The following is a 288,358-nucleotide window of genomic DNA, read 5'->3' as shown; positions in this document are numbered from 1 at the left end:
AGAAAAAGGGTCTCAAAATCGAGGTTGACCACATAACAGAACATAAAATTCTTGTAAATAAATGCAGAAAAGCAGAATTGTTATGTCAATGTAATGTATTATTATACATACATTTCTAGTAATTGAAGGCTTATTGAAGAAAATACTGAGCCAATTGAAAACTAAATAACTTAATTATGTGTTGCTGAATGAATGAATAAATCATAGAAACAGATTATTTCATCAAAGATCTTTCTACAATATTATAAAACTTGTATAATATAACCAACAAAGTTCTTGGGGGAAAAGTAACATTTCTAAGCACATTCATCATCAAAAGAGAAAAAAATCAAATCAGTCAATTAGGCATGCAAATTCTTTAAAGTAGCCAAAAAATTAGAAATCAAGCCAAAAAGAGAAATTCTGAAAAGAAAAAAAATAAAACTGAAAAAAGAAGAAATTAATAAAAAAAGAAGATTTTGTAAGAGGGGAGCAACTGAATACATAAACTACTAGGTAAATTGATTTTTTAAAAGAAAAAAAAAAAAAAAGAAAAGAAAATCAAACTACCAGTATCAAAAATGACAAAGGAAAATTCACAACTGAAGAAGAAATATAAAGAATCATTAGAAGTTCTTTTCCCTACTACAAGTTAACAAATCTGACAATTCAAATGAAATGCATGAATATAACAGAATAAGAAGTAAACAATTTAAATAATTATCAGAAATTTTTAAAAGTACAATAAACTCCCAAACTCAAGGAAGGGAAAAGTGAGACTAGATAGAATTAAAAAGTCTATCAAATATTTAAAGAAAAATTTATTACAATATCATAAAATTTATTTGCAAAAATATAAAAAGAATAGATTCTGCTAAATTCCTTCAGTGATATAAATATGTTCTTGAGACCTAAACAAGGAAAAGACTAAAACAAAGAAACCTATAAGCAAATATCTTAATGAACATCAATCAAAAAGTTTTTTAAAAGATATTAACAAAGAGATTATAGAACAAAAATAGTATATACTATGCCTATGGATTTATACCAAAAAGATTAGGTGACTTCATTATTAGCTCAACTATAAATATAATAATCCACAATAATGTGTAATCTTTTTTTGCTACTGTCTAATCATGTTTTTGCATATTTTAATTGTTTTTATCACTATCAGTCTCTATACAGTAATTGGTAGATAGAATGAAGTTATCATTTAATTTCTGCAAGAATCTTTATTGGATGATTCTAGAGTGCATAATTCCAAATTCCATGCCTTTAAGATTTTCTATCTCCCTAGGTTGTTTTTGTTGTGGTTTTACTTCTGGTTTGGATTCCTACCAAGGTTGTAGTGCTATGATTAAGGTATTTGACCTATAGAGCTCACATTTCTTCTCAGGGGAACATGAATTCTTGCCCCAAAAGCCCTAATCTCATAGTATAATTCTATCGTATTCCAATATTACCTGCTATGGAGTAGAGAGGCCTATTAAGATTGGTAACTACTTTTGGTATTTTGAGTTGCTTTTTCTACTAAGTTCCATAATTAGTCTCCACATCCTCCCTCATTAATTAACATCATTTAAACTCTACGCAATATTACCTTGTCCTCTGAGAGACTTTGTAATGAAGTTCTAACTTCTATTTGAAACCCCTATTTCACTAGGAATTTTAGAAGGGTTTTCATTCTCAGGTAAGCTAACAAAAAAAAGTGCAATTTTATTTTTCTTTTTGTCCTGTTTAATGGTCACTTCATAGTTCTCAATTTTTAAAAATCATCTTGTACGTTATGTTTGATATCTTTGTATGTTGTCATTGGATATTTTTAAAGAAAAGTTCTTTGTGTGGCTCTGTCTTCATTTTAATCACAAGTGTTTTAGGGATGCAATATCTACCTTGTTCCTATCAGTCTCTAGATTTAGTAATAAGTCCAGGGATCTATAATGTAAATATTCAAAGAATATAAATTCCATAAAAATAATATAAATTCCAAAAAATGCCAGAAAACATTATTTTGAAAATAAAACTACTTTTTTTTTTCTGGTGGATCTCTGGGAATCTATTGTGTCCAATAAGATTCTCGATGATGAATCTCTCTACTTGGTCCCTGATAAATTCAAGAATCACCTATAAATCCTAGACCAGCCCCAACAGTCTAATTTTTCTCAAATCTCCCCCTTTTCATTTGTTTCACTTACCAAACCTATATTCATGTTACTATGTACAAAGAAGGTGATTAGCAGTAGGTTGGCCACTAAAGAATAAGTTCACAGGTCACTATGAAATGAAAGAGTTCAAAAATCACTCTACAGTATTAAAACTTTGTTCAAAAAGAATTTTAAAACTTTTTCATGGTGAGAACAAAAATGATGCACACATAGAATACCCTATCTCTTTTTATCTAGTATTTTCTTTTACCCCAATTACATGTAACTACAATTTTCAACATTCTTTTTAAAAAGTGAATTCCAAATTTTCTCTCTCTTTCCTCATCATCTTCATTGAGAAGTCAAGTGATTTGATATAGTTATCCATGTGGTCACGGAAAACAATTCCATATGATTCATGTTGGAAAAGAAAACATAGACCCCCCAAAAAAAACTAAGAAAAAATAAAGCAATGATGTATGTATATACATAATATGTGTGCTTATATGTATGCTTCGAACTCCAGGATGTCCACATCTGAACAGACAGGAAATAACTGATACCTGAGCAGAAATCACTTCTGACTTCTTTGAAGTCACATTACAGCAAAAGGCAGAATCAATAGCAAATGAGAAGAAAGGATATGGATAAGCAATTGAATAAAATTAAGAGCTTCAACACAAACTACACAAAATATGACTAGAAATGGGAAAGACATTAATTCTGATCATCAATATATAAAAAATTAATAGATATAATATAAGCTTCTGTCTTTAAATCCCATAAGTCTATGATACTGTGACATTCTAAGCAAGTATAGTATATTGCATTTTTATCATGAATATAAATTTTCAGATCAGGACTTCCCTCTCCACCAGGAATATTAAGAGCAAGGGAAGGAAAAAGAATATCTGATTTTTGTCCCTTTAGAGGCTTCCCTCTTCTGAGAGACTAGAGCATTCTTCTGATAAGTAGTTATCCAGAAACATCTTTACTTTCTTCTTATCATTAGCAATCAACTTACCTTCCCTGAACTAAGACTGCTAGGAAGCCCAGTGGATAGAGTCCTGAACAAGATCTGAACTGAAATTCAGCCTCAGATAATTACCGATTGTGTGAACCTGTTTAAGTCACTTAACCTCTGCCCACCCGTTTCCTCATTTGCAAAATGAGGGTCATAATAGTATCTACTTCATAATGTTATTGTAAGCATTAAATGATATATTTGTAAAACGTTTAGCACAGTACCTTGTATTTAATAATAGTTTTTAATATATGCTTGTTCCCTTTCTTGCTCCCAAATCCTACCCTTTGATTACCCAAACCAAGTTATTTTTTAGCAATTCTACTCTGATGGCTGAGAAAAGGGGCGATATGGAACTGACCCCTGGGCACTGTACTTGTATCAATGTGGAGATTTATCCATTTCTGATTACAATAAGCAAATAATTACAAAGGGTCTGCCATTATCTGCCCTTCTCGGCTGAGTGATGCTATCCCCTTCTGGGGCTAGAGTGCTGCCCTTTTTTTGTGGGGCTTTGAGAACTGCCCTGGGCACTGATCCTTATCCTGGGAGCCAAGGTTACAGGGCAAGTACTGCTGCCCTCTACCAGGCCCCTGTTATTTACTACTAAGTCCTGCATTGCTAAGGTAACTCTAACTGGTTTACCAAACTTGTTGAGGCTCACTGAGATCACTCCAGAGATTTCTATATAGTTGAGCCAAGATGTGGATTTCTTCTCCTACAATTCTTTTTGAGGTAGAATAATTATACTTCTGCCATTCTCCTATTGAGAAACACAAAAATTCTTAATCTCACAAAGTGAAGCCTGCTGCCAACATTCTTCTCAGAATCTCTTTTTAGTTTACCTATGCTTAGAAAAATAGACCCACAGGACAAGAGACAGCCATAGATTCATCTAAACCGGTATATAGGTTTTAGTTTCTGTATAAGAATATGGGACGTTGTTGCCAAAGTGTGGCAGGCAGCCCAGAGATTGATCTATGGCCCACTTCACCAGGGCCACTTATCTGGATTTCATTAAAAGTTCCAGCAAGAAAGTGAGTTGCAGTCGAAAGTTAGAAAAGTAAAAGCAGAAGCTACCTCTCCTTTTGAACTGATACAGCATCCTTTGTCCTCAGAAAACTAACTGGAATTAATTTGTCCCTTTTGTCCATATCCCCAGTTCTAAAAAGGTTCTTAAGAAAGCAGAAATATTCTACTTCCAGGTACCTTGCACTAAAGAGTTTCACTGGACGCCATATGGTATTCTTTTTAATGGTTTTCTAAATGTCATATGAAGACTCCTAAACAAGCCAGTCTGCAGAGTGTTTGGTCCCCAAATCCATAATCTTCATGGAGAACCCAGCTTGGGGAGATGTCTAATGATCACTTGTGCCCCCCCCAAAGGAAGTTATTCCTATTCAACAAAAAAATAAAGAACATTTATTAGCTTCAGGGCACAGTTCAGACAACCCCAGAGTATACTTGTTTCCACCTATAGTTTTCACCCATAGACAATCTACTTTATCTCACTTTGTCTGTGAGAGCTCATGCACAATGGATCCTGAAGCATTACTAAGAGCATGGCAAACCACAGGCTTCAAGGTTCCCAAATAAGAGCCTTCCATTATCCAGAACTCACCTTCTCTTTTATCAATCATCCTCCACTATCACCCTTTCAATCACAAATTCATCCACGATCTTATTCTAATCCAATGCTGCTAACAACAGACTTTCTGAAGGTCAGTATTGGCATGAAATGGAACACTCACAGGCCATCTAATATCGTGCAAAAAACAAAACAAAACAAAACAAAACAAAATTATTTAACACTGGCTAAGAAATATTAAATAATAATGGAACATTGACCAGCTTAAGTACAGTTCCCCAGTCTTTCCCTTTGCCATGGGGACATACTAATCTGAAGTATATGTGAAGCCTGATAAGTAAGTGAGGTTATGGTTTTGTATGTGATGTGATCCGGAAAATGTTATTTTTAGAGTCTTAATTCCACAGGACAATTCAGCTTCAAAGATAGTTTCTTTACCTGTTGGGGGATAAGGGAGGAGGAACAAGACTTCCTAATTATCATAGGATAGAAATTACTGTGATACTAGCCCTTCTTTTCTAATGATAAATTTCCTGAATGCCACTTTTTATGATAATTTCTTCCGCCCAAATCAATGGTTGGGAAGGGTATACCACTTAAGCCTATTATGTATTTCTCTACTGCTATTTGGTTCCTCAACAATTTTAATCCTACGGGAATTTTAGGGTTCTGTGATTTACAACCACAAACTCATCACCAGATTAAAATCAGTGTTCAAAGGACAAGTTTTGTTTGAAAACCTTTTTCTTTCTATTTTTGTACATTCCCACAGGTGTATGAAAATGTATAATGTCGGGGCAGCTAGGTGACACAGTGGGCAGAATACTAGCCCTGAAGTCAGGATGACCTGAGTTCCAATCTGTCCTCAGACACTTAACCCTTCCTAGCTGTGGCACCCTGGACAAGTCATTTAACCCAATTGCCTCAGCAAAAAAAAAAAAAAAATTATAATGTGCCTAAAACCTGTTAAGTGTTCCATAGAACAATCAAAGTAAATCTCCATACTTTTTAAGTGTTCCATAGAACAATCAAAGCAAATCTCCATCCTTTTTAGTCTACTACTGACTTGTCACATGACAATTTTCTATAGGTTCAAAGTCAGTCTAGAAATATTATCTTGGAATTAACTCCAAAATTATTTGAAATATAATTTTTATTAACTAGTTAATCTATTCTCTTTAAAGTGTAATGTTCTCTTGTCGGGGTTTTCTTGGGTTCTCTGGAGGCAGCCTTCCTTTCAGTTCAGTAATCACCAGGGGTTAAAGTCCAAATCCTTTATTGTCTCTTTCCAAGTCTTTTCTCCTTTCTTGTGGCCCAGTTAGCTTTCTTATAGTCCAGATCCTGTATTATCTCCTTCCTGGGGCTGGGAAGCTTTCTGGAGAGCCTTTCTTTCTGGCCTTGGTCCCAACAGCTTGAGCTCCCGCCTGCCTTCTCTGGCTTCTGAATCTCCCCGACTGAATCCTGGCTGAGGCTCCTGGCTTATATATGCTATCTTATCAAAGGTGTGAATCTTGTAGAACTACAGTAAGTACTAAGTACATGTACTGAACTAGAGAACTGTTAAGCACCATGTTAAATTAGATAACTATTGTTTCTATCAATTCCACTGACTTAGCACCTAGTTTCAAGTTCTGGCCCATAAAGTTAATCAATTATCTTGAGATGTCATCCCAACACCCGCTCCCCAGAAGAATTGGAACAATCTCTTGTTTCACATATTCTCTCCTTTTTCTCACACTCTGTTACTCTGATATAATTTATTAGAAGTAATTACTAATTGCAGATGAACAGATAAAACATTATTTAAACATTTTAATGTTTGATGGTGGTCACCCTTAAAGTCATTTTAGTACACTGGGAAAGTAATTACTTTAATGCCAAGAATCTCTCACCCATCCTCAACTTCCTGATAATTTCTTCTATACACTGAATTCACAGTACAACAAATCAATTGTCTTTAAAAATTACCAGCTCAGGCCCTCTCGGAAAAAATTTTTACCAAATTCTCTTTAGAAATGTTAATTTTTTTCTCTACAATCTAATTTATAACTAAGTTCAATTCTTAAAAGGAATTGAAATCTTAGTTTCCCTCAACAGTTTTCCTCACAATGTATTCACAGAATGTCTTCATAGACAGTTAGCTGTCATTCTCTCACAGACTCCTAAATGCCACTGTCAGTTTTCTCAGCAATGATAGTTCTGTTTACCTTATTTCATTTCTATACACATACTATCGGTCATGTTAACTCTTGATATGCAAAAATTCTTTTCTTCACATATAGCAGGATTTTGCTAACCACATATAGCAATGCAAAGGATGAGACCTTAGATATAGAAATTGCTTTTAGGTGTGTGGGTATGTTACATGGTATGAGCAATAATTTTCAAGTGCTCTATTACTGATTTCTTTCTTTCTTTCTTCATTTCTTTTTTTAAATTGGTGATTTTTTCTTTTTGGCAATCTAGCAGATATTATAGGAAATTACCTCATATCATTTAAAATGCCAAATTGTCTCATTATTTAATTATTTAGTTCCAAACCCCTATTCTATTAAAACTGGTAACTTAGAGTCATCTCCAAAGTCTGGAAAAGGAGAAGAATTTGCCCTTCAATTCTCCAGAATGGCAATTTTTAAACTCAATTCTCTTGAAGTTCCTCATTCAGAATCCTTCTCTCATGACACTTGGCTGTCCAAATCTCCTCAGGAGTGAAGTTATATTAGTCCTCCCTCTTTACCTCACAGAATTCTCTAATGATGACAAATAAATGTCAATACTAAGATTCCCTGTGTTTTCTTAAATTTATCTGAAGTCTATATGATTGAATACATTTAAACTGGGGCTATTTTATGATATTTGTATACTTTCTGATTAATTATAGCACTTCTCAATGCCTGATCATCTTGGACCCTACTTGCCCCAAAAGACTGTGTAGGTGGAAAGAACTCAAACTGTAGACTTGTAGTACTTGTTGGATTGTGAGCTTTCTGTTCGAAGACCCTCACTGGAAAGTGTTACCTGATAATTAATTATTTAAATGGACAAATTTAAAAGTCATTTATTAAGGCATAAAGAGATCACAATCTATATCAAAAGAGAGAACTTACTCTGATGAAAACACAGCTCCTTAAGCCATTGATGAATGTACATTTTTTCCATGATAGTTGAAAATGATTCCTTTCCAAAATGCCAAGTGTCTAATTTTTATATACAGTAACTACTGCCAAGAACAAACAGCTGTTTGGATGTATCCATATCAGCCTCCAAATGTGCCCCCTTGGAAGTCCCTCATGTATCGACATTTTAGTTGTAAGAAATACTTGATAAATGTGTTGTGATTTTGAGTGAGCTGCTATATACTGATTCATACTAGGATTAGGAATATAAATAGAGATAGGTTTACCAGGTAATTATAGCCTTATATTCAAATTTAAATACCAGGAATTGGGCATGTTGAGTCTGATGAATAGAAGACTTGGGGAGACATGATAGCTGTTTTCAAGTAGGGCTGTCACATGGAGGAGCTTTGTTCTATATGGCCCTCAAGGGCAGAACAGGAAGAAATGACTATAAAGTGTAAAAAAAAATACATTTAGGCATGATATCAAGAAAAATTTCCGAACAATTAAAACTTTCCAAAAGTAAAATTTCCTGCCTTGAGAGATTATGGGCTCCCCTTTCTTGGAGGATCTGGATCTGGGTCTGATTTTGTTAAAATGTTATGTATGAGTTAGATGAGAAGGCATCTTCTACCAACTTTCAAATTCTATGATTTGATGAAATTTAATTTAATAAAAAATTTACTAAAAGATCACTAAGGGCCATGAAAAGCAAATGATCTTCCTCAATCTGTCAATTTCTAAAGGAAGAAATATTAGAAATCATGTTTGATTGTTTAAACAAGCAGTAGGAGCTACTGAGTAGGTAGGGTGTTTAGTGGATTTGCACCCTTCTTGTTTCAAGAGATACAGACCTCAAGATAGTTCAAGTTACTTTGTAAAAAAGTAAATAAGATATTTCTTTCATTTTCATTTTTCATTCCCTAATGACCATGGCCAGACCTGTAGAAAATACCTTCTGCTGAACTATTAACTCTGCCTCTCAAACCCAACAAGTTACTAACAAGACTGGGACCAAGTCGCTATTAGGACACCTAGGCTAGGAAAAGGTAAGACAAATGAAGCAGAGAGGAAATTTATAAGGCTCTGCAGTACTCCAGGGTTTGATGGGATCAATATAAATGTCGTTCATATACACAAAAAAGCATCTGAAGGACTTATCTATAGATTATCACATTTTGATCAGAATTTGTTCTCAGAATTCTTTTATGATGGTAGTGAATACCTTTGGCATTCATATATTTCCCTTTGTTTTATATTAATGACCAGAAATTCAGTGAACATGGTTTGTCCCTGAAGAATTCTATAAAATTATTGTGTGTACACAGTTGATATATTGTTGAAAGGGAACAATTAGAGTAGAATTTTGCCCTACTGAATTATTTATGTTTATATTGAATAAAAAAATGTAATTGTCTATATATTTTAGTCCATTTAATGTTGGTAAAAAATGTGATCTGTGAAACATGCCTTGTGATAATTTACCTTTTACTTCTAATACCCTCATCAAAGAGGCCTTAGATAGATAGATAGAGAGAGAGATAGAGAGATAGATAAATGATAGAGAGATATGGATAGATGGATGAATGGGATGGAGATACAGATTAGATAATTAGATAAGCAGACAGAGAAAGAGAGAGAGAGAGATACAAAGATTTCCTTAACACAATTTTCATATTGATGGGAATGTAGATATAGGAGTTCATAGTAACTGATACCCTTAAGTTGCCTTTGTAGGAAATTGAGTCCAATATTTTTTCCATGCTTTCAGATACCTTAAAAACAGATCCCTCATTAGACTCCCAACTATATTACTTCTAGCAGAGATTTTGTGTATACTCAGTCTAAACCAGTTGCTTTTCCCATCTTTGTTTTCTTCAATAAAATTTCCATTTTCAATAGAGGGTTGCACCTGCTACTGTAATGTTAGAATTGAGATGGGTTGATCTTCACTATCCTTGATGGTGAAGAAAGTTTGTTCATTAAAAGAGCTTTTGCAGACCTTTCTCATATTTTTCTGGTTTTTGTCCTCCTTCTAGTATCATTTACAAATGCTATGGGATCAACTATTGAATTGCTATACTTTCTTTAAAATGAACCTTTTCTACTACTGTTTTATGGTGGGGTAGGGGAAGAAATATATGGTATTGCTCATAAACTTCTACTATGTAAATCCAAGTTATCTTAGGCTACTATATCTCTCTAATAAGTCAAGTATTGTTGATTAAGATTTTTTTTCAAATCTTTTAGTCTACTCATTATGGAAATTTACTTAACATTCATTGAACTCCTATATTAACTTAAAGAAATCAAGGTTGATGTTCTTTCCTCTGTTTCTCTTTATTGGTATTAATAGTTTGTTTAAAGAGGTAAGGGCAGAGTGTTGGACTTGGAGTGAGAATGAATGGAATCAATTCCCACCTCAGATACTAATTGTGAAACTATGGAGAAGTCACTACTCGTAAAATGGCAATAATAATAGCATCTTCGTCCAAGGCTTGTTGAGATGGAAAAATGAGATAATATATGTAAAGTGTTTTATAAACCTTAAATCATTATATAAATGCTATTTATTATTATTAAGTGTATGTTATATTTTGCTCATTTTTGTCATTCTAGTTTTGTATTTTTTATCTTTAAGAAGATGGCATTCTGACTGCAATTAATTCAGGAATGACTTGCACACTAATAAAATCATCTCTTCAGTTATTCATTTTTTGAGGTTATATAGTGCAAACTGTGTTCCTTCTGATCCTTTTCTCAAAGCTTGTATTCATGACATATTAGCATAGAACTTCTGTGTAGCCTACATATCTTTGACCTCTCTCATTCTTTATTCCTGCTCCATATTTCCCAACATATTTTTGCCCTTCTCTAATTCCTACCATTTGCATGGAATCCACTGATTATCAAAGAATACTGATTTAATTTGGAAGATATTATCAAGTTGTCCACAGATTTACTCTATGCTTCTATTCTCTGAAACAAATCTTGTCTGAGCTACAATTGTTTTCAAGGCTGTCTTTTTTGCCAATGTTTGTAATGAATACTACCATACAAAATGATCAAATGTCAGGCTTTATGATTAAAAATCTTGATCAAAATCCCACCAAGGAATACAGGTTTAAAAAATATAAAAATGACTAAGTGCCCCCATAAAATCGAGTTTCTTGTAATTTTGAATGCACAGCAATATGAACTCTATCAGCTACTTTATCTTCCTCTTCAAGGAGACCCTGTGAACCATTTAGTTGTTATTTTATTCTTATCTTTTTACTTCATAGTAAAGACATCAAGACTGTTAATTCTTACTCCAGTACTTTGCCTACTTTTTGATCTTACATTTAGAGTACCAATATCAGAATTTAAAAGTTTATAAAAGGTCTAATAATTATGTGATTATTAGCACTCTCAGATTACTTTCCCACTACTCTGGCCCCGTTGCCACAGGAGTAGAAGGGAACCACATAGGATCCAAAGGCAATTTTATATTTTTCTGCCTTAGAGATTGTCACAGCTAATTAATTACTTACTTCATGGACAGTCTATAAGTAATAAGATTCTCTTTACTCATGTTGGTTCTTCTTCACAAAATAATAACTAACATTTATATAATACCCCACTAAATATGAAACACTGTATTAAGTTCTTTGCAAATATTATCACATTTGATCTTTTCTATAGCCCTGGGAGACAGGTGCCATAATTATTCCCATTTTATAATTGAGAAAATTAGTGTTTCAGTATAGGGGTTAAGTGACTCATCTAGGATCACACAGTTATTAAGTATCTGACAGTAAATTTAAACTTGTGTCTTTCTGACTTTAAGGCTAGTGCTCTATCCACTGTGTACCTAAATGTCATTAAAAATAGAACCTGACAGATATTAAGATTTAAACAAGTTGATTCCAAAGTTTAATAAATGTAAATCAACTTGAGAAGCCAGAGTTACTTTTATGATATTAAAATAGAATATTGTGAATGTACTCCTCAAATGTCTTAGGTAATCACGCCCCTTTTTATGAAGGGTTCATAAAACCTTAATTTAAAAAACATAATTCTATATTACAGAATAAATTATTAAAAATCATAGGCTAAGGAAGATTTTAATATTTAGAACTAGAAAATACCTTAGAAATTACTTAGTTTTTATTTAATTTTATACATGTGAAAAATTGGTAGGTCAGAGAGGGAAAGTGATTTGGTCAAAAGATCTAGATAAGTAGTGTAATGAATAGAATGATAGACATGGAATCAGGAAGAGCTGAGTTCAGATCAAATTTTAGACATTAGCTGTGTGACTCAAGGTAAGTCACCTCATCTCTATCTAACCCAGTTCCCTCAACTATAAAAGAGGAATAATAATAATTGTATTTACCTCTCAGGATTTTCATGAGAATCAAATAAGATAATATTTACAAAGCTCTTAGCCCAGTGCTTAATAAATCTTTATTTTCCTTTACTCTCAAAACATAAAATTTTATTTATGTTTACATGATCTTCTCTAATCCATAAATTAATTTATTTTAGAACAGAGGAATCCTGAATACAAATTACAAAATCATGAAATATGCGACAATTATTTCTTGGGATTACTGGATATTTTCTAACAATTTTACTTATCATCATTAATCTTTCTTAAGAGAAGAAATATTAACATGATTTACTTGGGATCATAGGTTTAAAACCAGAAGGACCTCTGACATAGGAAATTAAGTTATTTCTTCCAGGTAACAGAAATGGAAAATACAATTTTAATTTAGGTGCTCTGATTTCAGAGCCAGTACTCTTCTCACTGTACCAAAGGTATAAGACCTTGATGCACATCCTACCTACTTAAAGCCTGTCTATTCCTAAACGGTACAGATACAGTCCCAAATCATCCAAGAAGTCTTCTCAAGATACTCCAAGTTCATTTCTCAACAGCAACAACATAGGTTGTACCAATAAGTTGATTATTGCATATTGTCATGAATTATCCATATGTGCAATTATTATATCTCTAGCTAGGCTATAAATTCCTTGAGATCAGATACTGGCTTGAATTCCAAGGTGTTCTTCATGACCAAGCACAGTTCTAAGCATATAGAATTCTTTAAATAAATACTGCTTAATTGAGTCTTAGGAACTCATTGCCCTGAAATGAAAGTTAATTAGCAGGTAGGACTTGATAATCTCTCTGATCTATTATGTGATACCTTGATTTATGAGCTAAGATATGGTTCTGAAGAGGAGGAAATCTAGAAGAGATGGAGAAGCAAATAAAAAGGTGTCCTTCCCTCTTGCCCAACTTCCTCCTCCTAGAAAGGGCATTTAACTAGTAGAAATAATTTCAATCCTTGTAAGTTGGGAACTTTTAACATTCTTTAACCAGAGAACAAACTGAGATGTAAGTATGAGGCTCAGCAACTAGCTGACATATTACTAAAAGAGCAGTTGCCAACAATCTGTGAATGCTGACAGCGTGTGGATTTTGCCTAAAATGTGCTCTATAGCTCCCTTCTTTGTAATAAAACACCATCTTGTCCTCTGGAAATGTGGACCCAGAGATACCCGAGATAAGCAATTCTTCCAGAAAAACCACCCCAGCAAAGGTTATGATTTGAGTTCATTTCAGAATTAAAATGCTATGAAAAGCATTTGTCAGGCAGTGAGATGTTGGAAACCAATACATCTTTCGCCTCTGAAAATGATGAATTGCTCTCTAAATAATAAAGATCAGCCAGGAATAATAGAAGCAGGCTACCATAGACCCCTTATAAATATTCACAAAGCACTCATGTGGGGATCTTAAACTGTTCATCAGCGTTTTCTTTATATTGGAAATCAGACACTAAATTAGAGGTATAAAACTTTACAGGAAAATATTTACATAGAATGATACTGGTGCTGGCTGCCATAGGGATGGGGAGGGTGCATAATATGGATTTGTGTGCCAGAACATTTGGATTTAATCTGGAACCTTCAGCAAGTAAAAGTCCAAAAAGCACTAGAATCCCATAGATTTAGACCAACATAGATAAGCAAATAAATACAAATTTTAAGAGGGACAGGTATGAGATTCAAAGAGTATCAGTGCTAGAAAAGGACCTCAGAGGTCAATTTGTCCAGGCTACACTTGAATCAGAAATCTCTTCAAAATATTTTTATTAGTTTCTATCCAATCACTAATTAATGACCTTCAATGAGAGTTTGAATGCTAAATGGAGAATTCTACACTTAAATTCCAAAGCAATCAATCTTGCAAATGCAAGATAGGGTAGACATGGCTTCCTAAGGAAGCCCACACTACATTTAGAATCCTGATTATTGAGAATTATTTTCTCATGTTGAAAGTAAACCCATCTCTCTTCAACTTCTACCCATTACTTCTAGTTTTGCCAACTGTGGTTAAGCATTAAAAAAGGCTAGTTCTGTTATACTTCAAATACCTTGCCTACTATCATGCCCTTCTTCTAAGTCTACTCTTCTCCAATCCAGGCTAACCACCCCCTTTGCCTTAAATCAAGTTTTCAAGTGTTTGTTAGCCATGTTGTTCACTCATTCAACAAGTATCCACATCTCTAGTTACAAGAAACTGCTAAAGATCTACTCTGTCCCAGGTTTAATACTAGGTACTGATCATAAAAAGAAAAAAAATATTGCCTACTTTTAGAAAGTTTATTTTTATCAGAGGATCAAACTATACAATTATACATTTGTATCTATATATACACAAAAGTGTGTGTGTGTGTCTGTGTGTGTAAGGATCTATTTTTACATAGAAAATATATATAGAATAAATAAAAGATCATCTTACTAGTGAGTGGGTTTGGGCTATGAGAATCCAAAGGAGAAAGATATCATTTTGGTGGGAGCAGTCGAAAAAATCTTCTTGGATGGGATAGTATTTGAATTGAATTTTTAAGAATAAGATGCATACACTCATACATATGTATAGATATAAAGTTTCATGTATATAAGTTCATGTGTATGTATATACATGTATGTATGCTAACTTCTTTCATGTTATTCTTGCAATAAAAAATGAAATATGTGGGCCGGATGATTGCATAATTAGACAATTTGCATACATACATATATATACACATATATATATATATATATATATATATATATATATATACATATTCGTGTATATGTATCTATACATATATGTATAATATATAAACTCTGGATTGGATCTGAGATTAGGGATAAAGCATTTTAGAGAAATATAGTTTTCAATGGATGTGCTACAGATTTTCAATTCTATCCTGAAATATGTATTGCAGAATCGAACATGCTTTTACCAGAAGCAATAAAGCAATATTGTACCTCTCCTCCCACATTCTGAATACTATGAATCTCAATGAACCCTAATTTCCCATTAACATTTTTGGGTGCCATGTCACACTACTAATTATATTGAACAGTCCCTCCATCATACCCTCTCAGATCTTTCCCCATGGGAATTGCAACCTAGAAAATGTATTTCCAAAGCTATTTTTGGGGGGAGAATTCAAATGTAGAACTTAGCATTTATCATTTAGATATCATAATATAAAATTCAATTTACTATTGTAACCTGTAAAGACCTTTTTGGAAGTGAATCTGTCACCCATTACATATGCTACCACTCCTAGTTTTGTGAAGTCTGCACATTTAACAGGAACACTTTTTTTTCTTTATCCAATGGCAAAGAAATGGTCAAAGACAGACTCTTGAGGCATTTCACTTTCTCTTTTAGTTGATTAATACTAAGAACATTAATGATGGTTATTTTGGATCTGCTCATTCAATAAGTTTTGAATCCATCTAACTATTATCATGTGGTCCACATATTTTCTCTTCATCACAAAGATAATATTAATGACTTAGACATATTTTGCTGAAATCTAAGTATATTCTGGCTACAAATGTCCTTGATATTACAATTCTATTTGCTTTTTCACAAGAGAAAATGGAATTTGTTTGGATACCTGGATATTTTTGATGAAGCTATGACTGTTCTTTTCAACAACTGTTTCCCTTTCTAAACTATCACAATTCATCTTTTTAATAATACAGTGTAGAATTTTTCCAGGAATCTAAATCAAATTCGTTGGCCTTTAGTTTACAAACTGCATTTTTCCCTTAATGTAAATCAAAACATTTCCTTCTGTCCTGAAGCCCTTCTTCCACTGATGAAATCATAACAGTTCAAAGAAAAATAATCCAGTTAACTTTTTTTGACAGTCACAAATCTTTACAGGTCAACACAAAGTTCAAGTTTTTCCAATATCTACTTATGTAGTTGATCTTTTCATATCCAAATATAGGAGCTTTGCCTTTATTACAATTAAATTTCATGCTCTTTGATTCAGTCCATCATTTTGGCCTACTGAGATCCTTTCTGAGCTTTTGAGATAAAAATCTATCTCATGTTTGTGAAATTAATAGATAGGATAAGTATACCATCTGTGTATTCATCCAAATAATGATTTTTAAAGAATGTAAAAACCTTGTTTCTTTTTTGCTTTTAAGTTATTTTTAAATGTGTCCATTCTCCTCTTTTCTCCAAATTCAGAAAAACTTTTTAGGACACTAGTCTTGGCCATATGAACAAAAGGTTTTCTTTCTCTAGATTCCTGGACCACTACAAATTGTTATTCATCATGATCTCATAATAGTAAACCTTCCAAGAGTGGGAGATTTACTGTTCTTGCAGGTGCTCAGGGAAATGGAACTTTTCTTCTTACTCCCCTACCAAATGGCCTCTTGAGACAGATGAAAGTTTTCTTTTTAAAAGCAACTTAAAATATTTAGACATTTCAAAAGATGCAGAGTTCCATCTCTGTAGAACTCTTCCAATACAAGACCCCCATATGAAGATAATTCTCATGTACTACTATCATCAAAAAATTGTCTCCTTTAGTGATCCTCCCTCCAATAATCATCTCCCCTTGAACATAATTAGACTCATTCTTAAACAGCCTCCTGCCTGTGTGAGTAATCACAATATTTCTTGCCTGGTAGGTTCTGCCAGAGTTGGTGTTCTGTTGGCATAAAAACCAGGACTCCCTCCACAGCACAATGAGGTGTCAGAGGACTACATTAGTGGAGGAAGTCAGTTCTGAATAAGATTAAAGTATAAGAAGCGTATGGGACAGTGCTACATTCAGGATAGTGCTTTTCAAAAGTGTTATTTTATGACAGAAACAATTATATGCCCTTTTAAATGTGAAATGGTTTTTACCTTGGTCTGTGTGGGAATTTATTTTGTTTGATTTATGACTTTTTTCTTTTTGGGGCGTAATTGTTTAATTTAGGGGGAGACAATGTAAAATTTGTCTGTAAAAATAAATAATTCATTTTTAAAATCATTCCTAGCAAGAAGCAAAAGAAAAACATAACCAATGTTGCAGATTCTTGTCTTGACATTAGCTTTACAAGGAGGATTTTCAGTATGGTACAATGGCCAGTAGATTGATTTTTTTCTACCTCTTGCAAATCACTGAAAACCACTTAACTCCTCTCGGTCTCAGTTTCTTTATCTGTAAAGAAAGACTTGGACTAGATGCTTTCCAATGTTTCTTCTAGTTCTAATTCTATGATTGTTTTGTCATTGTGTTAGAGACATTTCTCTTTGTTCTTGAGTAGAACTCGATCTCATTATCTGATTCCCTTTTCATTATGATTTTATGTAATATTATGTAATTTTATTGATTATTATTATTATTATGTAATACTATTATGATACTGACTCTAAGATTGTACAAATTAATAGCCTAGAGCAAATATTGAAATTGAACAAAATATGCCATCTGCCACTTGGACTTTAGTGCAAAGGTCAAGCCAAATGAGAAAATGGGCCATGTATCTCATGCATCTTCAAAAATACTAAACAAAACAGTGTACTGATACAGAAAATGTCATAAAGTTACAGAAGTTGGGGAGTGTAGAAAAAATAAATCCTTTTGAATTCAACTAAATTGAATGTTGAATTGGAAAATCTATTTAACTTGGGATCAAAAATCCTATATTCAGTTCCTGCTCTTCCATTTATTTGTTGGTTGACCCTGAGCAAGTGACTCATTTATCTCAAATGCATTGTAAAATGGAGATAATATTTTTTCTACTTGTGAAAATATTACTATAGTGTAGTGAGTAACCATTCTATACACTATACAGAATCATAGTTATATAGTGAGGCAAACCTTCAACCTTTCAAATCCTATAGAAATGTTCATTATAAAAATCAGCACTCAGGGCATGAAAGTATTATTTACAGAAATTTTGGATTCATTCTCAGAATATAATCTGGTACTATCAAGAAGGGTTTTTGGAAGTTGAGTTCAGCATCATTACTATTTTTACAATTATAATAATAATTCTTATAATTATAGATATATAATCATTTCTCAAATCATTAGACATTTTAGATGGATGCAGATATATATTCCCATTTTCATGTTTTGGGCCTATTTTGAAGTTCCAAGAAGCATGAATTACTATGTGACCTGAAATAAGCTCATCTATTATTTTTGGTTTGGTTCATTTCCCTTGGGGGAATTTCATTAATTAGTAAATCATGCTATACACATGCATTTGATTTGAGGATTTGGTTTAACTGTACTAAAAATCATGCATATAATTATACAATGAATATTCTCATGGAAACTGCCAAAATGTCTTATGCTTTCTAACAAGGTATCTCTACTGGTGATGGCCTTGAAATGAGATAGGGGTCCCTAGGACTTATCTGATGTGATAAAGGAAACAACTCTTTTCCACAATCTCCACTGCTATTTTAATTTCTCCAACTCTAAATCCATCACTAGTCACTAATAAAGCTCTAATGAATTATTCCCTTTACCTGTCCTAAGAGGGCATACACAAGATAACTTTCAGAAGAGAGTCACCACTTGGTCCTTACAAAATATCAAATCAAATTGGGGTCAAACTTGAGGGAAGAAAGTAATTTTTAAATGAAGATTCAAATTTAGGAAATGTGGTTTCTAGTTTTGTCTCTGACACTTTTCCAGTTGTAGGACCTTGCCAAATCTCACAGCCTTTCTGATCATTATTATAGACATCCTAAAGTAAATGGGTTGATGTATTCTATAAGAACTTTAGGATCCCTTTGAGTACAGACATTTTATTTTCTAAGGTCCTTTCAAGCTTTGTCATATGTTCTATGTCCCCTTTCAGTATTTAAAGTCAATTGATCTCATCATCTTAATAAATCATATATTCTAGGAATCTGAGCTTATCATGTTTAATTTCAATTAGTCCCTGGACCAGAATAGGGAGTAAAACATGTAGAAACTAATATCGTAGAGGTAGTCCAATACTAAGTGAAGTATATTTCTATTTGGCTAAGAATAGAGATTCATGTTTGTCATCCCTACAATATATGTCCCCCTACACATATTATCATGGTAGCTTTTCAAGGCCACTCTAGAAACCTACTCTTCTTCAGTTTGCTTCAACAGTATTGCCTTCTGGGTTTTCCCACTATGTGGATCTCTTTGCAGGTGCATTTGCTTGTATTTTGCAAAGCTGAGGCTTGCTTTGTTGTAACTTTCTCTTTTTTTCTGTCCCTTTTCATTGTCTGCTTCCCCTAATTGGTGTTTGTAATAACTCCCAATTTAGTATCATCTGCAAGTTTCATTAACATACTGATTGCTCCTTTGTCATTAATAAAAACATTAAATTATTATTTAACATTCATTGTGCACTAACAGCGTATTAGGAACTGCATAGAATAGAAATAGATTCAGTCCAGAAAACAATTTTCTTTTCTTCCTATTAAAAACTTCTGAAGGAGCTGTATTGTAGTTAGTTCTGTATCTCTGGTTCATAGTGCTATGGTCAGAGGTTGAATGTGTTCCTGGAGTTCTGATATATGACTATAGCATTCAGTCTGGCAAGCAAAATTTTCAGATTCTCTTTTCCACAGAAGGAAGGAAAAACTTTTTTTCTAATTAGAGAAATAACATTCATTTAGTTCATTTCAACTTAACATTTATAAAGCATCTATTATGGTAGAGTAGGATACAGTGTTAAGGACTGGGAATTCAAGAGTAAAATCAGGAAAAGTCCTTGTCCTCAGAAAGCTTAAAATCTTCTATATACAAAAAAAAACCTTTACAAATATTAGATATATCCTAGGAAATCAAATTGATAAAGAATTTATATTGTCAAGTCAATAGTCAACAAGCATTAAGTGCTCAGTGTGAATCAGGAGCTGTACTGGACCTCTTTGAAATAATATGGACAATCTATTTAGTTAGTCCATTAGTATATATATATATATATATATATATAATTTGATGAAAAACTGAAAATGGACAATTTTGATTTATGAAAATGAAGAGTAAGGATTTAATTACATTTGAAAAATTGAAATGTTTTCTGTGATCTTAAACTATTCCTCACCACAAAAGCCCATAGGACATTATGTATCAGGCAGGTGGAAATGTGGAACTGCAGCTCAAGGGAGAAACTTAAATTGGAAATATAGATAACAGCATTTTTAAGTAGAAGTAATGATGGAAGCTGAGTAGATAAAAACTTGAAGGAAAAAGGGTAATTTGTGAGATGATTGCCTTTAATGAATAAAAAGTTAAAGAGAAGTAACAATAAAAGAAGGGGGAAAGAAATCACAGAAACCCAAAGTTTAGAAAATATCAAGAAGAAAACTTAATCAAAAGATTGTATTCATGGGGGAACTCCACATTCCTCTTAGTAATCTGTGCATCTTCTGCCATGGAACTATAATCTATCAATAATTATGTTGTGTCAGGAATTTCCTTTTTATCCTTTAGCTCTGCTTCTCCCCATGAAGTGTCACCAACTCATTGTCAAGGGATGGGTGGATGCGTACTCTGAACCCTCAGAGTACTGGCAAATCCTATTTCCTTTGAAGTACTGCTTCATAGGGTATTATTCATGTAGTTATGACATATGGCATGGAGTTTTTATTCTTTGCATACAATCAAAAAGTAAACAACAAATGATAACTATAAAACAATGCACAAAATTAAATAAAATGTTTACCAGTAACAGTCAGCTCCTCTCCTGCTTCCTAGAACTTCCCTCCTTTCCCCTGATAGGGTCAGCATGGACCTACAAATTTTAGGATCTCACCACTGAATCCCTTTGCTAAGGCAAAGGATTGAAAATTCAATTCCCATAGGATGTTCAGCACACTAGGTAGAGAGTGAAACTATTTGCATTTAGAGTTTTAGTTCAGACTGAACTAAGGAACTCAGAATCCAGAATAAACAGAAACTCAGAGAGGTTGGTGCTTCTGACTCTTTCTCAAGTCTCTAGATACAGGAAAGAATTCTTAACTGCTTTCATCATCCAAAAGCTAATTGAAGAGTAGAGTAAATGGCCCATCAGCCATCCGCAAAAAGAAACAGTAGCATTGATGGACCCTCGCTTCCTCTCTAGATGAATGCTATGGCATTTCTTCCACACAGCTCCATCTCCCTCCTCACTTGTTGTCACAATCTCTATCCAAATCCCAAATCTCTAAGCAGCAGGGTGGGCCAGTGACATATGGGGGGGTAATATTTATTGCAAAGAAGTCTGAAATCTGCAGAGTGGTAAAGAATGAACTATGATAAAATTCCACAGGAATTTTCAAATAAGGAGGTTATAATGACCTGAGTGGTGAGGATGAAAGTCAGATTGTAAGACATTGAGCAGTAAGTAAGAAAGTAATCAGGGATTAGGGAATAATAAAAAGAAATGTCTTGATAACCTTCAAACATTTTTCAGGGCTATTGTATAATATTGAAAAGATTACTGAAATTCTCTAAATCTCAGTTTTCTCAGCCCCTTGTAAAATTAAGGGACTGGATTAAGAGCTAGAACCAGGAATTGACAAAGTAAGTAGTCACCAAGATTCCAATAAATGTGTAAGTATTTTGGAGGTGCATGTATATATGTATCTATGTAAGGATTTGAAGGATTTGAAAATCAATGTGAAATCACTTAGGTTACAGTGAAAGCACAAGGGCTCAAGTGGGTAATAATATAAAAAGGCATCATTCTTAAACCTAACCCATGGAACAGATGTAGGATTGCAATACTCTCTAGTCATGGCTATACTTTCTCTCATATTCCCTGACACTAGTCCTAGAGGGAAAGGTCCAATACTCCTTGATCCCCCATTGTCAATTCCAGACCAACATTTCACCTTCTATCCTTGGTACACTCAATCAAAATGGCTTACCTGAGTAAAAGTATATCTATGTAGTGTACCATCCCCCAGTTCATTCTCCCACCTTTCTCAAGGGGTCTCATAATTTTTTCTCTCCTCCCCACATGCTGCCCCTATCTTATTAGGCTCTAATGTACCCAGAAGGATTCACTCAAATTCTTTAATTTCCCAGTCTCCTTAAATCCCATGACCTATGTCTTCATTCCACCTGTGAAGATAGTGACACTCTCAACCTTGCCATTACCCACAAATACTCTATTTCTCTAATTTAAATTTTTGGCATTTCCTTATCTGATAAAAACATCCTCTTCCTCTACTTCTCTCTAGACCTAAATCCTCTTACACCTGACCTTCACCTTCGCCTACGGCTCAGAACTCTCTCAGGCCATCACGTCTGTTTTAACTTCATTTTTCCCTTCTACTGTCTCAACCCAGTAAGTACCTATTTCAACTCTGCACTATACTCTGCTCTTGAAACCCTTGTACCATGTCACTGCTCTTCTCTTGCCAACCTTCAGTCCTGAATTATTCCCACCTCCAATTGCTTCAACTCCTAATTACTAGTCAGTTACTGAATACAACAGGGACAAGTCTCACACTGTGCTGACTGAGTAGGTTGCAAATTTATGTAGTTGTTGCTCAGTCATTTTTCAATTGTATCCTATTCTTTCTCACCCAATGTGGGGTTTTCTTGACAAAGCTGCTAAAGGGGTTTGCCATTTTCTTCCCCAGCTCATTTGACAGATGAGGAAGCTGAGGTAAATGAGATCAAGTGACTTGCTCAGGGTTACACAGTTAGTAAGTGTCTGAGGTCAGATTTTAACTTTCTCAAGACCTGGCATTCTATCCACTGTCCCACCTAACTGCTCAAAGTTATGGTATCCAGTTTGCAAAAGGCAATCTTTCTCCTTGTCCTTAAATGATTCTCCACCTCATTTCCCAAAAGCTATTCCAGATTTTTATTTTCCCTTTTCAAGCCTTCCACAACTCACTTTCCCAATTCCTCCCAACTCCTCTATTACAGGATCTTGACTTCTTACCAAGAAAAAAGTCCAGAGACATAGATTCCCCATTATCTTCAGCTCTTTACTCCTTAGGTTTTTCTCTTAAAATAGCACCACTTATTTGTAGTTGAAATAGTCTACCCAAACTTCCTCTCTTCTCTTCAATTATTAATTTAGATCTCAGAGTCCCCACCACTACCATTCTTTTTTAAAAATCATCCCTCCATAAGTGTTTACTTTGATTGAGCAGTGTTTTCTTTAATTATCTCTTCTCTTAAATCACCTCTTGATTTCTCTCTTCTTTCCCCAGCTTATTTCCCTATGTACTTTGTTTTATATTTCTACAATAATATAAGACAAAACCTAAATCGCAGCCTTTCCTTTCTTACCTCAATTCCAGCTCCATGATTATATAATCCCCTATGGTGGCACAAATATAAATAATAATGATTAATTCATGCTGTTTCATTCCAAGAGTATGTCTTTTCTTTCTTTTTTTCCTCTTCTCTTCTTTTTTCTTTCTTTAATCTTATTTTTCTTTTCTCTTTTCCTTTTCTCTTCTCTTCTTCACTTTTCCTTAAAAAATAAAATCTATATTCTGATTATGTTTTCTTCTTAATGTTAGAGAGGTGTTTCTGAACATATAATAATCTCTTCTCATTTCATGGTATAAAAACAAAACAAAACAAAAAATTATCACTTTCAAGTTACTCAATATTGACCAATTTAAAAATTTTTTTCATCTTTTAAATTTACATTTCACAGGTAGAATTCAAATTCTGTTACTGCAGTGTGGGAATTACTTGGTTTAAGAAATAATTTTGATATATTTACATTTTGCAATAGTAATGGTATAGGTAATTTGTATTACATTGACATTGATCACACAAACTGGATTGAGCTTGTTTCTATACATTTAGTTAATTCTATCAGCTATGCTAAATTTTGCACTAAACATGCTGCTTTTGCTCTCTTTTGTTGTATTTTTAATTCTGTAGGAGGTTTTTTTTTTGTTTTTTGTTTTTTTAAGAATGCCTATTTCTCCAAGAAACTTTGTAAAAAGTGTTATTCTTACAGAGCATATTTCAATGACTATTTGAGCTATTGTAGTAGCAGCTAGGGCATGGAAGTCAAGCATTTCAAGGATCATTCAAGTTATAATGAAATAGACTCAATCACACTAAAGCACCAAAGGGGGAGGGTAATTAAAAGTAAAAAACAACACCAAGAGTCAACCAACTATTATTGTTAAATAGCCTACTTAAATCTAAGAAAGGAAGCAGAGATCTTCATTGAAACCTGGCAGGTAATGGGATAAATTATTCATTCTCTTTTTTAAACTATTTTAATGGTATTTTTCCAATTACATGAATGCAAGTAGGTTTAAACATTCATTTTTGTAAGATTTGACTTCCAAATTCTTCTTCTTCCCTCTTTCTTCCCTTCCCCCTCCCCAAGACAGCAAGCAATCTGATACAGATTATATATGCACAATCATGTTAAACATATTTCTACGTTAGTCAGGCAAGAAAAATCAGAACAAAAGGGATAAAAGAAAGAAAAAAAATCTAAAAAGTGAAAATAGCTTGCTTTGATTTGCATTGTCTCCATAATGATGGCATTTTTCATCATAAGTTTATTAGAATTGTCTTGGGTCACTATACTGCTGAGAGAGCTAAGTCTATCATAGTTGATCATCCTGTTGTTGCTATGAATAATGCTCTCTTCTGTTTATTTCACTCTGCATCTGTTCATGTAAATCTTTCCAGGTTTTTTTAAGTCAGCCTGCTCATCATTTCTTATAGCAATAGTATTCCATTATATTTATATAGCACAATTTGTGCAGCCATTCCACAATTGATGACTAACCCCTCAATTTCCAATTATTTGCCAAAACAAAAAGAGTTGCTATTCATATTTTTGTGACATATGGATCATTTTCTGTTTTTAATAAGCTCTTTGGGATATAGATCTAAGAGTGGTATTGCTGGGTCAAAGGATATGAAAATTTTTATAACCCTTGGGTATAATTCCAAATTCTTCTCCAGAATGGTTAGATCAGTTCACAACTCCACCAACAGTGTATTAGTTCCCAGTTTTCCAACATCCTCTCCAACATTTATCATTTTTCTTTTCTGCCATCATAGCCAATCTGATAGGCATATAAAAGTACCTCAGATTTGTTTTAGTTTGCATTTTTCTAACCAATAGTGATTTAGAGCACTTTTTTTTTTCATATGACTATAGAAGGCTTTGATTTTTTCATCTGAAAACTTCTTGTTGATATTCTGGGACCAGCTTACCAATTGAGGACTAACATTTATTTTTATAAATTTAGTTTAGTTCTCCCTATATTTGAGAATTGAGATCTTGATCAGAAACTTTTTTTTTTTCTGATTGTTTCCAATCTCTCTGCTTCCCTTCTAATTTTGGCTGCACATTGATTTTGCTTCTGTAATAACTTTTGAATTTAATGTAACCAAAATTATACACTTTGTGTGTCATAATTACTCTAATTCTTCTTTGGCCATTCCTCCTTCTCCTAAGATCTGGCTGGCAAATTATTCTGTTTGCTTTTAATTTGCTCATAGTATCAACTTTTATCTAAATCACGAACCTATTTTTACCGTCTCTTGGGTGTGAAATGTAGGTCTATGCCTAGTTTCTGCAATACTATGTTCCTGTTCCAGTTTTCTCAGCAGATTTTATCAAATAGTTCTTATCCTAAAAGCTGAAATCTTTGGTTTAATAAAATATTAGATTTTTGTGGTCATTAATGACTGTGTCTTATATACTTATCCAAATGCACTGATGCAACACTGTTTCTTAGTAATTTCTAAATGGTTTTGATAATTGCTGTTTTATAATACAGTTTTAGATTTGGTACAACTAAACGACCATCATTGGCAATTTTTTACATTAATTCCCTTTTGTTCTTTCAGATTAATTTTATTTTTTCTAGCTCTATAATATTTTTGGCAATCTGATTGATGTGGCTTTAGATAGAATTGTCATTTAATTTAATTTAGATAGAATTGTCATTTTTATTATATTATATTAGGTTATGTCTTGTCATGTTATATTTCTTATGTTATGTTATATTATGTCATATTGGCTCAGACTACCCAGAAACAATTTATAGTTTCCCAACTGTTTAGATTTGACTTTATCAGTGTAGAAAGTGTTTTGTAATTCTGTTCATAAAATTACTGAGTTTTTCTTGACAGGGGGGTTCCCAAATATTTTTACAGTTATTTTACATGGAAGTTCAATGCTAATAATTTATGTGAGCTTATTTTATATCCTGCTATTTTGCTAACGTTGTTAACAATTTCAAGTATTTTTTCAGTAATCTTCTAGGATTCCCTGAATGTACCATCATATCATCTGTAAAAAATTGATAGTATTTTTCTCTCAGTGCCTCGCCTAACTCCTTCAATTTTTTCCTCCTCTTATTATTAAAGCTGACATTTCTAATACAATAGTGAATAGTATTAGTGATGATTGATAACCTTGTTTCACCCCTGATCTTATTGGGAATGCTTCTAGCTTATCCCCATTACATATAATGCTTATTGATGGATTTAGATAGATGCTATTTATCACTTTAAGGAAAACCCCATTTACTTCTATGCTCTTTAGTGTTTTTAATGGAAATGGGTATTGTATTTTGTTGAATGCATTTTCTGCATCTGTTAAGATAATCATATGATTTGTTAGTTTTGTTATTAATATGGTCAATTATGCTGAATAGTTTTCCTGATATTGAGCCAGCCCTGCATTCCTGATAAAGTCCCAATTATTCACAGTATATTATTCTAGTGATAAATCCCTGTACCTTCTTTGCTAATATTTTATTTAAAAATTTTGGACTAATATTCATTAGGGAAATAAGTCTATAATTTTCTTTCTCTGTTTTGACTCTTCCTGGTTTAGGTATCAGCACTATATTTGTTTCATAATGGAAATTTGGCAGCATTCCACTTATTTTTTTCACAGACAAAGCTTAGTTTTGTCCATTAGTTTAATAATTTTACTACTTTCAATTTTATTAATCTCTCCTTCAATTTTCAAAATTTAATTTGGAATTTAATTGTTTTTTTTAATTGTCCTTTTCTAGCTTTTTAACTTGCATGCCCCATTTATTGATCTCTTCTATTTTATTCATGTAATCAATTGAAGATATACAATTTCTCCTAATAACTGCTTTGGCTGAATCCCACAAGTTTTGACATGTTGTCTTGTATGAAATTATTGATTATTTCTATGATATGTTATTTGACTTGCTCTTTCTTTAAAATTAGGTTATTTACTGTCCAATTAATTTGGTCTATTTGTCCAATGTCTTTTATTATACATACTTTTTTATTGCATAATGATCTGAAAAAATGCATTTAATTTTTCTATCTTTCCTCGAATATTTCAGGTCCTTCAATCTTTTAATGTGTAAACTGCAAGTCCTCTGTGATCCTAATTATTTTCATAATTTTTAAATTATTTCTTTCTCCCTATCTGCAGTGTTGTTTTTTTTTTCCTTTGACTTGATAATCCTGGAATTTGGCTACAATAATTCTTGGAGTTTTACTTTGGGCATAATTTTCTGAATGATTTTAGTTCTAGGATCTCAGGGCAGTTTCCTTGATAATTTCTCGAAAGATGCTGTCCAGGATATTTTCCCCTTTGTTTTCCTTTTTTGGTCATGGCTTTCAAGTACTACAATAATTGTACTCCAATAATTCTTAAATTTTTTCTCCTGGATCTATTTTTCTAAGTCAGCAGTTATCCAATCAGGTATTTTATATTTCCTTCTTTTTTCATTCTTTTGGTTTTGCTTGATTGATTCATGATGTCTTATAGAGAAATTAGCTCCACTTTGGCCAATTATAATTTTTCACAAAGTCTTTTCTTCAATTAGCTTTTTTCCTATTTGACCAGTTCTATTTTTTAAAGAGTTGATTTCTTCAGTCAATTTTTGTGCTTCCTTTTCCAAGCTATTGACTTTTTTCAGCATTACTCTTATTTATTTTTCCAATTTTTCTTCTATTTCACTTACTAGATTTTTAAATATTTTTGGGCACTTCCAAAATAATTTTTTGAGTTCGAGATCAATTCACATTCCCTTTGAAATTTCACATTAGACATATTGCTATTGATATTTTCTGAGTTCATGTTCTGATTATCCCTGTTTCCATAAGTGTTTTCTATAGTCAGGGATGTTTTTGGGGTTTTTTGCCCATTTTTTAAAGTTGAACTCTATTAAAAATAATAACAAATTTCATATGCAAGAACAAAAGGTCAAGAATTGCAAGAGAATTAATGAAAAAAAAATCCAAATGAAGGTGATCTTGCTGTATCAGACCTAAAACTTTATTATAAAACAGCAGTTAATGAACCACTACATAGAATTCCCAATCCCTATATTTTTGTCTGCCTATATTTTTTATTTCCTTCATAGACTAATTGTACACTGTTTCAAAGTCCAATTATTTTTGTACAGCAAAATAACTGTTTGGACATGTATACATATATTGTATTTAACTTTTACTTTAACATATTTAACATGTATTGATCAACCTGCCATCTGGGGGAGGATGTGGGGGGAAGGAGAGGAAAAGTTGAAACAAAAGGTTTTGCAATTGTCAATGCTGGAAAATTATCTATGCATAAATTTTTGTAAAAATTTTTAAAATAATAATATAGCAGTCATTAAAATCATTTCATAGTGGCTAAGAAATAGAGTAGTTAATTAGTAGAATAGGTTAGGTTCACAAGACATAATAGTCAATGACTGTAGCAATCTAGTGTTTGATAGACCCAAAGACCACAGATTCTTTGATAAGAATTCACTATTTGGTAAAAACTGCTGGGAAAATTAAAAAATTGTATGGCAGAAACTAAGCATTGAGCTACACTTAACACCCTATACCAAGATAAGGTAAAAATGGGTTTGTGATTTAGACATAAAAAGTGATACTTTAAGCAAATTAGAAGAACAAAGAATAGTATATCTCTCAGATCTGTGGAGAAGAAAAAAAATTGTAACCAAAGAAGAACTAGAGTATATTAGGAATGCAAAATGAATAATTTTTATTGTATGAAGTTAAAATTTTTGTACAAACAAAATTTATGCATACAAGATTAGAAGAGAAGTAGTGAAACTAGGAGAAAATTTTACATCCAAGGGTTCTGATAAAGACCTCATTTCTAAAATATATGGAGAATTGACTCACATTTATATGAACACAATCCATCCTCCAAATGATAAATGGTCAAAGGATATAAACAGCCAATTTTCATATGAAGAAACTAAAATAATTTCTAATCATATAAAAATGCTCTAAATCACTTTTGAGCAGAGAAATGCAAATTAAGACAACTCTGAGAAGTTGTCTTACCATTAGACACCTCTCAAATTGGCTAAGATGATAGGAAAAGATAATGATGAATGTTGGAGGGATGTGGGAAAACTCAGACACTGATATATTGTTGGTAGAATTGTGAATGGATCCAATCATTCTGGAAAGCAGTTTGGAACTATGTCCAAAGGGCTATCAAACTGTGCACACCCTTTGATCTAGCAGTGTCTCTATTGGGTCTGTATTATAAAGGGATCATAAAAAAGGGAAAAGGATCCATGGTTGCAAAAATGTAGTGGCAAGGAATTGGAAACTGAGTGGTGACCCATCATTGGATAATGGCTGAATAAGTTTGTTATATGAATGTTATTGTTCTATAAGAAACCATCAACAGACTGATTTCAGAAAGGCCTGGAGAGACTTACTAAGTGAGGTGAGCAGAACGAGGAGATCATTTGTACACGGCACGAACAAGATCATACCATGATCAATTTTGGTGGATGTGGCTCTTTTTATCAATGTGGTAATTCAGGACAGTTCCAATGGTCTTGTGTTGAAGAGAGCCATCCGCACCCAGAGAAAGGACTATAAGGACTGAGTGTGGATCACAACATAGCATTTTTACTTTTTTGTTGTTGTATGCTTGAATTTTGTTTTGTTTCTCTTTTTTTTTTTCCTTTTTGATCAGAGTTTTGAAAACTTATGAGAGTATTAGCAAAGCTTCTTGCTTTTACCTCGTGTACCTTGACTTAAATGTTTACTTAATATCCAATTTAACCAAAGTATGATTTTATAATGAAAAATTAAAGAATATCTGTCAAAATCTTGTGAATTCAATGTGGTGGAATATAACAAGTGAATACAGGGGGAAAAGGAATAGTGGATAATAAAAATAAATTATCATATGTTTTTTTTATCATATGTTTATAAAATTTCTATTATTTTTAATTATCCTGCCAATTTTTCATATCACTGTGAAAAAAAAACACTTTTTTGTTTGATTTTCCTTTTATGATTACATTTTTTTCCAGGAGAAGTTATTTTTAGATTGAAGGTCTTTCCTTTTTGCCTTTTTATTTATCATGTTTCAATTTTTCTTGCCTTTCATCTCCACTCTACTGAAAACTTGGATTTCATCCTTAGTCTTCCAGTTCTAATAGACAAGTTTTTACCTGATCTCACTGAGGTTTGGGTGTCCATGCAACTTTCCAGCCCTCTCTTCGTACTGGTCCAATTTTCTGACCATCTCCACTGGCACTTGCACTCCATTTCTGAGTAAAGGAATTTCTAGGTCTCCATATTTCCTGGACTCATCACTTATGCCACTGTGCAGTACTGATTATGACCAAGAAACATAGTTCTTAAGTATATGAGTGTCAAACGAGGTGGTCGTGGTTTTTGAGAAATAATAGCTACTTAGCAAGGTTTCTAAAGGGAATTTTTTTCAATTGGGCAAGTTCTAAGGAAACTCTGATTTTATTATGAATGAACTAGCTTTCCCCATTTTCTTTCTTTTTGCAAATTCAATAAGTATGCCATCTATGCCTCTATTAATATTGATTGATATTGATAATTATTGATAAGCTATTGATAAAACTATTGATGAAAAACAAAATAAAAACAAAAACAATGTAGAACCAAGGTGATCCTTGGGGTACCCTATTAAAGGTCTCATTTGAAAGGAAGCTTATCTAGCTGAGTGAACTGGGTATGTTCTCCCTAGAGAATAGAAGACAAGTTTTTATGGAAGCTGTCTTCAAGTAATTGAAGGGCTGTGGAATAGGGAGTAGGCTCTTTCAATTTGTCCTCTGAAGGCTGAATCAGGACCAAGGATAAAACTACATGCTAGGTTGATTTTGATTTGATGAAAGGAAACATGTACTAATAAAGCAATCCAAAAAAAAAAAAAAAGAAAAGAAAAAAAAACAGAATAAGTGTCTGCAAAGACATCAGCTTTCATCTTCCTGAAAGTTTTCAGGAAAAACCTAGAAAATCATTTTTCAATCTTTAAAGACCTTTTCTTAATCATGTGTGAGTAATATTAGTGAGTTTCCTTACCCTTATCATTTTGACATTATAAATTAAGTTCTAGATAAAGCACTAAGAGAAATTTTTTTTTTGTTTTTCTCTAGTTGTTTGCTTTAATGTTCTGTTCTCTTTGCTACTTAATTTTGGATTGGGATAAACCCTTTGAAGTACCATGGTAAATGAAAACCAAAAAGAACTCTGCAAAACTTTCATTGCTTATTTGAAACTATGTCCAAAAGGCTAGCAGGCTGGTTTAAATAGTTTTCTAAAGAAAACTACTTAAAGGGAGAGTATTAAAAGGAGAGTATATAAAGGAAAATTAATCTTGTGAGTTCCTAGATAAATTTTATGAAATCATCCATAAGCCTTCGTCTGAGTCAGGAAAACAATTTCCTATAAAGAATATGGACTTGTCAGTGTTTTCTAAAGAACAAAATCAAGTATTGATTGAACTTATGGTTTTAGGGCTTGCCCAAAAAGGGACCTGTATGTGCCAAAATGTTTGTGGCAGCCCTTTATGTAGTGGCTAGAAACTGGAAAATGAATGGATGCCCATGAATTGGAGAATGGTATATGAATGTTATGGAATATTATTGTTCTGTAAGAAATGGCCAGCAGGATGAATACAGAGAGGCTTGGAGAGACTTACACGAATTGATGCTGAGTGAAATGAGCAGAACCAGGAGATCACTATACACTTCAACAACAATACTGTATGAGGATGTATTCTGATGGAAGTGGATATCTTCGACAAAGAGAAGATCTAATTCAGTTCCAATTGATAAATAATGGACAAAATCAGCTATACCCAGAGAAGGAACACTGGGAAATGAGAATAAACTGCAAAGGCATTTTTGTTTTTCTTCCCAAGTTATGTTTACTTTCTGAATCCAATTCTTCTGGTGTAACAAGAAATTCGTTTCGTATCTAGGATATACTATAACACATTTAACATGTATGGGTCTGCCTGCCATCTAGGGGAGGGGGGAGAGGGAAGGAGGGGAAAATTCGGAACAGAAGTGAGTGCAAGGGATAATGTTATAAAAAATTACCCATGCATGTGTACCATCAAAAAAAAAGTTATAATTATAAAACTAATAAAAAATAAAGTTTAAAAAAAAGGCTTGCCCAAAACATCTAGACACATGGATGGATGGATGAATGGATGGATGGATGGATAGATGATGGATGGATACTTAGAGGGAAAGATTCTTGTTAGAGAAGCCATTCCCTCTTCTTGATATTTTTTTAAATATTTTATTTAAACATATTATTTTGTGGTATCCTTTATGCTTTTTCACTTAAACTTCTGGAGTGCACCTATCTTTTGTGACCTGAATCTAGATGATAGAGAGCTTATACAAGTAAGTCCTTCTTCCCACTCAGGAACTGGAAATGGGCACCCTGAGTCAGAAGCACATAATCATGGGTCAGGATTTACATATTAATTAAATTTTAAATAAAATATTTACATTGTATTTAAGACAATGCATTAAGCACTGGAAATAGAAAGATGAAAAATGACATTAGTTTACAATCTAATGAGGGGGAGAGGATAATGCAAACAGCTTTACAAAATAAGACTTGATGGTGCAAAGGAGAATTTCTGAAAAAGTGATTTAGGAAGATTTAAAGAAAAAATGACTTTTACCTGAGAGACTAAGGAGGCATCCTGAAGGAGGTAGAATCAGAACCTGGCCTTAATGGAAGAGAATTTACTAAGGTGATGAGAAGGGTCTGCTCACCAAGTATGATGCTCAATATATACATACACCAGAAGATTGAAAACAACCATAAAAATGAGATTAAATAGTTATTCTTCCAGTCTTCAAAGTCTCCCTCTGTATTATTGTTCTAGAGGAATGTCATAAAAAGAGCAGCTTAACATTACAATATGCCTTATTTATTCATTTAAAGACTTTGAAAAGCAGCCTTTATTTCAATTTATTATTGTTATTTAGGGGCTTTCATTGAAAATAAAAAATTTTTACCAAGTCTTAATGTTGCAGTGGTATGTGGGGAGACTGCACCCTGCTGGATCTTTGCTGCATTGATTAAAAAGGCACTAACTTTGGGACTCTAATTCATGAAATATACTTTATGCAGCTAAGTTTCCTATTATGAAGAAATTATTATTATTAAGGTATCTTATATGGATATAAGATTTGGTACTTGTTCTTCCTTTTAAAATTACTTAGCTGATTATTACCAGAGAAGGAAATTCAATGGATTCTGATCACTATAAAAACTCCTTTTGAAATTCTATTTTTAATTTCTGAAATCTGTAATCTCCCTTTATTTGATCAAGTTTAAACAATTAAAAACATTTATTAAATATTTATATTATGCCTATTATGTAATAAAAGTTGAGATTTAAAAAATCAATGTAACAGGGCAGTGCCCACATGAACCTTATGATCTAATAATCCAAAAACAGTAAATCTATTAGGATTCACAAAAATCTAGAAGAGGGGAATTTTTTTTTACCTTTTTGTAGAATTTTTATCTAGAATAACTTTTCAATTTTGTTCATATCAGAGGTAGAGTAAGTGATCTCTAAGGTCCCTTCCAGGGGGAAGGAACCACAATCTCATTAGTGCTACAGGAATAGTTATAAAAAAGAGATGGATAATCTTGCCCTCGTGAAATTTATAGCTCAGGCAATCATAGAATTCCTAGAATGTTTGAGCTGAAAACTACCTTTGACATCAAATTAGTCCAAAACCATTATTAAATAGAGAAAGAAACTAAGACCTGAAGAGGGAAGGTAATTATCCATTGACATATGTACATATACTCTCTATGTGGACAGCCAAAGCAGATAGCATGGAACTCTAACCATGCTTCAGAGCATGGTGGCTCAGGTTTATGAGAATTCTCTAACTTGAAAAGGCAAGATCATGAATTGGGGTGGGAGGGGAGAATTCTGTGGGGCTCAAACTTGAATGGGATCATAGACAGCTGAAAGTAATAATGGCCTACTTGAAGTGGAGAAAGGAACTGTGGGAGAGAAGAGTAGCAAAGTTGCTGGTGCTTTCAGTCATTTTGGAGATGTAACAGCACTGACTATATCACAGAGGAGTTTCTGGTCATTGACTTTTCTTCTTAGAGGATGAATCTGATATAATGTGATTTTGTGGTCCAACAAATCTAAAATCCAGAGTTTTCAGTTCTTTATTCATGGTTTTAAGCTTATTCCTCTTATCTAACCTATTTTTAATTTGTTTATGTTAGTAATTGAATATAAAGGAATACAATAGAGAAAGCAAATGAGTAGATTGTGATACAAAAACTTAAACTAGGAGAAATATCTAAACCTCATTACAAATGTTAGGGACAAAGCAGAGAGAGAATCACAAAACTTTTGAATTACAATTAAAAAAACAAAACAAAACTAAACTAAACTAAATAAACAAAGCTAAATTCTATCCAGGTGTTTTTCTCCTTTGTTCTAGGCTAAATGTGTGCTATGTTTATGTCTGTCTGTCTTCTATGGGCTATCTAATCTCCTTAGACAACTATCTATATACAGCTATCTTCATATCTACATTGACATCTATATTGTTCTTCAGTTGTTTTGCAGTGATTCAATTTGGGGATTTTTTGGGCAAAGATGCTGAAATGGTTTGCCATTTCCTTTTCTAGATTATTTTACATTTGAGGAAAATAAGGCAAACAAATTAAGAAATTTTCCCAGGATCACATAGCTAGTAAATATCTAAGCCAAGATTTGAACTCATAAGCATGAGCCCCACACCATCTACCTTCCCTGACATCTATATAACCATCTATAACCATTCTCTTAAACCAGTCCAGCCATTGCCAGGTCATGTTTCCTCACTCATTCTGCCCCCTTCTTACTCTACTTTTTCCTGAGGTGGAATTGAGTAAGAATCACCTGATAAGAGGGGAAATATTGGCCAAACCTGTTTTTCAGTTGTGTCTGACTCTTTGTGACACCATATGAAGTTTTTTTGGTAAAGATAACTTGCATGGTTTGTCACTTTTTTCTCTAGTCCATTTTACAGACAAGAAAAATGAGGAAGAGTTAAGTGACTTGCCCAAGAGTTAAGTGACTTGCCCAGCAAGTAAGTATCTAAGGCCAGATTTGAATTCACAAAAATGAATCTTTCTGACTCCAAGTTCAACACTATCTGTGGTCCCATGCAGCTGCCACTTCATCAGATTAGTCATACCACCTAAATGCCTGTAATCAATACAAAGGAAGGAGTAAGTATATTTTATTGTGGGAGGTTTTTTCTTTTTTTTCCAATATGATATTTTATTTTTTATGATAACATTTTTATTGACAGAACATATGCATGGGTGATTTTTTCCAACATTATCCCTTGCATTCACTTCTGTTGTGATATTTCCCTTCCCTATCTCTACCTTCACCCCTAGATGGCCGGCAGTCTTATACATGTTAAATATGTTATAGTATATCCTAGATATAATATATGTGTGCAGAACCAAACAGTTCTCTTGTTGCATAGGAAGAGTTGGATTCAGAAGGTAAAAATAACCTGAGAAGAAAAACAAAAATGCAAACAGTTCACACTCATTTCCCACTATTCCTTCTCTGGGTGTGGCTGATTTCGTCCATCATTGATCAATTGGAACTGAATTAGATCTTCTCTTTGTCAAAGATATCCACTTCCATAAGAATACATCCCCATACAGTATCATTGTTAAAGTGTATAATGATCTTCTGGTTCTGCTCATTTCACTCAGCATCAGTTCATGTAAGTTTCTCCAAGCCTCTCTGTATTCATCTGCTGGTCATTTCTTACAGAACAATAATATTCCATGACATTAATATATCACAATTTACCCACCTTTCTCCAATTGATGGGCATCCATTCAGTTTCCAGTTTCTGGCCACTACAAAAAAGGGCTGCCACAAACATTTTGGCACATACAGGTCCCTTTCCCTTCTTTAGTATTTCCTTGGGATATAAGCCCAGTAGTAGCACTGCTGGATCGAAGGGTATGCACAGTTTGATACCTTTTGGTGCATAATTCCAAATTGCAACATTCATCATTATTTGTTCCTGTTATTAGACAATCTGACAGGTGTGTAGTGGTATCTCAAAGTTGTCTTAATTTGCATTTCTCTGATCAATAGGGATCTGGAACGCATTCATATGAGAGGAAATAGTTTCAATTTCATCATCTGAAAATTATCTGTTTATATTCTTTGACCATTTATCAATTGGAGAATGGCTTGATTTCTTATAAATTAGTCAATTCTCTATATATTTTAGAAACCTTTAACTATAAAAATGTTTTCCCAGTTTGTTGCTTCCCTTTTAATCTTGTTTGCATTAGTTTTGTTTGTATAAAAGCTTTTTAATTTGATATAACCAAAATTTTCTATTTTGTGATCAATAATGATCTCTAGTTCTTATTTGGTCACAAATTCCTTCCTCCTCCACAAGTCTGAGAGGTAAACTACCCTATGTTCTTCTAATTTATTTATGATCTCATTCTTTATGCCTAAGTCATGGACCCATTTTGATCTTATCTTGGTGTATGGTGTTAAATGTGGGTCCATGCCTAGTTTCTGCCATACTAATTTCCAGTTTTCCCAGCAGTCAAATAATGTCAAATAATGAATTCTTATTCCAAAATTTGGGATCTTTCGGTTTGTTAAACACTAGATTGCTATTTTTATTCACTATTTTGTCCTGTGAACCTAAGCTATTCCACAAATCAACTAATCTATTTCTTAGCCAATACCAAATGGTTTTGGTGACTACTGCTTTATAATATAGTTTTAGATCAGGTACAGCTAGGGCACATTCATTTGATATTTTTTTTTATTGATTCCCTTAAAATTCTCAACCTTTTGTTCTTCCATATGAATTTTGTTATTATTTTTTTCTAGGTCATTAAAATAGTTTCTTGGGAGTCTGATTAGCATAGCACTAAATAAATAGATTAGTTTAGGGAGTATTATCATCTTTATTACATTCACTAGGTTTATCCAAGAGAACTTAATATTTTTCCAATTATTCAAATCTGATTTTATTTTTGTGGCAAGTGTTTTGTAATTTTTCTCATATAATTCCTGACTTTCCTTTGGTACATAGATTCCCAAACATTTTATGCTATCAACAGTTATTTTGAAAGGAATTTCTCTTTGTATCTTTTGCTGTTGGATTTTGTTGGTGATGTATAAAAAGGCTTAGGATTTATTTGGATTTATTTTGTATCCTGAAACCTTGCTGAAGTTGTGAACTATTTCGAATAGCTTTTTAATAGACTCTCTGGGGTTCTCTAAGTATACCATCATGTCATCTGCAAAGAGTGATAATTTGGTTTCCTCCTTATCTAATTCTTTTGATCTCTTTCTCTACTCTTATTGCCAAGGCTAGTGTTTCTCATACAATAATGAACAATAATGGTGATAGTAGGCAACCTTGTTTCACTCCTGATATTACTGGGAAAGGTTCCAGTTTATCACCATTACATATGATGTTTACTGATGGTTTTAAATATATGCTCCTGACTATTTTAAGCAAAAGTCCATTTATTCATCTACTCTTAAGTATTTTTATTAAGAATGGATGTTGGATTTTATCAAATGCTTTTTCTGCATCTATTGAGATGATCATATGGTTTTTGTTAATTTGGTTATTGGATATAGTCAATTATGCTAATAGTTTTCCTAATATTGAACCAGCCCTGCATTCCTGGTATAAATCCTACTTGGTCATAGTGTATCATCCTGGGGATGCCTTTCTGTAATCTTTTTGCTAATATTTTATTTAAGATTTTAGCATCAATATTCATTAGGGAGATTGGTCTATAATTTTCTTTCTCTCTTTTCAACCTACTTGGTTTAGGTACCAGTACCATGACTGTGTCAGAAAAGGAATTTGGTAGGACTCCTTCAATCCCTATTTTATCAAATAGTTTATGTAGCATTGGAGTTAATTGTTCTTGAAAAGTTTGGTACACATATACCAAGATAAGATCAAAATGGGTCCATGAGTTCAGCTTAAAGAATGAGATCATAAATAGATTAGAGGAACAGAGAATAGTCTACCTCTCAGACCTGTGGAGGAGGAAGGAATTTATGACCAGAGGAGAACTAGAGATCATTATTGATCACAAAATAGAAGATTTTGATTACATCAAACTAAAAAGGTTCTGTATAAACAATACTAATGCAAACAAGATTAGAAGGGAAGTAACAAATTGTGAAAATATTTTTAAAGTTAAAGGCTCTGATAAAGGTCTCATTTCCAAAATATATAGAGAACTGACTCTAATTTATAAGAAATCAAACCATTCTCCAATTGATAAATGGTCAAAGGATATGAACAGACAATTCTCAGATGGTGAAATTGAAACTATATCCACTCATATGAAAGAGTGTTCCAAATCACAACTGATCAGAGAAATCCAAATTAAGACAACTCTGAGATATCACTACACACCTGTCAGATTGGCTAAGATGACAGAAACAAATAATGATCAATGTTGGAGGGGATGTGGGAAAACTGGGACACTAATACATTTTTGGTGGAGTTGTGAAAGAATCAGGCCATTCTGGAGAGCAATTTGGAACTATGCCCAAAAAGTTATCAAAATGTGCATACCCTTTGATCCAGCATTGCTACTTTCGGGCTTATATCCCAAAGAAATACTGAGGAGGGGAAAGGGACCTGTATGTGCCAAAATGTTTGTGGCAGCTCTTTTTGTAGTGGCTACAAACTGGAAGATGAATGGATGTCCATCAATTGGAAAATGGTTGGGTAAATTATGGTATATGAAGGTTATGGAATGTTATTGCTCTATAAGAAATGACCAGCAGGAGGAATACAGAAAGGCTTGGAGAGACTTGCATGAACTGATGCTGAGTGAAATGAGCAGAACCAGAAGATCGCCGTACACTTCAACAACAATACTGTATGAGGATATATTCTGATGAAAGTGGATATCTTCAACATAAAGAAGATCCAACTCACTTCCAGTTGATCAATGATGGACAGAGACAACTACACCCAGAGAAGGAACACTGGGAAGTGAATGTAAATTGTTAGCACTACTGTCTATCTACCCAGGTTACTTATACCTTCAGAATCTAATACTTAATGTGCAACCAAAAAATGGTATTTATACACATGTATTGTATCTAGGTTATATTGTAATACATGTAAAATGTATGGGATTGCCTGTTATCGGGGGGAGGGAGTAGAGGGAGGGAGAGGATAATGTGAAAAAATGAATACAAGGGATAATGTTATAAAAAATTATTCATGCATATATACTGTCAAAAAAATTTATAAATAAAATTAAAAAAAAAAAAGTTTGGTAAATCCATCTAGTCCTGGGGATTTTTTCTTAGGGAATTGATTAATAGCTTGTTCTATTTCTTTTTCTAAGGTTGGATTGTTAAATCAATTTACTTCTCCCTCTATTAATCTGGACAAGCTATATTTTTGAAGATATTCTTCCATTTCATTTAAGTTATCGAATTTATTGGCATAAATTTGAGCAAAGTAACTCCTAATTATTGCTCTAATTTCCTCTTCATTAGTGGTGAGTTCTCCCTTTTCATTTTTAAGACTAACAATTTGATTTTCCTTTTTCCTTTTTTTAATCAGATTTACTAAGGGTTTATCTATTTTGTTGGGTTTTTTTTTATACAACCAACTCTTAGTTTTATTAATTAATTTAATAGTTTTTTGTTTGTTTGTTTGTTTGTTTTTACTTTCAATTTTATTCATCTCTCCGTTTTAGAATTTGAAGTTTAGTGTTTGACTGAGGGTTTTTAATTTGTTACTTTCCTAACATTTTAGTTGCAATCCCAATTCATTGGCCTTCTCTTTCTCTATTTTACGAAAGTAGGCCCCAAGAGATATAAAATTTCCCCTTATTACCATCTTTGGCTGCATCCCACAAATTTTGGTATGAAGTCTCATTATTGTCATTTTCTTGGGTGAAGTTATTATGTCTATGATTTGCTGTTTCACCCAATCATTCTTTAGTAGGAGATTATTTAGTTTCTAATTATTTTTTGGTCTATTTTACCCTGACTTTTTATTGAATGTAATTTGCATTGCATTGTGGTCTAAAAAGGATTTATTATTTCTGCCTTACTGCATTTGAATTTGAGGTTTTTATGTCCTAATATATGGTCAGATTTTGTATAGGTTCCATGAACTGCTGAGAAGAAGACTTTGTCTCCATTTAGTTTGCTCCAAAGATCTATCATATCTAACTTTTCTAGTATTCTATTTACCTTTTTGACTTCTTTCTTATTTATTTTGCGATTTGATTTATCTAATTCTGAGAGTGCAAAGTTGAGATCTCCCACTATTATCGTTTTGCTATCTATTTCTTCTTGCAGCTCTCTTAATTTCTCTTTTAAGAATTTAGATGCTGCACCACTTGGTGCATATATGTTTAATATTGATATTGCTTCATTATCTACCATTTATTATGATTATTATGATTATTACCATTTAGCAAAATATAGTGCCCTTCCTTATCTCTTTTAAGTGGATCAATTTTTGCTTTTGCTTGATCTGAGATCAGGATGGCTACCCTGCTTTTTCGACTTCACCTGAAGCATAGTAGATTCTGCTCCAATCTTTTACCTTTACTCTGTATGTATCACCCTGTTTCAAGTGTGTTTCCTGTAAACAACATATTGTAGGATTCTGGCTTTTAATCCAGTCTGCTAACCACTTCCTCTTTATGGGGGAGTTTATGCCATTCACATTTATGGTTAAAATTACTAATTCTGTATTACTTGATATCTTGTTAATCCCTGCTTATGCTTTTTTTCCTTTCCTTTTCCCTTACTTCCCTCCCCAGTAGTAAACTTTTGAGCAACACTTGCTTCTCACAGCCCTCCCTTTTTAGTATCCCTCCCCCCACTTTACAGTTCCTCCCCCATCTTACACCTTTTCCTCACAATTTCTGTATTCCCTTCCACTTAGCTTACTCCCTCCCTTCTCACTTTTCCCTTCCCACTTTTCAATGAGATGGAAGAAGTTTCACTATAGATCGAATATGACTAATATTTTTCTCTTTCAGCCAATTCTATTGAGAGTAAGATACACACTATGTTCATCCCCTTCCCTTCTTTCTCTCAGATATAATAGATTTTCTTTACCTCTTTGTGAGATGTAGTACCCCCTATTTACCCTTTTTCTGGTACAATTTTCTTTCCATCTTTAGTTTCTAGAACAAATTATACATATGTTCTTTATATATCTTTATAGCAGAAATATAGTTCCCAAGATTTATTTTTACCTTTTTAGGTTTCTCTTGAGTTCTATATTTGTAGATCAAACTTTTTGTTTAGTTCCAGTTTTTTCATCAGAAATAAATGAAATTCACTTATTTCGTTGAATGTCCATCTTACCTGGGGAAAAAAATGCTCATTTTGGCTGGGAAAGTTATTTTTGGCTGCATACCAAGTTCCTTAGCCTTTTAGAATATCAGATTCCAGGCCATTCGATCTTTTAATGTGAACGCTGCTAGATCCTAGGTAATCCTTATTGTGGCTCCTCCATATCTGAATTTATTTTTTCTAGAAGCTTGCAATATTTTTCCTTAGTTTGATAGTTCTGGAATTTGGCCACTATATTTCTTAGTGTTTTGATTTTAGAGTCCCTTTTAGTAGGTGATCGATAAATTCTTTCAATGTCTATTTTACCCTCTGTTTCTAAAACATCTGGCCAGTTCTCTTTGATAATTCCCTTGAAAATAGTGTCCAGGCTCTTTTTTTCATCATATTTTTCAGGAAGTCAAATAATTCTCAGATTGTCTCTCCTGGATCTATTTCCCAGGTCTGTTGTCTTCCCAAAAAGGTATTTGACATTTTTTCCATTGTTTCATTTTTCTGGTTTTGCTTGACTGATTTTTGGTGTCTCCTTGAGTCATTCAATTCCATTTGTTCGATTTTGATTTTCAATGATGTATCTCCTTCACTCACTTTTTTACATCTTTTTCTAATTGTCCAACTGAGTTTTAAAGTCAGTCATTTTGTTCTATGGAATTTTTTTCCATCTTGCCAATTTTGTTTTTAGAGAGCTATTTTCTTTCTCCAGTTTACTAATTCTGTTTTTCAAGTATTTGATTTCAATATTTTATTTCTTTATCCATTCTATCTTTAAATGTGTGGGATAACTTATCCAGACTCTCTTGCCAAGCTTCCCTTTTCTTTTCACATTTTGCTTCTAGCTCTCTTGTGAGAGCCTTTTTGATTTCTTCTTTGACTCTTTTGTGTATTGAGGAGCAGATCATATCCCTCTTTGAGGATTCATCTGGAAAGAGTCTGTTTTTGGTATCCTCAGGGCTTAAGGTCTGCTCTCTATCCACATAGAAGCTATCAATAGTTAGTCTGTTTTAATTTTTTGCTCATTTTGTCAAAGAAGAATCAAAGAAAACAAAGTTTCAAGAAAAATAAATGCTGTCTGCTTTTTTGGGGGGTAGGGCTAAATGGCATTACCGAGCTTCCTCTGAAGACCACAGCGGGCAGCAGCAAGGCACTAGCAGGACAGCAATGGCTGCGGTAAGTCTGTGCTCTGACACTCTGAGGCACTAAGAATGTGCTGAGACACTCCGGGTGGGGGTGGCCAGGTCCCAAGAGACCCCAGCTTTTCGGGATTATAGTCTTCACCCCTTGTGTTTTTAGCTTCTCTGCTTGTCTACTGGCTTGCTGCCAGGGCAAAGTAGCCACACTGTGATAAAGTTCTTTCAGCAGAAACGGCTGAGATCACATCCCAATATCCTCAGTCAGCTCTGTATTCTCACTGTCTGCTGTGCTGCTGCTGCCTGCCTTCAGTCTGCACCTGATCTAACATACCCACCCACAATCAAAAGCATCTATTTTCTGGCAAATTTTGAGGATATCATCTGTTGGTAACTATTTATGGTGTTTTTTTTTCAGTTGAGCACTAACTCCAAGCTTGTCACGAGATAAATTTTGAGAGCAAAGACAGAGATTAAGTAGATATATGTGTCCTCTCAACCATCTTGGCCAGAAGTCCTATTTTGGTAGGTTTTAATACTAAGCCTACCAGATACCTCATAATTGTAATGGAAAATTCCGATTTCTGCCATTTCTAAAGCTACATTACCTTGCTTGATCCATTTTTTCCAGGTATTTCCTGAACCACTCATTGGTGAGTCTCCATTTCAAATATGCAGGTGTGTCTCACTGCATCATCACCACCCCTCCATGCCTGAAGCAAACTCTCTTCCACATTTCTTAGGGAAATCTTTCAAGTTCCACCTCAGTGCTATCTTATTCATGAAGAGAACCTTGGTTATCTTAGCGAAAACTATACTAAATCTAAAGTTAAAGCTAGTTATATTCTTCCCCCTCAAATGCCTAATAACATTTTGAATTTGCCTCTTACCCTTTTAATACTCTACCTTATCCTATACACCAGGGCTTCTTTTTAAATTTTAAATTTTAATATAATTTGTGTATTTTTCCACTCATGATCAAGCAATTTTTTTCACCACTCTGGGTCTGTGGGTATATAAAATAGGTATACAAAACAAATATTTGCTAATAATAAATAATATTTCTGTGACTCCTACATTCAGTTATACAACCTCACATAGGGTCACAACCTACAGTTTAAGAAGTTACATTTGTTTCCTTATCACACTTGCCTCCATTATAATATAAGATCTCTTAGAACAAATGGTATATGTATATGTGTATGTAGCACATAATACATAGCAAAGGACTATGTGTTCACTACATGCTTAGGAATGCTTCAATACTAATAGACAAACTAGCAACCATTCCAAAAGCCTTGGGGTCACTCTGAAAGCCTGGTAATCTAGAGTCGCTCCATCCCCACATATAAAAACAAAAACAAAAAAATAATAATAAGACCATAAAAATCTCACACAGTGAAGAAATTTAGTAGACCCATTACCAATATCAATTCAAGGAGTGCTACTTATAAAAGCAAGTAAGGGAGGGAGAAATTTATAGAACCATAGATTTAGAAAGGACCTCAGAATCATTTAGATTGCCCCAACACCTATCTTATAGAAGATGAAACTAGAAACCCAAATATTAAGAAACAACAATAAGCCTACTAGCATTTTTGTTATGTGTTACTCTCTACTGAAGAACTCCATGAATATCCATTCTTTCTACTTATGTTATCTGCATTTGTAGAGAGTATGGGGGAGATGTTTTGTTGCTATTTTTCTCACAATGTCATTTCAGAAAATAACTTTGCTTTCAGTTAATTTTGTCTTGTGTCAGATTATCAACAAAAGCAAGACAGGAGATCATGAGCCAGTTTTAGCAGTGTGGTTACATATCTCTTGGATGTAGGTTCAAATCTTGGCCCTACTTAATATTTTTATAATCTTGAATAGTTTTAGCTATTAAATGAGATGGTTGGGCCTGGTGATCTCTAGATCTGAAATCACATTACTTTCTTAAAGTAACATTGACTTAAAATGGCAAATCTGTGATTTAAACTTAGGTCTTCTGATTGGAATATTTCAGTTCCTCAAGCTGGGCCAACTAAATTTAATCTTCAGCCTTCTTTAAGTTACTTTGTGGTAGTGAAGGGTAGGAAGAACTCCATGAATGAGGAGTTGAAGTTTCTATTATAGGAAATGTCTATGCTAAATCTTAATAAAAGTTTGACTGGTTATTCTAACTCAAAAAATCTGATTCATTAGGTTGGAGAGAGATTTTCATGGTCTGGCAAATGCCTTAAAGTTACTAATTCCAGGCTTAGATGAGAATTTATGGAGGGTAACAAGATGGATTTCATGAAAATCCAGAATACTTCCTAATGTAAAAAGGAATAAAGAACATACAGCATTCTTAATCCTAGCAAGTAATGCTACTGTTGAAGACTTTTGTAGAGATAACTCTTTTTTAGCCATCAGGAAAAACTCATGCTATTTTATTTATGAAGAGACACAGGTATTTGCACTAAGGTTGTTGCTTTGATTTGAGGGTAGGAGGTTTTTTAGACCTAGGAGATCCTTAGGCATAGAAAATCCCCTAGTTCCCCATCCACACAAATCTATAACCAGTCTAAAACTTAAATAACTACTTGGAGAATTGTGAACACTAAGAGTTTAAGTTATTTGCCTTCAATTACACAATCGTGTCAAGAGCAGATTTGACCCAAGAATTTTTAACTTCACGCAAGGTGTCTTTTCACATCACATTATCTTTCTTATATTAATGCCAAAGAATTAGGCTTAGAAGAACTTTAGAGGTTTTCAAATCTATATCCCTTAAATAGATAAGAAAATTGAAACTCTAGAACATTAGTCATTTGCTGAAAAGCACAAAGGGACTAAATAACAAAGATGGAAAAACTTCTGTACTATTTAACTATGCCAAAAAAAAATAGAAAGATGAGGGGGGACAAGGAAGGAATGAAGGGAGAGACACAGCGACAAACAGAGAGGAGGGAGGAAGGGAGGGAGAGAAGAAGGAAGAAAGGAAGGAAGGAAAGAAGAAAGGAAGGAAGGAAGGAAGGAAGGAAGGAAGGAAGGAAGGAAGGAAGGAAGGAAGGAAGTAAGGAAGGAAGGAAGGAAGGAAGGAAGGAAGGAAGGAAGGAAGGAAGGAAGGAAGGAAGGAAGGAAGGAAGGAAGGAAGGAAGGAAGGAAGGAAGGAAGGAAGGAGGGAAAGGGAAAAAAGAGGGGAACAGACTATTTTTTAGATTAACTTGCTTCCCATGGCTATTCATTTCCTTCTAGTGTAATTAAACTCCATTTCCCTATTTAGTCTCAGTGAAAAGTAAAAACCAGTAAACAATATAAAGGGAAAATTACTGGAGTTGATTAAAAAAAAAACCAAAAAACAAAAAAAAAAAACTTGGGTTTGAATCCCACCCCTTACACATAAGAGACTCAGTGAAGTCACTGTTCAGTAATTTCTCTGTGCCTTAGTTTCTTTATCTACAAAGATATTTGTGAATTAAAAGATAATAGAATAGTCTAAAAAAAAAGGATGAAACTTTAGAATGCCAGCACTTCATTCCCTGGAATATAGAAGGTTCTTTGAGATGCATTTTAATCAGCCATCTGTTTTGCATTGGTGAGGCCTATTTTCCTGAGTATCTACAAAACAGCATTAACAAGGAAGTTTTTACAAATAGACCATTTTACTGAACTTTGTACTACTCTGGGTGCCCAGCAAGTGTACTCAGTAAAAGAATAAATAATGGAAATAGCCTTTGTACTGTCTTTGTCTCTGTCTTTGGACTGGACATTGATCATGTCTATGAAGGGAATTCTGGGCAGAGGAATTTCTTCAGCCAAAGTGTAACAGAAGCTACCATACAATTCCCATTGCCATTTGTCTGAGGAACTAAGAGATCAATAGATTTCTCTAAGATACCATCACTGATATTTATGAAAAGCAAAGCTTGAATCCAGATCTTCTTGAATGAACCTACTCTCATTCTATTATGTACGTGTTCCTTTTGAGGGTAGATTTCCAAAATTTTACAGCAGACAAAGAGAACCTGGAAAAAGACTTCCCTTTTAATTTTTTTTTTAAAAGTGAGAGAAGACACAATCATTTAAAATATGTATTGAAATTACAAATTAAACTTTTCAATATGATTCCAAGTACAAAACACAACATTAAAAGGCATTCAAACAGCTCATTTTATACATCACAGTGTTAGTGGCACAAAATGTACTTACATTTCAAATACACAAACCAAACTTTTTTTTCCTTTTTTAAACCATCACTGGTGCAATACATAATTATACAACTGCATGACTCATTCATGCATATTTCTATATAGGGATAAAATACATCCACGGTAAATAAGCGACATAAAAAACAAAAGTTTCGGTCATATAGCACATACCTGCACCTAATGTTCCTGGAACTGTAGAAGAAGGGGTTTCACAAACCAAAGTTAGGATAAAATCCATGAGTACATCAGACACAAAAGAGGCATGCTCTGTTTAAGCACTTTAGCAATTCTGTATTAATGCTGGTCTACTCACTTTCCTTGGACATTTTTCATAATGTTTATAGCAAATTCATTGTTTTGTCCATTTTTATAAGGGCTTAGATTAGTTATAAGATGTACAAAAGCTTTGGTTTTCACACATGCTATATGTATTCTTTTGATATTTTAATTGTCATGGATTCAGTAAAAAAAAAAAAAAAAAAACGAGAAACATACATAAATCCCACCTACACATTGTTCCTGTGTAAGACCTTAATTTTTAAGTAGACCAAGGGCAGTATTCCTTTTGATACAGTAAGCGACTTCACTGTCATGCCAGTGAAAGATTATCTTAGTTCTAGATAATTAGTGCATTGGTAGGCATTGCTTTTTTTCCAGGGGCCTAGGTTTCCAAACAGGATTTTAACCTGTTCTAAAATCAGGTGTTCTGGAAAATATATTCTTGTCCCCATTCTTAGAGTGGGGAGATAGATTTTTCAGTTTTGTGGTACTGGGGGGGAAGGAATGGAATTTAATGTCCCTCATAATGTCCTGTAACAGCTTGGTTCTCACTTCAAATTTTTCACCCCTCCTTTCAGAGGCAAGAGCATCCCTGAGGGCAGCTGCCTTGGGCAACAAAAACTGAAGCCAAGTCAGATGGGTAACAGCACCTTCTGGATGAATCCAAGCACGAGGATCACTCAAGTATAATAAAATTGTGTTAAGGTGTTGAACTTTGGAGATGACATAAACAAGACAGCACAGAACAAGCAGGCTGGAGCAACAGGATGAGGTGACTATGATCTGTATGAATGGGGCAAACTTCCAAATCCAGGAGATCACACTTTCGTTCGAGTTAGGTGGATTATTGCAGTGATTCTGACTCACCAGAAATTACATTATGTACCCCCATTCAAGACCAATTCATAAAAGCTGGATTGATATAAATTACAGTTAGTCTGTCCCTTCTCACCCCAGCATTATAAACCATATTATTATCTTACAAGGCAAATGATATAACAAAATTAAAGGATTAAGGAAATGCAAATGAAGAGAATTGACTAATATGAAATTAATGCTGTGCTGTCAGTCTATGGAAGAGGCAATGCAGTGCTGTAGAGGCGATGTCATAGGAAACTTGAAGGACCTGAGTTCAAATCCCTGTTCTGTCATTGAATTCATCATTCTAGATCTATTCTCTAAAATGAGGAGGCTGCACTATATTAGTATCTATGATATTTCCCAGTTCTAAATTCATTATTTTATTAAAAAATGTTGGGCTTTGAGCAAGGAGATCTGGGTTAAGGTCCATCCCCTGACATTGATTGGTCTTATGGCCATGTGCATAAGGTCCCTCTGAGTCTCAGTTTTTTCATATGGGAAACAGTACCCCTGTATTACTCACAAACTAACTTCCAAAGGTTTTTATGATGGAAACACTGTAAACTCTGAAGATTACAGACATGTGAGTGATTGTTAGTAGTATCAATGATCAAGGGGATTGTTCCCAATGTTTATACAAGTGTCAAGTTCAAAAATCCTGCTGTGGGTTTTAATTCCAGTTTTATATAAATTATGCTTTCAGAGCTACAAATGCAGTTAATACCATGCAGAGCATGGGAAAGCTTGCCTCTGCATAGCCTTCCTGCTCCATTATTACTTTTGATGTTGCAAGAAAGCAAAAAAAAAAAAAAAAAAAAAAAAAAAGCCCTAGTCAAACTGGGCAGATCACATCCTGTGGAGCTTATGCAAGTCAGACATCAAAGTTGCACAGGTCAGGAAGACATCTACAACATCAATGAAAAGAATGAATGCCCTTATTGATGAGATCACTGGGTGGCTGCAGGAGAAAGCAATATTCTGACCCAGTGTGATATGCCACCGAAGAGAGAGTAGTGGTAATCTTACCAGCTAATTCTGATAGCTTTAAGGTCTGTGAAGCACTCTCTACATACCTTATCCAATTTGAGCCTCTCAGCAATCCTGTGAGGTAGATACTAGAGTTAATATCATTATTATTTCCATTTTACCAATGAGGAAAGAAAGAGTCTCAGAGATGGGAAGGTGACTTGCCCATAGAAACATTGCTAATATGTTTTAATGGGGGAGGGGTTTTGAACCCACATCTTCCCATTTATGTCTAGCATTCTCTACATTATAACAAGGCATCTCTCCATTAGAGACTCATAGAAGGAACTTTGTTTCCCACTAAAGACAAAACTGACTCAATGAAAACTGAGGTAACAGTGAAGTCAGATAAGACATGACGCCATAGATGTGTCAACAGAAATGGTTATATCAAAGTAAGGCAGATGAACTTTTTTTTTCAAAAATAAAACTGAACCTACCAGTCATTGAAACAATTACATATTTTTCTGGATGCCAAAGAATGAAATTTATCTTAGAAATATTTCTTTTTATGCTTTAGTCCCTGTGATTTGGCAACTGAAGTGTACGGAGTAGATACTCCATAGGTGACCATGAGGACAGAGGGTAACTTCATAATGTTAAGCCTCAAATTTCTTATCAGAAAAATGGGAATAATGATGCTTATGCTAATAGGTGTTATAATGAAAATTATCTGTAAACTTCAAAGCGAAATAGAAAAAAATAAGCCATTACCATCATCAATTAAATGCCCACTGAAAATCAGAGTCCAAATACAACTCTGTTTGGATACAAATGGAAATCTTATCCACGTGGATAAGATGGAACTGATTTCATGTCTCAACCAGTGGGGCTCACATTTGATAGATAAACTTGATCTTTTAGTAAGTGATGGACTTTGGGCTGTTCACAAACTTTCCAAAATGGCAAAGTGAAAAGAATACCACTGTACTGAAATCATCAAGTCCTCCTTCAAGTTCAGATTTTCTCATGAGTTAATTCTGAAGACTTTGGCAAATTGTTTAATTTCTCTGAGCTTCAGTTTCCTCATTTGGAAAATGAGGCTAATAATATACTATCTACCTCAGAGAGTAATTGTAATAATCAAAGGCTACATTTCATCTGAGGCTTCAACTTTGCAATTATAAATAATTATGAAAATGTTATTATGCAAATTATATTATGTAAACTATTTTAGCATGAGGAAGAATTTTCTTACAATGGAAATGTTCCAACAGCAGAATGTGCTGTCTTAAGATAGAAGGTTCCTTGCCATTGGAGATGTTCAAGCAAAGGTTGAACAACTACTCATTAGGAATGTGGCAGAGGAAACTTTTCTACTTGAAATGAATTAAATTGCACCTGAAAGGTCTCTGCCAGGTCTCAGATTCTCAGATTTTAAAGTTCCTAAGTATTAAAACCTAAACTTGATGACCCAAGATCAGGATACACAAATGCCAACAATTAGAGGACAGAAAGAGTATTAATGATGATGATTATTGACATGAGTGGTGGCTCTTGTAAGTAAGAGGGAGAAGATCAGCCCAAATGTGATGAAAAATTGGCCATTAGCCATGCATTGTGATAGTTTGTTGATGATTTTTCTAGGCTATTTAACTTCTGGAGTCTCTGCTGAGGCCTCTAGTATTCATTCCTTATTCACTGATTTCAATCCCTTCCCTCCATTTATCAAATAATTCTACCCAGGGGCCTCCTTGATAATTATGCCCAGCATACCCACATTTTGAGTTTCAATCTTGAGTGGGTTTATCTCAAAGGCTCTACTATTTAGTCAATAGTAAATTTTAAAATAATTATTTGAAGGGAAAGTAAAAAACACTAAATTAGAAGTCAACTCGTTCTAAAAATGGATTTGGTTCACCTTGTAAACTTGATATGAGTGAAAGGGAGACAATTTATTTTGTAATTCCCTAAGAGTAAAGTGTGCCAAGAAATAGAATGGTGCCCTGTTTTCATTATATATATAGAAAAGCAAGTTGAGAAGTGAGATAAATATTCTGATAATTCAACATGAAAAAGTGATAAAAAATAACTAGGAAAGTTGCACAGTATGGTAGAAACCACTGGCCTTGGGGACAGGATTTTGGTTCCAAGTCTGGCTCTGCTATTTACTCCTCAACTATCATAGCCCTTCTCTTAGTCTAACTCCTCCTCTGAACAATGAATTTGTTTTGTTTAAATGATCTAAAAACCTCTTACCGACTCTGATCATAAGCAGGCATAGTTCAGCTAAAATCTATCTAATAAAAATATTTCTAATAAAAGCCCTGGATTGAGTTTTCATATGGACAGTAGATCATGTAAGCAACAGGGAATATAGCACAATATAGAAAACCAGTCTAATGATAATATATTGGACCCATTATATTTCTGTGATACAAGAAAAGCAGTCAGTCTGCCTTCATATAACATTTGTGGCTGTTAGCCCATTTTACCACAAACCACTATCAAACTGTACAATTTCTATTTTTTTAAAGCTCATATGGAGAATGTAATTTGCACTTTATGATTAGGTTGAATGCTGTCAGCCTCCAGGTAACTTCTGAATATTGGTAACCATCACAAAGTGCCAGAGGAGACAAAAGAACCAAACCCCAAGGGAGAATTGAATGACTTTTTTTTTTGGGGGGGGGGAATGTTGGTTATAGTGGGACTATTAACAGCACTAGAAAGAGAAAATATTTCTTTAGCTGACTAACTTTTGAAAGTGAGATACAAATTCCAGGAACTCCTCTAGTCTCATAGAGATGAGAAGTTTTCTTGCTTTCTTAAAGAGAGAGACCTCTTGGGATATGAGTGAGTCTGCAGAGAGTTAATGAGACAGTAATACTGCACTATTCTTTCTCCTTTTTTCATATTACAGAAGCAAGCTGCTTCAAGTTTCCTAAACCCTAGCAACTCTGAACTGAACTATTTACACATTTGGTTTAGAGACATATAAAGAATCCTGATACTTGGAGAAGAAAATATGAGCCCTATGTGTGGAGCGCATACTTAAACAATCAAACAAATTTGGAAAGACCCACAACAGGAATGTTCTTTCAAACATGGCAGTAATTTTCACAAAGAACATCCATGAGGTGGACCTCTGTCCCTTGCCACTCCCCAGCTTTTCAAAACAATATCAGAACAAGACAAAGCACATGAGATTTTTTTAAGTGTTTCAAAATGCAACAAAGCCAGACAAATTTTGAGACAGCAATTCTTCTTTCCTCCCACGTGATCCTCATTCCCCCCTCTACCTTCAAAAGGGCCTGGAATGGTTTCAAGGCCGCTGATTGATTTCTCTCCTATCCAGATGAAAAACAGAACAAAAAACAAAACAAAAAGAATTCCCACTGAAAAGGATTTGGCGATGCCTACTAGAAAATGGAGTGTAATCAATAGAGATCTTCTCCAAAATCTGCTCACCGCCGTTTGTTGGAAGTGACAAGCAATTCTCATGTCCCTTCTCTAAAGAGGATCCCATCTTGATGGAGATTGGTGTAAAGAGATTTAGCTTTGTCTCCTAAGCTATGGATCTGCCACGTTTGGCTTCCCTCCCCAGAGTTTCTGGCCATACAGAGTTATCTCACATATTTTACTGTGACTCCCTTTGAAAACCTGCTGACATGTTTCTCCTCTGTGCAACAGGCACTCCATGTCCAAATCATTTTCCATATTCCTTCCGGATCTCTGCAAGTGAGACTTTGCCACTGCCTGGACATCAGTCCCCAGATTCATGGCACCATGTGTCGCTGGGAAGCAGGATGGGGCACGTGTAACGGTGGGGAGTGCAAGGGCAGGGGAGGGCGTGGGAGGAGGAAGGAACCACGTTTCCCCAAAGGCAGGAGTCCAGTCTTCTGTTGGTCTAGGTTGGCAGGGGATCATCATCGCCTTTATGACACTTGCACTTGCAGCAGAGGACAAAAGGTGTCGCCAGTAACAAGAAAGGGGAGGCCACTAACAGCAAAAGGCCGAAGCCAGCGAAAATGCCCACCACCTGGAAAGGGAGGAAAAGGGAAAAAAGCAGAATCTGTAAGCTATGTGGAGCGATATTAAACATAAAGTACTATAATAAGCATGTCAAATTTTTTTCACTGTCATGAGGATTCCAGAAGCTTCAGCATTGTGATATATGTTTCTTTTTAATTCAAAATCTATTTAGATGCAGAATTAGAAGTTCAGGGTTTATTTTGAGTTGTTGCTTTCTTATTTTGTAGCTGAATGACTTTCAGTCGACCCATTAACTCTTTTTTTTTTCTTTTTCTGAGCCTGGAATTAAGTGACTTGCCCAGGGTCACACAGCTAGGAAGTATTAAGTGTCTGAGGCCATATTTGAATTCAGGTCCTCCTGTCTTCAGGGCTGATGCTTTATCCACTGCACCACCTACCTGCCCTAATACATTGTCTCTTTCCCAGGATTGTGATGAGGGAATCATAAAGTACCATTTTATTGTTCTTAGCTTCTAATATCAATAACCTTCCAATGATGATATGTGGCTATGGATCATAGAAAGGGAGTCTTTCAGAAGAATCAGAATTACAGGGAGCCAGAGGAAATTAGAAGGCTACATGGTGGAAGTAAGCAAGCTACTTATTATTGTCAATAAGCAGTGTCATATGATTCAATTAGGTATGACAGGGAAAGGAAGTGAGGCCTTAGTGTATCAGGAAAGCAGCCTACAAGATGCTCTGAAGCCCATGGAATATTAAATAGCTGCAAGAAGAGCTCCTATCGTGATAATAGCAATGATACCAAGCATTTACATGGCAATTTAAGGTTTACAAAGTGCTTAAAAACACATCGCTATGTGTTATATTTAAGTCATGACTATAATATAAAGTACTGCTGTTCCACTTTGGAGATGAGAAAAATCTGAGGCTGGGAAAAGGGAGTCAGTTGCTTCAGGCTAAATACCTGGAAAAATTTGAGGAAGATTTTGAACTAAAATCTTGATTACTTATTAATATAGACCATTGTAAAATCCATCCAGAAAGCCACAAGGTATGTATCTGAGTAGACTTTGAGTAAATTGACTTACTGAATAGACATTCTTGATCTCAACTTCTTTTTCTGAGAAATTTACCTGTCTTGGCAAAATTTCAGGGAGAAAATTTATGTTAATTGTAATATGTAATCCACTACCTCTACTCAAGTCCTCCTCAGAGAAGTACTCAGTAGTAGGTTTCGCCAAGCTGAAAGATTTTGGGAGATGACCACAGCAATATACCTGAGAACTATTCTCACCCTGTCAAGAAGTTTCTTATTAAGTTTATCATCAGGGGGGTTTCAAGAGAATCTTTTTTTTTTTTTTAAATCACAGCAACTCTCCATGCAGCTTCAGATTCAGACGTTTTAGCATTGGAAAGGGCCTTAAAAAAAACTATCCAATCCCTCATTTTATGGTTGGAGAAACAGAGTCAGAGAGGAAAATACTGGCACTAACATACATGTCCAATTACTGGCAAATTTTGGACATGATCCTCAGTATCCTGACTCATACTCCAAAGCTAGTTCCCCTGTAATATCAGATTGTTTTACTGTTGGCATGGGAGGCTTGCAATCTGTGATGGCAAAGAGTATATCAATGAAACTGCAGAAACATTATTTTTCATAGTTCCCCCCCCAAAAAAAAAAGGGCTGAATACATAATAAGTGGCCAGTTGAGATGTGTTTATTTGTGAGTATATGGTCCTGGAGTTTTGTAAGAAGGAGGGACAGCACCACCTGCTGTCCAAAGCATGAGAATAAAATATCTCAGGCATATGGAAAAAAAAAAAAACAAAAACAGCAAAAAAAAAAAAAAAAAAAAAAAAAAAAACACCCTGCTTCCTTCCCTAGGCAGTACCACTTGCTGTCTCCTCCTTTGCTCACCCCCACAGGTGAGTGCGCATACAAATGCATCCATCAAGTTTGATTTGGGTGAATAAAAGTTTATAATTGCCCATAAGAAATTTTATCCCTGCTTCCATTTACCTGATTCTGTTATTCCATCCTGACTCTGAGCTCTGTGCATACTAATCATATTTTTATTTCAGTTTATTAAAGTATTTTAAAGACTGTGACATGGAAGAGAAATCAGATTTGTTCTCCTTGGTTGCAATGGGTAGAACCAGGAAAAAAACATACAAGTTATAAAAATTCAGATTTCAGGCTGATTTGACTGTCCAAAATTGAAAATGCCTATCTCACAAGTTAGTGTGTAGTACATTTAATAGTCAAAAAGAGGTTTCATGGCCACTGATCAGAGATAATGCAAAGGAATTTAATGTATAAGGTGTGATGTTCTTCTTGAGATTGAGTAAGAGGATTAGGAAAGGGGAGATTTGGACAAAGTGACTTTCAAATGTCCATCCCAAATATAAAATTACATGAAAAGCAAATATAATATATTTCTCACTTTTCTGACAAACACAAGTAATAGAAAATAAAAGAGGATATTCAAAAGATATTATAAAAATCCACATTTTAAAATAATTTATTCTTAATTAACATATGGATTGCCTACAAAGTTGATAACCTGGTTTCCCATACCACAGCAGAAGAAAAGAATAGTGAAGGGTAAATAAAAGTACGAAAGAATGGCATATTGAGAGCATTAAGAGGTTACTTTACAGCTTGACAATTAAAAAAGAAAATCAACCCCAACAACAACAAAAAGACAACAAAGAACTCAAATGCACAGTCATGGGGAGGGAGTAATTTAGTGCTGAGGAACACATATACACACATCTCAATGGATCCAAAGAGGACCAAGGCATTACTATGTTGAACAATTACATAATGATCTAATTCAGCTAATGCTGAAAGATATCTTAGAGCTCACCTAGGTCAGAAGTTCTTAATTTGGGGTCAATTAACCTAAAAAAAACACCCATCATATTTCAATATAATTGGTTCCTTATATATTCTATGCATTTAAAAATATGCTGAGAAAGGATTCATGGGTTCCATCATACTGAAAAAGGGATTCATGTTACAAAAAAAAAAAAAAATGTCAAGAATCCCTAATCTAGAATAATTCACTCATTTTATAAAAAAAAAAAATCAGAGAGCTTAATAAGTGCTTTTCTAAAAGAAATAAGTAACAGATCTGTGATGTGAACTCAGATCCTGTCTTGAAATCTACTGCTTTAAAAAAAACAAAACAAAACAAAACAAAACAAAACAAAACAAAACAAAACAAAAAACCTAACATTTATGTAGCTTACTAAATGTTAGCTGCTATCATTCTATCCCCATTTTATAGATGAGGAAACTGAAGTAAATAAAGATTTACTGACTTCCTCAGGGTTACTCATCTAGCATATGTCTGAAGGGTGAACTTAGGTCTTCCTGACTCCAAACCCAGGTCTCTACACAAGGTAACTAGCTACCTCCAAGAAAAGCAAAGCTTTATTTAGTAACTTCAACTTCCTAAGTCAAGACTTTATTCTTTTTAAGAAAGATTTCTATCAAGAAGAGGTATTGCTTTCTATGTTTAAAAGGGTAAGCCTCTGGAAAATTCAGTTAGTGGAATATTCCAATGCTGAAGATAGTGGATAAATTAGGTATTACTGCACATAATGTAGGTTTTCTTCTGTCTAATCTCATACAGGCACATTCAGGCTTGAAAGCAAATTGATGGATTATGTGATTAGTCTTATGATTCTACAATTCTATGAAAACCATTACTGAATCAGTAGGTTCTAGTCTCAAGATCAGGAATCAGGTTTGGGATCAATAAGTAAAAAAGCAACAAAGAATATTTTAAGTGTACAAAAGCAGTTTGGGGAAGGGGGAAAGGCAAAGTTTTTATCAAGTGAGTTAGCCCCTATCTCACCATTGCTTAATGAAATCAGTCAGTTGTTTCACAGAAAAATCATTCTGGATTTGGCATTATATGGGAAAATAAAGGCTCTGAAGGAAGTGATGTCTGGATTCAAGTTCACACATAAGGTTCATAGTGGAAGGCCAATCCCGTTCATCCTTCCTAACACTCTCACTTTGCAAATGAGGAAGCTGGACCCCAAAGGAAGGCTTGACTTTCCCAGGAAAGTCAGAGCCAGCATTAGAATCCAGATTGTCTATCTATCTAACCAATTTTCTTTTTCCCTTGCTGGGAGTTTATTTTAAAGGCAAGAATGGGATGAGGAAACATGGTGTAGTGGAAAGAGCTTTGACTTGAAAAATTTGTTGGATTGAACCTCTGAAGGGCACATGTGGAAAAGAGAAGATGAATGTTTTCAGTTAGTTCAAAGGGCCAACAGCAGTTTACTTCCTCAATGGATATTATTTTTTATTTGAAGGTGTGATGTTCTTCTTGGGACTGAGTAAGAGAATTAGAAAAGCCTAAAGGGAAAAGCCCCTTAATTTTTTTTCCTGCTATGAGCATATCAGGAGTCAAGTGGGCCAATATTAAAATTATCACCTCCTTCAAATCAGCTTTTATAACCAGGGGTTTATAACAGGAGGGCAAAAGGGAGAGAAAGAACTGAGGAAAAAACTAAGACGAACTGTTATTCTCAGTTGACACTTCTCTCTCTGTCCTACAGCTATTCATAGATTTTCCTGCCTGAGAGATCTCTATATCACTCAAGAATGCTTAGGCCTCCTCAGTTCTCCAGTAGTAGCCCAGTATTACAAGTTATCACCTTCCCTAGCAAAATAGCCAATTCACTCTTCCCTATATTGTTACTTCTTCATAAATTCAAAATAAGATATCTTCCTGTAGGGTAAGTTCTTTCCATCTCAGCATGGTTAGCACCTGCTATTTCTCCATTCCCTTTCCTGTCTGTTTTGTTAGCAAGTAGGTTTCTAGGTATGTCATGTTTAGATCTTCACCCATTCTCTGTATACTTTGTAATGCAGAGTTCTCTGAGGATTTGATACTGAGTAAACTGAGGGAGATTTTGGTGAGTCTATATTTCAGGGGAAAGGTAGCATAGCCTAGTGAAAAGTGTAAGGGCCCTTTAAATGGGTGGACACAGTGCATCGGGAGATTGAGGCCCGGAAGTAAATTCTGTGGATATTAGGACTGCCCTTGGGCGGGATCCTGGCCATATTGAGATAGTTTTGTAATGGGTGACTCTCTCGCTGATTGGCTGTGTGTGTGACCTCACAGGCCCTATGTAAGCCCACTGCAGGCAGCAACCGCTCTCTTTAACCTCGTGCTGTTCACCCTGGCTCCTAGCCTGGGTGGCCAAGCCAAGATGGGTAGCCGAAAGAGGTAAGGATTTTGGTAGTGAACACATGGGTCTTCTGACCAGGTGTTCACTCGGGAACCAACAAGTCAGGGCATCAGCTAGGGCATTATGTGAGTAGGTATAATAAAGGCTTTTAAGATTACACGTGGTTGTTCTTGAGTGCGCTAATAACCGGTAGGTTATTAAGCTATAGATTCAAGAGATTGTGGCCAGAGACCTTAGAAGGCCTCAGAGGAGGCGAGCCGGGTAGAGCTCACACTGCAAAGGACAGTGGTCAAAGGTACTCTGGTGGGTCTAGGACAGACTAGTAATTGTAACTGCCAGGAGAGCACGTTACAAATGGCGCCCAACGTGGTGGACGCATCAGAAATTATCAGGTTTTGAAAATATTTAATATTCAGAATTAAGATTCTGAAAGATCCGGTAGAAACGCCAGGGAAGACAGAGAAGCAATATGGACCCAGGTAAATCTGGGATCAGGCTCAAGGACACAGCTGAACATAATGCTTATTATATAAAGAGGTTAAAGAGCCAGATGGAAGATCTTTTAACAAAGATCACCACTGAAGAACAGCAGGAAGCTTGTAATCAAGCTCCACAAAGGCTATCCCCACACCCAGTAAATAGAGCTAGGAGAGGGAGCAACCTAGAGCTAATGCGATTGTATGACAGTAGAGAGTATAAAATGCCACAGCAAGAGTTGCTGGAATTGCAGGTTAAACTACAGATGGAGATAGAGAAAGAAGAAAAAGCTAGGTTACTACAGATAGAACAGGAAGAGTTCAAACCAGTGGCTGAAACTAAGGAAGGAAATAAACGAACCACATGGACTTCAGTTGTAGAAATTCTTCTTAGCGTTTTGTTGGTTTACCTCCTGCATTGTTGTTTTAAGGAATGTATTGATTACTCTTTCATTGAGAAGAAGTTTAGTTCTTTTTATGTGCAAAGCTCAGGTTTGATTTTAAATCAGCCTTTGGGGAATTTTCCGATTCTTCTTCCCTCTGCCTCACCTTCTTGGGCCAAGGGAGAAGGGGGAGGAGGAAAAGGAAGGGCGATAATACTATCAGCACTGCCCATTAATCCATTCAAAACTCCTGTGTCTTCATTTCAAAGGACAGGAGTAGGCTTTATGCCCCAAGGCAAAAAGGAATTGTGGGTTATTGAGTATAATCAGAAAAGTTTTAAAAATACAGTTCAGTTAATTTCTAAGAAACCTTACAGGGATAAGGCCTTGCAGTTAGAGAGAGTGGAGTTTTATACTTGTAAAACTGCTAGGATCGTCTTTGGAGAGTTGAAACTCCTCTTTTCTTACCTCGTGGATTTTCCACTTCCACAGGTGAGCTTGATTTCCCAACCCCCTACGGGTACTTATAAAACAGTGTTTATGTCTAGAATGGGTTGGAAAATTGCTGTTTTAATCACTAGAATAAATAGACAGTGTGTGATCTTTGACCCAGGAGGAAAAGTAATATCAGATTTATTGATTCACACTCCTGGAGTACAATTCGGTATCAGAAATTCAAACTTTGATTTTTAGGCAAAAGAATTCAGGGATATAGCCGAGTGTTCTAGTAAAGTCATTACTGCACAGACTATCCCCAAGATCTTCTCTTCTAAACAAGAGAAGGGAATTTTGGGATATGTGATTGCTTACAATTTTTAAATTTTGATTTTACATTTTAAAACATTTTTGATTTTACATCTTCAAAGTATTTTGATTTTACATTTTAAAGTTATTTTGGTTTTATATTTTTAATCTATTTTGGTTTTACATTTTTAAATTCTTTGCATTTTACCTTAGCAATGCACTTCGGGCATACACAGAAAGTGCAGCTAAGTGACAGACTGACTTTTGTCTGACTTGTTAATCTTTTTGACAACAACTTTGTTTCCACTGTGATGTGGAAAGGCCTGGATGGCATTTGGAAAGGCCCAAGTTGGGCCCCGGGGACATTCCTTCCTAGGTGCAGATCCAGCAGCAGAGTTCATCCCCACCAGAGACATTTGTAACCTGGGGATCCAAGAGAAGGACCAGACAACAGTCCAGAGAGACCAGCCAGATGTCCGCAGCCCTTCAGACGCTGATGGCAGCGATGCCCCTCCTGACCGTGACACCAGAGACAGCAGACACAGTTCCAGTGTTGCAGCTGAAATGGACTGTTTTGGGTGGTACGCAATATAAAGACTGTAAATGGACAATGGGCCTGCTTGCTTCTCCCGTGGCCACTTGCCATATGGTGGCCTGGGAAGAGGCTTTGCCCTATGCTTTTAAATTAGTGGGTGAAAAACCAACACACCCACCTGCCATTGTTATTGAGACAATGTTACTGGACATGACTTTGCTTATGTGCACCTGTGAATCTAGAATTGTTCTAGAATTGTGAAAAGTGCAATAGAGAATTGTGATAAACTAGAATTGTTCTAGGATTGTGAAAAGTGCAATAGAGAATTGTGATAAGCTAGAATTGTTCTAGAATTGTGAAAAGTGCAATTGAGAATTGTGATAAACTAGAATTGTTCTAGGATTGTGACAAGTGCAATTGAGAATTGTGATAAGCTAGAATTGTTCTAGGAGTGTGAAAAGTGCAACAGAAAATTGTAAGAAACTAGAATTGGTCTAGAACTGTGATAAATGTAACTAGAATTGTGACAACCTACCTACTGATATTTGTTAACTAGAATTGTGATGTTTTACCTTGTTGACTTCCCACCTCAGTGTTGACATCCTACCTCATTGGCATCCAACCTCTTTGGCCTATTATCTCGAGTATGACTTTGATGAATGGGTTGAACACTTGGGCCACTGTTGAGCCTGGTTCTCATTGTCATACTTCTGTTTACTGATCTGCTGCTTTGTACCTCCTTGGGCATAACACTGTCATCTCATGGATCAAGTGAACTATAGCTGGTGCTAAAAGTTTAGCTTGGTGAGATGTGCGGTTCCCGCAAAACAAGAGAAAGGGAATTGTAAGGGCCCTTTAAATGGGTGGACACAGTGCATCGGGAGATTGAGGCCCGGAAGTAAATTCTGTGGATATTAGGACTGCCCTTGGGCGGGATCCTGGCCATATTGAGATAGTTTTGTAATGGGTGACTCTCTCGCTGATTGGCTGTGTGTGTGACCTCACAGGCCCTATGTAAGCCCACTGCAGGCAGCAACCGCTCTCTTTAACCTCGTGCTGTTCACCCTGGCTCCTAGCCTGGGTGGCCAAGCCAAGATGGGTAGCCGAAAGAGGTAAGGATTTTGGTAGTGAACACATGGGTCTTCTGACCAGGTGTTCACTCGGGAACCAACAAGTCAGGGCATCAGCTAGGGCATTATGTGAGTAGGTATAATAAAGGCTTTTAAGATTACACGTGGTTGTTCTTGAGTGCGCTAATAACCGGTAGGTTATTAAGCTATAGATTCAAGAGATTGTGGCCAGAGACCTTAGAAGGCCTCAGAGGAGGCGAGCCGGGTAGAGCTCACACTGCAAAGGACAGTGGTCAAAGGTACTCTGGTGGGTCTAGGACAGACTAGTAATTGTAACTGCCAGGAGAGCACGTTACAGAAAAGTGCATTGAGCTAGGAGTCAGGGCACCTGAGTTTCCAGACATGGTTCTGTCACAGCCAGCTTGAACAAATCACAGAATTACTGATCCCATCACAAAATCATTGACTTCTGTGTTTAGAAAGACCCTGATGCTTAAATGCTGGTGTGAAATTGATCAAGTCACTTCACTTTTTGTTTTCTCACTTGTAGAAGGGGTTGTGTTGGATGACCAGTAGGGCTCCATTCAGTTCTAGATCTAAGATCCTTTTTATAATCTAATCCTCCTATTTTATAGATGAAAAGAGTAGCATACATGTGGTTTACAGACTTACAGGGTCTGACACGTTAACATGGGTCTGCTTGATATATATTGTATACCAGAATGTCTCTTCCAATAGGAACTGTTTTTGTATCCCCAGAATTTAATGTAGAAGGGTTGAATAAATGTTTGTTGACTAATTGTTTAATAGGAGATAGAACTCAGATCAGGAGCTATACTTCTTCCAATTCTGATAAGTTCTTTGCTTTTTCCTTTCTCAGTCTTAGTTTCCTTATTTATTAAAAAAAATAGAATAATCATATGTGCCTTGAATTCCCACATTTTTTAAATTAGAATAATCTCCACTCTCTTTGCTTCATAGGAAAGCAAATGAGAACAGGTATATGAAAGTACTTTGGAAATGATAAAGATAAAAAATAAAATATCTTATACTTCTTCATTTATACTATGTTTATATGAGGATAATATAATGACAGAAAGTCTTTGGCTCAGAGAAAGAAGAACTGGGTTCTACATTTCACTCATCTTTAATTTTCTTCTCTGGAAAAAGTTAAAACTAAATGTTTTATAAAGCCCTTCCAAGCTGATAATCTGATGTCACACAAGGGCAAAGAGATGACATGTCTCCTTCTAAATGTAAGACAGAATAATAGCTAATCTACTGGAAGACTAGGAAATCCCTATTTTCAATGTCCCACAGGGAAATACAAGGTCATGGACTTGATTCTGAAGACCCAGAAAGTGAGTGATTGTCATTGTTTAAAGCATCTGCTCTGAAATCTGTCCAATCCACATAGAACTGATTCTCTATTTAACTTGGGGATAGGCTTACTGGTGTTTTTGTTTTGTTTTGTTTTTTATTAAGGAATTCTAATAAACGTAATAAATGAATGAAAAAGTATTTACTAAGCACTTATTCCTGGTATTATTCTAAAAAGACACGTTTATATGCCATTGAGGTAGGAGTTCTTATCCTGGACATCTATAGATGAGATCTCTAAATAGATTTTAAAGAATTTGTGATTTTTAAAACTATTTTGATAACTCTATTTCAATGAAAATTGTTTCTTTTATAATTTCATGTGTTTTATTTTATGCATTTAAAAACACTATTTTGAGAATAGGCTTCACCAGACTGCCACCAGGATCCAAGATACAAAAAGAGGTAAAGAACCCTTATAATAGAAATAATGTATAAATATATAAGTAAATGGAGTCATGGGCTTGGAATAGTATTTTAGTCTATGAGATCTCAAGGAAAGAGTATGGCACCACAAAGCAGTCAATTGACACACCTTTCCCAGAAGTAATCTTCTTGTTTGGTTTAATAATGACAGATTTGAGAGCACAAGTTAAAAGAAGTGGGGGAAGGGAGAAAACAGTGCTCGTAAATAAATTGGGCATGCAGGGAATAAATAGACATATACAAGGTGACAGGCACAAAATAGGCCAGGTTGAAAAATTATAATTGGGCCTAAGGCTAACTCCTTAAAAGGAGCTTCATCAATTGATTTGCCAATTCCAATAATAATTTGTTTCATCAATTAGCAATAGCCAGCCAGCCAATCTTGGTCACATAATCTCTAATGGAGTCACTGTGAAGTCAAATAGACTGGAGTTCAAATTCTGCATTCAGCCCTACCTGTGCCAAGTTACTTAATTTCTGCATGCCTTGGGCAGCTTTTCTGGGACTTCTCAAAGTATTATATAAGGTTGAGATCTGCTTTGGCAGTAAAATTCACTCAATGCTTTACAAATCATAGCTCCTTCCCACTATGCATAATATGTAACAAATATTTTGGCCTGTCAGAAAGGGAATTTTTCAGTCTTTCCAAATTATGGATGGGGTTCTTATCACTACTTGCAGAAATTGTTATTTCACCAGGGGGCGCTGCAACACCAAAGAAATATATTAATGCCTGAATAAAAAATAACCATGGAATAGCACCCAGAAAGTTGGTTTTCTTTTAGAAAATATCTTTTTAATGAACATTTATTTGGGATAAAATAATGTAAAAACTATTTGATATGTGAGGTAAAAAGGAAAATAAAAAGGATGCATTGTAGTGATGTGTGTGTGTGTACATATATACATATAAATCCCTGTGTGTATATATTCCAATATACCCACATACATACATACACACACACACACTCCTCAGGTTATTTCCCAAATAGCTCACAGAATTTTAAAATGTCTTAACATTTTTTTTAGAACTGCATTAGAAAATGTTCTAAGTAGAAACTTCTTAGCAGGGATTCCCCTACACTTATACTTTATTCTGAAGGTATTTTTAATATTTGAAAGTTTCAAAGGGGGTCAACTTTTTACAAGTCATACAATTAAAAGATTTTTTAGCAAAAAAAAAAAAAAAAAAAGAATATTGAAGGTCATTTGGTCCAATACAGAATTTTACATAAAAAGAAACTGAACCTTCAGCCAATCCAGGCTTATCAACATTTCCATATGTATGCCTAGTGCTAACACAGTTGCAAACCACCAAGTCATTCCTTTCCTATCATATCTTCTCTCTTAAAGATATGAAATGCAGAAAAAAGAGCTTCCTTCAGTTTTAGAATATCTAGCTCCAAACCCTAATTCTAAGTCGATAAATATTGAACAAATCACTTTTTGTCTTTGAATTTTAGCTTCTTCCTCTATAAATGGGGTGGGAAATTAAATCCCATTACTTCTAAATTCCCTTTCAGTTTTAAATAACACTCCTTATGCACCTCAATTTACAAATGAAGAAATAGGCACAAGAACTTGTGTGACCTTAGAAAAGGCACTTTCCCTTTTTGAGACTTATTTGTGATATTAAAAGGACCATTTTTTAAAGTCTCTTTCATCCTAATGATCCTTTATAGATTTTTCTATTTCTTTTTCAGGCTATTATCCCATTTCATTGCTAACCAGAGTTCTGCTAGTGTTTTCTATGGAAATCTCAGCATTAGTTAAAGCTTAAGTTGTTATAAATTTTAGGTGGATTAAAAAAAAAATCATGTCACATCTTAATACAACTATTTTCACTCTAAAGCTATCTCAGGACTCCTGAAACCAAGCCTAAAACCAATAACCAGGATAATGAGAATAACACTACAACTTTCTTTCCAGTGTATTGTATTAGCCACTTCCTAGATCCTCATGATGTCATTAACAAATAATGCACACATCAACATATAACCAATAATCACAGTACTCTGCTTTGGTGCCCACCTGTGTTCTGTGCCAGATCACAGATGCTCTGGAGTGGCCAAGCTTGTTCCGACAAGGTCCTTTATCATAATGTATTAAAAGGAAGTCATCCTGTAAAATAAGAGAGAAAAAAAAAAAGAAATCATAAATAAGAGAATTCTATTTATTCCATGAAACCTCTCCTCTGGTTAACTAAGCTTATAAATCTATGAATACATGGATTTCATAAAGTTGAGCTTAAATTATCAGAGCAGGGGTTTCATAATCTGGGGGGGACACTCGAATGACAGATGGATCCTCCCTTCTCAGAATAATGTTTTGTTTTGCTTTTTTAATGCAGAAAATAAAATTCATAGGATCACAAAAGAAAAAAAAAATTGAACTGTACTTTTTTTTTTTTTTAATTCGTAGATCCTAGGTTAAAAATCCCTACAGAAGGAGACCTGTAAAAGCCTTCACTGTGACTAAATAAAGACAAGTATCACTTAAAACAGTGGACTCTCATTTGCTTAAAAGAAAAATGTTGAGATGTATGTCAGTCTCTAAGTATACAAAAAGACAATTTTGGCATGATACATGTTTAATTTTTATATTCCAGAGATTTCTACTTATGTGTATCTATTCATTGGCGTAATTATATCAGAGAAGACAAGGTCAGGTAGCAAAATAATTTGATTTTGCAGTGTGATATAGGAAAGTAATTTCATTTTTTCACCTACCTCATTAGTAAAATGAGGATGAGAGCACTGTAATCACCCACCTCAGGGGAATGTTGTGAGAAAAGGCCTTTGTAAAATTTAAAGTAACCTATCAATGTTATTTATATATCCAACCATATTGATATTTCATTTATTTCTAAGACATTCACTTCCATTTTCCTAACACTAGGAAATCAACAAAATCTTTGGCAAGAAAAGTTATTTTTTTAAAAAATTAGTTTTGGTTGAAAAAAAGGAAATGTCATTGCTTATTTAAACTGATTATTCCAAAGCAACACTGAAGATAGTTTATTCTTCCCCTGTGACTGTAAAAGCTCAAGCCCTCCATCTGAAATAAGTGTAAATAAACCTCAGGCCAGGAAGTAGCCCTTCTAAATATAAGAATTGGTGAACCTGGATTCCTTGTGCTCTCTGATGTGGTTCTTAAAGACAACTATAATAGGGCTGAAGGAGTTAGGTCTTTCTGATGTCAGGACTCTTTTTAAAATAATTACCTAGAAGATGAAGGACTAATTTTTTTTTTTTAATTCTCATAACCTCTCAAACTTCTCCAAAATAGAAGTTATGAGTAAAAGATAAAGGAATTTCAGTTGTCTCCACAGTTTAGGACTCAAGAACACAAACAAAGTAAAAATACCATACTATCTAAGCTTTAGCATGCTTTCTCAGTATCCACTCTACCTAGGATAGAACTAGCTAATACACAGGTGGTGTAAAAGATTCAAAAAGCAGAAATAAGCTCAGTCTTTAATAGAAGCTAAGAGAACAACAATATTGTATGATACAACAGAGCTCAGTTAATAACTTGAGCAACAGAGGGAATTAAGGCAGAACACATGTGAGGTTTTGTGACATTCCACTAAGAAAAGGCAAAAATATCCAGATGGAACCAGTTATGGCCCCTCCAAATCACTTGGGGCAAAGACCATAGTTAGTAAACTGTAAATTACCAAATTAAGAGAAAATTGAGACAACTTTGAGATCCAGCCCTGAAGTAAAGCTACTATTATAGGGGAAAGAGTTAGAAAGGAAAAAATTAATAATAATAAAGGAAATGGTTGAAATTACCAAAGGTCAGGGGCAGGTGGGTGGTGCAGTGGATAGAGCACCAGCCCTGAATTCAGGAGGACCTGAGTTCAAATCTGGTCTCAGACACTTAACACTTCCTAGCTGTGTGACCCTGGGCAAGTCACTTAACCCCAGCCTTAAAAAAAAAAAAAGAAAGAAAGAAATTACCAAAGCTCTTAGGAAGAAAAAAAAATAACTTAAAGACCTTGAGTATAAAGCACACAGAGATGATGATAAAAGAAAAAGATGATCAAAGAAAAAAGTTCAGGCATCTCTAAATAAATATTGTAACATAAAGGAAAATGAATCAATGCCTGATAAGGTAGAAAACCCGGTGGGTTGCAAAGAGAGTATGAAACACATCAAGATATATCTAAATGGTTTAAAAGAGAATAAGAATTTTGAAAGCAAGATTTGTGGCCTGCACATTGGAAAGAATAGGCAGAACAAAAAAAAACTTGAATCTACTGTGGTAAGAAAAACAGAGGACAACTGAATGGAAATACAAATACAAGGAAGTAAAGGGCAATGTGGAAGAATAGAAGCAAAAAGTAATAACACTTAAAGAAATTTCTGTATAAGAAAAGCATTTATTTCAAAGATAGAATACGCGGAGACAACATTAAGATTGTGAGTCTCCCAGAAGAACATGACATTTCAACACCCACAAACAATGTAAGAAATAACACAAAAATTACCCAGAATTTCTGAACACAGAAAACAAAGCCTCAATCTAAAAAATGCACAAATCCCCTTCAGGAATAAACAAAAATTTATAGTACAAACTCCAAGATACATAGCAGTTAAATTTAACATCAACAAACAACAAATACTTCAAGCTAATAGAAGGATTTTTAAATATAAAGAAAAGAAAATTCAATAAAACTATTTGTCCCTACTAGAAACCACAAGAGGCAATAGAATGTGTCAGAAAAAGTAAAGAGGTTCCATTTGCAACCCAAAGTCATCTACTCTATAAATCTTTGACTAACCATTAAAGAAAAAACATGAATGTTCAATTTATTTTTTTTAAAATGGAAGGATATTCAAAAATTGGTAGAGAGAAAAAACAATTATTTGAATGTCTTTCTTTTGGAATGGTATAGCAGAAAAGTCAGAAGGTCCAAGTTTGAATTTTATTTTATGATACTGTTTAACCACTAGCAATCTTCTTACCCTAGATATGACTCTGCCCTGTGATCTATTCTGATTGTTTTTTTTTTTTTTTTTTTATTAACCTTTATCAACTTTTCATGAATTGCTTAGGTCTGACTCCTGATTCTGCAGAATTTTTTATCAATTCACTAGCAATTTTACCCCAGACATATGGTATCTCCTACACTCTTTCCAGTCTTTTTTGATGAATTTTTTTCCTAATTTTTTATACTAAGAACAGTCCTGTGAGATAAGTTGTTAATATAATCTCCACTTCTTATTTAAGTGGTGTTTTCCCTCCTTGGAATGCCACTTCCTTTAGGATAGGGATTATTTTTTCTCCTTGTATTTTATCCATCTAGAAGCAGCTGATGGGGACAGTTGGTGATACTGTCAATTGAATGCAGGGCCTGGAGTGAAAAAGAGTTAAGTTCAAATACAGCTTTAAACACTTACTAGCTATATGACATTATACAATGTGCTTAACTGTTATTTGCCTTAGTTTCCTTATTTGTAAAATGGGAATAATAAGAGCACTCACCTCCCAGAATTCTCATCATTAAATGAGATTAAAATTGTAAATCAGTGTCTAGAACGTTGTAAATTTTAGTTATTAATATTATTATTATAATTAGCATTATTACTCACTTTCCCCTCCTCTCCATTTTAAATGGGACACTGTGCATATATCAATCACTGAGTAAGTATTTATTGAATGAATGAAAGCTTCCAGCACATGTTTTCTATCCTTATCTCATGACAGATGCTTTGTAAAAAGTATTTTGCTATATTAAGATCAATTATGACCTCATCCCGTGCCCTACTACAGTTTAACTAATGAAACTTTTGGATCTAACAATGGCAGGATTTAGCCGGAGTCTTGGTATATTTGTCTAGGATGCCATATTTCCTTTACTATTGTGTTAAAGAGAATTTCAGTAAGCTGGCAGTTAGAAGCAGAAACAATGGAACAGTTAAAAAGGGTCACAATCGGCAAGATAGTCAAAGCTAAAAATAAAATCCTTTGTGTTTGCTGGCTATCTCAAGGATTTAAATTTGTATGTATTCTTTTTATTTTTTTTATTTCACTTGTATTAAAAATTCATTACTTGAGGTTTGTATTTTTAATACTATTGATATTAGTCCTAAACAAAAACCCAAAATTTCTCAAATTTTAATAATTACAATTCACATGACAACACAACTAGCCAGTATTTTTAGGCTATCTGCTACAAGAAAGGTACCATGGGGGCCACAGAGAGAAGTAATAGCAATAACTCATTTCTATAGCACTTTTAAATTTTAAAATTCTATTCAACACACATTCATTAAACATCTACTACCTGAAAAGTAATGTTCATAATGGGAGATAAAAAGCTGAGAAATGGCATTTATTATCATCATCATGATAAATTATAATAATAATAATAATATGCGGCATCTGTGCAAAAACTTACATATTTCTTCACATTTGATCCTCACAAAATCCTTTGTGCCTAGTGCTATTATGTTCCCCTTTCACAGATAAGAAAATTGAGTGAGAATGGTTAAAAAACTGGCCTACGTGGTTAGTGAGTATCTGAGTTAATATTTGAATTCAGGTCTTCCCACCTCAAAGCTCAATGTAGTACCTATTGTGCTAATTAGTTACCTCTAAGGAGCTCCATGGCATGGAGACAGAGCAGAGTGTAGATAGACACAGGAAAATAAATATCATGCAAAGAAGGGTATGATGGGTGTATGGAAAATGAAAATGTAAAAAGAGAATATTTTAAGCTAGTAGGAGATTAAAAGCAGAGAAAAGTCAGAAAAGCTTCATATTACTCAAACAAATTTATACTGAGCGACGTTGTCAGCTTGAGAAGATGGATTCGAACTCAGTTCTTTGTGACTCCAGATCCAAAGCTCAATCTAGAGTGTCAGTTAGCTGCCCCTATTTATTTGAATGGTTTTCAGCCAGTTATTTAAGATTGGTGGGCCTCAGGTTCATCAGTAAAATGAAGAGCTCAGAGTAGATGATGGCTGAGGTCCCTTCAGAAAGTTCTAAATTCTATGCAAGCTATTATTCTATTATTGTAAGGGAAAATTGGATAAAAAGAGCCCTGCCCAAGGAGCTTCCTTCTAGCAAGATGAGTCTTTCAGCAAAATGCCAGAGAGCACTTTTAAGTGGAAGGAGCCCAACCACATGGAAACAGCTCCAATATAATCCCTTGCTACACTATTCTTTACATTACTTCTGCCCCAAACAAAACAAAATCCTTACTTCTATTGAAATGAGTAAAGGAGATAAGACAAGTACACAAATAACTAAAAGGTAGTGGCTATTAGTAAGGAAGATTTCATGGAACTAGAACTTACGGGTAAGATTTCAGTGTGTAGAAATGGAAGAAACACCTACTATGGGTAGATCAAACAGGGTGTAATAGGGCACACTGAAATTTCAGAGGACCATTATCAGTTTGGCTAGCATAAGAAGCCAGGTACTTAGCTAAGAATCTAATGGATAGAGTTCTTGAAGTAAGGAAGACTTGACTCTGAAAACTGGCTCAGATACTTATTAGCTATGTAATTCTCAAACCTCTTGTCTCATATAAAATAGACAGAATAGCCTTGCCTCATATGATTTTATGAGGATCAAATGAGATAATATGTGTATATTATATATTATATTACATAATATATGCATTTGAGCTCACTCTTCCAACTTTGCTTCTTCATATTGGCAGGCTCAGTACCCAAAGAGACAGTGACTTCTCAGGATTCTTTAAATAACCTTAATCATCATTATGGTTCTCTTATTGTTGCTCATGAGCCCCCATTTAGTATGCTCCCTATTTAGTTTCAGGCAGAGTTGTTAAGCATTTAGAAAGGGTTTTTTTGGGTATTTTTTACTAAGATGAGTTGGTATAAATTATTTTCCCACAAAATCCTAGGGTACTCTCTCCCATAAGAATAGAGAGTCCAGAATAATAGTAGATTTAAACTTAGATATAAACTTTTATTAAACTTAGGTAGTGAAGCATATAAGCAGAGAATATGTGCATCCAAAGGATAAACTTCCTTTCTTTAGCCAATATTCTTTTCAGGCTGGAGGGAGTCACATGCCTTGAAGCTGCTTCTATTTTCAAGCTAACTTTCTCTATATGTCTTTTGTTTCAGAATTCTTAGTTGGCTGACACTCTGCTTTGGGTTAGATTTGTTGTCTCTCCAATTGTTCTCTTCTCTTTGATGACAGTCAATGATAGATGGGCATGGGGGTAGGATAAAGAGGCAGAAACTCTTTCACTCTCTACCTCCCAAAAAGGTTTGGCTCATTTAGGTATCCTTAAATTCAGAATTGAAATCTTTCACTGTTAAACTTGTGTAGTCTGGAAGAAGCTCATTTATGAAGTGACCAATTGCTATGTTAATGGATTGGACTAGAGATACATAATTCATAAAGAGATAACAGGACATAAAGCATTTAAAATTTCATGAGGTTCACTGATTGATTAATGTGGTGGTTAGTTAAGTGGCATGTGTATACATGTCTCTGCATACATATGTGTGTGTGTGTGTGTGCATATATTTCTATCTCTTTTCAAAGTGTAAAACACTACATAAATATTGGAATTTATTTATTCATTTATTTATTTTCATGAAGGAGCTGGAGGAAATAGGAGTGGAGATTATGTAAAGTCTTGAATGCTGAACAAAAGAATATTACCAGAGAAAAACCACTGCAAATTATGTATGATTTTTCAAATAAAAATTATATATATATATATATATGTATATATATATACATATATATATATATATATATATATACATATGTGTGTGTGTGTGTGTGTGTGTGTGTGTGTGTGTATAATGCACCTATTAAGAAGCTCTTTAATTCTCTCTAGGCACTGGATAACTGTATTATAGACAAGAAAAATTCAACTGCCTAATGAAGTAACTCTCAGATACTTTTTAAAGAGCATTCGTGGCCTAGTGCCTCACATTTTAGTAGTCAGTATTAAGTTGATACGAGTGCCTCTAATAACTGAATATAAAAGCTAAATCCTTTTGCTCCAGAATCTGTTTTCTATGGCAACCAAATTAAAATAGTCTTTCCCTTCTTGTATCACCTCCTCAACAGTATGTTGAAAAATGCTAAATAGAAAATATTCTGTCACAAAAGCTTGGTAAGTTTTGTTCCTATCTTTAACTATTATTAAGTCAGGCTTAAATCAAAGTCATTGAAAGGTCTTTGAATCTCTTTTTTTTTTGAACAAATATTTGATCATTGCATTCAAAATGGTTTATTCAACATCTCTTTTTTGTACCGACTGTCGTTATACAGGCTATCCCTCTTAGGCCTGAAATATTCCCTCTGCTCCCATCCCCAGCTCATGAAATTATTAGATTTATTCAAAGCCTAGTTTAATGTTTCCATTTATATGGTTCTTGTTTGTCCTTTGTTTTTAAAGACCGCCATGACAGTAGGGAGAGTGAATGCCATGATATGCAAGTGAGTTGGATTGAAGTGAGTGTGGACTGTACAAAATCACCAGCTTCACTTTCTCCTTGAGAGCCATCTGGGTACAGTGACAGATACAGATCAGGATGTGCCTTTCTTGATCCCTATCCCCCCATTAAATTACTTCGTATATATTATGTACTTAACAGCATTCATCTCTTTCCATCCCCCATCTCCCACCCCAAAGAGAATGCAAATTCCTTGAGAGCAGAGAATGTTTTTAAGTTTGTCTTCATTTTCTGGCACCCTGCACAATGCCTGGCATTTATTTAGCATTTAATGAATGTTTGTTGAACTGAATTATTAAAAGCCTGACTCTAAGCCTCCACCCAGGCAGTCCCCTAGACCTAGAATGCCTGCTGCATTCCTAACTATCCTTTAAGAGCACAGGAACTGGACTTGTGCTTTGATTGATGAAAGAGACTCACAAATCACCCAACTGCCCCAGTATAGGCCAACACCTTCTCTGTCAACTTCAAACTAAGAGATCTGCTTACAGCTAGGGGAGTATTTCTAGGTCACAAAGACTATAGGTGAGACAGGTATGAATTCAATGTGCATTGTTTGGTTCTAAAGATGACTCTCCCCTAAACAACACTATCTTTCAATATAATGGATCCTTAAAAACTAGTTGAAATATCAACTTCTCTTTATGAACCTTTCTATGACTATCCCCAGGAAATAATTTCCTTCTTTCAATTTAATAAGGTTTGGAGTCAGATGATCTTGGTTTAAATCATTCTTTAATGCTTAGCACCATAAGAAAGGTTAAGTAAGTTACATAGCCTCTGAAATCCTTCTTGGCTCAAGAATAATAATCCTAAGGTTAAAAGTATTTTCATTTTGGACCTAATTTTTTTAAGTGAATGTAAATTATGAGGGTAGAGCCTAAACATACTTGTTTCATTTAAGTCATTTCAATCAGGGCTGACTCTCCATGACTCCATTTGAGGTTTTCTTGGCAAAGATACTAGAGATTGCTATTTCCTTGGGCTCCTTTTACATGAGGAAACTGAGGCAAAACAGGGTTCCATGGCTTCTTTCTGACTCCAGGATTGGCATTCTATCTACTGTGATACCTTGCTGTCCATTTAAACATACTAGATCTGAAGTAGTATCTTACCTAAGGTACCTTATCTAGAAGACCTTATGTAAACTTTCTGTCAGTGTCTAGCATAGTACTCCATACATTAGCTGGCATTTAATACGTGCTTATTGAATTGAATTTTCTAAAACAGAACATAGTAGGAAACATTTGCCTAAACATTGAATATAAAACAATTTAAGACATTTTAATAGTCTATGGTGCTGCATAGTCATGATTCTGATTATCATTTTCACTGTAGATGGTTAGTACAAATTCTGGCTGATTGGATCAAGGTGACCATAGGCATATGCTTCCCCTCTTTTAATTAAGTTTCTTCATGTATAATTTGAAGGAATTGAACCAGATGATATCTAAGGTTCTTTCCAGTTCTGAATTTTTTGACTTTGAATAAATGGAGTTTTATCTATCTAAACTTTTCAACCCTCCCCCCAAAAAAAGAAAAAATTAATGTTTCACTTCAAAGTTCTCACCCTATCTATGTGAGCTTGGATAAGTCACCCCTTTCTTGGTCTCAGTTTTCCATTTTATATTAAGAAAATAGTACTAGACTACTATTAAGGTCATTTTGGCTCTAATTCCTATAATCCTGCATTATACTCCATTTGCCTTGAATATAATCCTCTACCTACATTATATTCCATCTGCTTGTATAAATACTTCCAAGAGCTAGGACCAAATTTCTCCTTATCCATAAAGCCTTCCCTGAACAAAGTAATCCACAATGCATACTCTTTTCTATCTCCCTTCTCCCCTCCCTTCCTCCCTCTCTCCCTTTCTTTCTTTCCCTCCCTTCTTTCATTCTTTCATCTCCATCTCTCTCTCTCTCTCTCTCCCCCCCTTCCCACTTTCCTCTGAGCATCAACACTAATTAGTGCCTCATTTGTCTATTAAACATACTTTACCTTATGGTATCTCTTTTCTTACTTCTATAACTATTTCAAAGATAACCAAAATATTTTTTGAATCTTTCAGCTCTTAGAGGGCAAATGTTTGTATCTTATGAAAACCTGATGTCTTACACATATTAAGAGCTCAATGAAAAGAATGGGTTAGGGGATCTTTGATTCTGTTTTTCAAAATAAGAGAAAAAAATTTGTCCCACTTCCCCCACCTCAAAAAAAAAAAAAAAAAATTAGATAGAGATAAAAGAAAGGTTACCTCCCCTCCTTCCCAATCCCCTTCCTAAAAAAAAAAAAAAAAAAAAAAAAAAAAAAAAAAAAAAAACTATCTGTGGTCTGTGGTATCATTGCAAGAAACTCCGTGGAATGAGAAAGATGATACTTGAGTCTAGGCGACCAGGTACTAAGATGGGGGCAGGGTATACTCACATCTAAGGACTCAAGGCAGTACCAGCAGAATGCGTGTTTGCAGTTTTTGCACATCATTTGGGCACAGCCTTCATCCCGTTCAATGTACACTCGGCACTTTGGGCAGCGTTTGATTGGGGCATCTTCCTCGTCTATTTTGAAAGATGAGCTGTGGGAAACACTTTATTAGGTTTACTCCACATTAGCATCTCAATCTTATTCTTTACCATTCACATTCTTCATCTTTAGCAAGATAATTTTTTAACATGAATTCCAGATTTTTTTTTTCTCTTTGAAGCACTGTATTTCAAAGAAGCAGTTCATCTCCCCAAGGCTGGTTATGTAAGATGTAATAATACTTTAGAAGCCTATAAGGTATACGGTATGACCATATGGTTCTTAGGAACCTATAATTAAGAGAGGGAAGCAACCTTAGAAATCATCTAGCCCAAACTGCTTTTTTTTATAGATGGGGAAACTGAGGTTCAGAGAAGTTAAGTGATCTGTACAAAATCCCATGAGTTACAAAGCAGTATCTGAACTCAGAAACTTAGACTATGTCTTTCTAAGACCATGCCTTTCTAATGTTAACATCAAACACATACACACAAAACACTTCACTATCCAATGTTTTCCAAAGTAGAGACCTGGGGAGACTATCCATACTCACCTTGTAAAAAAACTTCTATGGAAAAGTTAAAACAAGGATAAGTTCTTACTAAGGTGACTTCACATTCTCTCTAGATGATCAGTCAACATGTCTTTGTGAAAGATCATAATGAGAAGCAACATGGAGAAATGAAAGAACACTTCACAAAAAGCAAGGAGTTCAGGCTTCTACCCTGTTTCCATTTTGACCTACTCATGAAAGCAAATTACTGCATGTCTCTGAATCATAACTGTAAAATGGGGATAACACCACCATAAATCTGAAGGAACCTTAGGAAGTTCCTTGAGTCTATGATTCAAGATTCTGTGAATGACAGAATTAATAGAAATATGAGTTGTCTGCACAGTTAGGGAAGGAGAACAATTATACAGTCAAATAGAAATCATACTAGTTCTGAGGTTAAAGAATCTGAGATCATTATTTTCTTTACTGATTTATGTTTATATGACCTAGAGCAAGTTATCTCACCTACCTAAATAGCAGTTTTTAAATCTATAAAATAAAGTCAGGCTAGATGGGTCTCTAAGGTTCCTTCAAGTTCCATGATCCTATATGATGATCCAAGTAATGTTTTATAGAATAATCCTATTTTATAATTGCATCTATCACAGTTGGAAGGAATTTCTGAAGTCATATGACCCAATGTACTGGAATTCCCTCTAAAATATCACCCCTAAGATCCGCTTCAACTTCCACTTAAAGATCTTCCATGAGAGAGAGACTCAATACTGTATGAGGAAGCCCATTACTCTTTTGTATAGGTCTGTTAGGAAATTTTCCATCATATCAAGTAGAAATTAACTTCTGCAGATTCACACCACATCCCTAAATTTATCTCTCTGGGATCAAGGACAACAAATTTGTCCTTTGACTGTTTGGAAACAGTTGCCTTCCTTTTCTGCATTCTCCTCTGTCCCCGTAACTGAAGTGAGTTTCTTTTCTGCAGACTAAAATAAACATTATACGGTTTTCCAACTGTCCCTCATAAGACATAATTATCATCCTGGCTACAACATCTAGACATATAATAACTTATAACTAGTCTTTCACTCCTAACACATGGTAGCAAGAACTCAGGGCCATGTTCCAGATGTTGTGTAACTAGGACAGAGCAGAGTGGTACCCATCAGAATCAAATTTCCCTAAATGCAGCCTAAGATCATATTAGCCTTCTTGGCTGCCCCTGGGGATGCCAAAGTCAGGTATCTATGTGGAGAAAGCAGTACAGATTGATCCCTACAGCTATTAGTTATGTCACTCAGTTAAGATAGTACAGTGGACAGATGCAATATTTTTTCATCGGGAAGAATCAAATGTGGAGCCAGCCTTAGACATATACTAGCTCCGTGCTTTTGTCCAAATTACTAAACCAATGTTTGCCTAGTTTTCTCATCTATAAAATAATAATAATAATAATAATAATAATAATAGCACCTATCTAAGAAGGTTGTTATGAGGTTCAAAAAAGACAATATTAATAAAGATCTTCACAAAATTTAAAGTGCTATATAAGTGAAGTGCTATTTTTATGGCCACGCTTTCTCTAGTTCCTTTGTGATCATTCCTTGACATGGGGACTAGACACTCTTTATATTCCCTGGATGTTTCTTATGAAATAATGCAAGAGAGTTACTGAGTATGCAGAAAATGGGGATAACGCCACCATAAATATCCCCCCCCCCCCGAGGCTGGGGTTTAAGTGACTTGCCCAGGGTCACACAGCTAGGAAGTGTTAAGTGTCTGAGACTAGATTTGAACTCGGGTCCTCCTGAATTCAAGGCTGGTGCTCTGTCCACTGCGCCACCTAGCTGCCCACACCACCATAAATATAAAGGAACCTCAGGAAATTCTTTTGTGTTTGTAATTCAAGATTCTGTGAATGACAGAATTAAGAGACATGAGTCACCTGCACTGTTAGGGAAGGAGAACAATTATATAGTCAAGTGTAATGTGTATTAGCTTTGGAGTTAAAGAAGCTGATATTAACACTTTTTTCACTGCCTTATATCTATATGACTTTGAGCAAGTCACCTCACCTACCTGAATACCAGTTTTTAAATCTGGAGCCAGAATTAACACTGTAGCTGGAAAAATTGAATTGACAGAGTGAATTAAAGAAAAGATGGGCAGTGGAAAGGATAAAAATTTATTAAGTGCCTCTTTCGGGCCAGGAACTATGTTCAGCACTTTATAAAAATTATCTCATTTGAAGTTATGAGGAAGTGCAAATGGTTTGTGCATATGTCTAGCTATGGCTTCTCAGCAGTTTGTTTGTTAGTCTGAATATACATTACCAGGGGGTCTGCTTTGTGACCTAGAGCAAATTTTGATTGGTGGGAAAATGGAAAGTGGATCCTAGGATTAGGAGCAGGTTGACACTGTTGGTATTTCAAGTACAAAGACTGTGAGGGTCTGGAAATGAGTTTTCTCCCATAGACTTATTTGGAGAGTGATGAGGAGAAAATGATAAGAGATGCTACATCTGCGTGGCACAGTTCTACATCCCTAGTTACTTCTGAATGAGAAATGTCAGGATGTCCTGAGCTTAGACAATGGCTGAAATCAGAATGTCACTTAAGTCTATAGCAGTAATCCCCTAAAATCTTCACTTCCTTTTCACACAAATGGTTGCTTCTTTTCCTGTATGAAGAATAGAGCAGCTTTCTTGAAGACAAATTCAAGACATGATAAATTTCCCCTAACAAATTTCACTTCAATAGATAAGGTTCTAATTTCTCTAATGTGGTAAGGGATTTTGAGATCTGTCATCTAATATATAGCATCATTGTTAGCTTCATAAATCCTAAAAATTGTTAAGTGTAGCAGACCTCTGCTTTCATCTAAGCTATTGATAAGTCTATCAAACAGGAAAAGGTCAAAGGTTGGCAAGAGAATCTTGTGTTCAGGCTGATAATGAGCTAGTAATCACTACTCTTTGTATTAATAATAACAGTTGTAAGTCTACTTGACTATCATTCATCTCCATGCTGTCCACAAGGACATTCTGGGGCACTATCAAACACTCTGCTGACATTTTGGTAAGCTATGTCTATGTTAAATCCTGATCTATTGATCTGTTTGCCCTGTCAGATCATCAAGAATCAGAAATATAAATAGTATAGCCTATTCTTAATGAAGTCTTTTGTGTCTTAGTAATGAATGTTACCTTTTTCTTAATGCTCACAAACTATTCCTTTTAATATTCCCTTCTAGAAATTTGCCAAGAATTAAAGTCAAGGTTATTTGCTCATAGTTTGAAAAATAAACCTTTTTTTCTTTCTAGAAATATTCTCTTTTCCAAGGCCCATCCTTTTAAAGATCTGTAATAATAGTTTAGTAATCCCCTCCACCAATTCTTTCAGTATGTCTTTCACCTGGTAATTTGATTTCATGGACAGCTAGTTTTTTTCTTTTTTTTTTTATTATCTCCTTAGTGATCATAAGTTCATTTATTTTCATCTAACTTTGACAATCAATTGAATTTTCCCCATAGACCTGGTTATAAAAGGCTTTGTATAGTACTATGATCTAAAGGACTCTAACTACATAGGGAAATGTGACATTTGAGCCTTATCCTATTAGGCCTGGTGGTACAATAAACATCAGTATTTATTATCATCAGAATTATTGTTATTAATGTCTTACAATTTTAAACAAAGCTTTACATTTCATAAAGACTCTTACTTCTATTTATTTGAACTTCACAGCAACCCTGAAAAGTTCATGGTTTATCTTACAGATGATGATGATTTTCTTGCCCAAGCCTCATGTGATTGATTTACCTTGTTTCTCCTGGGAGGAAGGTGACTGGCATTGTTTCTTGGCAGCTCTGTCCAGGATGCCAGTTGGCTTTGCAAGAAGAACAAAATTCCATGTTGCATGCTTTACACTGCACCAACTGTGGTGTTTGTGGCCCCATATCTTGAAGTTGGCAAACAGCCTGGCAGGTAGAAGATGGGCACCATGTCCGGCAGGGATCCAAAAGCACTTCTAATGTGGGAATGTGAAACATCCCATTAGAATTACGGAGGATTACTCTGCCTTCCATCCAGTGAACACTTAACATAAAGAGCACACAGTACTGAGGGATCTTTGTCCAGGTTGGAATTGATTACTTTTTGGGTTTAATGAAACAACTATGCTAGGTATTGACAGAGAAGTAAATATGACAAAAATCTTGCCCTCACAAAGCTTAGTCTGGTAGAAGGAGAGAATTCTGAGACAGAGAAATAATGATAATAACAAATAACATAGAGAAGTATATATAAGAAGTATAAATAGCAAGCTATGGTGGCATTTATGCTACTCCTTAAAGGATAGGGAAAAAAGGATCTCAACAGAAGAAAGGTAAAGAGAGAAAATATTGCTTTCTGAATATTAATAGCACTAAGATACAGTATGAATCAAATCATTCAAGTGATTGGTAGCTACATTGCTTGTTTCATCCTGATATTTTCATTTAAATCATAGCTGCAAAGGTTTTTGAAGCTGGGGGTTTAAACAATGACCCAAGTCTACAGAATTGTATTTAAAGGCTGTTTCATTCCACTATCAAATTTCATGCCAAAACTGTACTTTTTAATATCTTTCCATTTCTGAGCCCTATTATCAATCATTAAAAAGTCTTATAAATAAGAAAACAAATACCTTTCTTTCTCTTTCCTATCCTTCCACTTTTATTTTCTTAATAACTGGGGGGAATCTGAATCTTAAATTTAGGAACTGGGTCCTTCATAGAAAGATAATTTTTTAAGCACTAATTTAATTTTTCTCAAGTCATGGCAGTCTAGTTTAAAGCAGGGTTCATGAGAAAATTAGATGAAAAAAAATTATGGAGATGGAGGGTGGAAAGTGACTGAGAAGTACGAGATAACTTGGTCCAAACCTTTCATTCTGTATTGGAGGTAACTGAAGGCCAGAAATGACTTTCCTATAGTCACACTAGTAGTCAGTTTGGATTTGAACTTAGATCTTCTGAATTTTAATGTCTTTTCTGCTGTTTCATGATGTCTCTTGAGGTTGGAATCATAAGCTAAAAAACTATGGCCACCTTGGGGAGTCCTCCACAACTATTCAGCAACATGAAGTAATTGGAAATTGTATTGGAAAGAGTGGTGGGGTTCAGAGTCTGAATCCTAATTCTGTTCCTTCTTACTCTATTATGATTTAGGACAAGTTCTCATTTATTTAAAGTTTAGTTACCTCAAGTGTGAGATGATGGAAATGGCCAAGGTCTATCCTCTGAATACCTTCTTGGTGCTTTCATAAATTTACTAGCCTGGCATTGGAAAGTCAGAACAAAAGGGCATTACAGAGAAACTTTAAATAAAATTTGATAATCCTGTCTAAAAGTGACTTTGCATCCCTTTATGATGATAACTGTTGGATCCTAGGGAAACAGAAATAAGCAACTACCGAGTTGTTCATTTCTATCTTCTTGATAGCAACAAATCCCAAGACATCTCAGACAGAAGTGCCAAGAAAAAAAGGGTGGTTCTCAGGAGGCAGAATGGCATAAAACAAAGTCTACACATCAGAAATTAGGTTCACATCCTGACTCTGGTACATAGGGGTTTGGGTGACCCTGCCCAAGTCTGTCACTTTTCCTTTCGAAGCCTCCATTTTCTCATCTACAAAATAAAGTGGTAGGATTAGCTAAGTTTTAAGGTCCCTTCTAGATCTAACTTATCATTCAGCTTTCCCTTTCCAGATATTCCTTTACTGACTATTCCTGCTCCATCTCTGATCCAGGATCATATTTAAAGGGTCAGAGTTTACTATCAAGAGAAAGAATTAAATGGATCAGAAATAGGAAAGTGTCAACACATTTCCAATGACTGACTACACACTATGGCCTTTAGAAAAGAACCAACCTAGAAATATCATCACAGTGCTGCAAAGGACCTTAGAAGATAACTAAATTGAGTCCCTCACTTTATGGCCCAGAGTCACACCAGCAAAAAAGGCAGAAGAACCGTAATTTGGACCTAGGATTCTCATTTGAAATCCATTCCACTTTCCATTCAATTTCCAATGCCTCAGAGAACAAGAGTAGCCCACGTTTTTTGTAGCCCAGTTTGTGTTTCCTTGAGCGTATATTTTGCACAGGGGTATGTTAGTCTAGGGTCATTCACCAAGAACAAAGAAATAGCCTAGATAGATAGCATTGTCCATTATGCTATCACATAAAGACAGGCCCTATTATCAATGGAATTGTAAAGGAAAGAAAGCATAGCTGAAGTTTCCATGGATACTAATTTAATTTTCTGACTTTTTGTGCTTCCACAATGGGTAGCACTGTGTGTATGTTGCCTTGTTGTCTTGGGCCTGGTAGACCAAATTCTCACTGAGAGACAAGGAGAATGAAAGGAATTCTGGTCCAGGTCACCTGCCACACTAGTTGCATCTCCAGGAGATACTTAATGTCTTGAACATATTGCTTGTGGCATCTGGGCTATGAATTCCACTAACATTTTCCAATACCCATTCCCTAGGTTTCAGTGGGTCATACTTCATAAATAATGCAGGATGAAATCAATAAAGAAAGGCCAGGATAAATTTGCTAATTTGACATTGGTAATATTTGAAGGGGAGGGGAGAGAAGGGGAGGGGAGAGAAGGGAAGTGGAGAGGAAAAACAAAAGAAATAATTGTAATTATAAATAATACTCATTTATTTATTAAAAACAAGGTTCCTATGGATCTTTATCTCTTAAAATTTTGATGGTCTAATGAGTACTCTTTATCTGGTTTAAAAAAATAACCAAACTGAATTTCTTTTAAATATTCCTATAAACTCAATGTTTTTTATATGGTTAAATTGCCTTTTAGTCTGATGAAGTCTGAATTTATGAGCTTTTAATAAAATGACATTTAGCCAGCTGGAAACAGTTTTAATATTTTAAAAAGAAAAAATTGTCCTTATTTTCTTAATAATAATAATTATAATTTTATATATATATATATATACATATATATATATATATATACATATATATAATTAATAATAATTGTTATTATTTTCTTAAGGAGACCATAGACTAATGGGGTAGGCAACATACAAACTATTATATACAAAGAAGCTATATACAAGATAAATTGAAGAGATGATCACTGCCAATATTTTGTATTTATAAATTTCTCAGTAAATTTCACTTTAGCAAATTCGATACATCCAAGTTCAAATTTAGAGATCATGGATCCTTGGTAATGATGTAGAAGAATCCCAGAAGAGTAAATCTGGACAAGAACTCAGAATACAGAGTATCAGAGCTTCAAAGGCCTTATAGAATCACAGATTATACAATGTATTTCTCTATTTTTTCATGAGAGTTGTCTAACCTGTATAAAACACCTTGAAGGATAATTTCAAGAGATAACATATATAGAAAGTACTTAGTAAGCTTTAATGTGCTCTATAAATGTTAGATATTATGATGAATATGAGCTAGTTAGATATTATGATGAATATGAGCTAGTTATGACTTGTTTAAAAAAATAATTTTTTTACCCTTGCAAAGGTATTTAACATTTCTATAGATAGTAGGCTCAGTGCAAATGATTTAAGATATCATTTGCTTTACAAATATTCATTTTATAACTGAAATGCCATAATTCAAAGAACTTTGAATTTAGAAGCCTGGATTATAATCCTGGCTCTGAAAATAATGGCTATATAGAGATTACTTTAAATTTTTAAGCCTCAATTTCCTCGTCTCTAAGATAATACTTGCATTGTTATTTTAAGAAAAGGGCTTTGAAAATGTTAAACTATTATATAAATTTAAAATGTTGTTTTTGTTGTTATTCAGTTTTTCAAAAAAAATAACATTATTTTAGAAAATGAAATAGCAAAAGAGCTATTTTTCTCTGTACCCTCCCCCTCCACTACCACTACCAAAATCAGTATGATTCTGAGAACAAGTGGAGCAGTCATGTATGAGGACAATTACATACCTCTTTCAAATTGCAGCTTTTTATATCTTTGCATAATTTCAGATGCAACCATACATTCAATCTAATTAAAAACACAAAGAACAGAAATAAGCTTGTAACTAGAAGAAAACCAAAGACATATTTAAATGTGCATGACTTTTAAGAGTTGCTAATACAGGGGGTAGCTAGGTGGTGCAGTGGATAGAGCACCAGCCCTGAATTCAGGACGACCCGAGTTCAAATCTGGTCTCAGACACTTAACACTTCCTAGCTGTGTGACCCTGGGCAAGTCACTTAACCCCAGCCTCAGAAAAAGAAAAAAAAAATTATAAGAGTTGCTAATACATAGGCCAAAGCAAACCAACCAGCAATCTAAATGGAATAAATTTTCATGCATTAAGAGACTCATTTATATTATTAACATGCCTCATTCTCTTGTAGATGACCTCGTTTTGGACAAGCTGCATCTGGGCAGCTAATTGCAGTTTCTAATCCTTCTTTGATCAATAGCTCAACATATTGTTTCAGGCACTGTAAGAAAAGCAGAGAAAACGTATGTAAACATTTTTCCGTTTTGTTATCAACCTAATAATTATTAGTGGGGGGGAGGGAGCAGAAACATAGGTCTTCACAATGATGACCACAAAATCTTCAACATAAAGAAGATCCAACTCACTTCCAGTTGATCAATGATGGACAGAGGTAGCTACACCCAGAGAAGAAACACTGGGAGGGGAATGAAAATTGTTAGCACTAATATCTGTCTGCCCAGGTTGCATGTACCTTCGGATTCTAATGTTTATTGTGCAACAAGAAAATGATATTCACACACATGTATTGTATCTAGACTATATTGTAACACATGTAAAATGTATGGTATTGCCTGTCGTCGGGGGGAGGGAATAGAGGGAGGGGGGGTAATTTGGAAAAATGAATACAAGGGATAATATTATAAAATATATATATATATAATAAAAAAAAAACTACAATGATGACCACAAGTTGTCAAGAAATGAATATTTTTGTTTATTAAAACCCTTATTTAAGAAGGCAAGGGCAAATATCATCCATCACAGAAAGCTATCTAAAATAGTGCAAGTCTTATTCTAGTATATAATCAATCAAAAATATTATTAAGTACCTACTAAGTTCTAGGTACTAGAGGTATAAAGAGAAAAAAAAATTAGAAAGAAGTTATATTTTGTATATGTTGATATGCCTCAGATATTTTTTAAAAAGAAAGAAAGCCCTGACTATCAAGAATGACCCATTCTTTTGGCTCCAGAACCACACCAAATTGTCAAATATTTATTCTCAAATATAATAAGTAAAATATCAGTCATATGGATACATCTTTGAACCTCTTTGGGTTAGAACTATGAAATGAGGAAAACAGAATGAATAATCTCTAATAACAGTGTGTAGAGCACTGCAACTGGAGTCAGGAAGACCTGAATTCAAATCTAACTTCAGCAGTTTTAATACCTGCATGACTCTGAGCAAGATGTTTAATTCTTGTTTGTTCTCAGTTTCCTCATCTTTAAAATGGGATAATAGATAAAATTCTTTCTGGGTTGTTTTAAGGATTAAATGAAATAACAATTATAAAATACTTAGCATGGTGTCTCTAGAATAAGTACTATATAAATTTTCTTAATAATACTTAATAATAATAATTATAATTATATATATATATACACACATATATATATATAATTAATAATAATTGTTATTATTTTCTTAAGGAGACCATAGACTAATGAGGTAGGCAACATACAAACTATTATATACAAAGATGATGATAATTATAACTTCATGTCAAAGTTAAAATGTGTATTTGCATTCAAAGAAGCAGAATGGTACAATGACTGAAGAACTAGACTGAGACTCAAAAAGATTTGAATTCACATACTGGAATTATGATGTTAGGCAAATCTCTTAATTTTGGGGTACACCTAGAAAGTTTTTAAAAGTATTTGTAGATCTAATTTGGCTGAAGTGATTTCCTCTTTAAGAGTTCCCTATGCCAAGGAAATCAGAGATTCAAACCAAAAAGTAATTAAAAACAAAATACATAAATAAGCAAATGATGTCAGCCCCAATGGGTTATAGGAAGCACCTTTTCTTTCTCTCTCTTTTTTTAAATCAGTATTTGTTGATTCAGTCCTGTAACCAGAGGTTAGATTAGAACATATATAATTAAACAGCCCCAAAGGCTTGATATCTTGAGGCAGCTAACAAGCATAGCTCTGAGCTTAGAGTTGAGAAGACCTGAGTTCTAATACATCCTCAAATTTACTAACTGTGTGACTCTAGGCAAGCAAATTATGTTGGCTTTAGTTTGGTCATGTATACAATGAGGAGACTGGTAATATGGATCATATTATAGATCACATGTTATGTATAAAAATCTAAAAGCAAAAAATAATTTTTAAAAAAATCAAATAAAACTTAATCAAATTCATTACAAAAATATTTGTAGTAGCTCTTTTTGTTTTGGCAAAAAAAAAAAAATGGAAAATGAGTAGATACCCATCAATTGGAGAATGGCTGAATAAGTAGTGGTATATGAAAATAATGGAATATTACTGTTCTATAAAAAATGATTAACAATCTGATTTTAGAAAAGCCTGGAAAGATTTACATGAACTGATGCTGAGAGAAACAAACAGAACCAGGAATACATTGTACACAATAACAAAAAGATGTGCAATGATCAATTAAAAAGACTTGGTTCTTCTCAGTAGTTCAATGATTCAAAGCAATGCCAATAGACTTTGCACAGAAAATGCCATGTGTATCCAGAAAAAGAACTAAGGAGACTGAATGTAAATCAACACATGCTATGTTCACGTCTTTTTTTATATTTTTTATCTCTCCCAATTTTTTTCCTTTTTCTCAAAAGAAAAAGGTTTTTTCTCCCAAAATGATTCATAAAGTAATATATATTAAAAATAAATTTATTAGAAAAAATAAATTTAAAATGTCTCCAATCTCACCCAAGGGATTGTCCTTTTTTGCACTCCTTTGCTGTGTGAACTTGAAATAGTCCATTCCCTTTGTAAAAGCTCTTTAGAATCTCATTACTTATGTCAAACCCCAAATCTTCCTCTCCACAGTTTCCATCTACTGATCTTTCCTCTGTCCTTTGGCCAATTAGAACAAGAATAATCCATTTTAAACCACATGACAATATTTCAGTTACCTGAAGATAACCATCCTAAATCCTTCCCTTCTTAAACTAAAGATCCCTGTTCTTCTAGCAGTGTAAGCTGCTAATTAAGAAGAATTTTTCAAAGTCGTTACTCAATTTAGCAAACAAACAAGAGAGACAGAACAGAATCATACTAGCTCATTCCAGATGGAATGAAACAGAAGCAGAACTGTCAGTAATCCAGTCTCATTTAGAGACTAGGATTCAAGTATTACTAAGATGCCAGATAGACTTAGATGCAAATATACTTGTTCACTAAGCTTCTTCAGATTTCTAAAACAAGCACAGCAAGTAACTACAGCCAGCACTGACTTTTATTTTCTTTAAATCATTAAGATTAAATAAGCTTCTCTTCTATATATATCATAGTGTTAGGTCTGAGAATAAAAAAGTAAAAAAAAAAAACAAAAAACAAAAAAACAAGAGTTTGTGTTAGGATTACAAGGTGAGAACTCAGGTTGTCTGGACAGTGACAAGGTGAGAACTCAGGTTGACTTGACAATTAGTTCTCTGGCTCAGATCTTTGGTTCGGGCCTTTTAAAGGGAATTTATACCTTAGGAATTCTAAAAGGAGCAAGTTCATTGGTGGAAGTATTTCCCCACGCCCCACTGGCCTCACATGCCTATTCTCTGGGAGGATAAAAGAAGGGCAGCATTGGGTCTGAGAGAATCGACTCTGGAATAGAGTTGTGATGCCAGGCAGGCTGAAAGGAGACCAGTCTGATTTGGGGAAGGACAAGAGCTGGAGGAGATTCAGAGCTCCCAAGAAACCTGCGCACAGAAGAAAAAATTTTATAGATCTCCTCCCAGAGAAGGATTATAATTGAGCAGACGACCGGACCCTCACAATTCAAGAACTTTACATGTTGGCACCCAACATGGGGCCAGGACTTTTGCTTATCCTGACAAAGACTTATTCTGAGCCCTTCAGAGGAGCTAGCCGGGACCTTCGCAAGTTTGTCTTCAAGGAGCTTACATTACATCAAACTTGAGAGATGTTTTTGCCCTTTCTGGTTTCCTGAAGAAATGCAATATAATTAAATATTTCATAACAAGCTATAGCAACAATGACTGTCAACATTTATTGAGTGTTTTGAAGTTTGCAAAGTGCTTTGCATATTCTCATCAAGGGTTTGATATGTGTCCACTCAGTGCACTAGATACAGTGTATATGGCTTTATGAAGCTTACTATCACAGACAATAAGTTGGTTCTGTTGGACAAAGATTAGGTAGGACAAAGAGCATTGAGGTGTCACAGACCAAATCAAATCTTTACTCTGGGTCTCATTTTTATCATTTGTAAAATGAAAAATTACCTAGTCTTACCCCTTAAAGTCCTTTCCAGCTCTGAATAATATTCTGTAATAATGTTAACACAACATAGAAGATAAAGTATATAAAAAACAACAAAAAATACAGAAATAAAAAAAACTGGGAGAAAGGAAAGATTTCAGACCACTCATTATCATCATTTCCTGCTTCCCCGCTTCTCTAGATATCATTGTGGGAATCTGCGTGCCATTGTAAAAAGATCATTTAACTGCCCACTTGGCATTTTGGCAATTGATTTAACAGCTTTGCTCTTTATAATCTATATCAATTTGGTATAGTGAAAAGAAACCCAAGTTTGAAGTTTTAAAAAAAGGTATTCAAATCTTGTCTATCTTGCTTTCTAGGTGCACATATTTGGACAGGCTACTTCTCTCACCTGTGAAGGGCATGTCTATCAATAAGCACTAATTATTGGAGCACCTAGGTGGCGCAATGAATAGAGCATCAGCCCTGAAGTCAGGAGGACCTGACTTCAAATTTGGTCTCAGACACTTAATACTTACTAGCTATGTGACCCTGGGCAAATAACTTAACCGCAGTTGCTCAACCAAAGAAGAAAAAAAGATAAAATAACCACTTATTATAAAGCGTTTTCTATATGACAGATACTGTTAAGATCGAAGGAAATAAAGAAAATTGAATAAAAATGGTCTGTTTTCAAGGAACATATTCTAATGGGAGAAACATGTAAATATCTAAATACAGATAAGGCATATATAATACTATGTGTCAGATACTTTTAAGTTTTAATGATATAAAGAAAAGCAATTTAAATCAGTTTTTGTCCTCAAGGAGCATATTCTAAAGGGAGAAAGAACACATAAATATCTTTCTACACATAAGGCATAGACAGACTAATTGAAAGTAATTTGAAAAGGGAAAACTTTAGCAGCTGTGGGGTCCAAGAAAGGCCTCCCTCAGAAGGTGGAATTTGAGCTGAGTCTTAAAGATAGAAATGGGGGTAGGGGGGAGGAGGGAGTATTCTAGGCATTGAAGACAGCTAGTGAGAAGGTTCCAAGGTGGGAGATCAAGTGGTTTGTTAAGGAATTGCAAATAAGCCATTGGAGTTGGATCAGAGTCTGTGAAGAGAGAAGTAAGATTTAAGAAGGGTAGAAAAGCAGAAAGGAAGAGGGTTATAAAGAGCTTTAAAGGCCAATGGACTTCACATTTGAAATTGAATGAAATAAGGAATCACTGGGATTCTTGGATCAAGATAATGGCACCATCATCTAGGTGCTGCAGAGCATAGAGTTCTAAAACCAGAAATCAGGATAACCTGAGTTCAAGTATAACAAGAGATATTTAATGGCCATGTGACTCTGGGCAAGTCCACTTAACTTGTGTCCAGAACTGTAAAATGGGGAACACACCTATTCATTTGATCCTATTTTAAGAAGCAAATGAGATAATATTTGTAAAGGGCTTAGGGCACAGTAGGTACTTAAATGCTTCTCCCCTCCTCTTAACCTTTTATTCTAATTATTAGTAGTCATCTCATATTTTAAATTTGGATCCCATTTTCACATCTATTTCAAAAAGCACCTTAGATTGGAATGGAGAGAGAATTATGGCAAGGAATAACAGCTGAAAGGCTAGTGCAATAGTAAAAACAAGATGTGATGGTCTAACCAGGGTAGCAGTGACATTAGCTGAGAGAAATGTGCATTAGTGATCTTGTAAAGGCAGAACCAGCAAGATTTAGCTATGGAGTTAAGGATGACACTAAGATGTTGACTAGGGTTATACAAGATGATCTCAAGGTCTTTTCAACTCTAAATCCTATGATGCTACTTCTCCCTCTGAAATTTATGAGAGCCAGTATCCCAACGAATGCTTCAAGTTGGAAAATTGGCCAATGTGATGAAGTAATCAGAACTGTATTCTCCTAGTAAGCACCCTATTAGTTATTATTTTTTCATGTTGTTTTTGGCATCTTGAGAGTCACATTAAATAAAAGGAGGCTTTTGATGTCTTCTACCAGAGTTCTAGAACTTATAATCCCATGATTTGTTGCTTGTTTAGTTTTGATAGAAGGCTAAGGTAGCTAATAGCATCTTAGATTTAATGCAACCTTCTCATTTTGGACATGAGGAAACTGAGGCTCAGAGAGGTGAACTAATGTCCAGCATACACAAATAGTGACACAGTATTTAAACTCAGGTTTTTCTGACTCTAGCCCATTGCTCTATTTACTGTGCTGGAGACACAAAGAGACAAAAAAGACACATGCATTATGTTAATTTAGACAATAAAAAGTGATCACTTAATAATAATAAAGAGATTCATTTATAAAACATGCTAAATGATATGAAGAAAAGGAAAAATAAAGTATAAAATGTATTACTATCTTCTCTTAATTTGATGGTGATAATTCAATTTTGGTTATTTTAGCTTATTTTCAATGTGCCATTATTTATAGTTATGTTAACATAATTTTGCTCCTCACTAGGTTACTAACAGCTACAATGCTTTGAATTCATTTGATTTGATATTTTCTTCATTCCCAGAATAGCTAATCTCTAGTCTCTGTCTTCAAGAACAGTCTAAAGTATCCTTCCTCTCCCCATGACAACTGTGCTGCCTTCTATAATGAAGGCACATACTTTTCATCCAAGCAAGCTCTAATTAAGCTCCTACTAGGCTCTGAGTGAATAACTCATACAATTCAACAACCTGATGTTGTAAAGTATTTGAATATTATGAAGAACAACAAAAGGCCACAGTAAAGCCCTATGATATAATAGAAGATGCATTTCTTTACAAATATAATAAAGTAGAATCACATTTTTGCGTTGCTTTTTCTATTCCTTAAAAAAAATAAAAAAGAGGAGATGTTGGTGGGAAGATGTGTGCTTTTCTAAATTTACCTAGTGTCATGGCACATAGTTCTAATACTGTCAATCAAATGAAATGTTTATTTTATTGTTCTACACTTTTAAGTCCTTCACCATGTTCACTAAAAGAATCAAAAGTGGGTAGTCCAAACCACCCAGGACCTAGTGCCTCAGTATTGCTATTTATTTCTATCCATAAAACTCTCATTAAATTCACTCTATTTTTCATACCCCAGACAGATTAATCCTCTCAAAATACTGTTTTCTCTGGATCATTCTCCCATTCAAAAAATGTCAATTAAACCAAAGGATAAAAGTCTTAATTCAGACTTCTGCAATTTCTCCCATTCTACATTTCCAAATTTCAACTATTCTTCCTGAATTCAGACCATTTGCCCAGATGTTTGCCAAATTTAATCAATATTTGTTTAATTAATGGATAATTAATAATAAATAAAAAACTGGATAAATAATTCACAGACTCCAGACACTGAGAAAACAGGTTATAATTGGGTCCACTTCTCTTGTTATTTATATATTATGTCTGCATTCTTATTTTTCCATGAGTTAAAATGTATGAAAAATAATATTTTATTACTTTTAACATGATGATAAAGTATAAAGATATTAATGAATCAATAAGCATCTATTAAGTATATACTATGTGTCAGGCACTTTGCTAAGAATTAAGAATACAAAAAAAAAAGCAAAAGATAGTATTTCCCCTCATGCTGCTTATACTCTAACGGGGAGATCACATGCAAGCAGATGTATACAAAGCAAGCTATATGCAAGCTACATAATAAATAAGTAAAAAGGAGAAAGCACTGAATTAAGAGGGACTATTTAAGAAAGACATCCTATAGAAGGTACAATTTTGGTTAGAATTTAAAGGAAGCCAGAGAGGTCAATTGTTGGATCAAAAATGCCATGAAAACCTCCCAGTTCTGACTTTCAGAGGTAGCATGACATAGAGAAAGGGAGACTGGAGTCAGAAATTAGAAGATATGACTCATACTTTCATAAATTTAGAGCTAGAATGGACTTGAAGCCATCTAGCCAAAACTTTTCATTTTACAAATTAAGCAACTTCAAGCCTGTTGAGGTTCCATGGTTTATCCAAAGTCACACAACAAAAATTAAAAAGAAAAAGGTTGGATTCATATATATGTTTTCTGATATCACCAACAAAAAACTTTTTTTCCTACATTGGTTCTACCTTCAGCTTCATAATTATAAATAAGTCATGTAGTCTACATCTTTCTCGTCTTAAAGTGGAATAATGCTATTTTCTCATATGGATTTTGTGATCAGCAAGCTGTATCAATGGTAATATGAACTTCTGTTATTAGTCTGGATAGTTAGTTTTAAATAAGGATGCCTATGTTCTCTGAATATCCCTGCTTATCTCTGGTTGAACAAAGTGACCTCCTTTATAATTTACTAGGCACACAGTTCAAGTAACTGATAGAGGTGCCAAAAGCTGACAAAGGTATCCAGTGAACAGAATATTATTTGTAGAATTATTTCTAACTTGATTTTCCAAGAGATTCAAAAGAAAATCTAAACTCAAAACATTGTTAAAACAATGGTAGGCAGTAGTTTGCTACAACTATAGAAAGGACATCATAACAGGCAGGACTTTCTATAAATCATGTTTCCTTTAGTTATCATTAATAACATACTCAAAAAATCTTGTTTTACATGCTAGTTGCTGCACTATCTAAAACAGCCAGATTAAAAATCACAGTATCAGTGATAACTTTGCTCTGTCAACACCCAAGGCATAGCATAGAAGCTGTTAATATTTGTGTTTTATTGAGAACAGTAGCCTACAAGTCTTTGAAAGGAGAGGGGTAAGAACATGAAGAGTTTTTCATCTTAATACTACCAATAGTCCTAATCTACCATTATTAAAAACAAGGTATAACTTTAAAAAGAACTATAATTATATAAATATGACATGACAGAAAAACTGCTTTTATTAAAATATTTCTTATACAGTACTTTGCACAAGATTATGGGCTAGAAGAGACTTTAGAGATCACCCAGTCTGATACCCCTCAATTTATTGATAAGAACATTTAGAAATGAAAAATTAATTGTCATGGGTAATGCAGGTAGTGAGTGGTAGAACTAAGATTAAAATCGAAATCTTATGCCTCCAAATTGGGTGTTCCTTACCTAACACCATGGAACTTCCCTTATCAATCAATCAAAAAATATTTAAGTACCTACCATGACATTCACACTGTTATTTGGCCCTAAGGATATAAATACAAAAGTTATAACTGTATCTGCTGCTACAAAGTTTAAATTCTATTAGGGGATATAACTCATGCCAGGAAATGGCGACCAGGAAAGGAAGCTTTGTTCTAGCTTCTCATGGGCGGTAAGTGGAACTGTATACATATATTAATACAATTTTCCAGTAGCCATGGTAAAATTCAAATATTGATTTGATTATTGTTTCCTGTGGAAAAAAAGTGGAAAGCAGGGAAAAGGTACATGGGAGGTAGAAGGGCAAATGACAAAATGATTTTGCTGTTTAGGTCCTAGTGTCTGATGGATGGTTAGAGGGAAGGTATTATGTTCTAAAAGTGACCAGAGAAAGGCTATAATGAGGATTAACTCACCTTCAAATCCAGTCAGCTTTGCTTTAGGAAGGACAAGCTGAGGTGACTGTCTACTGTAGTGTAGGAGTGAGGGATGACAGCCTCTGGAGGGCCTGTTCTAAGATTTATTATTCTTGGTAAGGAGAAGTAGGCTGTGGTCGAGCAAATGCCAAGACTCAGCTGCTAGACCTTGACTTAATGGATGCTAAAGAAATTTGTTAATTAATTGATAAATTAATTCAGTAGAATCAGACCCCTTTATCTTCAAAAGCATATGCATGATTCTTTTACCTAAGGTCCTACATAAATTCTGACTTGCCCCCTATGGATTTGGAAGTTTTTATCTACTAAGTACTTTGGGGGAGAGGGCAAGAAACAGAAAGTGGTGAAAAAGACCTGATATTTCATTAAAATATTACTATACTGTTCAAGGTCACACACCTTGAATCAAGATTCAAATCATGCTGATATACTGAAAGATCTGGTTCAAATCCTGACTCTGCTACTTATTTATTACTCAGTTTGTAGAATGAACAGGTTCAATAGATGATCTCTAAGGTATTATCTCCACCTTTGATTTTCTTTGGAAACAAAACTGAAATTCACTGTTTCACACATGTCTGTAGGCTATGACAGCCAGAAATCTTGGATTCTAACCATAAGATGACATTCTGAACCCTTCTTAAATCAGTTGTTTTCAAGGGGACTAAGAGAATTTGCAGCATTCAGCAATGCTGGATTTCAACAAGCTTTCTAATTCCTAAGAGAGAGAAGGCTTGCTTAATAGTCATGAGAACTTATAACAAACCTTGCTAACACATGGAAACCTCTCCAGTGCCTTTCACTAAAAGCATTAAGTTTTCCTCCATAGTACAGGAATTGTATTTTGCTGACAAGTCACAGCATGAATTACACAAAAATGTTTACTATTTTAAAAAACAGAGAGGATGTGAACATTTTCTCCCCAGAGAAAATTGGGTCTAATCATCATTGCCATTTATATATTTTTTTAATTTAGAATTTCAAAAGCATTTCCCTCACAATCCCATATAGCAAGTATTGCAAGTAAGGGTTATAATCTCCATTTTTCACTTGAGAAAACTGGGCCTCAGAAGTCAAGCAACATAAGAGCTAAGCCAGGATAACATCCATGATGTTATTAATCCTCTTTGAAAATGAAGAATGAAAAATAAAGATATAAACCTAGGTCTCCAGAGCACCAACCAAAGTGACTCTTTCAGTCACTGCACAGGCTCTACTTTGGGCAGAGAAGATTATTTAGAGTTCCCTAAAAAGTCTAGGGTGGGGATTTGGGCCCAGAAACATTTGTTCACATGTTTTTTCCTATCTAGAAATTCTTTTCCTCCTTTGTCACTAGATGAAAACTACTCACTCTTGAAGACCCAGCTCAAGTTTCTCTTTCAAGATCTGGACATCAACTTAATTACTCCCACAATTTTTCACAATAAGCTCTCCTATTCAAAGCTCACAGTCCTCACAATTCAGAATCCTTATTTTTCCAGGCCCCAAAGCTCAAAGAATTTAACTCATTCCTGGAAGTTAAGCCTTCTACAGAGAGTCTACTAAAAAAGTCAGTCCTGAAGCACTGTCCTAAGGAAATAGCAAAGGAATTAAAATTAAAAAGCCTGAGTTGAAATACAGCTCTTAAACTTAAAAGTTTGGGAACCTGGGGAAATCTATAAATATTCATACTAGAATCATGAATGATTACAGGGTAAGAAGTGAGTTTTATAAACCCAAAAGCTATATATACATAGGAATTGATATTCGTTGGTGGTCCCACTCTGATCTACATCTGCTTCAGTAAGTGGATTTCTGCTGTGCTCACAGGAGTCCTATTCCCTTAGGGCAAGTCATTAAGTTAATTGCCAGCCCAACATCCTAACTGGACAAAGATGCTATTTTATACCAATGTTTTGATCTCAACTTGCCCTACACTATATCTGCTTTTGTCCTCATTACTCTTTCCTTTGCCCTCTTCATCCCACCAAATCACCATTTTTCAAAGTATGTTCCTTTCTTCAGTCCTAAATTAGGTGCTACCTCTTCCATGCAGTCTTTAATGACTTTCTTGTCCTTTCCCTCCAAATAAAAGTTCCTTCTCACATTTCTTATATTATTTTATTTCTTAGCACTTGAACTATTAAGGAGAAAAAAGAGGTGTTTACTCACTCCCTGTCCCCTCATTCCTATTTGATTATGAGCACCGTTAGTACAGGGTGTGTATAATATCTTGATTATGTTTCCCTAGCAACTGATTCCATCATGAAGCTGGTTCATCCATTCATTTTAGAGAGGTATATTAAGCAAATGCAAAGAGGGGAAACATCTTCCTAAAGCAAGTAGCTTCTTTCCTATCTAGCAAAGCAGAAAAACTGAGATTCAAATCCAAGCTATGGTTTTTATTCTTTGGCTTTTTCCACTTAGATGAGCACAGTACCTATTACCTTGGAAAGTCAGTGGTCTGTAATTATGAAGTAAATTGTTGATTAAACAGCAACTTTCAACATAAAAGGTTTGGAGTTTCTTTTTCCAGGTTTAGGAAGTCAGCACAGTTGGGTTTTGAATCAGATGATGAGAGTAAGAATCTTATCTCTAATATTTAACTACATATGTGAGCTTGGGCAACCTGCTAAACTTCTGTGCCTCATCTCAATTGTAAAAATGATACATTTGGATCTAAGGATTCTTCCAAATCTAAATTTATGCTTATCACAGGGGCAGCCTTTGATGTAAGTAGCTGGAATAAAACTGTTTCTGGTATTAATGTTCTGTCACAAAGAACAATCATTTTCCTAAGGATTCCTGGCTGCCATTGTTGGACTTGGTTGAGGGGAAATGATAAAATGGGAAGAGCAGAAAAATCCCTGTTCACCTATTTTCTCCATCTCTAATCATCTATGTAAGCCACAAGGAAAAAGGCATTTGTTAACAACTACAGGCAAGTTTGGTGATGCTTTAGACCTGGGTTAAAAGAGATTATACTTCCACGATGTCATGGACTTTTGCATGTAGAGATTGCTTAGCAACGATACTAGTGTGTTTTTTAATTTCTGACTCCATTTTATAGATGAGGAACTGATGCAAATAGGGATTGAAAGATCTGCTTAAGATCACAAAACCAGTAAATAATAAATGAACTTCATTTTATAATTATAAAAATTCATCCCCAAGGTGAAATGGGTTGGTGTTATATGATCTTTATCAAACATTTTTTTTCACATTCCTATCCCAATTGAAGTGGCTCCCCAAGTTACCAGTGCCAACAATGAAGGCATTCACACACACACACAAATACTAGATTTTAGATGGTGTCTCTGATTTGCTGCATTACAGAGTTAATTTGTTGGCATATACCTCATTTTCTCTTTTTTAATACAATGTCACCACATCTAAATGTAGATTGTGCTACAGCCAGAAGAAGAATGGCATGCATATATATACATATCTTCTGCCATCTTATTTCAATTGGATTATCTCTTGGATGGGATTAAATGAATATCATTGGGTTATAGGATTATCCTTCCACCAGAAATAATAAAGAAGTTAGTAAGTTCTAAATTCTTCAAGAATATGTGAAAGTCTATAGGGAAATGGGATTTAATTTCATCCTATGGGGGTTCTCAAACAAAGAAATAGCCTTTCTGGCCTTGTTACACATTATTTCCCTCCATTCAGTTGCTAGTCAAGCCATACAAATCTCATAACTGTTCTTCAAACAATGGTATTCCACTTCTTAACTAACATATATATATATATATATATATATATATATATATATATATATATATATATGTGTGTGTATATATGTATGTCTGTGTATCCCCTATACTTAGAATCGTCGTTCTTCATCTCGACTTCTTAGAATCCCTGATTTTCTTCAAGATTCAACTCAAGTCAGCTCTCTGTAAAATCTTTCTTGGTTTTTCCACCTTCTAGTGCTTTCCTTCCTCAAGTTTACCCAGTATCTTCATTGCCTGTGTGTATAGTGGTGGGGAAAAGGATTCTTGTCTTTTCCTTTTAGAACATAAGTGAAAAAAAGAATAAGTCCTTGAGGGGCAAGGAGCATTTTGCCTTTGTTGTTAAATTCCCAAGCTATAGCAAAGTGTCTAGCACTTGTCAGGTGCTTAATGAATGCTTGTTGGTTAATTAATTGATGAACAAGTCAAGTCAACAAGTATTTATTAAATGCTTAATATGTGCTAGGCACTGTACAAAGAAAAACAAAAGATAATTTCTCCTCTAAAGGGGTTCAGTGTCTAATGCATCCCAACATGATAATAACTATAAGCATACAAGATATATAAAAGGTAAATTGGAGATCATTTCAGAGGGGAAGCAGGAAAAAAAAAGGTAAAATTTGAGCTGAGTCTTGAAAAACAGGGAAACCAAGGAAGCTAAGAATCAAAAAGATGGGGTGTGTGTGTGTGTGTGTGTGTGTGTGTGTGTGTGAAAATGGTAAGTCCAAGAAGGCTTTTGGGATATTGGTGAAATTCATTATCTTGTTAGCATCTAAAACAATTACTTTAAAATCCTTCATGGGTCAAATTGTCTCAATATCTAGATATTTGTCTACTGATATCTGTAAAGTATAAATGTTTATTTTATTATAAAAAAAAGGTTACAATTCAAGCAGACCAGCCAAATATTGGAAAATCACAATCCAGATTTTCACCAGTAAAGAAACAGTCTCAGAGAGATTAAATGATTTGTGCACAGTCACAAAGCTAGTAAACATGAGAACTGGGAGCAGAAGCCAGGTCTCCAGTTTGGTTCTTATAAAACACTAAAAATGAAAAAATGAAAAAAGAGATTTACTTTCCTAGTTAAGACTGACAAAAAATAGGCTGGCAATAAGCATTGTCTGTGTAGAACCAACTCGAACTCTTAGGAATTCATTGTGTCTGGAGATGGATGTCTTAAGACAACATATCTGGAGATTGTTTTGTATATAGAATGTATGGGAAGAAATTGGAAGGGGATGAATATTTATTTTGTGGCTATTGTAAGTAACTAAAATAAAATCACTCCTTTGGTTCTTAGTTCTGGAATTCTGGGCTCTAAAAGCAAACTATTTTAACAGGAACATTTGCTTTTCTACTATCTGAAAAAGGAACACATGAAAAATGCAATGAACTCATTAGACTACAAATTAGCTAAATGGGATAATATTTCTATGTCTCTGAAAGGGGGTGGAAGGTAGGAAGGAAGGCGTATACTCTTCAATTGCTATCTACCAAGCTTCATTAGGGTTAATATGATCATTAGCTGGGAGATTATAAAGGTTTCATTTTCTTATATCTGTTGAGCATGATGGTTTTTAGGGCAGTCTTTTAGTACCACCATAGATATATTTAAATATATCTTAAGAAACTCTTCATATTTATGTGTGATATTGAAAAAAATTCATTTGATATGTAACACATTCTAACCTTGTCAAATCTAATAGTACTCTTCTCTTTGACGTTGAATCTTTTTTTTAAATAAAGTTTTATTATTAGATTTTTTTTACATGAAAAACATTTACAGATCGCTCCCACTTTGTGAGGTCTATTTTAACAAAGTAAAACAATTACATTAAATTAATATAAGGTGACCTCATCTTAAAGTATATGTCACATTTCATATCTGTAGCATTCCTCCAACCTCTTTTTTAAATTATTAGAAATCTACCTTTTCTCACTCCTATCCTATTAAGGGGGGTAAAAGAAAATAAACTATTTTAATAACTATGAATAATTAAGCAAACCAATTATCTCAATAACTATATAAAATCACTCTCTTTGATATTGCACCACAATATGTTCTTTCTATGTTTTACCTCTAAGTTATAGTATGTTTCATGATTTGTCCTCTGGAATCATGGATGGTCATTTTAGTGATCATAATTCTTACAGCTTTCAAAGTCTGTTTCTAACATTCAATTTTCAGTGTTGTTATTGTATGAATTGTTCTCCTGGTTCTGCTCATTCCATTCTCTATCAGTTTATAAAAGTCCTCAAAAGTGTTCAATTTAATAATATTAATGTTATAGTATAATTCCTCCTTGTGTTTTGTTCGCTTCACTCAGAACCAATTTTTGTAAGTCTTTCCATATTTTAAATCATCTACTTCCTCACTTCTTTCATCAATTCATAAACTATAACTTATTCAATCATTCTTCAATTGATAGACATCTGTTTTTAATTCCCAGGTTGTCATCAAAAAAGGATATGAATGTCTCGGTACATAGAACTTTTTTCCTCTTTCTTTGATCAGATTTGGGTATAGGCCTACCAGTGTTATATACATGGGTCAAGGGCACACAGTGTTTAGTAATTTTTTTGTGTATAATTCCAAATTGCTATATTTAATTAATTGAGAAATGGTTTTTATTCTTAATAAATAAATTCCACATATATCTATATCTATATCTATCTATATATAAATATATAGATAGATATAGATATATAGATATATATACACTATCAGAGAAACTTACTGCAAATAAAGATGTTCCCCAGTTAATCCCTTTTAATCTTATTTTTATTAGATGCAGCTAAAAGCAACCATCAACAAACATCTACTCTAACCTAGGCAGCATTTGACAGATAAGAAAACTGATACTTAAATAGGTTAAGTGACTGACTTGCTCAGGTACTTCAGGATTTGAACCCAATCCCTCAGATTCTAAAAGCATCATTCTGCTCACTGTATCACACTGCCTTTGCTAATTTTCATGTAAAGTAGAAATAATGAGATTATAATTAATAACCACAGCACCAACCATCTTGCATTCTTCTAGTATGTTAATGTTTACAAAGCACTTTCTCACATCACCCTTGTGACATAGGCAATGCAGGTATTATAAACATTCTACAATTCAGGAAACGGAAATTTAGTCATGTAAATTAACTTTACTTGGGATCACACAGCTGGGGCACAGATCCAGAGCTTCTTTCTTCTACACTGGCCCTTTTCATTATCTAACAGTATCTAAACTAATTTTTCACTTACAGAATTACAAGTTGGATCATACTTTTCAAATTCTATTTCAGTAAATGTTTTCAGCTTTATACCTTCCTAACTATGTTTTCTAAAATTATATTCTATATTATTTTTTCATTACTATATTATCAAACAATCATATATGATCACAGCAGGAAAGGTCTTTTGAGATAATCCAATTTTTTATTTTTACAGGTAAAGCAGCTGACACTTAGGGATATAAAGTTATTTGCCTATAGTCACACAGTTGTTAAATGGTGTCACTGACAATATAATCTAGGACTCCAGATTCTAATTATAGTGCTTTTTGTATATTTTTATGCCGTGTTTCTTGAATTATGTTCTGAATCATGGTTATCAACTTAAGTGGAATTATTATCAGATTATGTCTTTCTAGAAATACATAGACTTTGAATCATCATTGGTTTCCTATGAAGTACAAACTCCCTATTCTATTTTTCTTTTATATAATACTTCTGTAATACTCCTGCAAATCTGGACAATAGGTCCCCTATTTCCAAACATGACTGGCACTATCATACCTCCAAGTCTATTGGTTGATAGGGCTGCCACTATCTGAATCCTCTTCAAGTATCTTAAAGAGTAACTCTTTGAAGAGAGATTAATTACTCCTTAGGTCTACCTCTGGGGTCAAGCAGAAGAGCAATGGGTTCAAGTTGCAGGGAAGCAAATTTTGGCTTGATAGAAAGAAAAACTTCCTAATAATTAAGATATCCCACAATGGAATGAAGTTTTGGTAAGTAGAAGTCCCCACGCTCCCCATTCCCATCTCTACTATAGGACTTGATCTAAAGGCTTTCTGCCCATTTGTCAGATAAGACATGGAGAAAATTCTTGTTCAGGTATGTATAGGTTGGACTTACTGATTGATCAACACCGAGGTTCCTTCCAAACTGAGATTTTTGGGGTAGTTCTATCTCTCTACTCTTCTAAGCTCCTGCATCATTTTTCTTCCTTTAAAATCCCACTCAGGTGCACTGCTTATTGAACACAACCTTTTCCTCTTGATCTTAAGTCAATATTGCTTTGCACCTCTCTAATTCATTTATGATCCAATATTTTGCATTACTGTCACCTTTGTTTATATGTCTATGTATTATTCTGATTGCAGGCTCCATAAGGGCAGGGATCTTATCTAAATTAGGCCTGATCAAGATTCTCTACACACAATAGGTTATAAATTTTTATAAAGAGTCATAAGTCAACATAAAGGATCAACTGAGTGCTAGGAATTCAGAAGGATAATGTCCACTTTAGGCTAGTATATGCAAAGAAGACTTCATGAAGGAAGTACATTTTAGAGCAGTTCAATTAAGTATGCTAGAAGAACAAGAGAAGTTATCCTAAGAGGAATTCCCAAAGGCAAGGGATGAAAGAATAATTAGAAATGGTCAAATTTATCTGGAAGGTTCCCTCCCTTAGTGCCCATCATTCTTTATCTTGGCAATATGGCTAACCCATGGGCATAAAAAAAATTGCCCTTTCTGCTTTATTATGCACCAATGAGTTCATCAGAGATTCCTATCATCTTCTCTGAAATACAATAATTCCATATGCGAGAGAAAAAAATGATCTCAATGTAAATCTTCAAACAGCAACGGCATTTCACGATGACTGGGAGATAATGCCAATTACCCAATCTAGGTGTTTAAAGTGCTGCTATTGGATTCAGGAACCTCTGCTCAAGCACTTACTAGCTTTGTGACAAATTATTTAGTCACTCACCAAGTCAGTTTCCTCTTCTGTAAAATAAATGATAGTAAATAATATAACTTACCTACCTCACAAGGTTATTATGAGGAATCACATCACAAAGCTTTTTTAAATCTTAAAACATTATATTAGCTCTCACTATTATTTTCTTTTTGTAATTAAGCTTTTTATTTTTCAAAACATATGCAAGCATAATTCTTTAACAAATTCTTTTGCCTTTGCAAAACCGTGTATTTCAATTTTCCCTCCCTCCCCCCACACCCTCCCCTAAATGGCAAGTAGAGATAAATGTTAAATCCCATATATGCATATATATTTATACAATTATTGTGCTACATAAAAAAAAAAAAAAATCAAATCAAACCAGTAAAAAAAAAAAGAAGCAGCAGAATAAAATGCAAGCAATAATGAAAAGAGTAAAAAAATGCTGTTATATCACTATTATTTTCATAATCCCAGGTGAATTTCAATCAATAGAAGAGCAAAAGTTATGGCCTATTATCTCCCCCATATATCCATCTGGTTTCAAAGAGTTTCTCTGAAAGACAGGCTATTTTCTGGACCAGAAACAAGATGATTTCATAGAATATTATCACAAGAAAGGAGCTTGCATAGGAGTCAGCTAGACCAACCTTCTATCTCACACAGGAATGCCTTCTTCAGTATCTCTTATTAGTGGGTATTGCCTCCCCTTGTATGCATACCTAAAGTGGCAAGCAATTTATCATCACTATAGAAGGCAGCCTACATCATTTTTAAATAGATAAAATTATGCAGTATAAATGAATTTTTAAAGCTTTTATCATTAAAGAAAATACTGGGAATTATGTATTTTATCTGTTAGTTCTGTCATCATTATTTGGTTAGCCAAAAAGTTTTTGACGTTAAACAGGGGTCCCCCTACTCAGAAAGGTTGGGAACCAGTACAGTATGCTGTAACTATAAATAACATAGAAATTCAGAACCAAACATGCACACAGTTTTCAAGTGGAAATAATATCTCCCCATCACTTCCTGACTTTAGTCCTATCCTGATGCCCTGGATATTGTACTGAGCAAATATATTCTTCCTACCACAAAGTAGACCTCAAATAGAGAATATATGCTCTATTTAAAACCAGAAGAGTCTACTTGGAACCAAAGACAAATTCTGACTTTGTTACATACCAGCTGTGTGACCATGGAAAATTATTTATCTTTCTTTCCCTGTTTTGTCATTTGTAAAAATGCAGGATTTGGATTAGGTGATTTATTAAGACTATATCATATCTTCTAGATCTCCCCTATATTTTCTCTCCTCTTAGCTAAATATTCCCAATTCCAAATTCTCTCAGCATTTGACTTTTTCCAGGTCTTGTGCCATCTTTCCTTCCCTTTATGTCTTCCAACTTATTGAAACACTTTTCAATGGCTCAGTGTCTATATCTGCACACAAGATTTAAGATGTAGTCTAGACTTGGGCCCAAGGAGGAGCAGGAGATATTATCGCCTTGTTCTAAATACAGTGATACTGTTGCTATAGTTTGAAATGGATTACTGGCTAACACTGCATTTACAATGATTAAAATCCTAGAGGTCTTCTTCCTCTCCTAAGCACTGAGATGAATTCACTTGAATATCTCTCTGTGTGTTTTATACATTTATATGATTAGCACTTGGACTTTTATCATCATGCCTTTCCTTTACTGATTCCTCTCCTACCCCCCAAAATCCTAAGTCCCATCAGGTTTCTTATGCTCTTTCAGTGGAATTCAGGAATTCAAGTTGGAAAAGACCTCACAGACTACCTAGTTCAACCACCCCATTTTACTGATAAGGGAATTGAGGTTGAGATTGATTAAACAAATATCTTTTTTAAGGTTACTTTCCTCAAAGTGCTTTGCAAGTGATGTCATAAACAGAATTTGAATTTAAATCATTTGAATTCCAAATCCATTGCTGTTTACACTACACCAATGATTTTTAACTTATGGTCCTCACACCCTGGGATAGTCATGGAATTTTTACAGAAGTCCCACAAAGCCACAAGAATTTTTAAACAGCTTCTGAGAATTGAATAAATAATGTCTTACACATACACTCTTCCTTCCTTCCTTTTTTATCCAGTTATGACTTCACTCAGAAATTCTTAATATGGAAACAAAAAAATAAAAATCTATAGCAAATCACTTTAGAAAGATTCCTAATTCACTGAGAGGACACTTAACTTGCCCTTGGTTATAGTTTTAGTCTCAGGGGCAAGTCTCGAACCCATGTCTTTCAGATTCCTTTTTTTTTTTTTTTTTTTTTTTTTGCTGAGGCAATTGGGGTTAAGTGATTTGCATAGGGTCACATAGTTATGAAGTATCTAAGGCCAAATTTGAACTCAGGTCTTCCTGATTCAAGGCTAGTAGTGCTCTATCCACTGCACCATCTAGTGGCTCCTCAGATTCTTTAATCTACTCTGCACTTCACTTCTTCCTCTTCTTAATCTTCCTCCTCCACACTATTTATCTCATCCTAAATATCTAACCTAAATAAAAACATAAATAAATAAAATCAATACATCTGACATAAAAATATAAATAAAAAATAGGATATCTTTAAAGTCCTTAAGTCTCAAGTTTTAAACAAGCAAAAAGCTATTATTTAAGCTTTAATACTTTAGGACTGCACTAAAACTTTTAGGATTCCTATAAGTATTACTATTTTAAACATATATTGTGACAAATACAATACAAAACAATGTGTTTATGATGAAAAATTGCTATAGACTTTAAGTCTGATAGATAGTATTAGCCTCATGATTTAGTAAGTCATAAAAATTTTTAATGTTAAAAAAAGAGTCCTACTCAGAAATATTGGAAATCAATGTAATGTAGCATAACTACAAAAAGCATAGACATTCAGACCAAGGACATATATATGTGTCCCCTATACCTTATTTGCCAATACTCAGATATTTTCTCTTCTCCACACTACTGATTCACAGGCCAATGCTCAAATATTTTTGGCTAAAATTTTGCATATACTAAAAATGCTCTGAAGAATCAACCTTACTTTAAACTATTTAGTGGTGAGCTTAAAAAAAAAAAAAAAAAAACTTTCTGGAAGAGGAACATTTTGTTGCCTTCATATTCACTGACTTTACCTATTCTTTAGGTATAACAGAGCTTATTTTTTCATAAGAAATCTCTAGAAATAGAAGAAAGGAGAACCTTTTAATTAAGTTTTGTGAAAAGAATAAGAGAGAGTAAAGGGAGAGTAAAGTATGGAATATATTGAAGGGTATTTCTCCCTTTATCCCCCACTTTTACTATAAAATGTCCCTTATTTAATTCCAATGATAAAATTTTCTAGTTAAAAGAACATAAAACAAACATTCAACAAACATAAATAATAAAAATATACCATCATAAAAAATAAAATTATAAATATATATATATATATATGCCATTAATTTCAAATGTAGAAAAGCTTTTTTGGATAAAAATATTATTTTATATGAAAGTAATTATTTAGTCCATGTCAACATGCTTCACCATGATGACCCATATCTCCAGAAATACATGAATTCATTCTGATCTTCTAATTGAATGATGGATTATTTCTTTTTCTTTTTTAGTTTCTTCCAACACCTTTATCCCAACTCAGTAAAATGTCATAAGCAATTTCCTTTCCTCTGGGTTGAAGGTTTTTAGCTGTGGCTTCAATGTTTTTGGAAAGATATTTCCTGCACATCAGTAAGTAACATCTCAAATTTGAAAGGGGCATCCAAGATCACCTAATTCAACCCACAGCTGAACTTATCCTACAACACCCCCTAATGAAGTTTCTACTTGAAGTTTTATAATTATAGGAAACTCACTATTCTAACTGCCTGAAAATCGTTGCTTCTGTATAAGTCATCAAATGAACCAGACATCTCAAATTGGTAATTTTCTACAAGATGGAGGTCATCAACAGGATGATTTCAGAAAGGCCTGAGGAGACTTACATGAACTGATGCTGAGTGAAATGAGCAGGACCAGGAGATCATTATATACTTCAAAACAACACTATATGATGATCAATTCTGATGGACAAGGCCCTCTTCAACAATGAGATGAACCAAATCAGTTCCAATTGAGCAGTAAGGAACTGAACCAGCTACACCCAGCGAAAGAACTCTGAGAGTTGACTATGAACCACTACCTAGAATTCCCAATCCCTATACTTTTGCCTGCCTATATTTTTATTTCCTTCACAAGCTAATTGTACACTGTTTCAAAGTCCTATTCTTTTTTTACAGCAAAATAACTGTCTGAACATGTATACATATATTGTATTTAACTTAGAGTTTCTCATATTTAACATGTATTGGTCATCCTGCTGTCTGGGGGAGGGGGTGGGGGAAGGAAGGGAAAAGTTGAAACAAAAGGTTTTTCAATTGTCAATGCTGAAAAATTACCTATGCATAAAATTTTTGTAAAAATTAAAAAAATAAAAATAAAAGAATATAGAAAAAGATGGAGGTCATAACAAAATCATGCCTGCTAATTAGATATGATTTTTACCAACACTCATGTTCTATAAGTATTATATCAGTGAGTCCATATAATAACAAGAAGGACTTCCTAACTTTCTCTTGATTCCATAAAAAAGATCCTTACATGAGCACATTTGCTATATATAGATTTATTTTGTCTCACTCTTGCCATATAAGCAGTCCAGGTTCTTTTTCAGTAATATTTTTCTTTCATAATGAAATCTTTTAATCCATTTCTCAAATGTATTTCCTACTTTGTAATGTGATGTAGATTTTTCATTCTCATTTTGAAGTTTTCCATTATCCTCTGAGTGATAGTTTCTTTTTTTTTTTTTAATTAATTTTATAATTATAACTTTTTTGATAGTACATATGCATAGGTAATTTTTTACAACATTATCCCTTGTACTTCCTTCTGTTCTGAATTTTTCCCCTCCTTCCCTCCACCCTCTCTCTTAGATGGCAGGCATTCCCATACATATTAAATATCTTATAGTATATCCTAGGTACAATATATATGTGCAGAACCGAATTTTGTTGTTGTTGTTGTTGACGCAAAGGAAGAATTGGATTCGGAAGGTAAAAATAAACTGGGAAGAAAAACAAAAAAATGCTAACAGTTTACACTCATTTCCCAGTGTTTCTTCTCTGGGTGTAGCTGATTCTGTCCATCATTGATCAATTGGAATTGGGTTAGCTCTTCTCTATGTTAGAGATATCCACTTCTATCAGAATACATCCTCATCCTCATACAGTATCATTGTTGAAGTGTATATTGATCTCCTGGTTCTGCTCATTTCACTCAGCATCAGTTCATGTAAGTCTCTCCAAGCCTCTCTGTATTCATCCTGTTGGTCATTTCTTACAGAACAATAATATTCCATAACCTTCATATACCATAATTTACCCAATCATTCTCCAATTGATGGGCATCCATTCATTTTCCAGTTTCTAGCCACTACAAAAAGGGCTGCCAAAAACATTTTGGCACATACAGGTCCCTTTCCCTTCTTTAGTATTTCTTTGGGATATAAGCCCAGTAGTAGCACTGCTGGATCAAAGGCATAGTTCCATATTGCTCTCCAGAATGGTTGGATTTTTTTACAACTCCACCAACAATGCATCAGTGTCCCAGTTTTCCCCCATCCCCTCCAACACCCATCATTATATTTTCCTGTCATCTTAGCCAATCTGACAGGTGTGTAGTGGTATCTCAGAGTTGTCTTAATTTGCATTTCTCTGATCAATAGTGATTTGGAATATTCTTTCATATGAGTGGAAATAGTTTCAATTTCATCATCTGAAAATTGTCTGTTCATATCCTTTGACCATTTATCAATTGGAGAATGGCTTGATTTCCTATAAATTAGAGTCAATTCTCTGTATATTTTGGAGATGAGGCCCTTATCAGAATCTTTAACTGTAAAAATATTTTCCCAATTTGTTACTTCCCTTCTAATCTTGTTTGCATTAGTTTTGTTTGTACAAAAGCTTCTTAATTTGATGTAATCAAATTTTTCTATTATGTGATCAAAAATGATCTCTAGTTCTCCTTTGTTCACAAATTCCTTCCTCCTCCACAAGTCTGAGAGGTAAACTGTGATAAATATTTTCAATACTTCTTGAGAGAGTATAAGGTCCTTATATCTCAAAGCACAGAGCATTATTTGAAGGATACTTATTCTAAAATTATGAACTTTCTATAAAGCCAAAATTTGCCTTTTCTGAATCTTTCTCCCCATGGTTCCCAGTTCTGCTTTCAGGAGCTAAGAAGAAATTTACTCCTTTCAACTTTTATCCCCAAGATTTCCAGCATGACCACATTGCAAAACAAAACAAAATCAAAATTATTGCCTGTTTCAAGTTATTCACATACCCCTGAAATAATAATGATAAAAATAGTAACACCTGATATTTATAAAATGTTTTACAAGCATTCCCTTATTTGTAATAGAGAGCTGACTTTAGTCTTCATAAAATTAGGGTGCAAATCCTGATTATATTATATACTTGTTATTTAAAATTTGAAAAATAACTTAAATAGCACCACAAAATTCTCTAATAAGTTATAGAAGGATTGCATACTTGACTTAGTACTTGGGATTGTCCACACTAAGAATTCTATACACTAATGAAACTACAAATATGGAGTACAACTTGTATATGTACGTAACATCGGATAAAAGTAAGACATTCAAAACCGATAAGGAATTGCTTCACTGAATAATATTATTATTAAGACTAGTTAAAGTATATGAATAGACAGTTTTAAAGATGTAAATACATTATATTGAAAAGGATGTTCAATAGTCTCAAAATGATAGATTTTAAAAATCACAGATTTTTCACCCACTAGAATTGTAAACATTGTAAAAAAGAATATAATTCATTGTTGGCAAGGTAATGGAAAAAATAGGAACACTCACAAACTGCTAGGCTGCAAAACTATGCAAACCATTTGGAGATTAACATGACATATAATGAATAAGTCATACAATCAAATATATCTTTTCACTTATTCCATTTCCAGGACACTATTCCAAAAACATCTTTATAAGGTGCATGAGGGGGAAAACTATCTGAACAGGAATATAAAGAAATGTAAGATAGATAGAGAGATGTATGTGCATATACACACACACACACACACACACACACACACACACACAAACATATATCTGCTTTATTTACAATAGCAAAAAAAAAGTAGAATTAAATATCAAGTAATAAATTTTGGCATTTTTAATCAAAAGAACATAATAGTGCCATAAAATAAATATGAAGCCTTTAATTAATAGGAAAAATATTTTTAATAAGTAATGCAAGTTTTGGGTTTAGCAATAAGAAATGAAAAAGAAATTAAAGGAAATAGAACAGGCAATGGGGAGGCAAAGCTATTACTCTTTGCAGATGATATGATGTTATTCTGAATTCTAGAAAATCATCCAAAAACATACTTTAAATAATTAATAGCTTTAGCAAAGTTGCAGGATATGAAATAAATCCACACCAGTCATAAGCATTTCTATGTTACTAACAAAGCCCAGCAATAAGAGATAGAAAGAGAAATTCCATTTAAAATAACTATAAACAAAATAAAATATTTGGGTGTCTACCTGCTAAGATAAACCCAGTAACTAAACACAACTGCAAAACACAATTACATTTTCACACAAATAGTCAGAGCTAAACAATTAGAGAAAATATCAGTTGTTCGTGAGTAGTCCAAGCTAATATAATAAAAATGACAATTTTTCCTGAATTAGTTTACTTGTTCAGTGCCAAACCAAACTGTCAAAAATTATTTTACAGAGCTAGAAAAAATAGTAATAAAATTCATCTGAAAGAACAAAAGGTCAAGAATATCAAAGCAAGTGATAAAAAAAAAAAAATACAAAGGATGGTAGGTTAGCAATACTAGACCTAAAATTGTATTAAAGCAGTCATCAAAATAGAGTGGTAGATCAGTGGAATAGGTTAGACACATGACAAATAATCAATGACTACAGTAATCTAGTATTCAATAAATTCTAACACTCCACTTTCTGGGATAAGAACTCAATATTTCACAAAAAGTGATAGGAAAATTGGAAAATAATGTTAAAAATTCACCATAGACCTAGATCTCACATCCCATACCAAAATAAGGTCAAAATGGGTACATAGTTTAAGTGTAAAGGGTGATACTAAAAGCAAATTAGAAAAGCAAGAGATAGTTTACCTAGCAGATCTTTGAAGAAGGAAGGAATTTAAGGCCAAAGAAGAATTAGAGAACATTATGAAATTCAAAATGGACAAACTTTGATTATATTAAACTAAACAGTTTTTGCACAAACAAAACCAATATAGCTAAGATTAGAAGGGAAGCACAAAAATGGGAAAAAAAATATTTACAGCTAGTACATTCAATAAAGGCCTTCTTTCTAAAATACATAAAGAACTGGGTCAAATTCATAAGAATACAAGTTATTTTCCAATTGATAAATGGTCAAAGGATATGAATAAACAATTTTCAGAAAAATAATTTAAAGCCATTTGTGGTCATAAGAAAATGATCTAAATCACTATTGACTAGTGATATGCAAATATACAAATTAAAACAACTCTGAGGTACCACTTCACCCTTCTCAGATTGGCTAGGATGACAGGAAAAGTTAATGATAAATATTGGAGGGGCTGTGGGAAAAGTGGGACACTAATGCATTGTTAGTGGAGTTGTGAACTGATCTAACCATTCTGAAAAGCAATATGGAGCTATGCCCAAAGGGCTATAAAATTATGCATACTCTTTAATCTAACAGTACCACTATTGGGGCTGTATCCAAAGAAATCATAAAAGAGGGAAAATGTGCACAAATGTCTATAGCAGCTCTTTTTTGTGGTGGCAAAGAATTCGAAAATGAGTGGATGCTCTACAGTTAGAGAATGGCTGAATAAGTTATGAAAGCAATGGAATATTATCCTTATATAAAAATAATGAACAAAGCTGATTTTAGAAAGACCTGGAAAGATTTACGTAAACTGATGCTGAGTGAAGCAAGCAAAACCAGGAATATATTGTAGGATGATCAACTATGACAGACTTGGTTCTTTTCAGCAGTTCAATGATCCAGGGCAATCCCAATAATTTTTGGATGGAAAACATCATCAGCATCGAGAGAGAGAACTATGGAGACTAAATATAGATCAACACATATTCAATTTTTAAAATCTTTTTGTTCTGTTTTATTTTTCTCATGTGGTTTTTCCCTCTTGTTCTGATTTTTCTTTCCCAACATGATTCATAAGGAAATATGTAAAAAAATTAATGAAAATAAAATTTAAAAAAGAAGTAATGCAAGTAGTAGCAAGGTGGATAGAATGCCAGCTCTAGAGTTGGGAGGACTTGAATTCAAGTCTGACCTCAAATATCTTTGACTAAAATTATTTTCAAAGGAAAAAATAAATAAAAAGGAAAAATAATGACAAAGATACAAAATGGACTAGCTTAGAAGATGGCATATAAAATTATTTGCTTTTGTTTATTATTTCATTTGATTCTGCCTTTTTAAAGTGTTTGGTGTATTATTCCTTATTTTATGTTTTGTTTGTTTTTGTTCACTGTTAACAGTTTTATAATAACATAAATAAGATTATAATAATATTCATGAAATTAAGAGGGAAAAAGAAACACACTTAGACGAAGTTAGCCAAATATAAATTTTTTTTTTCTCCAAAAAAAAAGAACTCTTTAGGTTTGGAGGTGTCAATGAAAGAACTCTCCAATATCCCTACATCCAGCATCCACTTAGAGGCCTCCATATTGTCCATTACCTTCCAAGGCAACTCATTCTACTTCTTTAATAGTTCTGTTATGCAATTCTCTTTATATTAATGAAATAAGAAAACTGATTCAGGAAGCCAGTGTTTCATAAATTCTAAGTCTATGGAAGCTTCATTATGATCTTATGATAAAATCATTCTGATCTGGCACTGGGAATGTGGCAACTTCAGCAGTTGAAATACATATTTTTGTTTTTAAACAGAAGGCAGCCTGGAGCTACATTTAGAAATAAGCCTGTAGCTGTCTGTCCAATTGAGTTACCAATCAATGCTATGTCTGGCTGCTATATTTTAAATTGTGCTTGAAAATTAATTTTTTTTCTCTGTGATATCCTTGAGATCATAAGCAATAATGAAGTAAAAAGCTTGAACTTGGGAGCTCTAGTATCTTGAGACAAATTCCTAAGAGATGAATGTAGAATTAAATGGGCAAACAGAAATCAAGGTCAAAAGGGCTTTCTGTTTTCTTAAGACTCCACAATGGAAACTCAGCCATCTACTTGAAATAATTTCATAATATATGTTTCAAAAGGACCAACCAGGGTACAGAAGATGCATTGGCACTGGGCTATTGTTGTCATCTGCTCCAAAGGATATTCCCCAAGGCAGAGTTTACAAGACACCAAGGGATCGAGCGCCAGGTCCCACGTAGGCCTGTATCTTGCCATAGTCATCGTGGAGCAACCTAAAATGAGTGAAATGAAAGATTAGTACCACAAATGGTCTTCTCACTAGAGCTCAATCACCACCACTAAGCGGATATTTATCAGCAATGCCAGTTTTATGTAATCTAAGTGACCTCTACCCAAGTTCTCCTCCAATACCTCAGTGTATCATAGAGGCAAGTGAGAAAACATCAATTTATACAACTCCTATCTCAATGTTATAAGGTCTTTATGAGAAAGTTCTAAGCATCTGTGGAGAGGGTTCTTAATAAAAATATAAGAAAAAAGAAATAAGTAGACCTTTATAATATTATCCGGCAGATATAGTAACATAACTAAAAAGTCTATAGAAAATAAGAATCCTGTAGTGTTTTTTTGTTTTGTTTTGTTTTTTGTTTTTTTTAAAGCCTTGGGCTCTGGAAAGCAAAATTCAGGCTTAAAAATTCTTCTCAACAAGGTGTCTCCCATGCAAAGGTTGAGAGCATACTTGATTTCTTGTAAGATTAGTCAGTTCAATGATCCTCTGACTAGGATAGAGGATAAGGATTAGATCTATTATTTCTTTTGTAACAGGGAAATCCTGTAAGAAAACTCCCTCTAGCAATGAAGGACATCCACTTTTTTGTAATTTATATAGTCTTAGAGATTTGTATAAAGCACTAAAAAGCTAGAAGGCTGGCCTAAAGTCACAAAGCCAGTATATGTCAAAGTCCAAGTATTCCAGCCCTCTATCCACTAAACCATGCTACCCATAATTAGAATTATCAATTGAAGACTAAAACAAGGACATTCATACTCCACAACAGTGTTTGCCACCATCATGGAGAATGTCCCATTCAGCATCTTCTGAAGAAGTCCTATTCTTCACTGGCATGGAGGTGACCTTTGGTTCTTGACATCTAAGGAAGAAGAGTGCAAATTCTGGCAGATTCTATAAAACTCAAAAGGTTTTGAGCACAATTCCAAGGACAGATAGTATCTGCTATCTGAAGACCACTCTAGCTAAGCATGGAAAAGGCTCATCACCAGTTGGCTGGCCACTAGATGATGAATTCTCTAGCCATGGAAATGCAAGAAACCAATGAAGAAATACAAAATGGACTTTGGTACCAAGTAACCACCTGCTCTTAGCAGAGGCAATAGCAGAGTTAGGAAAGTAGGCTAAGAATCAAAGAGGCTCATCACCAGTTGGCTGGCCACTAGGGGATGAATTCTTTTACTATGGCAATATAAGAAACAGAAGAAGAAAATACAAAATGGCTTTTAGTATTTCAGACATTCAGGCAGCAGCCATCTGTTTCTGCAGGGGTAGCAGAAAAATGACAGGAAAGGAGGCAGAAATTTCAAAGAATCACACAAGTATTTCCATAGCACACTGAAATTGTTAATAATAACAATTATCATCATCAATGCCATCATCATCATCATCATCTTCATCATCATCCCCATAATCCTGGTTACTACTAGAATTGTCCCCAAGACACTTTTAACAAGCCTACAGAAGATGGACTTAACAGCTCAATATTTTTTCATTCAGTTATCAAAAAGCAGTTATTTTTATGCCTTTGCAATAGTTTGCAGAATATTAAATATAAAAGAATAATAGCATGATAATAGCTTGTCCCAGGACTATTTCTATCTGACTTCCACAGAAAAAAGATGAGAACAAGACTGATAATAAGAGAAGAATAAGATGACAATAATAACAATAACAGCTTATATCTATGTATATAGTGCTTTAAAGTCTGTAGAGTAAACCACATACATTATTATCTCATTTGAACCTCACAACAACCCTGGGAGGCAAGTACTACAGGTATTATCATACCCATATTATAGATGAGTTTACTGAGATTCAAGAGAGATTAAGTGACTTACCCATGGTCACACAGCTAGGAAGTGTCAGAGGCAAGGTTCGAACCCAGGCCTTCCTGACTCCAAGTCCAGCACTGTCCACCAAGCCAATTCTATTTAGGTACAATGTTTCAGAGTTGTATCTATTGCATAAAGCGAGATTCACTTGTATAGTTAATCAGAGTGCCATACTTGAAAACTTATAATACGGGCAATTATAATTCAATGTGAGTAACAACAACTTAAATCTGTTAGACACATCAAAAGTTATATTTATAATTAAATTATCGTCTGTGCATATTTGTTGATGCCCAAATAAATATTTAATTTATTCCTTTGCCCAAGACTGCACTTGAAACTGAAGAGTAAAAACCAAACAAAAAAAATATCATTCATTCTTTCAATCCATGAATCTTTGAGCTCATGTTAAATGCAAAATGCTGTTATTAGGATCTTAGGACCATGGATATAGAACTAGAAGAGACTCAAGAGGCCATTTACACCTCTGCAGAACAGCAGCCTTATTTTTCTGTTAAAGGAAACGGAGGTCCAGAGTAGTGATTAAGGCAGCTGAACTCGGTTTCATTCCATTCTTTCTAATGTACCGCATTTTTTCTCTCTTCACAGGTAAAGTGCTAGGTCTCGAAGAACAAGACACAGGACAGAATTCTTTACACAGGGCTTATAGTATCACTTGGACAGAGAACTGACTCACTTAAGGGCTAAATCATGTAATACTAGCTTAAGTGGCAAGGCAGCTCTGCAGAGGGAATACATTAGGGCTGAGAGAAGGAAGAATATGAGAGTAGTCTTGAAAGAGCAATAATGGAAAGAAATGGAATTGTCATGAAATGGGGAAGGGAAGAAGATAGGACAGACTGCATGGAAACCAATGAGCATGGAGTTTTCTAGAAGTAATAAGGAATATTTTAACTAAGTGGAAAATACTGATAGTACGAGTGATGGCTACCTTAGCCAAAGTATTGTTAAATCATTTCTAAAAAAACATCCTTGTTCTCAAACATGTTCTGTACCATTATCTGCCCACTTCTATTCATTAATACATTCAATGAAGCTTCAAAAAGACAAAGCATTTCCAGGGGAGTGACTTAAAGTTATGATGCACAGGACTCATCACAGGATCACAGGCTTAAAGCCTGAAGGGCTTTGAGTCATCTTCATCCAAAGTGACACAAACCATAAGGTCCTAGTACTTTACCAACTCAAGTATAAGAATACTTCTCTAGGAAGTAAAAGTAGTTTTTTTTGGTTTAGTTTTTTGGGAGTAAAGCGGAAGGACCACCTTACATCAAGACCTTAAAAGGATACTGTAGAAATGATCAAAGGGGGCAACTGAGCACATCTGGCCAGGGTACAGACTTCCTAAGCCGAAATGTGATGTATAGAAACCCTAGACCTCTTCAGGCACTTTGTCTACTGTCTCCAATCTCAGGTATTAGATTTCAAATCTGAGTTCAAGCAGATGAAAAAATAATAGTTTTTGCAAAGAGCATCACACCAAATCTGTAAAGTAAGTACTAGAAATAATTTTGGTGTCATTGCACAAATGAGGAAACTGGCATTTATAAGTAGCAGCAGCAGGGATTTGAAACCTTATTTCAATAGACTCCAAGACTAGAATTCTATCTCACTCCTCAACCATGCTATTCTATTAATAGCTCCTTTCCATTTCTTTCCAATTCTCCACCTCTCTCCATCCCCTCACCTGAGCAATCACTGGTTTTTGTTCTTTTACCTGTTATAGTGAGAGTTCCCTTTCCCCCTTCCTCCTTCTTTTCCTATCTTTAGCTCACTACCACAAACCCTCCCTCCCTTAGATTTTTTTTTAAGAGATCAATATATTTCTGGTGACCCAAATCATTAAACTTCCTCTTCATGGTGGTGAAATTCTGTTTCCTAAATAAGCCTTTTAAACAAAATATATAGTGAAAATTCATGGCTCATCATGATAGGTAGACATCCAAAATTTCTGGCAGGGTTTAGGAAGCAGGAAAGGTTTTGAATTTGCTTTCCTCATACCAACCTAACTAAGGATGGAAAGGTTGATGAATTATTTGGTCATGGCAACCCATAAAACAAAACAAATGATAATGCAAAATGGTCCATAGTCCTATAATACTCCTTTCTATTTCTGTAATGACACTAGCAAGGTAAGAGACAGGGGAGCAAAGAATGCCAAGAATTATACTGTTTAAGATCATCTATAAGCCTTCTCTAGTTACCAACTATAGGTACTGTGTGAGATCCTTGTCCAATGACAATAAGCAAAAATTTTACTTTGAAGAAATGTCTTGATATTTTACCATACATTAAAACTAGAAGATAAAATGAATTTGAAACTATGTGGAAGGATAAGTTCTCTTGGAGAAGAGATGAAGAGATTGGCAAAGACAGTTTAACAATAAGTTCCAAGACTACAAGAAACAATTTCATGGGATAATTTGGTTCTCTGGTATTGTAGTATCCATGATTAAGTCTCTTTATAAAGACCACTCACCATGACAATAATCAGAACTTATGCACCATCACCAGTTGCTGAAGAAGAAAATTTTTTTCTGTCTCTAAGCTCTGAAGAGCACTGGGGCTTGAAGTCAGAGGAGAATGTCAAATTCTGGCTTTTGTACTTACTAGAAATGTGAAGGAGTTATACAATACCTCTGGACCCCAGTTTCCTTGATCTGTAAAATGTGAGAATTGAACCAAAAGATCTGAGATTTCTCCCTTCCAGCTCTTAGTTTATGATTCTATAAAATTCTACAAAGCACCTAATGAAAAATTCTTTAAGTGAAGTTCAAATATCTATAATAACTGCTGAGTTCAAAGAAAATGTGAAAAGAAGCAAAGAAAGAAAAAACAAAAGAAAAAATGTTTGAGAAAATGTGGATCTGGAAGAAGGAATGAAAGAAGCCAAAGACTCATAGCTTATACAGAAGCCACAAAACTAATACTTCATCAATACTTTCTTCAAGAAAAGAATCAGAAGGCACTAGGCCTGGTGAGAACAAAATAACAGTATAACAAACAATATAGATCAGTGGAACTCTCATTAGACAGTAGGCCTAAATTTATAGACAGCTTATTGAAGAAAGACTGTCACATTAATAATGCATTTTTTTCTGCATGTTGATTCAAAACATTCCAGTATTTTTGCCAAGAAAACTCCACTAATGTCACAATGAGTCAGACATGGCTGAAACAACTAAACAACAATAAATACCCATGACTGTTAAGGGAACTATACATGAAGGATATTTGAGTTGACATGAGAAAAAGTTTCACAGAATGAAAACTCATGGTGAAAACCATGAAGACTTGATGACATCATTAAGATCACATATTCATCAAAGTATTAAAGTAACTGTTTCAGCATTGATTCTTTCTCACCGACAGCTCACTGAAGACAGAGACCGTAACTGAATCTACATTTGCACAACATCTAATGCACAGCAAGATGCTTGATGATTGAATGACTGAATATGATGTCCTTCTAGCACAGAGATGAAGATCCAGTCATCAAGCCTTCCTGGACTGATACATTACTCAACTAAAATACCCTAAAGTTCATGGAAAATTTAGATTGTATCATTCAGAATATTCAACAATCAGATTACAGAAAAAATGAAGATAATCTTGCCTCTGCCATATTCCTGCAGTGTAGCCTTGAGCAAGCCCCTTCCCTTTTCTCAGCTTTCTTTTCTTCTTTCATTAAAAAAATTGATTAAGACTAAATACATACAAAATATTACTTCCTAAGAGGACTTTCCTGATGCCCCATTTCCCCTTTCTCTCCCAAATTATCATCTATCTACTCTGCAGATTATTATACATATACTTATATCTGCACACATTGTCATCTTCAATAGAATGTAAATTCCTTGAGGATAGGGATTGTTTAATTTTTTTATCTTTTTATTCCTAACACTTAGCACTGTGCCAGTCATATAGCAGGCTTTTAATAGACAGTTGTTGGTTGATATATAATAGATGATCTTTATTTTACCTCTTGCCTCTAATAATCCATGCTTTCATAACAGGATTGGTCCTACTAACAGGATTAGATTAGGTAATCACACATATAGTATGGCTTTAAGAACTCTGGGAAGACACTGATAAACTCAAGAACACTACCTCATCTATTCACTCCTTTTTAAGTATACTTTGATGAAGGTTCTTGCCACATTTATGTGGATTCCATGCTGAAAGTTGATGAATAAATTTCAGTCATCAGAACTGGAATGTTACAGGGATAAAGAAGCTAAAAGCCAGGATCTGAGGGAGGTGTAGGCCAAGTATTTATACCAAATAATTACTTTTCCACATATCTACCACCAGCTATAGAAGGGACCTAATATAGTTTGCAATGCCTGTGGACTTTCATTTTCTGATTTTAGAAAATGTATAAGGTACTCATTTGGCTTGAAACTATAGTCCCTGTTAAAAGATAAGACTTCTTTGGAAAAGGTATATATTTCTATCGTATCTAGGATATACTGTAACACATTTAACATGTATGGGATTGCCTGTCATCTAGGGGAGGGGGTAGAGGGAGGGAGGGAGGGGAAAATTCAGAAAAGAAGTGAGTACAAGGGATAATGTTGTAAAAAAAAATTACCCATGCATATGTACTGTCAAAAAAAATTATAATTATAAAATTAATAATAATAAAAAAGAAAAGGTATATATTTCTTATTATAACTCATTACAAGTTTTTGGCATTTTCCTGAATAATGTTTTTATTTTAGGGAGGATTAAGAAAAAAACTGAATAGTTGGAAACTAAGAAGGAAATATGTGGTACTTCCTGCTGTTGGCCACTGAGAGGAAGGAAGTGATATACAAGATTTTTAGCAATAGAAAAGATTTCAAGTATAAGTCTCACTTCTTCTCTGTCTCTCTCTCCCCCCACCCAGTTCTCTCCCCTCCCTCCCTTCACTCCTCACCCCTCTCTCTCTTCTTAAAAACAATTAGATGAAGATGGAATTCAATGAAATTCCAAAATCTAATTGTGATGCTGATATGATGAAGCTTGAAAGAGGGTAAGAGAATCTCAAAGTTAGAAGGGACTTCAAGGGTCATAGTTATATTTTTTAACAAGTTGCCATCCAGCCTCTGTTCCAAAACTGCCAAAGACAAATTAACAACTGCTTTTGTGGTACCTCATTTTACTCTGGGACTCTTATTGTCAGGAAATTGTTCTTTAATATTAGTAAGTTTTTCAGGAAAATGTACCTCTCTATAATTTCTATTCTAGTTCCTAGCTCTGCCTTCTGGGGACCAATTTCTTTTCCACACAATAAGGTCTTCAAATTCCAGAAGAAAGCTATCTCATCCCCCTTAAGTCTCCTCTTCTCTACACTGGATATCTCCAGATCCCATAATGAAGAGGTCAAAGTGGATAGCCCAACATGCAAATGATTAACAGAATCGTACATCCTCAAGAGAAATCCCTTTCTTATATAAACTTCAAAGGATTTACAACCCTCTAAGGACCTTCTTTGATATACAAACTTCTCTATATCTGAAGGAAACAGAAAAGTCCTTTGCAAATATAACTCTGCTTTATGATCCTGTTTGTGTATAAAATGAACCTCCAAAATTCTATTCTTTGCACTAGGCTTTCTACCTGGAAACCTTTGCCCACCGACTCTCCTTTGCATCCCTTTCCTGGCAATTTGGCTTTTCTCCCTGGAGGCCAATTGCCCGCCTATCCCTTTTCTAATCAATAAAGATTTTGTTTTAACACAGCAATTGAGTAGGCAAATTCATTTGCTATGAATCTAGCCTTGGCATTTTGGAGGAAGAGGAGAGAGAGAGAGAGAGAGACAGATAGCCAGATAGTCAGAAAAGAACCACTGACCCATCTCTGCCCAGAGTTTACTATCCTTTTCATTCGCCCTCTTCAATAAGGCATTGTCTCCAGGCTCATCTTCATCCAAAGGTAGGTATGATGAGGGTTGGGGTCCCTTTAAGATTCCTTTCTAATTGCCCAACCCATGACTGACCTTGATTCACAAATCCTGGTCAAAGGCACCCTTTTAATATCCAAGCCCAGCCCCCACCATCATCAGGTAGGTGTAACAACAGTTAGAGATAACTGGGCCTGGGATCAGGAAGAACTAAATGAAAATCCAGCCTCAGATATTTAGTAATTTTATGAGGCTGGGTAAGTCACTTAACTTTGCCTCTCTTTACTCAGTTGTTAAATGGGAATAAAATAGGATCTACTTCCCAGGTTTGTTGTAAGAATCAAAGATAAAACATTTGTAAAGTGCTTAGCACAGAGTGTGTCACAAAATAGAAGATGCTATATAAATCCTAATTCCCTTTCCTTCCTACTGGCAAAATACCAATTGACAATCAAGTCTTTTTTCCCCCCAAGACTTGAAACTCTTTTGGCCAACCTGCCCCTGCATGCTAACCTTGAAGTGCTTGTGAGTTGAAAGTTACAATTTAGTTTCAACATTATATTCCTCTCACAAGGTTTACCAATGTTTTTGTAGCTATTCTCTAGGAATCAAATAAAAAATAAAACACAAAGCTATTCACTCCCCCTCCATTTGTACTCATGCACCTGATTCTGACAAATTCTCTCATACACAAGAAAAGTCCAGCTCAGAAATATTTCCTTCATTCCCTCTCTGACATTAAGTTTAATGAAAGAAAGCCCATTTTTCTGCATTATTCTCTCTCATATATTTATTCAGTTATGTTGCATTATTTGTGTGTATAAATTATTTCTCACCCAGAGAGATAGTGTTATCTAGATGAAGAAGAAACAAAAGATCTGGATTCAAAGAGTGGTTCTGATATTTCGTAGCCATATGATCTGAGATCCTTCACTTCTCTCAATTCCTTATTTATACAAGGATACTGGACTCTCCAAGATTCAAATTCTTTGACACCAGGTGAATCACAATAATTCTGAAAATCTGAAGAGCAGAGAGAATGCTAATTCTACAAAAGAACCAATTTTTATCAGAATCTGTTTTAATAAAAAACAATTCTGTGATTTAGAGAGAGACTGAGTTTTAGGACATCATCTGCTTTCATCTTACTCCCTCCACAACATTCTGGGGGATATCCAAAGAGGTTGAGGAGTTCATTTTTCAATACCTTAGCCCTGGGTGGCAATAATAACAAACATTTTCCTCACCACAGCTACTGGGAAGAACATTACAGCTCTGTTGCCAGGACAACCAAGATTGGAAAGAAAAGCTTTTTGGTCTAAGAGCTTTCTTATCAGTCTCTGGCATTGATACATACAATAGGGTAAACAATATAAGGGGTGGAAAGGGTCAGGAAGCCTTCTAATCCTAATTATCAGTCCAGATTTGGGGTAAACCACTTAAATCCTCTGGGCTTTGGCTTTCTCACTTGAAAAATCAGAATAATAATATTTGTAAGAGCTATTTCAAGAAAACAGGCAATAGGATATAATGAAAAGAGTACTTACTTGCTGTCACAGGACAACTGAGTAGTAGAATGATAGTTCTGCCCTACATAGTAAAAATGGATGTAAATCAGTATAATTGGATATAAATCACTTCTCTCTTGGTCTTAAATTGCCTTTTACTTAAATGAAAGGGATTGAAGCAAAAGATCACTAAAGCTCCCTCCTTCTATCTCTAAAGCCTGCAATTTCACCTATCCTGGTTCTACCATTTCCTAACTATGTCTTAAATAAGTTCTAGCTTCTTAAACTTTGGATTGGGAACCCATATGGGAGTCTAATAACAGAATGTAAAGAACATGAAATTATGAATTATTATCAGCAAAGTTAAATCTGTATACCTATTTTATATATAATATATTTATGGTCATATAAAAATTTTAAGGCAAAAAGATTCATGTATGGAAAAAATTTAAGAAGCTTTCAAGTAAGTTACTAAAACATTTCTAAGCCTCAGTATCTTTAAGAACAACACCTGCAATTATTATAGAGTTATTAAAAGGAAAATTAATTAAAAGGTATAAAAGCATTATATTAACAAAAGCTATTTTTCTTACTATTGATTCTCAGCAAAAAATGTATCCCATTATATGGTCCTCCCCAAAATGAAAGCTAAAATGCTGCAAGTATTTAAGTGTTCATTCTGCTATTGTGATACTCATCTAGAAGAAAAAGAAATCTTACAAATAGAGAAATTAATCACAAGATGGGAGAACAATCGTTTGTTTCTTCTTCTTCTCCAGACTAAACCTCTTTTGTTTTCATTGCTCAGTCATCCTCTCTGTCCCTATATAGATGGCATATACCCTAGGTTTCTATCTTGTGTCCTCTTTTCTCAACACACTCTTCTTCTCTGTTTAGTCTCAGTTCTTACAACTCTCTATGTGCAGATTATTCTAAAATCTTCCTAACTAGCTGTCATTTTCTATCTAATTCAAGAAATCCAAAACAGAACACATTCACTCTCTTTCTTTCCAACTTTCCTTTTCCTATCCAAAGTACCACCACCCTTCCAGTGGTCCAGGCTCACTGACTTAGAAGCATCCTCTACTCTACCTCATCCCCCACCCTCCACCCCATTAACCAATCATAGGCTAGTTCCTCTTAAATCTACCTCTACAACAATTCTCAAATCTGTCTCTTCTCTACTCAAAGGGCTCCAGTTTAAGTCTACATCACCACTCCGCCACAGCATTGCAAAAGCCGCCTCCTTGACCTCCCTGCATTCAGTTTCTCCCTGCTCCAAACCATTCTCTAAATTGTTGTCAAGCTGATTTTCCTAATGCACAACAGCTAATTGTGTCTCCAGAAGCTCTTTACTACAATGAGTTTACCATTGCCACAAGATAAAATGCAAACTCCACTCTTTTGCATTTTAAACCTTTTACAAATATGTCTAACAAATCTTTCAAGGATCATTATGCATCACTCTCACACTGGTGCACTGCATCAAATTAAATCAGTCTACTGGTCGTTTTCTCAAAAATAGCTTGGGCTCTCCAGCCTCCTAGTCTTTGTCCATAAGGTTGTCCCTAAAGGATAGAATGTTTTCCCTTCTTAAATTTGCTCTAAGTATCTCTCCACTACCACAAGCTCACAGGTGCATTTTCTCTGGCTATTTCATAGCTGGAATTTTTCCCTACCTCTGTTATGGACAGAACTTGAAACAAGGTACTAAGTGGAATTTGAGGAGACAATGATTAAATCTAGTTTAGCATTGATTTAATCATACAACAAATAATGATTTCCTAGTGATATAATGATTGGTGTGTACTTAGTGTAGAGCATATAAGCTAGGAGCCTCAGCCAGGATTGATCCTAGGAGATTCAGAAGCCAGAGAAGGCAGACGGGATCTCAAGCTCTTGGAACTAAAGGAGAGAGATAGGCCTCTAATAAAACTACCTGAGCCCCAAATGAAGGAAATAGGACTCTGAAGCAGACAATAAAGGATTTGGACTTTAACACCTGGCTGCACTTGTGGTGATTACTGAACTGAAATGAAGGCTGTTCCCAGAGATCCTAAGAAAACCTAACCAAAGAGGCCATTATACACCTCTGCTTCACCTACTGATTTGTCTGTACTCCTTTAATCTTATCCAATTAAGTCTCAACTAAAATCTCATTTTTACAGAAAGCTTTTCTGAACACCTCTTAATTCTAGTACTTTCCCTCTGTTAATTATTACCTTTTATCATATATATATATATATATATATATATATATATATATATATATATATATATATATATATATACACACACACACACACACACATACACACACATATATATACATACATATATGAGAGCACTTTTTGTATGTATATATACACACAGATACATATATGTGTATACACACACATACACATATGTAATAGATGTGTTGCATAATGTGTCTCCCATTAAACTGAGTTCTTTGAGGGCGGGAACTGCCCTTTGCCTTCCCTTGCTTGGTACAGTGACTGAAGGAGGCACTTAATAAACATTTATTAATCGGTTGATTGATTGATTAAAGCAGTAGAGCAAGAAATTGAACTCAGGAGATCAAATTCCTTATCTAGCAATCTATACCATACATTTGGCAAACATTTATGGAATAACTACTATTTCCCAGCTAACATGCTAGACCCTGGGGGAAGATAAAATAGTCAATACTCTCATGGAATTTAAGATAACATATTCAAAGAACACCTACACATACATCAAAATAATTATAATAAAAAGAAGTTGTATATAAGAAGGAAGTAAATTACATACTATGTAAATGATGATGGAGAAGAAAAGGATTTTTGTTTACTGTCATGTTTGGGAATATTAGGGAAGACTTTTTATGAGCCTTCATATGGACAGGATTTCAGCATATGGGGATGGAAGAATAAGGAATTCAAACATTAGAAACACACAGAAGTAAGAAAGTTCATCAGAGGCACTTCAGCTTTTGTACTTAAGCCTCTTCAGTAAACTTATTCACTTCTCACCCTCTTACTGGCAGGCAAAGAAAAAATAAATAAAAACAATTTTTAATTAAAAAAAACAACAACTCCCAAAGCTTCCTTTTGCAGAGGGCTCAGAATCCCATCCATTTCTTCATTTATAGTTTAGTTTTGACTACATCATGATAATTCTGTTCCTTGACATCTCTCCACACTTTTCATTTCTTTTTTGTATTGTCTTCTCTATCAGATTATAAATTACTTGAGTGAAGGATTGCTTCATATATATATATATATATATATATATATATATATATATATATATCCCTAGTGCTTAGTACATTAGTGTTTGATTAATAAATGTGTACTGTATTATGTTATATGAAATAGATATCTATGTGAGCAGTCCAAACTAGCTGCATCATAAGGCTGAAAAGATAGCGTAATAATGTTAGGTTGTGGGGAATTTTGAATGTGATGATAAAAAAGAATTTCATTCTAAAAGCAATAGGGAACCACAAAAGTTTTTTGAGAAATAAACTGATATGTACAACAACAACAAAAATTCTATGATTTCTATGAAGGGCAGGCTTCATGGAAGACAACTGGAGGTAGGAATAACTATTCAAACCCTTTTGAAGCATTCTACATGTGCAGAAATAAAAGTCTTTACTAGGTAAATAGATGCCTATGAGAATATAGAGAAGGAGTAGAAGAGGCAAGAGATAATATGGTTGAAAGACACTACTTAAGATGCTCATCAACTGGGGAATGGCTAAATTATGTTATGCTGTAAGTATATAATGGAATTACTGTTCTGTAAAAACATGATGAAAAAGCTAATTTTAGAAAGGCCTGGAAAGATTTACAGGAAGTAATGATGAATGACACAAGCAGAACCAAGAATGCATTGTACATAGTAACAGCAAAATTGTGGAATAATCGACTATGAAATACTTGGTTCTTCTCAGCAGTTCAGTGATGCAAGAAAATCCCAATAAACTCTGGATGATGGAAAACACAATCTGCATCTAGTGAGAGAACTAGGGAGAGTGAATATAAATCAACACATGCTATGTTCACTTATTTTTTTTCTTTTTCTTTTTTTTCCCTTTTGCTCTGATTCTTCTCTCTCAACATGATTCATGATTCATAAAGAAAGACATTAAAAAAAGAGAGTACATGTATAACTAGGAAAAAAAAGAGAGGTAATAATCATAGATGAAATCAAGACTTTGAGAGTATCACACTCATTCATAGAAAAGTGGAAGCAAGTTTGGGGAAAGAGATCAGATCATAAACTTTTCTATTAAGGAATTTCAGCTACTATTGGGGTTTGAAGAGACTATGATCTAGAAACTGCTCTGAGCTGAAGGCATAAAACTTACAAGACAACTTAAGGCCACAAATACAGATTTGGCCAATATTTATTTCATCTCAATAAATATTTAAAAGCCATTCCAGTATAATGGGAATGTGTATCCTTGTATGCTTAGTCCCAAGGCTGAAACTATGTGAGTGAATGAGTCTAGTTGTCATTCATGCTCAATGAGGAGCAAAATGATATCACTATCCAAAGTACATCATGTCTGACTCTGGCTAATCAAACCAATATAGGCTCAGAAGCCTCTATCACAGGTAGGGTACTAATAGTCCAAATGAACATTTGGAAATTACAAGGAATAATAAAGAAGAAGAAAACAACCACAACAAACAAGGATGGAAATCTGAAGAACGCTAGCATTCAGGGATTGCAATGGTATAGCCAGTGAAGGCACTATGAAAACTATTTTACAAATCAACAAAAATTTAGGTGAAATGATTTGTCATTTATGTCACTTATGTCAATAAGATTTGTGTATCAGAAGCAGTGAGTTGAATATAGTTTCCTTTTGTCCCAAAGTCAATTTCTTTTCCTTATTCCATGCTCCCTCCTTCTCAAAGACTTTAGGAGAAAATGGGAAAAGGATGATTCTGTGATAAAGACTAAGGCTAGAAGTTTTGTATCCACCATCTTAAGTGCCAGCTGTTAATAGGCTTTATTTACAAGAAGAGAAAATAAGCTGCCTGGATGGGTGTCCATCATATCATGGTAGAAAATAATCCCCAAAATGGATGAGAAGTGACATACAGGCTCACAGATCTAAAGTTGAAAGTACAGAGAGGACATTTCAATTAACCTCTTTATTTTACAGACTAGAAATCAAGAGTGGAATTTGTAGCTACTAGAAAAAAAATTTTTTTAAGTTTAATTAATCTAGCTGATTTCAAAGATTTTTCAACCTTTAATTCTCTTTCCACTAGAACTGGAACTGTTTTTTTCAATTTTTTTCCACTCTGCTATCATTAGTAACCCTTCAAATGACCACCAGAAACTATTTTCACCAGAAAAATTTTGCACATCAAGGAACTGTGATGAGTCAAAGGAATCATCTTCACCCTGACTTTTTACATTGAGAACTGATATCATATAATCAATACTCTTGCCCTCTGGAAAGAGTGTGACAATGGATGGCTTTATTGCCCACTTTTCAGACCAAATCATTCTACTTTCTTCTAAGTACTATCTCCCTCATTAGAAAGTTCTTTATTAATGCATTGTTGGAGGAGTTCTGCATAGACCCAACCATACTGGAACTATGACCAAAGTATTATCAAATGTGCATATCCTTTAATCTAGCAAAATCTCTACTGGGCCTATATCCCAAAGAGATCTTAAAAAAGAAAAAAAGGACACAAATGTGCAACAATGTTTGTAACAGCCCTTTTTGTAGTGGTAAGGAACTGGAAAGTGTGTGGATACCCATCAATTAGGATATGACTGAATAAGTTATATTATATGGATGCTATGGAATATTATTGTTCTATATGAAATTACAAGCAGGATGATTTCAAAAGACTTAAAGAGACTTATATAAACTGATGCTAAGTAAAGTGAGGAGAACCAAGAGAATTATTATACACAGCAACATGAAGATCATATAACGATCAATTTGAATGGATATAGCTCTTTTCAACAATGAGGTGATTAAGACAATTCCAAAAAACTTGTGATGGAGAGAGACATCTGTATCCAGAAAGAGAACTATAGAGACTATCAAAGAATAGTATTTTTAACGTTTTTGTTGTTTGTTTGCTCAGTTGTTGTTTTTTTTTTATTCTTTTCTTTCACCTTTTGATCTGGTTTTTCTTGCATAGTACATCTTTAAAAGAATTTCACGTGTTTAACCTATATTGGATGCTTGCTGTCTATGGAGAAGACGTAGGGAGAAGGCAGCATAAAAAATATGGAACACAAGGTTTTGCAAAGATGAATACTGAAAACTATCTTTTTTTATGTAATTGGAAAAATGAAAAGCTATAAAAAAAAGAAACTAAATTTTTTGATGGCAAGGACTATCTCATTTCTATAACTTGTATTCCAAAATGTCAGCATCATGCCTACCACAGAATAAATAGGCAATGAACAAACAGTTCTCAAAAAATAACCATATGAACAATGTTCTAAGTCACTAATAAGATAAGTGCAAACAAAAACAATTCCAAGATGTCATTTGACACACAGTAAATTGAATGACACACAGTAAATAAGATGAAAAAAATAGGCAAAAAACAAGTATCATAGGGCTTAATTAAAGATGGGCAAAAATAATACATTTTTGATAGAGCTGTGAAATCATCTATTTTTAAGACAATTTGAAACTATTCCCAAAAATTGACTAAAAGAGCCTTTGATCCTGAAAAATCCACTGCTAGGAATATGCTCCAAGAACTTTAACAACAGAAAGAAAAGTCCAATATATATATATACACATTTACAACAGCGCTTTTTCAAGTGGCAAATAACTATAAATACAGTGATGCCAGTTTTATTGGGAAACTGAAATATAGAAATGTATGTAATATTTTGCTATAAGAAACAAAGAATAAGAGCATAGAGAGACATATGAAATAATGCAAAATAAATAGAACAAAGAAAGTAATGCAAAAATGACTAAACAATGTAAATTAAAACAATAGAAAAATCTTTTAAATAATGTCTATTTACAATGACCAAATTTGGCCTCAAAGAGATTTTTTTTAAAAGCACATTTTCCTCATTTCATTTCCTCTACAAAGAGATGGAGACTGTGTATGGAACAATTCACGTACATTATTGAGATTCAGCTGGTGCATTATCATGATGGTGCTATCTTTACTCCCCCCTCTTTGTTTCTTCTTTTCTGTTAGGTCTTTATTATAAGGAATTAAGGGATCACTGGCTGGATGCTGAAGAAGATGGATAGATTTGCAAGTGAAAGATAATGTTTAAAAGAATATATATTAGAATATAAGGATGATCCTGTTATTTCAGAACTGGTGTATTTAGACAGAGAATATCTGTGTTCTAACAATTTCCTACTTCCCTACTGACTAGCCATATGTAATTTTGGGAAATTCACTATTTGCTTTGGGTCTCAGTTATATCCATATCTTTAAAATCAGGATGATAATTCTTTATCCACTTCAGAAGACTGTAAAAAGTGTCTACAATATGTGATAAGGTTAAAAAGGAAAATATCTCTTTCCTGATAAAAGCTTCCAAGAGGGAGTAAACAGACTTTCTGAACAGGAGAGAGGATGTGTCATTAAGGTGAAATCAATGGCCTTAATGCCTATGCAGTTTTCAGTGATGATAACCTCTATTCTTAGAAATTTAATTTTACTATAATTCAGATTTCTTTATTTTCTTAAAAATAAGGCCTTTGATTATTTTATTAAAGTAACAAGAAGCCAGGGGAAATAAATCAGGATTTTGCAATCATTTCTAATTGTCTCCCCACAACTTAAGAAAGTACGATTTATCAAAGCTTACTTTGACAAAAAGATAACAATTTTACATGGCTCCAGTTTTAGAATCCCAATGTTCTTGAGTCATAAATTTGCATTCTATAATCAGTAACCATTACAGAGTAAATTAAGTCATGCAGGCTTAGAAAAAATACATTTCAGTTTCTCAGAAAATGTCTTGTGAAAAAGCAAGAGCTCTTTACTTCAAGTACTCTATTTGAGGAATGCAAAGTAGCTAACATTTGGAACGGAGAAATGAAAAGCCTGAAATCCACCTAGCAATTTAGACCAAATAAAGACTCTCTGATTTTAAATTTGGAAGCAGTAACATCTGACATTGCTATATTCATCTGGGAAGGCCTGTAACAAGTAGGAAAGCAAGACAAATCCAATCAAGGAATGACTCTCATTGATCTGCAATAAATACCCTTATTCAAGTCTGTGTTGTCCTCTCTAGTTTCTTTTTCTTTAGACCTTTGTACTCATCTCCTGATTCAGATTGCCAAAGATTCTGAATCATTCAGACTCTAGGACAGCTATGGTATTCAGGTTAAACTACCCCAGACATTCATTCATCAAAATCTCAGTTACTATTAACACTTAGTAGGGCCTAATGTTTGAAGTTACCAATGAGGACAACCCTAAATTATCATAAAATCAGAACTGTATGTCTATCCAAAAAGAAAAATCATCTGGGTGTTCAGATTTGCAATAACTAGCCCAATTTACAAATCCACCATGTGGAGGTAGCAATGTGCCTACCTTTTCTTTGAAATCAGAAGGAATTACATTTTTTAATTACAATTTAAATTTTAATTTATAATTTAAATGAATTACAATTTTAAAATAGTGAGACAACAAACTATCTTCCTCCCCCATTCCTCACATGGCATGCTAGAAAAGACCACCTAAATGATCTTAGCAACCACCACTAGTCCTGTCAATCTAGAAATGCAGCCCAATATATTTGATTCTACACAATAATGAACGATCCTAGAGAGCTGGTGTAGTGGAAAGAATTCCAGAATGACCAATTATAGCTTCAGAGAATTTGATGAAGCAGGGCTGCCTACTCATCAGCAAAGAGAAGGTTGAGAATAAAGCAGGCATTTTATAAAGGCCAATGTTTTTGTTTTCCTTGTCTGTACTCATGTTATTGAAGGAGACAGTTCTACAGGCTAGGCAGTCACAAGAAAGAAAAAGAGAAAAGGAACGAAAAAGTGGTGGAGGAAGTGAAAGAACACTAGATGTACAGAAATCTCCCTTTGACCCTTGTGATCACAGAGTTTATTTAGGACTGGAAGGTGGATGGATTAGAGGCATATCTAATTTGATACTAATGAAGGAGGACATTAAGGCAAAAAGGTTAATGAACTTGCCCAAAGTCACTTAGCTAAATAAACAATATATACAGCCTACAGTATTCTATCATGTATCCTCTAATTATCCAGTGATCTTTCTGATGCTGGCTATGGTACCTTGGAAAAGCCATTGAACCTCTCTTTGTCTCAACTTCTTTAGCTTTTAAAAAAATGGAGATAATACTTGGATAATCAATCTTAAAAGGTTGGTATATAAAAAAGGAAAGCTCAAACTACTTTATAATTTGGAGTTACAAACTGCAACACTATTAATTGTGAACTTTTTCAAATTTCATTTGTCTCCCTTGGAATATCAAAATTATTTCGGACTTTCCTAACTTTAGGAGAATGATCTAAAATGATGTCTAGTTTTCTTTCTTTTTTTTTATTAAAGCTTTTTATTCACAAAGCATATGCATGAGTAATTTTTCCAACATTGACCTCTGCATAACCCCCTGCCTCAAATTTTCCCCTTCTTCCCCCCCCATCCCTTCCCCAACCCGGCAGGCAGTCCAATACAATGCCAAATATGCTGAAATATATGCCAAATGATCTCTAGTTCTAAACATAAGTACATTTTGTGCTCTCAGGTAGATGGCACAGGGGATAGATAGTCTTAGAGTAAGGAGGACTTGTGTTTGAATCTTGCCTCAGGCATTAGTTGTATGAGTCTGGGAAAATTACTTAATCTTTGTGCCTCAGTTTTCTTATCTGTAAAATGGAAATGATAATTGTGCTAACATCAGAAGGTTTCTGTGAGGATCAAATAAGTTAACACATATAAAGTACTACATAAATACTATTATTATTATTATTATTATTATTATTATTATTATTATTTATAACAATTGAGCAGGCAATGGATCTCACATTCCTCCTCTATGAAGACTATTAAAACTAATAATTGACATTCATAAAAAAAAAACTTTCAGATACATTTTATTTTCCCTCTAAGTCTGACAACTCTGTAAAGTTAGGTAGCACATATATGATCCTTATTTTATTAATAAGGAAACTGAGGCACAGAACAATTGAATTCCATAAGCACTGATAAAGTTTTGAGGCACTATAGATAAAAAGACTTAAAAGAAAAAAAAAAGTAGTTGCTAACCTTAGAAGGCTTCCTCTTACTGAGGGTGGGAAATATGTTGTTGCTATCCATTCCATTTTCAGTTATGTCTTATTCTTTGACCTTGTTCAAGTTTTCTTAACGAAGATACAGGGGGTTCACTATTTCCTTCTCTTGCTCATTTACAGATGGAAAAAGTGAGGCAAATAGGGGTAAATGATATGCCCAGGATCACACAGGTAGTAAGTAATCTGAAGCCAAATTTGAACTAAGAAGATGTCTTTCAGACATGGGACCTGGCTCTCCATCCACTGTGCCACCTAGATGCTTAATATAAAATGTACACAGAAATAAATATAAATGGTCAAAAATTTGACCAAGCAGTTTTCAAAAAAAGAAATGCAAGCTACAATAATATATAAAAACTGCTCCAAATCATTAATAATAGAAAAATTAAAACACCTCAGAGGTTTTTCTACCTTATACCCATAAGACTTATAAATGACAAAAGAGAAAAATAGCAATTGCTGAAAGGTGTCATGGTAGAAGAGGCATACTAATGCATTAGTGGTGAGCTTGACTGATGAGTTAGTTTAAGCATTCTGAAAAAACAATTTCAAACTTTATTCAAAAACAGCTGTTACAAATCTTTTTTCCAGTAATAACCCCTATGAGGTATATACCTCAAAGAATTCAAAGTGACCTACATACAAAAATTATCAATGGTACCACTTTGTATTAAAGCAAAAATCTTGAAACAAAATGGGTGCTCATGATATAGGGAATGGCTAATAAAAGTATAACATATAGATGTTAAAGCATATAATTGCTACATAAAAATAAAATTAAAATTCAGAGAAACCCAGGAAAAATTAAATACAAAGTGAAGTATAGAGAAGAAAAGAGTTTTCATAAGGACCACAAGATTTTAAAGCAAAACAACTTTAAAAGACTCCAGAGCTTATATCCCAAAGAAGGGGATATTATTGTTCTGTAAGAAATTACCAGCAGGATGATTTCAGAAAGGCCTGGAGAGACTTACATGAACTAATGCTGAGGGAAATGAGCAGGACCAGGAGATTGTTATATACTTCAACAACGATATTATATGATGATCAATTCTGATGGACGTGGTCTTCTTCAACAATGAGATCAACCAAATCAATTCCAATTGAGCAGTAATGAACTGAACCAACTATACCCAGAGAAAGAAAACTGGGAGATGATTATGAACCACTACATAGAATTCCCAATCCCTCTATTTTTGTCTACCTGCATTTTTCATTTCCTTCACAGGCTAAATTGTACGCTATTTCAAAGTCCTATTCTTTTTGTATAGCAAAATAACTGTATGGACATGTATACATATATTCTATTTAACTTATACTTTAACATATTTAACATGTATTGGTCAACCTGACATCTGGGGGAGAGGGTGGGGGAAGGAAGGGAAAAATTGGAACAAAAGTCAATGCTGAAAAATTACTCAGGCATATATCTTGTAAATAAAAAGCTATAATAAAAAAAAAAATACTCCAGAACTGTAATCAGTGTGATTTCCTAAGGGAAACTGAGGTTGAAATATGGCTCCTACCTCTTGGAAGAGAGGTGGTGAACTAGAGGTGCACTATCAGACATAGACAATGTGCTGATATGCTTTGTTATAACTACAGATTGATTCCAAGGTAGCATTTTACTGTGTGGAGGAAGAGTAAAATAAAAAAGAAAATATGGGAAAGAGGAAACAAAACATTTTTTTAAATACAAAAAAGAAAGGAGAAAGAAGTTTAGAAGGGAACAAAGATAAACATGGCAGTTTATTATTATCATATTAAATGTAACATATAAGTAAAAGCAAAGTATATTATGTGAATTCAGTTACATATATCCATGCTTATTAAGTTCATAATAAAAAATTAAACAAATACATGCAAAATGCACAAATTAATTTCAGGAATGGCCATCCTAACAAACTAGAAGAATCAGCAAAGATACTTTATTCACCAAGTATCACAGAGATTGTCCATGATCATTCTGAACCTGTAGGTTCAGAAACTGCCCATTACAGAGAAGGAATGGCTCTCTTCCAACCAACAATTCCACAAAAAAAATTACCGAGCACTTGTGTAGATAACCCTGGAGAAAAGTAGAGTATGGCTCAATAGAAATGGAGCATAAAGAAAAGGAAGTGGACTTTAAACCATTAATAGTCTTGAAATATATTGGGGTAATGAAGGTCCTGACTGAGAGACATTATCATAAGTCTGGAAAATGGATTTTCTTAGTCCTCTATATAACTCACTTCCCCAAACTCTAAACTACAAAACTAGGCCATTCTTTGTATGTCCCTAATAAGCAAGCTTTCCCAAAATAACCAATACAGCCAAGACTTATAGGAAACATTAAAACAAGCACATAATAAAATGACTTACTTAATAATAATACAACACATAATAAAATGACTTACTTAAAATAAGTTCTGACATGGTGATCACAATCTCTCCAAAAGCAGAAAAATAACTCTGAGGCAAAAACACAAGACAAAAGGGAAAAAAAAAACCTAACTTCACACTGAGAACTGTTATCCAAGATGAAACAGCTTTTCTTCAACACTGAGAGTAAAGCTCCTAGTCATGTGGGAATTGGATGCAATCAAATATGGTGATGCAATATTTCCTGAAGGGAAAATAAGATTTAAATAAGTATCTCCAAATATTCCCAAGAAAGCTTCCCCAGAATTCTGGGAACAGTCATCTATAAAAATAAGCATTTGATTGAGTTTCATATTGTAAATATATAATGATATTTCAGATCTTAGAATTGAAATTCTTACATAGAACTATTCTATAGTTATCCAGCCAATGAGCTGCTATGGGACACCAGGAATAAATGTTTGTTGTTTTCATGAAGGGTAGATATATAATGTGGTTGATAAATGTTCCAAAGGAAAATGTTCCAAAGAGTGAAAAACTCATTTTTTTTTAGTCACTAGGATACCATTAGCACCATTTTATATCACTTATCAAGCCTAACTTTGCCTCTTCAAAACTTCCATCTATTTCAATGACCAAAAGAAACAATTCTTCCATAGAATTCTTCTTTCAAACCCTTCAAATACAAATATTATATCCTCCCAAACCTCTCTCACTCTTCTAGTCTAATCATTCTCAGTTCTTTCAATAGACAAATGGAATAAGCTAGAAGCCCTTCACCATCTCAGTTTCCCTACTCTGAACACTCTCCTTTCTAAAATTTGTCACCTATAGTTAAACACAGAATCCTAGATATGGCCTAGCAGGTCAATTTGTCAGATGAGCAACTCTTTGACCTTAAATATTCTTACTTCTCTATTAGTTATTCTGCCTGCCATATCATACAAATAACTCATATTGAGTTTGCAATATACAAAAACTCCTAGATCTTTATAAGAATTACATCAAAATCTTCTATGCAAAGAATTTTAAATTTACATTTATTTTTAAATGCATAAAATGATGAATGTTTTAATTGATCACAACCTTTCACTGGCCCTCTTTAAGGAAAAATCAACCTCTCTCTACATTGCCTTCCCATCATTTCATGAGGAGTGGATTCACAATTGTAGGAACTAACCTACACCCACTTAACAAAAAAGAAATTCTGACTTATGGCATAAACTTTGGTTCACTATTGTCAAAAGCAACATGCAAGCCTAAATAAGGCTTTGTGGTACCTGTTTCCCTGGCTACTATTTCCAGGAAAAAATTCCCAAGGGCAGTTATGATCATATAAACTTCCTGAGTGATTTTTTGCTCAACACAAAAATACTTAATGACTCCCCTATTCCTTTCTATTTGAATAATGTACAAATTCATAACCCTGAAATACAAAGCTCTTCACAATGTTCCCCAGCCTACTTTACCTTATGGTTTTTATTACATACCATCTATACCAGAAAATCTCATCAGCTGACTCCTTTAAGACACATATATTCCCAATCTTGTATCTAATCTTGCATCTTCACTTAATTCACCAAGACTGTCCTACTCTTCCCTTAATTTTTACCTATCCATAGCCTGTCAAAGACTAGTTCTAGTCCTACTTCTCAGTGACCATTCTAGAGTAGTGATCTCCTACATCTGTCAGTCACTGATTATTCTACTTAGTACAAGAAAGAAAATGTATGGCATTTGGCAAACTTTGTATTTCATTCAGTTATTCATAAATATAGGAATATTATACTTATGATGATAAATAGCATACAAATAAAACAAAGAGCCATCATTTTATTTCATAAGGATAAACTAGAATCTTTTCTAATAAGATCAGGATGAAACAAGGATATACATTCTCATCCTTTCTTTTTGACATGGTACTAGAAATGCTGCTAAAAAACAGTAAAAGAAAAAAAAGAAACTGAAGGAATAAGGATAAATTAAGAAAAAATGCATAATTTCATAATTTTTTTTATAAATGGTTTAAAGAACCCTGGAGCATCAAGAAGAATTAAATGAAACATTATTGTTTCAGTTACAGTTACAGTAAAGAAGATAAATCAATACAGTATCAATAAAAACCAGAGAAAAAAAGGAGAAAGAGAATTTTTTTTAGATAACTACAATATCTGTAAAATACTTGGAATTCTGTTCACTAAGATACAACCAAGAACTGTATAAATACAATTACAAAATAGTATTCACAAAGCCCAAAGACCTAAATGATTACAGAAATACTAATTTCTTACCAATAGGCCAAGATAATAAAAATGGCAATGCTAATAACTAATTTATTTTTTCAGTGAGATACTAAATTATCAAAGGATTACTTTACAGAACTAGAAAGAATAAGGAAAAACCTTTTCACATCTTCCCAATGAAGTATGTGTGAACAGTTCAAGACTACTTTATTTTACACATCAAAGGACCTCAGTGAAGATCTATTGGATTTTCCTCATTCTCAACTCTGTCATTTGGCAGTGTGGGGCATGGGTTGAACATCCAAATGCTTACTATGTGTTCAACCTGATGTCTGTTTCATCTTTAAAGTCCAATGGAAGAGAAAGCTAGTGCTTAAAATAACTATCACCCATAAGAAAATTAGTTAAAAAGAAGAGATGAGGACAAAATGTTTATGTATGTGAAACAAAATAAAATGTTATTGGAAAAATGAAAGTGACAGCAATCAACTTTAAATCAATGAATCAACAGACATTTAAGTGCCTAATTCACTCATTTCATCCAGGGCCATTTCCAGTCATCTTGATCTATATCTTGTCACATGATACAGATGAGTCTGGAGGTGAACAGCCCTCTTTCACTCAATTCCAATGATGTCATGACATCACCTCCCTGATGTGAGGGTCTTCTTCGAGAACAAATAAATGTCTAATATATCTCAGGTTCTGTACTAGATGCTCTAGGGACACAAAAATTAAAAACAAAAAAACAATAGCCCCTGTCCCCAAGAATATTACATTGTAAATGAAGAAAACATGTACATATATATAAGAATGCATAACATAAAAATTAGTCGATCATTAAGCCTTTATTAAATGACACGAATGGACAAGGAACTGAGTTAGGAACTAACAATCCAAAGACAAAAATGAAATAGTCTGTAGGCTTGGTCTTGCCTTTTATAAAAGAGAATATATAAATCAGTATATGGTAAAATTATACAGAAATACTGTCAAATGGGATGAAGGAGTTAGAAGACAACAAAAAAGGCCTCATTTAGAAATTAGCATTAAAACAAGTTGAAGGAATTCCCAGAACTAAGTGGTAGAAGCCAATTAGGATGCAGAACAGTGCATACATATAAATATGAAGATAAAAGGCAGTATGTGAAGAATAGTATGTGAAGAAAAGTATAACAGGCTCATTTTAGATGGACCATAGAGGGCAGAAAGAAATGTTTGTTAAAGAAAATAAAATAATTCCTCTAGCAAATGTCCAGGAAAAGGTACTATCTCTATTTTTATGACAGAGACAGAGGGAGAGACTAAGAGGCAAGAGGAGGGGGAGGGAGAACCAAGCCAGATTTCAGACTTAGGTCTGTCATCTCAAAGAGATATTTATATATATTATATGTAATACATGTATATATGTATATATAACATATAATAATATAGTATATAACTTGATGCACATATTATATACAAATACCCTTACACATCACAAAGAGAAAAACTGTTAAGAAAATTTACTGCTAGTAAGAAATATATAGGCAGGGCAGCTAGGTGGCGCAGTGGATAGAACACCAGCCTTGAATTCAGGAGGACCTGAGTTCAAATATGGTCTCAGACACTTAACACTTCTAGCTGTGTGACCCTGGGCAAGTCACTTAACCCCAGCCTCAGGGGAAAAAAAAAAAAAAAAAAAATATATATAGGTTACCATCAAAGCAAAGGAATATCAAAGAAGGGACAGGTATCCAATCATTGAATTATTTATTTCTTTGTTTACTCTCCAAGCTTCCCAAAATTAGAACCAGGGAAATCTTTTCAATTTAGGCTTTTGAATTTCTGAGGTCATATGTTATATCTTCAAAATAAAGATTTTAGCTCAGTTAAGATTAGTGAATTCATATCTTTATATCAGAAGAAGGCTTGTTTTAAGGGGAAAGGTAATGAGTTCAGTTTTGGAAATGTTGAATTTGAAAGCCTGAGACCTTCAGTTTGAACTATCTGATAGGTTATACACCTATATTTAAACTGAAATCAGAAAATAAATTAAGGATAGGTATGTAAATTTGGGAGCCACTTGCTAAAGATGGGAGTTTAATTCCCAGAAGCAATAAACTAACAAACAGTTATTAGGTATCATCTAAGTTATAGGTACTGTCCAAAGTTCTGAAGGCTACTGAATTAAGAGAATAGAGAGAACAAAAGAGGGCCAGAACAGAAACATGGAGCACACCTCAATTGGGTGGTGCAATTGAGAGGCTGAATATAAAATAGAGTTAAATAATGAGGTAACACTGCAGCAAAAAAGATCCCACCAAAACCATGAAGTTGAAGTCATTAGCAACCAAGGGAGTAGGCAGGGGAATTCATGTAGAAAGTGATCTTTGATTTGAATTTTGAGGGAAATCAAGAATTCCAGGAGATAGAGGTAAAGCTGAAGAGAATATTCCATGGATGGGGGAGAGTCAATTTAAAAGTGAAGAATTGGGAGATGGAAGATTGTAGTAAATAGTAAGAAGGTCAATGTAGCTACATCACAAAATACATAGAAGAATGATAATTAGATGTAATATTGCCTGAGGGAGAGGCACTTCACTTCTAACTTCCCAGGGTCTTTTTATGCCATGTCAATCTATGATAAAGCTCACTGCCAGTTATACACAAACATAGAATAATGAAAAGAATGAGCAACCTGCAATAAGAAAACCTGGATTATCACAGCCTTGCCTCTGTTATTAATTAGTTGTGTGATCTTGAGCCACTTGCTGTCTCTTTATTATCAGCAGCTTTTTTTTTAAACTGCAAAGTCTCAGATTAGCTAATAATAGTAGTTCCCCCCTATTAATAATACTATAATGGCTTGCATGATATTTTTTTTGCCCCTAACAACCCTGTGGGATAAGTAGTGCTAGTATCATTCACATGCATATTTAAAGTCCTTTCCTATGCTACTGTTCTAGGACTCCATCCAAGAATAGTAATGAGTCACACTGCATATGTCATTTTAGTGTCCAAAAAATAAAAATAAAAATCAGGGAATACATTTTAAATGGCATTTAAAACTTTTTTTAGTCTTATTTTTGGTACCAAGAGCTAATTTTAAAAATACACCCCAGATTGCCTATGTCAGTAGCTCTCTTCCCCAAGGATTTCCATTTTGGTAGAGGGTGCCACTTCAGCTGTCAGACTCCAAATATCAGCCAAACAAGGTGTCAATAAGACGAATGATAGAAAACATTTTCACATGGACACTAACTTCTTCAAGACATTTATTTTTTCCATAGGGGAAAAAATTGTCCAATAAGCCAAACAAAACCTTTAATTATCCTGCCAAAATGAGGTTAGAAAGCATGTGTTCTTTAGAGGCAAATAAGGAACTGTTAACATGATTATCACTATATTTTTGGAGCTGAAAAATTGACAAAACAGTGCATATTTACACTAGAACCACCTCTCTGAAATCTGAAGATTTAAATATTTTCACCTATTAAAGCATACTGGATAGAGAGTAAGCCTTGGAGTCAAAAATAACTTGAATGAAGTCTTGCTTCTGACAAATATAACATTGGGAAAGGAACTTTAACAAACTCCGTGACTTCAGATAATTCTCTTGGATTATCAATTTGGGATGCATTGTCCACCTGCATCAGTGTTAGGATTTTCCATGCTGGGTACCCAAGAAACCATAGGTCTGTATCTCCCACAAAAGATCATAGTAGTATAGATTTATAGCAGCTCTCTCATTTTACAGTGAATTTTTTGCCCTATGTCAGAGAGGTAATGGATAAGAGATCTTTGAACTTTATATCTAGCCCTCTAACTAAAGGATATCTTAGTGATAATCAAATGCTACTCTTTCATTTTTGAGAGATGAAGAAACTGAGGACCAGGGAAGGGAAGGAAGCTATCCAAAGACACAGAGCTAGTAAATAAAGCTAGTATTTTAAGCAACTTCTCTGAATTCACATCTACTAGGTCTTTCTACCAGACCATCATTACAACAATCCAACTAGGGTCAAATATTATCACTCTATTTTTGAGATCAGGAACTAAAGCAGAAAGATTTCAAGTGATCAAGTAAATATCTAATAATTATTTAGACACACAGGACCAAGACCAAAGCCTTCAGATATTCCAATTAAACTGTGATCAATTGTGATACTGTGATGAATAACTTATAATCAATTTAAAACTGGACCAAATTATTATTCATAAGGTACATGTTTGCATTTCTATATCTGATCACAGAATCAAACAGAAAGGAGAATCGAAAACCATTTGATTACACTCTAATCAGGAAGCCAGATTTGAATTGATTTGTTAATACTTTAACCTGGTTCATCTAATCTCAAATACTATTATTGGATTAATGTCCTAAACATGGTTTAGCATTTACCACTCTTGTCATATCAAAAACAAAACAAAACATATTTAATTCCACCCCAATATCTGCAAGACAAATTCAAATTTCTCAGTCTAGAATTCAAAAGTTTCTAAAAGATGTTGCCATATTACCTATTTGACCAACATCCTGTAACCAAAATCCCTACTCCTGCCAATCTAGCCTCCTTAAAATTCCCTAAAAACACAGTACCAATATACACTACCTTTGACTCAGATTGTTACATTTCTTCCTGGGTTGCCAATTTATTTAAATTCTGTCCCTCCTTCAAGACATAGGTCAAGTCCTACTTTTCAGACTATCTGCTTTACAACCATAAGGGAATCTGTAAATCACCTATTCCAACTCCCTCATTTTTCTGAGAATCCTAACTAGAATGAATTAATTCTCTTTTTCATAGTCTCCTCTCCCTCTTCTCTCTTTTTTCTTTCTCTTTCTCTTTCCTTTCAGAACTCCTAGTAAAGCTTTCCCTACTTCTTACTTATTTAGTACTTGCATATATTACTTTGAATAGTATATATGACCTTTACTTTTAAGATTAAAAAATCCAGATTATATCTTAAGTACAGCTTTATGTTTCTAACATCAAGTGTAATGATGTGTACAGAAAAAGCTCTATTAATGCTTGATTATGATCAGAATCTTAAAAGTTCAAAAGTCACTTTATCCAATTCTTACCTGAAACATGAGTCCTATCTATAATGCTCCCTCAATACTGGATGGGCTTTGGTTAGATCTTAAATCACCCTAGTTCTTGGAGATACAAGTTATCTGACCTTCAAGATTCTGTAGTTTATGAGTGACTAATGAGTAACTAGGGACATCACAAACTCAACAGGATTTAACAGTCTATGATTACATCACTGAAGTTATTAAAGCAACATTTTTGGGTTTGTGTGTGGATAAGTGATTCCTCAGAGAGTGTGCACAGCCTGTTGTTAGGACCATGTTCAAAGACTTTCCAGATTAGAACTTGCTAGAGTTTACATTCCACTGGCTTAGTGTTACAGGATCCTAAATTACTTTCAAAAGACATGAAAGTATTAAAGAAGAACTTTTGTGAACATAAAAATAGTTGTAACAATAACAAAAGCAACAACAATAAATTTAATAATAAAGCAATAATTCCTTAAAAATTAAACCCACCATTCATGTGGTAGGAAAATAGAAGTTGGGACTGCTAAGTTAACTGTGAAGATGTCTGGAAGAAACCTTTAGATACTGGTCAATGGGATTCTAGCAAAATATTGCTGTTTAGCATAGCACCCCAGCCACCACTGGGATTGACCACACCCAAGACTCTAGATGGGCCCTATTTGGCCCTACTGTAATAATCATCTTGGCAGAGGGAACAGCAGAGGGAGGGGCATCCCTTCATGTTCTGGTATCAGATATATCAGAATATACTAGAAATACCCATATCCCACCTGCTTGAAATGCTTGGGTACCAAAGATGGTGATCACTTATAGCAGAAAACCCTCCAATGTGTATAAAGGTGACTAAAGATAGGAATATTCTGGTTCATGAAATTGGAAAAAAAAAAAAGATCTCAATGACTGCGGGCAAGAGGTTTATATGTTTGCTGTTGCTGTTGTTTGTCAGTGACAACTTCAGCTCAAGAATAGAAAATAACCCATTGCATGCAAATTCATGCAGGATAGCCATTTGAAATAACTTCCATTATTAAACACAGATTGAATCAAATGTGAACAGAAATTAACCCAAACATGAAGTAGGCCTATATTCTTAGTCAAATGCAAAAAGCAATCATCTTGTTCACTTGCACAATAGTCCACAAAGAAATAAATAAATATGAAGAAAAAATAACATATACATACATATATGTTAGGACAGTAACATACTATGACCAATTCTGTCTGAATTCCATTTTAAAAAGAAGAGAACAAGTTAACAGTAATAACAATAATAATAAAATAGGATAACTATTTTCCTATATACACATGCATTCTAATTTCTAATTCTTTCTATATTTCTATAAGTTTACACTTTACAAGTTTTTCAAAATTCCACATAGCCTGAAGATTATGTGTTTTTTATATGGTAACATATACTAAATATATTGTTCTTAAATTTGCAGAGCTCATTGTTATTTTCTGGCGATTGTGGGCAAAACAGTGCAGTCTGTGATAGTAGTCCCAGATCCCATCCGGATATTTGAAGTCTCTACTGTAGTACGGGGACTTTTCGTCTATTAATTTATGAAAGACAACGAGCTCCTGGTGGATATATTAAACATCAGAAGCTCACTATCTTTCACGAACTAACATCCCCGTGATCAAGCTGTAAGCCACTGGAGGTATCCGTCTTGAAGATGCTTTCAGTGAGCCTATAGAAAAGACAAGCTTGCATATCATATTTTACTATCTAAAAAATAATTATTTTATGCAATTGTCTGTTAATACATTAGAAATTAAAGAACAATAGGTTAATGACTTGTTCCAGACCATTTCTAACAGAATTCTATCAAAAATCATGAAATGGATGAGACAAGATAAAAACAATACTTGACAGTTTTATAAATAAGTTGACATATTTCATCTGAGCCTCACAACAACCCTGTGAGGTGAGTACTACAGATATTATCCTAATTTTACAAAAGATAGAATTCTGACTCTGAAAAGTCATTTTGCACATGGTCATACAACTTTTAAATATCAGTGGAAAGGAATGAACCTGGATCTTTATCACTACAGCCAGCATCCAATCCACTATAACTTAATCTATAAAAATTTATAGAATGTTGATCTCTTAACAACAGGTATTATCATCCCATTTTATGTATGAACTAAGGTATGGTGAACCAAGGCTTGGATTCTCACAATTAACAGCTATGGGACCTTAAGCTAGATTTCACATCTCTATGATCATCAATACCTCTGGCTGACAATCTACTATATTGTCTTAGGTACAAAATATGACTATGTTATTTTCTCTATTAATATTGGGATATGCATAAGAAACAATTTGTTTATTTATTCCTCTCACTACTTCTGTACATACACCTGAATAAAACCAGGGATTTGCAAAATGGTCAACATTCAGGAAAGGGAGAACCTAAAGCAACAGAAGAGTCAAAATTGCTCATCAAGACACAGAACTAAAGTTTACTTCTAAGTGAATGATGGCATACTAACTTATCTTCTTGAGGTGTACATCCATAAACAACAATTCTCTTTAAGATGACACTTTAGGCTAGAGAGGCTAGGAAAGGAAAGATTTCTAATATAGACATCAATGCCAAAGGAGATACCTGATCAGTCTTCACACTACAGCATTCCATTTCTAAGAAACTGCTATAAAGCCATTGTAGCAACCTAAACCTAAGGGTTTTTTACTTTAATTCAGTGCCTAATCCTACCACAGACAAACACTGTGAGCACAGGGAAAGGGGAAACTTCAAAAGGAAAGCATTATGAAAAACCAGGGATACGGAAATCTGAAGGAGGATTTAAAGAAAGAAGATCTTAAGGTTCCAATATAAATTAATCAATAGGGGTGAATAAAAATCCCTAAGTTTTCACAGATGAAATGTTACCTTTTGAAATTAAGTCTGCTATTCAATTTTTGCTTTATAAAAATGACATGTTCTCATATAGTAGTGCAAGGCTGAAGTAGGGGGAAGGTAGCTTATTAGTAAAAAATCAGCACTGGTTCTACCTATTCATTTCTGGTCCATTTTTATAGAAACTGGATTTTGGCTTATTCAATAACTCATTATTCAACAAATATTAAGTAATTATAAGCACTATGAGAAGATAGAGAATTATAAGGGGGAGATGAAAGAAGAAAGATAAGGCATAAACACATATAAGATTATATACTAATAAAGAAAAGTAAAAGAAAAAAGAAAAGGAAGGAATAAAAAGGCAATATAAATGATGTCGTGAAAAATCATATGTCATTAAAGGAATGATAGGAGTGTGCTAGTAAATGTTTAACAACCAACTCTGAAAAAAAAATAAAGGTGCTCTCAACTTGAGGTGGGGGTGAGGTAAAGAATGAAGAATTCAGAAAAGTAACCTTCCCTAGAGGTCTCTAATTTCTTAAAATCATCTTTGCACACTGATGAGTAGAGAAACCATAAATTTGTCATTAGGATGTGGAAATTTAGGCAGTGATGACAGGGCTTGAAGTCTGCCAGCAATAACACAAGAAAACTGAACTTACTAGCATCAAAGAATTATAATAATATAAACTGTTGTCAAAAGATATAATGCAAACCATTAGCCTTCCTTCTAAATTCCACCTTCTAGTAAAAACTATAGCTAACTAGGGAAAATCATTAGAGGAAATTTTTATTTTAATTTGATAGCCAAGATATAAAGGAAAATGCTATAAAATCAAAGGATATTAATAGACAGTTTTCAAATGATAGAAAACAGCTCCAAATCACAAATAAGAAATAAAAAAATTAAAATAATCTTGAAGTTCTACCTTGCACTCATCAGATTAGCAAAAATGACAAGAGGAAGCAAGAAAGAGTAGGAGGGTGGGAAATCAACATGTACTGAAGACATAGGTTAATGAACCATGGTGAAGTTGTGGCCTGACCTGGTCTGACCAGTTTATAAAGTAACTGCAACAATGAAACATTAAGAAAATATAAAGAGCAGAAGGAACTTCTGAAAGGAGACAAATCAGGAATTCAAGTTATTCTTAATATATTAAATATAAATAGATATTTAAAGTATATGTAGCAAAAGTTCACAGTTCATTACCTTTCTTTTTCTATACTGAAATGTTTATAGTTTTCTTTTTTAAATATTCAAAATAAAGAATTAAAAAGAAAGGGTACATGACTAAAAGAAGTCCTAAATTTTACGTCACCTTGGGCAAGTAACAATTTCTTTGTTTCTTCATTTGTTAAGATAAAGATGAAAATATTCTAGAAAGTTTGAAAAGATAAGATTACCAGTTCTAGAGTCAAAGAACCCTTTGTTCAAATTTGACTTCTGGCCATTTGAAGTCTTTCACAAGTCACAACCTTTTTAACTTTCAGCTTCCTTAAATGTTAACATAAGTGAAGGTTGGACTAGATAGCCTTTGAGGTTCACTTTCAGCTCTAAATCTATGCATCTGTTAATGTGCTTTGCAAGCCTTCTTGTAGTAGCAACTAGATACAAAGTGGATATACCCTTTGCCAAAAAAAATAATAATAATAAAATTACTCTAGATTAAAAGTGGTTATGGTATCCCTTACTCCTGCTCAAAAGAAATCTGGAAACAAAGTAGTTATCCATCAACTGGGTAATGGCTAAATCAACTGTGTTCTAACAAAATGGAATATAATACAATCACATAAAATCAACTGACAGGAATTATTAAATACCTACTATTCTATTATATGCCAAATACTATACTATACATTTGGAAGGAAGTATAAAGAATAAAGCAATCTTGACTCATAAAAAAAGCCAATCTTCAAAATGACAGAAATTAGGAAATCAAAGAAGGATATGAAGATGTATAAGTACTGATACAAAGACAAACAAAACCTGAATGCAGCAACATAAGTAAAAACATCATTAAAAAGCATCTGACCTCAGAAGTATGAGAATGGTTAAGCATTAGGACAGAGTAGAACAGAGGGAGGTAGATCTTAAGAAGGAATGATAAGTTTTATTTTAGATATGTAAGACTAAGATAATAGAATGACTGTCAAGTAGGAAAATCTACTGAGCAGATGAAGAGAAATAACTCTTAGGATTTAAATTAGGAAGAGGAACTCTGATCTAACCCCCACCTTTATAGAGGAGGAAACTGGAGCCTTCATTTTGAAGTTTTTGTTTAAAAAAAAATATTGTGATTTCTAAAAAAAAAAAATTAAGTCATTTTTGGATAACTTAGGGCATTGGAAAATTCTCCAGAGTCAATCTGTGCTTTTCCCAAAGCAAACCACAGTCTTTTCAGATTCTGGGAAGAGCAAAGGAACCAATGTCCACTGGAATCCATTTTCAGCAACATTATGGGGGTGGGGTTGGGGGTAAGAGAAATAAAGAACACATGAAATGTCCAAACTATTACTTAAACTGAGCTCCTATTTAAAGATAATTCATGGCCCAAGAAATGAAACTTCACTCTGAGCAAACATAGTAATTACTGAATTCATATATTTGTTTTCCATCCCAACTCTGTTCTTAATTCAGAACACCCTGATTTACCAAACACTAAAATTGTACCTAACTCTTAATTTGACAACTCTTTGTTTATTACTTCCAAATCTTGATTATGCTGTCTTATTTCAAAGTGGGGGTATTTAGCAAAATAAGCAAATCAAATAAATAAGTAAATGAATAAGAATCAATCCTAAAATGAGTAAACCAGTTTAAAAAAAACTTTGAAGTATTTTATATGAACATGCATGTAGACCAACTCTAATATATTCTTGATTCTAAAGGCTCAATAAAATTGCTGTCATTTTCTTTTTTTTTTCTGAGTCATTTTCATAGGAATTATTATTAAGCCATATCTCTACTACCCAGTTCATTTTTAAAAACTCAACTACTCAACTATGTCACCCACTAAATTAGCCATCCTTCTCAGGATAAAAATATTATGAATATGGCATCTTTCTATAAGATTGAATTTAAACTTTTATGGAAAACCTACTCTTTTATAAAAAAATAAGCCTGGTGACAAAAACATTTGAGATCTCTTCTTCTCCAGTCCTTTGTAAAACTCTGAAAAATTCTTAAAGGAGAAAACCTCCTTGGACTCTGCCTCAGGGAGGAACTCTAAGCACAAACAGTTTCACCTTTGTTATCTGGCTCAGTCTTGAAACCCATTGAATTCAATTCAAATTCTAACCCTGGCTGAAACCCAGACTGGAGCCAACCTGGAACTCCACCTACAAGCCCCCTTCAGCTTGTAGTCAAAGTTCCCTATTATAAAAGAGCTAAGCTGGGGCCCTCTCTTTGCAGAGGTCCCAAACATGGCAGCTATACCATGCTTAGTATGCCAAAGGATCTCTGTTCACTGGAACCCTGGTTCCTGTGTCTTTTATCTCTACCTTCAACTTTACTAACTAGACTTTACTTCCAAACCCCATAATAAACCTCTAGGTTTTCAGGTCTATAAATTCCTTTACAGAGGACTCTTGTGCCATTACTAGACCTCATTTAACTCTGTATCCTTGTGCCGAATCCAAAGGGGTTGCAGGGGAGCTCTAATTTGACTCCTTGTATCCCAAACCTGCCACTAGACCTCAATTAAACCTATTTTCATTTAGGTACCCCAATTATAAACCGCATCAGTAGGAAATCTACAAATGTGAAATAGTTCATATAGTGTTAAATTATTAAAATTTATTCATCAAGGGGGTGATTTCAGGAAAAGTCCTATGTGAACTGATGCAAAGTAAGGTGATTAGAACCAGGAAAAGTTTATTCAAAGACAAAAATATATTATAATCAGCTTTGAAAGACTCAGGAATGTAATGGAATATTACTGTGTCACAAATAATGACAAATAAGACATGGAGGCATTGGGGAAATTATACAAACTAAGCACAATTAAGAAAACAGTATATACTATTACTAGAATACTGGAAAATATAATAAAATTGAAACTTAATGTTGTACAATTATAATGACCAAGTTTGGACTCAAAAGAGATGAGAAAGAGCCCTGAGATTTGCCCCTATAAATTTGCTTCCAAGATCTTATCAACACATTAATTGGAATAAAGTCATTAATAAGAACTAAATCTTACTATGCTCTTATTTAGTCTACATTTCTATATTTTGTCCACAAGTAAGCCAGGAAAAGTCTCAACAAACATCCATTTAAAACTATAAACTAATCATGTGACCTTCTGAGCTTTAGTTTCTTTATCCAAGAAATGAAAAATTGCATTGAATAATCATTATGGTCCCTAAAGACATTTATGTGGCTCAATAGGATAGAACATCAGCCCTGGAGTCAGAAAGGTTCAAATTCCTGAGTTCAAATCCAGCCTCAGACTCTTAGCAGCTGTGTGATCTTGGGCAAGTCACTTAACCCCGTTTACTCCAGTTTCTTCATCTGTAAATGAGCTAGAGAAGGAAATGGCAAAATTATTTCAGTCTCTTTGCCAGGAAAACCCCAAATGGGGTCAAGAGTCAGACAACTAAATGACTCAAAGAAAAAGAGAATACTAAGTTGACATGAAAATAATGAAAGCATTTTAAACTTATAATTCACTAAAATGGATTGTTCATCTGAAATGTTGTTAAAAATAATTTCCACTGCCTTATACTTTACAGTATGGAATTTCAAAATGAAAAGCAATTGAAGAGATTAGATCCTCCAATCTCACATTTTACATATGAAGAAACCCAAGCTTAAATTTCATTTCTTCCTATTAGAAGATATTACTTTGGCCATATCCATTAACTTTAGTCAATTTTAGTCTCCTTATCTGTAAAATGGACAGGTTTGATTAGACAGCCACTGAGGTTTCTTTCAGCTCTAGATCCATAAAGTCCATAAAGTGACTTCTTTTACAAATATTAAATAGCCTTTTTGGTATGAATCCAGACCTTACAATCCAAACTCTATAATACTGCTAATTCTCTTTTTTTCAAAAGTTTTCTTTTATTTCTCTACTTCCTTTTCTTGTTTGAATAAATTCTTCCTCTTCAATTCAATCCCACCATGACTATATATTAGCTGTTATTTGTGCTTCATTCTCAAAGAGGACCATTATATCAGGGAGGTGATGCTATACTATCCAAGTGAATTGGAGTTAAATGAGTGAGGCTGTCCATGTTTACCTGCCTCAATTTCTCTTCCAGAACCATCTGAGTCCAGTGGCAAGATATAGATCAAGATGACTGGAGATATCCCTGGATGAGATGGGAGACATTAGTTGTTTTAAGCTAAGGTCTTCAATAGGTTTCATTTGACTGAGGCTGCATCACTTAGAGATTTCCAGTGCATAATTAGAAACTTTAATTTATTTATTTTTTTCACCTGTGTTTAGATTTATTTTATTTTTTTATTAATTTTATAATTATAACATTTTTTGATAGTACATGTGCATAAGTAATTTTTTACAACATTATCCCTCATATTCCCTTCTGTTCCGAAATTTCCCCTCCTTCCTTTCACCCCCTCCCTTAGATGGCAAGCATTCCCAAACATATTAAATATGTTATAGTATATCCTAGGTACAATATATATGTGCAGAACTGAATTTTGTTGTTGTTGTTGTTGTTGTAAAGGAAGAATTGGATTTGGAAGGTAAAAATAACCTGGGGAGAAAAACAAAAAATGCTAACAGTATACACTCATTTCCCAGTGTTCCTTTTCTGGGTGTAGCTGATTCTGTCCATCATTGATGAATTGGAATTGGATTAGCTCTTCTCTATGTTGAAGATATCCACTTCCATCAGAATACATCCTCATATAGTATCATTGTTGAAGTGTATAATGATCTCCTAGTTCTGCTCGTTTCACTCAGCATCAGTTGATATAAGTCTCTCCAAGCCTCTCTGTATTCATCCTGCTGGTCATTTCTTACAGAACAATAATATTCCATAACATTCATATATCATAGTTTACCCAACCATTCTCCAATTGATGGGCATCCATTCATTTTCCAGTTTCTAGCCACTACAAAAAGGGCTGCCACAAACATTTTGGCACATACAGGTCCCTTTCCCTTCTTTAATATTTCCTTGGGATATAAGCTCAGTAGTAGTACTGCTGGGTCAAAGGGTATGCACAGTTTGATTACTTTTTGCGCATAATTCCAGATTGCTCTCCAGAATGATTGGATTCTTTCACAACTCCACCAACAATGCATCAGTGTCCCAGTTTTCCCATATCCCCTCCAACATTCATCATTATTTGTTCCTGTCATCTTAGCCAATCTGACAGATGTGTAGTGGTATCTCAGAGTTGTCTTAATTTGCATTTCTCTAATCGATAGTGATTTGGAAGAAATTTAAGAAATGGTTTCTGACCCTTAGAGAATGACCCTGGTTAATGCAAATGGGTAGAAAATACCACAATGTCTACTTTAACATATTTATGCTGACCAGACACACAAATCACAATAAAAGAAGGTTAAAATCTCATTGCACAGGAAATCAATAATACTCAGGGATTTATGTGCAACAAAAGATAGACTAAAATGTCAAAAGTTTCAAAACAGAATAGAATAATTACACAAGAAACATGCATGCCCCAATATAAAAAAGAACTTGGTCAATTTTTATGGTTGACCAAAAATTTTGAAGATGTAATAAAGAACACAAATTGTGTTTTTATTTAGCTTTGGTTTTTTTGTTTTGTTTTGTTGTTAATAAAAAGGTATAAATATTCCAATTTAAAGTCTACATGTATAGGGCAATTTGTATCATCAGAGTCCTTTTGAGATTTCAAGGTTAAAAAGTTAAAAGCTGATCCTTCCTACCATTCAAATATCTATTTGAAGGTCACTGGATTTATGACACTATTGTCACAAGGTACCAAACACAAATCAGTAAAATGTGCATTTCTTCAAAAGTCAGTGGGATGGTAGAAAGAAACATGCATTATAATAATATCCCTGATAAATCAGAATGCCAAACACTTTCTCTTGGCTCTTACCCAGTCCATCCAAATATCAACCACAATTGTCTACTTCTCCTTGGGCAAATTAATGGTGTTTTATTATTACTATATTGCCAAAATTTAATGAAACTCATAAGCCAGAGAAAAGCTGAATTGAGAAGGGAGACTAGCACTCTCAGACATATTTTATCCCCTGAGATACAGGAGTTCTCAAGCTAGAATCCATGGACTGTTTCTGTGAATAGAGTTTATGTTATTAATGAATTTGGATGTGAAAAAATGTATATTTTTTTTTACTAATCTTTAACTGAAAATTAGTATTTCCTTCATCAAAAGTAGTAATTTAAGAAGGGGTCCATAGGCTTTATTAATATAGATACAACAAAAGTTAAGAATGCTTACTCTAGTAGATTAAAGGAAAGAAGTGCTTATTTTTGTACTTGTGTCTCCATAGTCTAAAATATATGTCAAACACTTAAATGCTTAGTCACTGATTGATATATTAGAATAAGTCTGGTAAGTAGAACCATCCTATCAGGATGCATTATAAGGTGTTGTGAAACCCATTGCCAGATTTGTCTATACACATTTCAACTTAATTTCTTTTTTAATATCACCTAATTTCTGAAAATATTCCTGTTCCCTCTTCTATCCAGTAAATCAAAGATTAAAAAAGGAAGCAATTCAACAAACACAACAACTGCATCTTACAGTCTATATACTGCATAAATTTTAAACAAGAAATCCATTGTTATACATGAAGTTTAAATTTGATTGTAAACATGAAAAGGCAACTTCATTTTCCCAGTGCTGTCTTATTAAGTTAAAAAAATTAAAAAAAAAAACCCTCCATGTACTTAATACCAAGTACTTTCAATCCAGAAAGTCTATGTTATACAGACCAATTATTTTCAGATTACTCAGCTGCCAATTACACAGTACAATGAAAGACCATTACATTACTCAGTTCTCCCTCTCCTTTGGAGACAGTAAACAAACCACTTGAAAATGTGGAGGCAAGTGGTGTTAGACCAACCATAATAACTTACTTTTGCCATCACCCTCCAAATGCAAATCAATTATCTAGGCTTTGGAAAGAATAAAACCATACTGAATGTTAATAGAAAATGATGGTATATTTTAAGTATTTAAAAGCAAAACAACAGAAAGAAAGCTTTGAAATCATCTAGTCCAATCGCCTATCTTATCAGGGAATGTGAGGCCCAAATAGAATTAGTGAATACTACTAGAATAGGGAATAGGAATCAAAATTGAACCCACTTCTTCTAAAGTCAACTGTTATACTGGCCAATTCTGACTATCTACAATAATTGTAGCTTGGGGGTAGTGACATGAAATTCATAAAGGAGTTAGATATATGATGAGGATACTAAATTGAAGTCCCTTATCTAAATACATTCAATAATCAAATCCCTTCCCCCCCCCCCATCTTGCTCCTCTGGGGCAGAAAGGAAACTGTTAGTTAAGAGTGACCTAGTAGTCAAGCAGCTGTTTAGATGGAGGAAAAATATAAAAGACAATACAAATTTCAGGAGCCAGAGAGAAACCACAAGAGGCAGAATCTACAAGTGGAATGCCTATTTTCAATAATATAGTTATGACTTCAAGGGGATGTTCAAAGGCAAGGAAGGTTCTTCCAAGTTACATACATACAGTATGCATATCATTGAAGATGTATTTTATTCCAGAAACCAGATACTTTGTTTGAGGGTTAGCAGCTAGAATGCTTCCCTGTCATACATCATCACTCATGAATCAGACATCCCCCAAAACATGTAATTGGGGATATTTTTGAACACTTGATAGGTTTTTAAAAAAAGAAAAAGGAGTACTCTTCTAAAAGCATCTTATTTTTTTACAAGTTTCAGAAGGTCAATAGTAATGTAATATTATTTTAGAAATTTTGAGGACTCTTGGACTCCACACCTAACCAACGTTTAAGCATGCCGATTATAGCTGCAAACATAATTCTGTTCCAGCATGTGGTTAAAGAAGTGGATGGACAAGAAATGTAGGAAATTTTTGGCATAAAAATAACCTGTGGTTTGCCTCTTTGACAAGAATCAATCCCTTGTGACCAAACATTACATCCTGAAGAGAAGGCAGTTCTCCACATAGGAAACACTCACAAAGATGTACTTTTTACAAAACCCTCTCAACCCTGGCACCCAATGAAAGATACCCAAGAGACTTTCCCATTGCTATAACAGTAACTCCTGGGAGAGAAAGTACAGACAGTACCAGAAGTTTACATACTAATGGCCATAATTAACCAGGAATGGGGAAGGGGGGGGGGGGAGAGAGTGGGGTGAGGAGGAATGGCAAGCAAAAACTTTCAGAGATAAAAAGGTTGCTCAATTTAAGCAACTTTTTTTTAAAAATAGTAGCAGAATACTGTTAACTAGTTTGTCAAGAAATATAAGCTTGACTAGAATATGGTCTGAGAAAGGCTGCTGTTAGAGGAAAAACAGTAGACTAAAACAGAGATGTTAGTAGACCTTAGATGTTTGGTAATTAGTTGGTCTGTCACTAACTAGGTCAGACAAGCTGTGGTGTAGTTTTGTTGTTTAATCATTTTTCTGTTGTGTCTGACTTCCTGACCTACCTGGGGTTTCTTTTAAAAACATTGAGTGATTTGTCATTTCTTTCTCGTATTAATTTTAAGCAAACTGAGTTGAGGGACTTGCACACTAGACATAGCTAGTATCTGAGACCAGATTTGAACTCACGAATATGAGTTTTTCTGATATGTGGCCCAGCATTTTATCTACTGCACCACTTACCTGTACCAATAGCATAGTGATTTGTAATCAGAAAATGAGGATTCCACTCCCAACTGTCATTTTCTATCTGGTATAATCGGGCTGTCTCTACCCCTACTACACCCCCATCTTTCTCATCCATAAAATGATGAAGTTGAACTAATGTAATGTAGAAACCATTCTTGACTCATAAGGCATAAAAAAAAAAAAAAACAAGTGGTGGGCCAGATTTGGACCACAGGCCTGGTTTGCTAATTAATCCCTAACTAGATGATTTCTACCTTCTTTTGCTGATCTGAAATTATATGATTGTTTATCTGTTTACAATGGCATGCAGATGCCATTGTCAAAGGACACTCACAAGGTGCTGATATCAACAAGAAAGCATTTATTAAGAGCTTACTGCGTGCCAGGCACTGTGCAGAACTAAAAGGACTGCAGATCAAACCATTCTGAGTGACTGATAAAACCAGGAAAGCTGAGCTGGGAAAAGTGAAAGCCAAGCAGACAATAGATACTTGGATAGCTTTCTCAGAGAGTCTGGCTTTTGGGAAGACAACCATAATCCTCAAGCAATCCTCGAGTTTCGTTTCCTTTTTTAGTACTCACCTCCTAACTTGAGCCTTTCAGATTTCTTAACTCTTCTCAAATTCCCAAAATGAGGAATTCAAAAAACGCTTAGTCGCAACCAATTTAGGTTTTCTGCTTTAAGGCTTGCCTGGATCTCAATTAAGCCCATAGCCCATTGTCCCTGACTGGGTGTTTAACTAATTACTGGCATCTGGTGACCCCTTTTCCTGACAGGATATGACAGAACTTCCTCCTTTCCTTTCTCCAGTCTGTGTGCCATGTGTTAGCATTCCAAGAACTTTGAGAAACAATTCATCTAATAAAAATTATTACAAATACATACATACATATATATATATATATATATATATATATATATATATATATATATATATTTTTTTTTTTTTTTTTTTTTTTTTTTTACCATTGAAGTTCTCTCCCTTGTTAACTCTCTGGCTTATGATATCCACTACATCCTACAGAGCTTCAATTAGCTTTGTATAGATTTTCCTCCCCAAACCTTCAATGTCTGTTTTGGAAAGGATTTTCCTATCTTCTTCCTTATGCCTAACTAGGGTTCATTAATTGTACCAGGTCCTTTATGACTTTTCATTAAAGAATAAGTAATAGCCTATGACTTAAAAAGAAAATTGCCTTTTCTATCATTAAATCAGTTCTTCTAGCATATTGTTCCTGAGTTTCTTGTTCTTATGAGAACTGAATGATATTGTGAGCAAATTATTGGACTGGTCAAAGAATATAAATAACTTTCTAAATAAGAACTACAAATTACCAAACCTGAAACATATTCAAAATATTAATAATCAGAGAAATAAAAAACAACTTCTTGCCCCTATATAGGAAAATGCAGTGCAAAAAGGGCAATGGAAAGACAAGCATGCTAATTAACTACTGATGAAGTTGTGATTACATATTTAATCACTACATACTGGATAATATGTGCTCTATATAATCATTATATATAATATGTAATCTATGTAATCATATATAATGTTATATATTAACATATACTTATAACAACAGCAAAAATAATTATATCTATGTTACAGGGTTTCTGAGCAGAACAAATGAGATAATATATATAAAACACTTTGCAAACTTTAAAGTGCATAAAATTGCTAGCTATTTTTAGGCATCCAGGAAAACACTGGAATTGTGCCAGAACATTTGCTAAAATATTAATAGATATTGATCCAGAATGTATGAGATCTATCCTTAGGATAATGCGTGGTGCAAAGTATGCACTCAATAAATGTTTATCGATTGACTGATTATATTTCAAGGAAGTTTCTAACTGAAAGAACCCTATTTATGAAAGTGTTCATAATGACATTATTTATGATAAAAATCTAGATGTGATACTGAGGAAAGAACACTGATTATGGAGTGAGAATATACCTTTGAAGTTTACTAAAACTGTAACACTGGTGAAATCACTTAACTTCCCTGGGATTGAAATTCTTTAACTATAAACTAAGAGGAATGAACTATAAATACAATCTAAGGTTCTTCTCAGCACTTGATCTACAATACTGTAAATGATATATATGTGCAATGATTGGGGAATAGCAAAAAAAAAAAAAAAAAAAAAAAAAAGCTATGGAATATAATTGTAACAAAATGTACAAGGAATGGCTAATATGAAGAATTCAGAGAAAAAATTTTAAAATTGTATGAAATAATGTAAAAGAAAACATGTAAAATAATTACAACCACAAAACTGTTCATATATACTTTTCTAAAAGTTTTAGTCTAGTTTTAAACTATTTAAGCTACATTAATGAAAAATTAACTGTCCAAATGCTACCTTATTCTACCTAAAAAAAAAAAAAAAAAAATACATTACCTCTCTCAGTTTTGTTAAAAGGAAAGTACTTTATAAATCTCAAAATACTATGCAGCTATTTGTTTTTGTTATTGTTATTTCAATCTATTACTCTTCTAATTTTCAAGATTTTTGTATTTGTTTTGAGTTTATTTGTTGGGTTCTTAATTTTTTTAAGTGAATATTCATTAAATTTTTTTCTCTAATTTGCCAACATATGTTTTAGGGATGTATAAATTCAATAATGCCTTGTCTATATACTAGAAATTTTGTTTTGCTGTCTCACCACAATAATTTTCTTTCAGAAAATTGCTTCTAACATCTATTCCTTGACTCAGTTATTTAATACTTCATTATTAAGTTTCCTTTTGAATCTTTGTGTTTTGTTTTTGTTCTTTAAAACTGCTTACTATTTTATTGCATTATAGTTTGCACAAGATGTGTTTCACATTTCTACCTTTATCTGAAATTTCTCTGTGTCCCAATACATTTTTGCAAAGTGCCATTGGTTCTGAGGAAATATGTATAGTTTAGTAGTCCCATTTAGAGGGTGCCTGATTTAGCTCTAATTTTTCTAACTAGTTGTTCAACTCTCTATATTTTTTTCTGTAACATCTGTTGTTATTGTTACATATTATATGTTTTTTTACATTTTACTGACTGTCTGCATAATACCTAGGGACTATTTGGCTCTGAAACTGCAAGAAAGATTCCGTTAGTCTTTGCCCTTCATCTGAGACTATTAAGCAATCATGACAACCATGAAATGAACTCTAGGGATTCCTAGCCCCTGCCTTCCCCTATAATGAAGTATTCTGAGGAATTTGAAGACTTTTGAATCATTTTACAATTGAGCTCTCTATTTGTATTCCCAGTACTTGGCTCTTAGTAAAGACTTAATAAATCTCTTTATATTTATTCATTCATTTATGGAGGCTGAAAGAATGATCTACATCCATAATAAAGAAAAAGAAAAAGGGCTTTCAGAACTGAAAGGGATTTTAGCTATCCAACCCAATCCCTTTATAAGTGGGTAACTGGGGCCCTAGAAAAGGGAAATAAATTACCTATGGTCACATGACAGATTAGTGACAGACATAAAACCAGGATATAAGTTTCCTAGTTTCTCAAGTTAGATCTGTTTAGATCTCCAAGACATATGGAATGTCAGAACTAATTAAGAGGCACTGATTACTTTTAAAAGGGGGAGGAGGAAGATGGCGGAGAAGAAACACACTACTCAGTGAACGTCCTCACTCCCTCACAACCAATTAGATAAATTAAGTCTCAAAATTAGCTCAGGACTGATAGATACCACAAGGACTGGAAGCACGACTTACCAGCTGAAGAGAATCTGGAGTTTCAACAGGAAAGGTCAGTTCTCAGGGGAGGAATAAGAAAGACCAGCACAGACGGTGGGGTAGGGGCACACTGCGCCCATTGCGCTGGGAAGGGCTCTGGGATCAGAGAAGCCACTGAGGTAAAGGAATCTGGCACAGGCTGTTAGCTCTTCTCTGCTAATTATTTAGCAGTTCAGAAGAGAAAGCCAAAATATTTTAAAACTCAGATTAGATTTCCCCCCCCCCCCCCAGACTCGGCACCAGGGGGTGTGGCCTCAGCTACCTCCTGAGAATAGTTAAGAGACTGACAAGTGGGTGGATACGGCCCAAGGCAACACACACGGCCTAGCTTAGCTGGAGGGAGTGGAACTCAGCTCCAGGAAGTCCCAGAGAAGCGGAACCTTTGAACTAGGGACCGCGGTTTCTGGCAGACACTTCCAGTTTGAGCACAGGGGCTTCTCACGTCACCTGCTGCAGACATCCACTCCCCACCCGGACACATAGGCTGAGCTTCTTGCTGTCTTCACTATTCTACGCCCTCAAAGCACAGCAGTGCTAATCACCTCTGAGGCGCTTCCAGGGAGGGGGTGGGGAACTCTCTCCCAGAGCTCTCTCTTAGCGCGGGGCGCAGGGGCCGCTGCATCCATCCGGTCTGGGAGGAAGCTGGTAAAGAAGTAAATAATTTCCTACCCCAGGGACAGACCCCAAAACATTTTTTAAGTATGAGCAAAAAAGCTAGAAAAACTATAGATTCCTTCTATACAGAGAAAGAGCGGGTATCCAACCCCGAGGAAGTTAACAGCAAAGATTCAGAAGATAACAACCTAAAGGGGAACGATTCCTGCCCCCCATCACATAACTCTCTCCTAGAAGAAGCTCTTAAGAAATTGAGGGAGATTGAAGAAAAATGGGGCAAGGAAAGGGAAGTTATGATAGAGAATAACAACGTCCTGAAATTGGAGTTGGAAAAAATAAAGAATTCACAGGAGATGCAGGGAAACAAAATTAGTGAATTAGAAAAGGTTAAAAAAACACAGGAAAGTAGGATTTATGAATTGGAAAAGATAAAAAAGTCTCAAGAAAATAGAATTTCTGAATTGGAAAAAGAAAATAATTCTCAAAAAAAAAAAATTAGGGAAATGGAAAAAAATTCAATAGAGCAAAATAATTCATTTAAAAACGAAATTGGGCATTTACAAAAAGAACTAAAAACTGTGAAAGAAGAAAATAACTCCTTAAAAGTCAGGATGGAACAAATAGAAATGAATGATTCACAGAGAACCCAAGAATCAGTCAAACAAAACAAAAAAAATGAGAAGCTGGAGAACAACGTCAAATACTTACTGGGAAAATCTATAGACCTGGAAAATAGATCTAGGAGAGATAATCTGCGGATTATTGGACTTCCAGAAAACTATGACCAAAAAAAGAGCCTAGATTCTATTTTACAGGAAATTATCAAAGAGAACTGTCCAGAGATAATAGAAACAGAAGGGAAAGTAGATGTGGAAAGAATTCATCGAACTCCTTCTGAAATAGACCCTAAAAAAAGAACACCACGGAATATTGTGGCTAAGCTGCAGAATTACCACACAAAGGAGAAAATCCTGCAAGCAGCTAGAAAAAAACAATTTAAATACCAAGGTGCCACAATAAGGGTCACCCAAGATCTGGCTGCCTCCACATTAAAAGATAGAAGGGCCTGGAACCTGATATTCCGTAAGGCAAAAGATCAAGGACTGCAACCAAGAATGAACTACCCAGCTAAGTTTAGCATCTTTTTCCACGGAAGAAGATGGTCATTCAATGAAACAGAGGAATTCTATATGTTTCTAAGAAAAAAACCAGACTTAAACAAAAAATTTGATCTACATCCACAAGACTGAAGAGAAACAGAAAAAGGTACACAGAACCCTTGAGAACTGTAACTCTGTTGTGGGTATATAAAAAATACTCAAGGATAATTTGATTTTACTGATATAAAAGAAAAAAAGGGGGGTGTAGTAAAGGGAAGGAGGTCGGTTCAGAAAAAGGGGAAGGAGTGATAAAAAGAGGGAAACTACATCCCAGGAAGAGACATAGAAAATACACCATATCTGAGGGAACTTAGTGAGGGGGAGAATCATTGTGTGAATCTTACTCTCATCAGAAGAGGCTCAAAGAGTAAATAATTAACATATTTGTTTTTCAGAGAATTTTCTCTCACCTCATTAAAAGGGGGGAGAGGAAAAGGGAAAAGGAAAAGGGGAATAAGTGAAGGGACTTGGAGGGAGGGGGGAGGGATCCTAAAAAAAAAAAAAAAAAAAAAGAGGGAGGGTTGCGCGTCACAAGGGGGGTCTGTAAATTAAATATCGGGGAGGGGGATCAGGGGGGTCAAGGGAAAAAAGCATAATCTGGGGATAATACGATGGCAGGAAATACAGAATTAGTAATTTTAACTGTAAATGTAAATGGGATGAACAATCCCATCAAACGGAGACGGATAGTAGATTGGATCAAAAAGCAGAACCCTACAATATGTTGCCTACAGGAAACACACTTAAAGCAGGGAGATACATACAGAGTAAAGGTAAAAGGTTGGAACAGAGCCTATTATGCTTCAGGTAAAGCCAAAAAAGCAGGGGTAGCTATCCTTATCTCAGATCAAGCAAAAGCAGAAGTAGATCTCGTTAAAAAAGATAAGGAAGGAAACTATATCCTGCTGAAAGGTAGCATAAATAATGAAGCCATATCAATACTAAACATATATGCACCAAGTGGTATAGCATCTAACTTTCTAAAGGAAAAGTTAAGAGAACTGCAAGAAGAAATAGACAGTAAAACTATAATAGTGGGAGATCTCAACCTTGCACTCTCAGATTTAGACAAATCAAACCACAAAACAAACAAGAAAGAAATTAAAAAAGTAAATAGAACATTAGAAAAACTAGGTATGATAGACCTTTGGAGAAAACTGAATGGCAATAGGAAGGAATATACTTTCTTCTCAGCAGTTCATGGATCCTATACAAAAATTGACCATATACTAGGACATAAAGATCTCAAAATTAAATGTAGGAAGGCAGAAATAATAAATGCCTTCTTCTCAGATCACAATGCAATAAAAGCTACATTCAGTAAAAAGTTAGGGGTAAATAGACCAAAAAGTAATTGGAAACTGAATAATCTCATCTTAAAGAATGACTGGGTGAAAGAGCAAATTATAGAAACAATTAACAATTTCACCCAAGATAATGATAATGATGAGACATCATATCAAAATCTTTGGGATGCAGCTAAAGCGGTAATAAGGGGAAATTTTATATCTTTAGAGGCTTATTTGAAGAAAATTGAGAAAGAGAAGATTAACGAATTGGGCTTACAACTTAAAAGGCTAGAAAAAGACCAAATTATAAACCCCCAACCAAAAATTAAACTCGAAATACAAAAATTAAAAGGAGAAATCAATAAAATTGAAAGTAAAAAAACTATTGAATTAATAAATAAAACCAAGAGTTGGTTTTATGAAAAAGCCAATAAAATAGATAAACCTTTGGTAAATTTGATCAAAAAAAAGAAAGAGGAAAATCAAATTGATAGTCTTACAAATGAAAAGGGGGATCTTTCCACCAATGAAGAGGAAATTAGAGAAATAATAAGGAGTTACTTTGCCCAACTTTATGCCAATAAATTTGATAACTTAAGTGAAATGGATGACTTCCTCCAAAAATATAGGCTCCCTAGATTAACAGAGGAGGAGATAAATTGCTTAAATAGTCCCATTTCAGAAAAAGAAATAGAACAAGCTATTAATCAACTCCCCAGGAAAAAATCCCCAGGGCCAGATGGATTCACATGTGAATTCTACCAAACATTTAAAGAACAATTAGCCCCAATGTTATATAAATTATTTGAAAAAATAGGGGATGAAGGAGTCCTACCAAATTCCTTTTATGACACAGACATGGTACTGATACCTAAACCTGGTAGATCGAAAACTGAGAAAGAAAATTATAGACCAATCTCCTTAATGAATATTGATGCTAAAATCTTAAATAAGATATTAGCAAAAAGACTTCAGAAAATCATCTCCAAGATAATACACTATGATCAAGTAGGATTTATTCCAGGAATGCAGGGCTGGTTTAATATTAGGAAAACTATTAATATAATTGACCATATTAATAATCAAATTAATAAGAACCATATGATCATCTCAATAGATGCAGAAAAAGCATTTGACAAAATCCAACATCCATTCCTACTAAAAACTCTTGAGAGTATAGGAATAAATGGATTATTCCTTAGAATAATCAGGAGTATATATTTAAGACCGTCAGTAAGCATAATATGCAATAGAAATAAACTGCAACCTTTCCCAGTAAGATCAGGAGTGAAACAAGGTTGCCCACTATCACCATTACTATTCAATATAGTACTAGAAACGCTAGCCTCAGCAATAAGAGCCGAGAAAGAGATTCAAGGAATTAGAGTAGGAAATGAGGAAATTAAACTATCACTTTTTGCAGATGACATGATGGTATACTTAGAGAACCCCAAAGACTCTGCTAAAAAGCTACTAGAAATAATTCAAAATTTCAGCAAAGTGGCAGGATACAAAATAAATCCACATAAATCCTCAGCATTTTTATATATCACTAACAAAATGCAACAGCAAGAGATACAAAGAGAAATTCCATTCCAAACAAATGTTGATAGTATAAAATATTTGGGAATCCATCTACCAAAGAAAAGTCAGGAATTATATGAGAAAAATTACAAAACACTTGCCACAAAAATAAAATCAGATTTAAATAATTGGAAAGACATTCAGTGCTCTTGGATAGGCCGAGCGAATATAATAAAGATGACAATACTCCCCAAACTAATCTATTTATTTAGTGCTATACCAATCAGACTCCCAAGAAACTATTTTAATGACCTAGAAAAAATAACAACAAAATTCATATGGAAGAATAAAAGGTCAAGAATTGCAAGGGAACTAATGAAAAAAAACTCAGAGGAAGGTGGTCTAAGTGTACCTGATCTAAAGCTATATTATATAGCAGCAGTCACCAAAACCATTTGGTATTGGCTAAGAAATAGACCAGTAGATCAGTGGAACAGATTAGATACAAAGGACAAAAAAGGGTACATCTATAGCAATCTAATCTTTGACAAACCCAAAGATTCCAACATCAGGGATAAAAATTCATTATTCGGAAAAAACTGTTGGGAAAACTGGAAATTAGTATGGCAGAAATTAGATATGGATCCACACTTAACACCATATACCAAGATAAGATCAAAATGGGTCCATGATTTAGGCATAAAGAGGGAGATAATAAATAGATTAGAGGAACAGAGGATAATCTACCTCTCAGACTTGTGGAGGAGGAAGGAATTTATGACCATAGGAGAACTAGAGATCATTATTGATCACAAAATAGAAGATTTTGATTACATCAAACTAAAAAGTTTCTGTACAAATAATACTAATGCAAACAAGATTAGAAGGGAAGTAACAAATTGGGAAAATATTTTTAAAAACAAAGGTTCTGACAAAGGTCTCATTTCCAAAATATATAGAGAACTGACCATAATTTATAAGAAACCAAACCATTCTCCAATTGATAAATGGTCAAAGGATATGAACAGACAATTCTCAGAGGAAGAAATTGAAACTATATCCACTCACATGAAAGAGTGTTCCAAATCACTACTGATCAGAGAAATGCAAATTAAGACCACTCTGAGATACCACTACACACCTGTCAGATTGGCTAAGATGACAGGAACAAATAATGACAAATGTTGGAGGGGATGTGGGGAAATTGGGACACTAATACATTGCTGGTGGAGTTGTGAAAGAATCCAGCCATTCTGGAGAGCAATCTGGAATTATGCCCAAAAAGTTATCAAACTGTGCATACCCTTTGACCCAGCAGCGCTACTACTGGGATTATATCCCAAAGAAATACTAAAGAGCGGAAAGAGACATATATGTGCCAAAATGTTTGTGGCAGCTCTTTTTGTTGTAGCTAGAAACTGGAAGATGAATGGATGTCCATCAGTTGGAGAATGGTTGGGTAAATTGTGGTATATGAAAGTTATGGAATATTATTGCTCAGTAAGAAATGACCAGCAGGAGGAATACAGAGAGGGTTGGAGAGACTTAAATCAACTGATGCTGAGTGAAATGAGCAGAACCAGAAGATCACTGTATACTTCAACAACAATACTGTATGAGGATGTATTCTGATGGAAGTGGAAATCTTCAACATAAAGAAGATCCAACTCACTTCCAGTTGATCAATGATGGACAGAGGTAGATACACCCAGAGAAGAAACACTGGGAGGGGAATGTAAATTGTTAGCACTAATATCTGTCTGCCCAGGTTGCATGTACCTTCGGATTCTAATGTTTATTGTGCAACAAGAAAATGATATTCACACACATGTATTGTACTTAGACTATATTGTAACACATGTAAAATGTATGGTATTGCCTGTCGTCGGGGGGAGGGAATAAGGGAGGGGGGGTAATTTGGAAAAATGAATACAAGGGATAATATTATAAAATATATATATATATATAATAAAAAAAATTAAAAAAAAAAAAATAAATAAAAGGGGGAGGAGGACTACCTTGACCATATATACAAGAAAATACTCGGACAAAGAATGCCAATTGCTAAATTATCATATATAGCTGGACAATAACATATACAGTTTTTCCATCAGTTGGCAAATGAGACAGGCAATTTAAATGGACTAGTTGTACCTAAAAGGATCAAAAAAAGTAGCATTATGCTGCTTTTAAGAGACATAAGGCTAAAAAAAAAAAAGAGAAAGAAAGACATAAGGCTTCTTTAATGCTCCAAATCTGTTCCCATCAAGAAAGGCTGATATTTTTAATAGTAATATTCTCCCTTTGAACCATGAAACACAGAAATCTAACTCCAAAAAAACTGAAAGTGATGAGGGAAATGGAGAGGCAGGTGTTGGACCTAAGCAGCTTATAATTTTAATGAATAACTAACTTCAAGAAAAAAGAGGAATAAAAAATGTCTTTAAAAATGTATGCTAAGAAGAGAAAATGAGCTAATCAAAAAGAAAGGGTCATAAGAAAATTTGAGGGAATGATAAGTGACAGCCAGAGAGCTCCACTAGTACCTGAATTATATCAAAAGAAATAGACAAAATATAACTAAGTCATCACCACTTTCCCCCATTCAGTTAACTCTAGGTACCAGCAATTGCCTTTAGGATCAAATATAAAATCCTATGTTTGGCTTTTAAAAGTCTTGAATAATCTTTTCTAATCTTCTTAGGCCCCACACCAAAGGTATTAAATTCACCTGTGGGCCAAATTCTTTTGGGCTCTGAACAAGGTAAAATTTTAATTGGGAAATATTAAATGAAATCAATGAAATACAACAAAGATGATGCTAATTTGTGATTTTCTTATGTGGTTCCAAGGATCTACTTCTATTTTGGAATTTGACACCTCTACCTTACACCTCCCATTCCCATGATGTTAGTTTCCTTGATGTTCTTCACCATCTCCCAACATTATGCATTTCATTGGATATTTCCCATCCCTGGAACTTTCACCTTCCTCCCCTTTGTTTCTACCTCCACTGGCTTCTCTCAAGTTCCAGGTAAAACCTCATGTTCTCTGGGAAGTCTTTCTTCTTCCTAATGCTAGCTCTTTGCCTCCAACATTTAGATTAAATTTATTATATCTCTATCTTGTTTGTGCATAGTAATTGCCTGTAGTCTCCCCCATTAGACTGTAAGCTGAGAATAAGGACTATCTTTTGCCTAGCGCTAAATATAATGCCCTAGAACATAGTAGGGGTTTAATAGATGCTGGTTGACCAATGGCATCAATTGGTACAGATTATCCCTTTCCATACTACATAATATGCTAATTTTTGCTTCAAAATATCTCTCACATTGCTCACTTCCTCTTTACTTCTAAAGCTATCAGCCTAGTTTGAAGTCCTCACTACTTCCTACTTAGATTAATTTTAAAATTTGATTGCAAATTCAGGACATTATCTGTAGAACTATGATGTCTCTCTGTTCCCAATTTCCCCCAAATTAATCTCCCCAAAGCAAAGATCTCATAATATTATTCCCATCAGAAAAACATCAAAAGAGGTCTTCAGTCTCCAAGAAGTGATATCAAATTACTTTATAGTCTTTTATGTTTCTTTTCTTCCTTCCTAATGCACATTCTTTTACAGCTTTGTGAGTAGAGGAAAGATTTTATAGAAATAGGGTGAATAAGCCTTGACAACAGATTGGATATTGGGAGTGAGATAGAGGAAATATGACTCCAAGGTTGCTAATGGAGCATCCTACATTACTAATGTTAAATTCAAATACAAATGGGGGCTAAATCCTCTATAGGTGGCATAATGACTTTGAAAACCATCATAAATCAAATTAATAAAAACCATATGATCATCTCAATAGATGCAGAAAAAGCATTTGATAAAATCCAACATCCATTCCTACTAAAAACGCTTGAGAGTATAGGAATAAATGGACTATTCCTCAGAATAATCAGGAGCATATGTAATGGAGATAAACTGGAACTTTCCCAGTAAGATCAGGAGTGAAACAAGGTTGCCCACTATCACCATTACTATTCAATATTGTATTAGAAACGCTAGCCTTGGCAATAAGAGCCGAGAAAGAGATTCAAGGAATTAGAGAAGGAAATGAGGAAATCAAACTATCACTCTTTGCAGGTGACATGATGATATACTTAGAGAACCCCAAAGACTCTGCTAAAAAGCTATTAGAAATAATTCAAAATTTTAGAAAAGTTGCAGGTTACAAAATAAATCCACATAAATTGTCAGGTTTTTTATATATCACCAACAAAATGCAACAGCAAGAGATACAAAGAGAAATTCCATTCCAAACAAATGTTGAGAGTATAAAGTATTTGGGAATCCATCTACCAAAGAATAGTCAGGAAGTATATGAGCAAAATTACAAAACACTTGCCACAAAAATAAAGTCAGATTTAAATAATTGGAAAGACATTCAGTGCTCTTAGATAGGCCGAGCGAATATAATAAAGATGACAATACTCCCCAAACTAATCTATTTATTTAGTGCTATACCAATCAGACTCCCAAGAAACTATTTTAAAGACCTAGAAAAAATAACAATAAAATTCATATGGAAGAATAAAAGGTCGAGAATTGCAAGGGAACTAATGAAAAAAAAGTCAGATGAAGGTGGTCTAGGTGTACCTGATCTAAAGCTATATTATATAGCAGCAGTCACCAAAACCATTTGGTATTGGCTAAGAAATAGACCAGTCGATCAGTGGAACAGATTAGGTACAAAGGACAAAAAAGGGTACATCTATAGCAATCTAGTCTTTGACAAACCCAAAGATACCAAAATTAGGGATAAAAATTCATTATTTGAAAAAAACTGTTGGGAAAACTGGAAATTAGTATGGCAGACATTAGATATGGATCCACACTTAACCCCATATACCAAGATAGGATCAAAATGGGTCCATGATTTAGGCATAAAGAATGAGATCATAAATAGATTAGAGGAACAGAGAATATTCTACCTCTCGGACCTGTGGAGGAGGAAGGAATTTATGACCAGAGGAGAGCTAGAGATCATTATTGATCACAAAATAGAAGATTTTGATTATATCAAACTAAAAAGTTTCTATACAAACAATACTAATGCAAACAAGATTAGAAGGGAAGTAACAAATTGGGAAAATATTTTTACAGTTAAAGGTTCTGATAAAGGTCTCATTTCCAAAATATATAGAGAACTGACCCTAATTTATAAGAAATCAAACCATTCTCCAATTGATAAATGGGCAAAGGATATGAACAGACAATTCTCAGATGATGAAATTGAAATGATATCCACTCATATGAAAGAGTGTTCCAAATCACTACTGATCAGAGAAATGCAAATTAAGATAACTCTGAGATACCACTACACACCTGTCAGATTGGCTAAGATGACAGGAACAAATAATGATGAATGTTGGAGGGGATGTGGGGAAACTGGGACACTAATACATTATTGGTGGAGTTGTGAAAGAATCCAACCATTCTGGAGAGCAATTTGGAATTATGCCCAAAAAGTTATCAAACTGTGCATACCCTTTGATCCAGCAGTGCTACTACTGGGCTTATATCCTATAGGAATACTGAGGAGAAGAAAGGGACCTGTATGTGCCAAAATGTTTGTGGCAGCTCTTTTCATAGTGGCTAGAAACTGGAAGATGAATGGATGTCCATCAATTGGAGAATGGTTGGGTAAATTATGGTATATGAAGGTTATGGAATATTATTGTTCTGTAAGAAATGACCAGCAGGAGGAATACAGAGAGGCTTGGAGAGACTTACAGGAACTGATGCTGAGTGAAATGAATAGAACCAGAAGATCGCTGTACACTTCAATGTTGTATGAAGATGTATTCTGATGGAAGTGGATATCTTCAACATAAAGAAGATCCAACTCACTTTCAGTTGATCAGTGATGGACAGAAATAACTACACCCAGAGAGGGAATACTGGGAAGTGAATGTAAATTGTTAGTACTACTGTCTATCTACCTAGATTACTTACACCTTCAGAATCTAATACTTAATGTGCAAAAAGAAAATGGGATTTACACACATATATTGTATCTAGGTTATATTGTAACACATGTAAAATGTATGGGATTGCCTGACAACAAGAGGAGGGAGTAGAGGGAGGGAGGGGATAATTTGGAAAAATGAATACAAGGGATAATATTATAAAAAAATTACTCATGCATATATACTGTCAAAAAAAACATAAATGAAATTTAAAAATAAATTTTAAAAAAGTTTATGTATTAAAAAAAAAAAAGACAGAAAACCATCATAGTCTTTGATTCACTGACTCAACCTTATTCTGGGCTTTCTGAATGCGTATTTGCTTCCACCATTTCCCCTACCTTTTAAACTCTTAAACTAGTCCAGTATTGTTTTCATGAGCTTACCTCAACTAAAGCTTCTGACATTCCTTCAAACATTTAATAGCAGCTACTAAGTGCCTAAGAATGGAATACAAAGATAAAGTAAGACAGTACCTGTTGTTCAGAAGCTTATGTTCTAAGAACAAGTACAAGATAGTATAAATAAAATACAAATTAATTTCCCGTGAAAAAGACATAAGTCACAGTGGGAATTAATAAATGTCTCCTGGAAGAAGAAGTTCCTGAACTGTATCTTGAAAGAAACAAGAGGTGGAGGTTAATGGGCAGTTTGTTGAATGTATGGGGGACAACCAAAGCAAATGCAGAGATAGAAATGGAATGTGCTCAAGGAAGAAAAGGCAAGCCAGTTCAGATGGAAGGCAGATTGTGTGAGGATTATGCAATGAGCCTGAAAATGTCCTATTGTGAAGCAGTCTTAAGTGCAAAATAAGAGAACTAGAATTTTTGTCCTCCAGAAGGAGGAAAGAAGTGCAGCTTCTTAAACAGGGAAATGATTGGGTTAGATCTGTCCTTTAAAAAAGAATTTCACAGCTTTAGAAAGGAAGACCTATTAGGAAGGTATTGTAATAGTCTAAGAAAGAGGCAATTTCCATAAGCTTTTTAGTAAGAAGAGGAGAGATTTTGTAGACATAGAATGAATAAGGGTTGGCAACAGGCTGGATATTGATAGTGAAAGGAAGTAAGAGAAAAAGAACGTGACTCCAAGGTTACTACTGGAGCACCCTGCATTAGTTATGTCAAAATTGGATAGAAATGGGGGTTACTACTGAACTCCTTGTAGGGTGCATAGTGACTCAGAAAACAAAGATATTGATATTATCTATGCCCTGTTGTATTTTTATTTAATTTGTGAATTATTTCCCCATTGCACTTTAATTTGGTTCAGGGAACATCCAGGAACATTTCAGCCTGTTCTCTGAACACCTCTGCCCTCCCACTAGTAAAATCACAAGTCCAAATCAAATTGGAGGATTGAGGGGGGAGGGTAAAGAGAGATTTGCTGGGAAGTTTTGAAAGATAATCAAATTTTGTTCTGGATTTGATGAGTTTGAGATACTGACTACACATTTGGACATGACATTTTGATAAAGTAAGTCAGAAAGGAGTTAAGAATTGGATTTGAACCATAAGAGATCTTAAGTGTGGAGAAAGTATAGGGCTCAGGACAGAACCTTGAAGTTCTGAGACCCAGAATTAGGTAATTGGACATAAATGGTTACATAAGCAAAGAAGAATGAGAAGGAGCAATCAGACAGGTAAGAGGAAAACTATCATAAAATTTTAGGCAGAAGATAATAACCAATAATATTAGACTTGAGCATCAAAGAAGAGGACTTCATAATTAGAAGATCACTGGTAATTGGGGAAAGAGTTTATTGTGGTAATGAGGTCAGGAAGCAAATTGCAAGGTGTTAAGAAGAAATTGAGGAAAGTAAACAGCCTCTTCTATAATTTGACTAGAAAACAGATGAAAATATAGTATAATAATTTAAGGAGACGAAAGGATCAAGCAAAGATTTTTATGGATTGATAGACAAGGACACATTTGGCAAAAAGGAAAGAACCAGTAGATAGGAAAAGAATAAAACTTTTAAAAAGGAGGGTAAAGTATTCTTGGAAAAGATGGCAAAGGTTTGGTATCAAGAGCACAGGAACAGGATTAGGCTTTGCCATTTCTTCATCAAAGACTAGAGAAAATGGGGACAGAATGAGCTAAAAGGAATATCACAAGAACACCAGAAGGGACCTACCTTAGAGATCATATGGTGCATTATCTTAAATTTTAAAATTAACAAAGTGAAGACAAAAACAATGAAGTGATTTGCCGAGTGTCATATAGGTAATAAGCTTTCTCTGACCATTTTAACTCGTAATTATTTCCTTTTCAGGATGACAGGAATTTAAAACTGGAAAGGATATTTGTGGTTATCTCAATCCCTTCATTTTATAGATGCAGAAATGAAGGCCAAGAAAGTGGTTATGTCTTATGAAGCATGCTAATACAGAATTAAGATTTTAATACAATTCTTCTAACTGTAAATAAATTTCATTATTAAGGGGAATTGTATACATCTTTTAGTTCTGCTTTAATTACAAAAAGTCCTAAATATTATTTTTCAAGGCTAGAACAAATAATCTGTTTATAGCAAATATGAAGATGCATTGGCCAAAATTCCCAGTTTATAAGACAGCCAGCCAATGGGGAAAAATCCAAATAACTACAAAAGCTTAGGGACCAGGGAACATAAAGAGAGAAAAGGAGTGGTGATTATGGACTTTTTTTTAGTAGTTTCACCTGCCACAGTGCCAAAACCCTGGTTTGTTCCCATTTACAACAACAAATAAGTAAATAGTTCTTGTTTGCCAAAACAACAACTCAGCAGCTTGCACAAGGCAAGCAATTTTTTTTTTTTAAATTACACTTTGACAGATGCTAAAATCCTGCCAAAGCAAAACTCATCCTCTATCTAAACTTTTCTTAAATTGAGCTTATTTTCCATTTAAAATTCAATTTTACAAAATCATTTCTAAACCAAGGTATCATCAAACTCACAGTAGGAAGGGTATGAGTTGTACTAAGAACCCTTTTTTAGAGCTGGAAGACAACTAGAGATTATTTTCTTATGATTCTGAAACTATCAGTTGCTAAAATCTGAGCTAAGGACAAATTCTCAAATCACTGGGGAAGGAGAGTAACATGAAAATACTAAAAGAAATTAGGCAATGAAAATATTACATAATCAGCACCAAGGCTAGATATAGCCTTTTTTTTAAGGTTATTTTTTTTTCCTTTAGACTCTTATACCTGAACTTGACCAGAAATTGATTGTTTCACTGGCCCAAAAATTGGAGACACAAACAGCCTCAAACTATAGAGAGTCAGTTATTCAAGTTTATGGTGAGAAGCTACAAAATAATGACATTTTCTAAATAATGTAAAGATGTTAAAAATGAAAGTTATGACTGGGGAAAAGGAAAAAGAAAAGGGGAAAGAGGAGTAGAAAGCAAAGAGGAAAGGGAAAAGAAAAGAGGGAAAAAGTCAATAAAAAAGGAAAAGAGGAGGAAAAAGAAAGAAAAGAGGAAGAGAAGGAAGGGAAGGGAAAAAACTGAACCCTTTGCAATTGTAATGACCAAGTTTGGCTCTAGAGAAAATAAAAATTCAGCTTCATGAATATGATGTAAAAATACAAGCAGTTAACAAAAATTAATAAATAAAAATATGGAATAATTGAAGCTATTACTGCTTAACATCTGTGTTAGGAGCTCAGGTAGGTAGAATAGTATTTCACTCTACTTTAGAATCTCCAGTTTCTTTCTAAATGCAATAAGGAGAGTATTACAGATTTAAGTAGTATGATCAATGAAGTATCTAATCATTATTACAGAGGGCAAATTGCTTCACCTTCTCTTGAAAGTGAAGCTCAAGTGACAAAATAAGATATACATTTTTGGACATTATCAGTACAGAAATCGTTTGATTATTCATATTTGCTAGAAATGTGACTTTCAATAAATAGGATATAAAGCAGACAAGATCTTGTTCTTGTTGGGGAATAAAAATTCTATTAGGAAACTACCCCAGCAGATGGAAAAAGAAATGTTCAAATAGCTTCTAAAAATATTAAAACCCACAATCAATGGCTGCAATAAAGGAAAAAGGTGGCTGAAGATCCCCAAGAATCCTAATGCCAGTAATTTCCAATGTCCAGAGTTATGAGGGCTAAATGTGGATATACAGCCTATTCCATTATAATAATGATTGGAAATTTAGAAGAAATTATGAAAATAACTACTATCAAAAATGAGTAAACTGAAAAGTTATTTTGATAATACTTTTAAAACCAGACAAAAAAAATTTGCAATCATCTTTCAAGAAAATTGCCCTAATCTCTTAAAACTAGAGATCAAAGTGACAACAGAGAGTCTTCTCTTTGGAAGAAACTGAAAATTAAAAGCATATAAAAATATCAGCTTCCAGATCAAAGAAAAAAAATAATGAAAATAATCCAAAAAAACAAGGATCATAAAGCCAGAATAAAGGGCAAACAAACCTATGCTGCAATTATTATAAAGAAGAGGAAATCTTAGGATATAATATGCCAAAAGGCAAAAGAAAAAGACTTTAAAAAAAAAAAAAAAAAGAACAGTATCTTGAAAATTTGGTTATAATCATCCAGGAGAAAAAATATATTTTTTAATCCATCAGAAGGCTTTCAGAAATTCCTAATAAAAACAGCAGTGCTCCAAACACCCTTAGAAACTCACAGTAGACAAGAAAAACTCATAAAGTTAACTATATTGAGAAAGTTCTAAGAAGACAAATGATGATCAACTGTTGATTGCTACAAAGAGAAAAGTGTCCCTTCAGCACCTAGTTGTTTTCAAGGGTCACAGTTAACGAAGATCAACTTGCATATAGTCACTTGTTTAAAGAAAAGAAAAAGAAGAAATAGAAAAAAGAATGCAGTAGGAAAAATGAAGAAAACGGAGGAGGAATTCCCTATTTCTTATCATTGAAATATGCTAGAACAATACAAAAATAGGAATCTCAAGAACCCTACTCTAAGGACCTACTAAAGGAAGAAAGTTTGTTCACACATATAAAATTTCATGTATAAATGCAATAAAATCCACATGGAAGCAAATGGAGTCAAGGAGCAGAAAAAAAGAGATTTTAAGCAAGCAGAGACTAAAATGGTAAGAGAAAAGTAACAAAAATAACAAAACATAACTCCAAAGGACAGAACATAAAACAGGATCTAAAAAGTGAGGGGAAAAAAAGTCTAAGAAACAATGTTTAAAATCTAGATTTGGTAAAAGGACTGGAAATGAGAAGGATCACACCATTTTCATTATAAATGGCTATTATTAATCCCATTCCTTTTCATTTTCCCGCATTATTCTTCTTTGTAAAGAAAGGAAGAGGAAAATAAAAGAAAAATAAGAAGGTATGATGGAGAAATATAATTAAAAATCACAACTGAATATGGAAAGGATAAACTTTCCCATAAAACATAGGAGGATAGCAAAATGAATTACAAGGCAGATTGCAACAACCTGGAGCTTATTAAAAAACCTCACTTGAAGCATTCACACAGCACTCAAAATTCACACAGCCCTAGAATGAGTGCCTAAAAAAAAGGTTTGTTATGTTTCAGGACTCAAAAAAATAGAGACAGAAAGCATGATCTCAGGAAAAATCAAACTAAAAAGAAATGTATTTAAAAAATATAAACAAGAAAACTACATAATAACTAAAGGAAGCACTGTGGGTAATGAAAAAATATCAACACTGAATAATTATGAATGGAAAACTATAATGCCTAGGCAGATAAAGGAAAAGTTACTAAAAACAAAGAAATAGACACAAAATTTTAATGCTTTGGGACTTCAACATATGCTTCAGATCTAGAAAAATCTAACAGAAGATAAACAAGAAAAAAAGATGAGAACCTGAGCAGAATTTTAAGACAGTTAGATATTAGAGATTTGATGGTGACAACTAAATAGAATCAAAGAAATGCATGTTTCTCAGTTTTGCATGACAAAAAAAATGACCATTTGCAAAGGGATAAAAAAACTCTTAAGCAAATAAGAAATATCCTTTATTCATAACAATACAATAAAATATAATCAAAAATGGGTATTTCAAAACAGCCTTCAAATTTAGAGGCTAAGTAAATAATTTTCAACAATATGTTGATCAAATAATAAATTATAGAAACAACAAATCATTTTAAATTAAGTTAAACAAGAGACGACATACCAAAACTTTTTGGGATGCAGCCAAAGCAGTCCTTGAGGGAAAATTTACTCTTTAAATACTTCCATCAACAAAAGAGAGAAAGAACAGATTGATGAATTTTGTGTGCAACTAAAAAGAAAGCTTGAAAAACAACAAATCAAAAATCCTCAGCTAACATAAAAATAAGAATTCTGCAAATCAAAAAGACAAAATTGAAAAAAATCACTAAATTTATAAATAAAATTTAGATTTTTTAAGCTAATAAAATAACAAATCATTAGCTAACTTGAAAAGGAAAGAGAAAAATTGAATTGATTAAATCAAAATTGAAAAAGGAGAATTTTTAATAGATAAAATGGCATGAATGAAATTACTGGAACCATTTTGCCTAATTATAGTCCAACAAAACTGATAGCAAATGTAACAGATTACTTATGAAAGCAGAAAATATAAAAAGTTAACAAAACAAGAGAATTTAAATGTCCTAATTTCAGAAAAAAAAAATATAACAAGCCATGAATGAACAAAGAAAAAAAAAAAAGAGAGAAGTGGCAGATATATTTACAGATTCTATCAAACATTCAAACAAATATTGATGACTCTATGAGAAGTTATTTGCCAAAATAGAGAAAGAAGACATCCTACCAAAGTCCTTCAATGAGACAAATATGGTCCTGATACCTAAACCAAGGAGAGATAAAGCAGAGAAAGAAAACTAAAGAACAATATCTCTAATGATGATAGATGAGAAATTATTAAATCAGGCATTAATTAGCAAAGATGCTCCAGAAACAATTTTTAAATTATTATGTGATCAGATTGAATTTAAACTAAAAAGCCAAGGTTGGCTCGATATTAGGAATATTACAAATATAATAGGCCATATTAAATAACAATGAAAAGTCCTGTTATATCAACAGACAGAGAAAACTTTTGAAAAAATACAATAGCCTTTTATTTTAAAACACTAAAAACATAAGAAAAATGGGTAGATCTTTCATTAAAATATTATCCAATGTCTAAAATCAAATGTTGTATTTATCTGTAATGGAAAAAGACTACAGAGAGGCCTTTCCAATAAAATCAAAGTTAAAGCATAGATGTCTATTGCCACCCCATTATGATATATTTATAGAAATGTCAGCTACTACAATAACACAAAATTAAGAAATTGAGAGAATAAGTATAGCCAAAGAAAAAAGACAAAGTTATCATTATTTCTAGATGATACTATAGTTTACTTAGAGAACTTCAGAGTCAATAAAAACAACTGAACAAATAAACAATACCAATAAAATAATAGAATGTAAAAATGAAAAAAAAATTAGCCTTTCTATACACTGAGAATAAAACCCAGCAGATTTTTTAAAAAAGTAATTACATTCAAAATAATTAGAAAATATAGCCAATAATTGAGAGTCAACCTACTAAACCAATATCAGGCATTGTATTAATTCAATTGCAAAGTACTCTTTACAAAAATAATGGAAGTCTTAAATAACTGGAAAGACATTGATTGTTCATAGTTGAGCCCTGACAACATAATAAAAATTATAATATTACTTAATATATTGTCATAATAGTAAAATTTAAAGTTACTTTTATACACAAGACAAAATTCTGTAACAAAATTTATCCAGTGGAATATAAGATCAAGAACTTCAAGAGAAGTAATGGAAAAAAAAAAAGAGGAATGAAAAAAGGAGGAAAGTACTTGATATCAAACTGTACTACAAAGCAATAACCATTATAAATATTTGATACGAGTTGAAAAATTGAAAGTTAGTCAATAAAGTAGACTGGGTAAAAACAAGATCCACATAAACTCAATCATAGCAGAAAATGTTCTATAAATCTACACATAACAACTATCTGGGAAAGGACGTCCCATGTAATAAAATTAAACAAAGTTTTGTTTTGGTTTTGTTTTTTAAATTGATGGGAAAACTGGAAAGCAATCTGGCAGAATATAGGTCTATGCTAACATGTCACACCATATACCACAATAAATTCCAAATAGAAACTTGATCATTAAAGGCAATATTATAAAAAATTAGAGAAAAGAAGAAGATACCTTTCACAACTATGGATAGAAGAGTCCTTGAACAATGTGAAAGATGATCCTAAAAAGACAAAATCAATAATTCTAATTACATAAATGTAGAAGCTTTTAAAAATAAATTTTGAGTAAAAGAAAAACGGAAAAAAATCTTTGCAGCACATTTTTCTGATAAAAATCTGATAGCTAAGGTATATAGAAATGGATACAAATACATTAGAGCAGAGCTATTTCCCAATAGGCAAATGGTCATAGAATATAAATGGATTATTTTCCACTCAAAAACACAAGTTATCAGAAGCCAAAAAAAATTTCAAATAATAAATAATATGATCAATTAAAATAACATCTAATCTATTAGCCTGGCAAAGATAGCAAAAAGGTAAATGACAAATTGTTAAGAGAAGCTGTGGGAGGCAGAAACACTGATGAAGTTCTGGAGGCATTGTGAATTGATCTATGCATAAGAAAAACAATTTGGAATTACATCCTCAAAGTCAGGAAACAGTACAAATCTTTGAGTTAAACTACTACTTGGAACTAATTATGACAAAAATCATAGAAGAAATGATGATGATGATGATGATGATGATGATGACGACTGATAATGATGATGAAAGATAGCATTTCATATTGCAATATAATGTTTACAAAGCTCACTACAAAGCTAAAAGGTAGGTGCTATTATTACATTTACAGATGATGAAAATAAGACCATTTCACATTAACTAATTTGCCCAGTATCACATTTTTGGCAAGTATCTGGGACAGGATTCAAAAACTCAGATTGTCCTGATTCCAAGTCCAACACTCAATCCACTGTACTAGTGTATTATCAGTCTCAAAAAGAAATTATCCCTGAAGTCATATATTGACTTAGAAAACCCTATATTAATATGAATTATGTTGTGCTATATTTTTATTTAAAAAACATTTCCCAATAATTACTTAGTCTGATTCCAGAACTAAATTTTGACACCTCTGCAATATAACATTTAGCTGACTAAAATATTTATAGCAGCCTTTTTAATTATAGAAAAGAATTAGAAACAAAGTACATAATCCCCAGTTGGGGCATGGCTAAACAAATTATAGTATATACTTAATAAAATATCACTAAAGCATAATTAATGTTTAAAGTCACAGATTAAGGGAAACCTAGAGATTTATGTGTGAACTGATATAAAATAAAATAAGCAGAACCAGAACATTTTATGAAATAATAGAAATGCAATAGAAAATAATTTCAAACACTTCAAAACACTGATGTCTACAATGATGCTGAATCATGATTTCAGAAGTAATGAGTTACACTTTTCATCATATGGCAGAGATAAGATAGGTAGAGAAGACAAAGTCAGTGACTTTATCTTAATTATATTTATTAAAAGAGAGCTTCAATTTTTGTATGAACTGAAAGTTAAATGTGTAATGATACTGGAATGGGAAAAGGAAATTATTGAAGGAAGGAAGAGGGAAAGGGAAGAAGGAAAGCATGTTTCCTTGAAAGTCCATGACTCACTAGCAGAGGTCATAGTCTCTGCAATTTAATTACCTTGAGTTCTTCGCTGGAAGCTAGGTTTCCACAATAAAATACAGTGAGAGCCACTACTAGGCAGGTCAGGCTCATTATTGCTTCTACACAACCTCATTGTATTCCAGGATCAAGGAACAAACATCTTCCATGTTCATCTATTACCATGCCCTCCTTCACCTACAATCCCTTCAAGAGGTTGATTTGAAGATTCTAAGCTGTGCTAAGATACTAGCCAAACTCTCTGGGAGAGGGGCTACTCTTTCCCTGACATGACTATGACAGATTAATATTCCTAATGTATAGAACTAATCATGTTACTTAATCTATTAAAATCCTTTGGGCCCTATTAGGAATAGTAATTTTTAAAAAGATCCATGTCTATACATGGGAACAGTTAATTACTCAATCATTACTTAAGCGCTAGAGGAGACTTTAGAAGTCACTCTAGTCCAACTCCCTTAGATGACCATTAGAAATTTGAGGGCCAGGACAGATTAAGTGACCTACCTAAAGTCCCAAAATGACACAATTGCATTTGCCAAAGAATAACAGAGTTGAAATTTTAACCTAGGCCCTCAAAGTCATTTCAAATTCAGAATCTTTTTTTTCTTCTATGCAAACTAATCCTAAATTATTATTGAATGAAACCTAATGTCATTAACTTGTCAGAGAAGTATCTCCATAATTTTGTTTCACTTTACCTTTGTAGTTCTATATTATGCTACTCCTCAAACCACATCATATTGCATTTTTTAAATGTATTTATTATTGTTCAATTGATTTACCTATATCTGAAACCTCATTACTACACAGTTCATAGAGTTTTCTTGGCAAAGATACTAGAGTAGTTTGCTATTTCCTTCTCCAGTAGATAAAGAGAAGCACATATTGAGTAATTTTCCAGGGTCATACACCTAGTAAGTGTGTGAGGCCATACTTGATTTCAGGTCCTAATGACTCCAGGCTTAGAACACTATCCACTACACCTAGCTGCCTCCTTACTGCAATTCTATTTTGTAGTGGAAAAATTCACTATAAAAATGTCTGTAGCAACAAGATTATATAATGATCAATTCTGGTAGATGTGGCTCTTTTCAACAGCGAAGTGATTCAGGCCAGTTCCTATGGTCTTATGGTAGAAAGAGTCATCTGCACCCAGAGAGGGGGCTGTGGGGACTGAGTGTGGATCCCTACATAGTATTTTCTTTTTTTTTTTTTTTCTGAGGCTGGGGTTAAGTGACTTGCCCAGGGTCGCAAAGCTAGGAAGTGTTAAGTGTCTGAGACCAGATTTGAACTCGGGTCCTCCTGAATTCAATGCTGGTACTCTATCCACTGCACCACCTAGCTGTCCCCCTACATAGTATTTTCATTTTTGTTTTTGTTTTTGTTTGCTTGCATTTTGTTTTCTTTCTCATTTTTTTTCCTTTTTGATTTGATTTTTCTTATGAAGCATAATAATTGCCAAAATACGCAGAGAAGAATGCACATATTTAACATATATTGGATTTCTTGCTATCTAGGGAAGGGGGTGGGGGGAAGGAGAAATAAATTTGGAACATAAGGGTGAGTGTTAAGAATTATCTATGCCTATGTTTTGAAAATAAGAAGCTTTAAAATAAAAAATATCTGCGAACATACCTCATCTTTACTAAATGATGAGAACAAGAATTAGAAGAATTATGATTTGTTTAACTTTTATCTTTCTCATGGTTTGGTATAACTACATTTATAATAGATACTTGATGATTGTCCCATCAAATTCTGTTTTTGACAGGCTTACAAATAATTAAATTTAGAAGTGACCAATAATCTATTTGGAGTCCCACAAGCACCCCAATAAGAAAATAGAACTTATAAATTACCATTAATTATAATTCCATTCAGTTTGCTTATTATAATTCAGCTCAGACTATACCTATAGTCCTATGTATAAAGGGAAGTATTTAAGCAAATTCAAAGAAAAAATAAAATAACTAGGCAAATGTTTAAGATTAAGAGAATGGCACAGAAATACTAAGACTTCAGAAGAAGCAATTAAGTGGTGGAGTATATAGAATATCAGCCCTAGAAACAGGAGGATCAGAGTTCAAATCTAACCTGAAACTTGACACTTAATAGCTGTGAGACCCTGAGTAAATCACTTAACCCTGATAGCCTGGGGAGAAAAAAGACCTGAGAATTAAACTTCAATAATACTATTGAAGCAGATACTCTAAAATCTATAGTAGGCAACATTTTTTTCATCATGATAGCTATTGGAGAACTGTGAGACCTTGTACAAGTTATTTAACCATTCTGAATGTCAGCTTCTTCAACTGAAAAATGACGTTTCTTTTACTATCTACTTTATGGTAGATATAAGGGAATCACATGGATACATGAAATTCATTAGAATAGTGTTGTTATATATGTGTTATTTATATGCACATATATATGTAAATATATGTAAACATTTCCTTCCACAATTTATTATTCTTAAGGCCTCTCACTTGCAGCTATGATTTAACCATTACAGGGGTCCTGTATAGAAGTAATGACCTATGGTTCTATGGTGGGAATGTTTAGTTCATAATGTCAGTGCTAAAATTTTCCCATGTTTATTTGCTTTCACTAACCCTCCCTCACTTCCAAATCATGACTGCAGTCACTACCTTCTGAATATCTACTTTTTCAATCTAATGCTGGAACCCTAAACTTTGGTAAGCTAAATTCCCCTAACCATCAACCCCATTTTTATTTTTCATAGAATAAAAGAAAAAAATTGTAGCTACCAATCATTAATACCATCCCATATTTTTCAAATTTGGAAATTAAAGAGAATTGAAATTGCAAAAAACTATTTTGACAAAATATATGTCCTGGAGGATAAATCCATATATTTCTAGAGTGAGTCCCTGAATTATTCCTTATATAATGCCATGGCATTATATAACTTTTTTAAAGTTGTCTTTTCTTTTCACCCTGTCCAATAGTATTTGACTAAGATTGGAAAAATGAGTAAGAAAATTCGCTGGTAAAGTTAAAAAATTTATGTCAGCAAACCAAAATATTCATTATCTTTCCCAGCTAAGTTCTAGGATTGAGGTTTCCATCCTCAATATACTGTAGAAAATTCGGTTTCCCTTTACAGTAAAGCCAAAAACATTCTCTTGTTTTCTTAATTGGGGACAAAGCATTTAGAGGTATTTTTTACAACATAAAAGACAATGTAAAGGGACACAGCAGGAGCAGGCTGTATCATAAGAAGGAAGAGTAAGAGTGAGCATAAAGACTTTTGAGTATGGACTTAACAATGGCCTGTGCATGGGATCTAAAAAGAACCTATGGAAATGAGTTCAGCACCAAGAGGATGACCATCTTGGCAACAAATTCTCATGGCTTCCATGTCACATGTATGATCCCCTTACGCAGACATTCTTAATCTTTTTTGAGGGGTTGATGTGCCTATGGATCCATTTTTGGAATATTATTTTTAAATGTATAGGATAAAATACAAAGAATTACTCTTACCACAAAAATCAATCATATTGAAGTACAGTTGGTTTTCTTTTTTATAAGAAATCAGTTTAATGACATCAGGTTAAGAATATAAGAAGCTTCAGTTTTCATTAGTGGTTGGAATATCCATACAAATTTGTTTGGTTCTTACTAAGTGCTAATGAGATAATGAGATGTTAGGTTCTTACTAAGTGCTAAGTCAGTACTTAACAATTCTCTAGTCCACACCTTTTGGTTCCAACCTTTAAGGGGAGTTTACCCCTCTGAACTTCTGAGGAGGAGTCTACATGTTTTAGAGGAGCAAGTTCATTGGTTGAAATATTTTTCCCACAAGTTCCTGAGTTATCCCACGCCCATTCTCTGGGAGGATAAAAGAAGCAACATTGGACCTGGAGGAGAGGTCTACTCTAGGTCAGAGTTGACGGCTCTCTACAGGAAGAAGAGTCTGACCAGGAGATTGAGCTGAGACAGAAGATCTCCTCCCAGAGGGCGATCAGCAGTTTCTGGAGACGACAGAACATTACAATTTGGCACCCAACGTGGGGCAAGGACTTTTGCTTATCCTGACAAGGACTTATTCTGAGCCCTTCAGAGGGGCTAGTCCGGACCTTAGCAAAAAAAAGAGAAGATCTCACCCTTTCTTTTGATTTAGAATATAGGGTGGTCATGACCTTGAAACATAAATCCATCAATATAGGAGGCATTACACATAATTACATAGATTATATAAACACATAGTAACATAGTAACATAACACATGTTAGAAGTATGTAACAAATAACATGATCAAATAATCATAAATTGAGAATTTATAAATGTCCATAAGTCCATTGTCCATTAGTCTCATCTTGTGTTAGGAAATCCAATGATTCCTGCTGGTTTTTAAAGTTCTTTAACAGTCTTCTTATTAGCCATGCTCTTTCAGTGTCAGATGTTTCTTAGATTTTCTCCTTTGTTTTGAGGTTTTTCTCTTTTTCTGTCTCTCTCCAGGTGCTTGTTGCCACCTATCTGTTTCCTTCTTCATCTGTTTCCTTCTGCCCGTTAAAATACAAGCAAACCCTCTCTCCCAGGCAGTTAACCTATCTAATTTCCTTCTATTTACCACTTTCTAAATCTCTTCTCATCATCTGGCAATTACCTTGGAGTTGTTTGCACTGGACACAGCCCTGTTGGTTTAATATGCCTGTATTCTCCCCAAGTGTAATCCATTTCTGCTATCTGATTGCCTTTTGGCTGACTGATCAGATAATCCCTTTCTTCCATGTGATTATTTTTTGGTTGATAGATCACATCAGAGTCCTGACTTTCTAAAGGCTCTTTGGGTGTAACCTCAGTTGCAATCATGCCCCACCTATCCTTTGATTGATATCTTGGAGCTGGGCCCCGCCTCTCATTTCCCTGGGTCAATCTGCATTCTGAGGCCCAGTGAAAGCCTTTGTGACATTTTGGACATGGAGTTTTAGGTCTTCTTTCACCCTGTCTTCTCACTCTATCTCCATATTTACACTGAGCTCTTAGATGTCCAGTTTTTCCACATTGGAAACATCGACGAGTTTCTCTAGAAGTCCCTTGCCAAGAGGGACCCTGTTTTTCCATGTTCATCATAGTCTGGGTGTGAAAAGTATTTGTTCCCACTGTAGCACAGCGTCTTATGATCTCCTCTAAAGAAGCATCTTTGTCTAATCCCCATATAATTCTTTTGTAAATCTCATTGGCATTTTCCTTAGCCAGATGTCTGGTCATTATTTCTGTAGCTGCATTTTCTCCAATAGTTCTTTTGACAGCAGTTTGCAAACGTCCCACAAAATCTGCAAAAGGTTCATTGGGACCTTGCTGTATTTTAGTGAAAGCCTCTCCCCAATCTTTCTGTCCAGGGAGGGTACCCCAAGCTTTTATTGCAGCCTTAGCACTTTGCTCATACACTGTCATGGTATAATTAATCTGTTCTGAATTCTCTCTATACCAACCTTCACCAGCTAAGTGCTCAAAAGTGAATTGTGTGTTAACTCCTATTTCCAAATTGCATCTGACTTGGATCTTACATAATTCATGAAACTCCGCAAGCCACAGATTTTGTCCAGGTTCTAAACATGTTCTTGCTATGGATTTCCAAACCATCTAGTAACATTTTAACATAAGCTGATGTAGCCCCATAAAGGGTACAACCTTTTTTCAAATCTTTAATTTTATTCAAATCTAAAAGTGTATATCTTCTCCTTTTTTGATCTACAGAGTCAATCTCTTCAATCACAGGATATATATGTATAAAATCACTTATATCCAAATTCTCCTTCAACACTCACATACTTCAGAATACTTTTTGTTCCCTAAATAAGTAAGATAACTTAATTATTAAATGGATTATTTTTTTCTCCCACCTACCTAGCACTTTGTAATATGAGAACTGTTTTGTGATGGATGACTAATGACCCCCACAAAAAGGAAATAAAAAATATAATATAAATGATATAGTAAAAATAAAAAAAAATCTCTATACTTGTATGTCAGAAAACTTGGCTTCTAAATCTGATTGTACTACTTACATCTTTTTTAATCTTGAGCCAATTACTAAAGTCCAAGCTTCCTCATCTCTAAACGGGGAATACAAATGATCTTCAAAGTCCCTTTAATTGTAAAATCCATCATCTCTCCCCTTCATCACAAATGATTAAAATGATAAATTTTATCCTAGAAGGCATCTTATATATAATATTATTAATATGCATTATAATCATAATATACGTAAATTATGATATATGTATAATATATAATCAATCCATTAGTTCTACAGGAAGAAACTGAGCAGTAGTAGAGATGGAATTTACACTAATGTGCTCTAACAATAAATCCAATGGCCATTACATTGATGCATCCTGCCTCTTTCTCTTAAGTGAAAAAAAAAAAAAAAAAAAAAAGGCCAAAGAAGAACATGCTTCTAAATCTATGAACAATTATGCTTATGTTACAATCACCCTAAGCATCTGAGAATATTCTATGTTTTGGTGGGTCTTTTTAGTAAGAATAATAGTAAAGTTAAAATAATAATTATGGTTATTACTATATATGTTACCATAAGCCAGAAAGAACTTTCATTATTTTATTATTATAGTTATTCTTCACTATAGCTTCTATTTCTATAAAGTTTTACAGTTTACAAAAGTATTTTGCTCACAGCCACCCTAGGGAAGTCCAGCAAAGTTGAATATGAATAGATTTCTTGTCAAGCTTCAATAAAGCCTTTCTCTGTTTATGAGATTGTATGCTAATAGGTTTATTGCACTTTATACCATAAAGACATTCTCATAGAGTTTGCCTGGTAATCTTTCTTACCACATTTGCCTGTCCTAGGGCAAGAGGGATTAGGATAGGAAGTGGTATTCCATAAAAAGAGAAGATACCTGCCCAATCATTATCTCTTCATCACAGATACTTGTACTGTGTTAATTTTCTTTAAATAAATTTAATAAATTTAAAAAAGAAATTCCCCCATTGTGATACCAATCTAAATCTTCACTTAGCCCTGATATTAGAAAAAATTCTCATATTTCTAGAATCAGAAAAGCTTCAAATTTCGTAATGGTCATCTACTCTGATTTCTACTGGCAATGTACACTTTCTTAAAAGTTTTTAAAATATCATAGGCTCATAGATTTAAAAGTGAATTGAAATTCAGAGACTAGTTCAGTTCCCTCAATTTACAGATAAGGAAACTTGTACAAAATACTTTGAAGTATGAGTCAACTCAGGAGAGATCCTTAAGAGACTCAGAAATCATGGGAAAGGTAGCATTAAGTTGGGTTTAAAGGACCCTTACTATTGTAATTTTTAATTAGAATCTTACATTTTAATTTAACATTCCTTTTTCTCAGTCTTAAAAATTTTGCATCTTTGCAATTTTTACTCATACCTTCTCTCTAGGAACAAACAGGAGTCTAACCCCTCCTCTAGATGACAGACTTTCAAATATTTGAAGACAGCTGATTATATTGCCCCTGAATCTTTTCTTCACTAGAATAAACATGCCTAATACTTTCAAAAGATCTTCATGTTATGAGTTCCCAGTGCTTCAATAGTCTAATTGCCCTTCCCCAGGTTCTCCAGTTTATCAGGAAAATTCATATACTGTAGTACTCAAAAGTGGAGAAGACTTTAGTTAAAATCTAATGAGGGAATTATTGGAACTACCACCTCTCTACTTCAGGCAGATAAGCCTCTTTTACTATAGTCTAAGATAGCATTAGCATTTTTGGTTTTCCACACCATATTGCTGACTCAGATTTAACTTAGGATCCATTAAGATATTTTGCAGAACAAATGCTAACCTTGCTTCCAATATCTTACATTTTTTAAATTGATTTTTTTAATAGACAAAAATAAAAACTTTACATTTGTTCATTTCATCCTTTTAAGATTCAATCCAATGATCTTAAACTATCAAGATCTTCTTGGATCATCTCTCTTTCATTCCTGGGTTAACTTCTTGTCCTAGCTTTTTTGTCACTTTCAAGTTTGATGAGCATGTCATCTGTCTTTATAAAATATTAAAGAGCTAAAAACTAAGCACAGATCTCTGGAATATTTCAATGAAGATTTCCTGCTATGTTGACACTGAAATATTAACAAATGTTCTTTGTATCAAGCCATCCAATCAATTCTGAATCCATTTGATTTTGTTACTAATACATTTCTTCCACCACAGCACTAAATGATACTATTGTCAAAAGCTTTGCCAAAATCTAGCTAACCTTGAGTCACATAACTTTCATCTACTGTCAATAAAGGAAATGGGGTTAGTATAGACACTTTACATATTGGCTCTTCGTACTAGCTGCTTCTCTTTCTTAATTTTCATCAATGATATCTTTAATGATGCAATCCAGAATTTTCCCTGAAGTTGGAGACAAGGTATTCCTGGACTATAGTTTACATACTCTGTTTTCTTCACTTTTTCTTTTAACCTTTTTTTTGAAAATTTGGGAAACATTTGTCCTCCAATCTCATCATGCTTCTTTTGCTTTCCATGATCTTCAACTGTCACTAACAGTAGCCCAGTAGATATATGTCCCAATAATTTCATAACCAAGAATTCACAGTTCATCTGGACCAGGTGACTTAAACTTCTCAAATGCAATGAGGTATCCTCTTGTTGTCTCTTATCCTTTTGTCTCTCAACTTGTATCATTTTTCTTTGCAGAGAAAACAGAAATTAATGAAGAAAAGAGAAAATCTATCCTCTTTCATTTGCAATTACCATCATCCTCTCTATCCCAAACAAAAAAGCAGTCCTTCTCTTAGGATAGTTAATTATTATCATTTGCTTTTAACTTCCCTTACTAGCCTCACCTTTAAAACACCTAACATCATTACCCCATTCTCTTATATTAATCTTCTATTACCTGCCCTTGCTTCATTTTTCTGTACATTTTATTTTTAAACTGAAGTTGGTTTGTTAGATCCTTATGAATCTGCATTAATCTCTTTTGTCAAATGCGTCTTTCCTTCTTTTGGATTTGTTTCTTTAACTATTCAGAATTTTTGTTATCTCCTGTTCCTCATAGGCTAACATCTCCTTGAAGCCTTTTAGTTCAGAGGTCTCTATCTTTTCTTTTTGAAATTTAGTTCATACACACACACACACACACACACACACACACACACACACACACACACACACACACACACACTCTTCATCATCTCCTCCCCCAAGCTTCCCTTAAGTCCCAACTAAAATCTCATCCTCTACAAAAAACTTTCCTTCCATTAATTATTTCCTATTTATGCTATAAATAGCTTGTTTAAAAGTGCTTGTTTGTTGTCTTCCCCATTAGACTGTGAGTTCTTTGAGGTCAGGGTCTGTCATTTGCCTTTCTAAGTATTCCTAACCCTAGCACAGTACCTAACTCAGTAGGCATTTAATAAATGCTTATTTATTTGACTGCCAAACTCTTGAAAAGGCCACCATTCCCACAACAGCAACCAATTACTTTCTTAGAATCAGAGACTGGATATAATTTTCCTTTATGAGGACTTCCACCTTTGGAAGGAAAAAATTATTACTAAGGCTAATCAAAAAGTAATTAGCTGTTCTGCTTTCAGCAGAGAGAGTTCCAGCATTTATCTGTTTATTTGAAATCCCCTACCACTGCTACAGCAATGTCTCTGTGCCAAGCTTTAATCCAGTTCCCAAATTCATTGGTATCCTCTTTCTAAGTGTTATGAACTATACTCCAATGACAAAATCACAAATCATTTCTGTTTCTCCCTTCTTTGCCCTTCCACCCAAATATTTTCCATTGTACTTTTCCCCTCTGGTTCCTAAAATGGGTATACCTTCTTAACATACAACACAATACCATTCCAACCCTTTCACTGTCCTTTTGAATAAAGTATACCCACAAAGATAATCTATCTATCTTATCTAGAGAGAGAGTGAGACAGACAGACAGAGGCAGAGACAGAGACAGAGAGATAGATTGCCTGCCTAACTCTGGAATATTTGAGTAAAGACAATATAAGACACAGGTTTTATTCATGGTTCCTTTCTTGGATTTTGTCTCCTACAAACTTTTAAATTCTTCAGCAGTTCTTTTCTTCAGAGCTACTCTACATAGATCTATCATAAGGAACACACAAAAGCAATGTTCTCCCCCATCCCTTTTAAAACCCCTTGATTAGATTTGCAACACACCTGAAAAATATATTACTACTGGCCTTTGTTGGGTATAATTCCATTCCTAGTCAGGAATTTGTCAACACTATTCTTTCTATAAGTCAATGATAGAGATATCTAAATCTCATTGTCATTCTAAATCACTTTCTCAGCCAGTGTTCATTCCCAAAATTGTTTTCTCTTCCATATGACTTAATTTTCACAGAGAACATAAAGGAAAAAACCTATTCCTCTATGGACTTCATCTTCTTGCCTGAGATTTCTTTAGTAATACCCTTTGGGTTCATTCTAGAAAGGCCATTTATGAAAAGAGAAAATCATCAAAAAGGGGTAGTTGTTTTACATTTTGGTAATTCTTGGGAGGTTCTTTGTTTCTCTGTAGCCATGTGTCCCAGAAAGAAAACAGACCTTCCTACTGTTGTTATCCAGTTGAGAAAAAATTACCTAAGTAGCCAACTATTACTCCTCTTCTAATTCCAGTACATAGTTTGTTACATATATAGATCTTTGATGTTGTCTCCCACATGAGGCTGGAAGCTTCTTGAGGCAGGGAAAGTCTATTGCCATTTTTTGTATTCCCAGAAATTAGCATGGTGCCAGGTCCAAAGTAGGCACTGAATGGCTCTTCTTCCTACTGAATAATCTGGAATTAGATGATGACAGAGACTTCACAAAATAGCATAAATTTAAAATTCTAAGGATTTTAGAAAGGATCAAGTCCACCCTCAATTTTTACAAAGAAAAAAAAATAACATTTTGAACCTGGATAACTGATAGGTATATTGATAAACATGGGAAAGTTGGTGTAATATCTTCTAGGAGACTCAAGGAGATACTTATTCTATTTCAGACCAAAATTCTAACCATCATTTTCTTCTTCCTCATCCTTTATGGAGGAACCCTAAGAGATGTGACATTAGTTACCTTGATTAGGGAACATTAAAAAGGTATTGATGAAGAACATTCTGTGCCTGGTTCACAAAGCAAATATGAGACCAGAGCTGGGTTTAAAAAATGGGATTAAAGATAATGATCTTGGGTTCAACAATAAAGGAGTCACTTTTGAAACTGTCATAGAAGCATTTTAGCACAGCCTCCATTTTTGCCTGAAAAAGCAAGTCATATAAAAATTGTGGAATTTAGCTGAGACATCTTACTTTAGATCTGGTACTCTCTAGTTCAATCCAATGTCTGTTTGAAAAATAAGCAGCTTAGCTTCCAAATTTTCTTATAAGTTCACCTGATCTAAATCTTCTGCTATTGGTTCTTTGAAATGTGACTCCTTTATTTCCCCTTTGCCTTGTAAATATTCCAACTATAACCATCCTGCCTTGTCCTAAACAAAATAGCTGAAAATGACACTCAAGGCCCATTGATTTTCATTTTTACTATGAGACTATGCTCCAAGCATATAATAAGCCAGTCATTAAAATGAATTTACTCTTTAATAAGTATGATTAGCAGCAGTATCCAACAGTTAAGTCCTTAAATAAAGTTATATCAAAATCATGAAGCAAGTAGATTCTCAGAAGTACAGTGAGAAGATAGAAATAAAAGGAACAAGAAGACTCAAAAACAGGTGGAAATCTTATTCTCCAAAATCACTTAATTTTTTCTAAGTCTGCTCTTTCCCTATTCTATAGCCACTCATTTGCTTTATTTTTAGACTAGTCATGAATGACCCTTGGGTCATTCATACTCAGATAAAGCCTCTTTTTTTATGAGAAAAGAGTAGTTTTATCTGCCAGATTTAAGACTGATTTTTATATACAGTTCTACCCCAGATAAGCTCCTCTTCTCAAAAGACTAGGGGTAAATTGTTCTCACAACATTCAAGCAGCTAAGTCAAGGTCAGTACTAGTAGGGAAAGATTGCCCAAGACAGATGATTTAAAGTAGTATTATTTACATCAATATTTCAGCCATCTGTGTTTCCTTCTGGAATACATGGTTTCTCCAACTATGTAGATCATAGCTCCTCAATGCCCCAGTATAGACTTCATAACTGACTGATGGCCAAGTATGGGAAGATATGTCATTTCAAAGTTGGTTCTCAGACCATGGACAAGAATCCAGTGTTGAGGTCACAGCAAGACCAACCAGTGAGTCCTTACATAGTATTCAAGAACCTAAGTTCAATTCTATATCAGGACAAAATGATCAATCAACAAGTATTCTTAAGTGCTTACTAGTAGCCAAGCACTATGCTAAGTACTAGGAATATAAAGAAAAAGTAAAAAATTGACCATGTCCCTGAGGACTTTCTATTCCAAGTATTACTACTGTCCTGGGTCAAATCTGAGAATTTAGTGTTTGGGGCTTTTGTTTTGGTCATTTTTAAATGTAAATCTTATTTTACAAGGTAAAAACCATTATTCATTCTGAGGGCCCATCTACCTACTTCCTTTCTTCCCTCCCCATCTCCACCTCACTTTCCAAGAAACTACAATATTCCGGCAAAGTTAAACAATGAATTCATTAAACTCCAGATGATACTCCAGATTTCCTTCCTGGGCTCTCTCAGTAATATCACAGAAATCTCTTCACCCAATAGGTTGACTGGAGTTCCAGATTTCATGCAGTTGAAACATCTATACCCCTTCCTTCTGATTGGCTGGTTTCTCTTAGGAAAAGTTATCAGGGCATCCACACATCCATAAAGATCTGACATTAAATGTTCATCTTCTTTACACTTATCATGGGATCTCTCAGAAGTGGTCAGGTCAGGTCTACCTAAGCCAAACCTATAGCAGAGAAGGAATCACTTCTACAGCACCCTCAATGCATCAAATCAGAACCTGAATGATGATACCCAGAGATCATGGCCTCCAAAAAAAGTCCAGGCCTCTCTAAGGAAGTTTTAATTATCAGCAATTTTTCATCAACTAGAATTTCCCTCATTCATTCAATAAAATATTTAATAATCTACTATGTGGACACTACTATGGGGTTATAAAGAATATGGGGTACAATGCACTTAAAAAGCTTGAATTCAATGGAGAAAGTGCAGAGGTTAGAGTCAGGAAGACTCATCTTCCTGAAGTAAAATCCTGCCTCAGAGGCTTACTAGCAGTGTTATCCTAATTGTGTCATTTAACCTTGTTTGCCTCTTCTGTAATAATAGCATCTACCTTCTAAGATTGTTGTGAGAAATGAGATTATAAAGTCTTTGGCAATAATTAGCACTGTTTAAATGTCAGCTATTTTTTTAATTCTAGAATCCAGGTGGAAATCTTGCCTCAGGTGTTTAATATGGGATTCTGAACAAGTCATTTAATTCATATGTGAATTGAGGGCTTTGGATTAGGAGATGCCAGAGATTCCTATGGGCTCTAAAAGCTGTCTTCCTCAGTTCTAAAGCAGTATGCTGATCTTTTTTGATAACTTGCAAAAGAAATGGTGAATTCATGAGTTAAGTGACAGAGTGAACACCCCAATTTTCCCCATATCTCTCCAGCTACCTAATCTTTAAAGCTTTTCTGAGCCCAGTCATTACAATTCAGAAAACCCTAAATATTGAAGGCTTAAGATGGAATCAAATGATTGTGGAACAAAGCAGCCCATTTTGAGTTTCCAAAAGAACCTGTGAATTGTTTTCAGACTAAACATGTCAATAATTGTTTTCAGACTAAACATGTCAATAAGTCAGGCATTATACAAAGAAAAAGTAAATGCTTCTCTCTTGCCCTACAGCATTTCACTTTTCAAAACAAAATAAGCTAAGCTAGATCTACCAAGTTTATAATAACACAAACAAAAACTTCCAATCTGCAATGAGTATAAATTTTACTCTTCTTTCATCATTGTGATGGGGTGGAAAAAATAGTCCATTTAGAGTCAGAGGACCCATACTCAAATTCTAGTTTTGCTGTTATTGGCGCTTTGTGATCCCATTGGGCAAAGATACTGGAGTGGTTTGCCATTTCTTTCTCCAGCTCACTTTACACATAAGAAAAATGAAGCCTCATATGAAAGAGTGTTCCAAATCACTATTGATCAGAGAAATGCAAATTAAGACAACTCTGAGGTATCATTACACACCTGTCAGATTGGCCAAGATGACAGGAACAAATAACGATGAATGTTGGAGGGGCTGTGGGAAAACTGGGACACTGATGCATTGTTGGTGGAGTTGTGAAAGAATCCAACCATTCTGGAGAGCAATCTGGAATTATGCCCAAAAAGTTATCAAAATGTGCATACCCTTTGACCCAGCCATACTACTACTGGGCTTATACCCCAAGGAACTACTAAAGAAGGGAAAGGGTCCTGTATGTGCCAAAATGTTTGTGGCAGCCCTTTTCATAGTGGCTAGAAGCTGGAAGATGAATGGCTGTCCATCAATTGGAGAATGGTTGGGTAAACTATGGTATATGAATGTTATGAAATATTATTGTTCTATAAGAAATGACCAACAGGAGAAATACAGAGAGGCTTGGAGAGACTTACATCAACTGATGCTAAGTGAAACGAGCAGAACCAGAAGATCATTATACACTTCAACAATGATACTGTACGAGGATGTATGCTGATGGAAGTGGATTTCTTCAACATAGAGAAGAGCTAATCCAATTCCAATTGATTAATGATGGACAGAACCAGCTACATCCAGAAAAGGAACACTGGGAAATGAATGTAAACTGTTATTTTTACCTTCTGAATCCAATTCTTCCTGTGCAACAAAAAAATTCGGTTCTACACACATATATTGTATCTAGAATATACTGTAATATATTTAACATATATGGGACTGCTTGCCATCTGGGGGAGGGGGTTGGGGGAGGAAGGGAAAAAATCTGAATAGAAGTAAGTGCAAGGGATAATGTTGTAAAAAATTACCCATGCATATGTACTGTCAAAAAAATGTTATAATTATAAAATAAAATAAAAAGAATCTTGCAAAAAAAAAAAAGAAAAAGAAAAAGAAAAATGAAGCCAACAGAGTTAAGTGGCTTGCTCAGGGTCACCCAGCTAGGAAGTATCTAAGGCCAGATTTGAACTCAGGAAGATGACTCTTCTTGACCAAGCTTGGCACTCCTAATTGCCCCATAATTCTGCTACCACTTACTACCAGGTATGAGACCTTGAGCCAATAATTTCCCTTCTTGGGATCCCAATTTCTATATGTTATATTCCATTTTGGATATTCCAAATGGAATTCCAAAATCTTTGGTTCCTGACTATTTTTACCACCATTATCTATCTGCTCTTCAGCCAAATGAAAACATTTACTTACCTATGAGTTTGATGAGTGCCCTACAATGGAGACACCCAGAGGCTCAATTTCACAGTATTTTGCAATTTTGTCTTTGTATTCCAAGAACACTGCTTCCATACAGTGTTTAATTTAATTTACAGGACTTAATAAATGCTTGTTGCTTGATGGTCATTACCCTAACCATACACACTTTAGACTGACCAGATCTTTGATCTCTGGTTGCCACTTACCTTATGGCTTATATCCTTAAATTCTTAATATATAGTAACATTTTTCCCCCTGAGGCAATTGGGGTTAAGTGACTTGACCGGGGTCTCACAGCTAGGAAGTGTTAAGTGTCTACCACCAGATTTAAACTCAGGTCCTCTTGACTTCAGGGCTGATGCTCTATTCACTGTATCACCTAGCATAGCATGCTCTTTTAACTCCCTAATTCCTTACCTTATATCTGTTCTCACCTCTGACGACTATATTCCTGTCATAAGGTCTGCTCATCCTAACTGCCACATCTTCCCAGTGATCTCAGTGCCACTGTTTACAACTCAGAAGACACCAAGAAAAAGCAAAGGTAATAAAGGAGACAATGAATGAAAATGATGGGAACTAAGATGAAACAGAGAAGGAAACTGAAAAGCAAAGATGAGTTTATATACAAAACAGGAATGGATGTCCCCAAAACCTGAAGGAAAATAGGAATGCTGCCTGAACTCACTGGGCAACATGCCATCATGCATTTATTTTACCACAACCCTTCCTGTCTCAATTCCTGGGAACACTAAATGTTTTATTTTTTATGAGAAGGCAACATAAAAATATAATTAGAAAAAAACAGTAATGGTTTGAGCACGTATTCACTATGTGAAATTGAATCACTTAATTTCTTCTCAGTTTTCATAGAGATACTACCCACCTATACCATCATCCTGAGTGGTTAGGTAAGGAAAGAACTTCTTAGACTATAAAATACTAGGCTAGCAATGATGTAGTAGGTATTATTATATGACCACAATGGCAGGACTCTCCAAGAACCAAGCAAATAGAAACTAACTCATTCCCATTCACAAATGACTATTTTTAACTTTCCAGTGCCCAATAATTATGAATTTGTCCATATTTAAGAAGATGAATTTTCCAAACCCTAACTAGCTAGCTAGCTCTGAAAGTTTTAATGGAAATCCTCATTTCACTTCACTGGTTTAATATTTATTCCACTCCAAAATACACAATCCAGAACAGGTGTCCCAAAGCAGAAGCTTCAAATTTTATTTTCCTTATTTATGCCCATGTTTATTTGTTTCTGTCTTCTCTGAAGCACCACAAGGCACATCCATTCCCCAAAGCAAACTTTCAAATGTGCCCAAAAAGGTGTTCAACATAAAAACATCAGATATTTGTTATTTTTAAATGTACAAATAGCAAGGCAAAAAAATACAACAATCATTCACAGAAAACTTATTACTCACAGAGAGAATATAATGTATGGTCACTGAGGGAATGGACTGTCTTTTGCCTCTTTTTGTATCACCAATAATTGATTACATAAATTATATTAACTATTTCTGATTCTCCAATTACTAAATCAGATAATCTTGTGATGTGGGGGTAAATCTGTTCTCCTATTTGGGTTGGAATGGATGAATTTTAATCTATTTTCAATTATAAAATTTTAAGACAAAAATCAATGTAATTATTAAAACTACACTGACAGCAGAGACTGCCTCAACAAACAGATTATCATTTTTGCAAAGAAATCTTATTTAGAAAAATCATCAATTCTAGAGTGTTGTCAATCTGCTGTTGACCTTACCTCTGCTGACTTGAAATCTTCTAAGGGTTGCTGTCACTTGGAAAAGGGTCCCCTGGAAGACTTCCTGTTTGGCCTCACGGGGCAACACTAGAAGCAAAGGATGGAAGTTGCACATGGTTCTAATTTCAGTTTGTTTCTATTCTTGATGTAGAAATCTTATCATAAATGCTTGTGTACTGGTTAAAGAAAAAGAAACCTCTCAATGACACAAAGCATCAAGTGGAAGTGCATTGCAGATGTATTTACTAAAACATGATACTCATTTTCAAATCTATTCACAAAGTATGCAAAGTTTTGTAGAAATTCATTTAAAAATTAACACATTCCCTAAAGACAGTATTATTTTTTGCCAAACCATTGTGAAAATATTCCATTTTTCTACAAAGAGCTCCATAGTCACTAAAAGCACTCATTTGTAATTTTTTTCTACATTTAACCTTTTCAAAGGTGAAAATAGGAGAATTTTTACATAACACATTTCCATCACTTTCAGCAATAATATCACATAATAATGGAAATTGTCCAAATATCAAGGTGCTCTCTCCAAAGTAATAGTTTCTTTCAAAAGTTGTTATTTTCATTCATTGTTAAAATATCTTCACTTGACAATCACATAGGATAGCTATATAAGGAACTAATGCAGAAATATAATACCAAAAAAGTTATTCCCCATGGATAAGTTGTCAACAAATATGAACAAATAGTTGTCAATAGGATAAGAGATACCTTTCTCTTAATAACCATTTCAAAAATTATTTCAAATTGCTAAGAAGAAAAAAAAAACAAATAAAATCACCTCTTGAGAATTCCTATCATGTCCACAAAAGTGGTCAAGATCACAAATGACAGAATAAAGGAGTCATAGAAATTTAGGCACACTAATTCACTTCTGGTGGAACTATGAATTTGTTCTTCTGTTGTAGAAAACAATTTAGAATTATATTAAGGAAGTGATTAGACTTTTTCTATATTCTTTGATCCAGAGATCTTAATATTAAACATATAACCCAATTGGAGTGCTGTTCTCAGGAAGAGGAAAACCTTAATATTAATACTGCCTCAAACCCTTTACAAGTCGTGTGAACATAGACAAATCATAAGATCACATGATCATAGGTTGACAAGTTGGAAGAGGGAAAAAAGAGTTGGAAAAGATTTTAGAGGCCATAAAATTTATCTCTCTCTTTTATATATGAGGAAATTTTTGATATATTTAGAAAGTGTCTAAGGCAGGATTTGAATCCAGATCTTCCTACTTTATGCCCGGTATTTGATCTATTATTATTACACTGCTACTTAATATCTCTCAATCTCAGTTAGTGAAATGGGGATAATAGCATCTATCCCATAGGGCAGATGTAAGGATCAAATGAGATAATATGTGTAAAGCACTTTCCAAATCTTAAAGTGCTACATAAATATTTGGCATTGGTATAAGGAGGAAAAAAGAAAAACAACCCACCAAAATCTTTATTACAGCAGATTTATAGTATCAAAAAACAAGACAAAACTGGAAACAAAGTAGATGTCTATCAATGAGAAAAGACCCAAAGAATTTGTGGTACAGACTATCACTAAGACACACACACAAAATGGCACATATAAAGTATAAAGAAGATAGGAAGACTCACATGAAATAACTCAAAGTGAAGTAAACAGAACCTGAAAAGCAATATTCACAACTAAGCCAGTAAATGTAAATAGCATGAGCAAGAAAAAGGCAGAAAAGACATTTTTTTAAAAGGGTACATTTCTCTCCCTTCCTTGGAGAGGAAGGGATCTATGGATATGGAATATTATATATACAATGGAATTTAACTGCTAATGGTGATTAGTTATGTTGAACTATTTTCCTCCTCTATCTTTTTTTTATTATTATTATTCTTTATTATAAAGAACAGTTGGGGAAGAGAAGGAATGAAAGTGATAAAATTTTTTTAAATGAAGTCATCTTTATCTTGAAGGGAAAAATTAAGTATTATCACTAGGTATTATACTACTGACAACCATATGTCATCATAGAAAAATTCAACAAAAGACACTTGTCTTTTTATGAAAATAAAATACATAACATCTTTTAAGTTTAACAGCTTTTTAAGCATTATTGAACCCTCTAAGATAAAATGATACACATAATTTGAGTATAAGGGTTTCTGGAAGGGTTTTTGTTTGTTTTGCCAAAAATCCACTTTACTATAAAGTATTTACATTTTTCCCAATACTTCAATCTAGAATTCTATAAATGTTTCTTGCAAGATATTGCAATATATCTCTTCTCAGTCTTTTTTTGAATACTATCTTCTTTTTCCCGTGGCTTACTTCATTAATACAGATGTTTCAGTTAAATCTGAAGGTACCAGAATTAAATATGTAAAGTACTTAAATGGATCTGTAGTGCTAATACTATTTATGTGCCCTTCACTGATCCAAAGATCAAGACTAAACATTTATTAAGCACTTACTAGGTGTCAGGCATTGCACTACTCACAGAGGTTACAAAAAAAACAAGATAAAACAGTTCCTGTCTTTGAACAGCTCATGTTTTTTCTTTCAGAGGACACATGTACAGAAGTCTATAACGATTATATAAAAATAATACAAATCATGTTGGGGAGGGAAGGCACTAGAAGCTGAGAGATCAGGAAACGCTTTCCGTATAAGGTGGTACTAAAGTATGGCATGAAGAGAACTAGTTATTCTAAGGGGCAGAGATGAAGAGTCAGTAAATTGCAGGAATGAAGAAAATCTAGTACAGAAGCACAGATGGTGTGTCATGTGTAAAGAACAGAAAGACCAATTTGTAGAGGACAGGATGGAATATGATATACATGATAAGACTGGAAAAGTTAGAGTAGGTTATAAAGTATGCATAATGTCCAAAAGTTTTTGTGTCTTCCTAGAATCAAAAGGGAGCCATTGGTTTATTTATTAAGACAATGACATGATCATATCTGTGAACTGAGAAAATCATTTGGCAGCTATATAAAATTTGGATTTGAGAGAGAAAAAAAATGATGTGAGGAAAGCATTAAGAAGACTTAACTAATCCAATGGCCATGTGAGAAGAGAAATACAAGAGATGCTGTGGAAACAAAAATAATAAAATAAACATGGGAGAAAAATCTGGGATAAGGATGTCAAAGTCATAAATCTGAGTGACTAAAAAGATGGTAGTGTCTTGGATAATGAATGGTAAAGAAATCTGAAAGAACCATGGATTTAGAGGGAAAGATTTTGAGTTTTGTATTGCAGATCACAACCCTATTTATGCTTAATTATCCTATGTGACTCATTCTGGACCACTGGAAGTAAAAGGGGTGAATTTCCACAAGGTGACCTGGATAATAGGGTGTAAGTATCCTGAAGGAGAGACAGGATTTTCCCAATTGCATATGCACAGCTCCTGCTACTATCTATATTGTAGGTAACATTATCTTCTCAAGGACTGATAACTGATGCAGAAGAGGAGTTTGGGAGCTTGCAAAATTGAAATAGAAGAGGACATAATAGGGGAAATTGATGAATAGTATGGAGCTATGGTGGAAACAATCTCTCATGAGTAGCTATCCCAGGGAGGATGCAATGCAAGCCTTCTTCCAGATGGAAAGATTGTGCCCTCTGGGATCATCTCAATATGTATCCCATACTTTGAAACTGCTTTGAAGTATCAGAGTACTTGGGAATGGGCAAAGACTACTTTCCAAATAAAGAATCTGATGACTCCAAAACTTGATTTTAGGAATAAAAATGTAAGAAAGATTACAAAGAAGAGAAAAATGGAAAAGATATACCAAAAAACCCACGTTTTAACAAATTATTTTCTTCATCAAGGATAGTATGAAAATACACACAATACACACACATACACACAAAGTTCTAATATCACAGTGCCCAAATGTGCTCAAAAAGGAGAGATAAATGAAACTAAAAAGAACAAAGATGGGAAAAGCAATAGGATAGGACCAATTATATGTAATGGAAATCTACCCTAGAGGTGATATAATTCTAAGAACCTGGAATACTCATACATAAGATAAATAAGGAGACAAAGGAATTCATAGGTTATTGATACTGACAAAAAGTAACTGACAAAACACCAATTAATTAACTAGCAATATGCCTACTCTACCATCTATATAAAATCTTTATCAGAATAGATTGAAAGCCTCCTCAATGAGGGTACTATACTAAGCAGGCCTTCCAATTACTATTCAACAATGGTCCACATCTTTCCCATTTCACAATTAATTTAAAGATGTAGAGACTTCATTGTGCTTACTGTCTGATTACAAAAAGGCACCTGATCCAGCAGAACAAAGTACCATGTATATGTTCTTTTATAAAAAGGTATGTCCTATTCATAAAGATTCCTTAGAAGACATGAGAAGAGGGGCAGCTAGGTGGCTCAGTGGATAGCGCACCAGCCCTGAATTCAGGAGGACCTGAGTTCAAATCTGGTCTCAGACACTTAACATTTCCTAGCTGTGTGACCCTGGGCAAGTCACTTAATCCCAGCCTCAGGAAAAAAAAAAAAGAAGAAGAAGAAGAAGAAGAAGACATGAGAAGAGAAATAGCTCCTGTCTGCTAATTAATGGAAATATTCAACAAGGACTTGGATGCTCCCCCCAATCACCACTGTGATTAAGGAGATCTAGCTCTGAGCTCAAGTCAAAGAGGGCTGCCTCTGGAAAGTGAGGTTCTCCAGAAGCTTCAGTGACCAGATAACATTCTACTAACAACATAAAGCCCCAAGATATTACAGAATCTCCTGGAAAAGATCTATAATCACTCAAAGGAGTTTGGTCTATCCATTTAGATAGGAAATAACAAGTGTATGAAGAATACCTATTACCCAGATTCCAATACTAACATTTTCCAATTTTGCTATATCTGTGGGATATGGAATACCACTTCCTCTGAACAACTAAAAACAAGTATCATACATAGGGGAACACATAAACAAATATTGGCTGTAAGCAAGCTATAACAACAACAACAACAACAAATGAAAAACACTAAAGAATAAGAGCAAAAAGAATCACTAAGGAATTAAATAGTCAAAAGACGATAAATAAGGCAATTACAGTGCCCCACTGGAACCTTTGTAATGTAAGAAAGAGAAGTCACTCATCATATTGGATGGTCCCCCTTAGAAGAACTTTTGGGAAGACTTAGACAAGAGTCACATAATATTAACAGATATTGATGTCTGACATTTGATTTCTATAGTGATAGGGGATTTTAAATTAAGATCATAGACTTCAGTGAGTAATTGAGTTCGTATTGATTTTGGAATCAAGAAGTATTGCCCAGTAAGGCTATTTAAAGTCTTTAGAAAAAGAGGTTGGTGGAGAGTTTTTTGTGTAGGAGCCTCCCAACTAACCTATGAATGGGGCTGCATTTGTTTTTTCAGCAGCTTTGAAGGCTTTAGGAGAAGGGTCTGGAAACAAGAAAGCTCAGTATTAAATCACAGACTGTGAAAAAAGAGGAGGCACTAAGGGGGTCTTTACTGAGAACACTGGAAAAAAATAGGGGACACAATAGAGGCAATTACTGTATAATTTAGGTTGTCATTTGACCTTTCTCATCCTCAGTTTTTTCATCTGTGAAATGACCAAGAGACAATCTTAAACAGCAGAAAAAAAGACTACAGTAAATACAGATAGGATTCTGTCATTAATAAGTTGCAAAACTTTGGTCAAGGCCTCATTTTCCTAGTCTATAAAATGAGGAAATTGACATTGATGATCCCTAAATTCCTTTCTAATGAACTGAAATTCTGTGACATGGTTATCTATTATGGGTAGAAGTAAAACTACTTCCTGATTGGGTATATCTAAGAAGCAGAATGAAGAACACTGGGGGGATACTACATCTCACATAGAATAAGTCTTTCTTACAAGATTCTGCTTTTCATGAAGAAATAAAAATATCCTTTAATTCAGACCTTCCCATTTTTCTCTATTATATACACATAGACAACAGGAAAGCAAAGAGTATCCTCCTCACTCAATTTCTGTGGACCATTATAAAAAGATAACAGTATTTCAGTGTTGGAAGGGCTCTCAAAAATCATTTTAGTACAACCTATTTCTAAGTTAGAATTCTCTCTATAACTAACTTAAGAAAGTAATTTTTTTGCTTAAAGACTTCCAGGGAAGGGAGACCCATTCTCTCTGGAAGCAATTCATTCCACTTTAGGACAGTTTTAATCATTAAGATTTTTTTTTTCTATATAAAGATTAAATTTATAGACTTCAACAGCTACCCACTAGCTTCTAATTCTGCCCTCTGGGGCCACATAAAACTCACTTCCACATGAAATCCCTAAAATCATTTAAAATGCTTAAAATCCCACCCTCATCCACTCCAAATGTTTTCTTCTCCAGGGTAAATACTCCCAGTTCCTTAAAACAATTATTATATCAAGGGTCTTTCCAGATCCAATCTCCCTCACATGGATGCTCTCGGGTTTATCAATGTTCCTTCCTAAAATGTGGTGCCCAGAACTGAACACAATATTCCTGGCATGGTATAACTAGGGAAGCATAGAACAGTACTATTAAATCCCTGGTACAAGACATTATGTGGTCTAAGATTCTGTTACATTTCTTGGCTGCCACATCTCACATCCAGGCAGTTGCCAACTTGTAGATGGGCTATATTCCAAAGGTTTATCTCTTACATGATTATTTGGGGTTCATTTTCTCATAGGAAAAAATAGTTATAAAAGGGGTTAGATTCCCAGGCCAGCATCAATAGTCAATTAAACCTATAATATGGCTGGACTACAGAATTTAAGTGCTTCCAGGAAGCAGCTCTCCAATTGTGGTTTTTGATCCACTAGAAACAGGTGTATCCAATCATTTCTTTTTTGTTGTTGTTGTTGCCCTACACAGAATATAGTGTCTGGTACATAGTAGGTGATTAATAAATTTTGGATGGATGTTTTTTTAAACCAGACTGGTGCTTCCACTGGTATATGGACGACTCAGTAAGAAAATTATCTCTACCAATATAGATCAGCACCTGCTCAGCAATGTAAAAGTCTAACAGGGCCATCTGCCACAATGAGGGGTAAAGTGACTTGTCCCAGATTATACCTGGGTTATACCCAGGTATATCCACTATTACATGTCACTTCTAAAGATAGTTCTCTATTTTCTATGGAATACTGCCTCTCAAATTCATATTAACTAGTAAAATATAAGTTATATTTGCAGCACAATTAGATTTACAAAATATATACTTCATAAGTACTCTTATAAGAGATAGAGTTGGTAATACTATATTAGGCCCACTTTTCAGATAACTATGGTGTACACCTTAGCAGGATTAGCCAAAGACATAGCCAAAGCTAGCAAGAGACTACTTCTGACTTCAAGGCCAGTGTTCTTTCCTCTATACCCAGACTCAAAAAACAGTTTTTGGCAGGAAAGAGTCTGTGGTAATAATTGTAACCATTTATAGTGTCTGACTGGATATTCCTTGAGTATATATAGAGCAGGTACATTTATAATTCTCTGAATACATATCCTTGTGCCTCCCACTTTCCCATGTCCATTTCTCACCATTTCTTGCCTCCCACTTTCCAAAGTTTGTGTGTGTGTGTGTGTGTGTGTGTGTGTGTGTGTGTATCTATCTCATAATTGCCTCCTTAGAAATTTAGGGTCTGTCACCAAGATTAGGAGTAAAAAAGAAGGGGAAATGCAAGAAATGCAGCTCAAATATAAATGATTTCTGGACCAAAAAAAGAGGTGGGGAATTCCCTGTGAAACTAAATGTTTAAGCTGGATTTTATTATTTTCCAGAACACTTCTAAAAAATTAGGCTCATCTTGTTTCACTTCTTCCATGCAGTGAAAGTGCTGATCCATTTAGTTGTTCCTTACACCTACAGTTAAAATCCTATCACCCAATTTGTACCTTTGTATCAAATCCCCTCCCAATGATCTTGCTTTTATTTTGTGTGTTTATGTGTATATGCATGTATTTTTATATGTATATACATAAAAATGCGTATATAGATATACATACAAATGTGTATGCATATGTGTGTATGGATATGCCCCCTGGCACAAAGCATAAGCTTCTGGAGAGTAAGAATTATTTCATTTCTGCCTTTGTATATTTAGTACTAAGCAGGTAAGAGCTGCAAAATAACTGTTGATTGATGGTTGTTTGCAAGGATCACCAAAACAATGTTTGAAAATTTGATTTTTTTAGAAAGAATGCTTTTCTTAGATTTCTAGAGGACATTGATATGATGAATTTATTATACTTTTTAGTTGCCCCAGGCAAAGGTTTTTAATCAAAGGCTCATAAAGGCGCTGGCTGTTGTTTTTTGGTAATATGTTGAAACTATATGTAGCTATATATGGATGGATGAAGGGATGAATGGATACGTATATACATATACACATATACATATATATAGATATATATATATACATACATATATATATATCAAAATAATTGGGCTTTTTTATGCTTTGTACTTTATTTTACAGATTTAAAAACATTATTTCCAGGTGAGGTCTGTAGACTTCACCAGAATGCCAAAAGAATTTATGGTACACACACACACACACACACACACACACACACACACACACACACACACACATAAACATAAAGGTTAAAAACTCTTGCCCTTGGGTTTATCTTAAAGAAAAATACATTTTTAAAAAGAAGAGGGACTCTATTGGAAAACTTTTTTTTTAAGTGTTCTTTTTTCTTTTCAAAAACATTTTTTTTAATCCAAATTCTTAAATTAAGATATAGAAAAGTGTTATATCTTTAGTGGATAATTTATCCCTTTTGCAAGAAAAAAAAAAGGTGATCTTTTTTAAGACTTACAAGTATGTAAGCAGCTAGTTAGTAGTCCATCAATAGAGCTCCACCTAGAAGACAGAATCATAGAAATAGACTATTTTTAGAACTGATTGTTTTAAGAACACCATCCAAACTCATTATTTCACTGAGAAAGAAACTGAGGCCCAGAGAAAGGAAGTTATTGCTCAAGGTCACAGAGCTTGTTCTTTAGAATACTGAAATGTCTTTGTCCATCTGCTCCCCTTTTAAAGGCCTCCTAATTTATTTTCCCTTACGAACTTATTCATATATTTGCAAGGAAACATTATACTCTAAATTAAGAAGATTAAATTATTTCATCCATCTATCTAATAATTTGTAGATGAGGGGAATCACAGTACATCACAGATGTTTCTTATATTCGTATTTTCACAAATGATAAAATAAAAGAGGGAAAAATCCCAGCACCGATTCCCACAAACGGTTTTTCCCCAGTCCTGCATAAAGAGGCATCTTCCCATAAATTATCTATTTCAGTTTCGAGAAACCGGCTGGAGGCCTTATAGCACGGGTATGGATTATGTAAGAATTATAGATTCTAGGACACCACAGCTTTTCACCCTTTGGTAAAGTGAGAGTGGTCTCTCTGCTTTTCCTAAAGCATTTTTATATATAATATATTAAAAATGCTTTAAGCAGAGCCCATTGTTAACCCAGGGAAAACCTCAGCAGCATAAAATATTATTTAAAAAAAATACATGAAAAGGCAAGTGAGCTGAAGAAGAATTAGAGGAGGCCAAGAGGTATGGGTTCTAGTCTTAGTCCTGCCAATGAGAAGCTGCACGTCCTCAAGCAAGGCCCCTCCCCTCTCTGAGTTAGGAGAAACACACAAGGGTGATACTTACAGTACCTACCTTGCCGAAGATTAAGTAAAGTGCTTCAGAAACGGAAGCTCTTGTGTCATTGTTATTAGATCCTATCTAGAATCGCTTTTAGTCCTCTGATTCTGCTTTTGTGACCATTCTAATCCTCATTAAAGAGCTATCATCAATAATGGCATAACAGAGCGAAGTGTTACGTCATGTTGTTCCCCTATCCCCTAGTAAGGTGGTGAGCCCAAATCTTGAAGAAAGAGGTAAGATATGGTCCAAGAACCTCAACCGGGAATAAATGATCGGGTTTTTAATGAGTGTTCATTAGCACTAGGCGCTGGGAGCACAAAGACAAAATTAAATAGTTCCCAGTCTAGCTCTGCAATGAATGAAAGGACCCTTTCAGCCAAAGGAGAGAGACCGTGGGGAGAGGTCATCCCCCACCGCCGGACGTCCCCTTCTCTCCACATGCATTAGCCCTCTCCTCCAGATCCAGAAGCGGCGCTGCCGCAGCCCCCTCCCCCCACCCCCGGACGCCCCGCCGCGTCTGCATGCTCGCGAGCCGGGGCTGGGTTTTGATTATCTATTGACAGTTTCGTGCCCTAAGCAGGGAGACGGGAGAGGAGAAGGGCAGGGGTGGGGATGGCGGCAGCAGCTGTCACCGCTGGGAGGAACTGCGCTGCACAAACCCTCTCCGTGCTGAAGGGAGAAAAGCACGCCCCCAACCTTGACCTTCTCTGTTCCCAGCTCCCACTCTCCTTCCCGCAGGAACCTGACCTAGACAATCCCCTCGCCCTCCAACCCCACCCTAGCTCTTCCAAAATCCAAGCCTGCTCCCGGTCTTCAGGAAAGGGAGGAACGTGGGGCTCAAGGGCGCCAGGAGCTAAGCGCTCAGGTTTACGACCACCTCCCCTGCACCCCACTCCGCCCGTTAGCGACGGCGTCCCTGCAGGAAAAATAAGGGGGGGGGGTGCTTCCCAAACTGGCAAAGGGCAGGGGAGGGGGAGGGGAGAAGTGGGGGAGGACGTGAAAGCACTAACAATGCTGTAGAAGATTCACCAGGGGGGTCGTTGGACTCACCCCCACCCCAGTCCTCTCAAAGGACAGAAGCTGGCCCCCTCCAAAGAGTCCCTCTAACCCCTTCCTCCGTGCGCCGGTCCCCGCCGTCCGCACAAACATACAAACCAGCTCCCAGGGCAGTCAAGGCCAAAGGCAACGCTTCCTCCCTGCCCGCCCGCCCGCCTCACTGCCAGCACACCGAAGAGCTGTCCGCAGCAGTGGGAGCAGATCCCGAGAGCCATCGCGGAGACGGCCCGGCTCCGCCAAGCTGGAGCCGCATCCTCCGGCTCCTCAGCTTCTGCTCCGGATGCGACAGAGCGAGCCATCGCAGATCGGGCGGGCGGGCTAGCGGGCGGCAAGACTGACGGACAGGCTCCCTCCACTCCTCTCCGTCCTCCTCCTCCTCCTCCTCCTCCTCCTCTTCCTCCTCCTCCTCCTCCTCCTCCTCCTCCTCCTCCTCCTCCTCCTCCTCCTCCTCCTCCTCCTCCTCCCCTGAATCCTTCCCCGAAGGCTCCGCACTGCGCATACAAAGGGGTCTGAGCGGCCGCTCCTTCCTTTACCTGAGTGTTTGCCGCAGTTCTGCCGTGGCGGGCGCGGGCACGGGCACGGGCACGGCCTCCTCGGGGCTGCGCAATCTTCTGCCTCTGTGTGTGTGTCTCCCTCCCGAGCGGACACTGCAGCAGCTGCAGCTCCCGCCGCCGCCGCCCCTCCTCCGGGCACCGAGTGCTCCCCACGCCCCCCTGCTCTCAGCCCGCGCCCTGCCCAGCGCGCGCAGGCCCGGCTCTGGGCTCCGCCGCGCGCCGCTCCAAGGTCTGGCTGGGGCAGTCTGCAGTGGTTTCTCTTTATTGTATTCCCCCGCCCGTCCCTCCACCTCCGCCCCAGCCCTTAAAATGTTAGGGGGAAGGAGAGAAAAAGAGGAGTAAGAAGAGAGGTAATGAATGAAAGGGAAAAGGGAGCAGAAAAAGCCGCCAGTCTGAGCACAAAGACGCCATGAGCGTCAGGGGTTTTGCTGCAGCCTTTGCCTTTGAAGACCACCGCCTGCCCCCACCCCTCTGAGCGCGAGCGCAGCTAGCTCCCTCTGCCGGCCAAAGGGACGAAGAAGCAAGCAGGAGAAAGCATCTAGTCCGGATCAAGCTTCCTCTTACCTTTCTCCTCCAGACCGGCCCTTCCTTAAAGAAAATCCCGGATCTAAGCCTGGGAGCCTGATCCATCCCCTCTGAAAAGAGATACGGCTGCATTTAGACGGTCCCCCATCTGTTTACGGCCTTCGGCCACACTTAGGACTGGACTTGGAGGCAGAGGCTTAGTTTAGAATGCAAGGCACTGAAATAATGATTCTTGCACTGCTTTTCCTCATTAATCCCCTTCTCCTTCCCGGCCCTGCTAAGAGAAAGGTTCTCTGGCTCCAGATGTCGCTTTTGATGACTAAGGCTCATCTCATCTGGCAATCATTTCTCTAGAAATGACAAGGAACGAGCCGCTGCAATGGCAATAATGAGTCCCAAAATGTCAGAGCGGGAAAAGGTCACCTAGCGCAACCTCTTCATTTTAAAGGGAATAATAATAATGATAATAGCTAACATTTATCTATAATTTTAAGGTCAATCAGTCAACAAGCATTTATGAGCCAAGCAGCAAAGCACTTGACCTATTATCTCATCTGATCAGGGACGGCCCCTGACTCCCAAAGGTAGGTGATTTTTGAAAGGTCTCGTAGAAAGTCAGTCTCATCAGAACAGGGACCCGCAAAGCAACTCTGTATTCACCCTGCTGCTTTTTTGTAATGATCTAGCTGCTTAGAGGGATTCATGATCTCCTTTAGGAGATAGCTATGACAGTCTTGCTCAAGAAGCCTCCCTGGCTCCCTATTGCCTACTACAATTTGGTATCGCCTGTTTTTCTAGGCCAATTACCCCCAAATACCCTCTTTCTTTTTCTTCATCAGGCTGGCCTATTTGCTGTTTCCTAAACATATTTTCCTTCCCATCCCCATGCTTTTGAAATGGCTGAATCTCAGGAGTGGAATGTTCTCCTTCCTCCTCATACTGCTGTCCTTCCTTTTAGAGGCCATTCTTAATTTTCACTATTGTTAGGGAGCCCCCTCCTCGCCACACTCACTATGGAGAGGATATATCTTGCATTACCTGCCTGGCAATCCAGTCCATTCTCCTTTTTTTGATGGTTTAACCAATGCTCTCTTCTGAGATGATCCCTAAGACATCTCTGCTTCATTGATACAGAATCCAGCTCACGTTAATATCTGTATCCCAGTGCAAAAACAAGTAAAAACAACTTCCTTTTTATCCTACTAATGATTTTATTGCCATAGAAAACTGGCAAGAGTTTTCTCCGTACCAGTGATGATCAGCAATTACTCTACCACTTAACGCCACAGTTTACTTTGGGTATGAGGATATTAAGTAGATTCTCTAACATGATCCTCAAATTTTTTAAGTAGGGGGCCGGTTCACTGTCCCTCAGACTGTGGGAGGGCCGGACTATATTTAAAAAAAAAAAAAAAAACCTCGAACTCTGGCTCCGCCTCTCAGCCCATTTGCCATAACCCACGGGGTGCAAAATGTCCTCAAGGCTTCATCTGGCCCCGCGTAGTTTGAGAAGCCGGCCTCAAGCCAATGTGTGTGTCAGAAATTAGACTCAAACATAAGACTTTTTGACTTGTAGACTGCAAGCCAACCTGCCTCTTAGACACAAAAGGTATTGAATAAATGCTAGATAATTGATTAATTTCTTTATTGGTTGATTTGAGAAATAGCTCCATTGGTTTAGCTCTCAAGCTATCCATTCCTTCTCATCCTGTGCTATTTATTTTTGGATTCTTGTCATCACATGAGACGGTGAAATACAGCATAAATAGCACAGTATTTAGAGTCAGAGAAGCTCAGCTTGAATCCAAGTTCTAATATTTATAGCTTGTTTGAATTAGAATGCAAATTATATGGCCCTGAAGTTCCTCATCGATGAAATGATAGAATTTAACTAACGGTCTCAAAGGTCTCAAGATCTTCAGGTTCTTGCTCCTTAATGAAACTCTCCCCAAATGTTGCAGACCTTCCTTTGATTCTTTTAATATGCAGAATGTCCTGTGCTCTAGCCACATGACTGGTAGCATCCTATTATAGTCATAATTGTCCTTGATAATTCTACCATGTTGATCTTTGTCCACCTTATGTTAAAGCCTGCTCAGCTTCAGCTTGTGTCCTGCCATTCATATTTTAGACCCCTTGTCATTTAATATCTTATGAGATCATAGTAGCCTTAAATGTGTAGTCATATAGAGAATCGCCGTATTAAAGATATGGACTTTGGCAGAAATGAATGATGTTGGATAAACACAAGCTCTACTTCCTATTCAGTTTGGGGCTTAGCTCATGGTTCATCTTTAAAGAATATGAAAGATAGAGATATAAAAATCCTATTAAAGTATGGCCTGGGAGAAAGAGCACTGTGCTTAAAGGTCAAAAGATCTTTCAAGTTTTGGCTCTAACACTGAGAAGAGATATTAGTGTTTTTTAACTCCTCTATTGCTCCCATATGAAGATAATGATACTTGTGATTATTGCCATTCATTATGCACAAGAAATAGGCAGAAAGATTTCCTTTTATAAGGAAGAGACGATCATCAGAACTGGAATTAAAAGGGAAGGAAACAAACATTTAAATATCTACCACATTAGCAACTAGGTAGCACTGGAGATGAGTGTTTAGCATTGATTTATATAAGTCTTTCCAGGTTTCTCTGAAATCTACCTGTTCATCATTTCTTATAGAAAAATAATATTCCATTACATTCATATGCCACAATTTGTTCAGACATTCTCTACTTGCTGAACATCCCCTCGATTTCCAATTCTTGCCACTATAAAGAGAGCTGCTATCATGTTTATACACATGGGTTCTTTTCCATTTTTTTATAGCTTTTTTAGGATAGAGACCTAGTAGAGTTATTGCTGGCTCAAAAGGTATGGGAGGGAAAAAATGGAAAGCAAAATATTATAAGAATAAATGTCAAAAGAGAATAAGTATTTTTTAAAGAGAAAGTTTTTTTAATGTTTTTATTATTATAGCTTTTATTTACAAAACATATGAATGGGTAATTTTTTCAACATTGACCCTTGCAAAACCTTCTGTTCCAAATTTTCCTCTCCTTCTTCCCCCTCCCCTAGATGGCAGGTAGTCCAATACATATTAAATATGTTAAAATAAGTTAAATCTAATATGCATATACATATTTATACAGTTATCTTGCTACACAAGAAAAATTGGATCTAGAAAGAAAGAAAAAAACTTGAGAAGGAACAAAATGCAAGCAAACAATAAGAGAAAGAGTGGAAATGCTATGTTGTGTTCCACACTTATTTCCTATAGTCCTCTCTCTGGATATAGATGGCTCTCTTCATTACTGAACAATTGGAACTGATTTGAATCCTCTCATTGTTGAAAAGAGTGACGTCCATCAGAATTGATCATCATATAGTCTTGCTATTGCCGTGTATAGTGATCTCCTGGTTCTGCTCATTCCATTTAGCATCAAATAATGTAAGTCTCTTCAGGCCTCTATGAAATCATCCTGTTGGTCATTTCTTACAGAACAATAATATTCATATACCACAATTTATTCAACCATTCTTCAATTAATAGGTATCCATTCAGTTTCCAGTTTCTGGTCACTACAAAGAGGGCTGCCACAAACATTTTTGCACATGCGGAGGTCCCTTTCCTTCCTTTAAAATCTTTTTGGGAGAATGATTTGATTTCTTATGAATTAGAGTCAATTCTCTATATATTTTGGAAATGAGGCCTTTAGTCAGAACCTTTGAATGTAAAAGTTTTCCCAGTTTAAGCTTCCCTTCTAATCTTGTCTGCATTAATTTTATTTGTATAAAAACTTTTTAACTTAATATAATCAAAATTATCAATTTTGTGATCAATAATGATGTCTAATTTTTCTTTAGTCACAAATTCCTTCCCTCCTCCACAGGTCTGAGAGATAGACTGTCCTATGTTCTTCTAATTTATTCTATAATCTCATTCTTTATGCCTAGATCATGAACCCATTTTGACCTAATCTTGGTATACAATGTTAAGTGTGGGTCAATGCCTAGTTTCTGCCATACTAGAATTTCCAATTTTCCCAGCACTTTTTGTCAAATAGTGAATTCTTATCCCCAAAATGGGGTGTTTGGGTTTGTCAAACACTAGATTGTTATAGTTATTAACTATTTTGTTCTGTGAACCTAACCTATTCCACTGATCAACTAGTCTATGTCTTAGCCAGTATCAAATGGTTTTGATGACCGCTGCTTTATAATATAGTTTTAGATCTAGTCCATCTAGGCCACCTTCATTTGATTTTTTTTCATTAATTCATTAATTTCATTAATTCCCTTGAAATTCTTGACCTTTTGTTCTTCTAGATGAATTTTGTTGTTATTTTTCTAGGTCAATAAAATAGTTTCTTGGGAGTTTAATTGGTATAGCACTAAACAAATAGATTAATTTAGGTAGTATTGTCATCTTTATTAGATTCAATCGACCCATCCAAGAGCACTTGGTATTTTTCCGGTTGTTTAGATCTGACTTTATTTGTGTGGAAGGTGTTTTGTAGTTTTACCCATATAGTTCCTGACTGTCCCTTGGCAGATAGATTCCCAAACATTTTATACTATTGACAGTTATTTTAAATGGAATTTCTCTTTGTATTGCTATTGGATTTTGTTAGTGAGGTATACAAATGCTGATGATTTATGTGAATTTATTTTGTATCCTGCAACTTTGCTAAAATTGTGAATTATTTCTAATAGCTTTTTAGTTGATTCTCTGGGGTTCTCTAAATATACTATCATATTATTTGCAAAGAGTGATAATTTAGTTTCCTCATTACCTACTCTAATTTCGTTAATCTCTTTTTCATCTCTTATTGCCAACGCTAGTATTTCTAATATAGGATTGAATAGTAATGGTGATAGTGGGCATCCTTGTTTTATCTCTGATCTTATTAGGAATGGTTCCAGTTTATCCCCATTACATATGATGTTTACTGATGGTTTTAACCAACTCTTTTTTTTTTTTCCTGAGGCAATTGGAGTTAAGTGCCTTGCCCAGGGTTACACAGCTAGGCAGAATTAAGTATCTGAGACAAATTGACCAAATTTGAACTCAGATCCTCCTGACTTCAAGGCTGGTGCTCTATCCACCTAGCTGCCCTGATGATTTTAAATATATGCCACTGAGTATTTTAAGGAAAAAATTTAATAGGAATGGGTGTTGGATTTTATCAAATGTTTTTTCTGCATATATTGAGATAATCATATTTTTTTTGTTAATTTGGTTATTGATATAGTCAGTTATGTTAATAGTTTTTCTAATACCGAACTAGCCCTGCATTCCTGGTATAAATCCTGTTTGGTCATGGTGTGTTATCTGGGGGATGATTTCCCGTAATCTTAAAGAGAAAGTTTTTTCACTCCAGTTTTCTAAATTTCTTTTATTTATACAATTTATTATATTACAATTTTAGTTAAAAATAATTGAAATTATCTATTTTGCACTTCAACATTGTTCTCACCTTATAATATAATTTAAGATCTGATACTACTTAATCTATTTCCTTTACATCTTTTTCCCTGGTTTCTTTGATTTTTCTCATCTTTTATTCTTCCCAATGAGCTTTGTTATTAGTTTTTCTAACTCAGTGAGAATTTTTTAATAATTTAATTGAGACAACATTGAATAATTTAGATAGATAAAACTGTCATTTTAAAAAATTATGTTGTCTTTACCTAGAGTTTTACTTTTTTAGAATCACCAAACTCAACTCAGTCCAAGTCAAACTATCCAAGTATCAGAAGAGTACTGATAATATTTTTACATATAAGTGAACAATTTCACCTTATTGAATTCCTTTTAGTCTTTAATGTTTACCTTATATTTCTCCCGGATGTTATGTGTTGAATTTTATCTTAAGTTCTAATATTTCATAATTTTCTTGTTCGTATTTTTTTCTAATTTTTCCTCCATCTCTCATACTTAATTTTTAAAGTTCTTTTTAAGTTCTTTCAAGAATTCTTTTTGTGCTTGAAACTATTCAATGATTCTCTCATTGAAAAAGAAGTACCTTTTTAAAAAATTCATTGTCTTCTTCTGAATATTAACCCATATCTTTCTATCCCCATAATATCTATCTATGGTTGGGTTCTTATTCCTTTGCTTACTCATTTTTGTTTGTTTTGTTTTCAGCAGCTATTAATGTAATAAAATTCTAGTCTGAAGTATGGGGAATAATATAACAAGTCTTGGGTCCTTATTGTATTTTTCCTGAAGGCTGTTCTGGATCTCAATCTTGGGCTCTCCACTTCTAAGCCACAGCCAGTGTCCTGATTCAAGCTGTCCCTCAAATGATCTTGCGTCTTTCCATCCCTCAGGAATCTACAAACGCATCTATTCTCTCTGCCTTGGAACTCAGATCCAGGTATTCTGCTCTCCTGCAGGTGCCTACAACCAGCAAGGGCCCTGTTGCACTGCTGCTGTACTCAGTAGGTGTGTGCTAGCTCCTCCTCCCCCACAGCAAGGGACCCAGACACTCGTCTGCCATCTAGTCTACTTGGTGCCTCATGGCAGGGGAAGATGATTTTTCTCTCAGCAGACCTCCACATAGTGGGTGAGATGAAATTTTCTAAGGCTAAAACTGAAACTGCCTCCCTATCCCAGCTGCCCTCAGGATTTGTGGCTTGTTGATTCTGCAGGGTAGGTCTTCACTCAGTCTGAATCTCTGCCCCAAGAGATCAGTCTTCCCTAGTTGTTTTAGGAAAATAACTTCTTTACTCTTTTCATAAGTTTTATTTATTTTTCTATATTACCTCTGAGGTGATATTCTCTTTTTTTATTTTTATTTTTTAAGAAAATTTGGAGACCCAAAAGTTTTCTATTTGACCATCTTTCATTTAAAGAATTCTCTCTTCAGGCTGGTAGTTCTGAAAACCTACTCACGTTGGGAATGGGTTAAATAGAGAACAATGCATGGTTAGTTGGTTATTGTCCTTTATTCTCAAAGAGAACCAAAAGGACATCACTCTGTTATTATCATTAGTGTGTCCAACTGTGGCTGATCAGACCAATAGAAGCTTAGAATGCCCTGACACAAATAGTCTCTGTGAATGAACATTTGGTGTGGATTCTTATACAACTCACATTTCTTCTGGACCAGTTCAGTTCTGCTTTGCTCACAGATTAGCACCTTGTCTGATGATGCCCATGCTGGGCAGTCCTGCGCCAGTGTCTCCCACGTCATACAATCAGTTCTAAAGTTCTTAGAGTGTCCTTGTATCTTTTCTTCTGACCACCTTGTAAGCTCTTGTGTGTAAAATAGTCTTTTTGACAAGTGTCCATTTGGCATTTAAACAATTTAAACAGAGTTGTGCTTTCTGCAGTAGAATTTCTACTGTCCAATTTAGTTTGAGAAAGGACCTCAGTATCTGGTATTTTACACTACCAGGTGATCTTCAGAATCTCCCCAAGACAATTCAAATGGAAGAGATTCTGTTTCCTGGCATGGCACTGCTGTACTGTCCAGGTTTCACGGGAGTACAATCATGAGGTCAGTTCATAGGCTCTGTAGACTTCCAGTTTGGTAGTCAGTCTAATAGCTCTCTCTTCTCCCACACTTTCCCTCCAAGCCTCCCAAGGCAGCTCTTGAGCTTTCCCAAGCACCCAGGGGGTGAAGCAAGACTGATTTTTAGCATGATATTTTTAGCCAGGATGTCAAATAGCTTTAATGAGGCATCAAAGTCAATTATTGCACTGATGGTAAATTCTTCAACTTGAAAAGGCTACAAGCCAAAACTAAAGTGAATGCATTTTTGTTTGCAAGATGATTATGAGCTCAATGCAGCCTCCAAAGCTGAGATGAAACAAAGTGTGGATTGATTCTCTGCTGTTTGTGCTAATTCTGGCCTAACAATTAACACCAAGAAAATGCAGGTGTTCCATCAACCAGCACCACACCATCCATATGTTAGTGGAACTATCAGGTACTGCAAGTGGAGAAGTTTTGAATGCTATGGATGAGTTAACTTACCTTAACAGTATATTTTCCAGGGAATAATACATATACATAAATGTGTGTATGTATATATACATATATATCTATATGTATACATATGTATATGTATATGTGTATTTATTGTGTATATATCATGAAGGCTATAGACCCTCCAAAATCTATACAGAAATAAGGAGGAAAGGAATAAAAAAGTGGAAGTATAGAAGGGTTTATAGATTAATGAGTGTTATAAGGCCTATGGATTAATGGGAATGGGATAAAGAGGAGGTAAAAGATAGGGTGAGAAGATAAGTGAGGGATCCTTGGATGAGAGAAGGTTATGTAACAGCATGGCAAGTTAAATTGTTGTTACTGTTGTTGTTATTGTTTGTTCATCATGATTTTGCCAGGTGATGCCCTGACATGCAAGTGAATGAATTTAAGTGAGGGAGGGCTATACAAAGTCACTTGCCTCATTTTCACTTCCAGAACCATCTGATTTCAGTGGTCAGATATAGATTAAGAAGACTGGATATGGCTCTGGAAGCAATGGAGATCTTGCCCAAAGATATTTAATGATTTAGGCCACACCCATCTATGATTAAGACTAGAAAACAATTGAAGCTAACAATGGCCTTTTTCACCTAGTCAAAAAAAAAAAAAAAATCTAAATAAATAACTCTGGGAGGAAAGACTCTCAGGGTTTTTGGCCAAACCAGAAATGATTACTATTTATCTTCTCTATGAGTCATTCAGAAAGCAAACTATAACTTATTGGGATTAGGCTTTAATGAGAGTCACAGTGATTTGGAGTTTAAGGAATTTTTCTTAAGAAAGAAATCTATCCAGTAAACCCAAGATAACTAGGGAGGGTTCAGCAAATAAGCAAACTATGACAACAAATAAATAAAAGATACCCTAAGAAGACAAAGGGAGGGAAGGAAGGAAGGAAGGAAGGAAGGAAGGAAGGAAGGAAGGAAGGAAGGAAGGAAGGAAGGAAGGAAGGAAGGAAGGAAGGAAGGAAGGAAGGAAGGAAGGAAGGAAGGAAGGAAGGAAGGAAGGAAGAAGAAGAAGAAGAAGAAGAAGAAGAAGAAGAAGAAGAAGAAGAAGAAGAAGAAGAAGAAGAAGAAGAAGAAGAAGAAGAAGAAGAAGAAGAAGAAGAAGAAGGAAGGAAGGAAGGAAGGAAGGAAGGAAGGAAGGAAGGAAGGAAGGAAGGAAGGAAGGAAGTTCGAGGGAGGGAAAGAATGAAAATGAAATAGATGGGGAGAAGATAAGGAAGGCATCAAAGAGTGGAGGAGGTTAAGTAATAGCAAGGCAAGTTAATGAGTAGAATTATTGTTGTTTGTCCATTCTTGTGGATCATGACATCACCTCTCTCTGTTTGTGGGAGATAGGAGGATGTCTGTACATGTATATTTGTGTGTGTATGTGTGTATATGGATGTGTATGTGTGTAGGGAAGTTTGCTAGTGTGTATGTATGTATATATGTATTATGTGTGTAGATGGATGTATGTGTATATGTATACATAAATATATCCTTGATTAACTGTTGCCTTTTTGGGGAGGTAAGAGAAAGGAAAAAAGTTCACACTAAAGAACAAAAGAAAAACTTACAATGAAGCAAAGCAAAGATGAATAGTGAGGACTATAATGCCCATTATTATTTATCCTTTCTTGAAATGGAAAGTTGTTACATAGGATTCTACCTGATGTTCTGTTGGGCACATGACAATGTTTTCTTTTTCCTTTTTCTTTCTTTTTCTAATTTTTTCTTATTTTGTATTTAAGTTTTAATAAATGTTTAAAAATAATCTTATTTCAAGCAATTTGTTGATATTCCTTTTTGCATTATTATCACTATTTATCTTTCCTACCCTCTCCTCAAAAAGAGAAACCTTTCTAACCAAGAAACACAGTCAAAGAAGACAAATTCACAAATAGGTAATCGGTAAATATATATCCCACTCAACCCTTTATCTCCCTAATAAGAGGAGGTGATGAGGAGACATAGTAAATTTTCAAAGGTGATGGCTGATCACCTCATGGGTTGAAGTTTTGATGTTTTTCCAAGTAGTTTTTCCTCTATTTTGTTGTGATAATTATGTAAATTGTTCTCTGGTCTTACCCACATTGTTCTGCATTATTGCATATAAATTCATGAAAAGCCCTTTAAAACTCACTTACTAACCTCTCCTGCCCCTGGGAAGTTTTGAAGGACATTAGCCTATCTATAGCAATGGTGGTTAAGCTGTAAAATCTCCATAGCCAAATAGTGGCAGAACCTAACAATATCTATTACCAACTAATCAATCTTTTTGGCATACAGTTCCTTGCTTGACTCAGGTACATTGGCTGAAATCTAATGGCAAACAATTATTGTCTTTTTCATATATATATATATATATATATATATATACCGGTTTGTTTCAGCATAAATAAGCATTTTGGTTAAGATAGGGACAGAGCTGCTGTTGCCTTTATGCTTTCATCACCTCTCTCAAACAATCCTTGATTTTTTTCTAGCTTTTTAAGTTGCAGGCCCAATTCATTAATCTTCTCTTTCTCTATTTTGGGCAAATAGTAATTTCCTTACTCTAATGATCAACTTCCTTATCAGCAAAAGCAAAGAGTTTATTAGATAAGGTGTTCTTAACTTGTTGTAGTCTGATGAAGCCTGAGAACTCCTTCTTGGAAAAATATTTATAAATAATCCAGGAAATGCTAAATGACAATTAGAAGTTAATGAAAATTAAAATGTAATTTTTCTTATCCAAGTTCATGGATCTTTTGAGATCTACCAAGATCTTTGGGGTTCTTGGAAAAACACCCCTGAACTAGATGCTAGATGCTAAGGTTCCTTACAACTCTAAACCCTATGATCCAATACATTTTGTCATAATACTCGGCACAAATCAGATACTTAAGGGAGGTAGTAAAAAATAAATACTATAAAAAAAGATCTATTCATAATAAATATACAATCTAATAAAATAACTAATTCAATCACACATATGAAGTACCTAAGACTGAACTTCCCAAAATTAGGAGCTTATTTCAATGGCTGACTCCATAAATGCCTGCTAACATTAACATTATAGCCAAAATATATATGCTTAGTTAATTGATTCTATGAATTCCCAATCTATCAGATTGTAGAATAGGAGGAGACAATGCATCAAGGAGCTCTTCTCAACCTCCCCCAAATTAAACAAACAAAACCAATACTCCGAAAAGATCTAGAAAATATATCAGATAGTGAAATCTAACAAAAAACAAAACACCACACAACCCAGACTTTTCCTATAGAAATATGTAAAACCCAATGTTAATATCAAGCATGAACTCAGGATGGTAAGCTAGAAGAATGAAGGAGGATGAAAAGAAGGAGAAGGAAGAGGAAGAATCCAATCACAAAGAAGCTATTATGGTAATAAAGAACTCAAGACATAAGCCCAGAAAAGGAGAATGACTTCAAAATGATTTATAGCAAAACCTCAAAGAAAAACAAAGTTTCGCATAAATACAACTAGAATTACTGGAAGAAATGAAGATTTATAATAATAATGAATTTTTTTTTTGCTAGAGGAAAAAGTAAAAAATAAATGAGAGCTATGAAAGAAAATATTGGAAAAAGAATCAACAGTTTTGACATATGTTACCTTACTCAGGCAAAAAATACCCTAAAAATTAAAATGAATCAATATGAAGACAATGACTTTATGAGTCAACAAGAAATATTAAAATAAAATCAAAAGACTGAAAAAATAGAAGAAAATGTAAGATATTTCACAGTAAAAAAAACTGATCTGAAAAAGTCTAGTAAAAAAAAAATTAACATTTTAAATTACATGAATGTCATGACTAAAACAGAAGCTTAAGTATCATATTCCAAGAAATCTTAAAAGAAAACTGTACAGATCTCTTATAACTAGAGGGCAAAGTAAAAGAGAAGTACCCCCTGAAAGAAATCTCTGTGAAAACTCCCAGGAGAATTATAACCTAAATTCAAAGCTTCCAGTTCAAATATAAAATACTGACAGCAAGCAAAAAGTATTCAAGTTCCAAAGAGCCTAAGTCAAAATAACACATGATTTAGCAGCTAACTCTGTAGGAGAATGGTATTCCATATTCAAAAATGCAAAGATTATAGGCTTACAGACAAAAATTACTTGTCCAGAAAAAAAGTGAGCATAAGTCTACAGGAGTTATTATTGTTTGTCCTTCTTTCTGGAAAAGGACCATGACATCCAGGAGGTGATGCCATGACAAGCAAGTGAATTGGATTTGAATGAGGGAAGGCTGTGCAAAGTCACCTGTCTCACTTTCCTCTCCAGAGCTATCTGGATCCAGTGGCCAGACAGAGATAAAGGATGAAGATGGCCCTGGATGCAATGGGAGAATTTGGCCTTTTTAAGCTAAAATCTTCAATTGGTCTCAGTTTGACTGAGGCTGCACCTATTCAGTGATTCAGGCAGCAACTGAGGCAAATTATCTTCTCTTCCACCTAGTCCAAAAAAAAATCTAAATAAATAAAGGAATGAATTTGGGAGATGAAGACCCTCAGGATTTCTGGTAAAAGCAGAAATAACTAATATTTACATTCAATCTGATTCAATCAGGACCCTAACAATGACTAAATGCAGCAGTAGTGTATTTGTAATGAAATAGAGGATTTATATACATTCCTTTTATATAAAAAAGACCATGGCTGCATATAAACTTTGAACATCAAACTCAGAAGTTAAAGGGAACAGAAAAAGATAAGTAGAAATGAAAAATGATAAGGGGTTTAAATATGGATAAAAAGCATACATTTTGAAATGGGGGGTGACGTGTATTTTCCAGAAAACTTATCATCATCTGCTGTCATATGTCTAATTAGATAGAAAGCCTGGAAATGGTTCTGTTATGACTTGATCGTTTTGAAAGAATAAAAAGGGAAGAAAAGACTACTTAAAGGCTGGAGAGGGAGTGAGAAAGTTAGAGGATATTATCTTATTGGGGACGTATATTAGACAACTTTACAAACTAGGAAGAAGGTGGAGGAGGGTGGAAGAAAAAAGTGGGTGACACTTGAAGGTAGAATTAAGAAGGGGTTAGTCCCAAGTAAAACAAAACCTAAAGATGAATAAAAATATTTATAGTTATTTTTAATACAGTCAAGTATAGAGCTCTGAGGGAGTCCCCAGAAATCAAGGAGTTACAAAACAAGTTATGCATAGGATGAAATATTATTGTGCTGTAAAAAATAATAAAAGAGATAGTTTCAGAGAAACCTAGAAAAGTGAAAGAACTAATGCAGAATAAAATGAACAGAACCAAAAGAACAATATCTACAATGTCAACAATATGGTAAAGATAAATTATTTTGAAAAAGTTAACAACTCTGTGGCAGTTAGGTGGTGAAGTGGTTAGAGCACCAACCCTGAAGTCAGGAGGATCTGAGTTCAAATCTGTCCTCAGACACTTAACACTTTCTAGCTGTGTGACCCTGAGCAAGTCATTTAACCCCAATTGCCTCAGCAAAAAAAAAAGAAAAAGAAAAACTTAGCAACCCTGGAGTAATGACTAACCACAGTTCCAAAAGATTAATGATAAAACATGCTACCTACTTCCTAATGAACAGGTAAATGACTCAGAGTACAGAATAAGATACATGTTTTTGGTCATGGCCAATTTTGTAATTTATTTTGCTCACCTATACCTGCTTGTAAATAGTTTCCCCACCCCCACCTTTACTAATTCTCATTGAGATGGAGAGGGAATAAACAGGGGAAATGCTAAAATATGAATTTTTGCTAATTAGAAAAATATATAATTAAAAAAATTTTCTACTCTTTGACAGGCACTTCAGGAGGTAGTAGGGAATATGAATACAAAAAAATATTCATAATGAATACACAATCTAATAAAATAACTAATTCAATCATGCATATGAAGTACCTTGAACTTGTCAAAATTAGGAGCTTATTAGAATGACTGACTCCATAAATGCCTTCAGGATAGGGATCAACATTTTCCCCAGTAGGCATCCCTAGCATGTAGCATTTGAACATCACTTCTTTTTCTTTAAAAAAAAAAAACAAAACTTTTTATTTTCAAAACATATGCATGGATAATTTTTTTAACATTGACCCTTGTAAAACTTTGTGTTCCAAATTTCTCCTCCCTTTCCCTTCCCCCCTCCCCAGATGGAAAGTAATTCAATACATGCTAAACATGTGCAATTCTTCTATACATATTTCTATAATTATCGTACTGCACAAGAAAAATCAAATCAAAAAGAAAAAAAAATGAGAAAGAAAATAAAATGTAAGCAAACAACCAAAAAAGAATGAAAATACTATGTTGTGATCCACACTCAGTTCCAACAGTCCTCTATATGGGTGCAAATGGTTCTCTTCATCATAAGACCATTGAAACTGGAATGGCTTTTCTTTTTAAAATTAAATCATTACTGGTCTAGTTCTGAACTGATTCAACTATTCCAAAGAGCAATTTGGAACTATATGAAAATGGCTGTAGCACTGTGTGTAGCCCTTTGACCCAGAAATACTACTTAGATCTGTATCCCAAAAAGACTTTTAAAGATATATATGAATCCAATATATGTACCCAAATATTTTAGCAGCTCTTTTTGCAGTAGCAAAGAATTGGAAATTTAGGGAATGCTGACCAATGGAGGAATAGCTGAACAAATTACATCACTTCTTTTTCAATACTTGAAAAGACTTATGATTTTATTGGCTAGGAGCTTTTAATGAAAATCATAATCTTATCACATTTTAGAAGGTGCTTCTTAAAAGTTGTTTTCACCAAAGAAATTAATCAATCCCTGGTGATCTATCAGCCAATGTTTATTAAGCATTTGCTATGTTTGAAGCATTATGTTAAACAAGAGATACAAAGATAAAGCTGAAACACCCTAACCTTAGTAAGTGTATATTCTATCAGAGGAAATATCATGTATTTTTCTGAAGTCATACAAAATATATGAAAACTGAATATAAGACAGTTTGGGGAGGAGTGGCTTTAGAAGTTGAAAAAATCAGAAAGAGTTTTGCTTATAAGGTGATACTTGAATTGAGTCTTGAGAGAAATCATGGATTCTAATAGACTGAAGTGAAGAAGGAAGGAATTTCAAGAGACAGTGTTAAGAACACAGAGAAAAGAACATCATGGTTAAGGAACATCAAGGTCAATATGGCTAGATTGTGTGTGCATGGGGAGCAATATGGAAAAGGGAGGACATAGTGAAAGACTTTAAATATCAAAGGGATTTATATTTCCAGTGCCTCTCTCTTTGTCACTGAAGTTTATTAAGAAGAAAAGTAACGTGGTCAGACCCGCATCCTAGGTGAATAATGAATTGGATTGGGGAGGTATTTGAGGTGGCCAGTCCATATTTAACAAGGCTTATTCTCAAATAACAAATGTATAGACCATTATTAGGACCATCTTGGAAGAATCTACAAGTGTTTGTAATTTATTGACATAATCTTTGAAGACCCAGAGTCATCATTATAAAACATCAGAAGACCCAAATGTGAAGACTTGAACATTTGCTGAACTCCCTCTTTCCTCCCTCCCTCCCCCTCTTCCTTATCCCTCTCTCTCTCTCCCTCCCTCGGTCCTTCTCTCTATCTCTGTCTCTGTCTCTCTGTCTCTGTCTCTCTATTTCTCTCTCTGTCTCTGTCACTCTGTCTCTGTCTCTATCTGTCTCTCTGTCTGTCTCTGTCTCTGTCTCCCTCTGTCTCTCTCTCTCCTCCCTTTTCTCTCTCTCTCCCTCAGTGTGTGTGTTAGAAACAGAGTCAAAGAGAGAAACAACTTCATAGGAAAGAAAAGAGACAGAGGAAAGGAAGAATAGAATAAAGAAGAGAAGTAGAGGAGGAAGATGAATAGAAGGAGGAGAAAGGGAAGAAGGAGGAGGAGAAAGAGGAGGAGGAGGTATAAGTCCAGAATAACTCCCTGAAGGGTCTCAAGATCAGTCAGAGTCAGTATCAATCAAAGTTCTTGGTCTTTAGGGGGAGAAGTGAAGGAGGCAGGCAAGCTGCCATGTGGCTTGCCAAAGATATATCCTGGATTCTGGAGTCCAGAGAGTCCTCTCTCTTTCTTGTCCTGCCACCAAGTGACTCTAACCTCTTTCCCTCAGCCCTCCAATCCTTGCCTACAATTACCTTACTACCACACATTCAGCAAGTACCAATGGTGAGGAGAACCATCACATCACCATATCATCTAAGTATATATTTATAGAATCATTATCTCAGATCTAGTAGGTAATTAGCCTTAAGTGCTCTGCCTTCTCAGATTCAAGTAGACCTTTTCAGAGTTTTAGCCCTCTACTAGGAGGAACAGGAGGAGGAGGAAAAAGGAAGAGAGAGAAAAAGGGAGAACACATCACAGCTTTCTTATTTGTAGCTTTTTAAACTTCTTTAATATCCTCCTTTGGAAGAGGAGAGGGACTATACATATGATTTTATCATATAGTGAATATACTATGAAGAAAATTTGTCACAGCCACATTATTCTTGCTCCCCTAATTTACTTATATTACTCATTATATATAAATCATTTATCCATTTTGATCTTACTTACTATATAGTATAAGATATTAGAAATTTGCTTTTTCCAGAAATTTTTGTTAAATGATTAATAAGAATTGGACAAGAGTCTCAAAAGTCTGGATCATTGGGCTTATAAAATGCTAGGTTATGATAGTCATCTACTACTTTGTATTGTGTACCTAATCTATTTCATTTATCCATCTATTTCTTAGTCAGTACCAGATTATTTTCATGTTTACTGCTTTGTAATATAATTTAAAGAATGGAAAACTAGGCTACCTTCCTTCACATTTTTTCATTGATTTCCTGTATTATTGACCTTTTGTTCTTCCAGATGAATTTTGTTATTGTTTTTTCTAGCTCTATAAAATAATTCTTTGTTATTTGATTGGTATGGCAAATAATATATGAGAGTTTCATTCAGGATTTCTATTATATATCATGGTCCAAATCTGTAAAGTAATATAGAAACTCTTTTTCCCCAGTATGTTATATCATCAAGGCTTAGTCCTGATTAGATTACTGGATATGTACTTATTTATTACTGATAATTCTGCTGATAATTAAAATATATCAGTTCTTAGTGAAGGTTTTTAATAAACATACACAATTGCTTCTAGGAACCCCATGCCTTATCCTGAATTCAGTACATTGTAATATTTGTAGAAGAATACATACTTCTAAGAGGAGAGTGAATAATATGTGCCTAAATATTTATAGTAACTCAAATATTCTATGTAGCTCTTTTTATAATCTGGAAACTAAAGAGGTCACTGTCAGTTGGAGAATGGTAGAATAATTTGCAGTATAGGAATGTAATACAACCTTTTTAGATAGTGAAAAATAATGAAAAGGGTGATTGCAGAGAAACCTGGGAAAACTTTAAATAACTGATGCAAAATGAAGTGTATGGAAAGAACAATTTGTAAAATAACAGCATGAACAGAAGAATATGTAATGTTAAAACATTTTTATTTCAACATACATTTCACTAATGTCTAAAGTTATCATAATACAGGAAAATATAATAAAAAACAAACTTTCATTCCCACACATTTAAAAAAAAACAAGTATAAAATCAAAGACATCAAATATAGCTTATTACAACATAGCACATTCTGGAAGATAATTCCTACTGATCAGTTTATGATACAGCTTGTTTTGTAAACCTTTATCTTTATGTTATACAAACAAAACTAGAGTAACAGTAATAAATACTTTACCCCAGATCACTGGAATTTAGAAGACAGTAGCATCACTGATACATATTGGAGTAGAAATAATCATAGAAATAACTGAGTTTAGCACCTCTTAAAGAATAATTAGTCAGAATAAGAAACCATCAGATAGTACAGTTCCAAAAGAGAATTGTCTTGACAATGGATTTGTGGCTTGTCACCTCTCTACTCTGCTTCTCAATTAAATTTTTCTTAAAAAGTTCATTTGAGAGAATATTTCAAATTGCTTTTCTCTAAGCCTTGTGTGATTTGTCTTGAGCATCAACATTTCTAGTTATAATTCTAACTAGTCAAAACTCCATGTAACAACATAAGCATAAATGTAGAAGATAATATATACAATCAACACTTCATTCTATACTCTTCTGAGAGTATAATTTTCAATTTGTATCCCTGCTCCTACCTCTTAATAAGATAAATGCTTATTTATCGATTAATGTAAGTTAAACAAAAATTGTTTTTTAACATATGACTTCTCTTAATTTTACTCAAGTTGTAGCACTATAATTAAGAGTGTAATCATGAGTAATTCACTTCTCCTCTGAGACCTAGTTTTCTAACCTCTAAAATGAAGATAGCAACATTTGAACTATATAACTTACTGATTTATTATTAATTTTTTTTTTTTTTGTAAACCTTAAAACACTAAGGAAATATGACACAGGGTTAGAATACTGGTATTGAAATGTCTGGAACTAAGAATTTCTTTGTCTCCAAAGAAGTAATATTCCAAAGAAAAACACAATGCAACAATGCAAAACAAAATAAAAATCTCCAGAAATATTGAACTTCAAATATTTGTAAACAGAGATATTTTGTCTCTAAATATTTCCCTACCCACCCATTCAAGAATACTGAAACAAAATTGCATAATAATGAATAATTATATGTATTAGGGTAAGAAAAGTGTTGGCTTTGGAGTCAGAGGACCTTGAGTCAACTCTTACTTTTGCTAATTAATGCCTCTATGACCCTATCTAAGTCACTTAAGGCCTCTGTTTCTCTATCTTCAAGTTTCTCTACCTTTGAAATGAGGGCAATACATTAATTGACTTCTGAAATCTCTTCTAATTGTAAATTGATGAACTAATAATGAAAATCCCACTAAGTCCTAACTAAAATTCACCTTCTATATAGTACATTTTCCCTAACCATTCTTAATTCCAATGGTTTTCCCTCTTATTTCCTATTTATCCTATATATAGTTTACTTTGTATATATTTGTTTGTATGTTGTCTCCCCCATTAGAATGTAAACTCCTTGAGGGTCTTTGCCTCTTTTTGTATCCTAATGGTTAGCACAGTGCCTAGCCTCTGGTATGTAATTAATAAATATTTATTAAATACATAACTTTAAAATACTAAGCCATAATATGATTGTGAATAAGTGAGGGATTAACTAGGTAGTTCAAGAGATCATTGTACTATACACTTAAATCTGAAAAGAACCATTTAGCCAGGATTCAAACCAAAACTTTTGTGATTAAAAATACAATATCCTAGACAAAAATTAACTAGGAAAAAAAAAATGTAAATCACACACAGGGGTAAATTTTCTTTCCCATTTGTTGGAAAGATCAATTCAGCCAAATAACAAGGCATTATTTTCATTCAAGTGGTTATACTATCATTAGAAAGTCATTTCTAATTTTTTTCACAATGTCATTGCTATCTCCAAGCAAAAGGCTAGAAAATTCAACATGATTTTCTACTGTGGAGGGTATTCCATAATAGCCACATGCCCCCCAGTGATCATACTGGGCACTGCAAGAGGCATTCAAGTCCTATTCAGCTTTCTCATTCGTCTCTTTAACATGTGTCTGAGGTTGTTGGCTTCCTCCTCTGTCAAATGAAGGTGTTGAAATAGATGACTTATAAAGTCTAAATTCCTATGAAGTATCTGTATGATTAAAAAAATAACGTCCTTCAGAAGTAGTTCAGAAAAAGGATTACACTGTTATAAAAAGACGGTCCTTCATTTATCTTAAGGATTTCCTTTTCAGGCACACCAATGTTTTCATTATCTTTACCAGTCCAATTTAAGATCTGCTTTACTCCATACATACTTTCCTCCTCGTTTGAAAAACATTTTTTCGTCAAAGCCGCTGAATTTTATGGCCTCTTCTACCCCCACATCCAGAATTGATTTAGAAGGATCCTTTCGGCCCCTTGTACAATCCAGAAAGCGCATCTAGAAAATTTATGATAGAATATTAGTAAATGCTGAAATGCATGTATCACCTACAATCTCTACAACTCAGTAGGGGCCTGACAACCCTTGGCTTTACATATCTGGCTTTCCCTCTCCTTCCCTTTATCTACCCCCACCCCAGTGCTTAGTATAATGCCAGGCACAGAATAGGTACTCAGTAAATACTTGTTGACTAAATATTTATATACTAAGATCCTAAGAGACCTAAGCCTGTACTTTTTCTGGTTGCTGTGTAATCATAGAGCTCCATACCTTCTTACTGAGTTGAAAAGACAAGAGCAGAAATCGTAAGTTTCTTGTAAATAGAGGCTATGTCTTTGTACTTACTAGTACAAATAATTCAACAAAGTTTAATTGAATTGAAATAAACTACAATTTTCTAACCTGCATTTTGACTCACATGTGGTTCTCACAAAGCAAAATGGTGATCTAGCAGTTCATCTGGTTACTCGGAGAAAACTCATCAACCAAATGAGAGATTCAGAACCACATGAATGGAACTCAGTCCATTTATTTACAGATGGAATGGCTAAGGCCAAGAAGGGTTGAATCACTTTCCCACAGATACCCAGATAGCTAGTGGGGAAGGCTACTGGGGATACCCAAAACAATGCTCTTTCCCCCCCCCCACTTTGCTGAGGCAATTGGGGTTAAGTGACTTGCCCAGGGTCACACAGCTAAGAACTGTTAAGTGTCTGAGGGCAGATTTGAACTCAGGTCCTTCTGACTTCAAGGCTGGTGCTACAATGCTCTTTTAACAATCCCAAAGAAATTATTTTGCCCTCAAAAACAAAAACAAAAACTCTGCTCTTGAGTTATACAGATTGACTCTGTACCATAACCAGTTTTACTGAATAATTGCCAAACCATTATTCTAGCTTGTATTCTCTAGGGACAATCTCAATCCTAAAATGGATTTTGACATCTATAAAGCACAATTAATTTTCAAGAAAACTAAAAAAACCCTTGTAACAATGATCATTTTCCATAAACAATCCTAAATAGTTATTTGTTTTGACAAGAAATAATTATTTGTTAATATTATTCTTTGAGGAATATGAAATGTTGCTTAAGAAGCACTCAAAAATGTAAACATAGCTTAGCTCATTAAAATATAAGTATAATTGTTGCACTTAACTAATTTGCAAACAATATTGTTTTTATAACTTGTTGACTTACATATTCATCCAGAATAAGGTATGAATCTTTCATCTGCAATACAAAGGAAAAAATCCAAAATTTTAATTTCAATTCTTTTTAACATGACCAAGCATTATTCAAATGCTCCATTGCAACATGGAGGTGACCTGGAGTTCTTGAAAGTTTTTCATTAAAGACCTGCCTGTGAAATGAGGTCCAGAAAGGCTCCCCTTTGAAAGGATGACTGACAAATGGTGAATCTTTTGACCATGGCAACTTTTGAAGAGTCAATGTCAGCAGAAGTCCTCATAAATGAAAGTATAGTTTTCATAGACTCCTGAAAGGAGACTAACAGATCATGAAGTCCCACCTTCCACTATGTAAACAGGAAAGTCAAGTGATGATCCAGTACTCTGTCCTGATTGGATCACATTTGGGTTATTGTGTTCAGTTCTTATTTAGAAAGAACATTGAAAACTAGAAAAGAATTTGAAGAATGGTGATGTACCTAGAGATTATTCTACCTGGGGATTGGTTGAAAAATAGCTATCTTCAAGTATTTGAAGGGCTGTTAAGTAGAAGGATTAGTCTTACTCTTCTTAGCCACAGAGGACCTAACTAAAAACAATTGGTAGAGAGCTTTGAGAGGCAGATTTGGATTCCACACCAGGAAATATTTTCTAACAATTAGAGCTATCCAAAAATCAAATGGGGGGTTTTGGTGGAGATGTGGCCAACAGCTTTCCCATTAAACCTTAGAGCTAAGGGGTATTTCAGAAATCATTTAGTCTTATTACCTCATTTTACAGAGGAGGAATATTGAAGCTCAGAGAGGGAAGTAGTTTGTCCTGGATTACACAAGTATTAAGTTTTAGAAAAGTCAGGATTTGAAACCAGAGCCTTCCATTCTAAACCAAGTATCTATTATTAAGCTGTAACTGCCACATAACAGAAAATACAAGATCACTTTTCAGAAATGTTGTAAAAAGAGGATTTCGGTTCTAGTACCAGTTGAATTAAATAACTTCTAAAGCCTTTCCAAACTTGAGATTCTTTGAAGTAATAATTTGTCTATGTTCACACAAATACTTAGAGTCAAGAGTAAAAGGATAATAACTCGCATTTTAAGATTTATGGAGAACTTCACAAATATTTCATTCGATTTTCACAACGACCGTGGGAGGTGAGTACTACTTCAGACAGAGACAGAGATTTGCTCAGAGCCACTAATTAAGAAATATCTGAGACTAGATTTGAACTCAGGTCCAAGCCTAATATTCTATTCACTTTTCCACCTAGTGTACACACTCTCTCTCTCTCTCTCTCTCTCTCTCTCTCTCTCTCTCTCTCTCTCTCTCTCTCTCTCTCTCTCTCTGTCTGTTTCTATCTGTATGTTTCTCTCTTCTCTTTCTTTGTCTAGCTCTCTTGTCTCTCTCTCTCTCTCTCTCTCTCTCTCTCTCTCTCTCTCTCTCTCTCTCTCTCTCTCTCTCTCTCTCTCTCCCTTTCTATCTGTCTCTGTGTCTCTAGCTCTGGCTCTCTCACCTCCCATCTCACACAGATACAAATACACACAAAATATTTGTGTGTGTGTGTGTGTGTGTGTGTATTCCCACTATATCATGTAGTCTCTCAGAAAGGAAAATCTATAATTCCTTTCAAAGTATGTGAGTAGGATTTCTGAGACTGAAAAAATTCTTTAATAAGGTACACCTGAAAGACAAAAGCTTAGCGATCAAGCCCCTCATTCTACAGATGGGGACACTGAGGTCAAAAGAGTTTAGCACTTTATGTAAGGTCACAGAGAGGAAGAATTCAAATAGAGTTCCTCAGGACCCTAAATACTCCTCAAGGTAAAGTGTAAAGAGTTTAAGGATCTGTAGTCTGAAGCTCTGGGTTTAAATTCTGACTCTGCTACTTCGTATCTATATAATGTAGAGTGAGAGTCTTCTGCTTACTAGGTTTCAGTAACACAAAGAAAGAGCTTGTTCTAGATGACTTCTTGAAGTCCCATCCTGATTTAAATAAATGATTCAACAATGAATCAGTAAAAGGAATAGCTCTTGTTCATTTATTACCTTTTTATTAGATTCAGGTACCAAACAGGAGATGCCTTTGTGCCGGTCTAGAAATTTTTCAAAGTCCTCATCACTAATAACAAATCTCTCTGCTTCCCTCAGGGCTTCTTGTCCAGCATTCTCACCCTCAATGATAAGGCACTGGAACACCTGAAAGACAGAGCATTATCATTGTTTTCTTCAAAGTACCTTTCATTATGAAAACATTAGAGCATGCTCTCCTGCAGCTCACTTTCCTCTCTCCTTTACACACAAAACTCCCTTTGAATTAAACAAAAGTTTGTTACACAAAAAAGTCACTTTAAGGACAAGTAAGTAGTTCCTGTAAGTCTGTAAAGAAGGAAGAATTTCACCTAGCATAGAAACATTTAACAGATGTTTTAAATAACATTAATTATTATTCATGTTTATAAAACACTTACATATCTTTTATTCTTGTGCCTACTCCAGGAAGTGCCAGATAGGTTAAATGTAAATTTCAACTAATATAATTTTTTTGATCTGGTTCAGGAAAATGTGCAAGTCACTTAGTGACAGGAAAACAAGGATAGAAAGGAAACAGTCAAAGAATTTACATGTTTTAAGGGGAATATACAAACACAAATATATACAATATTAATAAATACAATGTAATTTGGGGGAGGCACTAGCTTTTGGAGAGAACCAGAAAAGATTTCATGTATGATATGGAACTTGAACTAAATTTTAGAGGAAATTAATATTTCCAAGTGGCAGCTAGTTTGTACATTGGATCAAGTTCTGAGTCTGAAGTCAGGAAATCATGTTGCTAAGAACAAATCTGACCTCAAAGACTTATTAGTTGTATAACCCTGGATAAGTCATTTAACCTGTTTACCTTAGCTTCTCATCTATAAAATGAGCTGGAGAAGTAAATGGCAAACCACTGTAGTATCTTCACCTAAAAAACCCTAAATGGTAACAAAGAGTTGAATATCACTGAAATTATTTTTTTAAGTGATTGCAAAAGGTAAAGCTAAAGAAGAAAGGAATTTGAGCATAGGGAGCAGTTATATGAGCTCTTTGACACAGGAGGTAGAAAACTCTGAAAAAAAAACAGCAAGAATTCCAGTTTGGTTGGGATGTAGATTATATGAAGGAAAAGGTTTAACAAGGCGGAAATGGTAGGATGCCATCAGATTATAATGGGCTTTAAATGTCAGAAGAATCTGTATTTGATCCTAAAGCGGGAGAGTCACCAGTATTTATGGAGCAGGGAATGAAGTGCTCAGATCTGTGCTTTAACAATATAACTGGCTATTGTGATTGGAGCAGGAAGAAGCTTAGGGAAGGAAGTTAAATTAGGAGACTATTACAACAGCCCAAATGTAAAATTACCCTGTATATTTTAATAAAAAATTCTATGCTTAATGGAAGACATACTCGGTATATAATTTTGGTAAGATTTATTTTGTAGCGAACTATATGAGTGAATTCTTTCCAAGTAGATAATTAAAGAATTGTTGAATTTCAGGGTCTGAATAGATCATAAGATCATTGAAAGTCAGGGCATAAAAGGATCTCAGTGATCATTTTGTCTAAATCCATCAGATGATAAAGAAGAATATGACAATGAGTCTCTAAATCCCTTCAAGGGGAAAAGAGTACTTTAATGTTTCATATCTTTCATTAAACCACAAAATAATTACTTCAACTAACCCATCCCCTTTTCCCTGGATGCAATAACCTTTCCCTGTGACCCTGGGTTTGGCCTAGTAAATTTTTTTCTGGCTGATGATTACATCATATAAGTCTAAAGTTCTGTAGTTCTATATTTCTGGTGTGATAAATGGTCCAAAGTTGGGATAGGAAGGAGACCCAAGTATTATTTCATATTGAGCACAATCATTATTTGGCAAGCTGCCAAATACATTGAACCTTGAATAGTAAGAAGTAAGGCATCATTCACTACTCCCTCCCAAATATTAAAGATCATTACTGGAATATTTCTTTGAAGTTATAGTATTTGGATATAGTTTCTTCTATTATTCCCAGTTCTCAAATTATTCTATAAAGCAGGACCATGAAGAGTACTTAGTATTGGCCAAAAAATAGAGAAAAACCCAATTAAGATACATATATATAAAATTCAGAACCAGTTTAATCTACTGACATAGTGTTCAATAAAACAGAGAAAATAAATTACTTCATGAAAAACTCTTCATGTGACAAAAAATTCTGGGAGAACCGCAAAACATTTTGGCATATCCTAGGTTTAGACTGACATCTTATGTCATATATTCCAATAAGTTCCAAATGGAAATAAGTGAGCAAAAGGTCACATTGCAAAGAAAAAAGATTGGATAAAAATAGATTGATGACATTTTTCACAACTATGGCTAGGATGGTAGAGAATTCTTGATCAAACAAAGGACAAAGATTAAGAAAATTCAATGATATGAAACCAAGTTGTTTCTGAAGAAACAAAATCAGTACAACAAGGATAAGAAAGGAAATTGATAACTGAAAAAATATCTCTGATAAGGACCAGATATATAAAGAATGAACATAGACACATAACATCAAAAGTCATTCTTCATAGATTAGTAGTCAAATGGTATGGAAAAAACAATTCTTTGGGAAAAAAAAAGATTTCCAAACTATTAACAACTACAGAAGATTAGGTTTATAGATTTAGAGCTGGGAGGAATCTCAGACTTCCTATAGTTTGCATTATTTTATGGAAACTAGGACCTAAAATTTTGTATATATTGGAGAAGGAATTTGACTGAGATCATCCTCTAAAGTCAGTTATTTTTTCCCATTGTATCAGTAGTCCTCCAAATTACCAATAATAAGAAGCAGGCAAAATAATGGAACTCTAATATACTACATTATGTGCCCAAACTTGGCTAAAATGAAAAAAAATAATATGAAAAGAATCAGTTGTGGTGGAGTGATGGAAAGATTTCTACTAATACATTATTTGAGCAATACAACCATTCTAGAATACTATTTAGAATTATGTTTTTTTTTTCAAAAGTGGTAAAATGACTCATATTCTTGGGCATAGAGGTTTCATTGATGAGAAGACAACCCAAGCAAATAAAATAACAGAAAGATCTTGTATTTGTCAAATGTAAATAGAAAAAAATTAATGTGGTAGAAAATAAATAGAATCAAAATAAATGTCCAATGATTTGGAGATTGCTAGACACATTATGGTCCATTCCAAAATAATATAATATGACTGCAGCATAAGATGAATATGTAGAATTCAGAAAAAACATGCAAAGATTTATATAAACACATGCAGAATGAAGTAGAAAAATGAAAACAACATACAAAATGACTACCAAAATCTCAGCAGAAAGAACAATGACCAAAAAAAAAAGTAACTGAAGACTGTAAAAATGCTCAGAAAAGCATTGAGAACATTCACCTTTCATTGCAGGGGTAAAGAACATATGTGAGGAATGGTGAATATACTTTCAGATTAAAGATATATATTTGAATTTGCTAAACTGCTTGTATCGTCCTCTTTCTTTTTAATTATTATTATTTGTAAGAGGGATGTTCAGGTGGGGAGAAGTATAGGGATATCTTTAGAAATTAAGTCAATGAAACAAAAAGAATTAATAAATTAAAAAATATTTCCAAAATACAACATTCTTCCCTTTTATGCAACTATGAAACAAATGAAAGTATTAGAAGCAGGATTCCATCTTATCATCTTAGACTATGGAACTATGGAACAAATGAAAGTATTAGAAGCAGGCTTACATCTTATCATCTTAGAGCCACCCAGAGCAGAAAGACTAAAAGACTTGTCAGGAACTCCCGGGCAAGATGTCAAACTTGAATGCAAAATCTCTCTCACTTTAAGATTAGCTCCTTTTCCTCTGGTTTAGGCTGCTTCTCATATTTTCTATTTATCATAATTTATTTGCCCTTTGAGATATAAGATTATTAAAGAGCCATTTTCATACATAAATAATATTCAATTTTTACATGTTTTGTGACTCTAGGTAAGTCACTGAGTCTTTCATTACTCTAGGTTAGCATCTCTCTAAGATTGTAAGACCAGATGAAATCTGGATTGCTAGATCAAATATTTATTAAGTGCTTTACTATAAGTCAGGCACTAGGCTAAGAGTGGAGATGCATTGACAAAAAATCTCTGCCTTCAGGGAGCTTACATTCTAATAGAAAAGACAATATAGAGAGCTAGAAAGATCATGGGGTACATGTACTACATGGGGAATTATGATGGAGGCCCAAGGAGTAAACAAAGATAAAATCAAAAAAATCCTAAATCTCAGTTTTCAGTCAAGAGAATATAGAGTTGAAAGAAAGGTGTGAGCTGAATTAGGAGAGGAAGTTTTCTCAATTTTTTTAAGCCAATTAAACCACAAATCTGGTTCTATCACTATCTTAAAGAAAATTATAATACTAAATAGTTCTTCTGAGGAATTTTGAATTGTTTAATAAATTTTTGGCTTTTCCCCTCATTATCTCCCCAAGGACTATTATTTCTATTTCGTAAATGGACAAAAGGAGGAAAAGAACTAGAGAAAGCTCTGTGGTCTGGCAAATGGATCCTCTCTTGAAGGTTTTAGGACAGAAATGGGTGAAATTTACATGAGACAAGGTTTCTAGGTTCTGTGATACTCATTTCAGATGGATTACTAAGCATATTGTAGATGGAGAACTGAAAATGGGGAGAGCATAAATGAAACTAGGACCTAAATCCCTTATTTCTAAGGTGGGAGTCTTCACTGAGTTTGAGTTGTCTCAAACTTTGCCATCAAGAACTTCTCTAAAATGTTGCTTTATTTAAAAAAAAAATCTGACAAATATTGTTATGTACTTACTTTCCAGCGAACAGGGTTTAAAGATTGAATTTGTTCATTCATATCTTCTTCCATATTAAATCTGTTAATAACAGAATTGATCTTAAAAGCAACCTTATAATCTGCACACCACCTCCTCAACTTCCACAAGTTCTCCACGTGATTCTTCTTCCCTTGTCCACGGCCTATCAGTGCATTGATTTGCTCATCAAAACTATCACATGAAATAGCAAGAATGTCTAGGTATTCACCTGGAGTGGAAAAAACAAAGTATTCATTTTTCCTTTTCAAAGAACTAGGTATAGTAAATAACTTATAAATCTTTACCAATGTATGCAAATATATATGAATATATATGTATATGCATTGTATTACATTTACATATGTATGTTTCAGAGTTTATATGTGCATGTATTTGTATGTATGAATATAGTCATGCATATATGTGCCTATGTGAAAAGAAGGGACCTCAGAGAAGCCATGAAATCTAGCATAGTTTTCTAGATGTTTTTTTCTCTATCCTATTAAAAAAAAAAAGATGATTTTTTCCCAACTTCCTGAAACATAATTCATATACCATATTGCTTTCTGTAGCCTCATTTGCCTAGGGAATGGACTTTTGAGGGTTAGCTTGATTTAGATTCTTACTCATGTGTGATCCAATCATAAATTTATTGTAATTTGTGTTATATGTAAAGCAATATTTCTTATTGCAAATTTCCCTGTTTATGCATATGTATATTGAAAAATATTAATAAATATGTAAATAAAAATGTAAATTTATTGAAAATGCCAAGCGTCAAGTAAGGGATTGTACCAGCTATTGAACACAGACATAGAAACATAGACTATGAGAAGACTGAAAGACTTTTCATATGTCCAACTCCCTCAGTAAAGAGAAAACTCTAACATTTACTAACTATCTTACCTTAGACAGATCTTACATTTATCTGTAAAAAAAGGATAACAATATTTACATCCTAGACTTGTAATATACATGAGATCATGTATATTAGGTGTTCAGAAAACCTTGAAGAGCTCTATTAATGTTAACTTTTTAATTATTAATTCCAACTGTCCTCCAATGTATCTCTCATTCTAGTCAATCCAAATATATGACCTGGAGTCAAAGGAACTGCCAACTCTGCTATTTAATGCCTATATGACCTTGAGTATATTACTTCTCCTGACTGAGTTAGAGTGCTCTTCTGTGCAAATAGGGAAGTTAGTCTAGATCAGAGTTTCTTAAACTTTTTCCACTAGTGAATTCTTTTTGCTGAGAAATTTTTATGTGACTCTGGATATATAAGTATATAAAATAGATATATAAATCAAAATTTATTGATAATAAATCATAATTTTGTGATCCCCTCATTCAGTTATAAGACTTCATACAGGAGTCACAAACTAAAATTTAAGAAGCTGGAGTCTAGATAATGTGTTAGGTCTCCTCTTATTCTGAATTCCATGATCCCATTACTTTATGACCATGTTCTATCCATGTCATCACCCATGTTCCTCCTCCCTATAATGCCAAATTTTACCTGTAGAGCCAGAGAATTCACAGTGTAGAAAAAGATATTTTACAGATGATCTAATTCAATATCCCTATTTAATTGATGAAAAACTCAAGTCAAAAGACTTGTTCACTTAATAAGATTAGACAGCTGCATGATTGGAACTAGAACACACTTCTCTTGATTCATTCATTGATTATCATTCAAGTTGCATCTTGAAATCTGAAGATAGTGAGTTTGAATCCAATCTCAGCTAATTACTACTTATATCGGTGTGCTTTTGGGCAAACCACAGTCTCTTCAGTTTCCTCATTTTTGTGAAGTAAGGGGTTTTGGACTAGATGGCCTTCAGAGTAATTGTCCCATGACCTATGTTCTAGGCCTTATGATATCATGTATTGGGAATCAGAAGGCCTAGGTTCAGATATTGTTTTAGTTTCATGGATAAGCTGGTGAAAACCATTTTCTTTCTCCAGGTTTCACTCTTTTGCTGTAGAAAGCGAATATGTGTGTGACCCTGGATAAGTTACTTAACCCCAATTGCCTCAGAAAAACAAAAAAACAAAAAAACAAAATAAAACAAAGAAAAAAAATCTGGAGTACATAATTTCTTAAAAACCTTACAGCTCCAAAACCTATGATTGCAAGTCTCTGCTGAACTCAAATTGTACAGATAATTTGCAGAAAGTTTCTGGGAGTTTTGATTTTTCCCTATTCTAATTTCCTAGCACAGTTGGCCTTAGTCATATGGGACAAAGGAAAAATAGATTTCAACAATACTAAAAAGTAGCACACAAAATACTAAACTTGTTAGTACATAAGAATGCCACTCACCATAATCCTTGAACCATCTCTCTCTGATCAGGCTTCCGTTACTCACAATGCTGACACTGGGGAGTTTTAGATCTTTTTTGCAGAATTTCACCAACTTGCCTAGGAATTCTCCCCTATCATGTAAAAATGGCTCTCCTCCTGAAAAGTTAATCTTCTCCATACCTGTCAAATGGCAGAGGAATTTTTTTTTATTTCAGATTAAAAAACCATTCATTATACACCTACTAAATGCAAATGTCAAGAAGCCAAAATAAAAAGGTGAAAAACAATACAGTCCTTATAAACAAGTAGCACACTAGGAACTACTAGGTAGATAATAACTGACCTTTACAGAATGCTTTGTGTTTGGATTTGTTAATTTATAAAGAATCCTTTAATAACTTAACAATTTTAAGTATATAGAAAAAACTTATTATTTAAAAAAACAAATAGAAAATTAATATAATGTTCATATTCATAATTATTATGCAGTATTTTTAAATGTCAAAATAACTTTAGCTTTAAAACTTTTGGCTTCTAGGTTACTGAAATATAATCTTAATTCACTGGATTTAATTATCAAACGTTTTTGAGCAATATCTAATTCATAGTACGTACTTGAAATGTGCAAAGCATTGTATAAGATAACAGGAAAAAAAGACATGTAAGATATAATGTGATTTGGAGGATTTAAGGTCAGAAAACTTGTATTCAAATTCCTTTGTTTGGTGCTTTCTATCTGTGAGATCTTGGATAAATAGCTCCATTTCCATGAGCCTCAGTTTCCTCATGTGTGAAATGAGGGGGTTGGCTTAATTGTTCTCTGAGTTTGTTTTTTTGGTTTTTTTGGGTTTTTTGGCTCCAGGGTTATGATCTTGGATTTTATAAACTGAGCTTTTTTTCCCCTGACTGTCCTTCCTGCTATTTTTGCAACCTTGATTCAACCCTTTAATTTCTCCATTCTTCAGTTTTCTCATCAAGCAAAAAAAAAAAAAAAAAATATATATATATATATATATATATATATATATATATATATATATATGTATATATATATTTGGACCAGAGTTTTCTAATGTTCCTTCCACCTCTAAATCCTGAAGTCTCTTCTCTCAATAGTCTTACAATTCAGTTGGAGGATTAAATGAGAAGACAAAAGATTTTGATTATTATGCAAAAGAATATTGAATAATAGTGAATAATATGCCAAAAGGAGTTGTGTAGACATGAGTACTAACATATATAAGCATAGATTAAGGAGAAAATGACTTAATCCAAAATAGTCAAGGAAGACTTAATGAGATAGTGGTCCACAGCTCAGGGACATAGGATAGAATTATGAAATTATATGGTTGGCAGGCAATTTATTGAGTAGGGGATAGGTGGTAAGGGAATCATTTTATTAAGTTTATCTTTCACAAAATTACGGAATTTCAAACCTGGACAGGGTTATAAAAGGCCATCTAATTCAATCTGTCCTTCCATCCTTCCCTTCTTCTACCTATAATCCTCTAGTCCAAATCCCATTTTTGATGGATGAGAAAGCTGAAGAATGGAAAGGTCCAAGGTTACACAAACAGCAGAAGAAAAGCTAGGAATAACAGTGCTTATCCAGCTCAGCTCCAAGAATTTCAAGGAGAGGAGAAGGGAATCTTTGGTGGCAGCTTTTTCTTTTTTATTTATGTTCAGCTCTAATTGTTAGTGTGTTTGTCTTTTCATCCAAATAACTTTAGAAAGTTAAAAAGAATGTATTTCTTAAGATGGAGATATCATGGTATCAGGAGAAACATAGTGCACCTTAGATCATCATCTGTAAAATGAGGTTGTTATCGTAGCCTCTCTTGGGAATATTTTCAATTTCCCAAAGTCTAATCTAAATTTTTTCTAACTGTAATGCTTTTCTTTTTACCTTGGGGAATGTTAAGAGCAGCTGTTTATAATTTCTCATATGTTGTCATTAAATACTCAAATCAAAAGGTTTAATGAATGTAATTTTCAACCCAAAAGTCCTCTTTATACCACCATCCCCAACACATATATTATTGAAATCTTATGTCTGGACCAAAAACACAAGTATTAAAGAGAAATAAAGGAAGTAATGAAAAAATCCTCACTATTGGAAATAAGACAAATATTATGACACAAAGTCTTCACACAAACCACATTTTCAAAGATCTGAAAGTTCAACATATGTATTTCCAAATATAAACACCAATGAAAATATTAGCTAACATGCTCTATCTTTTTAATTTGTTCTCTATACTACCACTGCCTTGTTGGACAACAATGCTATAAGAGACTTTGTGGGCTTTGAATCTAGAAATATAAGAGAACTAGAAACACAGGAAAGAGAAAAACTAGGGGAAAAAGGGGGAAATGAAGAATCATGAGTGCAGAATCAATTTGCAATGGGCAGAAGAATCAGTGGCAGATGGTAGATGCATAAATAAGAATTCATGAAAAGAAGCATATCCCATGATAACAGAGACCTGCAAAGGTCCAGAGAAAATAAAACACTATGAGCAGTGGAATATTCTATGGTCAATCAGCGAAGGCACAAATAGGCCTTCACACATCAACAATGCACTACCTAAAGTATTACTATATTATGGTTTCATACTATAATTGATGTTCACTATGATTACCCTGAGCCATAAGGAAGATAAATTACAATCAATATTTTTCTGTTCTGAAGTCTATAATGTCTCCATCTTAAGATAGGAATTGAGTAATACATTCATAATAGAGCTGTAACTTTGAAAACTAAACATTTCTTCTTTAAAAAAAAAAAGTAGAAAACCTAAGATAGGTAGGTGGCAGAGAGGATGAAAGACTGGGTTTTGAATTAGGAAAACTCTCTTCCTATGTTCAAATTTAGCCTCATACTTACTTGCTGTGTGACTCTAGACTAGTCACTTAATCCTGGAAAAATAAAATGGCAAACCATTCTAGTATTTTTGTCAAGAAAATTTCCAAATGGGTCACAAGAGTGAAACACAAGTGAACAATGACGGAGGAAGTTGTTTCTATTTCTCTGCTAAAAACTCACAAAGTTTTTTTATAATCACTATTGTGGTTCTGAAACCATCATTCTAAAAAATTTCATATTCTGGGAAAAGCAACATGTTGCTGTGAAAAGAAGGCTGGATTTGAAGGTACTTAACCTTTTCCCCCCTTTACCTTTTTTTTTTCTATTTTTGACCCATTTGACAGTCTGATATAGTTTATGAACCTATTCTCAGAATAATGATGTAAATGTAAATTTTTTCATGGCATAAAATATATAGGATTGCAAGGAAAACCAATAATTATGAAAAACAATTGTCAAATATTAAAAAACCAAATTCTTAGATCCTTTAAAAATATCCAGGGACCCATTATGTTTACCCATCAATACCAATTTAAGGACTCTTGGACAAGATAATTTCTAAGATATTTATCCACTCTTATAATCAGTTTTGAAATTAGATAAAATATTTGAAACATTCCTCAATTATTCAAAATAGCAACTATTTTCTTTTTAGCAACTGATAGTCTGATATTTCATGATATCACTAATATTCATATTCAAACTTCAGTATTAAATATAAAGTAATATAGTATAGTGGGAGGTACAATGAACCTCAAGTTAGTAGGCTTAGGGCAAGTTCTGACTAAGTTACTAGTTATGTGAATATGGGCAGTTTCTTTAACTTTCTGAGCCTCGGTTTCTTCATATATAAAATGTAATTAATGATCCTTATACTTCATTCTTCATAGGATAGTTCTGAGCAAAGTGCCATATAATGCTTATGGTTTTATAGTTAACCAACCTCAGTGACCAGATTCAATTTTTTTATTTGGAGGATCAAAGTAGTCCACAGATATAAAGTATGCCATGATTACAATTCTGTTGGCACTTCTGCTTTCATGTTAGAATCTGCTTGTTTAACTTAGTACTGTACTCATATTGTTATTATAGGGTATGTGCCCAGTGATTAGGAAGCTGACAAAATCATAAATTGTTCCTAGAAGGCAAATTGTTGGCTTGTGACTTTTTAATGAAGAGATAAATGAGCTATCCTCCTGATAGACACATTAACAGGTACCATGTACTCATTTTGGTGAACCATTGTCCACTAATCATTAATCAGCTCAAAAAACTATAAATAGATTTAAATTCAGCAGCACAAATTTCAGTTTACTTACTTACTACTTTCCAACCCCTAGTTAAGGAGAGGTTTTCTTTTTATGTGTCCCAACTTTTGCTCTCATGAGAATTCTCAGAAAGCAAACTGTCTTCAACATGACATCCAGAGAAATTATTTATAGGCACTTCCTGCACTAGAATGCCTAAGTCAAAATAATTTAGAAAAAAGTTGTTAATGCTCAAATGAATTTGTGATTTTAATTTGAAAGCTTCTTTTAATGATGCAATTCAAATTTCATCGATGTTTAAGTATTTTGTTTTTGTATTCTTAATATGTCAGAATCAAATTCTACTATAAAGCCCTGAAACTTTCTGTAATATCCCTCAAATCATACTCTTATCAATTTATTTGTTTGAACATTTTTCACGTAGTGCAATAAACTCTTTTTGTAATATCTCTCACCTGATAAGGTATTTCTTCACCCCCTCCTCCTTTCTGAGACTCAATTGACAAGTTCTGGTGGGATAAATCTATACTAAGTTTGGTAGGATCAGGAGGGGCCAATGATTCCTTCTCAATTTTATTTCAATATTTTAAAACAGAAAAAGTGTTGTTAGCTGGAAAAAAATTCACTGAAGAATATACTAGGGTAGACCAAAGGTTTCTTGTTTCAGTGTATCAATGATCCCTCAATTTACACACCTACACACCCCCAAATACATAATATACTGAAATAATCATAGGATTTTAGAACTGGAAAGCATCTTTAGCATTATGTAATCCAACTCATTCTTTTCACATATCTTTTCAAGATAAAGTGATTTGCCTAAGTTCACATAGTTGGTATAAGGACATGGGATTTAGAGTAAGAAGTCTTTTTGGTATTGACTCTGTAACTCACTATCTATGCAATCTCAGGCAAGCCTCTTTCACAATTCTGGATCTCAGCCTTTTCATCTGTAAAAATAAGGAGTCTGACCAGATCTGGGGTTTTAAACCTGAGTTCCATGGATTTCAGAAGTCTGTGACCTTGGATAGGAGAAGATGTTTGCATCTTTTATTTTCAATCATCCAATTGAAATATAGTATATCCTTCAATTATGAATGATAGGCAACAGACATCATTCTGAGAGGGTTCTATAGGCTTTATCTGATTGCCAAAGTGGTCCATTACACCAAAAAAGTTAGGAATTCAGGGGCTCAATGTTCTCTAATATGCCTCCAAATTCTAAATTCCCATAAGAGGAAGTGGAGCCAGGATTTGAATTTTCAGCCTGGGAACCCAGGGCTCCTACCAACATTTTATTCTAGGTATTAAAGAACCTCAAGTCAGACTTACCTGCTTCTTTAAGCATAAGGAGACCTCGTTTGGCTTCCTCCAGGGGAAGCACAAATGATGTTTTAGCAGTGTGAAAACAGAAACCACATTTGTAGTTACACTGGCGTGTGAAATGATAGTTGACACTGACAGGATTAACGGAGTGCCCTGATACATCATCTTCTCTTGCAGTCCCTTCTTTTATTCCTCCTCTCTTCTTCCCGTGCTGACTCCTTTTGCCACCTGCAGACCATAGCAGTGTTCCCAATGAGGAGTATAAATGTATCAGGATCTTCCATAGAGAAGTCAGCTGGAGGCTGAAAACATAAAGTAGCTTCTCAGCAAAGCCTGTGAGTGTGAGCAGCCACATCTCTGCCAGCTCTTACTGCTGTGCACAGCACACCACTGAAACTCACTTCAAATCCTGCTGTTAAATAACAAGGCTCTCATGGGCTAGCTTCTGTGTGACGTGTGGGAAGTGGGATGTCTTGTTTTTCTTTTCAATTGAGTAGTTTCAATTTCCTTCTTTAGTGAAATGAAAGTTGGAACCCAGACAAGAAATTGCATAATCTATGTTATGAAGAAACGAAATTACCTTGTCAGGAATTCCCTTTCACCTACTGTTTGCTGGTAGCACAACATCCTAGTGTTCTGGATACCTTAGCTTAATACTGCATTTGAGAATCTTTGGAAGATATTTTCCAGTGTACCAGTGTCTTGTTTTGGGGAAACTTTCCGAGATTCTTTTTATTTTCAGCTCTGCTCTGAAGCCGCATTCAGGCTGTCTGATATCCCTCAACTTATAACAGATGACTTTTAGGCTTTATAGAAGCAAAGTTCTAGAGTTAAGAGGAGGATATTAGAGTGAGGCCATTTCTCTCAATTATAATCTTCCCATTATTTCATTCCAAATCAGTCTGCCTGTTCCCACGATCCTCTGGAATACCAACTCCATAATTAACAAAGGAACAAAGATGCTTGCATCTTAAATCTTTTTGTTTCTCATTCCTTTCATCTCCTGGCACTCACCAAGGATCAGGTACTGTGGTCCCAGCACTTTTTGACTGTAAGAGTTAACTAACTGATAATAAACTATAAACAGACCATTCCAAAGGATTCATGATAAAATACTGTTCACCTTCACAGAGAGGTGTAATGAACTCTTTGTGAAGACTGAACTATATACATATTTTCTATATTTTTGCTTTTTTCCCCTCAATGTGGTCAGTGTGAATATGAAAAAATAAATTGTGACTCACTGATATCCTAAGACAACATAATTATGTCTTCCAGGATATTGATTTCAGAAAGGTACCTGTTATTTCAAACTATCTTATTGATCAAATTTCATTAGATATTTGGAAAGAAGCTGTGTAGTACTGTTCAGTTTCCCTGCGTCTTCTGGGACTGTTCTTTTCTTCAATCCCTTCCTTCCCCATCAAAGCAACTTAACCTCAACCAGAAAACTGAAATTGGGAGTCATCTTCTAGTTGCAGTTTAGATGAGCATACTGGACTGCATCTATTTTTCAAAAAATCATTTGTTGTTTGTACTAGTATATCTTATGAATAGGTTTGGTAAAAACCTAAGAGATGATACAGACTGAGCACCACACCAACAATTAGGACAAATAATATATAGCATAAATAAAAAGTTAATACATATATACACACAAAATGTATACAAACTAGTTAAATGCAAGTTAGACTTAGAAAAGCTTTCATGCAGAATATGGTGCCTGAGCTATTTCTTAGAGGAAAAGAGGGATTCTGTAAGATAGAAGGCTAGGCTAACTATATCATAGAGTGCTGGATAGGGAGTAATGTGCAGTGAGCCTGGAAAAATAGGTTGGATAGGACTTTGAAAGTTAAATTAGAAGAGTTTGTATTTTATTCTAGAGGCAATTAGAAGTTGATCAAAGAATATGGGAGTCATATCTTCAGAACTGTGCTTAACTGTGCTTAAGGAAAATTATTTCATAACAGTGCCTAAGATGTTCTGAATTTAGAGGTGATAAGACTGTGAACTAACGTAGTAGCTATGCATCTGGAGAGAAAGTGATTGTCATGAGATGTTGTGAAGATAGAAATGTCAAGAAATGGCAACTGATTGGATAAGTGGATCAAGAAAGAGTGAGATACTTGTTCTTTCCTTTACCAGCTCATTTTATGGATGAGGAAACTGAGACAAAATAGGTTAAGTGATTTGGCAGGGTCAAAGAGCTTGTAAATGTTTGAGTCTGAATTTGAATTCAGATCCTCCTGCTTCCAGAACTGTGCTCTGTCCACAGGGCTACCTAGTTGCTTTAACAGCTATTGGGCTTTGGACTTTTTACAAATACTTACTTGAATCACATAATGTCCTTGTGTGATACAAGTTATTTATTTAACTTCATTTTACAGTTGAAAAAAAATGGATACAAATACAGGTTAAGTGACTTGCTCAGGGTTGGAGAACTAGTAGCGTCTGGGACTCCAGTCTTCCTGACTCTGTGTCTAGTGGTCTCTCCACTCTGCTACCAGCTGCCTCTAAGGCTTCCAATACACTTATTAATTCCAACATATATGCTGTGTTATCAAATCCATAATACTCTTAAGTTCCATAAAATTTTTAAATGTTGGAAGTGAGTGGGTACTTAGAGACCAAATAATCCAAACTCATTTTTAATTGACAAAACTGAAACCAGATATTTTTCTGCGTTTTTTAAAAATTTTCAAAGTTTTAAAAATTTTCCAAATACATGTAAAGAGAGTTTAACATTTTATAAGATTTTGTATTTCAAATTTTTCTTCCTCCTGTCATCTCATCACTCCTCAAAATGGCAAATACTTTTATGTAAATTAAACATGGGTACTTCTTTTAACATATCTCCATATTTGTCATGTTGTGCCAAAAAAAAAGACCAAAAGTGGGGGAAAAACAAGCAAAGACAAAGGTGAAAACACTAAACTTTGATCCATATTTTAGTCTCCATAGTTTTCTCTCTGGATGCGTATGATATTTTTCATCCCAAATCTACTGGAATTATCTTCAATTACCTCATTGTTAAGAAAACCCAAGTCCATCACAGTTGATTACCAAATAATCTTCTTGTTACTGTGTACAATGTTCTCTTGGTTCTGCTTGCTTTACTGACCATCAGTTCATGTAAGTCTATCAAGCTTTTCTGAAATCAGCCTGCTCATTATTTCCTATAGAACAATAATATTCTATTATATTCATATCTCATAACTTATTCAGCCATCCCTTAATTGATGGGCATCCACATAATTTCCAGTTCCTTGCCACTTCAAAGAGGTCTGCAAGATATATTTTTGCATATGTGAATCTTTTTCCCTCTTTTATGATCTCTTTGAGATACAGATGCAAGAGTGTCACTGCTGGATCAAAGAGTATATCACTAGAGCATAGTTACAAATTGCGCTCTAGAATGGTTGGATCATTTCACAACTTTACCCAGTTTTACTGCATCCCCTTGAACATTTATCATTATCTTTTCCTGTCATTATAGCCAATCTTAGAAGCATGAAGTGGTACCTCAGTTCTTTAGACAGATTTTGTGGCTTGTCCAAAATCACATAACCAGATATTGTTTGAATTAATACTAGTTTAAGTCTCCTGATTTCTAGTCCAGTGCTTTTTAAAACACTAATTTGATAACTCATAGAAGCCTTGTGTTGAGCAAGCCTATCAGTGCCATTTTTCCAACAGAATGTGCTCATGATGTTTCTCTGTGTTACATTTTGACAGTCCTCACAATATTTCAAACTTATGGTGATCCGTGATCAATGATTACTGATATTACTTTTGGGTATTACTTTTTGATATTGCTTTGATGTTTCAATTATTTTGGGGTGCTCAAGAATTATATAAGATAGCGAACTTAATAAATGTATGTGTTCTGACTGCTACCAATGAGCCTTTCCTATCTCTTGCGATTTCAGATCTATTTCCTGAGACATTGAAAAGTGAAATTTAGAAAGTAGGCCAGTTAATAATCCTATAATGACCTCTAAGTATTCAAGTGAAAGAATCCATCAATTAAATAAACTTCATTGTTGTTTTAAGAAACTGCCATAATCACTTCAATCTTCAATAACCACCACGCTTATCAATCAGTAGTCACCAATATCAAGGCAATCATCAGCAAACTCAATGAAGATTGTTAACATTTTTTAGCAATGAAATATTTTAAAAATTAAGATACATAGATTTTTATATAGCATTATTGTTCACTTGATAGACTATAGAATGTTATAAACATCATTTTTATAGGCACTAGAAAATATATGACTTGCTTTATCAGTGGTATTTATTTTTTATCTTTCTTAAAGCAGATCAATGATATCTCAAGAGTTGTCTGTGTCTTTAATCTGTGAATGAATTGGATTTAAGCGTGGCATAGTGGTGCATCAACCTCACTCTCTTCTCCAAAGTCATCAAAGTCCAGTGGCAGGACTAATGATAGCCCAATATTCAGTGACTTTGCCTTTCTAAATTAAGACCTTTCCCAGCTCTCAGTGTGTCTGAAGCAATGGCCGTTCAATGACTAAGGGCTAGACTGGGATCCAATTTATCATCACAAAATATCAATTTGGGAAGAGAAGACTCTCAGAGTTTCTGAGGAGAACAGAAAGCAGAACCTAAACCAGAAGCCACAAAGGCTTGGGGCCGGGAGGTTATTATTGACCATTCAATGAAAACTAGAGTGATTTGGGTTTAAAGGCATAGTCAATAGGATTTTTAAAAAAACAGGATTTATTGAGGTTATCTGGAACAAAACTCACAATATTTGATTATATCAATCACCATTTTGAGTGCATTGCTTCTTTCAGGACCTTTTTTCCAAATAGTTTCATCTAAGTGAAATCCAGATAATGTCAATGCTAAGGGTAGTGATGAATCCCTCAGGTATAGGCAACAGTAAGGTAAAGTGGAATGAAGTCAAGGAGTCATGAAAAACCTGGGTTTGAAATCTAATTCTAATTCTAATACTCATTAGATATATGCTACTCCAAAAATTATTATAGTTTCAACCTCAGTTATTAGTCATTCAAGGAGCATTATGAAGAAAGATTTATAAAACTTAAAATATTTTAGGGAGGAGAGTTCTGTTATTATTCTTTGCTACTGAGTTTCTTGATATTTTGATTACTGTAATTCTTCTGGCCCTTGAAAATCAATATGCCACATAGTTTGCTATATTTAAACTTAGAGTTTAGGGTTTAGAGTCAGGAAACTTGGGCTAAAGTTTCCTCATTTGCAAAATGAGGAGGGGGTTGGCCTAATTGATCTCTAAGGCCCCTTTCAGAATTGCCTCTATGTGAAGCAGAGGAAGACTCTTTTTTCATTTATATCCCCAGTTTTACTTTTTTAAAAATTTATATCCTTTGAGCTAGAGATCAAGTTCAAAAGTAAGCCATCACCACCTTGCAGGCATCTTTCCTAATAAAAAAAAGTTAGAGTGAATGCTTGATGGGACTCTATAGACTGAGAGAAGTTCCATACTTTAGATTTTAGTACAGAGATTTACATGTAGCTATTTTAATTCATGATATAACAGTTAAACATTCTTTTTTATACTTTTAATATTTAATAAATTTTGTCAACATGTATTTATAAGTGTGTAATTTTTCATTTAAAATTATAAATTATATTTTTTCATTGATTTTTTCCTTTTTTTATGAATTTTTACCTGCCCCATTACTTTCTAACGTGATTTTGAGTCAAATAATTCATTTCTCTGAGCTTTAGTTTCCTCAAAAATAAAAAGAATTGCAATACCTACCTTATCACCCTCTTGGGGACAATATATGTGAAAAATCTTTTAAATATTCTAAATTATTTCATGAGTGTAGGAAATTATATTATGACTTTACTTAAAATCAAAAATATCCAGGTGGTTCAGGTCAGGTATTAACTCTCTTCCTAATGCTTTCATGACATCTTCTGGTGACAACAGAAGATGAAACAGAATTTGAGTTCAAGATGATTTCTCTTTCCTTGAAATGGAAAATGAAAGTGTAAAGGAGCAGGAAAATTGAAAGGAAAGTGCAAATGTGTCTTCCTATATATTTACTTCCAGGGATAGAGGGAATTGTCACCAGTTTCAGGAAATTTTGCCAAATATGAGATGATAGTGAAACCTTATGATTAAGGAACTGATAGCTATTGGCAAATTGGGAGGGGAGAAATAGAAAGTTCCTTTGTGATCTCAGAATATATTTGAAGCACAAGGCCTGATGAATGATTTGATGGAGAAAGGTGCTCATTGGGAATCTTCTTTTCTAGTCATTCCAATTATCTTAATATCCTTGAAACACATACTTTTTATTTTATTTTATTTTGGAACCTAGAACCTTATTAGCCTCCTGCCATTCCAGGAAAAGAATGACAGAAAAATGAATGTCTCCTGAATCAAAAGAAAGTACCCAGAACAACAGGGATGTCCCTTTGGGGGTTTAAGCTAACTTCCAATGTCAACATAATTTTTTCTAAATATAACTGAAATATACTTATTGCATGGTTCTAGGCAAGTCACTGAGCCTTTAATTGCCTCCATATAACTCTCTATGATTATAAATTGCTGAGTAAATGCTGAACTGCATTGGTAGGGGAGTTTCTTCAATAGGAATGATGTTTTTCCTTGGTAAGAGCTCTGAATAACAATAATATCAGGCTGCCTCTGACTGAGAAAAACAAAGACACTATAAAGTATCGGATGAAGTTATACCTCTCCCCATATTTGATATCTGTGGGCCTAAGGATTGTGCAGTAGAATGTAATCTCTTTGTACTCTTTGTAGGTAAGGGCTAGTTTGTTATCTAAAATTTTGGATTGGATCTGTGATTTCATTAGTATAGGGAATACCTGGGGCGAAATTCCCTCAATCAATGTTAAATTCTCTTTTGCAATTTATACTTGCACAGAGTAGCCGAGTGTCCCAAAAGGCTAAGTGACTTCCCAAGATTCACATAACTAGTATGTATTAGAGATAGGACATATACCCTGAAGTATCTATGACATTTACACAATCCTTTAAAATTTACAAAGTGGTTTTCTTTACAATTATTTGGTTAATGAAAGGCAAGCATCCCTATCTATATTTTACAGATAAAGAAAGTGAAATATTAAGTGACTTGACTGCAGTCACAGAACTAATTTAAGTTGGAGACAGGATTCTCTCTCTTCTCTCTCTCTCTCTCTCTGTATGTATGTGTATATATATGTTAAATGCATACATGTTAAATATGTTGAAGTATAAGTTAAATAGAATATATGTATACACATCCATACATTTATTTTGCTGTACAAAAAGAATCGGACTTTGAAATAGTGTACAATTAGCCTGTGAAGGAAATCAGAAATGCAGGAAGACAAAAATAGAGGAATTGGGAATTCTATGTAGTGGTTCATAGTCATCTCCCAGAATTCTTTCACTGGGTATAGCTGGTTCAGTTCATTACTGTTCTATTGGAACTGTTTTGGTTCATCTCATTGTTGAAGATCCACCATGTCCATCAGAATTGATCATCATACAGTATTGTTGTTGAAGTATATAATGATCTCCTGGTCCTGCTCATTTCACTTATCATCAGTTCATGTAAGTCTCTCCAAGCCTTTCTGAAATCATTCTGTTGGTCATTTCTTACAGAACAATAATATTCCATAATATTCACATACCACAATTTATTCAGCCATTCTCCAATTGATGGGCATCCATTCAGTTTCCAGTTTCCAGCCACTACAAAGAAGGCTGCCACAAACATTCTTGCACATACAGGTCCCTTTCCCTTCTTTAAAATAAGACTCTTTTTAGAAAGAGATCCCTGCAACAAGTGACTCTGAGAAAAAGCCAACATGTAAAGGAGCTGTCATTACCAGTTTATCACATTATAGACTAAGAAATTTCCCCTTGGATGAGACCAGAGACTTTTTGTTGAACTGAAAAATCTCAAACCTAATGGGACAACTCATTTACCCTGTGTATTATTATTATTATTATTATTATTATTATTATTATTATTATTATTATAGTTGGGGTTAAGTGACTTGCCCAAGGTCACACAGCTAGGAAGTGTTAAATGCCTGAGGACACATTTGAACTTAGATCCTCCTGACTTCAGGGCTGGTGCTCTACTCACTGTGCCATATATTATCTTGTATATTCTAATCTATATAACTTCTCTGATTTCTGTTTGTCATTGACAAGGATGGATGGATTTATTTTATATTCATTAGAATATGGTTGTCGTGTAAATGGCATTTGCTGGGAAAATAAATTTTGTGTATATATTAATTATAACATTTAATTATATGAAATGATTTATAGTTATAATACACATGAATGCATATGTATATACATATACATACATATATATGTATATCAAGAGACAAAAAAGAGACACAGAAAGAGAAGAGACAGACAGAAACAGAGACAGAGAGACATAGGGATACAGAGAGTGATAGGCACAGAGACATAGACACAGAGAGAGGTAGGAGAGCCAGCATGTGCTAGTGTGGGCTTTGGGAATTTCTTGTTAAATAGGTATAATATCAAGAAAACACATTTTGAAACTAAATCATTCCCCCCGAGAATAGCAATATTTGGGAAAAAGCTAGTAAGACAAAATTCTAGATCAGAACATCTTCTCTGAGAGGAAAAGAATAGTTAACCTCATGGTCTCAATCTCTCCCTGTAAGACACGTTTAGATAAACCCATGTGATCACACATTCCCCATGTGGACAACACACACTTGCTTTTGTAACATCAGCTCGTACATAGTAGACACTTGCTAAATTTTTGTTGATTAATTCATCCCTTGAAAGTATTAAGTGCATAATCATCACTTGACACATACTTACCTGTTTAGGAATTCTATTCTTTTCCCCCACTCTCTGATATTGATCATCCATCTTTTGCTTTACATACTTCAGCAAAAAGAAACAAAGTACTTTCCAATGGAGCCTATCTCATTTTTTTATAATTCTGATTATTTTTTACTTATATTGAATGAAAACTACCTCTGTGTGTGTGTGTGTTTGTGAGAGAAAGAGAGAGGAGAACAAATCTAATTCTTCTTCAATATGATATCTCTTCAAATATTTGATAGAAATCAATTACTCTAAATCTTATCTGTTCAAGAGTGTCAGAGACATGAGGTGTTGCAAGATAGAGGAAAGACACAAGACCTTCTCATTCTGGTAAAATATTTCGTCTATTAATCTTCTGTCAAAAAACAAGCAATTAAAATTTTATAGGGGATCATAAAGTGCATCACAAAGTCACTAAAATATTGGGTCTTAAGGGTTTAGAAACTGGTAGTTTTAAACACAGCAGGTTTTAAATTGAGATATAGGTTCACATATGTGGGGAGCTTGAGTAAGGGACAGAAGAAGAGAAAAGGGGAAAGGCAAGGAGAGAAGTTTTCACTTGGGCACCATAGGACAAACACTAGACAGACCTTATGTCCTCATTGCTAGTCCTCCCTAGACAGTCCCAAGTGAAAAATTATTTGTTGTTGTCATGGTATTACCTCACTTCTCAAGTGAATGATAATGAAAGACTGAATGATTAGATGTTATCTAGAACAACTTATATTAATCATAGGGAGTTGTACTTGCCTTCAAATATCTATTTGATAATAAGAGGGCACAGGGTGAGAGACTGGCTGAGAAACTACACATGACCATTTCCTTGAATCCCAGTAATATTTCAGCTTGAACATTGAATAGGACAGCAGTTGAATTACTGACCTTCGAACGTTCAATAAGTGACCATGGTAGCAAATATCATTTATCTTGTAATCCTCCCTCTGAATTCCTCTGCAGCAAAACTAAATATATCTTAAGTTTCACTTTTCTGTTTAGGTTTCTATTTTGTAGCAATTTTTTTCATAGCTCCTATCTCTTCCTTTTCCTTAAAAATGTTCTGTGTAAGCTACTGTTATAAATTTCCACTTAATCTTTGAAGGATATAAAAACTTCTCCAAATTAAACTTTCAAATACAAGAACAGTTAACTTGTTCTCATGAAATCTTCTCTACCCCATACTCCATCAATATTTTGGGATACTACAGGGCTAAAAAGTGAAAATATAGTTACTGCCACTTTTGTCAAAAGTCTTCCTTCCCATCTTTTCAAATGCTGGTACAAGCATAAGAAGGAAAAAAATGATTATTAACTAGCTGAAAAATATGAAGGAAAACCAGGAAGTAGATAGTGTAAAATGCAAATATTTTCAAGGGTTGAGATGTTGGCCTGAAGATTGTGAATGTGCCAGCACATACCAAGGAGTAGTAGTGGTCATGATGGTCCCAGGTAGGTAGAGTAGTCCAGTCACAAGGTAACTGACTGGTAACTCAAATTCTTAGTTTATGATGGGAATGCATGTCATATCTTCAGGATCAAAAATTTTGGGTCTATTATAAATTACACAGCTCATAGGTCTATCCTTACCATAGCCATCAGTGGTCATATTTACTAGTTAAAGAGCAGCAATTCTCCACCTGTGTCACTTTGTGATAAACCTTATTTATTATTTAAGTTTCCCTTGTAAGTAATATCCTATGATTCAAAACTAAACCATGACTGGCTTGTACATTAGGTTAAAACAAAGTGGTTAGTGGCCTCCTTTTCAGTATCTTTTTTCATAACACAGGATCATAGAATGAGGTACAAAGGACTTTAAATATTATATAATTTAAGTGACTCATTTTATAGAAGAGGAAACTGAGGCTAAAAAAGTTAACATAGTCAGAGACAGAGATAATCCACAAAGCCAGGATTAAACAATGAACCAACCAACAAGCAGTTATTAAGAACCTACTCTTTGCTGGGATATACAAAGGCTTAAATGAAGCACTCCTTCACTCAAGGAACTTAAGTTTTTATAATACATACAATGTGCAAAATAAAGATAAGCAATAAATATACATATTTATAAGATTAATACAAGTTTATTATTATTATTGTTACTATTTGGTGAGGAAGGTGGAGGTACTAGTAACTGGAAAAATCAGGAGAGGTCTTATGTAGAAAATATTATTTAAGCTCAGTTTTAAAGGAAATTAGGGATTCTAAGCTTATCTCTTTAACTTCTAAAGTCATGCTAGACAACATGCTGTCTCCTATTTTGCTAGTCATCTAGAAGAATTTATTTACTATTTTATTTATATTTACTAGCTATGTGATTCTAGGGAAGTTCTACCTGCTTTAGTTTTCTCAACTCTGAAAGGGGAATAATGATAGCACATACCTCCATGGTTATTGTAAAGATCAAATGAGACAATACATGTGAAGTGCTATATAAATATAATTGCTAGTATTATTATTGTCATCATCATTGTTGTTATTATCATCATACAATCAAGTGCATTCCTGGAATTGTCAGCATTGCTTCTGCTTCAGAATTTATATCTTTAAATGAGAGGCAGGATGGTGTAATGGAAAAGAGCCGGACTAAGCTAATTAAGACTTGGGTTCAAACTTGGTCTCTACTACTGGTTGTGTGACCTTGGAAAAGTCATCTAACCTCTATCAGTGCTTTATATTGCAGAAAACATGCTGCCCTTGAATGGTAGAAATCACAGGTCAAGGCTCTGTAACTTAAGTAATGAATTTGGCCTGTTAGCCCTAATATTTCAAAGAGCAGAAAAAGTAAACAATGATGTCAATGCCTATAAACTAACACTAACTAATGAACTATTTTAATTCAGCAGACATTTCTCAAGAGCCTAACATGTAAAAAGAAACTCCAACAGAAATAGGAAAATCAGCAAGAATTGCTTACATTTATATGTTGTTTTAAGACTTGCAAAGTATTTTTCTCACAAGAACTCTGTGAGGCTTTAGATAATTCAGCTGTTATCCCCATTTTATAGATGAGGAAACTGAATTCAGATAATTTAATTAATTTTCCCAGGAGTAAACAGTGTCCGAGACAGGACTTTAACTAGATCTTTAGACCCCCAACTTTAATGTTCTTTCCATTTTACCTTAGTGCCTGAAATCTCAAGGATGTTACAATCCAGTGAGGAGGAGGGGAGAAGGAGAGAAGGCTGGTATCAATCATTCATCATAAATTAAGAGTCTAGAGAGGAACTTGGAGGCCATCTGTTTTAATTCCCTACTTTTACAGATCAGGAAACTGAGACCTAGGGAGGTAAAATTTATAGGATCATGTATTTTTAACTGAAAGAAATTTCAGAGGTCATCTAGTACACCTCCTCTTGTAGAAAAGGTGAGGAAATTAAGGCCCAGATAAATTAAATGACGTGTCCAAGATCATATGAGAAGTAAGTGCCAGGGCCAGTATGTGAACTCACTTCCTCTGCCTCCAAATCCATATGATGTTGTTAGAGAGACAGAATTCTGATACAAGTTTTGATACAAGAGCCTTTTCACTTCCAAATCACAGGCTTTTAGCCAATCTGGTCCAGACATTTCACCTCCGAGCCTAGCAGCTCAAGGCAGCATCCCAAGAGGCAACATAGAAGCCACAGTATCCTCCAGCCCCACCCACTTCAGGCTTCCAGGCAACCTAGCTAGGCCTAGCTCCTTGGCTTTCATTGTTTTCAGCTCCGTTTCTATGACAAGGCTCAACCAGAAAAACTTAGCAGCCCCTCTGCCCCTAGCCCACTCCTCTGTGGCAAGGAAAGGGCGGCCGAGGCGTCTGCAGTCGGGGACGTCCCTGGGCGCTGACCGCGCGGCCCCTGCTGTGCCCAGCCCCCGCCCATCTCCGAGCTTTCGTTTCTCCGCGAGCTGTGCCCGCTCTGGGGCCCCCTCCCCCCGCCCCACAACCTTAGTCCCATCTCTAGGTTTCGTTTCTGGGTCGGTTTCCTCTTTCCCATCCTGATCTCACCCCTTGGGGCGGGGCCGGCGGCCCCTAGATATGGCCTATTTCCCTCGCCTGGGAAATTACATTCTCCGCTTCTTGGAGAGGATGCGGCCGACGTCGCAGGTGCCAGCCGTTCGCCGCCAGGCCACTGCTGAGAACCCGCCAGACCTGGCCCGGGACCGCTTCTTCCTCATGGAGCTGCCAGATTCTGGTCTAGCTCACTTCACGCTCTGCGGAGACCACGGTGACGGCGGCACAGACTGGAGCGCCTTGGCCGCCGGAGATCCCTGGCTAGAGACGTTCCTCCTCGCGCCCGGGCGCAGCTACTCCCTGTGCGTGCCCGCAGTCCTAGGTTCGGGCTACCGGGGCCGGATCCAAGCTGCGCGCCTGCACCAGCACCTGCAGCAACAGCTTAGCCAGGGCCCTTTCCGGAAGTGCCAGCTGCGGCGCCTACTCTCTTACACCCCCGACAGCCCGTCCAAGGTCACGGAGAGGGGCTTCATCCTGTGGGACCCCCAGGACTGCCTGGAGATACAGCGCGCCTTGCAGGGCCTGCTGTTTGCTTGCGAAGCTCCAAGGCCGCATCTGGGCATGTTCAAAGCTGACCACAGTGGCCTGCTGTGGCAGAGGCTGTGGGAACTCCCAGGAGTGGTAGGAGATGAAGGGGAGAGATTCCGAGTGGTGCCCACAGCAGAGCCCCCGCTGCACCCTTCGGTGCCAGAACTGCCCATCACTGTGGTGTTTCCCAATCTGGAGGAAACCAGAAAGGTTTTTGAGGAGGTAAGAATTCAGCAGCAAGTGCTGTCCTCAATGGGAAAAAAAAAATCCTAGGGTTTAAGGCATCATAGGATCATAAATTTAGAAGTGGAGGGGACCACAAGAAAAACCTTCTCGTTTTACAAATCCAGAATGCAGATTTCCTTTTATATGTAAAGAAGGCACCCACATCTGTGTATATGTACATATATATGTGTGTATATACATTTATATTAACAGAAATTTAAATAGCTTCTCCAAGTTCAAGATCACACAGGTGGTAAACGCCAAAACTTGCTATTGGAACCTAGAATCTCTAATGCCAAATTCATTGCTCTTTTTCAGTTTCTAGAAATCATCTAATCTACCCTCCTTATTTTACAGGTGAGAAAATAGGTCTGGAGAGGTTGTCTTTGAAGTGATAGTCATTGTTGTTGTTGCTGTTGTGATCCCATTTTGGGTTTTCTTGGCAAAGATATTGGAGTGGTTGTTATTTTCTTCTCCACCTCCTTTTACAGATTAGGAAACTGAGCCAAACAGGAATAAGTGACTTTTCCAGGGTCATACAGCTAGTAAAAGTCTGAGACAAGAGTCGAACAAGATCTTCCTGACTCCCAGCCTGGCATTCCAACCAATTCACAACTTAGCTGCCTTAGAGGGCATAAGAAAATAAATTTAGATGTAGAAAGGACTTTGTAAGTAAACTACTCTGGTGTGTGTGTGGATGTGTGTGTGTGTGTGTGTGTGTGTGTGTGTGTGTGTGTGTGTGTGTGTGTGTGTGTGTGTGTGAAGAAAGAAAAAGAGATAAAATGATAAAATGATTTATTTCCTGTCATGAAGACATGTTAATAGGTAATAAGTTACAGAGGCTGAATTCCAACCCAGCTCCTCTGATGCTCAGTCTGATACACTTTTCCCCTTAATGTGATTTGTCCTTTTGCCTTCCTTCTTAACTAGATTTTTCCCAGAAGCTTGTTGCATCTTATTTTTTTCCCTTGGTTTTAGTTTTTTATCTGTAACTGATTCCTGCAGAAGAATGCTATATTTGGGGAGAATGAGACCTCTTTGTTGATCACATTTATGAGAAATAAAGGTTCTGAAGACTTGTATTCTAAATAGTGCTCTAGTGGTCATTGGTTTTATGACTTTAGCCCAGTCCCAAGACTTCTGTACATTACTATGAGGGACTGTTGAAATCTCAAAGGAACACAGGATTAAAAATATGGAACTGAAAGTAACTTTTAAGATTAATTAATCCAGTTCTCCAGATTAAAAAACATGGAGAGAAAATGAGCTGCTGAAAGTATGCCCCTTTCCACTACTCTTCTGTCTTGGAGATACTGTGAGGGATGAGCTGAGGTAATATGGGAAGGTGCTCCTGAAAAAGATGTTCTGCTATTGTTATTATATTTTTCATGGTACCATTCTTTGTTTCATGGTGTTAACAGAGAGAATATCTCTTAAAATACTTAGTATGACAGCTTATAACATTGAGGAATCACCACATGTTTGGGAGTGTACTTAATATGGGCCTCAATTAGTTATACTTTGTGCTTATTGTGATCTTGGTTAATTTATTTCACTTTTTTTTGAGAGTGCTTCTTCAGTAAAATGATGTTAGTAATACAGTAATATGCTTACAGGAATGTTTGTAATCATCCAGAGGAGAAAAGTCACATAGAATATTTTATGACTAAAGCCTTTTTATTATCATCAACCAATTGATCAGCAAGCAAGCATTTATTAAATGCCTATTATGCCCCTGGGGGTAGGTAGGTGGTGCAGTGGGTAGAATGCTGGGCCTGGAGTCAGAAAAAATCTGAATTCAAATTCAGCCTCAGACAGTACTGTCACTTCACCCCATTTGCCTCAGTTTCCTCATCTATAAAATGAGCTGGAAAAGAAAATGGCAAACTACTCCAGTCTTTTTGCCAAGAAAACCCTAAATAAGGTCATGAAAACTGGATGTAACTGAACAACAACAAATTATGTTCCTAGCACTGTGCTAGATCCTGGTGATAGAAATACAAAGAATGAAGCAATACTCTGATGTAGCTTGCATTTGTATGAGGGGAATCCTTCACACACACACACACACACACACACACACACACACACACATAACATGCATACAAATATACTGAATAAATATAGAGAATAAATGCAAATAAACAATAGTAGTTAATGGTTAAATAAAATTTAAATAAAACATCAAAGGATCTAGAGGTGAAAATAACTTTAAATATAATTTCATTGAAGTCTCTGATTTAACAGGAGGAAACTGAGGCCCAGTGAAATTAAGTAACCTTCCCAGGATTTAATGGATAGAAACAAACAGAGATATGAGATTTAAATGCTGGGTATCTGACTCCAGAATTACTAACTGATCTTTTTCCTGTGCCATGCAAATGCTTTTGCTACATAAACACAAATTTTTCAAAGTTTTATTATCTATTGTTGTTGTTTGTTTTTTTTTTTTTCAAGGATTAATAGTTTCCATTAGAGAGAAAGGTAACAGTGCTAACTTTAGGAGTAATGTGTCTCTCTCTAAAAGAACTATTTGCAGATGAAGAATAAGTCTGAAGGATATCAAAGAAACAAACCCATTCTAGCCATGATTTGTACCTAATGTTGGGATAGTAAGCTTCAAGGTAGGTCTTTTCCTCTTCAAGGATCTTCCTGGAAATTTGATGCATTTGATGATAATAGATTTGATCAATGAGATTTCTCATTATCATAGCATTTCCATTCCTAAAGATATATTATTCTAGTATATAGTGCAAGTTCCATTTTCCTGTTCTTCAGATAGGAATACTGAGACATACAGATAAAAAGTTTTTACCCAAGTCATAGAGTCAGTGAAGGTCACAACCCAAGTATCCTGAATCTATCTTTGTCCAGTTCTTCATTATAAGCATCTAAAGTCTTTTTTAATGTTTGTTTGGATTTATTTCATAATTGATGAAAGAAAAAGCTATTCAAAAATGGATACAAATAGCCCTAAAAGGAAATTAGAAAAGACAAAATAAAATGGAAGAGAGGGTGGGAGGACTTTATACAGTAGTAACCTACAAAGCTGAGAGTTTTCTCAATGAACTTCCTTCTCACAAGGACTAAAACATCACTCATGCTATGTAATTAATAATCATAATTAAATAGTAGTAGGAGGTTTTAATTCATTACAGAAAAAACTTTCTTCTAAACCTTTAAACAACCAGAGTTACAATTACAGCTTTCAGTTTGATTGTTATTCTCAAATGTGGATATGATACAACTGTATAATAAGGAAATAGTGCATTATCATCATCATCATCATTTAGAAAGAACAGACCTCCAAATGTGTGTTGTGTTTCAAATTATACATCTTGAAGGCTGTACATACAATATTTTGAAACTCCTATATAGTAGTTTCATAAATAAAAGCTCTTAACTGTAGCCAGAAAAAGATTTTAGAGTCAATCCCTTAATTTAAAATAGAGTTAGATTATGAACATATCATCATCAATAAACAAACATTTTGGAATACTATGAAAAATGAAAAAGAAAATTTTTTATGAAAAAGAAATTGTGCATGAAACTTATCTTCTATTATGTACTATATATAACTATATATATATATATAAAACTATATATATATATATGTATATATATGTTAATGTGTATATCTAATCTATCTATCTGTGTACCTATCTATCAAGAGAGAGGCAAACAATCAGGATTACATGACTTGCCCAGGGTCACACAGTAAATTTGTGATATATTTTTAAAAGATGTGTATTAAATTAATATGATAAAAGCAAATTTGCTCTTTATCTGAATTACTAAGTGAACTCATTCATTTTTACTGAGGAAGAAATTGAGCCTTAGATGAAGTGAGTTGACTAAGCTCATACAAAAATTAATGGAAAAGATAGAAACAAAAGTTAAATCTCCTTATTTCAATTCTCACATTATCCCAACTTGCCTGTATGGCTTTTTTTTAAAGAATTACAGTACAGTAATAATAGTGGCAATTCATATTCCTGTGATGCCTAGAATTTGTCAAAGGTTTTCCTCAAGACTTACTACTATTTCATAAGAAAAAGTTGAGATTTAAATCTGTGTCTTTTCCTTGGTCTCACAAGTAGAAATTCAAACAACTTTCTAAAGGTTATGATGTAGTGGAAAAAAATGCTGCAATTGGAATCAAATCTCTGACTCTTATCTATTTTACACATTATTAGTTGTGTGATGGCCTTGCTGAAACTCAACTTTCTCATCAGTATGATGGGTGTAATAATAGCTGTATTAACACTTATAGCTATTATTACACCCATAATACTGATGAGAAAGTTGAGGTATATGAGGTGTTGAGGGAGGTCTGGTTTCTCTGATGTGAGGGCTTTCCAAGTCCTTTTCAGGATTGCTCTCCACTTTTGATGACTAACTAATCACCCAAATCTTAACTGTGTCTCCAAGGAACTGTAACAGTACAGTGGTTATATCTACAGTGATTATATCCCAGTAAAAACCATCTTGATAGATGGGCTAAACCAGGTTAAGGGTGACTGACAGGCTTCAAACCAGTTAGTGAATTAGAGGGAAGTCCACCCCAAGTATGTGAAGACTTGCCCTCAGTGGACTGGGTGGATGAAAACAATTTGTTCTATTGGCCATGAAGGAGACTGAAACAGGTACTGTGGAATACTTAGAGACTGATCAGACAACAAAGATGCCAGAGTCACAAACAGCATGCTGACCCATAACCAGTTCTGAATGTTGTCTTGCTATTGGACTTCAGTGACTCTGGAAGATGGCGTGAGGCTGATGACTGTGTAATTCTGACTCATTTAAATCCAATTCATTGGCAAATCAAGATATCACAAACACCATCATTCTTCTTTAGGGTGATTATAATTTTACACTATTCATTTTTAGCCATTTTGTTTTATTTTGCTGTTGTCATTGTGCATATTATTTTTTATATTTTCCGCTGCATATCCTTTCAGAGCTCTTCATTTCTTGCCTTTATCCATCATATTAATTTCTTTCTGAAATATTCTATAATGTCCATATACCACAATTTATTTAACCCACCATCAATCTTTGGATATCTGTTTTGTTTACATTTATCTACTTCTGGAAAAAAATGCTACCACAAATATTTTAGGATACATAGGACTTTTTGAATCATTGATCTCTTTGGAGTAAAGGCCTTGCAAAGAAATCTTTGGGTTCAAGAACATGAACATTTTAGGAATTTTTTTTGTATAATTCACATTTGCTTTCCAGAATGGTTGGATTAATTCTGCTCATTGGTACTTTTGTATTCTTGATCTTCATGGGTTTAGACAATGTGATCCTAATAGATTTAAAACATTATCTTTACAGTGTATACCTTTCATTCCTGAAGCAAAGGAGATCCTTAACTTGGTGGATAAATGCCCAAAGAATATCAAGAAGGGAAAATTTCCTGTCATTGTTATTGAAGGTTTGGATGCTACTGGTAAGAGACTATTTCTTCATTCATAAGTTACAATAATAATTATGGAATTTGAGTTCGTTTAAAATTCAGCAAATATTTACTAAGTAATTCCATAAATAGGCTCTACTGATGCAAAGATGAAAAATGACAGTTCATTTTAATTTTTGTGCTATCCCTGATACTAGTGAATAAGATATTCTTTTATTTTATATATGAAATACAGGAAAAACTACAGTGACTGAAAAGGTCTCACAAACTTTGCATGCTGTTTTCCTAAAATCACCTCCACCCTGTATCAGCCAGTGGAGAAAAATATTTGATGATGAACCAACAATCATTAGGCGGGCATATTATTCTTTGGGAAATTATATCATGGCTTCTGAAATAGCTAAACAATCTACCCAGTCTCCTGTGATTATAGACAGGTAGGTATACAGGTATCTTTACTTTACATATCTTCTTTATTTTTATGAACTTTTGTTTATGGATGCTATTTTTAAAGAAATAAAAAAATACAATTCACTTATGCTTAGGAGTTTAAGGTTTATAAATTGCTCTTTACTCAGTAATCCAGTGAGGTATAATGAATTCAAAGAAGATAAAGTTGTATTAAGATATTTTGATTGAATTACCCCTGAGAGCTCTTCTCATTCTCATTCTATGAATTATTATCCCCATTATACAGATAAAGGAAACTAAAGTATTCAAAGAAATGAAATGACCTGTCATTCCATTTCCCACAATTCCTAAATGTCAGAATCCCCAAATTTAAGTTGTTATTAGTGCCATACAAAATTATATTATTACCATGGGTTGCATTTATATAGGGCTTTAAGGTTTACAAAGCACTTTACAAATATTATGTTTGTTGATCCTTACAACAACCCTGTGACGTATATGCTATTATTCTTCATTGTACAGATGAGGAAACTGAGACAAAATAAGGTTGAATAACTTACCACATAGTTAGTAAATATCAGGGCTGGATTTGAAATCAGATCTTTGTGATTGCAGGTCCAAATGCTTTATGCATTGTTCCATCTAGCTGTCTTTATACTCTAAGGATGATGGTCTAACCTTTGATATAAGGTAGGATTTGCTGTTCAGGTAGACATTTAATCAGAATATGCCCCAAACAACATTTTTATTACTTACACTTAAAGAAAGTGAAAGTGTGAAAAGAATGAGGCATTGTTAGGCTTTAGACTTTATGATTTGTTATACCATTCTCAATTCCCTAGTTTCTTAGTTGATTTACATAGATTATATTACTGCTGCAGATCTTTGCCATCTGTAATAAGCAAAGTTAATCAACAATTATTATGTGTTTCCTTTTTGCTAGGAGATTAAAAATAAAGGAAAATATAATCCCTGTTCTCAAAAAGGTTTTAGTCTAGTTGGGGAGACAACATATAAATAGTTACATGCAAACAAGATATATCCAGAATAAATTAGAAAGGGGGGTAATCTCAGAGGGAAAGCATTGAGATTAAGGAAGCCTGAGAGGTTTCTTGGAACTTTAGCTGAGACTTAAACTGCTCTCTGTGAAGTTACTAATCTTCTCTTGACAAATCTAATGATTTTTTTTCAATCTACATCCTTCTTGACTATTGTGCAGCCCTTGAAACTATCACCCTCTTCTCTCTTCTAAGTTTTTGTGACTATATTTTCTCCTGATTCTCCTCCGACATTTGACTGTTTCTCCTAAGTCTCCTTTGCTAGATCTCCATCCATGTCATTTCCATTATTTCTGGGTATCCCAAAAGGGCTTTGTCCTGGGCCTTTTTCTTTTTCTCACATATACTTTCACTTGGTGATTTCATAAGTTTTCATGTATTCAGCAATCATTTCTACATTGATGATTATCAGAACTACTTATCTAGCCCTAACTTTTCTGCTGACATTCCATTTTTGCATATTTGACTGCTTCTTAGACATGTTGAACTAGATATTTCAGAGACTTCTTATCCTCAATATGTCCAAATCCAAATTCATTATCTTTCCCTTAAAAACCTTTCCAGACCTTCAGATTCCTGTTGAGGGTACCACTATCCTTCCATTTATCCAGGCTTGTAAGATAGATATCATTCTTGATCTCTCACTATCTCCATACTCAGTCTGTTAGCATGGTCTTTGTATTTTTAAGCACTGTTTCAAAAAATAGCTTTTTTATTTTCAAAATACATGCAAAGATAGTTTTCAACATAGATCCTTGCAAAATCTTGTGTTCCAAATTCTTTCCCTCACTCTCTTCCTAGACAGTAAGTAATCCAATATACGTTAAACATGTGCAATTCTTCTATACATAATTTCACATTTATCATGCTGTATAAGAAAAATCAGACCAAAAAAAAAAGAAAAAAAATGAGAAAGAAAAAAAACCCAAGTAAACAATAACAAAGAAGTTGAAAATACTATGTTATGATACACATTCAGTTCCCATAGACCTCCTTCTGGATGCAGAAATCAGTGACTATGATTATTATTCAAATAAGAAACTCCATCTCCCAGCTCCAGATGTTTTCATTGGCTATCCATCATTCATAGAATGTTCTCTCTCCTCATGTTTGCCTTCTGTCTTCTTTAAAGTCTCAGCTAAAATTCCACCTTCTACATACATCAGTGGCATAAAGCTCTATAGAAGGTGGGATGGCCCTTTAATGTCTACATAAGGAACCTTGTGGGCCACATATTGACTTTGCATTAAAATGTAATATTGTCTGTGTTTTAATGTCTTTTATTTAGTTAGTTAAATATATCCCAATTATATTTTAATCTATTCTGGCTATATCTGGGAATATTTTGGGAAACATGGAGCCCCAAGTTTGTCATTCAGTATCTGTTCAGCTTTCATTTCTGGACTGCTGATAATTTAGTTCTTTAAAGAGATAAAAATGTCATCTTGTCAAATGAAAAGAAAGCATTTATTATTGTTGCCTGTGCAGTTTATGTTCCTATTCAGAGAGTCTAATGAAATTCATTTTGTTCTTCCAAAATGGGGAGGACACAATGACCCAACTGAAAAACAAAAGGGACAAAATTAATCTTGCACATAGAAGTGATTAAGGAACAACTGAAAAATCTCAATTTTTAAACCAACATTTCATGCTAAAGGATTAAAAGAAATTTATTAAAATCAATAATGCTGACCTTGGAAGTCATTTAGCTCAGCTTCCCATCGAGTCCAATTTTTTCACTCCAGATCCAGTAACATTCTACACAGATCATTTAACATTTGCTGCCCAAATATTTCACATAATAGAAAACTTACTACTTCTTGTATCTTTCCAGGTACTGGCACAGCACAGCTGCTTATGCAATTGCCACTGAGATAAGTGGCCTTACCCACCACCTACCTCCACCTCATCACTCTGTGTATCAGTGGCCCCAGGACTTGCTCAAACCTGATATTGTACTGCTGCTAACTGTGAATCCTGAAGAGAGGATTCATAGGATTCAGGGACGTGGAATGCATAAGACAAAAGAAGAAACTGAACTGGAAACCAACAAATTATTTCGTGAAAAGTATGTTATAGTTTCTTGGCATGACTAATTGAGGCTTGGGGCCAGGAATGGGAGATATGTATTTTCTTCAAGGAGAGGGGTCCCTGGCAGTTTAATTCATCAGGATAAAATGATTCCAATGGGTTAGAAAAGCCAGCTAGATGGAAAGGCATTGGGAGGAGGGGATGACATGAAATGAGGATTCCAAATTATAATAATCAAGCCACTTTACTAAAATTCATTTCAGCAAATTTTATTAGGCAAAAATTAATAATGATAATAGTAATAATAATAATTTACATTTCATTTTCAGGCTTATAAAGCACTTTACCAATATTATTTCATTTGATCCTTACTGTTGTAAGGGTTATTACCTTGAGAGTTAGATGTTTTTATTATTTCCATTTTACAGATAAGGAAGCTGAGGCAGGCATAAGTTAAGTGACTTGCCCTAGATCACAAAGCTAGTAAGTATCTGGAGTCAAATTTGAACTTAGGACTTCTTAATTCTAAGTCCACTATCCTATTGACTATACCACCTAGCTGTATATACTGTCAATCACACACTGAGCTAAGCAATATGAGATTGCATTCTTCTAGGGCGGTACACAATTCCTGAACATGTAAAGAAGATGAAAGGTTTTAAATTCCAAGCAAAGGAATTTAATATTTTATCCTGGGGAATAATAAGAATTGATGAAAGTAAGAGGGAAGGTTTCAAGAAGGGTGGGATACTTGAGCTAACTGCTGAATAAAAAAAGATTCTGAGAAGAAGAACAGAGAAGGGAAAAGGCATTCTAGGAATAGACAGTAGTTTGTACAAAATCTCTCTGAAGTGAGAGATTAAATAAAAAATCCAGAAAATAGCTACCCTTATAGTGTGTCTTGCATGCAGAGTGTCATTTGAAATAAATTTGGAAAGGTGAGCTGGAGTTAGATCATGGATAACTTTAAGGTCGAAGTTGAACTGTTTGTGTTTTATTCTTGAGGCTACTAAATGTATTAGAATTCAGGTGAGTTATGGTGAAGAGGGGAAAGCACAAAACCAACCCTGGAGTGTAAGAAAGAAATTATTAAGTACAAGAATATTCTGAAGCCCAAATCTCAAGTTATCTTTGTGTCACTTCCCCTACCTTCTACTTGTCTCCAGCTCCTTCCCTGGGTCTCTGAGAGTTCTGCATAACTACTGCAATTAATATCCTTCATATGCTGCTATTCATCATGGTCCAATACATTCTCTTTCTGAATCTTGCCTTTTCCTTCTCCCATCCCCCACTCTTCATCATATAAATTCCACAGCAGTCACCTTCTACCTAACCTGAAAACATTCATTAAATCACCACTTCAATTTCTTAGATCTAGCTAAAGGGCTTTACATGTATCTCAATTGATGTTCACAACAACTCTCAGAGATAGGAAGTAGCTACTAGTAGAATTTGTCCGGAATGCAGATGAGGACACTGAGCTAGACAGAGAGTTAATGACATGGTCAGGATCATATAGCTAGTATAATGTTTGAGACTAAATTAAACTTAGATTTTGCTGACTTCATGTCCAACACTATCCACTGTGCCACCTAAAAATGTTATGGCAATCAGATGGATGGTTTGTCTGATTTCCCAATTTAAAATATTCCTTTCTTGCTACCACTCCCATATATGTGGTGTCTTCCCTTTTTAAAAATATAAACATCACAATAGCAGGAATGGCTTTTCTTTTGTATATTTATCTTTAAAGCTTTGCTCAGTGCCTGGCACATCATTTTCATTCATTGCTTTTTCATTCATAGGTAAGACTAGGGAATTCAAGAATGAAAAATTTGGATTTGGGCAAATTGCTTAAATTGTATGTCCTCAGTTACATTGCAGCATGGATTTAGAGCTGGATTCTAGTCTACCTCATCTAATATCTTCATTTTATTCATAAAGAAAATGAAACTAGAGAAACTGAATGACTCTTTTAAGATCACAGAATCAGTATGTAGCAGAAATAAGATTCATACCCAGATCTGATTCCAAATCCAGTGTACCTGGGTTATGGTAAATTTAAGGCACCATGGTGCCTTAAATATTTCTACAACTATAAAACAAAGGGTTGAACTTAGGAGTTCTCTAAATTTCCTTCTATCTCTAAATCCTATGAGCATATAAATAGGGACAAGACAACAGGATGATCATTGAAACTGTTCAAGTTTCAGTATCCCAGGATTTATATGTTGTTTCTATCTGACTACAACTAGTCGCTGTTGCTTTTTCCCTACAGAGGAATATAGAAAATTTTCTATGAGAAAGCTACATTGTGTCCCATTCTCCTCCATCCTATTGTGAATACGAGTGGGTTGGAAGGACAGATAGGACTGGTTAGTGTCTGCGTTTAGGGAGCCCTATATTGTGGGGCAAGTCAAGAGATAAAAAAAGGGAAACACAGATAATCAATTAAAAGCATTTTTAAAGTACCTAATATTTGTCAGGGCATTATGGTAAGGATCCAAAGAAAGAAAGGATTTGTGCTTTTGAGGACATTTCAGTCTATAGTGGGATTAGAATCCATTTACTAGTAAGTAAACATTAGACATATGTACAGTAAATGCAAAATTAACCACTAATAAATACTAATACTAACTGGAAAGAGAAAGGAAACTTCCTCTAGGAGGTGGCATTTGATCTGAGCCTTGAAGGGAGTTAGGAGTTCCAGAAAATAGAAGTGAAAAAGGAGCTTTCCAAGTATAAGAGGCAGTCTGAGGAAAGATAGTAAAAGGGGGATATACAGACAACATCAAATTGTCTAGTTTTGTTGGAATGTATGAAATAATGTGTTGCCATCTTTGAAAAGTTGGACTGATGTCTTGAGGGTTTAAATGCCAAGCAAAGGAATTAATAGTGTATCCTAGGGATAATTGGAATTTGTTAAAGCTTCTTGAAGAAGAAACTGGTGAGGTCTGACCTATATTTTAGAAATATAGTATGTATAGGAAAGGGAGAAATTGCACACAGGGAGACTAAGAAAGAGCCTTTGCTGTTTGGTTAAGGAGCTAGAAGTTTGAACTAGAGTGTAAAAGATGAGAGGAGGGAACAGGATAAATAGTAGAAAATTCAACAAGATGAATTACATGATTGCATATGGAGGGGGAGAATGAAGAATCAAGGATCTATCAAACAATCAACATTTAGTAAGTAAGCACTATGTGCCAGGCACTAAAACATTGAGGATACAAACAAAAACAAAGCAAAACAAACAAAAAAAAATCCAAAAGTCAGTCCCTCCATTCAAGGAGTTCACAGCCTAATTAATCCTCATTTGCAATCTTATATGATTAGAAGAATAATGGTACTCTCAACAGAAATAAAACAGTTAGGATGCAAGTTGAATTTAGGGAGAAAGATAAGGAATTCTTTTAGGAACCTATGGGACAGGAATATCAAGCAATTAGAGATGAAGGATTGGACCTTTTCTTATTGGTAAAATTTGTGTTGGAATAGGGAGATCAAAATAATGCTTAGAGTAAAGGTTTTTGTTTTTTAAATAATATATGGGTTTTACTCATTCAGTCTTTTGCTTTCTGTCTTGAAGACATTTTATTAAGAATTAAAGACGGTTGATCTCTCAGCACAAGTTAAAATACAAAGGTGTCAATAAAGTCTCACCAATGCCCCTTCCTTGTATGGAGGTGATAGTAGGTACTCAAAAGTTTTTACTATTGAAGCATGTAACTTCCTACTTCCAGTCTTAAAGAATAACCCCTTTCTTTCCCCTCCCAACCCCCGACAAACAACCATAGTATAATCTGACTAACCAACTTTGTAAAGTTTCATTTCCAGAAAATTTATCACCAGGTAGTGACATTTTCCAACTCTACAAGTTACAATGGACAGAGAAGAGTTGTGGATTGGGTACTGTGCTTGAAGTTAGTTGAAAACTGTCCATTGACAAGTCATCTACCTAAGATGGCACTTACTTTATACATAAAATGAGGTAAATAATACCCCATAGAACTTACCTTCTGGTAACTCTCAAATGAGAATGTACCTTACATTACCAGCCTGAAAGCTCTGTGTATGTATACATATACACACATCTATAAAGGGCAGCTGAGTGGTAAAGTGGATAGAGTACCAGAACTGGAATCAGAAAATTCATCTTCCTGTGTTTAAATCTGGCCTCAGATACTAGTTGTGACCCTGAGAAAGTCACTTAATCTCATTTGCTATAAAACAAGCTGGAGAAAGAAATGATAAATCATTCTAGTATCTGCCAAGAAAACCCCTGTTAGGGTCATGAAGGTCACATATGACTGAAAAATTACTGAAAAACAACATAAAACATACAGATGTGGATATGTATCAGGTATACACTTACACATGTATATAAACATGTGTCTATATATGTGTGTGTACACATACATGCATGCATACATATACATATAATATGAATCTTATAACCTTTTGCATTAAAACTTGTGGCAATTAAGACCTGCATTGGTGGAAAGGGGACTGTGGCCATTAAAATGATGACTCTTTTAAGTATTCCAATAAATGGATTACTGAAGTAAGTTGGTATAAAGAGTGATATAAAAGTGAGATAACGGTAATGTACCCCAGAATTGTGCAGTCTCTAGTACTTGGTCGAAATGAGCCCTACTCAGTTTTGTCAAGATTATCCACTTTTCCTTCTTATTCTTTTTAGGGTGGAAATGTCCTATCAGAGGATGGAGAATCCTTCCTGTCATCTAGTGGATGCCAACCCCAACAAGAAAAAAGTCACCGCAAATGTTTTAGATATAATTAGAAAGTATTTTGCCTCATTGTAGTCACTCCTGGGAGGTGACAGATTTTTACCTAATTACACACCAATAAAGGTCACCCCAGAATATATCCTGCTATTTTTCTAGATCCCTTTTAAATATTTATAGTAGAAGGAAAAGGTGGAACTTAATATGTACCATACACACATGGACATAGGGCTAAAAGACCTATGTTCAAATCCTACCTCTGATACCTACTACATGTGGAATTCTGGGAAAGTCATTTAACTGCCCTGGGCCTCGGTTTCCCTATTGAGAGGTTGGGACTCAGTTTCAAATGTCTATTCAAATTTTAGACTTATGATCCCAATATCTATGTGCCAGGCACAAAATAATGGCAAGAGCATCATATTGAAGCCAGAGAACCTTGGTGTGAATTCTGACTCTACTACTTAGTAACTGAGATTGTGAACATATTGCTTCCACTATTCTATCCTCTGAGTTCCTACATCCTGTGATCCTGTTTTATGTATGTGTACAGAAACACACATGTGTATTTATCATACATATATATGCATACAGGCACACATACCAAAATATGTATGTGCACTGCATGTGTATGTAAATATAAATACATATATCTGTGTATATATATGCATATATATACACAGATATATGTATCCCAAACATTCCCCTCTGAATAATGCTTGCATTATATAAGACATTATTTATCCAGATATTCTCTTCCATGATCATGATATGATGTCCTCTAGCAGTGGATTAATCAAGGAACTATTTTCCTGTCTTCTTTATTAAAAACAAACAAACAAACAAAAAAACATCCTGGAGAAAACTGCAACTCTAAACAATCCTGGAATTATTTTCTTATCTTCTTTGCTGAAAACAAACCATTGAACAAAAAGTCTGCATGATCTTGCACATCATCCCAAGTACTTATTATTTCACTCCTATATATCACTTGTAGTATCCCTTTGAATATCTCTCTTTCTCAGGGAGATAGCCAGCATGTAGCAGTAGCCCTGAAAGTTTTCTGGCTTCAGTGAGTGCTTCTGCCAGCACTCAGATTTTGTATTATAATCATTGAGATGCTTTGGATACACCTGTGAAGATGTTTACTCTTCCAACTGGATGTCTCTCCTGAGGATGGTTCCTTGGTCCATCCAATGCCACCTTCCATCAAGAATGGCTTCCTTGCACAGGAGGCTTAGGACTCCTAACTGGATAAGGCACCAGACTAAATATGGGAGAAAGCAGCAAAGGACATATTTCTTTTTGTAATTGAATATTGGAACCTCTTTGTTAGTCCTGGACTTGTGTTTCAAAATTGTCAAGGTAAAACTTGAGTGCAAAATGCTCTGAGAAATGAACATTAGCATTTGAACAATTGTATCTTCAGAATAAAGTATAGGTTCCCGAGCCTGGGGTCCATTTCCCTCATTTTATTCCCAAACATGAGCAGTCTGCTCAACACTTGCATATTACTCTTTGTAAAGCATTTATGTCATCTGCATTTTTGCCTCTTCTCATGCCAGGCCCTTTCCCTGAAATGGTAATCTCCCATACCCCAATATCACATTCTACTTATCTTACCTATCCATCCATTATGGCTCAGCTCAAGTGCCACCTCCCTTAATAAATCTTTTTTGGCTTCATCCTTGAATTTATGGCCTTTATTATCTATGTCTTCCTGGTGTTAATTATATACTTTGACATTTTTAAAAGTTTCTGAATCTAAAGTCAGAAGACTTAAACTTAAATCCCAGTTCTGTATATTACTACATATATGACCCTAAGCAAATCATTTTATTCCTCTTGGACCTCTGCTTATTTTTTGTTTTGTTTTGCTTTTTACCCTTGAAATGACAAGGTTGCACTATAAATTGAAGAAGTTTCTTCTAGCATTAAATCCTCTGATAGTATAAGCTTTTTTTAAAGCTTTTTCAAAACATATGCACAGATAATTTTTCAAGATTGACCCTTGCATAGACTTGTGTTCCAAATTTTCCCCAACCTCCAATATATGTTAAATCCAATATGTGTAAACATATTTATGCAATTCTCTTGTTGCACAAGAAAAATAAGATCAAAAAGTAAAGAAAATGAGTAAGAAAAGAAAATGCAAGTGAACAATCAAAAAGAGTGAGAATTTTTTGTTGTGATCCACATTCGGTTCCCACAGTTCTCTCTCTGAGATTAGATTGCTCTCTTCATCACAAGATCATTGGAACTGGCATCAATCATATCATTGTTGGAAAGAGTCTTGTTCATCAGAATTGATCTTTGTATAATATTGATGTTGCCATGTATAATGATCTCCTGGTTCTGCTCATTTCACTCAGCATCAGTTCATGTAAGGTTCTCCAGGCCTCTATAAAATCATCCTTCTGATTGTTTCTTACAGAACAATAATCCATAATATTCATATACCACAATTTATTCAGCCATTCTCCAGTTGATTGGTATCCACTCAGTTTCCAGTTTCTGGCCACTACAAAAAGGGCTGCCACAAACACTTTTCCACATGCAGGTCATTTTCCCTTCTTTAATATCTCTTCGGGATATAAGCCCCATAGTAACACTGTTGGATCAAAGGGTATGCACAGTTTGATAAGTTTTTGAGCATAGTTCCAAATTTCTCCAGAATGGTTGGATCCATTCACAGTTCCACCAAAGTGTAGTAGTGTCCCAGTTTTCTTACATTCCCTCCAACATTCGTCATTATTTTTTCTTGTCAGCCAATCTGAGAGGTGTGTAGTGGTATCTCAAAGTTGTCTTAATTCTCATTTCTCTGATGTGGAATACCTTTTCATGTCACTACAAATAGTTTCAATTTGTGTGCTATGGTCTGGGATCAGCAGACTGTTCCCCTGCCTGTTTGAAACAGACCTGTTCTGAAAAGTTCTTACAAGGTATCTTCCTCTGGAAATGTGTTGTACTCCAAATATTTGTTTGTTCTGTGACTCTAAAACCAGTTTAGTGGCTTAATCTACTGTTGGTTTGAAAGAAAGTCAGAGGAGGTCACATAAAGTTGCTCCTGCTCTCCATCATTTTGGCTCAGCCCCCAATTATTTTCAGAATAAGCTTTAAAAAATGGTGTTATATAACCTTTTTTTTTTTAGTATTGTCTCTATCAAAGATTTTAAATTCCTTGATTATAAGGACCCCACAAGTCTTAAAAAGTATACTATGCACATTATAGAACCTTAAGAAAAATTTGACTAATCACAAAAAGTTCACTTTTATAGACTTTCTTTCAGTCATGTTGTTATTTAGTTATGACCTTCCCTGCCTTCAAAAAAATGTAGCACTGAAAACATATACCTCTTGCACTGAACTGAAACCATTCAATTTAACTGTTTCATCATGTTGTTTTTATGTGTCTTCATATGCTTTTTCCTCGTGTAGTAATTCTGGATAATTAATTAAAATTCAAGCTTAATGAAATATTGGTTATATATCATATTAAGTAATGAATTTAATTAATGTTGCTAAATAAACTTGCTTGACAAATGCGATTTTTCAGGAATTCTTCTACTTGAGTATTTTATAATTTTTGTCTTTAGTTTTATGTGCCTACAGAAAAGAAAGTAGTTGGGGGAAAAAATAACATTAGCTTGAGATTGTGAACTTTTGTAAGTCATTTAACTTTTTTGAGCTTTACTTGCTTCATCTATAAAATAGGAATGATAGGACTATGTTCCTAGACAAAAGTGACTGGACCAGATCATCTCTCATGGTTCCATTTAATTTTAAGGCCCAGTATGCTAGAAATGCCTGGTTTTTGAGTGGAAGGTATTAACTCTTACCCACTCCCCTTGCAAGAACAAATTCACTGGCTTATCTGAACTTCTGTCTACTATTTTAGTTATGAAGTTAAACATGGTATAAAAGCAAGAATCTTTTTTGATGGCAGCTGGGGAGTATAGTAGATAGAACACTGGTCTTGGAGTCAAGAATATCTAAATTCAAATTTTATATATATGTATATATACACACATTTATTTATTTACCTATCAATTTGGGAAATAGGATTATATAATAAGAATTGGAAGGAAACTTGGAGGGTTCATTTGGTCCAATCTCCTTTAATTTCAGATGAGGAACTAAGGCCAAGAGAAATTAAATGATTTACTTAAGATCATGCAATCAGTAATTGGTAGAGGCATTGATTCTATATCCAGGATTTTTCCTTTGTATTTTGAAGCGTGTTTGTGTGTGTGTGTGTGTGTGTGTGTGTGTGTGTGTGTGTGTGTTTCTATTTGATGTTCCTTAGTTAAAACCATATTTCCTTTGAAACAGTTGACACATGGAAAGAGGGTATTTTGTTAATGGAATGCCTAATTATATCCCTTGCTTTGTTTACTTTAAACATTTTGACAAGCTTAAGATGACAGCATATAAGAACAATTAAACTTTTAATGACTTTTTATTATCAAGATAACCAAATAAATATTTTCCTGTTGAATTTTAGATGAGTATAAGTTTTCCTAGGAAAAGCTTTTTTCCAGTTCATGATAGTTATTGATATTGTCTTTAAATACCTAATGCCATTTTTAAACTGAAGTAGAAATTTATGGACCTAAAAGACAGAGAATGGACTTTATATTGAATCATTTTGAAGTCCAAACATACTTGGAGAAGATGATGTTTTAAAGTAAATACTGTACTTTAAGAAAAAGTATATTTATCCTCTATCCAGATTATCATAGAATTTGGAGCTGCAATTATAGGATAGTAGTAGGATAGTATGGAAGGGCATTTGAGGTCATTACATCCAAACCTGTCATTTTTCAGATGAGGAAAGAATACTACACCCTTTCCCATCTTCCTGTATTTTATTGATGAAGAACCTAAAGCCCAAAGAAGTTATGTGGCTTATGTGAAGTCACAAAAAAAGTGAATGGCAAAATCCAAAATTGAATCCAGATTCTCTAATTCCCAATCCATTGCTTAATCAGGAGATTTCTCAGTACCTTCTGAGGAATGATTTCACTGATATGTAAGTTGTGTCCATACTTGGATAGGAAGCATGCATTTTGTAAAATATAGAACATGATGTGTCAATTCAGTAATGGAAGATTATTTTTGAAGATGTAATTGATAAGATCAATTTGAGCATATCTCCTAAGCAGAAATATTGGTAGCTTGACCCTGCAGAAATTATGGTTGTCTCATGCCCATATAGAATAATGAAAGTATGGATTTTAAAAATTCTAGCTAACATTTATATAAGACCTTAAGGTTTGCAAAGTGTTTCTCATTTGGAACATCACAATAGCTTTGTAAGATAGGTTCTATTGTTACTTCTATTTTAGAGATGAGGAAACAGATCCAGAGAAATTAAATGACTCCCCCCTCTCCCCCATGATTATGTATCTAGTAAATATCTGAGGCAGGAATTGAACACATAATGTACAAATTATAGGCAAATAACATCTGTAAAAATAAAGATACATTTTCCCCCATTGTATTTGAAAAAAAAAAAACAACAACTAAGGAATCTCAATAATAACTCAAATTTATATAGTCTTTTATGGCTATAAGACATTATTTCCTTAGGTATTACTGTAACATTGTGAACTAGGTAGTACAAAAATTACTATATTCATTTTACAGATGAAGATACTGAAGTTCCTATAAATTGCCTAAGGAAATATGATGGAGGTAAAAGAGCTCTGGACTTGGAATCAAAATAGCTAGGTTTGGATTGTGCCATGATCAGCTATGATAGACTTGGTTTTTCTCAGTGGTTCAGTAATCCAAAGCAATCCCAGTAAATTTTGGATTAAAATGCCATCCATATCCAGAGAGAGAATTATGGAAACTGAATGTAGATCAGCATATGTTATTTTTACCTTTTTTCCCTTGTGGTTTTTTCCCTTTTGTTTTGTTTTGATTTTTCTCTCTCAACATGATACATTTGGAAGTATGTAAAAATGTGTATGTATATGTATAACAAAAAAAAAAGTTTTTACAGGTAACTGGGAAAAAAAAATTCCCTCTCTCCCACCAAAATGAACTGGGTTCAAAATAACATATGCTAGCTGTGTTAACTTTGGGCTACTCCCTTCCCTCTCTGGGCTTCAGTTTAATCATCTAAAAATTATAGAGTGAAAATAGATGACCTATAAGGCTCAAAGCCAAGTATCCTCAGTTTAATTTTTTTTTCTTTTATACTGTAGGCAATTATTATCTTGGCAAATCCAATTGGGTTGGTCTCACATTTAAAGCTCTTCACAACCTTAATCCTTCTTACCTTTCTAATTTTCTTACAATTTCTTTCCACAACACTTCACCCTTATTCCTGGTGTTTCCATAGACTTTGTGATCCACTATTGTGTTCAGACTAGCTTTCTGGAGGATCTTGGTACCAGCCTGAGTTCTTGGTCTTAGAGAACTGAAGAGGTGGGACTCATGTGGATGGTCAAACATGGAGTCAGTTTAGTCCAAATTCTTTCGGCCTTATGTATCCTAATACCCCTATATAATCAAAGCAATACTGTGCATATGCTAACTATACACTGTGCATACAGGACTACATAAATAACTTGCTATTATATGTAGATGACTCTTTGCCTTTTGGTATCATTCTGCTTCAACTACAACACAGGTTGTCACTGCCCCCTGACTTCTCAGGAAGGCTGAGAGCCCTAAGGGGATATGGGGAGTTGAACTAGACACTGTCAGCAGGTTCCCTCTGGGCTGAAGGGTCTTATACCTTACCCAGAATTTCCCCACTGACTGTAGCCCTCTACATATCTCCCTTTCTTTTGTTTTAATTGAAGCAGGTACACGTCAGTGGTTATTTCCATCAGCATGGGAGGAATCACACAAGCAAGTTGTAATGTCATACAAGCAAGTAGTAATATAGCAAACAATATGAATAAACAAACTACTATAAAATGGGACTCATGGAAGTCCCAAAAGGAAGGTGTAAAAAATAACTATCAGTTTACAAGCATACATATACCTTCTTCAGTAGTCAAGAGATAGTCCAAAGCCAATCTATTGTCCAGCACTTCATGTGTCAGGGAATCTAGTGATTCCTGCAGGTTTTGAAGTCCTACATCAGTCTCATAAGTATTTTTATGGTCATGGTAATGTTCATGGGTCAATTGCCACACACAAAGGGTTAACTGTCATGCTCTTTCAGTGGTGGACAAAATCAGAGATGGAATCACCCGATGTTTCCTTGGTATTCTCCTTTGTTTTGAAGGTCTTCTCTTTTTCTCTCTCTCTCCAATGGACAAGGTGGATAAGGCTCATTGGCACCCATCTGATTCCTTCTCCATCTGGAGAGATATAAGCAAACCCTCTCCCCCAAGCAGTTAACCTATCTGGTCCCTTCCATTCACCACTTTCTGGGTCTCACCTGGTGATTATCTAAAGATAGTGGAGCTGCTCACACTGGACATTGCCCTTTTGGTAGGTTATAAAACCTGTACAACAGAGCCAGTGCATCTCCATCATGAAGTTAATTGTATAAAGAGCTAAATTTAGAAGATCTCTAGGGTTACCTGTAACTCCCCCTTTCTTTTGTTTTTGTAGGAGTGGTTTGATGTCTCTGTTTCTCCTCTCTACTATTTCCTGTCCTTGAGGATTGAAGAACATGCCAGTGGTGTATAAAATCTTATACTGTGCACAAAAGTGTGCAAAATGTTTAGAAGTATATGCAGTTCCATTATCTATTTTTATTGCTCGTGGGACACCCATAATTGTAAAAGCTTGTATAAGGAATTCAGTGACCACTCAGGCTGTCTCTTTTGCTTCTGGTATTGCAAAAGTGACCCTGAAAAGGTATCTACTACAACATGGATAAAAGTCAGAAAACCAAAAGATTTATAATGGGTCACATCCATTTGCCAAAGTTCATTGGATCTTAAACCAAGAGGGTTCTTCCCAAAGGGAGTGTAGGAGTGTGGACAAGGCAAGCTGGACAGGCTTTTATTATGCTCCTAGCTTCCTCTTTTGTTATCCCAAATTTTAAACATAAAGGTCGAGCAGCCTGATGATATTTAGAATGAGATTCTTGGGTTGCCTGAAATAGAGGAGTGCTAGCTAACATGGGGAGAAGACGATCTGCCTTTGAGTTTCCATAAAAAACAGGATCTGGAAGTTCACTATGAGAGTAGACAGGAAGATATAAATCTTACCTAGACATTTTTGCACTTGTTCCTGAAGTTCTTTAAAAAACTTATATGTGTTAGAGGCTACAAATTTTATTTGGGCTGTGGCAATTATTTGTAACATACCTACTGAATAAGCCAAATCAAATATTATACTTATATCTCCTGGATAATAAGTAAGAGCTACAATGATTGCATATAATTCATTCTGCTGAGTAGACTGAAAGGAAATTCTTACTACTCCTTTTATTGCTAAGTCAGGAGTATATATAGCACAAACACTATGTTTGGATGCATCTGTAAAGATAGTTGGGCCTTTAAGAGAAACTTTAGAAACTTTTTCTTCAAAAATCTATATCCAATTATGTAATAGTTGGGTTATCTTCATTGGAGATCCGTGTGTAAAATTTGGAGCTGTGGCCAATAAAATTTGCCACTCTGAGATATTTTCACAGCATACATTAATTTATGCATTGGTATAGAAGGTGTATATCTTTTCAGGTCTTATCCCAGATAATTTTACTGCTTGCTTAATGACTTTTAATAAGATTCTAGCCACAAACACTTGGTAAGGAATAAGGCTTTGGTCTGGTTATGTTTGGAGGGTCACTCACTCAATCACACTGTCACCTTGATGAAGGACTGATGTAGGTGCTCTTTTGTAAGAAAAACTGATATTTCTAAAGGTTTTTGAATGACTGTTTAAACCACATTGGATAAAGTCAGTTTAACCTCTCTCAGAACTTCTTGGGCTTCTTTTGTAAGCTGGCATGGTGTGTCTAAAGCAGTGTCTCTGAAAAAATGGGAGCAGCTAGGTGGTATGGTAGATAGAGCATCAGCTCTGAAGTCAGGAGGACCTCAGTTCAAATATGACCTTAGACATTTAACACTTCCTAGTTGTGTGACTGTGGGCAAGTCACTTAACCCCAATTGCCTCAGCAAAAAAAAAAAAAAAAAAAGGCATACAATGTTTGTAATTAATAATAAGTAGTTAATCCTGACATTGGACATATCCATTGGGTATCTCCTGTCAATTCTGAAAGTCATTTAAACTTCTCTGTTTTTAATGAAAGTTTTTGTATTTTAAGTACCTTAGGATATACTTCATATCCTAATTATTGAAAAGGAGCTTGCTTTTGAATTTTTTTCTGGAGCTATATGCAATTTGTAGTTCCTTAGGGTTTCTATGGTCTTTTGCAGACATGCTTCTAACATTTGTTACTCAGGTGCACATCTCAATATATCATCCATGTAATGTAATAACATAACTTTTGGAAATGCTTTTTTTATCATAACAAGAGCAGCAGCAACATACATTTGACACATGGTAGGGCTATTTTTCATTCCCTGTGGCAAAACTATCTATGCAAATGTTCTAAAAAGTTCTGCTAAGTTAATGCTGGGCACTGAAAAGGCAAATCTTTTCATATCCTCCTTATCCAAAGAGATAGAGTAGAAATAATCCTTAATGTCTACAACAGTCCATTCCCTAGGTAATTGAGTAAAAGAGCTCCCATTATCTCTATCAGTCAACATCCTCCATTTTCCATATTTCCTTTTTTCATCAAATACTGGGGAATTCCAAGGATTTACAGAAAGTTGTAGGTGTCCTTGGTGAAGTTGCTTCTTTACTATATCTAATATGGCCTGATTTTTTTCACTGGTTAGGGCCACTGTTCTATACACACCTTTCTATTACTTTTTCATTGAATGGGAACAGATGAGAGTGCTGGCTGATCTTCCACAGCAACCTTGCCTAAAAAGCTGAAGTACTCAATAGTAATCCTAACTTCAGTAAAATATCCCTTTTCTTTTGCCTTGTCTTAGGATATAGTAGGATCCTGGAGGGGCTAATGATGTCACCTCCCCTCCTTCTGTTCCTCCTCCCACCCTTGAAGGTGGAATTGAGGGAGGAGGATCAGGAGATTGAGAATACCCCAAGACTGTATCAGGGGCTTAGGGGGAAGTGAAGGTGGGCTGAGAAACTGAGAAGTGCCACACCCCTTAAACTTCTCAATGCAGTGCTTAGCTCATTTCCAGCCCAAATCCCCAGGCCCCTCAAACCTCCTAGAGCAGTAATAAACAATGTAAATCAACAGAATACTAAAAAAGACTTTCTTAGCTCCCTTTGGGGCTCTAGGCACCAACCCTCAGCTTGTTTTTCTCCTGGTACTTCCTGGTTTGACACCCCAAGCTAAAAGCTTTCTTTTTCTTATATGTGGGATTCCTTAAGGGCAATTTTATCCCATTGTATTCAGTTAGTTGTTCTAACTGCCTTCCATATCTCAGGCTCCAAACTCTCTTCCTTAGAGAGCCAAGAGACGTGTACTCCAGAGCATCTGAGAACTCAGTGGTCTGCTTCTGAATTACTAACAAACCTTGCTTCTCTTCTGACCTAAGTCTTCTTCATACTTCCCTCAGGAGGATCTTTTATTAGAAGTTGCCCTATTTTGGCTGAAAAACAAAAGTGACTAGATTAGCCCTTACCAAATTTTCCCACTTGCCTATTTTTATATTTACCCTATTCCTAAGGTCACAGGGACTCTTCTGGTGAACTCGCCAATTATATCCGTCAAGCTGCTGTGTACCTTACTTTCTAGGGCCCCACGTTTAGGCACCAAATGTTGTGTCTGGACTAGCTCTCTGGAGACCTTGGTACTAGTCTGAGTCCTTGGTCTTAGTGGAGGAGTAAAGAGGTGGGACTCACGTGGATGGTCAAACATGGAGTCCATTCTCTCAACCTTATGTACCCTAATACTCTTACATAACCAAAGCAATACTGCACATGTGCTAACTACATAATGAATATGCTGGACCACATAAACAACTTGTTATGTGGTTTGCCACTTGGTATCACTCTACTTCAACTACAACACAGGTTGTCACCATACCCTGACTTCTCAGGAAGGCTGAGAGCCCTTAGGGGAGATGGGGAGCCGAACTAGACACTGACAGAAGGTTCCCTCTGGGCTGAGAGGTCTTATACCTCACCCAGAGTTCCCCCACTATCTGTGGCCCTCTACAATCTACCTATACTTGCATACTTTTTACATACTGAACACTCTGTCCCTTTCCCAACTCCATACTGGGCAGCCCCCCCATGCCTAGAATACTCTTACTCCTTACGGCTATCTCCTAGCTTACCTGACTTACTTCAAGACTGTACAAATACCAAGTTCTACAAAAAGTCTTTCTAACACCATCCACTCAACCCCCTTCATACAAACAGCAATACTGGTTCTTTCCCCCTGAAGATTAGCCTAATTATTCTTTATATCTTGTGTACATTGTTATTTACTCCTTATCTCCACCATTAGACTGTGGACTCCTTAAAGGCAGGAAACATGTTTACTTTTCTTTGTACTCTCAGGATTCAGAACAGTGCCTAAGACATAGTAAGTACTTAATAAATGCTTGTTGAGTTTTTTTTTTTTATTTTTATTTTTGTAAACAATAAACTTAGAATGATATTTTTATTATCAAATTCTTTTTATTTTATTTTTTTGCTGAGGCAATTGGGATTAAATGACTTGCCCAGGGTCACACAGCTAAGAAGTATTAAGTATCTGAGACCAGGTTTGAACTCAGGTCCTTCTGACTTCAGGGCTGGTGAGCTATCCATTGCACCATCTATTGCCCCTATTATCAAATTATTTTTCCTATATTACTATGACCTTAATTTTCAGCTGCATTGTGAATATGGTAGAGAAAAGGTTCCCTTTCCTTATTTTCTCCAAAATGATATTTAAGAGAGAATATAAAAGTTCTTGTCTGTTCAATGTTTTTTTATTATCTGAGAAATGTAGTTAGCCCTCACTTTATCTTACCCTGACCCTGACCCTGACCCTGATTATTAACTAAAAGGCATTTATTGAGCTGCTACTAGATACAATATACTTTGGGTTTTTTTGGGTGGTGGGTCATAATAGTCTAATTGGACAAATAAAGAACATCTATTGTAAGATGTAAAAGAAAGTAATAAGAGCTCATGGATGCCAAAAATGTACAGGCAATGGGAGCAGTAAGAATTTCAGAAAGAGAGATAGAACCTGAGAATTGGAATGGTCTAGGCCTCAAGTAGAACAAGGAGGATGAATGACCCATTATTTTTGCCCTGGTAAGAATATGCCTGCAAGATATATCCAGGTCTGAATAGCATATGTTTTGGAAGACAACTAAATGAGCTGAAATATGCGCAAAGGACCAGGAGAATGTGAAAGTACACTATATGGGTATCATTCAAAAGATAATGGGGTATTTAGCCTGGAGAAGAACAGACAGAAAGACTGGGAAGAAAGATAGAATAATAGCTGTCTTCAAACATTTGAATGTCTGTTATATAGTGGAAATACAAGATATTCATTGCTTGACCTACATGGTTTCGAGTAGAAGCATTAGGTGTAAGTTCCAGAGACACAGAATTGAGGTCATTGAAAGGGAAAGTTTTCTAACAATCAGCTGTCCAAAAGCATATTAGATTGTCTCAAGAGGTGTTAGGTCTCCTTATTTAAACTTTTGAAATGGAAGCTGGATGACCACCTCTTATAGCTATGTTGTAGAGGAGCTTCATGTCAGATATGGGTTAAAGTGGATAATCCTTGAGTTCCACCTCAGCTTTATGATTACATATATGTTTTCCTGAAAGTTACAATTGCAGTTATAATGAAATATAGTTGTTCCTTTAAAGAACTCCTTCTCCAGTCAACTGATTCTGAATTTTGAGTCTTGATATTATATCATAACTACAGTCTCCTTACTGTTCCCATTTAATCAAACTTTCTTTACCCAACATCTTGGAGTAGGAGTTAGAAGATTTGGATTTTTGCTCAGATATGTTATTAACAATATGTCTTGGATAGGTTACTTCCTTTTCATGAACCTAACTTCCTTACTTTCATAATGAGGTTGCACCAGATAATATCTCAGTATCTTCTAGTTTTCTATTGTATAGGTTTTTCACACTGGAGTGGAAAGGGAAACAAAGAAATTAAATAATGTTTTCATTATTGAAAAGTTTTGTCAAAACAAACTTTTTAAGCATTTTGAAATATGTTGCCAAATTTTATTTTCTCTTCTTTTGGGGCTCCTTGTATTTTAGGTTGTGATTTACAAGTACTGATCTTTATTTTGTTCTGAACTCAAATCATTTCCTTTGAAACCAGGACTCATGAGGATTTAGAGGAAGACATTTTTAAACAATGAGTAAATCCATATGTTTCATCAAATGCATGACATTCTCAGCTTTACTCAGAGCTCATGAGGCAGGGGATTCTGTCTGCTTTGATGTTTTAAGTGGAAAAGTACAGCTACCTTCAAAATCATTCCTTTGGTAAGGGTTCACCCTCTGGCTTTATTTTCTGAGACAGATGTTGAATTTATTTCAAAGTATCCTGAATACTTTTAGTAGGAAAATGTGAAAATATGAAAATATCTAAAGGAGTTATTAATAGATCTAAAAATTCAAAGATTCTAACTATTGCTTTTCATCTTTGAATACACACATATATTACAATGATACAGTATATTACCCATGTTTATTTTATACATATATACACACACATACACACTTCTACTTAAATACTTTATTGAGGTTGTAATTAAATTATTTTGTGATACTCTCTACCAATGCAGATCATAGATACCTCATCCATGAAATTCTTGTCTATATTTTTCCTTAAATATTCCAAAGATTCCACCTCTCAATTCACTAGTACCATTTTGACAGTTCTTTTAATATCTTGGAAGCACTAGTGTATTACTTCTAGGGGGGTATTTTTTGTCTCAAACAAAAAAGTAGTCCAATTGATTTTTTACTTGATGACATATATCACATTGCACTTATATTTTATTATTAAGGATACAGTACAACCTGCTTATACCTATTAGTATATCAGTTCTTATACCTATTAAGAACTTTGCCAACATGTTTTGGGTCATATACACTGTTAATTCTTCAGAAATCATATTTCATGATTCACAAACATATAATAGTATTGGAAGAATATTGACATAACAGCTTGTATCCTATAATCTTATTGTTATGATAAGATTCTTTAATAAACTCTCTACATTAAAGAGAAAAATGATGTGTATATTGAATTTATCTATTTATTTATAGGTTTATTTATTTAGTTATTTATGTGTTTCTTTCTTGGTAGTGGCAAGATATTTGTGATCATGGAAAACACTATGGAACTTTTCAAATATGATCCAGCTTACCTTCTGGAACTTTTTGTATTTTGTTTTCTAATATAATAAAGATTCCTGATAGACCCTTGACTTGGATTTTCATATTTATATGTTTATATTTGCTGTCCTTCCATCTTGTACCTCATCTATTTTCTGTTTTTTGTCTCTGTCTCTCTCTCCTCTTTTCTTGTTCCCTCTAATCACCTCTCCCTTCTTCCCCATTTTCTTCCCTCTCTCTCTCTGTCTCTCTCCCTGTCTCTCTGTCTCTCTGTCTCTCTCTGTCTCTCTCCCTGTCTCTCTCTCTCTCTCTGTCTCTCTCCCTGTCTCTCTCTCTCTCTCTCTCTCTCTCTCTCTCTCTCTCTCTCTCTCTCTCTCTCTCTCTCTCTCTCTCTCTCTCCCTCTCTGTTTCTTCCTTCTTTCATGCCTATCTCTTCCTTTCTCCTTCCCCCCAACCTCTGGACATGTGGACAGAAAACCATACTAATCTTGCCTCAAGGAATTAGTTTCCTTTTCTTGATATAAGGAGCCTGACATTTTGAATCTTTGAATTGTGTTAAGAATCAAATCCTAAGTGCCTTTAAGACTAGGTTTTCATATTGATTTTATTTGTATTTGGTCATTCCCAGTATATTTTCCTCATGTCATCTTTTAAGTGATATTTCCTCATTGGTAGAGTTCAAATATGAAGACAACTTTTTTTTCAGTTTTGAAGAATATACATCCACCTACCCACACCAATTATATCTTATCTTTGTTTTACAAATATTTCCACTTTCCATGTTTTCTTGTACTTGTATCTCCTCTACCATTCAGATCATTGTCCATATATATTTTCTCATTTATGTACCAAATTTTCCATGTCTTTCCATATGCCCTTGAGACCCACTATATTTTTCTTATGGATGTTTTTTTTTTCTTTTTCTATTTCAAAGTTATTAAATAGGTCACTCTAAAGTACCTGAGGATCTTTTTCACTTTACCTATTTTTGTTGTCTATCTTCTGGTTTCATCTATAAATGTTCTTAGTATAATGTAACCAAAGTCTCAAGCCAAGATCTCTGCAGGATTGTTTTCACTTCAATTTCTTTTTATGATTCTGTAAAAGAGCACTATTTTTCTTTTAAAGTTTTTTCTTCCCTGTGTTCAAAGTGTTATCAAACTGTGCATACCCTTTGACCCAGCAGTGTTTCTACTGAGCTTATATTCCAAAAAGATCTTAAAGGAGAGAATGGGACCCACATGTGTGAAAATGTTTGTGGCAGCCCTTTTCGTAGTGCAAGAAACTGGAAATTGAATGGATTATGGTATATGAATATTATGTTATAGAATATTATTTTTCTATAAGAAACAATCAGCAAGATGATTTCCTAGAGGCCTGGAGAGACTTACATGGACTGATGCTAAGTGAAATGAGCAGAACCAGGAGATTATTATACATGGCAACAACAATATTTTATGAAGATCAATTCTGATGAACGTGGCTCTCTTCAACAATGAGATGTTTCAGACCAATTCCAATGGTTTAATGATAAAGAGAGTCATCTACAACAAGAGAGAGGACTGTGGGAACTGAGTGTGGTTCACAATCTAGCATTTTCACTTTGTTGTTGTTTGTTTGCATTTTATTTTGTTATTCTTTTTTTTTCTGGTTTGATTTGATTTTTCTTGTATGGCAAGATAATTATATAAATATATGTGCATATATTGGATTTAACATATTTCTACCATGTTTAACATATATTGAACCATTTGCCATCTAGGAGAGGGGGTGGGGGGGTAGGAAGGGGAAATTGGAACATAAGGTTTTGCAAGCGCTAATGTTGAAGAATTGTCCATGCATATGTTTTGAAAAATACAAGGCTTTAATAAAGAAAAAAAAAGTTTCTTCCTCATTTTATGTAATGTTTGATTGATATTCTTGTACTTAAAACTAGTATTGCACGTAGCTGCCATTTCAACTGCTTTGGCAAGAATATTATTATGTTTTGACTAAATTGTATCTTTAGCTTTTTTTGGCCTCTTCATTACAATAATTTTTTAAAATTGGTTACTATTCTGTAAAAAATTAATAATAGATAATTTGTTTTTTTTACCTAGTTTGCACATTCCAGAGCTGACAACTTAAACAGGTTAGATGGGAACTGAAAAATTATATGTAGTGTCCTATTTTTATTTTTATCATATCTACTAATTTAATATTAACTTTGATTTTTGTTCTCACCATTCAGTGATTTAAGTACATATGGAAAGTCATTTCAAAAATAGCTACTATTTCTAAAACTATTTCCTGTCAACCTTTATTTTTAATAATGTTCTTTGGTGATTATTCAATGGTTTCCTAAATATCCATGGCATATAGTTATGAAGTTTTTGACTAAATTTCAACCTTTTGTAACAATAAAGCACATGTATTTTTGGAAAGATAAATATTCAAATCCTTCTACCAAGAAACTCTTAATAAGACTTTAATGCCCTAAATCTCTTAAGGGTTACTACTCTGTCTTCTTAGGGACTTTTTTTTTTTTTGGACAATGATGATACTATATCTTTGGCAGTATAAACCTTAATTATGAGTAGGAAAAAAGAGGGAGAGAAGAATAAGGTAAAGAGACAGAGAAAAAGATGAGAGAAATCAGCTATTAAATTGACTGCCTGATCTTAAATATGTAATGACCACTTACTCTCAAAATCTTCCAATCACTTGTCAA

At 34.6% G+C, this 288,358-nt stretch overlaps 3 protein-coding genes across 15 annotated transcripts; 1 reads left to right on the top strand and 2 right to left on the bottom strand.

The window, feature by feature from the left end:
* Positions 1-46,933: 46,933 nt before the first annotated feature.
* Positions 46,934-208,295, bottom strand: RNF144A (ring finger protein 144A). 13 transcript variants are annotated; one of them, XM_074288079.1, is made up of 13 exons: positions 207,692-207,869; positions 205,246-205,289; positions 196,388-196,474; positions 193,404-193,527; positions 177,674-177,722; positions 135,144-135,352; positions 113,034-113,179; positions 84,354-84,458; positions 83,949-84,009; positions 79,776-79,983; positions 75,345-75,504; positions 65,484-65,573; positions 46,934-53,267 (listed from the first exon to the last, which is right to left on the bottom strand). In XM_074288079.1, exons 6-13 carry the CDS (start codon positions 135,160-135,162, stop codon positions 53,136-53,138), a joined length of 921 nt encoding a protein of 306 aa, XP_074144180.1. In that variant the 5' UTR covers positions 135,163-135,352; positions 177,674-177,722; positions 193,404-193,527; positions 196,388-196,474; positions 205,246-205,289; positions 207,692-207,869; the 3' UTR covers positions 46,934-53,135. The 13 variants fall into 13 exon arrangements, with proteins under 13 accessions (XP_074144180.1, XP_074144184.1, XP_074144181.1 ...); XM_074288083.1 differs by lacking the exons at positions 135,144-135,352; positions 193,404-193,527 and adding exons at positions 115,038-115,156; positions 176,245-176,280; XM_074288080.1 differs by lacking the exon at positions 207,692-207,869 and adding an exon at positions 206,106-206,573.
* A 17,415-nt stretch (positions 208,296-225,710) lies between these two features.
* Positions 225,711-244,427, bottom strand: RSAD2 (radical S-adenosyl methionine domain containing 2). Its single transcript, XM_074288074.1, has 6 exons — positions 244,032-244,427; positions 238,584-238,745; positions 236,254-236,483; positions 231,422-231,571; positions 229,386-229,418; positions 225,711-228,185 (listed from the first exon to the last, which is right to left on the bottom strand). The coding sequence occupies exons 1-6, from the start codon at positions 244,378-244,380 to the stop codon at positions 228,021-228,023; spliced, it is 1,089 nt and encodes a 362-aa protein (XP_074144175.1). The 5' UTR covers positions 244,381-244,427; the 3' UTR covers positions 225,711-228,020.
* Positions 244,428-256,752: 12,325 nt separating this feature from the next.
* CMPK2 (cytidine/uridine monophosphate kinase 2) lies at positions 256,753-271,442 on the top strand. The gene is made up of 5 exons (XM_074288073.1): positions 256,753-257,629; positions 262,976-263,090; positions 263,293-263,494; positions 266,361-266,594; positions 271,257-271,442. Exons 1-5 carry the CDS (start codon positions 256,904-256,906, stop codon positions 271,378-271,380), a joined length of 1,401 nt encoding a protein of 466 aa, XP_074144174.1. The 5' UTR covers positions 256,753-256,903; the 3' UTR covers positions 271,381-271,442.
* Positions 271,443-288,358: the final 16,916 nt, after the last annotated feature.

Source organism: Sminthopsis crassicaudata, chromosome 2, assembly GCF_048593235.1.
Source record: "Sminthopsis crassicaudata isolate SCR6 chromosome 2, ASM4859323v1, whole genome shotgun sequence".
In the NCBI taxonomy this organism is placed as follows: domain Eukaryota; kingdom Metazoa; phylum Chordata; class Mammalia; order Dasyuromorphia; family Dasyuridae; genus Sminthopsis; species Sminthopsis crassicaudata.
The sequence above is the reverse complement of the archived record's forward strand: the minus strand, read 5'-3'. Positions and strand labels throughout refer to the sequence as shown.

Bases quoted from the DNA above. Each gene is read 5' to 3' on its own strand.
- RNF144A (XM_074288075.1), bottom strand. From the start codon at position 205,306: ATGATTCTGTCTTCTAGGTGGAGCTCTATTGATGGACTACTAACTAGC. The intron at 75,505-79,775 runs GTAAATCAATCA...AACCTAATAAAG, and splicing joins TTCCTCCCAGGAGAAACAAG to TGTTTCCCACAGCTCATCTT. The intron at 53,268-65,483 runs GTGGGCACCAAA...CTCCCTTTCCAG, and splicing joins TGATCTGGCACAGAACACAG to GTGGTGGGCATTTTCGCTGG.
- CMPK2 (XM_074288073.1), top strand. From the start codon at position 256,904: ATGGCCTATTTCCCTCGCCTGGGAAATTACATTCTCCGCTTCTTGGAG. The intron at 263,091-263,292 runs GTAAGAGACTAT...TATGAAATACAG, and splicing joins TGAAGGTTTGGATGCTACTG to GAAAAACTACAGTGACTGAA. The intron at 266,595-271,256 runs GTATGTTATAGT...TATTCTTTTTAG, and splicing joins AACAAATTATTTCGTGAAAA to GGTGGAAATGTCCTATCAGA.
- RSAD2 (XM_074288074.1), bottom strand. From the start codon at position 244,380: ATGTGGCTGCTCACACTCACAGGCTTTGCTGAGAAGCTACTTTATGTT. The intron at 238,746-244,031 runs GTAAGTCTGACT...GCCATTTGACAG, and splicing joins CCTTATGCTTAAAGAAGCAG to GTATGGAGAAGATTAACTTT. The intron at 229,419-231,421 runs GTAATAAATGAA...TTTGTATTGCAG, and splicing joins TACCTGAATCTAATAAAAAG to ATGAAAGATTCATACCTTAT.